The sequence below is a fragment of the Cricetulus griseus genome, chromosome 4, assembly GCF_003668045.3.
Source record: "Cricetulus griseus strain 17A/GY chromosome 4, alternate assembly CriGri-PICRH-1.0, whole genome shotgun sequence".
Classification (NCBI taxonomy): domain Eukaryota; kingdom Metazoa; phylum Chordata; class Mammalia; order Rodentia; family Cricetidae; genus Cricetulus; species Cricetulus griseus.
This window is the reverse complement of record NC_048597.1, coordinates 169,497,278-169,783,106: the sequence shown is the minus strand read 5'-3', so window position 1 is coordinate 169,783,106 and position 285,829 is coordinate 169,497,278. Positions and strand designations below refer to the sequence as shown.

Sequence of the window (285,829 nt, the reverse complement as noted above, 5' to 3'; positions counted from 1 at the left end):
GGGTGTTCTCGAATTTCTAAGATGGGAGTGTCCACCGTATTGCTATAGTCTCTCTAATAATGTCTTCCTCTTTAAGCAAAAAATTTGTTTTTAAGTTGACAAATGGTGTTACAGTCACCATTTTCTGGGGATGAAAATGTGGATAATTTCAGAAACCAGCGGTGTCTGAGCCTTATGGTTAGAAGGCCATAAGGGTCCCCATTTTTTTCCTAGTACTTAACCATAGTCAGTGTTTAATATGTATTGAAGGAGGGAAGCAAAGAAAGAAGGGAGAGAAAGAAGGGGAAGGAGGGAGGGAGGGAGGGAGAGAGGGAGAGGGGAGGGAGGGAAGGAGGGAGAAAGGACTTTCTGGATTTAATAGAGAAGGAAGCTGGGAGAGCTGGTGCTTGGTCCATCCTTGCCCCAGTTTACAGCTGTCACCACCGAAGATTCTGGAAATATATCCTGCTGCAGTAAAAATGAATGCAGTCATTAGGTAGCCACTAGGTGAGCAAACAGAAGTGATTTCTACAAGAGTCACAACCCTTAGAACGCTGTCTCCCTCTCCCTAATACCAGGAACTGAATAAGTACGAAGGCCTCACATATGCTAGACACTGAGCTACACCCCTAATGAGGTTGTTAAATTTTACTTTAAAACAGTCTCACTAATTCACCCAGGCTGGGGCCTCAAATTCACTCTGCAGCTCAGGCAGGTCTTTGAATGCTCCACCTCCTGCTCATCTTTTGAGTAGCTAAGGGTTACAGTCCAGCTAAAGCAGAGCTCTAAAACTTTGCTGCTACAGCAGTTGGTGACTGGTTGACAGTAACTGAGTCCATATGGCTAACTGTGACAACATCACATGAAGCTAAAATAACTGCTCAGAAATAAAAAAAAAAAAAACATATATATTTGCCAATGACTCAAGCTCCCTGCTGGCTCTTGCCTTGCTTTCTCCATATCTGCTAACTTACCCAGGTTTTTGCCATTGTGCGTGCGCTCGTGTGTGTGTGTGTGTGTGTGTGTGTGTGTGTGTGTGTGTGTGTGAGAGAGAGAGAGAGAGAGAGAGAGAGAGAGAGAGAGAGAGAGAGAGAGAGAAAGAGAGGGTGTCAGCACTTGGCCGATCCTGGTGAGAGGCAGGAAGTTGAGCTAAGCCTTAGCATTCTTGAAAAAGCTAAGTCAATGAACATCTTCACTTCCCTCTCCATTCCCTCTCTCCTCCCAGACCCAGGGACCAGGCTGTTCCCAGCCCTGGCTGCTTAGCTGTATCTTGTTATCTCTTCATCACTCCTGACCAGCTCTGCACTATTTCTGGATTCCTCTCACAAGCTAAGTGCCTCTGCTAGCTTCCTGGTATCCCCAATTCTGCTCTAGAAACATGGAAAGATGACGTTTCTCAACAGAACCAACAGCCACTTGGGGCAAATAAATAAATAAATAAATAAATACAGATCGGGCAAAGCAAATTGGGTACACACGAATGTTGCTAGTCATATACATCACACGCCCCACCTAAGTAATTCAGTCTTTCTGGAAAGCTTATGCAAGCATGAATGCATCTTGAAATATTGTTATGATCATATTTTCTTAGTATCAATGGGCCCCTCTCTCCTTTGGTTAAGAGACCATTTAAGTCCATCTGATTAGCCCTTTCTCTGTCACACCAACATGTTAGGACCAATGTAATCCTCCAACAATGGGAAGTACTTCCCTTTCAGTGAGATGAGCTTTGGGGGTTTGGGCTACATGCCAAAGATTTCTAATATCCCAGTGGCCTTACTGTGGCTAACCTGTGGTTTGGTGGCCCATCTTTCCCACGAAACAATTTCAAATGCAGACTTCTACCTGTTTGTTCACAGGCTGGCACATGGCACAGAACCATGGCAAGCCTGGGAAATAAACAGAACTCAGGCCTTCCCGTGGATAGCTGACGAAAGGAGCCATCAGATCTGTGGGCTCAGCTGGTTCCTTCTGCCATGAGGTAGGCTGCATCCTAGCAGCTGTGTCTGCTTGTCCTCCCTCCCCTCCCCCATCCCTGGCTGGAAGTTTTATGCTGGTGAAACCCTGAGATCACCCATAGCCTCCAGGACTCCTTCTTTTGGTCACGTGTAAAGCCAGGACTGACATGATGATTACATCACCTCCCACTTTCCTGTTTGCATGGCTGAATAGCTGTGCATCAGTCTAGAAAAGTCACCCTGTGAGTTAGCTCCAGCTTAGGGAGGAGACACACTCATGCTTTGCCCCAAGAGATGCTTGTCTGCTATCCTCTGTGTGTGTGTGTGTGTGGGTACAACCTGGGCTGTGTGCTGCAGCCCTGCCCCTGGCAGGGAGAGGTCTGTTCACTAATATGGAAATGAATCTCAGTCATCAAGGTTGAAATAGTTACATCTACATCAATCAAGCATGCATGCTAGAATAAGTCAGGGGTTTTGGTTCTGTCATTCAGAAAGGCACTAATGCACTGTTGAAAACCAGTGGCCTTCGTACTGAGCACATCACACCAAGGACCCTTCATGGTGCCTCTTTGATGCTCTAGGAAATGGAGGGAAAGGATTTGCAGGCTGCAACTAAAATGCTCTGTGAGGGAACAAAGGGGGACATTTGGATTAATATCTGGGTCCATCCTTCCCTGGCTTTGTGAGTTATGTCAACAAACACGCATGTTCTAGCATAGTAAGCAGTGAGTTGAGTTGTGGCAATGAAGACATGTTTGCGATAGCTCCTGGGTGCTTTCGTTTAAAAAATAGTTTCAAGTTCATGCTGGTTAGTGTTTGTCAGTCTGATACAAAACTGAAGTCACCTGGGAAGAAACAACCTAAGTTGAGAAATCCCTCCATCAGATTGGCCTGTGGGCCTGTCTGTGGGGCATTTTCTCAATTGTTAGTTGATATGATTGATGTTAAGCTCATTGTGGGTGATGGTGTCCCTAAGGAGGTGGGCCTGGGTTGTATAAGAAAGCAAGCTAAGCAAGAACAAGACAGTAAACATCAATGTACCATGTCTTGCTTTAGTTCCTGCTTCCAGGTTCCTACCCCGACTTCCTTCATTGACTATAAAATGTTCAATAACCTATACCATTTCCTCCCCCAGTTGCTTTTGGAGAGTGTTTTATCACACCAGGATCCTCAACACGGCAAAAACTGTCTGTTATGGCCCACACCTGTAATCCCAGCACTTCTGAGGTGTAGGCAGGTGCATCAGGAGTTCAAGGCCATCCTCTGCTGCCTAGCAATCTGAGCTGCATAAGACCTTGTTTTAAAAAAAAGAAAAGAGAAAAATTGGCAACTTACCCTAATTCAAGCTAGGATTTGCTCATCTGTCTGTACTTTTGGTGAGGATTATAAATATAAACTGAAAAACTCTACTCAGTCTACAGAATGTGCCCCAAGAGAAATTTAAAACTTACCTGCTAACTGTCCTTTTACAGTTAGTGCCTACTCCTTTTACATAATACTGAAAAGACGCATGCTTTTATTCCCTGTGAGAAGACACTTTCATGACATGGACTGTGCTCACCTTTCAGCTTCCCCAGAGCATGCAGAAGCACTTGGTGAGATTATTTATTTATTTATTTATTTATTTATTTATTTATTTGAATAGAATGAGATAGCTTTCTGCAACAAGATGCATACAAGATGCATACAATATGCATACAAGATGTCTTGTAGGAAAGATGCTAAAACATTGGCCTCCTGTAAGTCAACTTTCCAAAGTGTAGGACGAAGGAAATGTCTTTCTTTGGTGTGGAAACACATGGGGGCGGGACTGGAAGGAAAGGGCACTGCCAAATGGAGTGACATGCTGTTTCTTCCAGACTGAGAGGCCAAGGGATGAATCTCACAAAAACTCATCTGCTGCCGGGCAGAGATGGGGGGAGAGGAGAGAGAGAGAGAGAGAGAGAGAGAGAGAGAGAGAGAGAGAGAGAGAGAGAGAGAGAGAGGGGAAAAGGGGAGAAAGAGAGAGACTCTTGGAAATAAGAATCCTTTGGAACCAAACAACAATAAAATCACCAGAGAAGACCAGCTCGTTAAATAGGACTTTTTCAACTTCTTTAGAAAAATGTCACTTAATTTTAAAAAATCAGGATAGTGTTATATACCCCCATTTCCCTCATGCCCGTTATCCCCGCCCCTCCCCTATATTTCTGCCAGATTCCTTCCCGTTTTGTGTCCCATGTGCCCTTTTGCTCTCCCTCCATCTTTCTTATTACACAATATTGCCTTCTCTTGGTCGAGTTTCTAGACTTTTTTCTTAGACTTTACCTATACTCACACCTGTTTAAATAAATACATAATAGGCCAAGATCCACATATGAGGGAGAACACTCAGGTTTTGTTTCTTGAGTTTGAGACCACCTCATGTAGTGGTAGGGATGAGATGTGCCCCATATGTATAGGGCATTGAATACTTGGTCTCCAGGTGGAGGCTGTTTGGGAAGGATTAGTAGGTGTGGCCTTGTTGGAGGAAGTATGTCACTGGGAGCCTCATCTCATTTTGAGTTGGTTTTCTCTGCATCCTGCTTGTGGTTTGAGATGTGAGCTCTCAGATGTTTCTGCGTCCTTCATGCCTTTGCTCCACCATCATGGACTCTAACCCTCTGGGACCATAAGCCAATTATTTCCTTTATAAGCTACCTTGGTCATGGTGTTTTATCACAGCAATAGAAAAGTAACTAAGGTACCTCATTTAAAATTACATCTTCTAGCTCTATCCATTTTTCTTCAAATTTCATGATTTCATTTTTCTTTACAGCAGAATAAAATTTGGCTGTGTGTATTTACTACATTCTCATTGTCCATTCATCTGTTGGCGGCCACATAGGCTGGTTCCATTTTCTTGTCGCCATGAACATAGGAACAATAAACATGGTGTGCAAGTGTCTCTGTGGTAGGATATGGAGTTCTTTGGCATCTCAGAAGTGGTACACTTGAGTCGTGTGGTGTTTCTATTTTTCATTTTTTGAGGAAACTCCATATTGATTTCCATAATGGTTATGTTGATATGCACTCCCACCAACAGTGAATAGGGGGTCCCTACATCCTCTCCAATATTTCCCTTTTTTTGTCAGAAGGAAACCTGAAGCTTATTTATAATCCAACTTTAGTTTTGCATTCAAATGACCCCATTCATTCATCTTCCTGAATCAAGAGGTTTACCTTAGATGACACCAAGTGTCCTTTGAGGCACTTTGGGATTATGGACAGTTTTAGACATAGATGGATAGCTTGAATAACGAATCTGTGGATATGAAAAAATCCCAATTGACAAGCATCTGATCTACTAATGAGGCAGTCTAAAACAAGACTTTAGTGACAAAGAAAATGGTCACCATCTATGGAGAGACCAAAATGGATGGCCACAGATCTAAGAGTCTGGAAGGCAAAAATCCCAGAATTCCATGCTCAGATGCTCTTGTCAAGAGGATATTAGCTTGATGTCATCCCACAAGACACTAGGAATCAGAGCTGCAAGTGATAGTGAATTTTACATTCATCTCTATTTGTGTTCACTACTACATGGAAGATTGATGTCCTGGGCAACCAAAGAAATACTGTTAGACAAGGGAACTAGAAGACTGGAAGTCTCTTGAAAGAAACATGTGGGTTTTGTTCATCAAATATATATTTTGTTTATTAAATATAAGATTTCTTTAATCTGTCCCTTTGCATTTACATTTTCCTTTTTAGAAGTCGCACATTTATGTATTTTATTTTATAAGAATTACTCTGAGCTGGTAGTGGTGGCACAAGACTTTAATCCCAGCACTCAGGAGGCAGAGACAGGCAAAGATCTATGAGTTCGAGACCAGCCTGATCTACAGAGCAAGTTCTAGGATAGCCAGGGCTACACAGAAGAAAAAAAACCTGTCTCAAAAAGAAGAAGAAGAAGAAGAAGAAGAAGAAGAAGAAGAAGAAGAAGAAGAAGAAGAAGAAGAAGAAGAAGAAGAAGAAGAGAAGAAGAAGAGGATTAGTCTATAAAGCTTAAACACCCAGAAGCAGTTGTAAAGAGACTGCTATAGAGGATAGAAACCATATCAAAATACAGTATTTTTTTGGGTCTGGAGAGATGGCTCAAGCAGTTAAGAGCACTGGCTGCTCTTCCAGAGGACCTGGGTTTGGTTCCCAGCACTTACACTGTGGCTCATAAGTATCTGTAACTTTAGTTCCAGGGCATCCAGGGCCTCTTCTGGTCCCTAAAGGTGCCAGGCATGGAAAACACTCATACACAAAAATAAAAATAAGTAAGTCTTTTTTTAAAAAAATGGTGTTTTCTCAAACTATCCAGGAAATATGGGATACCGTGAAAAGGCCAAACCTAAGAATAATAGGTATAGAAGAAGGTGAAGAAATCCACCTCAAAGGTGCAGAAAACATATTCAACAAAATTATAGAAGAAAACTTCCCCAACCTAAAGAAGGATATGCCATGAAAGTACAAAAGATCACCAAATGGTCTGGACCACAAAAAGAAGTCCCCTCACCACATACTAATCAAAACACCAACTTACAGAATAAAGAAAAAATATTAAGAGTAGCAAGGGAAAAAAGTCAAGTAACATATAAAGGCAGACCTATCAGAATTACTCCCTACTTGTCAATGGAAACTTTGAAAGCCAGAAGGTCCTGGATGGATGTCCTACAAATGCTAAGGGAATATGGATGCCAACCCAGACTACTGTACCTAGCAAAGCTTTTAATCACTCTAGATGGAGAAAACAAGATATTCCATGACAAAACCAGATTTAAACTACATATCACAAATCCAGCCCTACAGAAAGTACTGGAAGGAAAACTCCAACCCAACGAAGATAACTATGCTCACAAAAACAAAGGCAATAGATAATCCCACTTTACCAAACACCAAAAGAAAAAAGAGGGGGAAATCCACACAATAACACTACCACCAATAAATCCAAAACAAACAAGAACCAACAATCAATGAACATTAATATCCCTCAATGCCAATGGTCTTAACTTGCCTATAAAAATTTTTAGACCTTGAGCAAAGGATTACCAGCCTACACTCTACATCTCCAAAGAAACTAGGAAACAAGGAGGATTCTACAAGAAGAATGCATGGACCCTGGAGAAGGGGAAGGGGACAGGATCTCCTGAGCTAACTGGGAGCATGAGGGTAGGGGAGAGGGAGCTGGGAGAATGAGAGGGGGAGAAGAGGAGAGGAGAGAAGGAAATGGGGGAGCAGGAAGGTTGAGTCAGGGGAATAGAGGAGAGCAGGATGAGAGATACCATAACAGAGGGAGCCATTATAGGTTCAAGGAGAGATCTGACACTAGGGAGATTTCCAGAGATCTACAAGGATGACACCAACTGACAATCTAAGCAATAGTGAAGAGGCTACCCTAAATACCCTTCCCCTATAATGAAACTGATGACTACCTTATATTACATCCTAGAGCCTTCATCCATTGGCGGATGGAAGCAGAGGCAGACACCCATAGCTAAACACTGAACTGAACTCTGGAACTCAGTTGCAGAGAGGGAGGAGTGAAGAGCAAAGAGGTCAAGACTGGGCTAGTGAAACCCACAGAATCAGCTGACCTGAACAAGGAGGATGCATGGACCCCAGACTTATGTCTGGGAGGCCAGAATGGCACTAATCCAGACCCCTGAATGTGGATGTCAATGAGGAGGCCTCTGCACTCGATGGGGCCTCTGGTAGTAGATCAGTATTTACCCCTGGCCTAAGAAAGGACTTTGCAAGCCCATTCCATGTGGAGGGATGCTCTCTCAGCCTGGACACATGGGGGAGGGCCTAGGCCCTGCCCAGGATGATGTGGTGGACTTTGGGGAGCCCCTGTCGAGAGCCCTACCCTGCCTGGGGAGTGGAAGGTGGATGGGGTGGAGGACCGGTGGGGGTTGGAGGGGGAAGGGAGAGGGAGAAGGGATTGACATGTGAAGCAAGCTTGTTCCTAATTTGAACTAATAAAAAAAATGAGAAAAAAATGTATGTGCCTGTGCACACATGTGAGTTAAATAAGAAATTTTGGGAGTTGGCTCTCCTTTCACCTTGGGGGTTCCAGGGATCAAACTCAGGTCCTCCGACTTGCCAGTAAATGCCTCTTTACCCATTGAGCCATCTTGCTGGTGACTCTGTTGTTGTTGAGACAGGATTTTACTATGCAGCTCCCAAATGCTGGGTTACAGACTTGTGTCCACACACACATGGCTCTTTTTGGTCATTTTAAACATTGGTGACCCTGTCTCACGCACCACACTTCTGAGATGTCCTCAAGCTGCTCTGAAAGTTGGCAGCCTCACCCTTTCTCCATTGTATCTTTCACCCATTTTCTAGCTGACGAATATTTATGTTTTCAAGTTTTTGGTGACTAAGAACATGCTATTCTAAGTATGAGTATACATATTTTTTTCTGTGTGCGAACACTTGTTTTTATTTTTCTTGAATCGTAAGAGTAGAGCTACTGGTTGCATGGTTAGTGTATGTTTTGTTTGGGAAAAAGAAAACCAAAGAAACCAAAAAAAAAAAAAAACCTCCTGCATTATTTTCTGAGGTAGCTAGACTGTTTTACGTTCCTGACAGCAATGTACCAGCAGCCCTGAATCCTGCTCATTTCAGAGTTTAGTTTCTCTTCAGCTGTGTTTAGAGCCTTACACAGGCATTTTGATGGACACTCACAACTGTGTCTCCCACGGAGCCCAGACATGAAGAAAACAAGAAAAAACATTCTTCCCATGAAATTGAAGAACAGGAACAGGTGTGGAAAAGATCCAAGGAATGTGCGTGACATTGAGAGCTGGCTTTGGCTGAGCAACGGTGGGTGTGCTGGTGGTAGACACAGACTCTCCGCTCCCGGCAGAAGCTCCTACCGGAGCCCTGAAAGTCCCCTTGTGCTTCAAAGGGAAAGGAGAAAGGCTGGCTCTTGCTGTCACAGTTCTTCTCAGGGGTGACAACCAAGCTCTATGAAAGCAGCCAGCACTCCGCCCCTGCTCCCTCCCAAGAACCCACTGACCTCTTAAGAGCAGCCCACAGGTGCTTGTGAAATGAATGAAATGAATGAGTCAGTGCACTCAAGTAAGAGGCTGCGTAAGCTGTGTCCCCTTGTCACCCTTTAGTGGAAATCACCGTGTTCTTTCTCTCACTCTGAAGAATGTCCTTCCTCCCTACCTGGTCATTTTTGTCACCACTTCTCACAGCTGTTCCTCCACCCACTGCCTTCCCCTTTCTGTCTCCCATACTTCTCTTTTGACAAGCCCTTTCTGCCTCCTCTAAGTGCTCTCCACACCGGTATCACCGCCGTTCTCACTTTCTATCTATTATCTGCACTGGTTGACAGTTTCCTAAGTTCTAGCTCTTATCCCACACCTGAACATCTATATCTTCTCCTAGACACACACACACACACACACACACACACACACACACACACACACACACACACACACACGAGAGGAAAGCCACCATCTTATCTGGTCTTCCTGCCTTGTCTATATGGCTCCTCTTCTACATGGAAGGACAACAGCTTGAGAAGAGAGACATGACTTTGGATTCTGATCCCCTATTTCTTTCATTTAAAAAATAATGATTTTTATTTATTCTTTGAGAACTTCATACAATGTATTTTGTTCATATTCATCCCCCTCCCCAGCTCCTCCCTAGATGTGATGCCTGTCCTGGGTGTCTTAGTTACTGTTCTATTGCTGTGATGAGACACCATGACCAAGGAAACTTATAACAGAAAGCATTTAATTGGGGGCTAGCTTACATGATCATCATGGCAGGGAGCACAGTCAGTCAAGCATGGTGTTGGAGCAGTGGCTGAGATCTCACATGTGATCCACAAATTGCAGGCAAAGAGAGAGACGGGGCGGGGGAGAGGCGGGGAGAGAGAGAAAGATGTGGGCTATTGAAACCTCAAAGTCTACTGCCAGTGACCCCTCCTTCAATAAGGCCACACCTCCTAATCCTTTCCAAGTAGTTCCACTAATTGGCAACCACTACCCTCTCAAACATATGAGCCTATGGGATGGGGGGCATTCTCATTCCACATCAGATTTACTCCACTGAGGGAGGAAAGTGACTTCCTCTCTTCCAGCAGCAGTGAAATGCTAGTAGCTCTTCAGCAAGGGGTGAGATTTGTTGGGAGTTTGTCTGCCTTGAGTTTTTCAGGTCTTGTGTATGCTATCAATGTCTCTGTGAGTTCATATGCGCATCTGTCCTGTTTCGCCTAGAAAATGCAGTTTTGAAGTTATACACTATCACTTCCTCATAGATCCCTGAGCTCTGAGGGGAGAGAGGGATGTGATAAAGACCTTGGTGTCTTTTATTCTCTGCACATTGACCAGGTGTAGATTTCTGTGTTAATTACCATCTACCACAAGAGGAAATGTCTCTGATGAGGACCGAGAGATGATTTATGGGTATAGCAATAAGTCATTGGACTTTTATTGTTATGTCCATTTAGCAGAATAACAGCAGTAGTTTTCCCTCCTGCCCACTATGCATCTTTTCTTTTGAAACACAACAGAAGTTTTGGGGTTCTAGTAGGAGCTTTCAGGGGTTGGTCTGTTTCAGCCCCCCCCCCACACACACATACACACACTGTTGCCAGCTAAAGCTGAATCTATCCACCATCACACACACACACACACACACACACACACACACACACACACACACACTTTGGATCTTCTCTTCACCTGTTCTTGTTTAGTCACAGGTTTGTGGCCTCATTGACAGTGTCAGGTATGGGAAACTTTGAAAAAAAAAAAAAAAGGCACACTGTCCCCTGCTTCCTCACTGAGAGGAAGTTAATGAATTCTTTAACCTGAACCTCCTTATTCTTTTCTGTCGAATGGGCAATAAAAGTGCTTGCTTTTGCTGTGATGGTGGGTAGAGTTGAAGGGACTAGACCCTCACCCAGACCCCTGTTTTGGCAGCCATGACTGGCTGCAGAAAAGACCTGGAAAGATGTAGGCCTCTGACTCAGCAAAATGTGCTGAACTTCCTGACCTTGCCTGACCTCCTAGTCACTAGGAGGTCAGATACCCTCCACGTGGCAAGGAACCAATCAGAAGTAGGCTGGCAGGCTCTGGATGTGCTTTTTGGTAACAGTGGCCTACAGAGCATAGCAACCGCCAAGGAAAGGGCCTATAGGCCATAGCAACCAGTTGGCCAATCAACATAGGACAGGTTGCCCAAGCTCAGAAGTGCACCAATCCTGAGACTGTTTTGGACCCCTAGACACTCTCCTTGCTCTACCCAATAAATTCCCTGCCTTGAGGTTCCTTCAGGTTCTTCTCGATCCACCCGCCATGTTGGACAGACCAAGAAACTGAGTTAATACTGTTAACTCACTAAAATATTAAAGACTCTTTGCTTTTGCATTGGAACTGGTCTCTTAGAGATTTGGGGGATTCAGAATTTGGGCATAACAGAGTCAGCTTTGGCTGGCAATAGTTGTATGTACAAAGAACCTGGAACAAATTAGATGTGAAAATAATAGATAAAATTTCTGGTAATTCCCACCTTGAGTGAAAAGGGACAAAGGGGTGGGGACATAGCCTAGTCAGTAGTTGCAAAGTAAACTCGTGTTATGAGGACCTGAGTTAGACTTACAGAATCCACATAAATAAATAAATAAATAAATAACCTAGGTGTGGTGGCATGTAAATAACTAAACTAAACATGTAAGTGCATGTGGTGGCATGTACTTACAACCCCAGTGCTGGGGAGGCAGAGACAGGTTTGCTGGCTAAACAACCTAGCCTACTTGGCAAGCTCCAGGCTAGTGAGAAACTGTGTCTGGAAAATAAAAACAAGGTAGATAGGACATAAGGAACTACAGCTGAGATTATCCTCTGGCTTCCACATGCATGACGTGTGCACCTCCTTCCATACATGTGCACCCACATACACATGAATAGGCACACACATGTATACACATACACACAAACGTTAAAAATAGGGATGCAATTAATAAATTGTTTTCTAATCGTCTTCTGTCAAAATCAAACCAACAACTACAAGAAAAAAAAAAAGCCTAAAAGGATACCTAAGGCTGTTAAAGGAATTGCCATTGGGCCAGCTTAGTGGGTCACACATTCTAAAGAGAGGGTGGACAGGCAGGCATAGTAGCTTATAATCTTAGTCCTAGGGAGGTGGAGGCAGGAAGATTATCAATTCAAGGTCATCCTCAAATAAATATACAGTCTGAAGCTACATAAGACTGTCAGACAGACAGACAGAGGCCAGCAGGCAGGCAGGCGTGGTCACACACACATACACACACATGAAGGAGAGGGGGGAGCAGAGAGAGAGAGAGAGAGAGAGAGAGAGAGAGAGAGAGAGAGAGAGAGAGAGAGCACGCACTTGGGGTTCTATAACCCAGAAGGCTTTTTAAAAAAATACCTTTTGGGATTTTAAAGCACTTCCAGTTGCCTGAGAAGCAAAAACAAACATGTGCAATGACAACCGGCAAGCGACTAGGTGATTTGTGCACCAGGTGAAATCAGCACAAGGAACTGTGCACAAAGCCAGGGTTATTTTTAGCATCTGGTGAAGGCCTACTCATTATTCTCTTGACAATAAGAATAAAGAAAGCAATTAGAACTTCAGGTAGCTCAGAAGCTTTTCCAAAGAAGCCGTAACCCAAATATAAGGCAAGAGACTCTTGAGTACCTTCCAAGGGATCGATGGCACTGAACTGAATTCACCTGACCTTGATGGTATCCCAACACTGGGCCAGGAGGCAAGGAAATGTAATCCTTGGATGGTCCTTGGCTCCACAATAGCAATGGACACGAGAATGCAATATTAGGTTATTGATTTAAAAAAGAAAAATGATTCTTAATTATAGAAGACAAAAGGGAAGAAACAAAAGTTTCTTGCAGCGGGAAGCCTTAGAGTGCATCACTGCTCTGTGAAATGGGAAGCCCCACTGCACACGTCTGCATTACCTAATGCTCAAATGTGGCCAACAGGACAATCAAGAACTATGTTTATTTGTGTGTATGCTGATGCATGTGTGGGTAGGTGTCTTCAGAGGAGGTGAAGAGTCAACAGGTGAAGTTCAGGTGTTAGACCCCCAGAAAACTCAGGCCTCCAGGGTCCCAGCCCAGGACCGCGGTCACCCCAATCACCAGGCAGATTCGAGAGCTTGATGCAAACTGCATGAGGCTTTAGTGTTGTTTAATGAGCTAACCCCATGTTAGCTCGGGTCTTTCACCCACCCGCCATGGCGGAAGGCTAGCAAAGACAGCTCGAACCGGCTGCCGAGAGATCTTGTAGGGCAGTGTAAGGGGAGTGTCTAGGGGTACACACAGGCTCAGGATTGATGTGCCTCCAGGCTTGGAGGGCTTGCTCTGTGTTGATTGGCCAATTGGTTGTTATGGCCCATAAGCCCTCTCAGGGTTGCTATGCTCTGCGCATCATTGCTGTGCACTTGTCCATAAAGCACACCAGCTGTAAAGCATAGCGCCACCAGCTAACTTCTGATTGGTTCCTTACCACGAGGCAGGCATCTGACTTCTGGTGATTAGGACAAGGTCATGGCGAGCACGTGTTACTGTCATGGCGGCCGAAATGGGGAGCTGGTCCCTTCAGGAAGATCACATATGTAAAATGAAACCTTTTCATAAAGCGTTTTCCTCAAGCATAGACCCAAAACTAGGTGATGTAAATGACACAAATGTATTGTGTCACAGGCCTGAATGTGAGGGCTAGGCAGTCAGGAGGTCCTCAGGACTGGTTCATTCCATGGGCTGTGAGGCTGGGATCTGCTTCCTGACCCTCCCTAAGGTCTGAGGTTGATGACCGTTGTAGGGGTTTTTTCACTTGTAGACACATCCCGCTACAGCATCCCCTGGCCCTGTGTCTTCACACTGTCTTTCTTCTCCATTCAGATGTCTCTTTTTGCAAGCTCGAAGTTTGAACTTGGTCTTCTAGGTGGTCCTGGAGGTGTATTTGTCAAGGAGGGAGAATAAAAACGACTAGGCAACCAGAAGGGTATGTAACATATATATATATATTTTTTCAGAGCGTGTGGGTCTCCCCCTGTTGCCTTGCCTGCAAGTGTTCTGTACAGGACTGTGACATGTGACCACAGTAGAAGTAAATACACACACTATGGGAAGCTGATTCTCCTGTGGAGTAGCAAGGGGACAGGGAGGAGGAGAAATAAGCCTGGGGGTTCAGTTGTAAGTATCTCTGATTTCTGTCTTAGCATTAGCATGTTCTACTTCCTTAAAAGTTAGGAACATTATTCGAGCTACCATGTGTTGCTGGGTTGTTTTTTTTTTTTTTTTTTAACTCTTTACTCTTTGGGGGCCCACCACCCAGCTCCCAAATAAATCACTTGGAGGCTTATTCTTTCTTAGGAATGCCTGGCCTTAGCTTGGCTTGTTTCTAGCCAGCTTTTCTTAAGTTATCCTGTCTACCTTTTGCCTCTGAGCTTTTATCTTTCTCTGTATACCTTTGGTTACTTCTTACTCTGTGGCTTGCTGTGTAGTTGGGTGGCTGGTCCCTGGAGTCCCTTCCTCCCCCCCCCCCCACTTCTCCTTTTCATGTTCCTGGGTCTCTCTTCCCAGATCTCTCCTCCTATTTATTCTCTCTGCCTGCCAGCCCTGCCTATTCTTTCTAAAGCTTAGCTATTGGCTGTCCAGCTTTTATTAGACCAATTAGGTGTTTTTAGGCAGGCAAAGTAACACAGCTTCACAGAACTAAACAAATGCATCATAAAACAATGCAACGTATCTTGGCATCATTAAACAAATGTGCTGTCCTGCCTTGGCTGCCACCTTGAAGTCTCTGCAGCCAGTGGCACCACCCCAAGCAGACTAGATACTATCTTTCCTTATTCATGTCAGGTTCCATTGGGCTGACATTAGCACAGCTTTGCTGCACTGTCCTCCCCTCCCTTTGTCCAGCAGCTCAACCAGGTCTCCCTCCTCCTTCTGTCTCCAGCCTAGTACCCTACTCCCTTCTACCCTGTAGAAGAAATGTATGTTACCCTGTACCTTCTTGCAGCTCCCTGGGTTGAGAGAAGCTAGTTCCTGTCTTCAGGAGTGTCTGGCTGCTGATGTGGGAATCAGTGTTGCATGGAAACAGACTACAGCCTGACCTGTTAGTGATGAGCATGTGTCAGCTCTGCCACATGGTCCTCTGTTGTCATCGAGAGGTTGCTCTTGCTCACAGCTGTCCCCAGCCTTTCCTATCATAGGTCTCTATGTTTCCACATCTCCTGACTCTTACTCTGTCTCACTACCCTCTCTCCTCTTCTCCGTCTCTCTGCACTGTTTGTCCCCAAGCCTCTATCCATCAAGTCCATTACTTTCTCCCAACCCAGCAAATGATATGTTCCTATTCTCCCCATCCAGGCTTGGCTTTGCTCACAAAGCTAAACTGTTGCTCTCACCCACATATTATCCTGGCTGGTTATGGGTACACCTAACAAGCCTCTGTAAAGATCAGAAGATAACTTGCAAGAGTCAGTTCTCTCCTTCTACCATGTAGGTCCTGGAGCTCAAATTTAGGTTATCAAGTTTAAGAGCAGGCACCTTTTTGTCCACTGAGCCATCTTTCAGGCCACTGGGCCTGTATTCTTTAAAACAGGCTACTGGGCCTGTATTCTTTAGGACATGACTGGGTGTCTTAGTTAAGGTTTCTAGACTGAGATAAACACCATGACCATAAACAACCTGGGAGGAAAAGATTTATTTCAGCTTACAACTCTCAGGTTGTGTTTCCTTGCTGAAGGAAGTCAGAGCAGGAACCTGGAGGCAGGAGCTGATGCACAGGCCATGGAGGATGCTGCTTACTGGCTTGCTCCTCGTGCCTTGCTCAGCCTGCTTGCTTATAGAACCCAGGCCCACGAGCCCAGGGATGGCACCACCCACAGCGATCTGGGCTCTCCTACACCAATCATCAACCAAGAAAATACACCATATGATTACCCAAAGGCCAAACTGTTGGAGGCATTTTCTCAACTGAAGTTCCCTCTAGAGTGTGATGAGATGGCATAAAACTAGCTAGTACAGTAGAGAAGAACAAAATGATTCTTGTGAAATGTGTCCCTGTGAGCTGGACTGCTCAGAACGTCCCTGTGGACAGAAGGAAAGATTAGAAGCGAGCAAGGGTGGGTCAGGAACAGGCAGGGACATGGAGGGCGGGGGCACAGAAGAGCCGGGCTGAGTTGTTCCCGGTGACAGAAGGAGCTGGGGAAAGGCTTCCCACAGAGGCCAGTGTGAATCTTCATTCTGTCACCCAATGACTATTTATTGAGCATCTACTGAATGGGGGACAGCAGTGAACAGAATTATGTCCCCATCCATGCGGGGCTCACACTTAGATTGGAGAGATAGACAAAAAATGTTTAGAAAAGAAGAGAGGGGGAAGGTTGGGAAGGACAGATGAGGCACAGTGACAAAAGGCTGTGTGTATAAGATGGTCTGAAAGATGCTGGGTGGTGGTGGTGCAAGCCTTTAATCCCAGCCCTCAGGAAGCAGAGACTGGAGGATCTCTGGGAATTAAAGACCAGCCTGGTCTCCAGAGTGAGTTCCTGGACAGACTCCAAAGTTACAGAGAGAAACCCTGTCTCGAAAGATTCCCCTCCCCAAAACAAAAACAAAAACCAGATGGTCTGAAAGGGCCCTTCTGGGAGCTTGCATTTGAACAAATCTCAAAAGGCAAGAAGTGAGTGAGCCTTGTAACAGGTGTGTAACAACTGAGAGTGGTTTCCAAGGTCAGAGACCCCAAAAAGCACCCACACTTGAGTAGTGGGGAGGAGAGTGTGTGGAAGGTGAGGGTTAGTCTGTCCCATGTATAGCCAGACTCAGCTAGAATAGGGCCAGGGGAAGTCCCAGGTAGAGGCAGATGCAGTAGAGAAAACTCCGTGTGCCCTACTTCCTCCACCCATAGTCTTGAGTGTGCACACCATGGTCTCATGCTGGCTCTAGTGCACATACTCACACACATGTGCATAGGAGCAAGCAGATGCAGAAAGTGGGCCCAGGCTCACCTTTCACATGCTTGCCAACTGAAAGAGCCCTGTTTAAACACAACTCCGTGAGTCATGGACGATGGACAGCCCTGGCGGAGCTCTCCATTCCCCTCTCTTCTTCCTGGACACCCATTGGTGAAATGAACCCCAGTGGGAGTGAGCTAGCTTCCTCCCAGGGATTCCTCCAAGCTCTGTGGAAGCCTTTGGTGTGGGTCAGAGACCAGCTCTGCCCTTTGATGGGGCACTGTGACCCTGTGACAGAACCATGTTTCTATTTCAAATTCCAGCCCTTTTCCTCCTGGCTTCCTTTCTCCCTGGCCACTCCCCCCTTTCTTCCCCTCCCCCCAGACAAACACCCCATGCCTCACTCTGGCTGTGAGTTTCTGTTAACCTCTCTCCAAGACATTTCCATTCCCGTTTCTGTTTCTCCCCAGCTTTTTCTCCCTGCTGGCTCTGACACCCCGCCCCCTGCCCCCTCACCTCCATTTTCTCTTTGGGATCTTTTTTTTTCTGCCTTCCAGGAAAAACTGATGTGGCCTGGCACGGTTCAGAGGCCCCTACAGGCCTCTCTGAGGTGGGGGCTTCTGGCTGAGCAGCCACAGCTGGTGTGGGGCTGACCGCCTTCCTTGGAGGTGGCAGGGAAAGAGGGAAGGGAGGGGAGAGAAGGCTGAGTCTGCAGAATGAGGAAGAAAAAGGAAGAATCAAAAGCTATGAGGAGATATGAGAGCCAACCAATTGTCAACATCTGCTGAGCCTGTTTAGATGTAGTGGTGGCAATCTTGCATCCTAGAAAGGCCAGCAGTCAAACCAGGGCTGACCACTCTGCAAGCTGTCAGAGAACCCTGGGAACTGGGGCCAGGGCTGGCAAGGGGGTAGTTCTTCCCTCTCCTTTCCTCTGTGTCCCTTCTTTGAGGGCTGCTGAAGACAAAATGGCATGGGGAGCTTGAGGATCTGAGAAAAGCTCTCCAATCTTGGGTGTCTAGGTGACAGTTAAGGTCTGACATGTCCTCTTAGGGCCCACTCTGACCTGAGCAAGGATAGCCCCCGTAGCGGGCTTGGAGCTAGCAACAGGCTGGAAGGACAATGAAGCCTCCCCCATTGTATCATCTGGAATGGCCTTTGCAGCAAGAGATTCATCTTGGATCATCAATGGAACAGAAAACAGTTACTTGATGAGGTTGTGTCCTGGAGCAACAATGAACTGCCCCTAGTGTCCTGCTGGGGGTGGTCTACATAACCCATTATGAAAATACACAGAAGGTTGACCAGTAACCCTTTGGTGGCAGAGGAGACCCTGCCCTGCCCTGATGGTCTTAGTTGGACCTGGGTTAATGCAGAGAGTAACCAGTGACTACACATACAGTCTCTTCTGCTTGGGTGGGCCACCCCCACTTGCTTCTCCTGTCTTCAGCCTACAGGGCCGTTCTGAAATGGAATTGTAGGGTTCAGTGTTTGTCTACCATCAAGAGCTTTGATGGTGGGGAATGAGGAGGCTGGGATTGCTGTTCTTGGGATAGCTAGTGACAGGTCTCCATCAGTGAAAAGTGTGGCTCCCTTGTACTCTGTGAAACTTTTCCAGAGATGCCTTCATTGTAAGGAACTTTCCTTCAGCATGTTCCTCCTCCCATACAGCCTAGAGTTCCCATTTGTGCCACAAGGAAAAGAGATGAGCACTAAAATACTTTTCTTTGTGATCCACCAACTCATTCATTCATTCACCCAAGGACTTCTGGATACCAGATTCAATAGCAGCCTGTAAGACAAGGCATCTACACATGGAAGAACAAATGACTGCAAATCAGAGCAAGAGTGGGGAAAGAAAGGCTGGGCAGGGGCATAGGGGGTCAGTGAGGACAATTAGTGAGAAGAACCCCAGACTTGGGTGCCTCAGAAGGCTTGTGATAAGGTGATTTCTCCTTCTCCTCGTCCTCCTCCTCCTCTTCCTCCTTCTGCTCCTCCTCCTCCTCCTCCTCCTCCTCCTCCTCGTCCTCTTCCTTCTCCTTCTTTGTTTGTTTTGTTTTTGAAACAGAGTCTCTCTCTCTCTACACAGCCCTGGCAGTCCTGGGACTATGAAGATCTGGCTGGCCTTGAACTCACAGAGATCCACCTGCCTCTGCCTCCTGAGTGCTGGGATTAAGACCTGTGCCACTTGGTTTCTATTGTCTGTGCCAGAAAGAAGCAGCCACAGCAGGAGGGGTTAAGGGTAGGAAGGAAAGGTGGTTAATCTGTCCTTGGGTGGGCTTTAGAGAAGGGGGATAGGGTGGGGACTCTGAGCGCCTCAGAGGGCCCTCAGGTGGGGCTGATGTTATGGGCTTTTTTCATGAGTGTGTGCCGCTGTGTTCTGAGAAGCCTAGTGAAACCCTCGTCACCGGGAAGTTGCCCCGACAGACACTGAGGTCACAGACTCCCCTGTTTAGTTGAATCTGGATATGGAGGTCTCCACCCTCTGCTTATTCCACACAATTCAGGACTTGCCCCAAACTCTTCCATACAGTACAGAAGGTGCCAGAGAAGGCTTCCTGGGGGCAGTGCAGTGAACGGCACATCTATAGGAGTCTACAGTAGCATCCTAGCTTCAGATTTGGTGTTTACAGGTAGCACTCTGGGCAGCTTCGTGGTGTGTGTGTGTGTGTGTGTGTATGTGTGTGTGTGTGTGTGTGTGTGTGTGTGTGAGGAGCTGGGGTGGTATACTTTCAGTTGGTGACAATACCCATTTCCCCTTGTCCTTGCTGAGAGGGTAAGCTGAGTCACAAGCAGACTCTATCAGGTTAACAGACAGGAAGAGGAAGCATGGGTGAGGGCCACTAGGAGGAGATTGACAGGCATATGCTGTGGAGGGCAGAGCAGTTCATGCTATGAAGTTGTTTTCTGGTTCTCATGTTCTTTGGTTCCACTCCAGCTCTTTTGGCTTGGGCCTCTTCCTTGCTCCATTCCTATCCACAGTCCTCCTCACAAGACATAGCTACCCCTTTCACACAGTGCAGGGTGGTAGATCTCAGAAGCGGCAAAGCTGACCGCACTGTCTGGCATCTATGACAGGCCTTGAACACTGTGGGCCCTGAGCCACAGAGGCTGTCCCTGACATGAGGCACCTCAACATTGTTCTGAGTGCTGGGTCTTGGACCATGGAACATCTTTGTCTACAAGCCAGGGTGTCCAGAGTCCTCAGCCAGTGACACCTCTGCCAAGGCTGATTTCTGCTCTCTGTTAGCCATGCTGTCATCCGGCCTGCACACACACCCTGCTCAGTGTGGAGCTGAGCTGGGGCCTTGGGAGCTCCCCGCCCAACAGCCTCAGCCTGCAGGATATATTTACTTAAGAAAGAAAGAAAGAAAGAAAGAAAGAAAGAAAGAAAGAAAGAACTGCCTAACATTTTGATTTCTTGCCCGGGGGCTGGTTACTTTTCCCTACACTTTGGCCTTCACAATTTTTCATTGAGATACCCCAGCACACATCCCCCCACACAAAGACACACACCAAGAATATAATGAATACACATGAATACACACTCACCAAGAGATTAATTCATATACATGTACAAACACACCATTCCATAGAGACACGCAAAAGTATCCCCAGTCTCAAACTCTCATGAGTACGATGTCTCCCTCTGCATGTCCCTAACATACAGACTCATCCACACACAGCAATATCCACTCTCCCTCACCAAACCCACAGTACACACTCAGCTGCTCACACAAACAGCAGCACAGCCAGGAGGGGAGGAAGGGCCAGCTGCTTTTTCCTTGTTGGAAGTGAGGTTAGAAATTTCTCATTTGTCATGAGATCCAGTTTCTCACCCTTCCCCCAATTAAAAAAAAAAAAAAACATTCTGGCCTCATCTTTTCTTGGGTTCTGCCCAGACAGTGCTGTGACTTTAAGGAAGTTGGAGCTTGAGAGAGAGAGAGAGAGAGAGAGAGAGAGAGAGAGAGAGAGAGAGAGGGTGAGTGCATATGAACAGCCCAAAATTTGGCCCCTTTCCCCTCCAGTTTCTGGTGTCATTTATGAAGCAAGGTCCCTGTTGCTGAAGCTCATTTTTGTTTTGTTGAAAGGAATCTAGGCTGCACAGAGCCTTCCCTACAGCCCCTGCTCAGTGCTGTCTCAGGCACTCTGGTCAGTAGGGTGTACAAAGCAGCCAGCACGCTCCTCTAGCATTCTGGTCCTGCTCTGGCAGTCCTGTCTTGTGGATTTCCAAGCAATCCAGTCCTTTGGTTCCATCAAAAGGGGCTCAACTTGACTTCGGAAGAGCAGTTTGTAGGTAAGTCAGGGAAGAAGCCCCCCCACCCCACCCCCGCCTGCAGCTGGGGGTGAGGCCGATGGGGGTGGAGGTCTGCTAGACTGCAGGCTTGTTTGTTCTTCTACCCCTGTGGGTTTGACAGACTTGGAACAGGCCTTTCTCCAGAGAGCATCTGCTTGGACAATCTCAACCCCAGAACTCCCAGCTGCATTTGGGATGAGCCTCTGGCCCCGCTGCCTTAGTTGAGAGGTCCTGGTTGGTTTATTTAGGCAGCTGCCTAGGGTAGTTTGAACAGAACAGGCCACAGAGTGGGAGGGGTGGAGGGGGGTGTGTGCATTGCACAAGGGGCCTTGTCTGGACCAGGGCAGCAAAACATACCTATGGGGGGCTCCAGTGGGAGGGGCCAGGATGTGGGAGGGCAGAAGGGAGGTTCTGTGAAGCGCTGGGGGAGGGGGGTGGCTGGAAAACAGATTTCAAGTCATAAAGTCAGCTAGGAACAGGCCGAGGCAGAAAGAGCTCTGTGCAGAGGAGAAGTTGGGGTCCACTTCCATCCTGTCTTCATCTTGCCTGCCTACACAACCTTGGCAAGTCCAAGCCCTCCTGTGGGCCTCAGTTTCTTCTCCTATGGAGTGAGGGTGGTGGGTTAGGTGGTGTTGGATTCTGTCTGGGTTATGCGGGGCCTTTTAATGGTTGGGGTCTGAGGAGGGACAAGTCCTTTCTGTGACTCCTTAAGCTCACCTGGGTGGCATGCCCTTCCCCATAGGAGGTACCATGCAGGCACTGTGCCTGCTTTGCTGGGCTGTTCTCCTGAACCTGGTGCAAGCTTGTCCAGAGTCCTGTGAGTGCGGAAACAATCATGGCTTCCAGACTGCAGACTGTTCCTATCGTGACCTAGAGGCTGTGCCACTAGGCTTCCCAGCCAATGTGACCACACTGAGCCTGTCAGCCAACAAGTTGCCAGGCCTGCCGGAAGGAGCCTTCAGGGAGGTGCCTCTACTGCAGTCACTGTGGCTGGCACACAATGAGATCCGTTCAGTAGCTGCTGGTGCCCTGGCCCCTCTGTGTCACCTCAAGAGTCTGGACCTCAGCCACAACCTCATCTCTGAGTTTGCCTGGAGTGACCTGCATAACCTCAGTGCTCTGCAGCTGCTCAAAATGGACAGCAATGAGCTGGCCTTCATCCCTCGGGACGCCTTCCGCAGTCTGCACGCCCTACGTTCTCTGCAGCTCAATCACAACCGCCTGCATGCTTTGGCCGAGGGCACCTTTGCGCCACTCACAGCGATGTCCCACTTGCAGATCAATGACAACCCTTTTGACTGCACCTGTGGCATTGTGTGGTTCAAGACGTGGGCCCTGGCCACAGCAGTGTCTATTCCAGAACAGGACAACATTGCCTGTACTTCACCACATGTGCTGAAGGGCACCCCGCTGAGACGCCTGCCACCCCTGCCCTGCTCAGCACCCTCGGTTCAACTAAGCTACCAGCCCAGCCAGGATGGAGCTGAGCTGCGGCCTGGCTTTGTGCTGGCACTCCACTGTGACGTGGATGGACAGCCAGCCCCCCAGCTTATCTGGCATATCCACACCCCTGGTGGCACAGTGGAGATCGCCAGTCCTAATGTAGGCACAGATGGACGTGCCCTACCTGGTGCCCTTGCAGCCAGCGGGCGGCCACGCTTCCAGGCATTTGCTAATGGTAGTCTGCTTATCCCTGACTTTGGCAAGCTGGAGGAGGGCACCTATAGCTGTCTGGCCACCAATGAGCTAGGCAGTGCTGAGAGCTCTGTGAATGTGGCATTGGCCACTCCAGGTGAGGGCGGAGAGGATGTACTGGGGCGTAGGTTTCATGGCAAAGCAGTGGAAGGCAAGGGCTGCTACACAGTTGACAACGAGGTACAGCCATCTGGCCCCGAAGACAATGTGGTTATCATTTACCTCAGCCGTTCCGGAGCCCCAGAGGCTGCAATCGCAGCAGAAGGGAAGCCTGCGCAGCAGCTCTCGGGCCTGCTTCTGCTGGGCCAAAGCTTGCTTGTTGTCTTCCTTGCCTGCTTTTAACCACACCCTTCCTGGCTGGCTGGAGCAGCCCCGGGGCCTTCCTAACTCCTCCTGACCCTGCCAATGTTCCTTCTAAGTACCCTGAGGTCTGGAGTTGGTGAGGCCTGAGGTTGGCCTGGGGACTTCACATTTTCCTACCTCCCTTTCTAAGCTCTTCCAGGCCACTTATTATTTCAACTTGTAGATTTGCTCAGAGCTAGCAACTAGGATGGAACCGTATCCCAGAACTCATCATCTCTGGTGCTGATTGCTGCTAACAGCATTGCCCTTGCTCCTAGTAGGGGCAGCATGCTAATGGGACAACAATAATGCCCGAATCCTGGCCCATTTTGAGAGTTCTAGGCACTGAGGTAAGGAGTTTGGGAGGCCACCTAGGTGGGCATTGGGGCAGGGCTGGAAGGGAACCTGGAGTGGCCAGTACAGGACCTGAAAAGGAGGTACTACAGGCAAGGGCTGGGAAGGCTAAAAGCTTTCTTGATGCCCCCGATGAAATGTGGAAACTGTCCCCGGTTGGGCCTCTGTCTCTTCTCACCCCAAATCCCACAGCCTGTGCCTGCCTCTTGAGATATTTGCCCCCTGTTTCCAAGTATGCACCAGTAGCCTGCCCTTCCAAAGAGGCTAGCCAGTCTGGGGTAGCAGGAAAAAAAAATAAACAGCATTTTTGATGATCCCCTTTGTCTGTCTGGAATTCTGTTGGGATCAGAGAGTCCTTATGAGAGGATGGGGCAGCCACGTGTGAGAGTTGTGCCAACACAAGACAGGGACCTGTAGGACATACTGCAGGGTGTTTCAGGTGGCATGGGAGGGCAGCCCAGACTCATCGCTAGGCCTTGATATGAACCAAGCTATAGATTTTCTGTCTCCAAACTAGCTCGTGGGACAGGTGGGATGGGAACCTGAGTATCACTTTCTGTGTTTTGGAAGGGGTTAGACGAAAGAAAGGCTTGTGTTGTAGACCCAAGAAGAGTGTTAGGAATAGAGTTGTGGTCAGATGGAGCAAGAACAAGGAGTGAGACTGAAAGGTGGGGAAGTAGGGGACAGAGGACAAGAAAGAAGCTGAAGACAGCCTGGAGGAAGGGGACAGGAAATACCGCTGCACCTGGGCTTTCCCTCTAGAAAGAGGAAATGGCCCCAGAAGAAATGCTCCAACAGAGTAGGGAGGACTGGGAGTTGGGGGCTAGCCACAGCAGTGAGGCTCTAGATACGTTTGCCCGTGGAGACACTGCAGAACACCAGGCGTGTGCTGGGTCAGAGGTGTCTCCCTATTCTCCACCTTTAAAGGTTGGATATGTACACACAGGGATTTTGACCTTCAGGTGAAGGTCGGCCCAGCCCCTTCCCAGAGCCCCAGGACTGCTGACCTCAGCAGAATGAAAGCAGGAGGTTGAGGAGTCTGGAAGAGCAGCTGTGAGCTTGGCGGCTGGCCAGGCCCTCCCCAACACTGGGGTCTACATGCAGGGCCTCCTTTTACCTTTATCCTTCTCCGACTTGTGGCTCATGTTGAGTCTTTGTTAGCCATCAGCCAGCCAGGGTCAAGAATGTCTTCACATCTGACAGGAAGCACCAAGATGGCCCCATATCTTATATGCTGTGTTCCTTTGGGTAAGTTACTGCACATCTCTGGGTTTCAGTTGTGTCAGAAATCAAATGGCAGAGGACCAGGAATGTAGCTGAGTTGGCAGAGTGCTTGCCTGGCATGTGTGAGGCCCTGGGGTAGTGGTGCATGTCTGTAATCTTGACACTCAGGAGGTGGGCACTCAGGAAATAAAGTCAGGAAGACCAGATTCTTATAGTACATAACAAATTTGAGGCCAACCTGGGCTAGATGAGATCTTATCTCCCCAAAACACAAAGAAAAGGCAGTGTCTAAAAGTCCAGTTGACTGACCATCTGGACTTGGCAGTTCTGACTTGGAGCCCAGCATCCCCATTCTACTCACTCCTGAGCAGGCTGGGCATCCTGATGGGCCATCTAGCACCTGTCACTTACCACTTGAGGCAGAGCCACATGGGAACTATTGTGTCCAAGTGAACTAGCTACTCCTTTGCTTTGCTCTTTTGTGGCTTCCACTGTCCTGTGTATAGCATGAATTCCCAGCCAGCCATGGACCCTCTGACTGGCTCCTCCCACTATGCGTGGTTTCTTACAATGCCTGTGATGAAGCTGCATCATCTTTACATACCAATGGCCACCCCTCCCCCAACATACCCTTTTCCTGATCTTCATCTGGCTGAGTCAGTTTTCTACATCACCTCCTACAAGATGTTTTCCTGGATCTTCTCCCACCTCCAGTGTGAACCAGGTCCCTTCCTTTGACCCCCTTGTCTTGTGACCCAGCCAGATTAGATTCTGTTGTGATTGTTTCCTTGTTAAGGGCAGAGGCAGCGTTGGAGTCATCCTCCTGTGACTGTATGGGTTACTGATACCCCACATAGAAGACATTTTGCAGGAGGCTGAGGGGGACTTAGAACATGCTTTCTTTGGCCCCTGGGCAGCCCAGATCATGGGTTTGAAGGGCCAGGAGGCAGCTCTGGTGACCCCTGCATGTGCTTGATCTATAGTTGGGAATAAACAGGCATGATTTTGAGAGTCCCTGACCCAAACAGGGTGGGGAGGCATGGTGAACCATATTGAGAGCATTTCTCTGATTCATGCAACTTCCGTCTCCTCCAAGACCCCAGTGTGTCTGCATCTCCCATGTCCCCCTGCATCACTGGCCTTGCCTTAGCCTCCTCTACTTTGAACCACACCTTTCTCCCTTCTGTTCCCTTCTTTATTCTTTAGAGTCTCTATCATTCCTGCAGACTCTTCTCCCCAGATCCTGCCCATTCTTTAAAACCTACAAGTCCAGGAATGGATCGTAGGGTCCCCAGCCATCATCACACAAAACAGGGGGTTCTCTCTATCCTTACCTGGTGTCCATCCCAGCACCCCAAGCGCCCTCCTACTCCCCCAAATCAAGTTTAGATTAGATTTACTGACAGTGTAGGTGGTTCCCCTGAGAGCCCTCCCCCATGAGGAGGAATGTTCCTCGGGGCACATTTATTACCAGGAGCACACTAACTTCTTTCATGACAACTAACGGCATTAAAACTACAAAAATATGTAGCTCTTGGAGTGGGCAGTTCAGTGGGGCCTCTTGGAGTCTGACTTGGCTGCACAGGAAAAGGTGGTAAGAAGAGAGAGGAAGGAGAAAGCTGGGGCAGAGAAGAAGCCCGCACAGGCTCCACCTTCAGGGTGGGAGGGCTGGGACGAGGTGGGGCCAGCTGGGATGGGAGATATCCAGACCTTTCATCCTCAGCAGGGAGCAAGAGGGGCCTCAGTGAGGCCCAGCAGGCGGGCTGAGGGCAGAGCCAGTTCGGGGAGGAAAGGCCTAAATGTGGCCACCCCTGTTCTGCCAGTTCCAAGGCCGAGAGTCCACCAGCTGTTTTCTCTAGAGCCCTAGCTGGTAGCCTGGTGGGCAAGCACAGACCAAAGTCCTCTTGAGGCTGGTGGTGTAGACACAGTGACTCCAGTCTCCTGATCCGCAGGGATCTGCTGGCTGGTAGAGCTGCCGCTGGGGGAGGGGGAATGCTGACATGGATGGGAGGGAGGATGGTAGACAGGAATGTGCCTCAGCACATACAGCCGGGTGGTGTGGTTTTCCTCACCCTCAGGGCTGGGTGCCATTGGCCTTGGCACCGCTTAGGGCTGACTTCCGCAAGGCCTGCAGGCTTGGGTTGTGTAGAAGCGTGTAGGCCAGACCCCAGCGGGCCCTACTCTGGCTGCCTTTGGGTCCTGCTCCCTTGGTCAGCATGTCCTTGGTCTGTAACAATTGCATCCCTGAGGGAAGGAGAAAGAGAGAGAGAGAGAGAGAGAGAGAGAGAGAGAGAGAGCTGTGAGTTCCAGCCAAGCTTCTACAGCCCCCAGGCCTGAGAGGGGTCTGAAACCTCCAGGCACAGTCAGGGTTCCAGCTAAGTCTGGGCTGCAGAAGCATGCCACCCTGCTGGTGGAAGAAGACGGATGGACGGACAGAGGAGATGAGGTCTGTGAGGAACTAGAAGCTCAGCTAGACAGCAGAAGGTGGGGGTTGGAGGTGAGGGCAGGCTTAGCATTCTCTTCCATAGACCTCCTGGCAGACAAGGAGGTGTTTTCTCTCTCCAGGAGGAAGCCAGGGAGGAGAGTCAGGACAGCCATTCTAGTCTCTGTGCACACATAAGGTACATGTGTGTGCAAGTCAATATTAAAGAAAAAATTACCCTGAGACCCAGTCAGGAGGGTGACAACGGGAAGCTGAAGACATAGGATGGGAGATTTCCTGCTGCTATTTTGGAGAGGCCTCCTGTGATTCCTTCCTGAGAAACTGGGAGTCTGCATCCCCAGACCAGATGAAGAAGTACCTTCTTCTTCCTCTGCTTGTCTGAGGCTGTCCTGGGGGGCCAGAGGGGGCCGGGGCTGTGGACTTGGCGCATGAAGGAGCAGGGTGCAGAAGGCTATGACTGCTGGATGCGACTGGCTGGCCTCAATCCTCAGGAAGTTTCGGTATGTGTGATAGCCTAGGATATTTTGGGGACAGATTGCTGAGGCATGGGGAGCCCATGACAGACTAGAGGTACCCAGAAACAGCAAGAGGCATCCAGGGAGATGTGTACACACTGGCATCCAACCAAGCATGGCACACAAACACACACACTACACACAGGCTCTGGCACCTTTGTTAGAATACTCCACAGCTACCCTGCTGCACAGACTTGTCCCACACCAAGAAGCTCTGGCATTTCTCAGAACACTCACTGTATATACCTGTGGAGTCCTGGCAGTGCACACACACACACACACACACACACACACACACACTTGCACATTCATGGCCTTACACCACAGAGCCTTGACAATGCTCACGCACCTGCTACACATGCATACAGAAGCATACATGCATAGATCAGCTCAGAGGTCAGGGGCAACTACTTGGACAGCTCAGCCCCCAGTCCCTGCCTAGTGACCTTACCTGGATCCAGGGAAGCAGCTCTTGATGGCAGCAGGCTGAGGTCCATCTGACCAAGGTGAACAGTGTTGTACAAGGAAGAAAGAATCACCCGCCAGATGGCCACTACAGCTCCCACCAGCATGTTGATAGGGAAGAGAAGAAAAGTGGCAACACAGAGCAGGCACCTGGGGGTAGGGAGGAGAAAGGCTGAGGCAGGTCTCCCCCCCACCCACTCCTGTGCTGAACCAGTGTCACAGCCCCATGCTTCAGGCACTGCTGTTATCCAGTGACTGATATTAATTGGGGGTGCTTTTGTACCTCCCAGGGAAGCCAAAGTTTACTGGCAGGTGTCTTCCTCTATCACTCTCTCCCTTGGTTTTTGAGACAGGGTCTCTCACTCAACATGGAGCTCATTGATTTGGCAAGCCCCAGGGATGCTCCAGGCATGTCCCACTATTATGTGGGGGCTGAGGATCAACTGAATTCAGGTCCCCTTGCTAGCATGGCAAGCACTTTACCAACCAAGCCATCCCTTGGCCCTCCTCCTGTATCTGTATGACCCTGGTGTTCCCACCTCCCTCCTCTGATCCCCCTGTCTACAAACTCTAGGTTTCTCTTTGGAGCCAAGATTTTCCCACACCCTTGCTCCCAAGTGAGTAGGAACTTGTGAAGAAGAGAACATCAGTGGTCCTCAAAGCAAGAAAGGCTCCTGGCAGAGCTGGGCTGACAGCTCAGTGGTAGAGGGTATCTACCATGCCCTAGGCCGTGCGTTCTTAGCACCCCCAAAATCTCCTGAGAGATTTTGAAAGACAGGAAAGAGGCATTTAAAATTTGTTTTTTTAAACTTTACTTTTATTCTATGTGCATTGGTGTTTTGTGTGAATCTATGTCTGTGTGAGAGTATTGGATCCCCTGGAACTGGGGTTAGAGACAATTGTGAGCTGCCATCTAGGTGTTGGGAATTGAACTTGGGTCCTCTGGAAGAGAAGCTAGTGCTCTTAACCACTGAACCATCTCTCCAGCCCCAGAAAGAGGCATTTTAGAAGGCAAAATCTGCAGAAAGAGGGAAGAGCCTGAGACCTGAGGGAACCACAAACTCAGGGGTCATCTTACTTGTTGGTCAGTTCTGGGTAACCATGGCGAGTCTCCAGGAAGATCCAGTGGGCTGCTATGTTCTGCAGGATTACAGCCATGGCCAAAGTCAACCAGAAGGGCCTGTATGTAGGCAGGATGATGAAAAAGGTGTGGTTAGAGGGCCCTGTTGAAAGTCCCAGAACCCCTGATCTCTGCCTCACTCACCATGTGGATTCCAGGGATCGGAGGAGCAGGAGGTTCCTGCCATGGAGCAAAGGCACAAACACCAGGAAGGCCAGGATTGTGGTCCCCAAGAAGAAGATGACCTGCTGCACCAGGAGCCCTGCAGGGGGCAGAAGGGACAAGGGCACAGATAAGAGGTTCTGTGGGAGCCAGCTTACCCCTGCACTCTAGGAAGCTTCTATGGCCATTTCCATTCCATGTCACTCACTGCCTGAGCCCTGGATTTTTCTTCTATAAAATAGGAACAATAGTCCCTGCCTTGGAGGACTGTTACAAGACTCCAGTAGCCTCAGAATCCATGGTATTGCCCCCAACTTAAGCCTGAGTTTAGGGCCACAAATTACCTTTTAAATGAGCATGTGTGTGTGCCTCTGAATCAGAGCTTAGTACCTGTAGGGACTGAGTGTGGCTGTGAAAGCCATCAGGCCACACAGTCACCTGGGATGATGTATTCAGAGAGGCTTGAGGTCTAAGGTTGACCAAGATGAGAACACAACTTTTAGTTCTACTATTTCCTCCATCTTGCATCACCTTCCTTCCTCCCCTGGGTGAGAGTGGGAGATCTCAAGGCCAGGTCTGGCCTTTGGACCTGCAGTGTTGTGCACTGTGGTGTCTAAAGGGAGAACTTGAGATGCAGTCTAGAAAAGTCCTTGAAGGCCATCTGACCAGACTGTCTCAGGCAGCACTGCTATGCAGCCCTCACATGTCCATGGAACCTTGCTTGCTTATATTCCCAGGAACGGGGAACTCTTCATCTTCAGGCAGCCCATTACGGACAGCTTTCCCTTACAGAAGCAGCCACGTGCCACCTTGAATGTGCCACATCCAGACACAGCTGCATCCTGCCACAATTACCCAGGTGTACCTTCATGTGAAGGGCTCCCCTTTCTGGGGGCTCCTACACTGCTATCCAGAGCAAGCTTCCTGGCAGCAAGGGGATGGGTAGGTTCCTCCTACTGCTCTTTCCCTGCCCAGGAAAACCCTTGCCAAGTATCCATCCCTCCCACTGGGGCCAGTTCTAGGAACATGGCAGGGGGCTCACCAAGGCAGCTGAAGGCTGTCTGATAGGCGCTGAAGCTCATCCAGCAGACTATGGCTTGGCGAGAAGGGTGAGTACTCTGAAGTGGGGGACCCAGGTCCAGGGCAGCCCCACGATGCAGTGCTTGAAGATTGGCCCTGGATTGAAAACAGTGACCTCAGGGGACAACACAGTACCTCTAAATGGTAGCCCAGGGCAAGCATCGGGCCATCAGCAGGGAACCTTAGGGCTGCAGGTGCCTAGAGGTTAACAGTCTGGGAGCAGTCCTCCAGAGGAAATAAGGTCTGTGTAGGCTTAGGAGACCCCAGATAGAGGCACAACCCGAACCATCACTGGAAATGATGGAGTTGGAATCTAGCTGGGTCACCAGGGAGGCAGGCAAGGCAGAGGGCCTCAAATGCCAGGGCAAGCAGGGCCAGCTCTGTGGTCTAAGTCCCTGAGTAGGAACACTGAGGCCTGTTGAGTGCTCAGAGTAGGGGAACCAGTTCTCTGTATTGCTCATTTCTTAGAACAACCTTCCCAATACCCCTCCACCTTCTGGGGTACCTGTTCACCCTCCATCTTACACTTCTCTGCTCTTACTCATACAGTCACCCCTGTCTTTGGTACCCTTTGTCCCTCAGCCTGCCTCTTTGACCATTGGAACTGGATTCTATTTTACCAGCCCTCCCAGGTCACCTTCTCACAGGCAAACTCCCTGGTGATCCTGGCAATGTGTCATGCCCTGTCCCACTCACAGATCTCCAGGACAGACAGACATACCCCTGGGGCAGGCAAGGCCCACCTTCTCCTCCCACCACACATAGTCAGTAGGGTAGGGTGCCAGTGGCAGCCTGGCCTACAGAGGCTTCTCCCTCCCTCAAGTCCTCAGGACTTGTAACCCTGCCCTACCTCTATACTGGAGTGTCAGGGCTTGTCACTGACCTGTGAGTCCCCAGGGAACGGATCAGGAGCAGGAAGGTTAATGAGCAGGACAAGACCAGAGCCGAGATGTAACATGCTGGATGAGAGAGAAAGCAGGGAGGACGGACTGGAGGATTTTCCACAGCCCTCTGACCCCTATACCTCACTCTAAGGGGAAACCACTAGGCTCAGCTCAGGTTCTTAGGTCCGGCACGAGCTGACACCCTCTACAACCCCATCCTGCCCAGGAACAAGAAAGAGAAAGGGCATCTTGTAGCCACAGACCTGGCCTTCACCTGGGTTTTGTTGATTACATTGCTATGACCCCTGCAATGGGAGATTCCTACCTGGCATCTGCCTGCAGCTCCCCTCTTCCTGCCAATGTGGCTGGCCCTCAAGAGGGCCTTGTGACAATCACAAGTTCCACTGATGGCCAATCTGCCGTGGCCCACCTCCCAGAATGACCCTGGCCATAAACCCATCTGCACTTGTAGTAGAGGCTTTGTTCAGACTACAGAGAGTCATGCCCTGCACCTGTCATAGTGAAGGAGGTCGAAACTGTTACCTATCTCTTCTGGGTGGGGCCTTTCTTCTCAACTCTCTCCCCTACACCCCTCACCACACACAGAGACACTGAGACAGTAAGGTCCACCACAGTCTCTGTAATGGAGGACAGAGAGCTCTGAATACATGTGTAAAGATCTCACGGATGCAGCTGACATGCTCCCCTCAACCCACATGCCAGCCAGCCCTACTCTAGACCCTCACAGCAGGCCCACAAGGTCTCTCACAGGAATTGTTCATGGAGGGCTTAGCAGCTCATGCCCCTGTGTGCTCCCCATTCTCTGTCCTACACTACCAGCATGCCCTGGGGTAGTGTCAGGAAAATATGTAAAGCAACCACACCTCCATCTGCAATGTTGGCAGCCTAAGCTCTAACCATTGCGTGCTATTCCCCCAAAGCTAGAATGCTCATTCACCTCAAGTGAACCAATGGGACAGGCCCCATGAGTCATGACTAACAAGCTTTATGATAGGGTGGAGGGGAGCCCTAACTTGGGCTTCAGGAGACCTACATTCTATCTGCTGTGTCTGGTTGTACAACCAGAGTCTGGCCCCTCCCCATGTGTCTCCCACAAAGCTTCTGGGAGAGGATAGGGGTGGTAGGAAGGCCTATCAGACCACTGAAGGGGCAGCTTGTGTTGTTCCCTGGCTTGAAGCTCATCTCATGGGTGTCACAGAGAGGTAGACAAGGCTTGGGAGGGCAAAGTGGGTGCTCTGCCAGGTGCAGGCTGTGCCAAGAGGATTGCCCATAAATCCCAGCCCCCAGCCCACATACGTTTCTTCTCCTCCCTTCCCACCCTGAAGTCACACACCCATGGGCTTCTCTATCACTACAGCTAGACAGCTGGTCAAAGATACTGGGACTGGGGGAGAAGAAGATGTCACAAAGGTTGATAAGGATCATGTCATGGGCTGTGAGACGTGGGACCACCAGCTGCCCCGTGTTGAGATGAGGAGTAGGAAGGGGCATGTGTCCATGGCAGGCTATCACCAGCTCCAGTAGCCTGTCTCCCGTCCCCACTATTGCCTTTAGGGACACCAGGCAAGCTCACCTTCCACAGCCCATAGGTGATGCTTCACCAGCTCTACCACCTCCTGCCGGTCCTCAGAGAGCACGATCCCAAAGCCAGCCAGCAGGTAAGAGACGTCTGTGGTGATCCCTGCCCTTACCTTCTGCACGGTAGGCACTACGCTCACCAGCAACAGCAGGGCCACCTGTAAAAGCTCAGCTATGAGGTTCGGGAGGGGGACCAGCTGTGTGAACATCAGGCCCTGCCACCCTGAAAAATTGTTTCCTAGTCTACTAGGGGAGACTGTAGCAGACTGCATCCACATGTCTCCGATTGCCTTGAGACTGGTTCCTTCTGCCTTCAAACAGAATGTGACATGAAAGTATGATTTTAGCCCAGGAGACCGAGATTAGGCCTCCATACAGCTATTCATTTACCTCTACTTGTCTATCTATCTAAGACTCAAATACAAACATTTCCAACTTTGGGCTGGTGTGATATTTCAGTCAGTAAAGTGCACCAGCCACTTTACTGAATTCGATTAGTGTGAACCTGAATAGCATAAACCTGAATTTGATTCCCTAGAACCCATATAAAAAGCTGGGCATGGTGGCTCCTGCTTATAATCCCAGAGCTGGGAGGCAGAGACAGACAGATCCCTGGAACACACACACACACACACACACACACACACACACACACACACACACACACACACACACACACACACGCACGCAGCACAGGTAGGTGTGAGAGTTAGATTTCAAACTTTTCCATGGTAAAGAAAACAAGCATTAAAGTTAGACAGACCTGGAGTCCAATTTTGGCTGCCCTGAGATACTAGCTGTAGGAAATTGGTTGAGTCAGGTTCTTTGTGCTTCAATTTCCCATTTGTAAAATGGAGAGAAACCAGACCTACATCATCCCAGGAGTTTGTTTTATTATCTTTATTGTTGTTGCTTACTTGTTTGTGCTTTGAGACAGGGTTCCCTCTAGTCCAAGCTAGCCTCAAACTCATTTTATAGCTGGGGAAGATCTTGAACTTCTGAGCCTCCTCTCTCTACCTCTTAAATGCTGGGAATACAGGCAACATCACACGTTTCTGTGATGCTAGGGATTAACCCAGAGCTTCATACATGTAAGCAGGCACTGCACCAACTAAGCTATAGCCTTAGTCCCTGGTAGTTTATTTGTTTTTGAGAGTTATGCTAAAGGTAGTGGTGATTTATTCAACATGACAACTCACAAAATCTTCCCAACATAGACAAGTGGTTTTATTTCTTCTCTTTTATAGATGGGCTAATAGGTTCAGGAAGGTGGAGAAACTTGGCCAAGCTCACTTAAGAGGTAACCAATGGAGATACAATTTAAATCCATATTTATGTTGACTTTGAAACTTGTGAATCAGCATATGAACCTGCTGAGGACTGGCATCCCTCCCACTGGGTAGGCTAGTGTTTCCAGGAGATGCAGAGAAGCTGATTGAATGAGAGGACACACCTGGGGATCGGATTGAGGCCTGAGCTGTCTCAGGTTTGGGGGCTGAGGTCAGGGGTTCAGGTTCAGAGGACACTACAAACTTCAGGACATACCTGGTAAGTGGCTGTTGCTGTCAGAGTGGCTGAGATCACCAGCTTCAAGGGCAGGCGGAATCCTACAGTCACCAGAAGAAGGCATGAGGAGAACAGTGTGACCCAGGCTCTGGCCCCATCCCTTTCAGGCCAGGCCAGTGTATTCCCTGACTAGGACAGGCAGCTATGTCTACACATGAGGAATGGGCTGACCCTTCCCACCAGTTTCTCTAGGCAAAGGCTCAGCCTAACCCTGGGCTTCCACTGTGCCACATACCTGGCTGTGGAGTGTAGATGGAGTGTTGGGAACAGGCCCAGGCCCAAGACAGGAGGCTATGCTTGGAGATGGGTTGGGAACTGCAGATAGATCCAGGTAGGTGGAGCCTCAGGAGAAGCCCTCTGCTCCAAGGCCACATCCAAGTTGGGTCACTCTTTATCTTTCCCAGAACCATGCCACTATCAGGATCCTCCTCCACAGGTCTCACCCGGTCCCACCCTCCCACACATGGTTTCCAGAACCCCACCATCTTCCTGCCTGCTGAGGTCTGCCCAGACCTTACCGGCTGTCCAGCTTCTTTGGGCAGAGGAGGGTCCTGAGATACTCCTCAGAGTAGCTGGTCTGCAGCCCCTGTGTGGAAAAGCATTGAAATGGCTGTGATCTGCTACCAGCTGCCCCTGGAGCCCTGGCCAAGGACACTGAATGGATGAGCGGACACCAAGAGGTTTCTGTAATGCCTCCCCTGATTAGGACAGTGGTGGTGGAGTATGGGGAGACTGACCTATGACCTATGGGGACAAGGGCCATACCCTGGAAAGCTACATTCTCCACAAATAAAGACCACTCAATCTCCTATCACAGGGCCTGTATGCTGGGAAGTTCTTCCTAAGACCTCCTCTCAGTCATATCTTGGCTTTCTGGTTTCTTCTAGCCAGGAATGTGACCAAGGGAAGCCTGGGCCCCATGAACTCACTGCTGCTCAGGACACAAGATGGTGCCAGTCTAGGGCACATACCCTAGGTTCCCCTCCTGCTACTGCTTACTCTAGGGAGATCACAGGGGAATTGGATTTACCTAAGCCACATTCCGGGCCTTAAGCTGCCTGCACAGTGTCAGAGACCCACGGGGAGGTGGGGTAAACCTCTGCTTGGATCAGTGGGAGAATACAGGCAATGGTCACCTGTTGCCGTGGCAGCCTGGGGACCCAGGGTAGGAGTGGGTCCCTTGTGGCTTAAATCTTTCTGACTAACATCCAAGAAAGGTTTAACATTTGGAAGAGAGAGAGGCTTGCCATGGGACAGAGATGGGCAGAGGAAAGCCTGGGAGGTGGTGGGAGTCTCTTAAGTACATTTACCCAGGCCTCTGTGACCTCTGGGGGACCCCAGGCTTCACAGAGAGAATATAAACATCAGAAAAGCAAAAGTGGTGAGCACTTAGGGTCCTGCTATGTGTGAATAGCAGATCTGGAACCCAACCAAGAGGCAGGAGTCTTCCCCAGTCCACAGGCTTTCCCTCTTCTCTACATTTCTCCTCAGCTCCAGCTCAGAGCCTGCCAAGGCTCCTCTGCCAATCTGTAACCCAAGCAGCATGCACCCAGGAGAACACCACCCTGGGTGGTCCTGCTCCTTGGTTACCTGCCCTAGGTTGGCTTGGGGTGGCGGGGGTGGGGGCTGTGTTGTTCAAGTCCATGCTTGTGTCCAGAGATACTCAGTCAGGCAGAAGTTAAGCTGGATTCTCCCCATCTCTTTGCCTCTCCCCCAGCCGCCAGCCTGTGCCTTACTCCATCTGGGCCCTCACCTTGGTCTCCCCCACTTCCTGGGTCTCGTGACCCTTTCATCTACATTCCTATGGCTACAGACTCAATGCATCATTGTCTGGGCTTGCTGTGGTGCCCATCTCAGGGCATTGCCTGCAGGAGGTCCCAGTCAATAAATTCTGAAGTCACAAATTCCAGCCAGCACCTAACACAGGGGAGTGCCTTAGGAGCTTCTTGCTAAGTTCTTAGTGTCTTTCAAGAATGCTGTCTTGTCAAAGGTATCCATCTATTGCATCCATCCCTCCAAAAAAATTCAACACTTTCTTTTCTTTTTTTTTTTTGAAAGTCAACTCCCAAACCCCCCCTTTGTTTGTTTGTTTGGGATTTTGTTTGTTTTGTTTTTCTAGACAGAATTTCTCTGTGTGCCATGGCTGTTAGGAGCTCACTCTGTATACCAGGCTGGCCTCAAACTCAGAGATCTGCCTGCCTCTGCCTCCAGAGAAGTGGGGTTAAAGGCGTGCATCACCACTGCCTGGCCAAAGTACTCTTATATCCTCGGCTGGGCTTGAACTTCTGGTTCTCCTGTCTTTACCTCCCAAGTTCTGGGAGCCACCAAGCCCAGTTTACTTGGTGCTCAGGATCAAACACAGGGCCTCAAGCATTCTACCAACAGATAAAACCTCAGCCTTGGGGAAGATCTGCCCTGGCACGGGTGGGTGTGAAAAGCCCAGCCTCACCCATTCATCCAGCTCCTTCCAGTTCTTTTCCCACTCCTGCTCCTCCCTGTCCTTCAGACTCTCACTGAATTCTGCCTCCTCCAAGAAGCCCATTCTGCCAGTCACCCCTTGCTTTGCATCTGACATCATCAACAGTTCAGATAAGTTCAGAACAAGCTTCCTGAGCCAGCCCAGCATCTGCAGAACTCTGCAGAGTCACAGGACTCTTGATAGCTCATTGCTCCAATGGTACCCTTCCAGGGTTCCAAGGACAGAACTATGAATCCATGGATTCAGTTCTGCTTTGCTGAGACGCCACTCTGCACACAGCCCAGTGACCTGAGGACCCTGGGGACCTTCAAGGACCTGGCCCAGCCTCTGCCTGGGGACAGGGATAGAGGGCAACACAAAACAGTTATTCTGAAAAACTTTTTTTTTTTTCCTGGGGCTGGTAGAGAGTAAAGGAGCTTTCCAAGCCTGACAACCTGAGTTTGATCCCCAGGACCCACAGGGTGGAAGAAGAGAACTCACAAACTCACAAAAGTTGTCCTTTGACTCTGGGCGCTGTCACACACACACACACACACACACACACACACACACACACACACACGAGAGAGAGAGAGAGAGAGAGAGAGAGAGAGAGAGAGAGAGAGAGAGAATGCAATTTTAAAATACAGACATGAGCAGGCAGGTGTCAGGGCAGCCCTGGTACACACTTTTTACTTGGGAGCCTGCTTACCTGAGATCCTGCTCCCATCCGGTATCGGACACTCTGCACCAGCTGCACTGGGTACCAGAGGCTCAGGAACCCCAGGCCCAGAAGCAGAGGCAAGGAGGCCAGCAAGGAGTAGTACTTGTAGATCTAGACAGACAGACACTCAATCAGACCTACCATCTGCCTTCTTCCCAGGATCCACTTCCCTTCCCACCCCACATAGGACCCTGGGGGCAGCCCGGGAACCATGGGAAGCTTTCTGGTTCTCTGGCCTCCAGACTGGGTCACCTCCGCACCTCGTGCCCTAATGGCTTAAACAGAACCTAAGAAGGTGGCAAACCCCTTCCTATACTCCCATAGACTTCAGTGAGGCCTGAAACCAGCCACCCAATTTCTCAGTTTCTGTGCTTCCAGCATGTTAGGACACACACTATTAAAAACTAGACCAAAAAGGGGGCTGGAGAGATGGATCAGTGGTTAAGAGCACTGGCTGCTCTTCCAGGGCACTCGGATTTGGTTCCCAGCACCCACTTGGCAGTTCACAACTGTCTGCAACTCTGGTTCTGAGGATCTGATGCCCTCTTCTGGCCTTCATGGGCACTGCAAGCATGTGGTACCTATACATGTGTCCATACATGCAAATAAAATACTCATACACATTTTAAAAAGTTAAATAAATAATAAAACAGACAAAGACCTAATTTTGTCTAGTACAGTTTGTCTAGTACATGCCCCAGCACCTACGTGAGACCTTGCTGGGTCAGCTCCTTCCATATTCATTTATCTGATTTTTCAATTCACAGTGTTTTGGTTTTTTTTTTTTTTTCTTGAGAGCTTAATGTGTGCCAAGCTCTACATGGTGAACAATATCTAAGTCCCTTAGCAAAAAAAGCTTCTTAGTTTTTGGTGTTTGGGGTCTTTGTTTTCTATTTTTAGACAAGATCTCGCTATGTAGCCTGAGTTGGCCTCAAGCTAGGGATCCTTCTGCCTCAGCTTCTCAAGGAGCTGAGATCCATGATGCTTGGAATTTTAAAAATTTCCTAATCTTCACTTTCCTGGAGAGATTGGTGCTGCCAATGCCATGTGTATGTGGGGAAACCAAGTGACTCTTTTCTCTGCGCACTTAGCACTAGGTAATATTGCCTTACTGTGTATTGTATCTCTTCTGGAAGGACAGCTCCTAGAAGACCAGGGACTTTTTATTTCATATATTTCATGCCTGAAAATGTTTGCTGAATGAAAAAGTGAAGAGGTGACTGGAAAATGAATGACATTGTGAAGCTGGGACACCGGATTGTCGGGCTAGAAAGCCGAGGCATCACTGTTCTGTGGGTCTGGACTGAGGAGCTTTGTAGTCCCAGTCAGTAGCCAGCAAAGCTGTTCTGGGGTTCTAGAATTCTCCTTTAGACCTCTGAGGCTCATTCCCCACTCAGCACTTGTCTCTGTGTATTCTTCCAGCCTAAAGGAAGACTCGGGAATCAGGGAGGGATGCTGTAGGCTTCCTTGTCCTCACTCTGCCTTCCTAGGCTGAAAGCTGCTGAGGGCAGGGCCCAGATCCCTGCCCCAGGCCTCAGCCCCAGCACAGCCAAGCTTGGCACAGATGTGGGTTGAAGGGCAGGAGAGCCTGAGAATAATGGAGGGAAGCAGGGAAGCCCAGCGTGTGGAAAGAGGTGAGAAGAGCCAAGCAGGTCCACCCTCTGCCCTAGGTCACTGTGAATCAGGGTTACCTTGGGGTCCTGAGGACACTCAGCTCTCTGCCAGACCTGAACTCCAAAGTGAGCCCAGGATAGCACAGTACCCAGTAAGTATGCACTCCTGTGCCCTGCTGTGGCACAAGCAGCCAGAGGGTAGCAAAGGACTGGATAGTAGAGCAGGGCCAGTAGCTTCCAGGGCCCTAGAAAGCGAAACAAATGAGAGACACTAATGGAGAGAAAGACAGAGGGCCTGGACCATAGCTGCCGAAGCATCTCTTCTGTCTATCTTCCAAGCCCCTCAGCTTCTTCAGTGGGTAAGAGCTCACTTTGACTGGCTTGGAGCAAAGGCTATGATCTCAGCCAAGTTACCTCTTGATGTCTCTGTCTCCCCGTCTGTGAAAAGAAAAGAACCATAGTGTTTTAGCAAAGGCAAACCAAGAAGTGCTTAGCATGGTGCCTGAGTAAGTACTCAGCAAACTAAATACTATTTTATCACTGCTTTCTTCTCTGACCCTCAGTTCTCCCTACTGTAAACTAGAGCTATTAATATTTTCCACCCTTTGTAGAGACTGTTGATCTAAAGAGGTCATTCTGCGGCCAGAGTACCCCCTACTGACAGACGTTCCTGTTGCCATCACCTCCCCCAGCCAACCTTAATAAACAAACCAGGACCCCACCCTGCCTTTTCCCATCAGGCCAGCCCCAGGGTTCCCTGCACAAGATACCTGGACTGGGTGCTGCCTTAAGTCTCAGGAAAGGCAGTGGATCTTCATCAGGGAGCAACAGGCACAGATTGCTGAAGAGGACCACAAAGACGGCAGTGGGCACTGTCCAGGATGGGTTCCCAGCCAAGAAATTCACAGGGCTGCCAAGGACGGAGACAGGACGTAAGGAAAGCACTCAGTCTCCGAGCCTTCGCCCCATCCACACTTTGCCCCTAAACTGTGAAGTAGTCAGTCTACTATCCAAAGGGGAGAACGGCGGTCTCTCTTCACTGCCCAGTCACTCACTGCCAGCATGTGTGTGGAGGGCCTAGCACCCATCCTGAGCAGGACCCTGAGGCAAAAAGCAGGTGGGAACAAGTTCTTGGTGCTCCACCCACCAGGGGAGCTCCAGGATGTTTCCATGGGAGTAGATCTGTCTGTCTGGGCTGGCAGGCCTTCACAGAACACAGCGAGTCATAACATCCTTGTGCAACGACCGCCTCCTTGGACTGGGTGTGGACCAGGGCAGAGGGCAGACAGCGGGCATGGCAGTCTCAGGATTTTGGTCTCTGTTTCTCTACTCTAGCTTGTCCTGGTTCTCTAAGAGTCCATCCTGCTTCCCAGTGAAGCAGACGTCTCCCTGAACTGGACATCTTGGGCTGCTTCCACAGAAGTCCCCAATTCCCAGGGGACTTGCGCCTGCCACCTTTCCTAACTTTTTCTGTCTCCTTCTTCAGGCAGCCAGTCCTGTATCCTCAGAGTGACACCTGCCTCACTCTCTGAAGTAAGTCACCCAGCCAAAGGAAAAGGAGAGTTGCAGCCATGGGGGCTGCAATGGCTCACAAATCATGATCCCAGGATGTTCTCAAGGGAAGAGAGTTATGGCCACTCTAAGCTGCATACCAGGCCATTCATTTTCCTGGAATTCCTTCCCCCACCTCCTGAACACTCAAGCAGGTTGATGGGGCAGCCCCTCCACCTCCTTCTGTTATACCAACCTGCCAAATCAAGAACGCTGGGTTGGGAGGGCTACAGATTGAGAGAGACAGGGTGTTTCTGAAGTCAGTGCTGCCACCCACCCTCCCAGAGGAGCCTTGTCAGTTGGGCGTCAAGTGGGGCTTCCCAGAGCTTGCACCAACCTGGGTAGTCCCAGTCTGCAATGACCACATTGTGGCCAAAGCCTTCGACGCCTCACCAGCAAGGCCAGCAACAAGAGACCCAGGAGCTGGAAGAAGAGAGCAAAAGAGGGCTTGGGTATCAGACTTCCCAGAGATCCAAGACTTGTTCCTGCAGGTCTTAAAATGCTTCCCACCCACCCAATGCATGTTCAGGTGACACCATGGGGACTGGTTAAAGATGACAGAGTCTGTGAGGTTGGACTTGGCCAGTACTTCTGGTTTGGGGGGCACTAGGTCCCCAGCATCATCCCAAATAGGAACACAAAATCCCTCTGCCTGGACTGGCAGCTGGTGGCAATGTGGGCTGGACTTACTGACAGTGAGGCCAGGCAGGCATGGTGCAGGGCAGGTGGTACACTGGGCTGGCAGGGGGGCTCTACCCTGTGGAACAAATGACAGGTTTAGCTGGATCTAGTGTTTGAGGAAGCCTCACCAGCATCTCCCTCCCTCTACCTCTACCCCAGCCTGCCTAATTCTGCTTTTCAGCATCAGGGTCAGTCTGAACCCCCATATCCCTGTGTTGTGCTGGTCCTGTGCCATGTTATAGGGCTAGAGACAAGGGAATCATGGGAAATTCAGAGTATGCAAGCTTGGTCTGACTATGTATTCTTGTTCACCCAAACAATTCCTATCCTCCAAGGTCCTCATAATCCATCCCCCTCTAGGGGACTCCTGACTGCTCTGAGCCTCACAGACCCCTTTGTGGAACAGAGGTTGAGCCTACCATCAAGTAGTCCAGAATTTAGTCCTGTCTGATTTGCTTCTGATGCCTGACGGATCTAGAACTGGAAGGGCCCTTTCTCTTTCCCCATTCTATCTCATTAAAAGCTTTGGTGGATCACAAAACAGGTTGTATTTCTACACAAGGACCTAAGTCAGGAATCCAGGCCATGCAGTTCTCCATGCTCTGTTGCCTGCTGAGCTGAACACACTAAATGAAGTGTCCCTTTTCCTAATCACCGCAGAGGCTCCCTGGGAGTCTGACAGAGGTCCTACTCTGAAGGTAGTTAAGCACAGAAGGAAGCCAGTGGAAATAAAGGGCTCAATGAGGACCATGAATGCTGCAACTTCCATGGCTCGGTCATGTGGCAGGGAAAGCTTAAACTAAAGACAGGTAAGCAGGCAGGCTGGGTGCCAGGGCTGGGATAGTTTTCTAGAATGCCCAACTTGGGTCTTAGAGCCAGAGGGATGGTTCCAATGTGAGTTAGTCCTGGGAAGATAGGGGTGTGGTGTGGGGGGATGGGGAGGGAGGGAAGGACAGTGAGGAGTTGGGAGTGCCGAGTGGGGAAAGGGTAAAGCTGAAAGGGGTCTGCTATGGCTTGACTTTCCTGGCCAGGAGGCTAGGCCACCCTCTTAGGCATCTGCATGCTACTGAGAAAAGAGGTGTACAGAGCCCTGAAACCATCTTCTGGGTTGGCCTCCTCCCTCCATCTGGCTTTCTCCTGGGGACTTCCTGAGCTTGTTTTTGAGGTGGAAGAGTCAAATGGGTCTCTCCTGTGTCATTTCTAGCCCAAGCAAAGCTGCTCCCATAGCATGCCATGCAGGAGTGTAGGGGATGGATATTCATTGTCTGAGCTTGGGTCTTATGGCCCAAGTGCAGTGTAACCAGTCTCTGGGCCTCAGGGGCACCACTCAAGTCCCTAAACCCTTCTCCATGTTCAGTTCTGCTCAGCCCAGGGCTTCTAGCCTTACCAGGACAGGGATGCAGCATGCTGTCCCTTGAGCAATGTGGCTACTTTCTCATGAGCCCACAACAAACTAAAAGCCACCTCAACCCTGGAAACCTTATTTAGGGCCCTATCTGGGGAGGCTCTGGTCCTTGTTGAACATAAAGGTCCTGACGCCTTGGTTCAGTGTGTTCACTGGGGATGGGTGGGGACTCAGGCTTTGTGATTGGTCAGACAGGATAACTTAGATATTACCATGGTGAGGGCAAGAAACTCCCTCCTGGAAGAGATACAAGCAGGTACTAAAGAGTGTAGAGGGGAGAGAAAGTTCTACCAGGCTTTTGAGAAGGAGGTTGAGGGGTCAAAACTTAGTCACAGCAATGAAAAAGTAACCTTTACAGTGGTTTGGGGCTTGAGTTGGACAGAAGGTTGGCATCTCTGTAGGAAAAGAAGGGAAGAGGCAGCCCTGGGTGTGGAAAGAGCCTGAGCAGAAGACAGTGTGGCTGGCACTAGACAACTCTCTCAGTTTGCTGGTCCAGAGCAAGGCCAGGGCAAGGTTAAAACCGGTGTGGAAGGCATTATGGATCCCTCCTGGGCAAGGCAGAGGCCTCAAGCTTAGAAGTCTGTGGCTGAGTCCATCCTGACCCTGGGGCCCCACCCTAGCTCCGTCCTGTGGTGCAGGGGTACACTAAGGTACAGAGAGTCTGCATCCTGGAAGTCTTCAAAGCTTTGATGTAGCATACCCCTGGGGTGTCTGACTCACATACGCAGAGGTGAACCCAAGTTCATCTCCTAGGGAATCCCCTGTGCTCCCAGCTTCCCGTTCTCATCTTTGGGGGTGGGGCAGTAAGAGGTGGGGTTGTGTCTAGACTTACTTTGTTCTGTTTTTTTTTCTAAATAAGTAGATTTGCAATAATCCCTTCATTCTACAGACCCTCCTCTCTGCAGACCCAGTTCCCACCATACACTCACCTTATTCTGAGACTGCACAGATTCCCCAACAACAGAACAAGTTGCAGGCACCTGGCTTCCAGCCCATGCCCAGCCTGGTCCCTGACACTCTCAAGGACAAAGTTTCTGATTGGGCTCTCACCCCAAGTTAGGAGTTTGGTTTCCTTGGAGAGCCTAAGCCCCTCCTCTAGCCCCATGCCTGCATGGCCAAGTTGGGGATGCTGGGGAAGGGAGGGTCACGAATGCCTTGCTGACCACAGACTTCTTCTGCAGGTGGCCAGAACCCCAAGTCCTCCAAACAACAGTGCCTTCCCTCGGGCCTGGGTGGGGCCTCAGTCCCTGCTGGGTGACCCCAACCGAGCCATGCCGCAGCCTTAGCCTCTGGGGAAGTACTTGAGCATTTTTCTTCCCCTTCTCCAGTTTCAAATTTTAATGGGGAACAGATGTGCACACATCTGGCTTAGTACCTCCCCTCCACCCCATCTCACCCCACCCCCACCTCTCTGCCTCACCTTTCTAGTTCTTCAAAAACCCTCAGATGGAGCAGGGGCCAGGAACAATACAGGAGAGCTGAGCTCAGGGTGCCATGGAGGCAGAGGGTCTTAGGGGAGAGGAGTGCCATGCCACAGAAAACCTCAGTGCCCAGATAGGAACTAACTAAACAGATAGGAAGAGTCAAGGCTAAGAATTCTCAGGACGCAGTGGGGTGAAGGCAACTTGGACTGTGTGCACACCCTCCCTGGGCTAGCCTGTGCATTTGCTGCAAGAACCAGACCTCCTTTCCTTCTATAGCTCCCTAAACTCCACTCAGAGTGGTCCAGAGATGGGCCCCAGGGTCCCTCAGTGACTCTCCAAGTTTTCCTCCTAGGGTTTCTGACTCTGCCATGCTTGTAAAGCTCCAGGTATAAACCTTACACCTGTCACAGAGGTCTGTGACACCATACTGCTTCCCATCCTGGCTGGCTACAGGCCAGATGGCCTCAAGCCCTCAATAACTGTTGTTCTCTGGTTTAGAGACAGCCTGAATTCCAGAGAGGCTGTGACTTGCCTAGTGTCACACAGTGGATAAATGGGAGAGCCAGTCTTAAACACTTGCCTAGGGTCTCTCTGCCTCCATCTTGGCAACCTCTCTACCATAACCCGTTCTGATGGCTGACTGAGCCAAACGCCGCACTTACCCCTCTGGCTGCACCTCCTCAGGCCCTAGAGGCTCCTCGATGTACCAGCTGCTGTAGTCATCTGTCACCCCGGAGGCAGTCTGGTTCCCATCCTCTGCTGCCTGGGACGCCATGCTCTAGCCCTTCTTCCTTGAACCCAGACAAGGGAGAGACAGAAAAGAGAAAAAAAGAGCATACAAATGTGAAAAGAGGCTTAAAAGAAGAAAAAAAAAAGAAAAGAAAGAAAACCCGAAACAAAGGAACATTTCTTCTTAATCCCAAAGGTTACTTTCTTGCTTTTAGCTCTCTGGGAAAAGCTGTCTGGGACTTCAGGTCAGGGGAGGGCTGACGGGGAGGGGCAGGGTGGGGGGGCACCCAGGAGTCTCCTCTATGTCTTTTCCCACCCAATCTTGCTTTGGTCTGACAGAGTTTACTGCACCCCTAGAGTTCCAGGCTCTTGCTGGAGCGCCTAGTGGACCAACTGACCTGCTACCAGCTGGTCCACTTTCAAAAATTTCCCTAGTGCAAACTGCCCGCACAGACCCCTTCCTTCCCTGCCCCAAGCCCACCCAGATGGACCCACAGACAGAGTAGAAAGGGGGACCAAGGAGGAAGGAGCAGCAGAGATGAAAGGGTGGGCGGGCTGTGGCCGGCTCCACATGGTCTGTCCCACAGCTGGGCTCCCCACCCCTCCTGCTCTGGGGTCCAGCACAAGCCCTCCCCTCTTTGCCAAGGCTCCCTTGAGGCCGTCCCCCGGTGTCCGCTTGCCCTGACCTGCCCCTTTACCTTTTCAGCCTCAGTGCTGGGAACACACCATAATTCTTGATGAGCCCCCGCAGATGGATGGCTGCTGACCTTGTACATGTCTACTCTAGCACCTGCCCCCAGCTCTCCCCGCTAGGCACAGCCCCTCTACAGAGCCCAGCATCTTAGCACAACACCCTACTGAGACTGGCCGCAGAGACAGGGAGGAACCTATCCACATAGTCTCCTGAGTATATATGAGGGAGAACACACGTGTTACACTAGTAAAACCTTTTTGTTCTTGCGTCTTGATTTCACAAGAAGATAACTCACCCCCACAGGCGGAAATGAGTCCTTCAAACTCAAACCAGACCTGCGAGAAGATGAACCTCGCCTGCCTGCTGCTGTGTTTGTTCCAGCCCTGGTAAAGGGGTGAGGGTTTCCTATCCTCCCAGAGGAGCGGGACCCCTGGCTGCCCCCTCCCTTCCCTGGCCCAGCCTGTAGGGAGGAGCAAGAGGCAGACAAAGCAGAGAGCTCTTTTTAGCTCAGGACCTAACACTCTGAGGCTCCCGGTCCTTCAGTGACCCACAAACCCCCAGCACTGATGCTGAAAGAATGTGGGCCATGGCCTTGCCCGGATAGGCTTTAAAAGCATTTTTAATTACATTTATCTTAATTTGTGGGTGTGTAGCTTTTTGGGGGGTTGGGAGGGGGCAGCAAGGCTGTGGCAGAGGATGGCTTATAAGAATTGACTCTCTCCATCATTTGGGTCCTGGGAAAGACAGACCATAGGACCGTGGGTCCTTGTGACAAACATCTTTACCCACAGAGCCATCTGACACCCTCCTCCTTTAAAAAAAAAAAAAAAAAAACATTAATTCATTTATTCTTTCAACAGAAAATTACTGACTACCTACTATGTGCCAGTATTGTTCTGGACTAGAGAGCTCACAGTTCAGGGGATTAGCCAGCCAACACACATTAAATAACACCCAAAGCCTGAGGGTTGCAGTGGGAAGCCATGGGGTGTCCTGATCAGTCCCAGGGGAACTGTTTTTTGGCAAAAGAGCAGTGGGAGTGAGGAGGATTCCTGAGGAAAATCACCTTTGGGTAGAGCTCTGAAGGACCAGATGGTCAGCAGGCCCAGACAGAGCAGAGGGGAACTTGTTCACTATAGAGGGAAGCCCCAGCATGAAAGCTCAGAGTAGACAGGACCTCCATCTCATAAGTTCTCCTTTGCACTGCTAACCAGGCCCCCCAGGCCTGATGGGGGGGGCTGAGCCCTGTGAACCTTCTCTAACTCCATCCCAAAGGACCTGTATTCCAGGAAGAAGGCTCTGACTTCCCTCCTGATCCCACAGAATAATTACTGAGACAGAGCTTTCTCGGACACAATGAAGGAGCTTACATTAGCCCTGTCTGATCTCAGGGTTCAGGCAAAACCTGCCCCTCAGGCCTCCTGTAGTCTCTCTGGGGACAGGGCCCTGCTTCTTAGTCTCCTGCTCTCTTTCTTTCCCTTAGGACAGTGCCTGGCCTTGAGATCACAGAGTCTTTAGAAACAGTCTGGCAAAAAGACTCCTTGTTTCAGTGGCTCTTCTTCACTCGTGGGCCTACGTCATAAGGTTACTATGTGCCAAGCTTGCTGGAGCCCTCTGCTCCAGTGCCAGAGCCTAGCATGCCCTTCATCTCTCACAGGTCACAGACACTCAGCGTAGAGAGCAATCAGCCCCAACTGATTTTAACCCTGCCTCCTGTGATGCCTTTAACAAAGAGAGCTCAGTCCTAGACAGTGGCCAGCTGCCTAAACAAGACAGATACTCCTGATTAGATCCCTACCTGTCAACCTTATCCTGCCGTAGAGGGGTTCACTGCTACCTCCCAAACCTTGTTAGCTCACTCATTCCAAGTATCTTTGTGGCAGTCATGTCTCACTTGCTGATGGCACAGGGTAAACCCATGAGACTTAGCATAGAGAGGCAGAAAGGGACAGCTCACTGTAAACCATCAGAGCTGAGGGGAAAATACAGTGGGGAGAGAGAGAGAGAGAGAGAGAGAGAGAGAGAGAGAGAGAGAGAGAGAGAGACAGGACCAGCTATTTTAGACAGACTAGTCTGCAAAGGCTTCACTGAGCAGGTGATATGCAGCCTAGACGTGAGGGGAGGGAGAATGGGATCCCATTAGGCTGCCTGAAAGAGCCTCTGTCCACTCAAGGGTGAAGCTACATAGACCACTCCTTGCCAGGGCCAGGCATGGTCACTACCCCCTCCCTGTACCTAATCTGCTCCCCCTGAGGAAATTCCTATAAATGCTGCCCCAGACCCCAAGATACCATCTCTCTTTTCCCTAGGGAGATGTAGCAGCCACCTTGATGGCAGCCCTACCTCCCTGGCAGAGATAAGAATAGTATAAAATTTGGTGGCATGGACCCAGGAGCAGCCTTGGGGCTAGTGCCTGGAGCAGGGCAGCACTGGCAGGGGAAGAGAACAGGTTTCCACATGACAGTGGGTAAAAACACTTAGGGAGAGGCAGACTACCTGTGCCCTATTGGTTCTGCCCCTGCAGCCTTGAGTGACTCCTTACTCCCGTTGGGTCTTAGCCCCACCCCCATGGCATCCAGCCTACAGATTCTTCTATTGTGGCTTCTCCCCCAGGACTGTCTTCAGTGACTCCATAGCCTGAGAATGTGGAGGCACAGCACCAGACCTTGTTGTAGCAAGCATATCAAAGCATATCAAAGCCACAGAGCCTGGCTGTGGCTATTCAGCCCCCCCCCCACCTCATGACTTCTATCTACCCTCTGCTTCCCCCATCCACTCCAATGGGGAAAGGGGAATCCATGGGAATGGGTAACCATGTGCCACCAGCTGAAGACAAACCCATTTCTTAAGCCCAAGGTTCTTCCTCAGCCGGAAACAAGAACAGTGAGGTCCTTCTATCCACAAACCAGAGGACTAGCTCTGGGAAGATGGGGATAAACCAAAGCGTAGAGACCCGAGGAAAGCAGAGGGCAAGGGAGGAAAAGCAATCTAGGGGGCTTCCTGGAAGAGGGGGTATGTGAGCTCCGAGAGATCTAAACATGGTCACAAGAATGAAGTGTCTTAGAAAGCAAAGAGAGGGAATGCAAGAGGCCAAAGGAGCATGGAGCAAGGGAGGGTAAGGCTGCCCTCCCCAGGTAGTTTGTGTGAGTTCTGGTGCCTGAGATGAGGCCGATGCCAAAGTGCCAAGACCTCCTCCAGCTAAGGCCATTGGCCATCTTGGCTTGATAGGGAGAAACATTGTCCCTTGGGACGAAGCTGGTCCCTAAGAGCTTTGGGCCAAGGCTTCCTTCCTCTCCGTGTTTTTGTTCAAGCTGATTAACCCTGAGGAATGTTTGTGTCCAGGAATAGAGGCTCACGTGCGTGCCTGTGGTTATCAAAATCTTCAAAGGGCAAAGTGCTAAGCTCAGAAGGCGCCAATAGCAACCTGCCAAGAATGAGAGCAGCACAGCACCCCCAGAACCTCAGAAGGACCCCCGAACACCAGTGCTTCCCCTGAGGCCCCTCAGAACTTCTCAGGCACACACACTCATTCAAAAACCCCAGGACTTCAGCCTGGGGAGAAGGAGAAAGGAGGCCCAAGCCCCAGTGAGCAGCAGCCAGAGCCTGCAGACCCCATCATTCTCCACCCTCTTAGCCCAGCCTTGGACTCTAAACCCAGAATCGCACTCCAAGTCCCACAGCACCCAAAACGTTCCAATGCCACAGAAAGATACAAGGCCCTTGGGTGCTTCAGTCTACTGTGGGGCTGGATGGTGCCCCCAACCCCCAGAGATCATGCAGCTAAGCAGAAAGGCAGAGTCAGCTCTAAGCAAGGCAGAGGGTTGAGAGTCTGCCTACCTGTGCATAACACACACACACACACACACACACACACACACACACACACACACACACACCGTCATTATCATCATCATCATCAAACAACCAAAACACACGCAGGGGCCAAACTATCTTGGCTCCACACAGTGGGCTGAGAAGCGAGTCTATTGGCTGCCAAGCTCGAGAGAAGTTAATGTGGGTGTTCTTTATCTCTTTCTTCCTCTGCCAAACAGGAGGGTCAGAGCATCATGGGATGCCTCCCTGAAATTCTATGCCTCCTCACCTATACTACCATGTGCTGAGTTGGGGTAGGGTGAAACAGAGCAGGGTAGCTGGCTGTTCCAGGGGAGTGGTACATTCTTCCTCTCCCAGGGGAGTGAGTTGGAACAGACCAGGGGAGGAGGGATGATGGGAAGCTCCACTTCTGCTCAGGGCAGAGGTGACTTTCTTACTCTCGTGGAGTAATGAGTCTCCCTTTTGGTGAGATGATTAATGAAAGGCCAGTGACTTCTAGATGCTACTCAGGCTTTAGGGCCTTCAGATTTGGAGTGACACAATGCCATGAAGATTGCACAGCTCTAAGGTCTGGGGGTCTCCTTCCCCTTAGGTCCTCCCTGGGTGGCACCACCATGGGACAGACTTGAGAAGCGGGCTTGAACTCTAAGCTGACCACCGACTGCTGGCAGATCTCCTTTGACCACACAGGACAGGGTTGCCCACCCATCTCTTGTCCCAGAACTTGGGTCCTGCTCTGATGTGACTTTTGCAACATTCTCATATTTTCTTTCAAGCTCCCACTCACTTCCCAGTCCCCTGCCATGCCCATAGTTGCAATCTGGTCCCTCAGAATGGCTCTCCCTCTGGCCCACCCCTTCCAGCCTCCACAGGTTAGTGCCACTTCACCTGGAGCCTCCCTTGACTGCCCTTCTGGACTCCTTCCACTCCTTGACTGATCTGGGGAGCTGCAGAGTGCCTCTGATCAATTAGAGCCTTCTTCTCTGAGTCCCGGCCCTGACAGAGCTGGGATCCCGGAGACCCGGCTGGTTGTGAAGCCACAGTGGTTCTCTTGAGCTGGGTCCCCACACCTGCTTTAAGTGGAGCTGCTTGATCTCCCGGAAGGCAGCCCCCTCCCAGCCCCAGTCCTGCCCCTCTTCCTGCCCACCCCAGACCTCCTTCCTGCAGTGCTGGGATCAGAGGGGCCTACGCCCCCTTCTATCCAGCTCAGCTCTGTGCCCCTGAGCTGCTGGGGCCCCACAGGACACACGGGAGTCTCTCCGCCCCTAAACCATTTGCCGAAACTTGATCCCCTTGGCCCTCAGAATCACCCCCAATGGAGAAACCCAGGCTTTGATGGCTGAGTTTCCCCAGCTGTGGCCATGGGTAGTTCAGGGACCCCCACACACACCTACCCTCATTTGTCATCATCCATCACTCCCAGGGGGCCATCGCCTGATGAATTGTACTGAGACCAGCCACCAGCTCAGCTTTTAATAACTGATCAGCACCCTGCTGCTGCCCAGCTGGGCTGAGGGCCCTGACCATGGATGGGGTAGGGAGGAGGGAGACCTCACTTTGACGAAGCTGGAATTTCTGGTATGAGCCATTCTAGGAGGAAACCAAAGAGCCCCCTCAGAGACCCTCCTCTTCCAATCCTCACAAAGAGGCTGGGAGACTCTGGATCAGCATAGCACATTTACACTCCCAAGGCAATGGGGACAACAGCAGATCCCCAGAACCCTACTCGGCTCACCACCCTCCTCCTACATCCTCCTTAAAGGGATGCCCTGCAGGGAGGCAGCTGCATGGGGGAGGAAAAAAATCTCATACCCTTTACTGTGACAGGCAGAGTGGGCGAGGGCTTTGGACAAGAAAGGAGTCCAGCTTCTCAGGAGAAAGACCAGAGAGGACAGTCTCCGTTTTGAAAGAGAAAGTTGCTGCAGTTGATCAGGGTACGCCGTAAGCTGTCAGTGGGCAGGAGGAGAGAACAGGACTGTGTACAATGCCCTGGTGTGAGGTCCTCAGCTGCCCAGCACGGAAGAGGTGGAGAGAGACTGCAAACAGCCCGAGGCTATGGCTGTGAAGCTGTGGGCCTGCTGGGTACTGATGGCCCTTTCTCCTAGGAAGTAGGTAGAAGTAAACCATGTGCCAAAAAAAAAAAAAAAATCTCCCTTACCTGCCCTACTTTGAGGCACTGGGAAGTCACCCAGGGCTGTTTACAATAGGAAAAAATGAACAGCAATAAGCACCATATGCATCAAAAAGCCTTGATAATCTACAGTGATGAACTCTTTCACTGTAGATGATGAACTCTTTCCTAATACGACAGGGTAGATTCCAAGACACCTTGCCCAGTAGCAGTGACCATCCTGTCAGTGGCAGAGTGATACAGAAATCGCCATCCCATTTTATGCTTTGGACACGAAGATGTGTGTGTGTTTGGGAGAGGACAGAAAAGGTGAGACCAGCAGGCACGCAGCACACCGTTCAGGCTGGTCACACTGATGCCATTTGCCACAGGCATCTTTTTGCAGGTTCTTGGGCTCCTAGATAAAGGAATTTTTTTAAAAGATACAGAAGGGACCTTGAGGACTATTTATTGGAGTCAAGGAGAAAGAGAGCCCCCTAATCAACAGGGCCTGAAAGTCCAATCTGAGCAGTTGTGCGGTGGGGGGGGGTAGGGATGTTGGGATTTCTGAATTTAGGGATCCCAAAAGCTAGAAGGTTCAGCAGTGAGTCCGAGACCTTTTGCATGGAGGGGTGGGGCTTCGAGGTGTAGAAGGACAGGTCTCAGTAAGGAGACAGCTACGCCCCGCCCCCATTTCCTTCTTCTCTGCCTTTGGCTTATGCAGGTCTCTTTAGTTTGCACACAGGGTTTTTTTCTCTTTAACCCAGGAGAGATAACAAACAAAAGCATCCCCAGGCTAGTCCCAACAGAAGAGCTACCAGCTGTCTTCCACTGGCCACCAAGCAAGTCATTTGCAAAGAGAGCTACCAGCCATCAGACATACCAGTTCAGGTGCCAGAGGATGTCCACATATTAGTGTCACATGTCTTAAATGGTGCCTGGGAAGCAGATGGCTACAGAGGACCATTTCTTGTCTCTTTTCTTCCTGCCTGATTCATTCTCAACACATGGGAAAGGGGCAAAACCTGAGATGTATATTGTAATAAGGGCAAGGAAACTGTTAGGATGTACTGAAGCCTGCTGTGGTCAAGAAGCTGGAAGGCAGGATGGAGCTGCATTGAGGGGACTCCACTTTCAGCCAGTGTTTTTTGCTCATCCGCCCAGGCTCCCTTGCAGCTAGATGCAGCCCTAAGACTAAGCGTCCACCAGTGAAATGGAAAAGGTATTGCGTATAATCCTTAGGACATCTTTTTAAGAGGGGTGTTTTCTTTACCTCTTCCTCCTCCCAGAAGGCTAAAATGCATCTGGAAGGCTAGATCTCAAGAAATCTTCTAGGACTAAGGCTGAGGTTGTGAGTTAAGCAGAACAGAGCAGTAAGTCACCTGCAAAGGTGGAGCCTGAGCTGAGACTAGACCATAAGGTGAATAGTCCATCCTATGGTCCCATGGTCTGTCATAGCCAAAGGAGAGCTAACCACAGAGATCTTGTGAAGTGGCAGGGTCAGTAACTGAGGGAGAAGTTAGGTCAGAGGTTTCTACCCAATACAACCCCCACCCCATTCCACTGCTCCATCCCCTTCCTCTGGTGTGGACTTGCTCGCGCTGGAGTTAGAAGACCCACTCTGGGACAACGGGAAGACCCCTTAGCTCATTAATCTAAGTGGCAGGCCTGGGTCATAGTTCTCAACATCTTGTCTGCCTACTGTCCATGTGCAGCTGTCTGTCCATCTCCAATAGTAAGCTTGCTTTCCAACTCATTATCCTGCCTGGCGGTCTGTCCCTGTCTATCAGTCCCTCCATCCTGAGCATTAGCACTCTTCGTCTCCATCTTTCTGTGTCTCTCCCTCCTTTACTTCTTTCTTCCCATAAGAAATGCATATATGAGTCCTTTCTATCAAATACTGCAACACTTGTACTTATGACAAATAACTAAAATCTTTTTATCTTCCCCACCTTGTAAGACTTTTATGCAAATGTTTTAATCCAGTAAAACCCTTGTTTACACAAAGGCCCACTGGTGCTATATTCCAGAAATTTGATGGCCTGGAGTAGTGACTCCTTTCCCCTTCCATCATTTCCAGTGTGCTAACTCTTTTCAGACTAAGCAATTGAATTAAGACCGTGAGATCAGACTCCAGCCGATGGGGAAAAGACACAGTCATCTCCTGATTAAAATAAAAACCAAATGTACTTCCAGTTTCAGTGTGTTTTGTTCTTCTGGGCTCACCCTCTTTATCAAAAGAAAAGTTTGCTTTGTCCAGATATTTCAGTTGGAATGGGGGGGGTCTCCTCCTTTGTCTCAAAAACTTATTACTAAGCCCTCCTCCTTCCCTTACTTTATTTATAATATCTGGTTGCTCAGGCTGTCATTGAACTTGTAGCAATCTTCCTGTCTCTGCCTCTGAATGCTAGGATTACAGGTATGAGCCAGGATTACGGGTATGAGCCAATATGCCTGATTTAGGATATGTTATTGTCTTTTCTTCCTTTCTATTTTATATGCATGTGCCTGTGTGCTACTCTATGTGTGTTTATCTATCTCTCTGTGTGTGCAAGTGTGCATACTTCTCTGTGTGTATGTGTGTGTGTACGTACCTCTGTATATGTGTGTACGTGTGTTCCTCTCTCTTTGTGTATCTCCTCTCTGTGTATGTGTGTGTACTTCTGTGTGTGTGCATATGTGCATGTACCTCTGTATGTGTGTGCATGTGTGTCCCTCACTCTTTGTGTATCTCCTCTCTGTGCATGCGTGTGTACTTCTGTGTGTGTGTGTGCCTCTCTCTGTGTGTATCTCTGTGTGTTAATGTGTGTATAGATATATGCAACTCCAGGTACCATCCTCAGGAGTGCTGCCTAACTCCTTTGTCTATCATTGGCCTGAAGTTCAACAATTAGCTAGGTTTGCAGGGATTTTCCCATCTCTGTCTCCCCAGTTCTGGGATTACAAACGCATGCTACAATACTCAGAACTTTTATGTGGATTCTAAGGATCAAATTCCAGTCCTCTCACTTGCAAGGCAAGCACTTTGCTATGCCCTAGCCCATCCTGCCTCTCCTCACTGTTGGTATGCCTCATTCTGTTTCTAACTATGGCACACACGCACCCCATTCCTCCTTCTCTCACTATGAAATTTGTTTCCTCCTCCCAAAGGTTTCAGATAGGATCTCTCTTAGCCCCCACCTGCCTCCATCTGGCACCTGACCAGGCCAACTCCCCCTGCTACCCAACCCAGTTCTTTCTCAGTTCTGTGGCTTACCTGCTCTGTCTGTCAGGAGTTCCTGGAGGCCTAGAGTCTACAGGCCTCCAGTCTACAATTATGACCCAGCTGACCAACTCTGGGTCCTGGGAGCCTGCTGGCCCACCCATCAGTCAGCAGTCAGACTCCCAAAGGCCAGTGCTGCTGACTCTGCCAGTGAGCCTGCCCTCCCCCCAACCTGCCACCCGAGGAACTTTAGCCCTCAGAGGCAAAGCTGATGAAGAGGTTTGCAGGGGTGAGCCCCAGAATCTGCCCTGCAGCCTCTCCATGCTCCCACAGCTCCTACTTTGCCAAAGCTAGGGCCAGAAGATTTCAGGAATGACTATGGCACCCCTGGCTTGCTCAGTGTTAAGCTTGGGTCCTCAGAGGCCTGGCAGGGTCTGAGAGGGACAGGCTTAACAAGTATCACACAGGAGATAGTTTCCAGGGAGCCAGGCCCTCCATGGAGGAAAAGGACTATGTTTCTATAAGGGTTGTGCTCTTGTCACCTATAAGCTGAATGATTTTAAGTTCAAGCCCTCCTGACCTGGCCCTTAGTCTCTCAATCTGTGATATGGAGACAAACTGGTTGCCATGCTTCACTTTGTAATCCTGTCACCCTATGAGTCTGTGACACTCAGACCTGAAGGGAACAGGATGGGCTTGAGAAGGCGGGAAGCTTTGAAGGAGCTGGGAGGATGCAGGATACAGACCTATAGGGAGATGGGGTGATCTATGGATCCCACAGGCTGAGTGGGCATCAGGAAACCTGAGCCTACCCTCTCCACCCACCTGTTCTCTCTGGCCTGTTTCCTCTGATGGAAGAGGATGAATGTCTCAGACACCGGTTCCAGCAGCTTCCAGGGGACTCTCAGATGTCCCTGCTCTTGGTGAGAACTCAGCTCTATGTGGAGGCCAGGAGTGGGTGGGTAGAGAGGGAGTGGGAAGTAGGTGCCTGGAGATGGGGGCCTAAGAGCCCTCAGGAGCCCCCCTCCCTGTGGGCACTGGCAGGCTGAAAAGAGTCATTGTGGAAAAGAGGAAGAGGCTCTCTGGGGTGGCTAATTACAGGCCCAGTTCTTCCAGACCCCAGCAGCCTCTAAGTGGCCATTCTTCTGCAGAAGAAAGGGGAGTCCAGGGCCCCGTTAAGGCTTGCATACTGGGACTGCAGAAGGTGTCTTAGAGGTCAGTTGGCCTTCTGAGACTGCTGGTTCCCTATGTCTTCCTCCACACTCAAGGGGCACAGGCCCTGCCACTTAGCACAGCCTCGCCTGAAGTTTGAGTGTTTTGGAAGCTATTAAAGATGGGAGTCCAGCCCTGTCTTTCTATGCATGTTTAGACTCGGCTTCCCCAAGTGTAAAATGTGGATGTCGTCCAGTCCTGATATGCTAAGATGCTACGACTATCACTGAAGAACGGAGACCAGAATGCTTCTGGAAAGTCTAAGTATCAGGAGGTCTTGCCTTCTGTCCTGACACGCAGTACATAGCCCATCACGGCTTCCCTCCCTTCTGGGCATACCAAGGCTCTTTAAGTTGAGTTCAAAAGCTTCAAATGGTCTTTACTTCTCACAAATGAAATCCAGATGAAATAGCCACAGACAGAAGCTGAGTTGCGTTTAATTTCTTCTTATTATATTTAATGTGCATGGGTGTATTGCCTACATGTATGTCTGTGCATCAAGAGTACACAGAGCTCACAAAGGCTCCAGAAGAGGGTGCTGGATTTTCTGGAACTAGAGTTATAGAGGAATGTGAGCCACCATGTGGGTGCTGGGAATCAAATCTGGGTCCTCTGGAAGTGCAGTACTCTTAACAAATAAGCCATCTCTCCAACCCTGGCTATGTTGTCTTTATTAATTAATTCACTCATTCACTCCATGATGCTTTAAGCACCTCCTGGGTCCCTACTACTGACCTGGGCACACAAACTGTCACATGTTCCCTAAAGAAACTTCAATAGAGGATGGGTAGGTCATCGGTTGCAACAAGACAGGAAAGGGTACAGGGTAGCCAAGGAGAGCTTCACTGGAACAGCTGAAGGTAAAGGTTTTGTCAGGCTTCAGAAGGAACTGGGCGGTGTGGGCAGAGGAACAACAACAGCAAAGGCAGGCAGTGCAAAGGTACAGGATGGACCTGGCAGGGTGCACAATCTGAGCCTTCCCTAGGAAGCTATCCTGTGGGAAGTGAGCCGGTCTGTAAGGGCAATGCTGTGACACCTGCAGTGGGCCTGTCCAACGGGCATCCAGACACAGGAAGCAGATGGTAACATGCCAGGGAATGAGGGCTGGGGAGGGGAGCTGCTGTTTAATGGGGACAGTTTCTGTTTTAGGAGATAAAGAGTTCTAGAGCTTGATAACCCAGCAAAGAGAACATATCCCTGAACTATACTTTTAAAAACATTGTCTGTTTGAATCTATGTAATTTTAAAAATCATTGGCGTTTTGTTGTTGCTTCTTTTCTTCATGTAGCCCAAGCTGACCTCAAACTTGATATGTAGTCAAGGATGACCTTGAATTTCTGATATTCCTGCCTCTACCTCCTGTATTACACTCATCTTTATGTGGTGCTGAAATCAAACCTATGGCTTTGGTGTATGCTAGGCAATTATCCTATCAGCTAAGCTATATCCCCAGACCCATGATTTTTATTGCTTTTTCCTTAAATTTAGTATTACATCTACCTATCTGCTCCTATCTGTCTCCCTATCTACCCACCTATTTATTGTGTATGTTTGTGAACATTTGTTCCACAAATGTCATGTGGAAGTCAGAAAACAAGTTTTTTGAGAGTTGGTTTTCTTCCACCATGTAGATCTCAAGAATAAAACTCAGGTTGTTAGGTGTAGTAGCAAGTGTCTTTACCCACTAAGCCATCCCATCAACCTAGTTTTTATTTGTTTTAAGTACACACACATACACAAAGTGAGAATACCCTAGAGACAGAGTTGGAAGGGGATACTTGGAAAGGGATGGGATGACAGATAGTGGAGGGTCCTAGAAGTATGCTGAAGCCAACAAGCCACCTCAGAGGCTTTGTGAAAACATGGAGAGGGCAGTAGGGAGGATGGCAGTTCTGAAGAGACTGGGAGAACCAACTGGGAAGATACAATTTTGCACATAGGCCTTGCCTGCTGGAGCAGGGTGGGAGGGGTGCAGTGTGCAGAGGTCACCAGGTCTTGGGGCAGGCAAGATGGCTCTTCATCTATGGCATCTCTGGGAGTGGCTTCAGACATATGAGGGAAGAGAACTATTTGTACCAAGCCTCTTGGCTTCAGGATAGGCCTGGCAGAGACAAATCGCAGGCTCCAGTCCATGGCTGGCCACATGCAGGTTTTCAAGCAGCCCTATTCACCCACCATCTCCCCCAAACAGCCATTCTGTGGCCCTTTTCCCTGTGTGACTTACAGATTTCCAAACCACTAGAGCTACAAGATGGCTCACCTACCCCACTGCTGCCCATCACACAGAAGGGGCACCAACACCCAGAGAAAAGGAATCTACTGAACATTGCCTACATGCAGGATCACTTGAGTTTTTCCTTGGAGTCTCCTTAGGGACACGAAGAAACTGAATTTGATAGTTATAAAGGAAGCCTTCTATATATACTGGGACTCTTATCTGGACTTGCCAGTGTCTTTTCCTACATGAAAACGATTTCAGACGACATGGCTAACTGAATGTAAGCATCCTCTACAGACTCAAAACTGTCGTGCAGTTTCAGGCTACAAAATTTCCCCAGTAGAAGGTATCACAACTTTGGATTGAGCCTAGGACATGTTTTTATGGGAATGTGTAGCTAGACTGTACTCCTTAGGTTCAGACCTCAATTCTCGCTGGCTATTTTTTTCTGGGAAGTGTCTGAACATTCTTCCAGCCTCACATTCTCCATCTAAAAAACATGAAATAGTCATGTAACTTTATAGATCCACAAGAATGTCTGGTGCCCAGAAAATGCTCAGTGGAAAGCATCACTAATGGTAGTAATATTGATACCATTGAATAATGAGGATGAGTATGATTTATGGTGATGGTGATGATAGAGGTGACAATGGTTTGGTTGATGGTGGTGGTGGTGATGTTGGTGATTGTTGGTGTCTAGCTGGTCTAAAGTTCCTTCCTCAAGCACAAACCCTGAACCAGATGTGGCCCTATGACTGTGGAAGACAGTGGACAGGAGATAAAGGCTACACGGACTGTCCTCCAGGGCAAACATAAGGCCACATGTACAGGGAACTGCAGAAGAAAAAAACTCAGATTAGGAGATGAGAGAGATTGTTTGCTCAAACTCTACTGCTTGTAATGCCATTTCTAATAGCTAAATAAATAATATATAAACAGCAGTGGGGGGAAAAAGGAAAAATGTTCATTCTTGAAGTGAACCCAGAGTCTTGTATTTCCTTCTATCATTGCTCCCCCTTCCCAGCTCCCCGTGATGCACACAGCTGTGCTTACACAGTAGGGAATAATGGTGGTGATGGTGGTGGTGGCGATGGTGGTGATGGTGATGGTGGTGATGATGGTGGTGGTGATGATGATGGTGATGATGGTGATGATGGTGGTGGTGATGATGGTGATGGTGATGGTAGTGATGGTGATGATGGTGATGATGGTGGCAGTGATGGTGTTGATGGTGGTAGTGATGGTGGTGATGATGGTGATGGTGGTGATGATGGTGATGGTGATGGTGATGATGGTGATGGTGGTGATGATGATGGTGATGATGGTGATGATGGTGGTGGTGATGGTGGTGATGATGATGGTGATGATGGTGATGGTGGTGGTGGTGATGATGGTGGTGATGGTGGTGATGGTAATGATGGTGATGGTGATGGTAGTGATGGTGATGATGGTGATGATGGTGGCAGTGATGGTGTTGATGGTGGTGGTGATGATGGTGATGATGGTGGTGGTGATGATGGTGATGATGGTGGTGATGATGGTGATGGTGGTGATGGTGATGATGGTGGTGGTGATGGTGGTGGTGATGGTGATGATGGTGATGGTGATGGTGGTGGTGATGATGGTGATGGTGATGGTGGTGATGGTGATGATGGTGATGGTGGTGATGATGATGGTGATGATGGTGATGGTGGTGATGGTGATGGTGATGATGGTGATGGTGGTGATGGTGGTGAGATAGTTGTGGTGACAGTAGATTTCCTCTTTATTGAGGAGTGTCTAGGATCCTCTGATTGCCACTGAAACCCAGGACCAGGTAGCACAGATTCCTGATTGACAACCTTGGTGTGAGAGACCAAGTTCTCTCTGTAAAGTGAAGGTGTGTGTCTTGATTAAAGTAAGCTGACTGTAGAAACATGTACTGATTGGACACTCCCTTTGCCCTGGAGGCCTTCCCACATCCACACTAAGGGCTCTCAGGTAGAGACATGCTCACAAGAAATATAGAGTTCTGAATACCACAAACCCATGTGCCCTTCTTTTTTTTTTAATAGAATGCATAGAATGTATCATCTCTTCACATACTAGAGAATTTGAGGTTGTGTGTGTGTGTGTGTGTGTGTGTGTGTGTGTGTGTGTGTGTGTTTGTGCATATACTGTGTATATAGGCTTAAGAGTGTATATGTTTATGAGTACACATGTAGAGGCCAGCCGTCAACCTTGGGCGTTATTCCTCAGGAAACTTTTACTTTTTTGAGACAGGAACTCACTGATTCTTCTGGAGACAGGCCAGCTCCAGGATCTGCCTGTCTAGACCTTCCCAGGCTGAGATGTTAGGCATGCATCACCATTCCCAGCTTACATGGGTTCTGGGAATCAAACATAGGTTTCTCATGCACATACAGCAAGTAATTTACTGACTGAGATAGCTTCCTGGCCCTTATCATTTGTTTCCATGTTTCACGTTTATCTTTGTCTTCTCTACCTGCTGCCTTCACTAGAAGACAGCCAGGTTTGGGGGGGGGGGCGGCAGAAATGTGTGTTTGGCCTAAATCAGTGCCTCAGATACAGTAGGTTCTCAATAAATATTTGCTGGAAGATCAAATGCTAAATGGGAAGAATTAGTTGCTGCTTTTGTTCCCTAGTTCGGGCTCAGTTTCCTGGCTTGTTGCCTGGATTCTTCTCAAACAAACAGAGAAGGGTGAGGTATGGCTCCCAATGCCAATGTGTCTGCTTTCAGACTGGAAAAGGACTGTGAGCAGGAGAGGACAGAGCTCTGCCCGGACTTCTGACCCAGCCGGAGCCATGGCCTTCAGAGGTCCTGATCTCCACCTCCCTGCATCCCTGATGAGCCAGAGGCTGAAGGCAGAAGAGATGACACTGGACCTGGAGTTTGAAGTTCTGAGTGTGGGATTTAATGAGGAGGGCAGATATGCCCTGAGGCTGTCAGCTGAGAATCCACTGCAGGCAGGCTCCGAGGCTGGAGTGCAGTTGCAGGTCAATGATGGGGAACCCCTGCCAGTCTGCTCTGCTGTCACTGAGGTCATTGAGCAGCAGAATCCTGGGCAGAGCCTCACCTTCACCAGGAACAAGTTTATCTTTACTTTGCCCAAAGGTACAAAGAGGAGTCAGGGGTTGGGGAGATGGAGGGTCCTTGGGACTTCTGCCCTAGACCTTGTCAGAACCTTGGAGAACTTCAAGGGAACTGGGAGAGCCTTAGGCAGAGTACTAGACTTCTAGATGGACTTCCAAGCTCTGCCTGTGTGACTGTGCGACCCTGGGCAAATGCTGGCCCTGTAAAAGCCCCTGCTTCCTTCAGTGTAACATGGGGAGGCTGACACTGTTCTCACAGGGGGCAACGGTGAAGAAGAACTAAAGGGGAGGCATGGATTTGAGAGAAACAAGCCCAAAGCACATTTAGAGCCAGTCTTAAGCAGTGGGCATTACATGGAATAATATGAGAAGTCCCCTAAGCACCCGTTGGTTATAGAAATGGAGAATAGACAGACATGGATGGATAGGATGGTCTTGCCTTCTGTAGAGAATGGGTACAAAGAAGCAGGAATTCTGAGTCAAAAATAGCTAAGTGACTTAGAAGATTCTGGCCTAGAATGAGAGCTATCCAGGTAGGCTTCCTGGTGGAAATCCAAGACTATGGTTGGCCAGAAATCAGGGACTTTCCAAACTCTTCCCTGGTCCTGAGTGGTGTCGGGACTGAGAGTGACTCCCAAAGTCTGTAAGCCTTTCTTTCCTCACTCTGGTGGGCTCACATGAGACAGAGGTAAAGGCCTCTCAGGTCTCAAACACAAGAGGAATCTTAGCCAAGCACACTTGGGTTTAGCTCAAGTTACCCCAGGGCCCTGAATGCTCTTCTTGTTCCCTGGAAGAGAAAGAGAGAGACCCTGGGGACCACATTCAAACCCATGTTCTCTGCCCAGAGTGGAGGAAGGGAAAGGGAACCCCGGAGACCACATTCAAACCCATGTTCTCCACCCAGGGTTCTGCAAGAATGACGGGCAGAATGATGCACATCTGCACATAGAGGCACTGAGGCTGGACGGACCCTCAGGACAGGCAGCCCAGAGGGTGGGTGAGGCTATGTTCCCCATCTACCCACGCCCAGATGAGCCCCGAATGAATCTCACAGCACAGGAGCATGAGGACCTGTATCGATACTGTGGCAACCTGGCTCTTCTCCGAGCTAGCGAGGACCCCACAGCCCGCCACTGCGGGGGCCTGACCTACAGTGTAGCCTTCCATGTACACCGAGCCTCTGGATCCTCTGTCTCAAACTGCCTTGTGGAGCCCAGCCAGCCAGAACTAATGTCACTGCATCCAGAGCTACAGGTGGGTACTCCCGGGTCCCTGCTCAGGACGCGGCCTCTGATAAAACTGGATGTCTACAGCCTTACAATCCCCAGCCTCAGTCTCCTACAGTCTCAGCAGACTTTGAGGGAGGTCTGAGTGACAAGGCCTTTCTGTGAGCCCATCCAGCTCCAACAGTGACCAAGAAGGGCTTAGCTGGGCACAGGACCCTGGCAGCATCAGGCTCAGGTTGAGGGGTGCTCGTCCTTTTGTGGGAGGTCTCCCACTATGGCCATGTTCTGCATCCAAGCATCATGTTCAGTTGAGAATTCACGGAGTAAGCAGCAGTTCATTTCACAGGTGGAGAAAACACTCCCAGGATTCTGGATTCCACCAAATCTCAACATTTACTGGGAGTCTCAGAACACAGTAGTCTGTGGAATCCAAGTCTTGGTCAGCCCCTAAGCACAGAGTGTCACTAGATACAATACAGTTGGATACAGTATGGGTATCGCACATGATCCTCAAGGCTGGCAGGAATGCTCTGGAGAGGGAGTGTGAGTCCAGGAAAGCCTTTCTCGGATGTGTCATTTGAGAGGAGTCTTCTATTCCTTCCCCACTCGCTTATCTAATTACTCCTCCATCCCATATTTGGCTGTGTCAGAGCCACACAAGGTGGGTGAGGGTTAGGGGTGGCAATTTTAGGCTTAGGAGAGAAGGTTCCAGGAATGAGATCTAGATTAAGCTAGCAAAGAGAGGGAGATGGTTCAGTTAGCTGCAAAGCAAAGGGACAACCTGGGGTGGCACTCGAAGGGCACAGGTCTCCTGATCTTTCTTGCTCTCTCTCTCTCTCTCTCTCTCTCTCTCTCTCTCTCTCTCTCTCTCTCTCTCTCCCTGTGTGTTCCTGTCTCTCTGTCTCTGTCTCTGTCTCTGTCTTTCTCTGTCTCTGTCTTTCTCTGTCTCTGTCTTTCTCTCTCTCTCTTGCACATGCATACATTCTAGGGTGGCACTAAGTAGAGCCAGGGAGGTAGACTGAGTTGGTTGTGGAGAGTTGCAATGGGAAAGGAGTGGGAGGAACTGAAGCTACCATGGCAAAGAGCAGAGGTGAGTACAAGGAGGCACAGGAGGGGGTCTGTAAGGAAGGGATTTTAGGTAAAGTTAGCAGGCAGCATATGACAGGGACCTAGGAACAGCTGCTCTTGCCCAGGCCTCCTGGCCTACTAACATGGTCCACTACAACCTTTGTCCATTCATTTCTGGATCAATTAACACACCTGCCTGACCCTCTGTGTACAGCTCCATTCTGTTCTGTTGTGAAATGAGATTGGGTAAGCCTGGGTGAGTCTGAAAGCTCCCTGTGTCCAGAACCTGGGCCCTGTCCCTCCGTCTAACAGTGTTATCTAGAGAGGAGGACCAGAACCCAGGAACAAACTGTCTCTGCTCTTTGGGTCCCAGCATGGCCTGGAGAGCCTGAGCCACATGGACAATGCATTCACGCTGCTACGCTGCTGTAAATTAGGGGTGAAAGAGGTTGGGACTGCTGGGGGGAGGGGGATGACGAGATGACTGCCTCGACCTCAGCAGCTCTAATTTCTGTTATTTAAAGCCATCATCTCTGCGCCACACTCCCTCTTAAAGTGTCAGATGTCTGCTTCTACCAAGACAAGAAAATAGCTTTCAAGGGAGAGGAAAATCGCTCCCCTTGGGTGGGGGTGGGGGGTCAGCAATTGCAGCCCTGATGACAATGCCAGAGCCCACAGACAATGGAAGGGCTCCTTGTGAATAGGGGGCATGCTTGCAGTTAGACAGACTCAGTCCTGAAGCTCAGCCTAAAGAAGGCAGGCTCCTGTCCCCATTGCCACTTGGAGGTCTAGGCAGAGCACAAAAGGCTAGTGGGGCCCAGAAGTTCTTTGAACCTGTGGCCTAGAACCATAGGGTCCCTCATAGCCATATTATCTCTCTGGATAGGGACAAGGTCATCCAGATAAGAGGATTTCATACGGAAGGGTTTTTTTACCCAGGAGAGGGGGACTTCCCCTGGCTCTCTGGTTGACAACTGAAGAAGAGGAGAAAGGGAACTGGAGAAAGGTAGGCAGTGACTAGGATGAATAGAAGGAACAAAAGAGAATTTCATTTGGGGCTTCCAGCACAACTTCAACAAAAGCTAGTTCGAGTCCAGGGACAGATTTTTGGGCTCCAGAAACAGAAGCTTCAATTCAAAGCCATTTCCTCTAGGAAGCCTTCCCAGCATAGATGTCACTCCTTCCGAGCTATTGTCAGCCCTGCTGGCACCAGGTGTCTCAACAATCTATTCAGTTTAGAATTTCAGTTTCACAAGTGTTTTTTGCTTTACATAGTGTGTGCCATTTTTCCAAGCCAGTACAGATGCAGGCCATGGAGTGGGGGCAGGCAGGCATCAAAGTGGGTTGCAGGGACAGGGCTCAGTGAGTGACCAGGACCAGGGCTCAGCATGAATGTCTGCTGACTGAGTCTGAATCCTTTTGCTCCCTGGCCATGATGCACCGGTTAGTTGGTTCTAAAGGGCAGTTGCTCTGAGCTAATATTTTCCTGGAGGTGGGGGCGGTTAGCAGGAACTGTCCCCATGAATGTTTCCAATATGGACAGCCAGGGATTGAGGGTGGAGGTCGCTCATGGGTGTCCTGACTCACAAAGGAGGACCCTAGGGGAGCACACAGGCAGAAGCTACCAGGTTCCCTGCAGCCACTGTCACCTTCCCCCAAGGCACAGAGCCTTCCTTAGAAGTCTACCCGCACCTGGTATACCTGCATTCACCTCCTGGCAGCTTTGAGATCATATGACTAATCACCTGCCCTTGCCCAGAAGAAGGGACATGGTCAGAAAGGAGGTGCATGGTTTGGTAGGCAGAGGGGACTCTGCAGGGTAGGAAGGTAGAAAGTGCAGGCAAGTCTGAGCTCTGACCAACTCCCAAAAATCATGCCTCTCAGTGGGGTGGTACAGGGAAGGGAAGGTCCTGAGCCATTATGCCCTCAAAGGCCACTCATCTTCACATAGGCTGGGCTGTTGAAGACGGAAACTTTGGGCTGGAAATTCCCAGGGATAGAGTTTCTGGAAACAAGAGTTTAATTCCTTGCTCTGGCTCTGGGGGCCACCTTGGGGATTCCTGCCATTGCAAACCTCAATTTCCTCTTGTAGTTCCCCAGGAAGAGGGAGGAGGGTGTGGTGGGAGCCCTGCCCGCAGTCACCTCTCCCAAACAATCGCAGTTTTGTTACATGGAAATGATTCTGTTTCCCTGGAGACTTTTAAAAGGCGCTTTCAATTTTTTTTTATTTCTTCCATTTAAAACACCTTTTTATTTTATTTTATTATTATTATTATTATTTTGCCCCAGAGGAACAGGGAAAGTAAGAAAGCAGAAAGCTAATAAAGCAATCACCCAATGGAAAGGACCTGGCTCTAAGCCTGTGGATTCTGACTATGGCTCTGGCACGAAACAAGCTGGGGGCTTTTTATTAAGAAGAAGTGGAGGAGAACCGAGCAGCCACGGAGTGAGCTGAGTGGCTTGCTAACCTCACCTCTACCCTCAGTCCTTACACCTCGGTGGAGTCGCTGTTCTCTCCCTTTGTTCCCTCCCTCTCCCCACCCCCATTCAGCCTGTTTGTTCCTAGTCCTGACTCTGGCTAAAGCTGCAGGCCAGCACTTTCGCTACCCCAGGAATCCCCCAGCTTCAGGCCAGAGCCCTGCCAGTCTTCATTCTCCCTCTCCTAGCTGCTTTTAAATTCATTATGCCTTTTATTGCTTGCTATTTCATGTGCTATTCCCATTGCCCTGGAGACTGGAGCGGCTCAAGCGGGAGTGGCACACAATGTGGATTTCATTAACTCCACTCTTTACTGCCCATTCACTCTCAGGGGGCTGGCCTGGAGGGGTAGGGAGGGAGACCTGGGCACCCTTTGTTCATGCCCCTGTCCCTCAGTGCCAGCCCACTTCCCCAGTCTTTCAAAGCATCCACTTGCCACAGTACTGGAAGAGAAGAATGCTGTGACCCATTTCACAGGTTGGAAGATGGGTCTGGGAAAATAATGCTGGAACTACAAAAAGGAAGGGATGGAAGGTGCACCAATCGAGAGCAGGTTAGAATTGGACTGCCAGGCCCTTGCCCTGGCTGATGTAGCTGCTGAGTACTGGGATCCCAAAGCTGTCCGTTCTCTGCCTCTTTTGCCTCCATCAAATCTGCGAACTGCAGCTAGGCAGCTCTTCCTTGCAAATGAGGCAGTTTTATGGGCTTTAGAAAAACACTCCAATTGTTCCCTCAATTACCCTGGAGCAGATTGAATATATTAATCTCTCTCTTAACTCGAGTTAGAGACTCAGCTGCCACCCCTCCCCCCAACCACCAGCCCCCTCCTGCAGGCACGTGCCAGGGATTGACTCCCAGCCCCCACCTTCCTGGGCCTGGAGCCCAAGCAGGTCAGTTTTGGCTGTGGAGCTGTGGCAAATGCTTCTCTCTCTCTCTCCTCTCTCTCTCTCTCTCTCTCTCTCTCTCTCTCTCTCTCTCTCTCTCTCTCTCTCCCTACACACACACACACAGAGAGAGAGAGAGAGAGAGCCCTGTTTTACATTTCTCTATCAATTTTCATTGATTTTTTTTCTCCTCTGCCATTATTCGATAGAGCTTTTTTCTTAAGTAAACGTGATCTTGGGACTTCCAGCCTCCCACCCCTTTTACCACATAGGGACTGGGCGGGGTCTGAGGCACTCCCCTCAAGCTCCAGTGACAAGTGCCTCCAGCTTAAACACACTCTGCCCCAGGCAGCTGAGCCCTGCTAAAAGCTACCTGAGGTTTCCCTTTGTAGCTCGATTTTCTTTTATTTCTGTGGAACAAAGGCACTGTCAAGACGTTCTCAAAGAGTGCTGTCACCCACACAGGCAGGGGTGTAGTCTGTCTCTATGGTAGTGAGGCTGTGGCTGGCAGAGCAGTAGAGTAGCCAGTTCTAGCCCTGGGGATGATGGGGCAGTGAGCATTTCCAACCCCTCCCCCAACACACACACACACACACACACACACACACACACACACACACACACACACACACACACACACACACACACACACACATATCAAGGGAAGGAGCCAGGGCCTGACTGTCTATTAATGGTCTGTTGGCCACCTGCTATGAAATAATTCCTATTCAAGGAGTCCCCTAGGGAGGACCAGGGGTCCTCCCCAAGGTGGTTATCCTGGTTGATGCATCAGTTGTAGGGGTCCCATATTTATGTCCCTACACAAGCCTGTGCCTCTGCCTCCCAGCTACCTGATCTTCAAGCTGTCTCTATAGGCCTGGCATCCTGTTATAGAGGCCCCTGTCAGCTGAGTTGGACAGAGCAGCCAGTTTTCAATAGCAGGCAGGCAGGCAAATGGGTCAGAATGACCTGGATGCAAGTTAAGCTCTGGTTTATCTAGCAGCATCTTTTACCTTGCACAAGTTACAGGACTTTCTCGGCCTCCACTTGCTCACCTGTGAAATGGGTGAGAACAACTCCTAAGTCTGCTATTGCTGGGCAGATTTAAGTGAAAGTGAAGAGGCATACAGTCCAGTATGCCCTGCATAAGGCGTTTTAATGAAGGCTTGCTGTCCTAGTAACAAGCTCACAGGGAAATCTATGTTGAACAAGGCAAATACTACAGGCTTCCATTTCTGCACCTAGAAAACAAGATTGCACCTTCTAGAAGGGCCAGTTTCCCAAAAGAGGGGTGCTATGGACTTGAGAGTCCTAGGATCCCTGGGTCAGATACCAGACTGCAGGGTGGAGAGAGCCAGTCTGGGTGCTAGTCTGGGAAGTAGCTCCCTTAGCAGATTGCTGTAAGGGAACAGAGCAGAGCAGATGGCCCTGCTGGCCCTGCCACCTCCTCTCCTCACTGCCTCCCCCCTCTCCCACCAGCAAGGACTGGTGCTGAGTCACACCTCCTGGATGCTGGATGCCTGCATGAGAGAGAGAGAGACAGACAGACAGAGAGAGAGACAGAGAGAGAGAGAAAGAGAATGTGTGTGTGTGTGTGTGTGTGTGAGAGAGAGAGAGAGAGAGAGAGAGAGAGAGAGAGAAGAGAGAGAGAGAGAGTGGGGGGGGATATGGGAGGGAGGGAGGGAGGAAGAGAGGGAATGTGAGTGTGTGAGAGAAAGAAAGAATATGTGTGTGAGAGTGTGGAGTGTGTGTAAGTGAAAAAGAGAGAATGTGTGTGAGTGAGTGAGTGAGTGAGTGAGTGAGTGAGTGAGTGAGTGAGAGAATGTGTGTGAGTGAGTGTGTGTGTGTGAGAGAGAGAGAGAGAAACAGAAAGAGAAGAATGGAGATGGGGAGATGGAGAGGAGGGGTGCCTGCTTCTGAAGTCCTCTCAACCAGCCCAGCCCCAAATCCAGGGAAATGTGGGCCCCCTCTCATCTCCAGAGGTCACTTTCCCGGATGTTTAGGCACACAGGAACACACATGCACATAGTGTTTATAAGTATGCAAAAGCACCTCCTGTCCTCTCACATAGACAAGATCACAAGAAAAACACATATGGGAAGCACACATGCCTCCACATCGAGACCCACGGCTCCTGGCCTCATCTCTGTACAAATCCCCAAGCACAATCTCTCCTAAGTGACTAAGAGGCTCGGGGACATGGCATGTGTGATGTATGAGGTGAGATTAAAGCGTGGTGTGAAACTGGTATTTAATACCAGCAGATGTGGGCAGGCAGCAGGGAAAGCTGACAGCCTAGTTGTTTTGGTCTCAGTGAGGGTTGCCCTCCCGGAAGGGGTCAGCACAGCCACCCTCAGCCAGGGTTGGGTTTGCAAAATCTCAGGGTCAGCAGAGGCCCAGGCCAGCAGAGAACAGTCCCTTTTCCAGGATAAAAGGAGCATGCCTATGGGTATCCTTCCTCCATTTGGCTCCTACAGCCTGCCTTGTTACTGTGGGCCTACCTCACTTGACATAGGAGGTATCCATTCATCCACTCATCCATCCATCCGTCCATCCATCCATCCATCCATCCATCCACCCACCCATCCATCCATCTATTCTATTCATTTGTGTGTCCAGCCCTTGGGGAAATGCCCCAATAGGCACAGAGAGGAAATAGGAGGCATTAACTGTGACTTTCCAAACCCACAATATCTACAAGTGAACCCCAAGGACTCAGGTGACTGCAGAAAAGTGACTATTGAAGGATTCAGAAAACTAGAGCTTTGAACCTCAGTTCCCAGCTTTATCTGAACAGTTACAACTCAAATGGAGTCACTGACCTCCTTGGGCCTCATAGCCCTCAGCCTAACAATGGACACAGTGAATTCTATCAATGTGGGGGGTATGAGGCTTGCACGGTGTAAAACTCCTCACAGACATCAGGGAGATGGTTGAGCCTTGCCTCAAGGATAGATGAGGCAGAAGAGAGAGGGTTCTAATGGAGCACCCAGAAAGAACACGGTGTAGAGGCAGGATGGAGCTGGGCAAGGGACTGGCTGGTAAGGAGAAATCAGGAAACAGAACTGTAGGGGTGATAAGGGGATCAAAAGGAAGTGACATCTCCATGGGTTCTGGGATTTCTGTCTTGGAGGCTACTCTGAGCCAGACTGACAAAGGCAGAACTATACCTCACTGGCCATCCGCCAAGCCCATTAGAGCAGCATTTCTCAGCCTTTAATACAGTTCCTCACGTTGTGGTAACCCCCAACCATAAATTTATTTCATTGCTACTTCATAACTGTAATTTTGCTACTGTTACAATCATAACGTAAATATCTGATGTACAGGATATCTGCTATGTAACCCCTGTGAAAGTGTCATTCAACCCAAGGGGTTGCGGCCCACAGGTTGAGAAACACTGCATTAGTGTTTCTCAACCTTTGGTCTTAGAAAGTGGGCAGGGTGACCTTGACAGTACTCATTTTCTGTGGAGAGAACTAAGCCTTGGAGGAGGCAAGGTCCTGCAGAGTCAGCAGCAAAGACCGAGCTGGAACCCTGCTCTCCACAGCATGTGGAGTCAGCACTAGGGTAGGGGTGAGGGGATGACCAGCTGTACCCCTACCCAGACAGATTCACAGTTTGAAAGCTCTTCCTCAGTCCCTTGGAAGGAGCCTAATGGTTCAATTTCTTGGCTCCTGGGACAGGATCATAAGGAAGAAGTTTGCTTCTTGGTGGCATGATATAATATGATGTGATATGATATATTATACGATATATCATACCAAGAGCAGCCAAGACAGGTTATCCAGTGTTAAGCTGGATGGTTTGAGAGCAAGGCTGGAGTGCAGTTGGGCTTGTCAGTGTGCAGAGTTCAGGACAAACCTTGGGGCTCACTAGAATTGACTCATGAGACTTAGAAGAAGCATTGCATAAAAATTCTGAGCACATGAGTAAACCCTTCGATCCGCTGCCTGAAGAATGATGGTGTTTACACCAACCAAGTGCCACAGCCAGACTTCAGACTCAGGCTTGGTTCCAATTTACTGCCTCCTACTGTTCCTAAGGGAGTCATGTCACTTCTCTGTTTCCTCATCTGTAGAAGGGCCACATGCCTCCCTCACAAGATAATTGTGAAGATCAAGAGACATGCTGGTGCCCCTGTAGTCTAGGAAGACTTCTTGGAGGAGACAGAATCCCCTAAACTCCTCAAAAAATAGACAACTTGGAAGGTCCCCTGGATTCAGCCCTGAAGGCGGGAGGAGCCACACACCTGTCTGTCACCTGCAGGAGGCAGGGTTTGTTGATCCCTGATTCTGAGCCAGGTCTGGCCTCTCAGGAAGACAAGAGCAATATAGTGAGATTACAAAGTTAGTGGGTACAGTAGGGGACACAAATTGGCTCTCTCTGAGAAAGCTAAAGAAACAGAGAAGATAATACTGTTGCCCTTGGTGTCCTGAGAATTGGTTCCAAAACCCCTCAAAAGCCTAGATCTGTAGATGTCCAAGTTCTTTATATAAAATGGCAGTGTTTGCATAGAACCTATACAATCTTTCTGTATAAATAATAAAAATAATAATAATAATAATAATAATAATAATAATAATAGCTATTATTAAGAGATAGGGTCTTAGACATCCCAGGCTGGCCTCAAACTTGTGATCCTCCTGTCTCAGCCTCCCAAGTGTTTGGATTACAGGAGTGTGCAACTGCACTTGGTTCTTCCTATACACTTTAATTCATCTCTAGTGTTCTTATTGTATCTAATGCAATACAAATGAAGGTGGTTGTACTGTATTGTTTGGAGACTCAAAAAGTCTACACATTCAATGCAGATGCAGTTTATTTTATTATTCTTAAGGTTCCAAGATCAAACCCAGGCCTTGAGCATGCCAAGCACACCAACCTTATAAACTATTTTTCCCAAAGGTTTTTAAACATATATTTAATTAAATAATATACATTTAATGTATGTTTAACCCAAGGTTGATTGAATCAGAGAACTTGGAACTCATATATGTGAGGCAGACTGTACTGAGTCAGGACAGGAAGTAGGGAGGTTGGTAATGGAGAGTTCTATTTCTGCTGACCTTCAGCTGTGGGACTTCACCTGTGCAGCCCCATTTCTGAGTGATACGGACTGGGGAAGACGCCCTGTCAGAAGTGTAGATCAATTGTGAAGCACATAGGAGTGCACAGCAAGAGCTCAAGATGCTGGCATCCTTAGGCAGGCTACAGAAACAAGGCTGGAGGCTATATTCTAGGCAGAGAACACATGTTCTAGGCACAAAGACATGGAGCTTGGGAGATGGTGGTTTCTTTGGGGGACTTGGAGACTACTGGGGAGGTTGTGAGCTGGGGGCAGGTGAGGACCTGGTCATGGTGCCCCCTTTCCCCCAGCAGAAAGCTTGCCACGCTCATTGCAGGCTGAATGGTGCTAAGACCCTTGGGTGAGCATAGCAAGTATAGACATTATTTTAATCTTCCTCTTAGAACATAATTGCTTTCTGTCTCCTGGTGTTCCTGAAGAGACTTCCCTCCCAGCGAGATGGCTTTCTAGGCTCCTCTCTGTGCCAGGAGACAAGACAGCTGGGCCAGCTCCATGCTGCATTAATACACTGCAAATGTGATTTCATGGCCTCAAATCAGATTAGGGCCAAAGGCTCTGCTCCCTAGTGAAGGCAGCAGGCAGTGTGGGCAGGAGTAGCCAGTGCTGAGCTGGAGGTCTGAGTGAGAGCCATTCCAGGCCCAGGCTGCCTGAACAAGCAGCTTCCTATAACTGGAGCTCCTCTGGCCATCTGTTTTATTCTGGCTGCAGTGCCAGCCTTAAGACTTGTCCCGAGGTGGGTGCTCCGGGCTTTAATGCCCCACTTTCCCCAGGTTACCGATAGGCACTTCAGTAAGGGAGGATGCTGTGATGATACAAATTCTTCAGCATGGCTTCAATATTCTCAAGCGCCTCCTCCTTTTCATCCCCGTCTTCCTCCTCCACCTTTTCCTCTTCCTCCCCTTCCTCCTTCTCCTCCTCCTCTTAACATGTAACCAAGCATAGGCTTAAGTATCCAAAAATGACCTTGAACTTCTTATTCTCCTTGGCTTTACCACCTAAGTGCTGGGATTACAGGCATGTGCCTCCATGCCCAGTTTTATGCAGTGCTGGGGACAGCACTGTGTATGCTAGGTGAACACTCTACCAATTGAGCTACATTCCTAGCCCAGTTTCCTTGTGTTTAAAATGAGAACCACAGGACCAGACATTGTGGCACACACCTATAATCCCAGCACTCAGGAAGCAGAGGTAATAGAAGCACCACAAGTTCAAGGCCAGCCTAGACTATATAGGGAGTTCTAGGCCAGCCAGGCCTACATAGCAAGGACTTGTCTCAAAACAACAACAATAAATAAATAGGAACCATGGAGAGGATAAATCTATACAAAGTGCATAGAACTATTCTGTGACCTTCTAGGTTTCCATTAAACGTTAGTCACTCTTCTGAGACGTACAGACACTGTCTACTCTTGTGGGGTGAGAGGCACCAAGAGGTACCACACTAGAGAAACAGATATCACTATCCCAGGCCAATGTCACTCCTCACTCGCCAAGCACCTGCCAGATACAAACTTAGTGCTGTGCTGTCTCCTGAGACATAGCTTCCCCAGGCATGGTCCCTGCCCTCAAGGAAGACAGACCCTGTACTAGAGAAGTAAATAGTGGATCATGAGCTCTGGTAGGGGATGTCTATGGGTGGTAGGTCTGGTATAATTATGTAGGACCTGGGGTCCGGTTTCAGGGAAGATTTGGTGGTGGATAACTGTCTATGACTTCAGCTGGGGAAGGACTATGAGACAGACAGAGAAGCATATCTACAGTCCCCAAGGCTGAAGAGACCATCTTCTGCCTACTCAGGGGAGGCTGGAGCATAAGTGTGAAATGGGGATGAAGGGAGGAGAGATGGACATTCTTGGGGCACACAGGCCAGACTGGCAGAAATGTTTGGGGCTGAAAGGACACAGAAATATGCTGAAGACTGGTTGATCCACAAAAGACTCCTGCTGAACAGACACCCTGCACCTTGGCAGGATCCCTGCCACCCTCTGGCCCTTCCTAATGGAAGGGAACTGGGGGTAGATTCCTCGCTTACCCTTTATTCAATCGCTTGTTAACGAGTTATCGATTCTTTTAAAAGAAAAATGTTCAAAAGCCATGATGCATCTTTAGCAAAGTGATTTATGAGTTGACAGTGGGACCTGAGCTGCCTTAGATGGGAGCTCTGGTTACTCAACACTGAGAGGAATCTTCCAACAGGGCAATCAATCAATGTGCCTGCTAAGCAGATGGAAGTAGGACTAGCCAACATGAATACCACTCTCTCTGAGGTCACCCTGGAGACAAAGCCAAGGCCAGGGATGCTCTCTATCACAAAACTGGTAGAAATGAAAGGGAAACCTTCTCTGGGTTGTCCAGTTCCTCCTGGCCTTCATTCTCTTGTCTAATACTCTCTGTCCCTCTGCATGGAGTCAGCCAGCACAGCTACTTAGCTGATGGGGACATTGAGGTTACTAAGGTCAAAGTGACTACAGCAAACCAGGGCTAAAGGTGGGCCCCACAGATTCCAAGACAGCATGCATCTTGTAGCTAAAGTCTTTCCTACTTGCTAGTCCTTGGGACTAGAGACCACTAGACATAGCTACAGAAACTGTCACAGAAATGGCCTAGGACAAAACATGAATACACCCAGATTCAGCCCAGTTGCCATTTACTGAGGTTCCCTTTGCACACTAAGGGACTGAAAGGAGACAGAAGTAGTCTCCTAGACCCTCCACTCTTAACTGTGGCCTACATAGCCAGTAGGTCCTGTCACTACAACCTTCATCTACAGGGCTTGGCCAAACTGGACCAGGGCCACAGTAACACTACCAGTCACAGCTCAGAAGTCCTGCGCCTACCTGCTAGGGGCAGGAACAAATGATCTGTTACTGTTGGGTAGTAGTGACCTCCTCCAGATGCCATGCCACTCTGTTCAGATGGGCCTCCAGGACACATCAGCTTGCTCTATTTTGATTTCATCATCTAGCTGTACAGTCAGTCACTGAGCCATCTGCCTGCCCCATTCAAAAGGTTAGGGAGAGCTGAGGGTTGGTGCAATAGCGGGGGGTTGCCTATCATGACCTAAGGTCAGTCTCCAGCACAGAACAGTAACAATGGAAACAACCCACAGGTATTCATGTCTGGCCTCAACCCTGTCCATGTTACTCTGATTTTAAAGAAAGAAGTAATGAGAATGCAAGCTTTTCTCCAAAATGGAAGGGATCAGCTGTAGGGCTCGCTGGCCATGCTTACAGACTTTCCCACCAGCAGGCCTGGATTCAAATCCCAGCTCTATCTTCAGAGCTGGGTGACCTTGGGCAGGTCTATTTCCTCAGAGCACCTACTCCTCATTGGACAGAGAGTGACAAGCATTGTTTTAAGGATCATAATGAGAGGCTTAGCTGAGACAGTGTATGTAAAGCTGCTGGCAGGGGCACCCCACTCAGTATGTGTTCATTAAATGCTGGGATGTACGAAGGTGCCAGGGAGGGGATGATGGTGATGATTGTAGGATATCAGGTACAAGCACAGACCTACAAGAAGGGCTCACATAGCAGCTGCCTCAGGTTTAAGAGGAACAAGATGAGGTTGTTGTATCAAGCAACCTTATGACCCCAGGCTTGAAGGGCAAGAGTAGGGAACATGAACTCAGTCCCAAGGGCAGCAGCCTGAGTGGCCTTGGGTGCAGGGATGAAGTTCCCCAGATCCTGGCAGGCACCTCAAGGAAGCCCAACCCAACTAGAATCCAGTGTGCTTATCACCAAGGATCACCTACTGAGGCACAGAGTGGAAAAGAAAGAATCTGGGGTGCAAATGAGAGGCACCTCAGTTTCAGGCCAGAGGTGGGTTCTCTCACTGCACCTGGGTCTCACCCCACCTAGGATGGCCAGAGAGTTAGGGATCTACCTACCACTGTTTCCCAGTGCCGATTCCAGATGCATGCAGCCATGCCCTGATTTTACATGGGTGCTAGGGATCTGAACTCAGGTCCTTGTGTGTTCACAAGGCAAGCACTTTTCTAACTAAGCCATATCCCCAGCCCCATGTTTATTGCTAGGCAGAAGGAAGAAAAGTACCCAAAGAGGCTAGATGGATGCTGATCCAAGAGAAATGGAACTTCATTGTGACTTCTCTGAGGGCAGTGATTGGGTCTCCTAGGCTGTGATAGGAACTACCAGGGACTGGGCACACAGAACCAGGAAAGCAGAGACTGGGACAGCAGGCAATTCTGAGAAAAAAGAGGAGGGCTTCTGACTCCACCCTGCTGTACTGCATCTGTGTGACTGATTCTGCCCTGTGATGTCATACAGTGTTGCCTAGGTGATCAGGCCGAATGGAAAACGCTGTACTTTTCCCAGGACTGGGAAGAAGAAGGATCACCCCACTTCACCTTCCCGAGGGTGCCAGCAATCAATTCCCTAACTCCCTGCTTGGCTGGCCATGTTCCAAACACCCCCAAGCACCTCCACCCACAAAATCTCTCACTTCTGAGAAAGATCCAGATTGCATACACCCACTCACACTTCCCCTACCCAGTCCAAACCCCAAAGCCAGTGTGTGTGGCACCCATGGGACCACACTGACAGGCAAAGACACAAGGCACCCGGGCCAGCTGTCTGGCATCTGCCAAGTCCCAGTACTGATACTAACCCTCAAGACTGTTAAGTGAACACTTCTGCCCCCAAGAGGATGGGAGGACGAAAGACAAAGGTAAGGCTGGGGCAGAGTCTGTAACAGCTGTTCTCTGATGGTACAAAAGAGTTCCTTCTCTGGGCTCCATCACTGCTGTGAAATGAGAGTGGTGCTTTAGATGTTCTGTTCTCTGAGGCTCTCAGAGATGAAACAGTGCTCTCAAAGATGGTTGTTGATTTGCCCTGCGCTTGCCTGAGAGCCTGCTAATGTTGCTCATCAGCCACCATACGATCCGTGGTTGTATGGATCCCTCTCTTCTTCTCTCTCCTCATCCTTGCCTTCACCTTGAACACAAATCTTTTTGTTTTGTTTTGTTTTGTTTTTGAGGACAGGGTTTTTCTGTGTAGCTCTGTAGAGCAGGCTGACCTGTAACTCACAGAGATCCACCTGCCTCTGCCTCCAGAGTGCTGGGATTAAAGGCGTGCGCCACCACAGCGGGGCTGAACGCAAAAACTTGACCTTCTGCAAAGAAGGGATTTTGGGGGAGTCTGTTTTGATCGTTCCCCCTTGTATGTTTTGAGTCAGGGTCTCTCACTGAACCTGGAGCTCACTGATTGGCTAGACTAGCTGGCCAGTGATCTCCAGAGAGCTAGGGTGTCTTTTTAAATCCTTCACTCTCAACTCTACCAGTGCTGGGGTCCCAGAGTCACTCTGCCAAGATGCCCAGCTTTTATGTGGGTGCCAGGGATCTGAATTCTGCTCCTCATGCTTAGTTTTGGGGGTTTTTTTGGGGGGGTTGCCCTTTTGCTTTCTTGTTTATTGCTGTATACCTAGTGCTCACAACAATGCCTGGCATATAGTAGGTGCTCAATAAAGTTGTGCTAGCAAGCACTCTACCCACTGAGCCATGCCCAGCCCCCCATTTTACTTCTTTTGCCATTCCTCAGCTCATGACTTTTTTTTTTTAACTGGGGTAGTATTTCTAAATTTTAGCGATCTTTGTTCATTAAAAATATTAATCTTGTTTGTGCAACTTTTCTCTTGTCATCTTTCTTCTTTTTTTTTTCCTTTGCTTTCTGATACAGGGTCTCACTATGCACCCCTAAATTGGCCCAGAAGGCAATAGATAGACCAGGCAAGCCTTCAAATTTTTGGTGAGCCTCCTTTCTCTGCATCCTAAGTGGTAGGATCACAGGCATGAGCCACTAAGCCTGGTTATAATTCACACTGTAAGCCCCCCCTCCGCATGCTAAAGACTGAACACAAGGGCCTTATGCAGGCCAGGAAGGCTTTCTATCTTCGAGCTATCTCCATAACCTGAACTTTTAAAATCTATAGTCAAACCTCTTGGTCATCTTCCCTATGATGTCTGACTTTTTAAGTATGTTTTCTGTGGTGCTGAGGACCCAGCCTGGGTGCTCTCCTGAGCCCTGCACCTCAGCCCTGGGTCATCATGAGAAAAGGTGCTCCTGTGTCAGCCACTGCAACTTCTTGCTATTTCCAGTCAACCCTGAGGCTGCAAGCCCTGGTGGCAGGCATAGTAACCCAGGAAATGAGCCTGCATGAAGAAGCATGAAAAATGTGGAGAGGCCACATATCCTGAGTCCTTCTCTTTACTATAAAGGGGCCTCAATAGCTATCCTAAAAGTACTGTTGTTGTTGTTGTTGTTGTTGGTGGTGGTGGTGGTGGTGGTGGTGGTGGTGGTGGTGGTGGTGGTGGTATGTGTGTGTGTGTGTGTAGTTCAGAGGATAATTTTTAGGAACCAGTGTTCTACCTTGTTCTGAAGCAGGATCTTGTCGTTTTTTGCCCATCAAACATGCCAGGGTAGTGACTTGTGAGTTTCTGGGCAGTTTTCTGGTCTCCATCTCTCATCTTGCTTCAGCAGTGTTAAGATTACAGATGCATGACACCTCACCTGGTTTTTTCTATGGGTTATAGGGATCTGACTCAGGTTGTCAGGCTTAGGCAGCTGCTGAATCAGCTCACTGGCTGGAGAGACCATTTTTAAACCCAACATCCACCAGAGTCTAGTAATTTGCCCAAATGGCATATCAGAGTCACCACCCTCTCAGCCCACCATCCTTCTCAAGGATCCAGCACAGCCTCTTCAGCTGGTGTGCTTTTGATGGAGATAGGCTTCTTTGCTTTCCAGATTGCTGGAAGAGCAGATAGGATGGAGTGAGTCTCGGTTCACCCCTCTCCCTGACAGAAGCACCTGAATCCTACTGAAGCTGTGATTTGTCTGCTGCTGGTCCCATCGCCTACTCACATCCCTCCCCTTCCTCACACCTCCAATACTGCCCCAAACAACGAGCATTCTGGGATTCCCAAGAACATCTGGCTCCTCCTGGCTTATGGCTGACAGGTTTACTTGCATGGATGGACAAGATGTTGGGATTAGCAGCTTTCAAGCCTGCCCAGGACCAAGTCCTAAGGGGTGTCTGAGGGAACTCTGCTTGGAAACTGACAGACTTTGTGCTTACCACCATCCTGTTGTCTGTGATCTGTGAGACTGTAGACTGCTGATTTCTGTATCTTAACAGCGTTGTATGGGTGAACGAGAGTGGAGCCTGAGAGACTGTGATGAGCGTGGAGCTCTGCTCCCATGGAAAATGATTCTCTGCTCAGGGTCAGCATCTGCACCCCAATTCCCTCCTCACCATAATATCTATCTATCTATCTATCTATCTATCTATCTATCTATCTATCTATCTATGTACACACACATATATATCCACAAATTCTTCAGTGTGATGGGGGCAGAGACAGGCAGAACACATTGGTCCTGATGCAAGGACACCAGGAGGAAGGAAAGAGGCAAGGTGAAGGTTGGCAGCCCTAGCTCATCACATGCCTGCCCCCTACAGGCTATACCTTGGGCCTGCAGACCTCACTAGGAGATGCCTGCCTAGCAGCTGGCCTCAAGCACACAAGCAGTGCTTCTGCAAGCTGTAGTTCCTGGAAGACTGTCTTGAGAGGGAGGCACGGAAGAGATGAGGAAGGAAGACACCAAATCCCTGGAGCTGGCAGAGGCCTGGTGGCCTCCAGGGCTGTCAAGGAGTCATGGAAACCTTAGACAATTGTCATGGGAAGGGGCCTTTACTTCTGTGGCCCCAGGGTGCCATAGCAGGCTTGTGTCCTCACGGCAGCAAGGACATCCATCTGGCCGTACAAAGGACATCATTCAGCTCTCCTGGCCTAACTTCATGGAACCTTAGACACACCAAGCCCTGGAAAAGCTAAATCACAAATCATTCTAGACATTCCCACTGGTGTGCAAGGAAACAGGCTCTGAAAGGGAGCATCTCAGAAGGGACAAAGGTGCTATGACCTAGGTCTCTTGGCTTGCCAGCTGCTGTCACTACTATATCAGAATACAGGAAAGCAAAACTACTGGGTGACCGCAAGTTGCAGCAGAGCACACAGTGAAAGCACTGCTGGACCTAAGGGAGGCAGTGGTCTGTGAATACTCCCCCTCCTCCACCTAGCATGGCTCCCCTCCCCTCCACCCACCCTTGCCATGCAGGAGGGCCTAGCTCTCATCAACACCTCTGCAGATGGTGACAGGCCCTGCTGGGTTCACTCCTCAGTCATAGGCAGAGGAGGAGTCTGCAGAGCTGGCATGTCTAGGGCTGGAAAGCCCTGTTCTCACCTCCTAATGAGACAACTTGTTAGGCAGGAATCACAGCCTGCAGTGGGTAAAGGATGTGGCAGGGACACAGGGCTTGGAGTCTTCAGGAAAAAGCCTCCCAGGCAAAGAGAATACCAGGACAAAGGCTGAGGGGCCCTGAGGATGAATAAGGGAGTTGTGGCTCCTGCTGTCTTCACCCCTACAGTACCATGGCCCTGAGAATCTAGTTAAGTAGCCTGCATTAATGTTCCCAGGGCTAAGCCATGCTGTTTCCTTTCCCCGTGCTAGCAGGCAGAAGAGTGGAGCAGAATGGTGGTTCCTGTCTGGCCCCAGCCCTCATTGTCCCATAGAATGGATAGGACATGATGCAAGTGGCCTGAGGTGAAGGTATAGGAAAGAAGAAAGGTGGCAGTCACTAGGACCTGAGGAGCAGGTGGCACTGAGGAGTTAGAGACAGAGGTACCTGCAGAAGTTTATGGAGGGACTGTGCTTACAGCTAAGGTGGGCTGACCACTGCTGCAACAGGGGACACACCAAAGAGAGACCCTGAACCATAGACAATGTATGAGACAGAGATGGGGAAAAAATGGCTTCAAAGGCCATTGTTCTGTAGTTCAGGAAGCAAGGCCATGTTACAGAGAAGAAAAGGTACTGGGAAGAATATAGTCAGGCCTAGCCAGCCCACAGCTCACATGCTGTATCCAGCCTCCTGCATTCAAGACTCTGAGCACAGTTCAGCACAAAATCATAGACCTACTTAAACATACAATTTGTATTTTTCAGCTTTATTGTTTGTATTTTATCTACTGTTGTTATGTATGTGTGTATATGTGAGTACAGTGCACGCATGCCATAGCATGCATGTGGAGAGGAGAAGAAAGCTATTTTAGAAGTCAGTTTTCTCTTTCCACCATGGGTTTCTGGAATCCACCTCAGGTCATCAGGCTTACACAGCAAAAGCTGGCCTCACACTGGAGTAGCTGAAGATGACCCTGAACTTCTGATCCTTCTGGTCCTCCTCCTTCTCTCTCTTGAGGGCTGGGATTATAAGTGTGCACAACCATTAGCAGTTTTTATGAAATTTCTTCCTGATTTTTGCTTTGTAATTAAATGTGTGCTTCCCAGCCAAAATCACAATGTCAAAAGCTCCCAAGTGCTTGGTAGAGGTGATGGATGATGGAAGAGAGAAGTTTTCTATCAAAAGAGTCTGCTCAGCCCTGGCTCTCCCCACAGGTTCCTGGAGTTAACCCCCCCTGGGATACCTACCCATATCCTGATGACAGCTACCTGGCTCCCTATAATAAGGAGACTGTTGTGGTCACTCTGCATGGAGCTACCAACTTGCCTGCCCGCAAGGATGGCTCTGACCCACAGCCCTGTGTGGTGGTGTAAGTAGCCGCAAAAGCTGGTGGAAGTGGGGTTGTAAACAGAAACCATCTGATGAATATTTGGAAACTGAGCTCCTGAAGGGACTGTGGTACCTGGAGATGTCATACCAAGGCTGTACAAATGATAGGCCCGCCCTGTCCCCTGCTGTGTGCTGCCAGGGCTGAGCGCGGCCTAACCTCACAAGGGCAAGGCCCTTGTCCATAGTGCCCATGCTGGGCTCAGTGTCGGGTGGGTATGGTCAAGGGAAATGTTATAAGCACAGATCTGACTTCCAGGGCATCTGAAGTTTGTCTTAGGGGGAAAGAAATTGATCTAGGGACACGTACTTAGAAATAGAAACAGCACTCCTAAGAATGGGAATGGGTTAGTGACTGGAAAGGCAAACATGGAAAAACTCAGCAGGTCATCACCTTCTACTGGACATTTACATCCCACCTTGTATAGAATGGGCTTTTTTCCTGGAATGCTCTTTGTTACATGAAGCCTGGGTGGGGAACGCCTTCTAGTCTTTCTCTGCCAACTGGCTCTTCTGCTACTTTAATCTTTATGCAGCTTTCTGAAGTCCTTCCTTGCTCTCCTGTCACAGAAAGACTTGGAGTCTGCCTCTCCTGGTTTTTGGGGACCCAAGAGGCTGTGCTGCTTTTAGCCACCCTCTGAGGGACCTCACCTCTCCCTAGTCATTTCTGCCATGGGGTTTCTAGTCCTTTAATGCATCTCTCTCTCTCTCTCTCTCTCTCTCTCTCTCTCTCTCTGTCTATCTCTCTTTAACCTGGTGGCCAGGGCCTGCCATGCCATGCCTGCTGCTCCTCAAAAAGCATATGAAGCAACACAGCAGCCGGCTACTTTCCCTCTGGAGGGAAATTAGCATTGTGCCAGAATGGAGACTTTTTGGTTTCTGTGACCTCCTACAGTTCTACCTGACACCTCCCTGCCTGCACCCCTGCCTGCCCCAGACACTTCCTGCCCACTGCTCAGTCCCTTTGGAAAATGCCTGCCCCAGCACTCATGTGAACACCCACTAAGTCTTCACCTTCAACGCCTTCCTTACCCCTCCTCCTCCAGGCAGCCAGATCTGCCTGAGTAGATCTCCTAGCAATGGCAACACATATGTTTCTTGTCTGTCCCCAGAACTGAGGCTTCTTGCAGACCCCAGGTCTTATTCTCCATTTTTCCAACATAGCACCCAACATGGTCACAGCCTAATGGTCCAAGGACGCAAAGCTTGGCTAAGATTACAAGCAGCCCTTCTCACACACCCTCTCCCACAAGGCATAGAGGCTGTGCTGAAGAACAACAGGTGGAGCTCTTTCCTGGTTTGCCCAGGAAAATCCTACCAGCCCCAGCCCAGCTTCTTGCCCTCCCCTCCCCCAACCCCATTTCTTAACCAGAGAAGGACAGGTGGCAGAAAGCTGGCTTGGTGGGAGGCTGGTTTCTATTGGGAATGTCCCTCAGCTTCTTATCTATTTCCATAAACCAATTATCACTGATCTTCTCAGGAGATTGAGGCCTGCTTGTCACCAATCCAGCCTGGGCTGTGGAGGGGAGGGTAGCTGGATGGCTGTGTTGCTCCAAGACCCCCTACACCATCACCCTGTTACCATAGGAACATGCAAGGGAGGGGAGTCCAGGGAACATGAGTCTGGATGGGAGTGTAAAGACCTGAGAACATCCTAGTCCCTCTGTAGGATAGAAAATGGGAGGCGTATGTCCCTACTCCCCTTTTCATGATGGGAGCAGGGCCTGTGCCAGGCTACAGCCTGGTCCCAGAGCTCCAAGCTGAGCTGCCAGCAGCTCCAAGTGGTGCTAATGAGATGCAAATGAAAAGGAGAAGGGAGGGCTTCTGGGAATGCAGGCCCAGCTGCCAGGACCCAGAGATGGCTTTCAGTGCTAACCCCCAGCCCCAGGTAGGAATCCTAGAGAGAGAGGACCAAGAACTCCCAAGGCCCTAGAGCTGGGTCCTAGACCCTAGAACAAATTTGATGTCTTCCCCGGTCTGATTACAATATAGAACAACAAAGTATGCAGTAAGAAAGTCCACTGGAGTCTTTTCTCATATGGGTATTTCAATGTGTGTGTTTTTTAATTATAAACATTTGAATGTAAAATCCCAAACTGTTAAGATCTAGAAGTAAACAGTTTTCCCTAGGATCCTTACATTGGTCTTGGCAATGATTTTTTTTTTTAATTTGACATCAAAAGTATAAGCATGAAGGCAAAATAAACAAGTGGGTGACAAGAAGATGAAAACCCCATGCAGCAAGGAAAACCACTGACTTGAAAAAGCAGAATGGTCTAAAACACGTGCAAACCACACATTTAATGAGGAGTCAATGCCCAGAGCATATGGAGAGCTTACACTCCCCAGTACCAGAAAATCAACTTGATTTTAAAAGGGCCCTGCTATGATAACACTTGCCTTTGATCCCAGCTACAGGAAGGCCGAGGCAGGCAGATCTCCAGGAGTTCTGTCCAGCCTGGTCTACAAAGTGAGTTTCAGGACAGCCAGGGATACACAGTGAGACCCTTTCTCAAAACAAAGAGCTGGAAACAGGCAAAGGCGGCTGGGAGTATAGCTATGGTAGAGTGCTGGCCTAACATATACCAAGCCCTGGGTTTGGTCCCCAGCACCACATAAACCTAGCATGATGGTGCACACCTGTAATGTCAGCACTTGGTCACTGAGGAAGAGCAGAAGTTCAAGGTAATCATCTTGGCTACATAATAAATTCAAGGCTAGCCCACATGACATGAAAATGTCTAAAAAAAAAAAGCATACAATTGTGTGACAGGTGTAGGAAAAGTACTCAGTGCTACTAATCACCACAGATAGATATCCACTAATCACCACAGATATCCAAATCAGAACTTGAAGGCCATCCCACCCATAACTGTTAAGTTGGCTGTTATCAGAAAGACAAGAAGTAGCCAGCACTGGGGCATTTGAGACAACTCAGAAGGTAAAAGTGTTTGTCACCAAGACTGACAACCTGAGTTGAGGCCTGGAACGCACATATATAGGAAAGAACAGATTCCCACAAGTTTTCTGACTACACATTCACCACGGTATGTGTAACACTCCACTCCATGAACACTCAGGTATACAAAATTAATTAATTAAATGCAGTAAAAATTGCACATATTGGTGAGGGTGTGGAAAGAAGGAAATCTCTCTATGGCTAGAAATGAAAATTCATACCCTGGACAACATTGTGGAAACTCCTCAAACATTAAAATAGGATTAGTATAGATCTATCAATCCTACATCTGTATACATATCTAAAGGAAAGGAAGTCAGTTTCATGACGCAATATCTGTATTCCTGTATTGTTATAACAACATCACATGAAGACAGGGAATGAACTTAAACATCTAACCATCAATGAATGGGGCAATAACACACATACAAACACACACAAACACACACACACACACACACATACATAAATATATGCACACACATATACATGTCATAGTAACTTCCTCTAACATGGAAGATATAATGTTAAGTGAAATAAGCCAGGCATATAAAGACAAATACCACATTATTTCCTTTAAAGTAGAATCTCATTGAACTCACAAAACAGAGAGGAAAAGAGTAGTGCCAGGGTCTAGGGATGGACAAAATAGGCAGATGTTGGTGAGAGTCCAAACATCCATTTATAAGGTGAATTCATTTGGAAACCTACTATATAGTATGGTAACTATAATTAATATTACACTGTAGACTTTAAGTGCAGTGAGTCTTAAGCATCCTCACCAAATACAACAAAAGAATAGCTGTAAAGGGGTGGAAGTGTTAGTTTGATCACATGGTATCGTTCATAGTAGGTAAGTATGTCAAATCCTGGTATACACTTCTAATATATATTATTCTCTCTTGAGTCCCTTGTGGGCACTGTACCTCAACTACATCCAAGTGGCATCTCATCTGTGTGGTCTCCCAGTCGCACTAGACTCTGGTGACCACTCACTTTCCCGAGAGCCTTTTCTTCTCTTGGCTTCCAAGATACCCTACTCACACCTCCTCTCTGGCTTTGCTCCTCATGTCTCCTACATAGAATTAAGTGTTGACTCACTTTAGTTTCCTCCAAGGCCACACAATCCTAATATTCTCTATACCATCTCGTGCCCATCAGGAATCATATGCTGCCCTATTCAACCTGTGTCTAAGAGCACCAAAGCCGCCCCCCCCATCTTCTCTCTTGAATTTGGCCATGTCTCTCTACCACCCAGCAGGCCACTGTTTTATTCCCACCTGCTCTAGGTACATCCAATCTTTCCCCTTTGCCAACTCCCTTCTAAGGTAGGTTTCCCTTTGCTACTGTGGCATCAGAGTACCTAAGTGACCCTATGGCTCCTTGCTGTTGCCAGGATGAAGAGAACACCAGGCCCACCATGACTGAGTCTTCACTTGTTGGCTCTTCCAGCTTCCCAACAGCATGACCCCCTTTTCTATTTTCACTCCAGACATAATGGGCATCGTCTAGTTCTTAAGGAAACACTGTCCCCTCATTCCCCAAGCCTTTGCACTCCTCTTCCAACCTCACCTCCTCCAAGAAGAGACCCCTGATCTCCCAGGTCAGCACCTCCCCATTGCATACCTCCATGGTACTGTAGACTTGTGCGGTGATAGAGTTCTGCCTTTATGTGATTATTCACTAGCTGTTCATCAGGTCCCACTGATTCCAAGAGCAACCACCAGTTCTCTTTTGCTCACTGTTCTTTCTCCATTACAAAACCTATGGAATGTAGGAAGCTGGAAGCTAGGGATGGATGGATGGATGGATGGATGGATGGATGGATGGATGGATGGACGGATGGGTGTGACGCTGTTCTCACTTGCTGTGTGACTTTGGGAAAGTTGCTTCACCTCTCCATTCCTGAATGCCTCATGTGGGAAGGTTTGAAGAGCCTTGAAGATGGTAGAATTGGGAAATGGGCAATGCTGGCAGGTTCAGCGCAAAACACAGAGCAAGGAGTCCTCAACCAAAACTCACACTGGGCACATGAAACAGACCAGAAAAAAGCCACAGGACAATAGAAAGAAGTCAAACTGGGGACAGGAAGACCCAGAGTCTGGCCCACTGCCCCTGCCTTCCGGTGTGACAGCCTTCCAGTCCCTGATCTTCAAAGTCTCAGACTTTGCATGGACCAGGATATGAGCACTGGCCTCCCTGTTAGGTCTGGTAGGCTAGCTTGCTCTCTAGCCTGGGAAATTGTCTGTTCTTTAGTTCTCTAGCTGTATTGCACAAGGCAGACTCCACATCCAGGGCTACTGGGCCAGTGCCCAGGCCCCAGGTCTCCCCTAACTTGTCCAGTGTCCAGCACCTATCTCCGAGCCTGGCACAGAGAGACCTGTCAGTCACAGCCCAGTAGGGACCAGGAAGACAGTGGTCCTGACAGGTGGGGGTACCCCAGTGGGCCGGATGGGGGAGCACCAGGAGATGGCCTGTGGATTCTGACCCCTAGCCAAAGTCTGGGGAAGGACTGCCAATGCTGGCAGCTGCTGCCTTGGCTGCCTGCTGCCCTGAGATGATGAGTGGGGCAGAGCCGGCCTGGGTGGTTCCTCTGTGCATGTGGCCAGCCCTGGCTTAGCCCAGCTGAGGGTGAGAAACAGGTGGTCAGACAGTCACAGTTAGGAGTGAGCCCTGACCCTGGTCCACACTGAGCCTGATCTTGGTCACAAATGGCTCTGCCCTTGTGACCAATTGGAAAGGACATTGGAATTAGACAGTGATGGTTCCAGTAGAAAGAGAGTTAAAGAACTGCATGTTGGAGGCAAATCTGACAAGAGAGTGTGTGGGGTTCAGACCTCATCTTACATAGGGACATCTTGCAGCTCAGAGCATTTTTAGGATCCTTGAGGTCACACAGCAAATAGGTCCTCAATTGAAGATCTAGGATTCCAAATTCCAAAGTCCTTTCTGTCTCCTGTTTGAACCAATCTTTTATGCAGTAGTTTCCCCTCTTGGAAGAGGAATGTTGACATCAAGGCCCTAGCAGCCTTCCAAAGAGAAGAAGTGACTAGCCTGGATATCCAGCCTCTGCTCTGTACTAACCCACCCTGCCTGTAGCCAAGGGGCCACAGAGGGCAAGAATCTGAGCAGAGAATGTAGAAGTCCAGATGACTCAGAGGTGACCTCTGCCTCAGCAACCATAGGGTTGAGCTTAGCAAAACTTACACTAATAGTGACCATACTTGAGGGACAGTTCCAGGAAAAAAGTGGCCCCCAAGTGTAATTTAGTCCTGTTTTAAGCTTACCAGCCATCCAGTTCCCCATACACTCCTAATAGCAGGGCCCTGGAAGTAATATTGTCCCCTGGAAATAATCAAGAAAGCTGAGGCCCTGGAAAGTGAATGACTGGACTGAGATGATTGGCTGGCCATGGAGTGGAGCAGATAAAGATAACAATTCCCATCTGACAGGGCATTGGTGGTACATACTTTTGATCCCAGCACTCAAGAGGCAGAGGCAGAGGCAGGTAGATCTCTGTGAGTTTGAGGCCAGCCTGTTCTACAGAGCAAGTTCCATGACAGGCTTCAAAGCTACACAGAGAAACTTATCTCAAAAAAAAAAAAAAATCTGACCCACTGAGTCTAGTAGAGATCAAGGCTCCTTGTCTTCCAGAAGGATGCCCCTGGGGACAGCCCTTGGAATCTAAACTTGCCCTTTGCCTCCAGGTCAGAACTGAGAGCTGATGCAGCACAGACAGGGTCTCAGTGTCTGAGCCAAGGATGCCCAGCACAGCTTCAGGAAAAGAGCTACTTCCATGTGCCTTTCCCCAATCATTCCTTGTCCTCATTCACATGAGGTTGGGACCCACTGGCCAAGGCTGGGAGATAAGATACGAGCACCTGAGGTAGCCAGTCAGGTCCCTGCTCCTGAAGTCAGTAGTGTACACAGGAGGAAGGAACTGGTAACACTGTCCCAACTCACTTGTCCTCTTCCAGTCTTCCCAGAGAACATCTGAACAGGCTCCAGTCCCCAGCATTTGGGCATGGAGATACCCCAGACCTCAGAACTAGGAATAATGAATCTGAACATTCAGGAAGAATTCTGAGACAGGGAAGTTCACCCCAGTGTTTGGCCTGGATCCCTCCTGTGCTAAGGCTGTTTACAAAGGCAAAGGGCACTAGAAGAGTGGATGGTCATTGATTGATCTGTTAAGATCTCAAGACATGAGACCTTCTAAAGTCGTCTCACTCAGACCCACAACTTGTCACAGGGACTGTTATCTGCCCACGAAGGATTTTGGTGCCACCCTATCCTAAGAAGGTGACTTTTGAGAGCCTCACTAGTGATAACCCAAGTTAGATGCTCCTGAGGCTTGCAGGTGAGGCAGGCAGCATGCTGTCTTTGGCCTGTACTATCCCTGGCCTCAGAGATCATCTTTGGGAAACAGGGATGTTCCCTTTCCAGAAGAGAGAGGATGTGACATTAGATTTACCCCAGACATTGCTTCCTGTGAACCATAGTTCCCTCTTGAACCATATGAGAAGATCCATCCAGTTGACTGAGTTCCAAAAAGGGATGACATCCCCACCTCATGAACAGTTCCTCTAAGAACAGCTGAAGTAGAAATGGATGAGGTAGAGAGACAAAGTCTCGGTTTTTTGTTTGTTTCTGTTTTTATTTTGTTTTGTTTTGCTTTGCTTTGCTTTGCTTTTTAAGACAGGGTCTTACTATGGAGCCCTGGGGTGGTCTAGAACTTGCTATATATACCAGACTGGCCTCAAACTTATGGTAATCTTCTCCTTCCAAGTGTGGAATCACAGGGCTGCACCACCACACCCAGCCTGAACTTTGAAGAGTTTGGACTTAACCAGCTTTCCTTTGTTTCCAAAACTAAGGCACTTCCTATAGATGGCAGAGTTAGTTTGCTGTTGGGAGGGGAACCCTGACCTCAGCTTATACTTTCCTGACTCCAGAGTCTGCTGCCCTGAGGATGAAGGCTTTCTGTGTTGCCTTCTGTGTTACCATAAACACTACGACCAAAGGCAACTAAAGAAAGGATTTATTTCAGCTTACAGGTTACAGTCCATCAGGAGGGAAGCCAAACCAATGGACGAATGCTTGTTACTGGCTAGCTTTCTCGGGCTTGTTCAGCTATATTTCTTTTATAATCCAGGCCCACCTGCCCAAGGATGACACCATCCACAGTGGGCTCAGCCCTCCTATATCAGTTAGCAATCATAGACCAAACCAATGGAGGAGATTCCTTAATTAAGATTCCCTCTCCCAGGTATGTCTAAGTTTATGTTGAGTTGACAAAGACTAACCAGCATGAGGCCCACTAGGTGCTTTGTAATACCATCAGCAATTAGCGATGGTGCATTAGTCTGTAATTAATCAATGAAACTCAGGATGAGAGTCCATCACTTTGCAGAAGATAACAGCTTCATTTATGCCCTAGAGTGACAGACTCTGCTTAGCCGGGAGCCCACAAGGACTTGAACTGCATTGAAGCCAGAGGAGGGATGCATGAAATTGGGGGTGTGACAGTTGGGCTGAAATGAGAAGGGACTTTGGATGGGACTCTACCTGCCTCAGATCAGCCCCTCTCCTCTTTAATGATTCCCTGGCCACAGCTTCTTGCCCAGTAGTCCCATGTAGCTTAGTTGAGGCCAAAGGAGTCAGCCTGTTCCCTTCCTTATGTGACCTCAGAGGCCCCTGAAGGTAGGCCTGAAATAAAGAGAATGAGGAGGAAGAATAACTTCTTCCACTCAGAAAGCTAGAAAGCCTAACTGTCCAAGCCCACCCCTCCTGTGACTTGCCATTAGCCATCTCCTGACCTCCTTCAAATCTGCAAGGCTTCCCCATGAAAAGGGTCCTCTTCCTGGGGACGTCTCTGTGATCCCTGCCTCCTCCAGACATGCTAGCCATGGTAGGTAAGCTCAGACACAGGAATGCAACTGTTGACCCATTCTGCAGAGGCTACCTCTGTAGCTCCTACCCCTGTTGGGGAAGACTGACCTGGGGGAGAGGTTTTCAGACTGTTAAATGCCTTCCAGGAGGAAAGCAGACTTGAGACCTGGGAGTCTGGCTGCCACTTGCCTCCTAGAGGATGAGAAACCTGGTGTCCTTGGCTCGGAGCCTGGCATGGTGTGGGTTGCCTGATCTTCTCAAGACAGGCCCAACCACACACCTGGCAGCTGACCTCAAAGACACCTGGTCTGAACCTGTCTTCCCACCTCCCTCTAAGTCCTCCATCAGCAGAGTCATAGTGAACCAGGTTGAAGGCTAGCAGGATCTTTTGTCTAAAGATCTGTCCTCCATTTAGCCTCCTCGGGGCCTGCTTAAATGCCTCCCTGCCAGTGTTTCTGGGAGCATCGCTTTGGCTCTGCTCATCCTACTAAGAGCTCTCTAGGACTCCAGCAACCAGAACTGGCTGAATTGGGACCCTTCCCTTTGTTTTGTTCTCCTGGTGGACTGTCCTAGGATAAGCACAGCCCCCCCCCCCCGTGCAGTTTACTTTGAAGTTCTAAAAGGTCTGGGAGGCCCAAAGGCCTGTGGGGCAAATGGGGGAGATAGATTCAGATGAGACTAGAAGACAGCAGAGGCAGCTAGAAGCTAGCAGTCAGGGAAGTGAGGACAGGGCTGGAGATGGTGAAGAGACACCAGAGAGATGGCTCTGTCAGTAATGTGCTAGCCAAGCAAGCCTTAGGATCTGAGTTCAGATCAATCCCCAGTACCCATGTAAAAAGCCATGCTGCCTGTAACTCCAGTGCTTGGGGTGCAGACAGGAGGATGTCTGGGCCTTGTTGGCCAGCTGTCTAGCCAAATCTTTTCGGAGAGATCCAGTCTCAAAAAAGATGAAGAGAGATATAGGGAGATGCCAACAGTCAACTTCTAGCCTCCACATGCATGTACATATTCTCACACATGCACACACAAGCACATACACACATGGGGGTGGAAAGAGAAAGAATGGGTATAGTGGGGCATACAAACTGAAACAATGTATACACACACACACACACACACACACACACACACACACACACACAAACACACACACACCTCTGTGTGGGGGGCGGTAGGGGAGTGTGTGGAGGGAGTTGTCTGTGGGTGTGTGTGGGGTGGATGTGTGTGTGTGGGGGGGTGAGGTGGGTGTGTATGGGTTTGCTCCCCCAGGCTCCATCCATGTCTGCCGATTTTCCACATCTCCAACCCCCCCCACCCTCCCACCCCCTGGCAATAGCCTGTGGGAAGCAAGCACCACATTTCCCCTTAGTCATGACCTTGAAGGAAAAAACAAAAACCAAGAAGCTTCTCATTCCCTCCCACTCACAGCTGTGCTTGGACTTGGCCCCTCACACCATGCTGGGGCGAGAGCTTCAGGTAACACAGACTTAGAGGCCTGGAGTTTGTCAGACACACTCCTCTTGTACCCTGGGGAGAGGTGTAGGCCTTTGTGAGGGGGACTACATTTTCCTATAGCTCTGGGCCCACCCCCAGCCCCATCCTGCTGAGACTGAACTAGGTCTGAGCCCTGAGAAAATAGGCACCAGTGTCTCTAGCTCCTAACTGCAGCTTCCAGGCTGTTTAGAAAGGGCTGCCCCTTTGGAGATGGGGAGGGAGGAGCCTTAAACCTTGGAGACAGATGAAAGGGATGCAGGTCTTAGAGCTCCTGGGCCCTGAGGTTGTACTGGGAGACCTGGGCTCCCTCAGAACTTGGGGACCTAGAACTCCACCAGGTGCCAAGAGCACAATGCAAGGTTGGGACTTGGGAGTCAGGAGTCATCTGGCCCCCTGCTTCCACTTTGGAAGGAATCAGAACACTCTCCCCACCCCCAACTCCAGTTCTAGATTTTCATCAAGGCCCAAAGGAGTCAGTCAGCTGTGCCAGGAAAAGCCATTACCCTGACAGACTCCCCCACCTGCTAAAAGCTTCCTCCTCTACCCCCCAGCTTCTCCCCTGAGCCTCCCCACCCCCCTTCCTTTCATCTCACTCACCTACCCTGACCACCTCTTGGCTAGGCTGGGGGAGACTTAACTCTTTCTGGTCTTAGGGGAAAGCTCTGTCTAACTTCCCCATCTTTTCACTCTGACTTGTTCCGACAAAACCCCTAGAGCTTGAATAGAGGAAGAGACGATATGAGCTGGAGGGAGAAGAGGGCTGTCAAGGAACAGTCATGGGTTCCGATCTCAGACTTGTCCCTGGCATTTTCACACTCTTGGTTTTATCTTTTGTATGCACATGGAGCCTCTTGACAATCCCTAAGAGCCCCCAAGGGTGAGCCTGTGTGGGGGTGGGGGGCAGGTTTGTGACATGTATAGGAGGGCCTGCTTTCCTTCCAGCATGTCTTTAGTGCCCTACATTCCCATGGCTGCCTCTGTCAGAGGCTCAGAGGCCCCATGTGGGGCTGAGGTGTCTCTGTGGTGGGCTAATGGCAAAGCCTGGGAGCTCTCAAAAGTCTCTGGCTTTGCAGGTGCAGCTGTTAAGAGAGAGAACAGAAGTACAGAATGCCAGGAAGAGTTCCTGTGACACCCTCAGTCAGCCATGGTCACAGAGATAAAACAGAGGGATGTCAGAGGGGGATGCACCAGACCTCCCCTACTGGGTGTGTGGTATAGCTCCCCTCCTACAGGCTGGGTCACCGATTGCAGTCGGTGTAGCAGCACCATTTACAGCCTGAAAATAACACAAGGATATTAACTCTTTCATTGAGCTTTCTAACAGCCCTGGATCTCAGGGACAGTCATCTCCCACATCTATGGGCTCTGCTGAGGCAACAGAGAACCCAGGCTCCTGCCTCACCCGCACAGCCTGCCCCTGAGAGCCTGTGTGCTCAAGGGCCAGGAAGCTCTCTTCTTCCCTGTGCCGAGCATCCAGTGTCCACTCCAGGGTTCTAAACACAGTGGGTAGGGAAATAGTACACCCCACTGAAAGGATTCATAACTGAGGCATCTGGGCCAGCCTGGGACTCTGGGCCACACACTTAGAGAAATGAAAGCCAGGAGAGAGCAACTTAGGTGGGTGGCACAGGGCCAACACTATCCAGAAGCATGCTACCATCGAACAGACCTCCAGAGAAGAGGGTCCAGATGGGGTCCCTGCATATAGGCACCTGCCAGGAAATCAGATAGGTATGACATCTGCCCTGCTTTCACTTTGAGCTTCTGCACCTAAGCAAAGGCCTCAGTAGTGGCCAGCAAAGATCACCAAACAGGACAGCTGAGGGGAGAAGTCTGGCATGCATTGGGTCCAGGTTGGCATGAGTGTCTGTATGGGGAGAGTTGCCCACTTTCTGTTCACCCTTCCCACACAGAAGAACCCAGGAAGGGGTCACATCAAACAGAAAGCCTCCCTCTAACTCAGCTGCCCTCCTCTCCAGAAAAACCACATCAGAGGAAGCCACCGGTCAAAGCACCAAAGCAGTGACCTTTGTGACCCCAGAACCCACCAGATCACCTGTCTGGGGGCACACAGTGAAAGTAGAGATCCAGGCAGAGGATGCAGGAAGAGAAGGTGAGGCTGGGGACTGGGGGCTCGCATGTGGGAGGTGCAGGGAACACAACCCCACGGCCATGGAAGGCAAAGGCAGTCCCAACACAGCTGGAGATCACCTGAGCACTTCCCTGGGCTCCGATAAAAACATTAAAAAAAAAATCATAATCCCATCACGCCTCATCTCCCCAGCCTGCTGGAAAAATGAGTTGTTCCACATAAATGAATTCTCCAGACAATGTGAGCTTATCGTTTTTTATGACAGTTGTTATTATTTTCATGGTTGTTATTACTGCCATGTCCCACTGAAATGGCACGTTATAGTCTTGTGGCATGTCCCCTCGCATCCATCATTAGAATCGCCATCTCCTAAGAGGAGCTATGCTCTTTGGCAGAGAACACTGGGGCTTAGGGAATTTAAATAACACAAGTCCTGGGTAAGCACTGACAAACTAGGCAACTTATATCACTGGAGCTCCAGGTTCTAGCTGAGTTTGGGTTTGTTTGATTAATGCCTCTAGCTAGAATGGATCTTCATCCCTGGTTAGTCCTCCTTTGGTCTTGGACCAGGTACCTGTATACACACTTGCAAGTGCACCCTGTGTGTTTCTCACTGTGAGACCATCTAATGTCTACCCTTAAGTGAGAGGTTGGGCTGGGCATACTGAAGACCTGACTGCTGATGCCAGAACTGCCTGGGAGCAGTGACTGACACTGGGAAACCTAGGAGCACCTGTACTTTGCAGCCTGGGAGCACTGGCAGCACAGAGCAGAGGTCCCCTGCCATGCCCCTGGACTCAGCTAGTCAGACCAGCATCCTCACTTCTTGCAGGTGGCTCTAGAAGAGAAGGCAGGCTTTACTGCCTTCCTTGTTCACCTCACAGAGCCAAAAGCTGACAATCAAGAGACTGTGGGAGGGAAAGAGGCAACACAGTGGACTCCCACACGTGGGGAGAAGGCTAGCTGAGACAAGAGAATAGTTGCCTTCCTATAAAGGAGGAAGTGGAGCTGTGGGGATGATTTGAGAAGATATGGAAGAGGAAAAAAAAAAAAAACACCCTCGGGATTTCACACAGACATACATGTGAGCTTGTACACCCACACCTTTGTGAGGGCCTGTGTGTTAGCTCATGTGTTTAATGAATGTCGTTGCATAGTATTGTTGTCTGTGCTATATTCCCCCCGCCCGTGTGTGTGTGTGTGTGTGTGTGTGTGTGTGTGTGTGTGTGTGTGTGCGCGCACGCGCGCGCGCGCGCGCGCGCGCTCGCATGTAGGAGGTTAGTAGCGATGGTAGGTGGGCCCTGCCCCTCTGTCATGCACAAATGGGATGAAATGAGGAAGGGTGTGATGAGGTCAGTAGTCTTGGGTCCTTTGCGTAGCTGCAGGCAGGACTAATTGCAGGAGGGACAGGAGGGTGAAGGGGCCACATGAATCAGAGAATATTGGCAGGCACCTCTTTACAGATTGAAGTCGCTTGTTGGAACCTAGTTAGAACTGGTTGCTGTGGTGATATCTACAGAGCGGGAAGGGGATTGGGGGCCAGGCCAAGAGGCAAGAGGATTGGGAGGAGGTAGCTCGAGGACTGTTAATGAAAAGCAAAAGGGTAAAGGCCAAAGTGGGCGGCTAGCCAAAATGGCTTGTTGGCCACACAAAAGGAGTGGTGGGAAGCAAAAGGGTTCGGGGCCCAAACAGGAAGCTGATGAAACATGTTTGACACTAGAAGATAAGATCATGGAAGGAATGGCTGTCAATTGCCCCAGTTACAGTTCAGGGCCAGCTACCTACAAAAACAGGGTGTCCCAAGACAGGTAGATACAGGGTCTCATAAAATCCCGATCAGTTTGGGGGTGGGATGCAGAGTCCATGGGGAGCTGGTATGTGTTTACAGCTTCCTTTGCTACTATTGTTGGATCTTGGCTGGGAGTCCTGGGATCCCCCTGTAGAATCTTCTCAGGTCTGCTCAGGCATGGGTGAATGTGTGGAGAGCTACAGAGGGTTAACAAGGGGAAACAGGTGAGAGCCAGGACGGGGTGTAGGAGGTCCTCATTCATAAGTCCTTCCTCAGGAATCTTAGAAATTGGATAAAATTTCTTTCTTTTCTGTTTGACTGTTTAAAGCATTCATGTTATACACAAGCCCAGATTGGCTAAATGACTCCCTAGAGCCCAGAAAGCAAATTAGCATCTTGGTAGGAGAATCCAGACCTGCTGACTTCAAATCCTGGAGGTATTATACTTTCTTCTGATAAATTGCAAGACCATCCAGTGCCTCTTTCCTTCTGGGTATGGACCCCATGTAGCCCTCTCTGTGTGTTGAGCGTAGCTGTAAGGAAGACTGAGAACAAAATAACAATGTCCTACCCTCTAGTCAACCCGCTGCAGTGGGGAAGGGTGTACAGAGCTGGGGAGCAGCTGTTCATGGTCCTTAAAAGTCATCTGGGAAAGGGTACCCCTCAAGCATAATCCTTGTCCTCCCTTGTCCTCTCTTAGCTTCTCCTCCTTCAGGCTCCATCTTGCCTCCCTCATCCCTTTATTCTTCTCCTCTTTCCTCATTCCCCATCTCTTCTTCCTTCTCAAAAAAAAAAAAAATCCCAGAGTTTCCAAGAATGGGGAAGATGCATCGAGTCACCAAATCCAGCCTCTTTGCCGCCCATTTCCTAGCTGTGATGTTGACCCAGTTTCATGCCCCCTCTGAGTGCCACTGATCATATTTTAAAGAGAAGGGTGATGATGCTTGCTGTAAGAATTTGTAGGAATAGTAGCTGGGTACTTGTAATCACCATGCCTGGAACACAGCAGGTGCTAGTGAGTGGGCACCCTGATCATTTCCAGGATGCTGGCTTTATCCTTAAAGTTCATCCTAATTTTAAGAGACAATGTGGTCTCTAGGAAGTGTTTACTAAATGTTGTGTTGATCTGCATTCTAATTTCTTTGGAGTAGAGACTAGAAAAACGGCTCAGTGCTTAAAAGCACTTGCTGCTATTGCAGAGGACCTGGATTTGGTTCCCTGCAGCCACATGGCAGCTCACATCCATCTGTAACTCCATGGCTTAGTTTCAGTTTCTATTGCTATAAAGAGAGTCCATGACCATGGCAACTATCATAGAGGAAAACATTTAATTGAGGTAACTTATAGCTCAGAGGTTTAGTTCATTATTATCATGGTGGGACATGGTGGCCTGCAGGCAGATATGGTACTGAAGAAGGAGCTGAGAGTTCTACATCTTGAGTCAAAAGCAACAGGAAGTGAACTGAGACACTGGTCATGGCTTGAGCATATGAGACTCAAAGCCTGCTTCCACAGTGACACACTTCCTCTAACAAGGCCGTACCTACTCCAGCAAAGCCACACCTCCTAATAGTGCCACTCAGTATGAGCTTATGAAGGCAATTACATTCAAACTACCACACCACGCTCGAGTTCCAGGGACTCTGACACCCTCTTCTGACCTTTGCAGGCACAGGGCTCTCACATGGAGCACATGCATACATGTAGGCAAACACTTGTTCACAGAAAATGAAAATAAAATTTAAGTTGGAGTAGGCTTTTAAAATTATTTTTATTTTCTGAGTATGGATATTTTGTCTGCCTGCATGTCTGTACATCACATGCATGCAAGTGTCTATGGAAGCCAGAAGGGGACGCCAGATCTGTAACTGGACTTAGCAGTGTTGTTAGCTGCCATGTGGGTGCTGGAAATTGAACCCAGGTCCTCTGGAGAGCTGCTAGTACTCTTGACACCAAACCATCTCTCCAGGCCCCATGGAGTAGACTTTTATAGGTTCTTATATTGAGAGCTCTCTTGAATAGATCGTTTTTGTTTACTGATCCTCTGTTTCCCTACCTAAAACATATGGGACACACTCCTTCCCATCCGTGTGAAGAGGCAGTGGGAGTGAGTATGACCAAGAGAAGGGGTCTTATTCCTGCAAGCACTGTTACTGCTTGCCTGTAACACTGTGTTCACATGTCTATTGCCTTGTGGGACTGGATTTGGTTCTACATGTCCATTCTGGGGCTCAGAGGTTCTTCACATCTGGAGGTTCTAACAGGACATGACATGGAGCCTTGGCCTGGATAGAAATGCAGATAATGCCTTAGGGTTTATATACACATGTGTGTTCCCTACATGTACATGTGTGACTTTTCCGGGGGTAAACAAATGTGTTTACCCCAGGTGATGTACCATGACAAACTAATAATTCCTCTCAAGTCTAGCTTGATCGACCAGAAAGTTTACTAAGGTTACTTCAAGGAAGGAGTTACTATATTAGTTTCCTTACTCCCATTGCTGTGATAAAACACTGACCAATAACAACTTGGGGAAGAAAGGGTCTATTTGACTTACAGGTTATAGTCTATCATCAGGGGAAACCAAGGCAGGAACTCAAGACAGTAGCTTCAAGCAAAAACCAATAGAGGAACTCTGCTTAACTGGCTTGCTCACTTCTTTTCTTATACAGGCCACAGCCATCTGCCTAAGGATGGCACCACCCACAGTAGGCTGCCCCCCCACATCAATTAGCAATTAAGAAAATGCCCTAAAGAAATGCCTACAATTCAATCTGATGGAGGCAGTTCTCCTACTGGTGGTCCTTCTTCCCACATGACTCCAGTTTGTGCCAACTTGACAAAAACTAGCCAGCACAGGTAGAGGAGCATGGTGACTCAAAGGCAGTGTGATACCACTGAAGAGCTCACCCTCAGCTTGGGTGGCATCCTGTACATGGAGATTCTGGCTCCACCAGAGAGTCTCCTTTTACCAGTAATTGCTGACTGCTCTTATCATCTTAGGGAGGGACTTGTGATTTTGTAACTTTCGAAGCCTTTTCATTTCATGGTTTTCCTGAGTCTTATGAGCCTCCCTCCTCCCTCCAAGAAGGATTGTTTTATACTAGGAAAATGGCTACACAAGCAAAGGTATACATTCCCCCATGTGTTCCATCGTCTGTCTGTCCCAGAAATGTCCCTTGCCTCTCACTGTCTCCCATCACTGGGAAATCTCTTTCCCACCCTCACTCTCTCCAGATGTCATCATCAAGGTGATGGACAACAATAAGAAAAAGGAGCTGGTGTCCTATGAAATCCCCATTAAATACCTTCGTGTCTTCCATCCGTACCACTTTGAGTTTCAAAAGGTAAGCCCAAGCAAGCGCTGGGCTCTGAATCTAACCTCTGGCTGGGTAAGGGAGATCTGATGGGAAGTGCTTTGATGTTCCCAAATGTTCTCTGAGAATAGAGTTGAGGGTGAGCCCAGGTCATGCTCCTCCCAAGCCAGAGACATGGAGTACAAATTTGGTAGGCAAAATATTCTTCAGAAAGAACCCAGAATCTGAATACTAACCTGGAGTACAAACTCCAGCCTCTCAACCTTGGACTAAACTTCTTAGTGCTGATTGGTGAAGGCAAAGATTCACTCTCATTGCTCACGTATTTATTAAGCACCTACTGAGTGTCTTGCCCTGGGCCACAGAAGAGCAGAGCATCACTTTGCTCTCCTCCAACTTTGCTCTCCTCCAACATGCACTCCAGACCCTTTCCTTTCAAAGGAAAGGACCTTGTGAGATAAGATTGTCTGGGTTCCTGTTCTAGTTCTGCCACTTACTAGCTGTATGTCCATAAGAGGCCACTTTACCCTGGACCTCCATTGCTCCATAGCAAAGGCAAGACAAGGCATCTCTGAATAGGCTCCAATGTGGTGATGAGTAAAGTACTAGTACACAGGAAGAACTCAGCACGTGTAGTTCCCATCCCTACTCCTTCCCCCAGGCCATGGCACTCACCTTACTGCCAAGCAACTCTTCAACTATGGCACTAGAGATCTTATCTTCCCTGGGCTGCAGGAGTACAAAAGGGACTACAGGGCAGGCAGGAAAGCAAAGACCCCAAGAGATCCTGGTTGTAGCCCTAGACCTGTCTTGTAGGGCATCTGTCAGGGCCTAGCTCTCTGTCCACTTACACCCCAGGCCTCCTTATCACATCCTCACCAAGAGAGCAGGCAGGCAGTAGTCCTAGAGAGGGCAATGAAATATTCAAACGGAAAGGGGGAGATTTATTGGCTGATCTTCTTGGAAGGGCTCCCAGGGACTATGAGCTTTAATTACAGCTCGAGTCCCAGTGGTGCAATGATAAGCAAGTGTCCACACTTGCTGGATTTATGACCAGGCTCTTCCCCTTAGACATTCTCCTTCCTATGTATCTTCTGTCTCCATCTTGTCTTCACCCCGTGCAGTCTGAGAAAGCTGACGAAGCCACTGCCAAGACCTGCCTATATGCCACCATGGTTCGGAAGGGCAGCTTGCTACCCAGCTACATTGGCTGTGACCACACAGCTCTGGAGGTACCAGCACTGGGGGACTTTGGGTACTGTGGGGACAGGTGGAGCCCCTGATGTCCTCTGAATGGTTTGAGAGTATGGAGGAGAGATGTCTAGGGAAGAAATCAAAAATGGCAAAAGCAATGAGACCTTTCTAAATTCACCATAATGGGGCCAGTGAGATGGCTCAGTGAGTAAAGTATTTGCTAAGCAAACCTGATGACCTAAATTCAATCCCTGAAATGCACATAGAAAACTGACTCCACGAGATTGTGCTGTGGCCTACACACACACACACACACACACACACACACACACACACACACACACATGCCAACACCATGGCACAAGCATACCTACCACACACCTATGGCCTGAGACTCCCAGACAAAAACCTGTCATCTCCTTGGCTGTTCCTGAAGTTTGGCTTTTCTACTGCTTGAGCATTGACAACCTTATTCACTGATTCTCCTGACAACTAGTTATACAACCTCATCCACTGGGCAGATCAAGCATGAGCCTGATCTTTCACCTTTCAGCCCAAGGACAGCTTCAGGAGGAAAAATTGATGCTTGAGGCAGACATGGCCCAGGCACCTGGGCCCTGAGCCTTTCCCTAGGCAACATATTCATATACACAAATGTCTGTGTGCGATCCATAGAGCTCTGACATAGCCTTCTCCTACCCCAGAGACCCAATCTGATCCCTTGCCATGGAGCACCATGAGCCTGGGAGGGCAATAACTGATCTCTAGCCCCATATCACAACAGGGGACACTGAGACCCAAGTGAGTCTGATATAAGAGCCCAGAGATGCTGAACAACATCTCTGCTTCCCCACAGCCACCCCTTGGGTGTCAGTGGGTATCTGTTCCCTTTCTTCTGTCTGGCCCCTTTCTAATATATGGAACAAGAAAGAGTAAAGTCAAGATGGCTTTGCAGTCCACAAGATCCATCCAGTGAAGGGGCCACAGCCCCAGACAGTGGACCTGCCCCACCCCTGTCTCAGTCTTCTGACTTGTCTAATAGAATCTGAGCTCCCCTGCACCCCAGCAGCCTCCCCCCCCCGCCCGCCCCCACCCGCCTGCCCACTCCCCATTCCAGCACAGACCTTCCTCCAGAATATGTCACAGAATATCCACAGAAGCACCTGTCACAGGAGACACAGTGGGAAAAGAAATTTCTTCAGCTACTCACCAGGCTGTCATGAGCAGGTGTACTGCTACAGCTGTCTCATTCACAGCCGGCCAGAGTCAGCACACAACAGGTGTCAATTATCCATCCCCTACAGACACACTTAGACCATTACCGTCAACCCTCATACCTGTTGGAGTTCTTGTGAGCAATAGGGCGAGACAGCTTGTCATTGACATCAGAGGCTCGCTGGGGGGCCCAACTGAGAGTCAAAAGGCAGTAAGGATGGTTTAAGTGTTTACCAGCTCACACCTGTGTGGCGTTAGCCCCCAGCAGCCCAGCAGGGATGGGTCCAGACAGAAGGGCCTTAGGGGATGGTCTTGAGGTGAGGGAGGAATCCAGAGCAAGCCCCACCCCTGGGCTTCTTTTCCACTGGAGAGCAGAGCCAGAAGACCCAAACTCTCAATGCACAGGTTGGAAAACTGAGGCCTAAAGAGGATCTGGGTCTGGTCAAGGTTTCCCAGCTGGGGCAGACCCAGCAAGGGAATGACCCCTCAGCTGTGTTCAGGGCCCATGCCCTTTCTGCCTTTTTCCTTAGGACCCAACCAATTTTTGAGGCTAGTTTAACTGTACCCTTCCTAAGGCCACCATGTCTCTCCCACTCTGTCTCCAGGACTTCTCCTTAACACTCAACAGCATAGACACACCTCTCCTCATCATTCTCCCTCTCCCTCTTCAATGTCACAAACACTGTTGACTCCCACTGTGTTCCAGGTTCTGTGTTAAAAGCTGGGAATACAACAGTGAATGGGACGCATGGGTCTGCCTGTGCCAGTTATATCAGATAGAGAGCAAACAAGAGCTAAGAAGCTCCAATTCTGGTGATTGCTACAGAGGAGGAATGCAGAGGCCAAGAGAAGGGGCGTCTTTAGTTATTAGAAATGGACCATGGATGGTGCCACAGAACCTAGAGGAGGAGAAACAGCTGTTGGGATAAACTGGTGGAGGATGAGGGTGGGGAGGCCCAGGGAGAGGAGCTGGTATGTGCAAAAGCAGAAGCAACAATGTGTTAGGAGATAAAAAGACTTCAGCAAGAAAAGGGGTCTGGGGAGCTGGCACTAAATGTGGGCAGAGGAGCAGACAGGTAAACACTTGCAGGCTTTGGCAGCATGGCAAGCACTGTGAAATGAGGACTGCCCAGGCAGTGCTGATGCCAAGGATAGCCTTCTCATCCACCCTTTACTGGGAAAAGCTCTATGGTGAATAGGCACTGGGACTGATGAACGCCAAATCAAACAGTGCCTGGTATTACCTCTGACATTGGATTGGGAGACTCAGCACAGCTGGAGAAACCAGTCCTGAGCTTAGTGTCCCCCGTTTACAATGTGTTCTCTCATCTCACAGTCTAATCAGAGAACCCCCTCTTGTAACCCGGGGGGATCCATGACCACAGTTTTGCCCCAGTAATTGTCTGGACCTCCTCCAGGCTTGGACTCCTGCTTGTATGCCTTGTCACTCAGGGCAGCTGAATTCCAGGAATGCCCCTAGGAAACCAGGGGCACTTGCCCAGTCAGACCCAGAGGGTGACCTCCTGAAGTAGAGAAGCCTTGAGCAAAACAAGAAGCAAGGAAAGCAGGGGCAGGAAGGAGCAGGTGCCAGTGATGGGTAGTAGCATGGTGGTCATGTGATCATGGCAGGTGTAGGGATGGGATCATGTGATCATGGCAGGTGTAGGGATGGGATCATGTGATCATAGCAGGTGTAGGGATGGGAGAGATGTCAGGGGTAGGATGGGCGCCTTCAACTGCTTCTTCTTATCCTCTCCAGGTCTTTCTTCACGGAGTCAACGAGCCCCTGATCAACAGTCCCAAACCCATGGTGGTGATTGCTCGGGTGGTTCCCAGCTATGCTGCGTTTAAGTAAGTGGGTACAGGTTAGGAAGGAGAGGAGGCAGAGGGCTGGGATGGGGGAAAGGTCCCCTCCTCGAAGTTCCCTCTAAACTCCCCAAGCACACACCTTGACCTCAGGCTCTAGTGAGCTTCCCATAGCAGAAGGCCCTAAGCCCTGAAAAGAAAAAGTGGGGATCTCTCTTGATATTTCTGAGCATGTAGGGCCTGAAGAGCGGGAAGGATCTGGCATTAAGGAGCCCAAGAGAGGATCCTTTCCCTGTCCAGGGGCATCTCTGCCTCCCCCGAAAATCCTCCCATCCCAGGCTCACAACCCCAGTCTGAGGGTCCCCAAAGTAGATGGCCTAAAGCCATCTTGGAACATTAGTCCTGCCTGGGTGTGTCCTCTTTCAACCTCCTGGTGGTGTCTGCCCCAGTCCCAGCATGTCCCCCAATTTCCAGACCTCTTTTAGAGTCAATCCTCAGGAAAGAATTCAGGATAGTTTAGCCACTGAAGGTCAAAGAGAGGGATGCTCTTCAGACAACGTGTGTGCTCCCAGAATCGGCTGTCTGCCTGTCACTGCCCAAGCTGACCTGGCTCTGAGGAGTTTTTAATACCCTAAAAGCCACACTTTCTTATTGGAGGCGTGATCACTAATGTCCTGTTGCAGTGACAATACGCCAGTGGGCCCAAACTGCAAGTATGTGTACATGTCCCCCCACAGGCTCTTCACCCCTTAAGCATAAGCCAGGATCCCCACAAGTCAGGAGGAATTCTGATAAAGATTTTCTAATATGAAGTGGGGAAGGCAAGGCCCATTTTAAAGATGGTAAAGCTGAGTTGCTCTGATACAGCCAAAGTCACCTCAAGTCACTGCTAAGGGATCCTGAAAGCTATGGCTATCATCTCCAGACCAAGTTAAGCCTTCCCAAGACTTGTGCCGGAGATCACCAGTGTGTTTGTTACAAGGTCCTGGCTTAAATGAGATGGGTCACTGCACTCTCCCCTTCATCCCAACCCAGAGTCCAAGTGTGAGTCCCAGATGCCAGGCTGGCCACAGGTCAGAGAGTGCCAACTCCTGTCTCTTTGCCTCTCCAGGGCCAGCCAGGCCAGGCAGGACCCTGCCTTTGTGGGGCTGCCACTCACAAAGATTTCCTTCCCTATCTCATCACCAATGAACTTTGATGTGCCTCGGGTCAGCCAGAACGGGTATCCTCAGGTATGTCCCTCCCAATAACGGCCCCTCCCTGGAGTACACTAGTAACAGACGCATTCATTCATCATGACATCAGCCAGAAGTCAGCTGACTACTGAAGAGCACTTACTACATCTCACTGCTGCCCAGGATTCTCTCCTGTGAGCTACACAGAACCTGCCCTCAGGACTCCCAGAGATACCAAACATCCACCCAGGTCATGTCTAATCTAGTAACAAGCCAGCAGGGACTATCAGAGCTACGACAAGCAGAGAAGAGGAGACACAAAGGACAAATAGTATGGATTCCACCTGTCACAGGGCACCTCAAACAAACAGTCATAGGGACAAGAGATACAATAGTGTTATCAAGGGCTGGGGAGATGAGAGCAGGGGGCTACAGATTTGTGGGTGTGAAACACTTAGCATGACGTGTAGACGTGAATGTTTGTGTGTGTGTGTGTGTGTGTGTGTGTGTGTGTGTGTGTGTGTGTGTGTGTAACAGAGGTCAATGTCCAGTGTTTCCTACTTTATTGTGTGCATATCTTTAAAACCTGGGGGGAAATGGGGTGTGTGATCACATGCCACAAAACAAGTATAGTAGTCAAGAGATCAACCTATAGGACCCTGTTCTGTCTTTCCACCATATGGGTCCCAAGGATGGACCTCAGGCTATCAGTCTTGGCAGCAAGCACCTTTTCCCACTGAACTATCTTGCCAGCCATTCTTCACATTAGTTTTTTTTTTTATCTGGAGCTCACTGACTCAGCTAGACTGGCTGGCCTGTAAGTCCCAGGGACCCAATTGTCTGCATCTCCGTGCTGGTGTTCCAGATGCTGGGGTTAGAACTCAGATGTTTAGCAAGGTCTTTACATAATTGGCTATTTTATCACCCTCTATAATACATTTTTAACCAGAGAAATGGAATTTTTATGTCTGGATGGTTAGGGGAGGCAAGTCTTGACCCTTCACCTTGTTTTTGAGACAGGGTTACCTTATATACTCTCCATCTGCCTGCCTTATCCTCTCAGCCCTGGTAAAATAGGCATGTGCCACTATGCCAACTTAGTCATCACTTTTCACGTTTTTTTCCATATATATATATATATGCATGCAGAGGTCAGAGGAACTGGCTTTATATGGATTCCAGAGATCAAACTCGTGTGCTGCATGTGTGCTGTGGTAGATTACCCCCTGCCTATATGGTGTGTGTGTGTGTGTGTGTTAATAATTAAAAAGGAAAAAACCTAAAAAGTGATGACTAAGTGCCTTGACAGGAAGTCTCTTTAGCCCTGAACCATTTTACCAGCCCATTGGTCTTGATGTTTTGATATGAACGGGTTTGTCTAGAGCAGTGATCTATATCATATTATATATAGCATAACCCAAGATGTAGTGCATGTTGGGAACAGGCAGGAAGGCATATGTTTAAATATACTGGAGAACGGGTGCACAGGTCATGACTGAGCTCAGGAAATGGCCATATTGACCTCCTACAGTCTGCATGCCACTGGGAGCTTACTCTACATGATGGAGGAGGCTTGGAAGACAGGGTGTTCTTGCAAGTCCCTCCTGTCATCTGCCCGCTAAAATTAGAACAAGACACTCTGTTGGAGCCCCAGCTTCCATTTAGAGGCAGACATTTAAAGAAGGCTCAAACACAGACAGGCGTGATGGTCGGCAGACAAGGGTGGGATAAAGGGGAATCGTAGGGACAGCTTCAAAACCAAACCAATCCTCAGCCTGATTTCCCCAGAGTCATCTCACACATGGCCCTGCATTTTCACAGAAAATTATGAACCAATCAGCAACTGTCCCAGAGGGCAGGAAGTATTGCCTGCTTTAATGAGTGAGCCTCTCCAGACCACTGCCTAGCTCCACATGAATACAGGAGGCTCTCCTCAAGACAGACTTCCAAGCGCTTCTATCACATGTGGGCTAGAGCCTAGCATGAACAAGACACTTGCTAAAGGTTACTCAGCATGGTGGTGGCTAGATGAGTTTAAAGCTGCATGTAGCCTGTGCGGAGAAGCCCAGGGGCCAGCAGGGAAAGCAAGAGAGGAACAGTCTGGGAAGTAAAGGGGATCTGGTCGGGAACCCTGAGCCTAGAGAGCACACAGTCCCCATCCTGCACCTTCTGAGTTCCATCTCTCATCTTTGCAGTTGGTGGAGTGGGGACTGAACCAGGTAATCTCTAAGTCTGGTCCTCTTTGGCATCTTGGAGCACTGAGTTTCCCATAAACCCCTGGGCAGGGGCTGCTGGGCCCAACACACCTAGGCTGGAGTCCAGCTCTGTAGCTTGCTAGCTGTGTGACCTTCAACAAACTGTATGATTCTCACAGACCTATTGACTCCTCCCTGACTAGGCTATTAGGGTGAAAAGGCTAACCCAGGAAAAGAGTCTCTTCTGTCCTCTTCAAAGCTTCACACTCTCAGAAACCCTAGCTCAGATGGACCTACCTACTGCCATACATCACAAGTAGTCTTGGCATTAGGTGCTGCAAAGTGGTCGCCCTTAAGGACATGATCTCTAACACCTAGTAACAATCATCAACTAACTGCTCCTGGGAGCAAAGTGTCCCAGGTTTCTGGGACAAGGCTAGTGAAGAGCTAGGTTTTTATGAGAAACTGGTAACTAACCCCTCCTACTAAGTTGCTAACTAACCTTTCTTCTGGTTTCATTGGCCAGAATCAGGTCACAAGCACTCCTTGAGCTAATCACTGAGGAGGGTGTGGTTCTGACTCGCTGATAGCCTAAGCCAGCAGGTGTGAAGAAAGGAGTCACCTGGATAAGAGGGCTCTACCTTTGCTGTGAGGCAAGAAGGACAGAATGTCATCCCCAGGCTATTCCACTCCTCCCCCAGCCAGGTGGGGATGGCAAAACCCAGGCTCTGATCAGTCAAGGGATAGCTCAAACACGTCTGGTTGGACATAGGCTTGCATGCTGGACCCACCTGCTTGCTCCTCTCACAACCTGCAAAGTTGGGGCAGAACTCCCAAGAATAAAACAAATGGAGAGAAAGAGCCATTTGTGCCCATCATCTCTTTCTGTCCCAGCCCCACAGTCAGTCTTCCCAAGCTCTCAGTCTTTACCATCACCCTGGACTCACTCTGATACTGACTGCCTTTCTTGCCTGAGCCATTGCAGCAGCCTTTCTGTTGCAGCCTTGCTCATTTGTTCTCTGAGAAGCAAGTAAGGTATGCCCTGCCCCAAAACACTGGCTTCCCTTGGACCCTTCATCCCTCTCACACACAGTACCAAGCCATTAGCTATGCGCTGTTCATCCAGACACAGAGCTCATCACTCCAATTCTCATCCAGCCTCAGGGAAGACTCACCCACTGTTCTCTTCATCCATCCTGTCTCTCCTCCAACCTTGACCTCAACCCTCAACCCTCAACCCTCAGCTCTTCCCTGCCCTAGATAAGAGGTGTGGCTTTCTCCTCACATAGCCTAATTACTACCACAATAACTTGCTCAGGCTCTGCATGATGGCAGGAGTGGGTGGGTGTTTATTCAAATGCTTGTATATACTCTTGGAGGAAAAGCTCCAGGAAGGGTTAGAGTCTGTCTCTAGCTCTCCCATAGTCCCTACAATACCTTTCAAGTGTCTGTCATGGTGTCCCAGGCAACACTTGCTAAGTTAAGTCAACCTGAACTTTTGCCTACTAGAAAAATATCCATTGGCTCTTTCAACCTTGCAAAAGGCTTTCAAAGTGTGAAGCACAAGGCATTTAACAGAGAGAGAGAGAGAGAGAGAGAGAGAGAGAGAGAGAGAGAGAGAAGAAAAGGGAAAAAACATAGGTCCCAGAGAGGGGAAGGAACCCACTGTGATCCAAACAATAAGCTTAAAGTGGTCCCTGGGCCCAGAGCCAAGGGTCCTAGCTTGCTGAAAGCCTCAGCTAGCACCAGCCGCCAGCAGCTCTTCCTCCCAGCATGACTCCACTGTGCAGAACAGACAGCAATGGATGAGGATGAGAGTTAGAGTGAGTCCAGAGGAAATAGGAGGAGGAGAAAGGGCCAAGGGCCCATGGAATGAAGGTTCTGTCCCCAAGGGAAGGCAGGTCTGCCTCAGTGGCAGAGGGTTAATGGCTTTTCTGAAGATCACAGCTGAGGGTTAATCATATTCCTTAATTCCGAAGCCCACCATAGCCTTTCTCATTAGCATCTTCAGGCCATGTCTACCCTATACCCAACCCCCCTCACCCCTGCACAGCATACAGATCAGCCACTAACGCTTTCATCTTTACAGGGCTGATAATAGATTGTTATTTAACCTTGAGTCCTACACGAACTCACTTTTGCATGACAGAGGAAGAGAGAGAGAGAGGGGGGGCGGGAGGGAGGAGAGAAAATATGTATGAGTCACCCTTTCAAATTCTAGGTATGAAGGACTTTCTCCTGGGGGACTTACTCTAGGAACCCATTCAGGGAATGGGCTGTCCCTCACTGGGCAGGCAGCCACTTACCACCTCTTGCCATGTAGACTCCATTTAGATCTGTTAATAAGTCCCACAGCAGACAGCTAGCATCCATTAAATAACCCTTTCCCAGGACAGAGGCAACAAATGAGGCAGCAGGAAACCAAGTCACAGCCCCTCCTCCCTGAGGGCCACAGGGCCTGGCAGCTGGCCCAGGCAATGTGGATACTCTCCTCTGATACCCAGGATATGGGAGGGTCGTAGTGTAGGGATCAATCCTGAGCGATCAATACCAAGATCCACAAAACTGAAAACTGGCTTCTGGGTCCTGGACTGCTGTCCCTACGCTTCTATCATGACTTAGGGATGTGCCCATGACTCCAGCCACTATCCTAGCATTCATCTGCCCCTGTGTTGACCACAGACCAGCTCCCTTGGGGACAGGGAAAGATTCAACCAAACCTTGGCCAAGACTCCTGAGGACCAGAGCAAGCCCATCCATGTAGCAGGCATGAGGGCCCCGCCAGGTCAGGAGGAGTAGACATGCACTGATATTCCTCCATCCAGCAGTAACTCCTGGAGTGTTTGTGCTGACCTTTCCCTGTGACTGCTAATCCCCTCAGGGGAGCAAGAGGACCACTGCCACTGTGGCTGACAGCCCCTGGAAGGGCAGAGGCAAGCAGCCCATGCTGAGACCATGCAGGGCTTCATGCTGAGAGTTATAAGCTATTTCTCCACCTTCCTATCTATGTGGATTCTGGGTTTTTCCATGAGTTCCCCCACCCCCTTCTAGGGTCCTTCATATGCGCTGAGCTGTGTGTCACCTTCATACCCTGTTGCTTGTGTCACTCTCCCACCTAGAAGCCCTCTTCTTTCACCTCATCACATCTCCCTTCAGAACTTATTCTAGTCCAGCTTCCTTTGAGTTTTTGGACAACCCAGAGTCTCCCTTATTTGGACATTAGTCAATGCTGTCACATTTCATCTTCCAAGCTATCCCCATGTGTTTTCCCCATCTGCTGTTTAATAGTGACTTCAAGTCACCTGAATCCCAAATGGTCTAAAGCCAAATAAACCCAGGTTCTGGAACCTGAAGGCCTATGTGGCCTTCTGAACAGGGCTGGAGTAACTTGAACGGAATAGAAAGAGTCTATGAATATTGGTACAATACTTGGAAAACAGTACACACATCTAGCAAGTACCCTAGAGCATGAAAATCTATTCATTGAGTAATACTTTAGATATTTGTACTAAAAAAATAGTCTGGAATTCAGAGGGATGTAGCAAAGAGGAGCATCCAGCAAGTGTTGTCACAGAAAATGAGAGAGCAAAATGGCTCAGAGAGTTAATGTTTGATTATCCAAACCCTACCACATGGTGGAAGAAAAAAGCTGATTCAAGCAAGTTGTTCTTCAACCTCTGCATATGTGTTGTAGAGCGCGCATGCGCGCGCGCGCACACACACACACACACACACACACACACACACACACACAGAGATTAAAAACTTAAAGATAAAAATGGAAAAATCAGAGCAGTTGGACATGACAATGCATCTTCTGGGGTAGGTGGGCTCTTTTGATTTTTAGGAGGGTCTTATGTAAGCCAGGTTAGCCTCAAACTTGCTACATAGCTGAGGTGTCTTCCAACTCTTTGCATAGCCCAAGTTGTCCTTGAACTCCTGATTCTCCTGCCTCCACCTCTCAAGTGCTGGGATTATAGGTCTATGCCACCAAACATAGATTATCTTGAAGTGACTAAGGTCACTTGTAATGAGAGTTTCTTGAGACTCTGTGTATGCTCTTGTTTTGATTGTAGATGGAAAAGGGCAGAGTGGTAATTATACATAAACAATATGCACTGAGAAATGGGAACATGGTGGCATTGAGTGACTGCCTTTTTTTCTGATACAGGATTTCTCTGTGCCACCCTGTAGACCAGGCTGGCCTCAAACTCAGCGAACCACCTGCCTCTGCCTCTCAAATGCTGGGATTAAAGGTGTACATCACCACTGCCCAACTTGAGTGGTTGTCTTAATGTAAGAATATAGGAATTTTCCCTTCCTTTTATTTACTACTTTTTATAACTGGGACAAATACTTGTGACATGTAAGGGATATATGTATGACCAAATCTGGTATGACTCCACACCTGCTCCCACATTCTTCCAGCTGTCCAGGCCTGGGGGACCCCCTGAGCAGCCCTTATGGAACCAGTCCTTCCTCTTCCAAGGCCGAGATGGAGCCACCAGTTTCTCAGGGGACGCAGCCCTGGTACTGGAGTATTATCCTTCTGCCTCAAGTAAGTGCCCAGTGTCCCATCAGGGCAGAATTTATCAGGAGAGTCCTATTAAGGGAGGTTTGGGCCACCTGCCTCTGCTTTCTATGAGGACTGCCTAAGGGCCTCCAGGAGCCAGGAAGCCTCCTGTACAGATAGAAAAACAGAAGGTCCAGCTTAAATCCATGTCCATAGGCCAGTTGCAGAGCACAGGCCAGGAAATGTGGACCTGTCCCTGCCTGGACCCCATATGCATTTGTCAGAGAGAAGAGAGTGTATTGGAGAATGGGAGAAGAAACAGCTAATCCCAAATCCCAATCCCATAGTCTAAACTGACACACACAGACACAGACAGACAGACAGACAGACAGACAGACAGACAGACAGACACACACACACACACACACACACACACACACACACACACACACATACACACACACACACACCAGAGGACAGAGACAGGGTGATCCAGAAAAATACCTATGGATATAAAATCTGCTTAGAGTTCACTCTGAACTAATAAATCTATAAAGAAACAAAGAGGCTGAGTGTGAGGGAAATAGGAGGCAGGGAACCAGGGACATCAGGAGACTAGAGAGCTACATGTCCAACACCAAGGATAGAGCCCAGGAAATGCCTCAAAACTCATCTAAGAATCTGGGCGGTAGGAATAGGAAGATGTTGACAGGAGACTCAGTTGGTCCTTCCTCCCACAGTGAAAAGCAGTGAACCATGGACCCTCAAGAAACCCCTGGGTGTCTCCGTGCTACCACTAAAGTCTCGTCTATACCATAAGATGTTGACAGGAAAAGGCTTGAAGGGACTGTGTGTGGAACGGCTCCCCATCATTGTAAGTTCCTACCATTCGTTGGTCCCCCACATGGTCCCACCCCACTCCTATAGAAGGGAATATGGCTTCTTGGGGGAGGGGATCAAGTCAGGGTTTCTCTATGTAGCCCTGGCTACCCTGGAACTTGCTCTGTAGACCAGGCTGGCCTTGAACTCAGGAGGCTTTGCCTCCCGAGTACTGGGATTAAAGATGTGTACCATCACCACCCAACTGAATATGGCTTCTTAACAGCCTCTATCAGGGCACCCACCAGGGAAGCCTGCAGGTGCGAGGAGCACCACCGACTGGTCTTACCTGTGGAGCTTGAGAGGCAAGCTGGGGTGAGCCCCTGGAAAGCAAACCTGGGACCCCAGGAAGTAACAGCAAGAGCTCAGGCTTTCCCAGAGCTGGGCCCAAGGCTTTCCTTACCCCATCATCCTATAGGACCTGAGACTGATGACAACCTCTCTAGACCTCATTTCTCCTCTCTATCCACACATCCAGGACACAATAAACAGAAGGTTATACTCGGGCTCTGGGGGCAGACTGATTGAGCTCAAATTCTGGGTTTACCACTTGCCAGCTTATATGTGACCATATTCCTTTCAGTGGGAAAAATACTTAGTATCCGTGCCTCAGTTTCCTTGTCTATAACACACACACAGACACATACACTCATGCACACACACATTCACACACATGCACACACACACATTCACACACATGCACACATATATGCGCATACACATACACTCATGCACACACACATTCACACACATGTACACACACATGCGCACACATATGCACACGCATACACAGAGAAGAGTGCTTGGTCACAAAGTTGCTATGGGATTTAGTCCGGAAATACATATAGCACATAAATAGAATCTCAGTAATGTCAGGCCTGGTGGTGTCTGTAAACTCTGGCTACTCCAGAAGCTACAGCAAGAGGATGGAAACTTTGAGGCTTATCTGGGCTACAGAATGAGTTTGAGAAAAGTGTGGAGACCTTGTCTCAAAATAAAAAGTTTAAAGAACAAGACTCGGGATGTAACTTTAGTGGAAAAGCACTTGCCTAATATGCAAGCTTGCAAGAGGCCAAAGGTTCAATCCCCCTGGGAAAAAAATAATTTTATCATTACAGTCTTTATCATCATTTTTAATATTTTTGAGACAGGGTCTTGGGTATCCTAGACTGGCCTCAAACTTGCTATGTAGCCAATGATGACTTTGAGTTCTTGATTCTCCTGCCTCTGCTTACCAAGTGCTGGGACTGCAGGCATGTACCACCACACCCAGCATTATTGTCTATTTCTGTGCCACCATCTCCCTAGATACTCCTGACATAACAGCAAACAGAAACTTCTATTCTGCCAGAAGACAAGTGTGGAGGTGCCAGTCAGGTGTTGAATGGAGTGAGCAGGGCCGCGCTGAGGCGGTGCTGAGGCATAGGCAGAAGGCCAGATCTGGCATCCCTCCCACACTCCTTTGTACCCTCCTTCTTCCCAGGGAAGCCAGAACAAGAGGAGGAGCCAAGGCCTTTCCTGCACTGGCCTGGCCAAGTAGACTCACTGCCCCTTCTCCTCCCCAGAACACCAACCTAAAAACCATCAATGGCGAGACCCCCACGGTGAACCTCTCCTTCCAGCTGCATTCCTGTGAGGTAAGGGTGGTGGCCTGGAAAGGCCAGACATGTGTCAGCTCCCATAACCCCCAGTGAGTGACAATGTCCTTCACAGGGGCTGACCCTCAGGGCCGGGGGGCGAGGGGGGGTCAGGGAGAAGGAAGAGTTTGCTGATTTAGATGAGAAGTTCCAAGGGGGTTTGAGATCTCAGGAAATCAGACTGAGTGGTGCAATTAGGAAGAGGCAAGAACAAAGGGCCACTAAGACAAAAAGTGTGCCCATGACCCAACCTAATCTAAGCCACACCTCCTTGACTGGGGATCAAAGTTCCATGAGGGTGATAGGGGTTCTTTTGGGGGTGTGGGCAGGATCCAGTTTCTTGCAGTGTAGGACTGGTGGCCCAGATTCCTTGCTGGCTGTTAGCCAGGGTGCTCTCAGCTCCCGGAGACCGCCCACATGCCTTCTTATCATGGTCCCTGTACTGTGATGCCAGCAGGCACAGTTAGTCCCCAGCACACTTTCTCTTCTGTCAGCAGCCAGAGAAGACTCTGTGCTTTTAAAAGCATGGATCATCATCTTGTCTCGGGGTCTTCTATGTCATATAACCCAACAGAATCATGAAAGCAATGGCTCTCTGTTTGGCAATTCTAAATATTGAGGTGTGGGGGCTTGGGGTCCCATTTTTGGATCCTGATTGCCATAGCAGAGTCCATCCAAATGGGAAGGTTACCAGGGCAAGCCCTGCCTGGGGGAGGTCACTGCTCCTCTAGCCAGGTCCACACCAGCTTTGACACTGCTCATAGCTCTAGCGTACCTGAAAGCCACCCACTGAAAACTTCTCCACTTCCCTCTCTGGTACTAGGGTGTGGACAATCTGATCCTGAACCCCGGAAATGTTCAAGCACTGATTAAGGGCTAATCTAATCTTGCTAGCTTCTCAGGACAGAAAAAAGGTCCAACAGCTGTGGGGTAGTTCAGAGCCTTATGTCCTTACCTGTGAAGAACATGGTCATTCCATGCTATGAGGCATGAGGAGACTGTCTGGGAAGATGACAGCATGGAAGCCCCGGTATGGTGCTCACCATCATCCTCTCCAGATCCCTCCAATCCTGCTCATGGCACCCACACCTGTACTCCCAACTAAATCAAAGGCGAGCATACGAAACCCATAGAAATCAAAGCAAAAGACTCAGGGAGGCTGAGATGGCTCAAGCCTGATGACTTGCGGTGGATCCCCAGAATTCATATAAATGTGGAAAGAGAGAATGGATTCCACAAAGTTGTGCTCTGATCTTTATGTATGCACGCGCACGCACGCACGCACGCACGCTCACACACACACACACACACACACACACACCACATAATAACTAATAACATGTGCGCCATGTATAATAACTAAAAATTTCAATTAAAATATTTCTTTTAAATCCTGAGAAAGGAGAAGCAGGGAACTATGACATTTCTCCCTGAGTATCCCAGCCTTCTGGGCCTTCTCAGGGTCTAGGATCTGTCAATAGTCACTGCCAGTCTCTTGCTATCTACCTCTGCCTCCTGCCTTGCCCCAGGACACATGCACTCTGCAACCAGAGGAACTAGACAGAGTAGGTACCCCCGGCCAGGAAAATGATGGGGACAGACAGTCAACAGGCAGGTGGGTAGGACATGTCCCCTGTTGCCCAGAGGCTGGGCACAAAGGTCTCCAGTGATGAATTATTCACTGGAACTGCGCTAAGTGCAGAATTAATCCCTTTCCTTCCAGCTGGCGGCCTCACTAAATTATCCCTCCAAGTCATGCGGGAAAACGCTGCCGAATTCATTTAGCTGCTGAGTGTTTTGATCTGGGCCTTGTGATTTTAGCTTCCCCTTTCCTTAGCCCCCTTCCCCTGGAGGTGGGGGAAAAAAAACCCTTTTAGTAATGGATTTCTAGGAAGAAAGAAAAAGAAAAGAGAGCAAGATTAGGTGTGTACCAGAAAAAAAAAATAGTACTAGCAGAAATGCAGATCCAGCAGCCAAGAATTTGTACACAGAGGTTTCTATACATGTCTACACGCTAATGCTCATGCAGCCACACATGAGTGTTTACACAGGGACAGTCACATATGCTCAGATATTCATGTGTACTCATCTCTTCAATGTTGCATTACGTAATGCACATGTATACACACACCCACAGACATAAAATGACAGACATTTTCACACCTGTGTGGATACATACATAATCTCTCTGTAGCTCAGCTGTTCCTTGGTGACTCCATCTGAGAACTGGCCAATAAGTGACTCATTTTGACTCTACAATGTTGAAGACTCATTTAGGGATGTGACTGTGGTAATGCTGGTGTGAGTGGATTTATCATCTGGTCTTTGCAGCAATGACAGCCATCTCTATGCTATACAGAGAAAAGGATTTTTGACATCTGTCATTGTATACAGATATAAGGTCAATTTCTTACAAACCAGACACTGGGCAGGTGAAAATTTTACCATGTGACCTTGTGGATTGAAATGGGGGCATGTCCTAGGGCTATAAAGCCCATGTTCCTCAAGGTATATTAATTTAATTCAACTAATTTTAGACATGACCCTCACCTAATATAGACACTATCTCTTTTGCCATCTTCCCACTAAGGGTTAAAAGAAGAGAGTTGAGAATTGGTGAAGGGATCAAGTGATGCTTCAGGTAATTCTAGAAGGGTCCTCTCCCTGTATCCCCATCATTATCCTCACATACCTGCAAACAGTATACATCAGCCCTTATGTGAAGGGGTTAAGGGTTAGTACATTAAACAAGACCAAGAAAAAAAGAAAAAGTCCTTCCCTTTATAGACATCAGGGGACAGAGAATAGAATGAACACATTAGTTCATGAGTAGATACTGGGTAGTGATATACAGCCTGATGGCCCTTGAGATGATAAAATCCAGAGTCCCTAGAAAGGCTGTTTGGTATCCCTGAGTAAACAATCTGAGTGAAGTTGGCGCTTAGCTACTGTGAGAGGCCAGGATCCTTCCACCATGATGTTCTACCTTAGGGGAGGCTTAAGCTTTATGGTCCATGCTATGCTTCCTTATGTGCAGTCTATGGGCCAGTGATGGCAGAGTCAGAACAAGGACCACCCATTAATTCCTGCCAGCACAGCCTAAAAGCTCTAGGAGCCACCACCAGGAACAAAGTGCCAGAGTCCTGTGTGCATTCCAGCTGTCCTAGAGGGGCTTGAGGTGGTAGGTGTCTTGGGACACCTGACCAACACAACTGACAAGTCCATCCTTGGGTAACTCAGGAGGGACATAGAGAGGAAGTTCTCCCAGCCTGAGGGTTGAAGGTTCAGCACAGGCTGTTCTAGTCCCTTGGACACTTGGCAAGCTCAGTCTGCCACTCTCAGAGCTCAGGGATAAAAGTGTGGTGGGTGTCCAAAAGAAGATAGCAGAGGTCTCCCTCAACAAATGCACCGGGACAGGAACATCCTCGGCCACATCCACCACCGTAGGTGGTCATCTTATCTTCTCCCCTAGCTTTGTCATAATAGGGAGCTCACTTAGCAAAAGCCCCTCCCAATGACACAGCAGCTGACTCTGAGAGATAGAAACTTCCCTCACACTGAGATCCCATGCTTCCTGGGTCTCGCCTTGCTCCATGCTCCCAGCTTCACCCTCTGTGGCTGCAGCACGCCCCGGCAAGCCTTCTGCATGGATGGCATCATCAGCCAGCAGGCATGCTGGCAGATTGATCAGCTAACACAGCCTGCCGGCTCAGTGATTGGCAAGCATTATCTCTGGTTTGGGATATTATGCTTCAGATGGGATTGTCAGTGGCGGGGGTGTGGGGTTGGAGTTGCCCTGATGTATTGTTTCTCTGTGGGTGTTTGCTGCCTCTGGTGATCTGTCTGAAGCTTGAGTTGCATGTGTAGGAGAGTGCCTGAGCCAAACATGCAGGCACATAAACTAGAATATATGCACCCGGTCCTCTCTTCCATGAGGTCAGTAAGGTAGACTACAGAGGACAAAGACACTAAGAACCCATGAGCCCACAGTCACTACACAGATGGCAGGACTCAACCTTTGGCCTCCTGCTTTCCCCCTTTGATCTCAGCCTTTTCTCTTTGAAGAGGGGGATGTGTTGTTTCTTACCCCCAAGAGGCTTTGCTTCTCCAAGTGAAGCAGCCTGCCCTCTTTTAATAATCCCACCACATCCTGGGTGCCCTCCAGCTTTCACGCAGCCTCTTTGAAGTGCAGCCCAAGATAAGCAGATCTCCCTCACCTGACCCTGGTGTGCACATAGTAGGTGTTCATTGGGCCCATTCTTGCCTCTCCCAGGAAATGCACCTCCCTGTAAGTGAGGCAGGACAGGACCACATGAATACTTTGGTCTTGGGGACATTTTCCTCTCTTAGTGTTAGGAGTTGAGATTTAATGGATGACCAGTGTTTAGGGACATCAGGTGGGCAGAGATCAGGCTTCCCGTGTGTGGCCCTTTACTCCCTTTCTCTCTCCCTGGAAGTGTGGTAGGGCAACAGTTGTGGCCACTAAAAGGGCCACCCTGGTGCCTACATTACAAAGCCCTCTCTGGCTACCAGCGCAGAGTGAAATCAGCCAGGTGGCTAGAAAGACAGGGCAGAGGACAAGTGTAATCAGACAGGTTTTGGATAATTTTTTAAAAGCCCCATGTGATTGCTTTGGGTTGGTCCTTAGAGAAATCTTGACCCAAAACTGTCTCCATTTCCCAAACCAAACTCATCTGCCCAGACAGCTGGCATCCAGGGTCACACAGCTCTCTCCTCTGTTAGTCTGTCCTTTGGAAGATTCTATTCCCACCTTCAAAGAGTCCAGCTCTCATGGAAGAAGGATGGACCCAGAAAAGGGACACTTTTCCTTCCAGCATTTCACAATACCCCTGGCTACCTTCCCTGAAGTCCCCTGGGCTGTCTTCACTCTTTAAGGCCAGATGGGAGAAGACAGAAAGCTCTGTCCCATCCCTCTTTCTCACAGCACCCTGCTTCCCTCACTGGCTCAGGTCCAATCTAGAGAGACAGGTGCAGTTGATAAAAGAAAGTCTCAGTTTCCCAGGGGCCACCCTGACCCTTGGGTCACAGACCCTTGGGTGACTGGGGGTGGCTCATCACCCTTCTTCCAAGCTTCCAAGCTTCCCACCTACTTTTTAATCTCTCCAGAGTTGCCTTCATGGGTGCCATATGCTCTGAGGACAATATGGACACCATAGTCACTCTTCCCATAAAGCCTACCTCAGAGAGGAGGGATTCTAGTACTTCTTTCATCACACACACACACACACACACACACACACACACACACACACACACCACGGTCCTATAGACTACTGGCTTGCTTCTCATGATAGGAGCTCCCCCACTTCTTAACAGAAGCCCTCTCTGACCTCTATAGCTCCTTGTAAGCCTCTTCCTCTCTGTGTGTTTCTTCCCACGGACCTCAGCTCCCATATTTATGTCAGGCCTCCTGGCATCTGCAAATTTTGTTGCTTTCCTTTTTAAAAAAGTGCCTTAGTATGTAGCCCAGGTTGGCCTCAAATTTATAATCCTACTGCTTCAGCTTTCTGAGTGCTGGGATTACAAGTATGCATCTGCTAAACAGTTTATTTACCCTCCCCTGTCTGAACCAGCCCGCCTACTTGATGGGCCCATTACACTCTTCACTTCTGATTCCCATACTCCTGTTTATCTACTCTTGGCCATTCTTCTCTTAAAATGTTCTCCAAGACAGTGACACGCCATTGGTAGTATTGGGTGGCGCAAGACCACCACTCCTTTTCGAAATGCATATTCCCCTTTTATACAGCCAGAATCTGCTAGTTTGAATCCTTCCAAGGCAGTGAGGGTCACTGAAGTATGGAGTCCAGTCTATAGCACCTGAGTAGGACAGCCCACCCTTGCCTGGTACTTCTGCTCTTTCATACTTAGACATGCTTAAATGTACTTCCGGCATCTCATCTTCATCTCGGCCCATTTTCTAGGATTGAGGACACTGTAGATGTTGATTTTATAACACACTGAGAGTCCTCCCTGTCTGCTACCCCAGGGTCCAGACCATCCGTGATTATAGTCAAGATGCTCAGCCTGTGACACACAACGCGCATCTTCAGACCTAGGTTTGAATCTTCTCTGAGCTTTCCTTTCCTCATCTTTAAAGGGAGTTGTGATCCTACATACTTAGGAAGGTAATAGGTGCTGAGGAGAGAGATAGGGCCTGTGCTGGGGCCCAGAACAGGGTCCTGCAAGCACTCAGAAAGGGAGCTCTCAGCACTGTGCACCAGAGCTGCTGACAAGCATACTGAGTTCAGAGATGGGGGCAGGGCAGTGGGATAGGGGAATAGCAGAACCCCACTAATCCATCACTCAGCACCTGCCCCTCGTGACAGCTGCGCTACCAGCTTTCTGCTCATGCAGACATCAAAAAGCCTTGTCAAGTGCTGAAGATAAACATCACCAGCACATTAGTTTCCACAGCAATTTCCACCTTGCCGTGTGTGTGTGTGTGTGCGCGCACACACGCACACACTCGCCATTGTGTTCTGTAGCATGCATGTGAAGATCAGAGGACAACTTGCGGGAGTCAGCTCTAACACATGCACGTTGTCAGACTTGACGGCAAACTCCTTTACCTCCTGAGCCATCTCCCAGTGCTCACAGACAATTTTCTGAGAATGAAGAAAATTTAAAAAGGTGATTATCCACTCTCCAGAGGTTAAATTTGCCAAATTTCCCTGCCTGGATCTGGGGCTATGGAAGAAATGGATACATAAAAACCTACTTCTGGGTCTGGGACCAAGATCCAGGCTGTTTCTGGTGTGAGCAATTCAGGAGGACCGATACAGGTTCATCTCAAATTTATCACCAGCCTCAGGGCCATTCTTGCCCTGAGAACATGAGCCTGAAATGCCTCTAAAGAAACAGTGTCCTAAGTCAGGATGCCGGGCAGGCTGAGGAACCTGGAAGCTTGGAATGTCCTCTGCGCTGCTTTCCTTACAAGCTCAACGCAGAATTTGTTGACTGGAGACATGAGAGGAAGAAAAAGAGGAGTAGAAGCTTCTAGAAAACCTTCTAAGAAAGTGAGAGTTGGTCTAGATGATAAAGCATGTGGGGGCCGTTGGCGGATTCCATGGCAGTCGAGGGTGACCGAGGTGGAAAGACAAGCATGCCAGGCTGACTGAGCTTAGTGAGAAGTTTTATTAGAAAGGGAAGGGGGGAGGAAAGAGGAAAGAGGTAAAGAGACACAGAGACAGAGAGAGGGCAGAAGAGAAGAGGGAGACAGGAAAAGTCCTGTCTGCCCCAGGGGAACAGCAGTGAAGAGAGAGGGAAAGAGACTGTAAGTGGGCGGGGTCTTTCTTTTAAAAGCTTTCTTTGCACCCGGGCTGACCAGGGTACTGCCTGAGTGCATTCCGGCAGGGGCAGACCAGCATAATGCCTGAATCCTTACACTAGGGATTCTTCCCAACTCAAGACCAGACCAGTCTAGGCTAGTCCTCCAACCAAGCCAGATGGATCCCTGGCCCAGCCAAGATCACACATTTATAATTTCATTAGGGCTCTACTTATTTGGGCCCTGACCCGTATCTACCAATAAAGCACTCCAACAGATTACCACCACGCGTGATGCTACACTGAGAATACAAGGCCGAGGAAGTGTCACCCAGAGGCGTGGTTTGTGTTATACTTCAGATAGTGGCTTGGAAATTGGGAAAGCAGAGGTTTATCAGAGACCAGCATGGAGGCTTGTGGGTCATATGGATGCTGTAGCAAGCAGTGACCCTGACTTTGTAAGTGGGGTCCAGATTGCAGAAGGATTGGGTGGGTGACAAGACACAAGGTTTGGACTTTGCCAAAAGTGATGGGCAACTATAGAAAATCCTTGAGCAGCAATTGGGTGTGGTTCTGTCCAGATGTGAACAGAGACTAATGAAATGTAGGTAAAATGATTTCTGGCCCATAAGAGTGAATAAGCCCACAGCCCATCCACTAAGCCACAGGCGGGGCTCTATTTAATCCTAACACCCCAACAGAATTTAAAAAAATAAAATAAAACAAAACCTTTACGGCCCCCATCCTAAGCCCCTGCTTGGTGATGGGGGGGGGGAAGCGGTTTGACACCATTTTTCTGAAGGATATGTCATGGTTCCATTGAGTGCTAACACGTGGGCCCGTTTGACTGGGAGATGCTCAAATCTGCCACAACTGCAACAACCCTCAGGATGCCATAAATGATATATGCATATATCATAATATGCATGGGAGGCAAGCCCTCTTGAAGGGCTTGCTGTCTGGACCTTGCCTACAGCTGAAGAGATAAGAACCTACAACTGCAGCCCACAGGAAATGACAAAGCAGTGACTGATCAGGGAGCAACTGCACAGGGCTCATTATGGGCCTGCCAGCGGGCGAGCCACCCTTATCAGGGAGAAAATTGTATCAGACCTCCTGAATTACTAGCGATTGGAAGCAGATTTCTTGGGACGCACTTTGTTAGATACCTAATGAGCGGGATACAGGAGAGCAGAGCCCTAAGCCTGGCGGGGCGGGGGACAAATGTCTTTGTTAAACAGAATTTGTCAGTTTCCGCTCCAGGCTCCCTGGGGAGGGTTCAGGGCCAGCTAATTGAATTAAGAGCCTGTGTTCCCCACCAAGAAAGCTCAAGGCGGGGCGAGAGGCGGGCTGGCCGGAAGGCGGGCACTTTCAGCACCGTGGACAGCAGCTGCAGCAGGGTTGCTTTGTAATTGCCAGGGCAAGCAGGAGCTGTTGCATTTTGCATGACCAGGGATCTAGGGATGGAGTAGAGAGGAGGGCAACAGAGGTGTTGAGGGTAGGGAGAGAAGACAGGTGACCTAAAATGCTGCCAGCTTGGAATGTCATTGGCCCAGCCTGTCTCAAAAGAACCCCCTCTGCTTGTAAGAGTGCCTGCTGGACATATTCTCCCTCCATGTTTCTCATGTGGTGTTCAGCAGCTGGCACAGCACAGGGCCTGGGTTGGGTGCTGAGTCTGAGCTGGTGCATGGCTATGCATCTCTTTGAGCTTTCAAAGTCAGTCCCCAATTACAGTTCTAATGAAGCAGGATCTGCTACAACCACGGAGCTACAGACTGAGGGGCCACTTGTCAGCCCCATGCTGCCCCAGCAGGCCTGCCAAATAGAAAAGCAAATAAACAAGCTTGTGGGGTGAGCAGGCAGAAAAGAATGGGGTTAGCAGAGCTGGCAAGGCCTGAATTGACAGTTCGTCCACAAGGCTTTGCTCTCTCCAGCAGCCTGCCTCCTCCTACTTAACCTGCCTTCCCTCCTCCTCAGGATACTCCCCTGCCTAGCAGAGACTGGCAGAATGAATTCACAGTTCTAGACTGAGAGTCTCATTTTTTAATTTATCTGTCATGAAATTAAAGGACTTCATACAAAGTATCAGAATCTGCCTGAAAATATCTGGCGAGTGTATAACTCAGACCCCAAAACATCAGGTCCGCATCACTGAGTTAGCCTGTCTGGTCCTGGAACCTTCCAGGATGGACAGCACCGAGACAGGCAGTGGGGGAGGTGACTCCCTCGGCAATTGTCCCTGCTTTCTGTAATGACTGGGCCACCTCTGGAGACCTCTTTTGATTTCATTACTCCTACTTCCTCCTCTAACTGGATTAGATGGCAGTCTATGAAATCCAGGGCATTGAGATTGGCTTTCTGCCTGGAAATGAGGAGAAATGTCATTACAGGTCCTGAATCAGCATCTCACCCGAGCTTGGACCCACCTGGTCACTAGGGAGGTGGGTTTTGTCCTGGCTAGTTATTCCTTATTTTTCTAACACCCACCCATCATTTCGCACAGTAAGCATTTCATGGCTATCTCTCTGCAGTCAGTCTGATGTTCAGCATTTTTAAAAAGATTTATTTTATGTGTATGAGTATTTTGCCTGCATACATTCCTGTGTACCACATGCATGCCTAGTGTCCATTGAAGCTTGAAGAGGGGACCAGATCATGGGTGCTGGGAATTGGGAATAGAACCCAGATCCTCTGGAAGAGCAGCCAGTGCTCTTAACCTCTGAACCAACTTCCCATCCCCAAATGTTCAAAATTTCTAGGTAGAAGACAGATGTGGTGCTTTCCCTTATCCAAACACTCACTTAGAAAACCCCAAACTCTGTGAGTTCAAGACCAGTATGGTCTCCAGAGCAAGTGCCAGGATAGGCTCCAAAGCTACACAGAGAAACCCTGTCTCGAAAAAAAAAAGAAAAGAAAAAAGAAAGAAAGAAAAGAAAAAGAAAGAAAGAAAACCCCCAAGCTGTGTGAGTCAGATGCTGCACTGGGCACTTCCAGGGCATAGAAGACTCGGTGTCATTTGGGAAACATCTAAGTGAATTCTGTAGGAATGGTGTAGGAAGCTAGGCTGGTGTTCACAGATTTAAATGACCTGCTAAAGTCAGCCTCAGGTCACCAAATGCATCCCTCTTCCATGCCAAGAGCATTTATAGATATTTCTCTTAGGAATTATCTATTTTATACCAACTCAAAGGAGAGGGAATTGGGGCCTAGAATGTCCCAGGTGATGCCGTGTGTGTGTGTGTGTGTGTGTGTGTGTGTGTGTGTGAGAGAGAGAGAGAGAGAGAGAGAGAGAGAGAGAGAGAGAGAGAGAGAGAGAGATCCCTTATCCTGCTGACATAAGCATGTAAAATCCCTGTGTTATAATTCATTTCTGAATCCCAAAGTGTATGGCACATAAAGAAATCATTGCAAATGCCTCAGTGTTTGAGGACAGCATCTTCATCTCAATTTATGTAGTCCAGGTGTATTGTTTTCATGTAGTGTCCACTTAGTGAGGTAACCCACACCCTCCTCATTCCAGTTGTTTAGAGGCAGACACTGGGGCACCTGGAGCCCTGAGCATGTCCCTTCTGTTTGGCATTGTGCCCATGGCTCTGCTTGCTTCTAGCAAAACACCACCCACTGAATAAATATGTCTGCATTGAAGCTGAGTGAGGATTCTAACAACTAATGCAGGGTGAGATTGTATCACATTTGAGGCCTCTGCAAACTGGGAGACTGTGTGATGCTTCAAACAAAAGGCTGATGGTAGAACTAACAATGGGTTTCAAATATGTTTACCTTAAGTAAAAATATATTACCAATGTATTTACTGTGTGTACGTGTGTGTACGTGTCAACATGTGTCATGGTGTATATGTGGAGATCAAGGGACAACATGCAGGAGTTGACTCTCCTGCTGCTGCCTGAGTCTCAGGGATCAAACTCAGGCTTAGCAGCAAGCATGTTTACCTGTGGATCCATTTCACCAGCCCCCAAGTTTTAAAGTGACCACCTCCACAAAAATGCCGCTGACACATGTCCCTCAGTCTAAGGAACATACAGTTTGGTTAGAAAAAACAAAAATGGCAAACTAGCCTTGAACCACAGAGCAATGTGAAAGTACAGGAAACCTGCAATTGGCTGAGCCAAGATGAGTGTCTGGCATCCAGTCCAGGTTCCATCCAGGCCACATCTGTTAGGTATGTGAACAAGCTCATTCCCATGTAGCCATCCTGAGGCTTTGTCCCTGGGCTGGCAGTGCTACGAGAGACCTTTGTGGGGCTAGAGCATTAAAATGAGCAAAGGGGGACTGTTTTATGCACTGACCCATCTTCTCCTGCTGGGTAAAAGTCTTGGTTAGTCATTGTCTTCTTCTATGTCCATGCTTTAAAGTGATTCTTTCCTGAAGTATACCCTCTTCCTCTAGATCAGGCAGTTATTTCCTAAAGGTGGTGGGGGACTTTGGGGGGGGTGACAGATCGATCAATTGTGTGTGCCAGGTCATGGAGAGGTGGCCATGGAAACCCAAGTTGTCATTTATGCCATGTTGTTTTTGTACCTGAAATGAAGCATATTTTGCACTTGTAAATGAGAAATCTGTATGTGGGCTCTGTGCTGGGTCAGAATGCAAATAAAACCATTTGTACTACCCCCCCCAAAAAATGAAAGTACAGGTAACCAATACTGGAAGAATCCAGAAAACCCTTGATCAAGAGAGGACAGAGGCACTGGGCTTCCCAAGGGAGGAGGAGGGAACAAGTGAAGATGACGTAGATGGGTCCACCAAAGTGCACAGAGAGGCATTGTAAGAGGTGATCAAACTGAATGATAGAGATTAAATGGAAAAGGGGGTGAAAGAGTAGGGCATTTTAGAAGTTGTCACTATATGGTGTATGGAGGCCATTGGTTGCATACTCACTGAGCACCTATTAAGTACCTACAGTGAGCAAGACACTGGAGATAATAGTATAAGCCCTTGCTTATACGAAACTTCAGTCTTGGTGTGAATACTGGGAGAAGGCAGAGAGAGTCAATAAACAAACCCACTGTTTGAAAGGTATTTTCATAGAGTAATTACTGTGAACACTGTAAAACAGTATGCTGTGAATGATGGGGTTATTTTGGAGTGGGGGTGTGGTCTCTGTGTCAAAGGACAGGGCTCTCCAAAAAGATTATACATAGGTGAGGCCCAAATGACAGTTAGGGGACAGTTGTATAAAGATCCTTGGGCAGAGAAAGAAGCAGAAGCAAAGGTCCTGAGGCAGTAAATCGCTTAGCTTGTTGGAGGAACTGCAGGACACTGCGGCTGGGACCCATGAGCAAGGGGCAAGGAGTGAACAGAGGACAGGTGAGCCATGCCAGGAAGCTTGGAGTACAGCAGGCACAATGGAAGGGTGGGTTCAAAGTCTCTCTCCATCTTTTTAGAGGCCAGAAAACTTCTTGACACCAAACAACACCAAGGCTCTGCCCATCCTGAACCCCAAGATCCTAGATGAGAATCTGGGTGCCATTCGTGAGTCCTGGTCCATGAGCTCCTCAGGCTCCTCTCTGGAAGCAGAGGAACCTCAGACACTGAATGACACGGTAAGTGCCTCTCCCTAGGACATGGAGGACTTGAGTTGTGATGGGGCAATGGGGAAGGAGGCTCAAAAGCCATCCCTGAGATCACTCCCCAGGTGGCGAGTGGACCACCCCTTTGGCACAGTCTGCATGTGAGTTACCCACAAAGACAGGCTAGTGGGAGGAAGGTGTGACTCCCTTTCACAGTTTCTTTACCTTTTAGGCGGGCTCCCCCAGGATGTATTAGAAATTCCTATAATGCCTGCTTCGTAACCAGCCCAGATTATGCCCCTCAGGCCATGGGAAGCCCCCAAGAGACTAGATGTAACTTATTAAAGGGACACTAAACTATTTCCAGGCACAGTCTGTCTTTGATCTTGGGACCTGGCCTCAGGAGGGCTACTTCTGAGTCTCAGCATATTGGTACAGATAGCAAAAGAGCATACACTCAAAAGACAATCTCTCTGAAGTCCCCAGTGGAGACATCACCACCCCAGTCAATAACCATGAGAGATCCCATATGTGGCTTTCCGACGGCCATCCACAGTGGATCCCATGAGCAAATGGTGCTCCGAAGATCCTAAGGAAAAGCCCCAGGCAAAGCCACCAATCTAGTCCTCAGGTCTCCTGTGAGGACTTGCTCTTCTCTAGTGGCAGTCTCCTCATTAACCCTTGGCACTTGGCAACTGTCTGAAACATGTACCATAAGACAATAGGAAAGGCTGCTTGCTGAGTGTACCCAAGAAGTCCCCATATGGAGCACCTCCCCAAGAGCAGAGCTTTCCTGTCCAAGCGACAGCTCTTAGAAACATTTCTAGCACACACACTCTACCTTTGCCCTGTGGAGAATCAGGACTCAGGAGCCACCTCCGGCCCAGCCATCAATTGCATTGAAAATAAATGTACAGATCTCAGCCAAGGAGATTCGGGAAACCATGGTAAACCAGTCTTGTCAACCTGCACAATCTGACCGAAATCAGTACAGGAGAGAAAGAAGGTGGATTTGAAAAGGCCAGGGTAGTGAGAAAAAGTAAAGTGGCCATTACAAGAAAAGGCAGATGGGAAGGAAGGAGAAGGTGAAGGGGGTCGGTCCTCCCTGGTTATCACCGGAGGACCTGTCCTCACCTCACTGCCTTGGAGTGAGCCTACCCAACCCTAGAGGGCAGAGTTCACCCTGAGTCACACTACCTCTGAGAGCAGAGATGCAGACCCTACTTGAACATCTTGGACATAATATGAGCAAGGAGTGAGCAGTGCCAAGCCCCACCCCGCAGCTGGGAATGGCAGGGGCTCTCTGGTAAGGTCTGAGCTAAGGGCAGCAAGTCTGAGAGCCTAGGTCATATGCAGTGGTAAACACACATAACTTAATGCTGTACATTTGTCTGTGGTGGGAGACATAAAAAGGAATGGAATGCCTGGGCTGGAGGCTTATTGAACCTATGAAATTGATTGAGGATGATAATGAATGGGAGAGGAGGAGGAAAAAACGGCTTGGGAGGAAAAGAGCCTTGCAGGGTAGGCTGGATCTGATGGGTGGACATTTGAGGACCCAACTTTAAATGTCAGGAAGGATGGTATAACATGGATAGACAAACAGTTAGTGTTGACTTTCTCTTTCTTTCTTTCTTCTTTTCTTTCTTTCTTTCTTTCTTCTTCTTTTTTTTTTTTTTCTTAAGGAGAGGAATTAGACTGTGGCCACTAGGAAAAATTCTTTCTGACCAAGAATAACCACCATTTGTGACCTGTTTTCATTTAACAATGGTGGCTATGACCTGGTCGTCCAGAAGTAATATGATACCTGCCCAAGGCTCCCTGACCTTATCAATCCATGCTATGGAGCATCCAGTGAATTCTGGGTAGCTGCAGAGGACTGTGGTTAGCTAATCCACATTTTGTGCCCTGTAAAAGGCAGTGGCCCTGGCCCTCTTTCCTGCCCATTCTAGTCTATTCCAGACCCATGCTAACCTTGAACCCTCCTTCCTGACTCTTGGCTTCAGCCTTTATCTTCCCATGCCTGATTCAGTCTCCAACACAGCACAAGGACACTCTCCCTGCCCCTGCTCTCTCCCCACCCCCTTGCCATCACTTTATCCTAGCTGCTATCTTATAAACCTATAGGCCAGAGAGGCCAGAACTCAGAAAAATTCGGGCAGGGCCAGCCATATATCTTCCCACGGCTAAGAGAACCCAGTTACAAGTAACAGAATGTGGTTGGGTAGCAACAGTCTACAGTTCCACGCCAATCACAAGCAGCTGTGCAGCCACGGGTCACTGTTCCATGGCAACCAAAGAAAATTACATAGCAATGGATGAACTCATGCAACCAACAGACACAGTGACAAGCAGCAGAATACAGCCATGGAGCCCAGGAGTGTGGCTGCATAGTAATAGACCCTGGTGTAAGATGATGTCACCCAGCACTGTAGGGCAGGGAGGCATGACTGTGGGACAGAGCAAAGGCACAGCCCCTGAGGTTCAAGGCACAGACTTAGAGCAGCAGATACCTGAGGGGCCCTGAGGGCACCTGAGCAGGAGTGACACAATCCTGAGGTATGTGACTTGGGGCTTGTATTGGAGAGTGTCATCAGCAGAGCCTGTGGCTGAGGCAGGGTGCCTTGTGGCACAACAGTTGTGCAGTGACCCCAGGATGAGTGAGTGGCCCCCTCTGCTCTCTTCCGTGGCCTTGGCTGAACCTTTCTGTATCACCTGACTTCTGTGGCGCCTCAGTCTCTGTCTAGTGTCGCCGTGTGGTCCCCAGAGCCTCAAATCCATTTTATCTCTGGCTCCCTCCTGAGTCTACTTGGGAGTACTGAAAATTGAACATTCTCTGGAAAGATGCTTCTTGGGGACAGAGGCGCAGGTAAAGGGGATGTAGTCTGAGGTCTTCTGTGCAATACTCCCTGCCCCTCACAGCACACAGACCCCAGCTGGGACTCCTTCCAAGCCCAGACATTTCCTTCCATCCCCAGACACCTGGCTCTAATGCAGTCATTCCAGGGACAATTTTTTCAGGGCAGTGCTGGGTGGGACTGCTGAGATCCAGGGTAGGACCCATGGCAGAACTAAGGGAAGCAATGTGTCCCTTATGAGTAGCCCAGAACACACATTGCTTTGCAAGTGTTGAGCTCCTGAGTCATTCTCAAAGAGACAGTTCTCCCAAGATCCACTCTGCCAACATCTTGTCCTTATCCCATGGACAAGCCACCTCACTCTAGCTAGCTAGTGTCTTCTGATGCCACAGCCACAACAGGTAAACTGAAAGGTTCTGTTTAGTCTTCAGAGGGGCCAAGTTCCACTCACAAAGACCCATGAGACATCTCCAACTAGGTAGAAGCCTAGGATGACCCAGCCTAATAAGTGCCCAGTTCTACACCCAGTGAGGCCATAGGGGCCAAAAGAGGAGACTGGGGCCTGAGAACTGGAGATCCCCTTCATATAGGAACAGCCTCAGACTATCAGAGACACAGAGCAGACAGGACTGACCATGTAAGGATGGACAAGCAGGGGAACTGGCCCAGACAAAGGACCTTCCTAAAGGAGGTGAAGAAAGAGAAGAGAGGACATGGGAAGGCTTCCTGAAGGAGGAGGACCAGGCTTTAGAGAAGGTATTCAGTGTCTTTTCCACACAGAGGTTCAAGCAAGTGTTGCTCCCCTCCATTCCCTCCACCCCACCATTGATCACTTGCTCTCTTCCTCCCCCCTACACACACACACACACACACACACACACACACACACACACACACACATGCACACATGCACACACGCACACACACGCACACACAAGCACACATGCCATTGTCTTTGTTATATTCCCATTTTTTCTGATATTACTTCTACTCTCTCCCTCCCTCCCTCTCTGTTTTCACTTCCCTCCCTCCCTCTGCCCTGCTCACAGCAGCTCTGAGGCCTACCAGAGGGCCCCGCATAGTAGAAAATGAATAATTGACAGGATTGTTAAAAGATTCAGTGGACTTTTCTAAGCTCCCCATGCTGGAATAACTCATTTCTTTCATTCTCTCTTTGAAAGCCTTCCCTTCCCTCCTCCCATCTCCTCATCCCTGCCCCACCCCCAAGCCCAAGCTTTTCTTTGCCTTCCCCACCCCCTGCCCCAGTCTGTGAGTCCTACAAGCTCTGTCCTTGACTCCAAGGTCTCTTTAAGTCACTAGCTGTCCTTGTCTTGTTTAAGTTGCTCTTAGGGGTTGCAGGGTGACTCCCCCTGAGAGGGCTCCATTTGCACATGGAAAGAAAGGCCATGGGGGCTTCACCTGAGACACACACCTGAAGGAGTGCAGCTCAGCCTAGGAGGTCAGACACCCCAGGCCAAGAGCATGCTCCCAGGCTAGCACAGAGAAGTTTCTGCTGCCCCTGCCCAGTTCTGTCACTTCATGTCCTTGTGCCCTGATTGTCTGTCTGTAACATGGGAGAGCTGCTCTCTTGGGCAAAGCAGACCAGTAAGGCCTTGAGAAGGGAGGCTGGTCATGTGACCAGAATCCCTGTGAACTGAAGCCTTTGTTCCTTCTTTTCATGGCCAAAGGGCAACCAATCTACCTATTTACTCTGGGTAAATCGAGCCTGACCATCCCCATGCTATGGAAATTTCCCTGCTCCAAGCCTGCCTCATTCTGAGCCCCTCATATCTTCTGCCTCCTTCAGTAGCCCATGGCCACAGGGCACAGTCTTGCCTGGTCTAGCTCCACACTGGGCCCTGCACTCACTCTCATTGCCCTTGAAGTGACCTTGAACTCAACCCTCCCCTTGGGGCTCCAGTTCCTGCCTCTGTCAGCAGAAGACATTGGAGCAGATGTGCCCTAGTTCCCTGAGACTCTGCAGTGTAGCTGGAGCTTCCATCCTCCCCCAGACCCCACCCAGGTGAGTGGAGACTCAAAGCTGACTTTAGTTCCCTCAGCACCACCTGGTGGCAGGTGACCTCTGTGGCCACCAGCAGTAGTCACTAGAGGGAGACCCAGTATTCCCTTAGACTCTATTCACACAGGTAACAAGAAGTAGAAAAACCTCCGTGAAGAGAGAGAGCCTCAACCTAGGAAGGGTGCCTTGGGCTGGGTAGTTATCACAGAGGCCAAGAGGAAGATCTCCAGGCCCTGAGAGGACATCTTCCGTTGTTACCACCACCACTCCTGCCTGCAGACCCAGACCCTGCAGAGCTGTAGAGACAAAGAACAGAGGAGAGGGACAGAAACCCACACAGCCAAGCATGAGCCACCCAGGCTCACCTCAGTGTCAAAATAGACTCCTGGCTGGGTGCCCTTCAGATCACAGCGTCCAAGCGGCCAGCCATCTTCTCCACGTAGCTGTTGCTCCATCCCTCTTACACCTCAATCTCCGCTGTCCCCAATTTCTCTGCCACTAATTGTCTAGCCATTCTGCTCTTTTCACCTATACAGCACCCATTTCTCTGCCCCTGACCTCAAGGTGCATGTCCACCATGCACTTATGAAGGCCCCTCCAGTTCCTGCTCCTCCAGGCTGGATGTCATCTCAGGGCCCTGCACTGCTTCTCCTCCTAACCAGGGAGCCCTGTGTGCTGGCACCAAGAGGAAGGGGCTCTAAAAATAAACGCAGAGAACTTGCAAAAGTCCCCATCTGGCTGAGACCTCAGCAGCTTCTTCTCTTTCCTGTGCTTCCCATTGCTTCCTCCTCAGTTCACACCACAGGAGCATGCAGACACGCACGCACACACACACACACACACACACACACACACACACACAGAGGTGGAGGGAAGAGAGGAGGAAAGAGAGAGGGAAGAGGGGGGAGGCAGGCACAGAGAGTGGGGTGCGGGAATTACCAAGCCTTTGAGAAATAGGGGAAGAGGCAGAGAGGCTGGAAAGGGAGGAGTGAAGCTGTCATCCCACATGGGGGTCTGTTGTCGCTCCTACAGACTCAGCTCCGCCTGACACCCACAGCTCTAACAAGTTGTCTCAAGTCTACCTCCAGAGCTGTGTGACATTAGAGAAAGCCTTCCACCTCTCTGATCCTGCCCCTTTAAAGGAAAGGAATATTGTCTCCTTGCTCCCTCTTGAGGCTGTGAAGAAGACTAACAATGGTGTGGGCAGCAGGGCAATGAAAACAACCCCAGCCTTCAGGCTGAATGACCCTTTCAGGCTGGACAGTCCAGGCCTCCCCCTCTGGCTCTAACTCCAGAAAGCCTGTCCCCAGACCCCTGCCCACAGTTCCTCACACTCCCCCCACCCCACTGCGTCTCAGGCGAGCCATTCTCCTCCTCCATCCATCACCTGAGACTAAAGAGATTAATAAACGAGACTCATAACTCAGCTACTGTGATGCACCAGATATTTACGGCTGTGTTTCAATTTGCAGAGAGATTAAGTGTTTGTCGATTTATTGTCTCTCGGTGGGTGTATGCTGGGAGCAGGCAGGCTAAGCAAGACCCCCTGCTGGCCAGCTCCCCTCCCCCACTCCCACTCCCTCCCAACCTCCATTCCTAGAGCTGGGTGTTAACCTGGTGCTGTCCAGCTTTAAAAGCTATTGCCTATTGGAGGGGTTTACCCAACTAACTGGGAGACAGAAGGCCTTGACTTAAGGTGAAAGTCACACCCACACCACTAGGCTGACTCCTAGATATCCAAGGGCCCAGCATCCTCTGCCCTACATTGTACTCAAGTGGGTGAGTACTCCAGAAGGCTAAATACCAAATAGTTTCATGGTTCACTCCTAAATTAAGAGATGGTTGTTTAGGACAAACACAGAACTGCCATTTATACCCTCTATTGGACCTAAAGACATTGGGGTGGCTTGGAAAAGTCTCTGCAGTGATTAATCAGGGAGAGCCTGCAGAGGCCCAGAAAAATGAATCTGCTGGGAAAACTGGGAGAAATGAGAGATCTCAGAGACCAAGAGGGAAAGATGACTTGGACTCAAGGAGCCAAGAAGGGACTTGGTGCATGCCAGGACTGAAAACCTCAAGAGCTCCCCTCCTTCATGCATCCCAACTGCTTCTCACCCCCCAACACACACACACAAGATCTAGCATGTGCATTCATTCATTCAGCCAGCTTTTCTAGCATCTGCTTTGTGTCAGGCCTTGTGACCTCACTGTGTAAGGAACCCACCACTAGTTTGGGTAGTTCTAGCAGATTGCTTCAAGAGCTGTGTGACTTTTGAGAAATCACTCCACCTTTCTGATGTTAAAGTAAGGGATCAGTCTTTCCTACTTACCTTTCGAGGTCTCTGAGAAGACCAGGTCTCAGACAAGAGCAGGCGGCAGTGCACAGGGACTCTAAAGAGCCGTCCACTATTTAGGAGGTTTGCTAATGATGAGTGTGTTCATAGGATCTTTTAGACTGAGGGGAGCAAGAGGAGATAACACAGCTCATCCAGGCCCTCTCCAGAAGTTCTTCCTCAAGTGACAGTCACATAAAGATACCTATGCTCAGAAGCCCCAGGCGAGCAGAGGGACCCACAGGAAACGGGGGGGAGGAGATGACAGGGACCTGTTCCTAAGGCTGAGTCAGCAATTCTCAAAGGCACATGCACCAGACCCAGGGACTCGGGGGTGGGGGGGGTGGGGGGGTATGCTGACCTGGGCCCTGGACCAGTCCCTTTCTGAATCAGCTGCCAGGCCTCTCATGCTACTCATGATAAGCATACAATTCCAAGCATATGTGTTAATGCAGACTAAACTTCAGCCCCCAAACTTAGTCGTAACTCATTTAATTTTTATTTCAACTCAGTGTTGTGCAGGTAGGTACCTTTCCCCATCTTGTCACTTACTAGGCCCACCAACAGGCTTGACAAACTCAGGTCTAGGGATCTAGCTCAGAGCCTGATCTCATTAGCAGCCAGAGACAGCCAGGCCTAGTGACTCAGAACACAGAAGTCTGGATTCTGACACACATAACCCTCCTCCAGCCTATCTGGGACAGAGAGCTGCCTCATTCTCCTGGGAACCATGGACAGCTGTGCGCTCCTCCTCCCACCCAGGCCAGAGCATGTGAAAGCAGGAGAGAGGCCCCCTCACCTCCATGTTCAGTTACAAATGGGATGAAGAAACCAACCATTGAATAGGTTCTTTGCCCTGCCTTAAACAATGCACCGTGTGCCAGACCTCAACAAGTCTTGGGTTCCCCACCACAGGCCCTACCCGCTAGTGTGGTCATGGGGAGGACACAGTTCCCAGGCTTCTCCCTCACCTGCCCTCTTTTCTTCTCACCCTGTTGTTTTTTTTTTTTTTTCAGCCCACAATCTCTTTAGGGTACATAAGAGTGCAGTGCCCCCTTATGGAGCATGGGGTCAGAAGCAGGAGGGAATTCCCAGGGCTAAAGTGGCACAGGTTCTGAGTGGGCATATATGGTGGGCCTACTTACTCCCCACCAGACGGGAAGGGCTGTGTCCTGAGGAGGGCCAGGACAGGACTGAAAAGGAGGGCTTCCTCGGAGCACAAAAGGCCCTGTGCAGACGCCCCTGTTGTCCAGGGCTAAGGACCCAACTGTCCCTTGTCCCTCCTTCCAGCTCTGTGACTCTATTAGGATGTACTGTGTGCTCAGATTAAATGCTGTTCAGTACAATCCAATTTTCTCTTGATACAGACCAGAAAATCGTATACACACACATACACACACACACACACACACACACACACACACACACACACACAGTGCTAAATATCCAATCAAGCCTACAGATAATAGAGAACAGCCAGTTCACTCTCAGTTTAATCAGATAAAATGCCCATTTATCGGCTCCTGTCCATGCAGACATCCCGTAGTCAGCAGGCTGCAGGAGTGTGCACCCAGGGTATATAGGTTGCATCTTTAAATCTTCGGGGGAGGGGGGGACGCTGCCCACAGGAGACTAATTATCCTTCCGCCCTTAGCCAGCTCTTACTCAAACAGACAAAAGGGGGCTTCAGCCTTGTGGTGCTAAGCCAGCCGCAGAATTATTTTTGCTCTCAGATATGCAAATCTATTAGAGCATAGTGGGCTTCAGGGACTGCACTGAATAGTAGCTCAGGGACCCCAAGTGGCTGTTTTAGGGGGTCTGCAAGCATCTCAGCTTCTACATCAGGCTTGGTGGCAATCTCCTCTTGATCTCTCTTTTACGGTAGTGGGCTGTGAGGCTGAAGATGAAAGCATCCCCGTTTGTCTCCCCTCTTCTTTATGGGGTAGGGGACACTCAGGAAACCTGGGAACTGAGTCCAGATGAGCCATCTTCTCATTGGACCACCTCCTGCTTGAGACACAACATGTCCAAAGCACAGATGTCTAAATCTGCTTGCCTTCTTCCTTGGTTCTCCACTTCCCTCAGCTCTACCAAGTGAGTCCCTAAGACTCTGAAGTCTGGGCCCTCACCAGAGCCCACAGTATTCTACCCATATCTGACAGCTCCCGGAACCCCACCAAACATCAAAACCCCTGCCAGCAGCTTGCTGACCCCAGGTGTCTGCTTTCTGCTTGGCCTCCAGCCATAGCTCAGAGCAATCTCCATCTTTTTAACTGTTAAATAGGGATAATACCCCATAGGTTATCTGTGAGTCTTGGGTGCCTGGAAAGGTCTTTATGAGCTATGAAAAGCCCCTGGTACTGGCTGCAGGGGACAGTTGGGAAAGGGATCTGGAGGCCTAGGCTTCATCTCTCACTCTCCAAGACCCTAAATGACAGTTGTCAGCTGCTTCCTTGGAAAATCAATTCATCCCCACTCTGTGCTCTGCGCTGTTTGATCGCCTGACTTAGGGGAACCTGCAGCTGGAAAGGAAGAGCATGGCACAGAGGCAGGACACCAAGCAAGCTTGATAAAACTGACCTGGGCCTGAGATGGCCAAGGAACATTTCCTGACACTCCAAAGAGAGTATCCCTAGGGAAAGCAATTGTGCTGGCTGATTTTCATTCAGTTTTACCCAAATCTCTTAGACATAGCTGGGAAGAAGAAATCCTAACTGAGAAAATGCCTCCCTAAGATTGGCCCATGGGCAGGTCTGTGGGGTATTGTCTGGATTGATGATTGGTGTGGGAAGACCCATTCCACAGAGAGCAGTGACCACTGGGCAGGTCTTCTGAGTTGTATAAAAAAATAGGCTGAGCAAGCCATATGCAGCGCTCCTTTATGGCCTCTGCATCAGTTCTAGCCTCCAAGCCCCTGCCTTGAGTTCCTGCCTTGGTTTCCCCAGATGATGTAAGCTGAAATAAACCCTTTTCTCCCCAAGTAACTTTTGGTCATGGTGTTTCATCACACCAGCAGACACCTAACTGAGATGTCCATTAAGCCTGTCCCTCTGGGTTTTCACAGCCTAGGAAGAAGACAGAATCGAATTGCTGTGGTCAAATGCCTGGCAAAAAGGAAGGTTTTATCCTGGGCCAGTTTAAGGATACAGTTGATAGCAACAGGAGCAGGAAACAGCAAGTCACGTGACACCCCAAGTGAGGAGGCAGAGAAATGAGTGCTCTCAGCTCCCTTTCCCGTTTTTTGTTTACCCAGGAACCCAGCTCATGGAATTGTGACATCACTGGGGTGATTTTCTCAATTAACCCAAACTAGAAACTGCTTCACAGACTTATCAGAGGTGGTTCCTAGGTAACTCTAGGTCCTGCCAAGTTGATACTCAAATTAACCCTCACACCTTAGCAGGGATAACACTGGAAGGGGGTGCTGCAGGAAGACTCTCTGGGGTAGGGAGGGTGAGGCATGAGGGGGAGAGTGGCCAGAAAAGGCTAAGTGACAGGCCAGGTGAGATGGGACTCTCGAAGGACTCTTGAATCCTGGGCTGGAACCCCAACAGGTCAAGGTGGACACAAGATTTCTAGAAGCATTGCCCAGGACACCACAATCTAAAGCACTGTGTGAGCCTGTGGACAGTCTGGATGAAATGGAGGCTTTCAGTAGCACAGGGCTGAGACAACTGGGCCTGGCCTGGAGGCGGGAATGGTGAGCTACATGAAGACAAATAGGTGGTCGACTCAGCCCTTAAAAGACAGCCCAGGTAGAGGATGGGACAGCTTAGGAGGTGAGTGGGGCATGCCCCATCTCCAAACAGGAGTCCTCTGAGAAATCCCGTGGAGCAACTGTGGCCAACCTTCTAACTCTGTGACAGATACCATCATCTACAAAATTCAGACTCAAGAAGTAGAATCAAGTTATACATATATCACATAGGTGATGTGTGTGTGTGTGTGTGTGTGTGTGTGTGTGTGTGTGTGTGTATCACTATACACACATAATGTTTTGAGTAAGTTTATGATTTGGTGTTGGGCCACATCCATTGCTATTCTGGAAGGCATACGTCCTGGGGCTACAGGATGGACACACCTGTCCTGAGTCTGCTCCTCCTGGCTCCCAGGAAGAGGGTGCTTCTTTTCAATGAACCCTTCCAAAACTGGCTAAAAGATGCTCAAGGGAGCCAGGTCTCATTTTCATCCACTGTACCACCAGCTACCCATGACAGCTGAGCCCCCTGCTTGTCACCTCAGCTCCCCCACCAATCCACATACATACCACCAGGCTCAAGGGGATCTTTGGATCTCCAAAAGGCCCAGATATGGAGCCAGGGCTCCTTTCCCCAGGCAGATAGCACCAGAATTCCTCTCTTCCATAGCCTCTGACCCAGGCTTTCTCTTCTGGCCAGATGACTCCCTGGAGACAATGAGTGGGAAGCAACAACCACACAGCTTCACAAGAATAATTCAAGATGGGGGGTGGGGTCGTTAAAAAAAAAAAAAAAAAAAAAAAAAAAAAAAAAAAAAAAAAAAAAACAGCCTCCAGTTAAAGCCTGGACAGCATGCTCTCCTAAAGAGAATGTGCAAAGGAGTAAATGGGTGATGCTCCATCCCCACAGGAGCACACAGCTGCCCCCTCCAGGTCAGCTGAGTGGCTGGTGTAAGGAGCCCCAGGGCTCTCTGAGTGCAGTGGGAAAGACAGGACTGTAATGGCAGTCAGTGGTGCTGATAAAGGGACAGAGGGTTGAGTGGATATAATTATCCTCTTGCTAATTCACACCTAGAAGGCAGGAGTAAATGAGTGAGGCTAAAACTGTCACTGGTGAAGTTGCTGTAGTCGCTTCTGTTAGCCAGGAGCGGGAGAGGTTGGGCCATTGTTTTGTGGCTGGGACAACGCTTGTGTTTTACCTCTATTCAGATTTGGATGGCCTTTCATAGTACTGGAATGTTATGTGCAACAGAAGAGCCCCAGGGTCCTGTTACGGCCAGATAGCATCACATTCATATTATATGTGCTAGGCACAGATAGAACTCGCCCCCTAATCTTCTTACAGTCCTCTCTTCATTGGTACAGGAGTAAACTGAGGCACAGAGGTGAGATATTCATTGGAGTCAATAGTAACTGGATAAACTGGATCAGGAGTTTAGAGCTCTCCTCTAGCCTGGGAGGCTGAATCCTGTCTGCTCTACTAGATACATAGCCCCAAACTATTCCAGGCATCCCAGACGGGCACCTTTCATGAAACGGCTCAGCAAGGTTGTCATGGGTCAGCCACAGTGTTGTCAGCCACCCCTGGCCACGATGGTCCCCATGAGCCTAGAGGTGTGAAGGGTAATGAGGCCCCGTAATTAAGGCTTCTGGAGACATGGCTGGGAGATTTATAGACAGGCTTTGTCAATAACTGTGCTCTAGGCCGTGGATCCAGGGAGACATCATCGATAAGTGCTCGTTAAGGCTTCTCACGGCTCCCTGCCCTGTCCCCCACAAGGCCCTCCCCTCCTGTCAGCCGCCTGTTTGTAGCGCCTGTGTACACAGGCTTTGCTCAATTAATTTGCACTTGTTGGCACCATCTGCGCTTTTCATGCATCCTCATTGAGAGCTGCTGGGCCTGCCTCCCCCTCAGATGGGCTGCAGAGCAGACAAGCAACCCTCCTCCTGCAACCAAGAGACTCTCAAGGAAGGTCAGTCTAGGATCACCAAAGACAAAAGCATGGTTTCCTGTTCCTCCTCCTCCCTCCCCAACCCAATTCCTCAACCCAGTGAGCCAAACTTGGCCTGAGGTCCCTGTAACCCTTTCCCCCAACCTGACTCCAGCAGGCTGGATCCTAGAGCTACAGAGGAAGCCCCGTTCTCACACCCAGTGATCCTAGAGCACAGGTGTCTCAGGAGCCAAGAGACAGGGCTTCCAGTCTGGTTCCTGCTCTGCTCTCCACAGTGTGGATTTGACAGGTCCCTGCTCTGAGAGCAGGGACACTTGGGTCATAGGACTGGGCAGAGGCAAAGAAGCCACATCCAACTCTGTTAAGCAAGGACAGTACAGGAGCTCCTCTGGGTGGATGGGGCAGGCCAAACCATGGCCTGGTGGCTTCAGCATGCCACCCAGAGAACCGAGATGAGGCAGCATCACTGAACTCTTCTTTCTGAATAGACTGGTTCTGCCCTCAGCATGGAATTTTTTTTTTCCAAAATAGGATTCCAGTTTGTATTTCAGGCTGGCCTGGAACTCTGTGTAGTCTAGGTAGCCTCCATCTTTCCCTCTGCCTACCTGCCTCTCAAGTGCTAGGATTACAGGTACGCACAGATACATCCCTCCAATAGCACAGTCTTTTGACCTTGGAGTTCTTAAGAGTGCAGGGCTGGCTATGGGAGGGACCACCAACATCTCCAGCCTCGCTGTCTTTGCTTCTTCAACCTAGCCTAGTACCTGCTTCCTGGGATCCTGGAAAGCCAGTCACTAGGTCCAGAGAGACAAAAACAAAAGCAAGCCACCTGGAGTCCTCATATAACTGCATGGCATTTTACTGTGCTCTATGGGTCAAGGAATTAGCTCAGGGTACTCTTCAGTGTTCATTTTACTGACAAAACACCCCAAATCAGACTAGTATTCCTATGGCTGGCCTAGGCTCCAAGCAGCTGGCTCAAGCAGCCAAGGGTGTGGTTACCTCTCTCTCTCACAACAGCTGTACTTGTTCTGTATCCAGAGTTGGGCCCCCGAGGGTGCACTCAGGGCCCTGTCTCTTGCCAGAGCAGACTGGAAGACAGTCACGTCTGGGGCCTGGCTGCGCCCTGTGGATGCCTCCACGTGGTACATTATTGATGGTGCTTCTAATTGTGCATTTCCCAAAGTCTACAGGCTTTTGATGAAAAATTCATGGCACGCCCGAGGATGGCAGAACATTCGATCGATTGGCAGTGCGGCAGACAAGGGGTCCAGGGTCCCTTGGGGACAACAGCTGAAGGCTGACTGGAGAGGGGGCAGCCATCAGTGGCAGAAGTCCTCCTCCTGGGCTTCTGGCCCTGGATTTGTGGGAGAGAGAGGTGCACAGCAGGAGACAGCAGCCAGTGGGAGAAGCCAAGAGGTAGGGTTGGGGTGGTTTTGAGCCTGTATTTAGTGCCTGCTGGGTGACTTACTGTCCTGGAGGCATGTGACCACACACCAAGCCTCATACTCACTTCTCTGTTGGAAAGTACTGGGCCCTCCAGAGTCCCCCAGGGGTCACACAAAAGAGAAATACTATTTCTGGAGCCACTCCTATGTAGCATGGAGTGTACCTGGAGCTTCACGCCTACATGCAGTTCCCTGACAGCCCCCATTTGAGGGATGCAGCAGTGTGTTCCATCTCACAGAATGGACCTGAGGCCCAGAGGTATTGAGTGACCTGTCTGAGTAGATTAGTAGCGGGGCCCACAGTCTTCCCACTTCACCAGGCCAGGAGTCCAAGTTCTTTGCCCATCCTCATTGCACTAAGAAAAAATACGTGAAAAATGAAGCCAGCAAACCAGCAAAAGTGAGTCTTCTCGCACTCAAGTATATGCCTGCAATACTGACAGAGGACAGAGGCCCCTGGCAATAGAGATATTGAAGTAGAGGTGTCTAACTTGGAGACCATTCTGAGGTTCCAGAGAACCCTATTTGTTCATTAAACTAGCACTACATCTTCATGAAGTTCCCATTCCTGCCAAGTCATCTTGTTGGCTTATGATGGGGTCCTAGCATGAAAAGGTTTAAGTCACACATGTCTGGGACAGACAGGCTAAAAGCAGCACCACTACCGCCGTGCCCCATGCCCTAAGAGGGGTGTAACCAGGCTCAATGGGATAAATAGCTCTGCCTCTGGGACCCGGCGTTTCTAGGTGGTGAGTTGGGGTGTTTGGGTTTGTTTTCCTTTGCTTCCTAGAGAGTTCCTTTCAAAAAACATCCACCCATGTCTGCACTGAACTAAAGGGAAAGGAATTTGTCCAGACCATCAGGAAAGCAGATCTAGAGAATGCTGGGGCCATGGGTGGGGTGTGAGGGAAGGCTGAGCCTGACTTAGGCTACTGGGGGCTGGCACAGCGGAAGGCACAAGGAGACAAAGGATAAGGCTGATGGGAGAAAAGATGCCTGAGAAGGGAACAAAGTGAAGACAGAAAGGGAACAATCAGACTGGGAAACAGAGCTGGAGGACAGAAAGTGGAGAGGAGCTCTAGGTAGTAGTGGTATCAGAAGCCTAAGGTCCCCAAGGACTCACATGGTCCTCCCCAGGCCTGTTATTTCCTTATGACTCCCTGACCAAGGAGTGAGCCTAGCCTTATTATACTATCACCCTAACCAAGTGTCCCCCACTCCAGAACAAAAGAAAGAGGCTCTATGGTCTGCTTCCCGCTAGCTTCAGGGCTGGGCCCAGTTACCAAGCAGACACTTGTTGTAGCAACAGTCCCTGAGGACCCATCCTGGAAAACAGAACTGCTATCAACACAGATGGGGGAGCCAAGGGATCCAGCCCCCCCAGCCCCCAAGGTTGCCCTGGGCCTGGTTGAAAGCCGCTCTGTAAGTCTGCCCCATAACCTCTGGCTCCAGGAGATGGGTCAGCTCCTCTAGCTGCAGGTGTGTAGGGGTATGTTGCCAGGCAACCAGCAGAGGCATTCCCAGAGTCTGTGTGAGTCGGAAGTAAGGTGGGGGAGGGCTAGGCCACCACTTCTAGATGGTCCTAGTCTCAGGAACCTTCGAATGGGATCCACAGTCCCAACCCAGGCCACTAGAACCTACATTCAGAACCCAGGGGAGGAAAATGGGGCTTTGATGGGGAAACCCTTTAAGTGGCATTGTCTCCAGTTAATTGAACCCTAGCTATGGTATCCTGAAGATCTATCTCCAGACCTCAATCTGTGTGGGCTTTGGGGGAAAGTGGAGATAGCAAAAATGGCATCTAAAAGGATGCCGACTAGCTGCAGGCCAGGGCTTGGCAAGGTGGAGTGGGGTTAATGATGGTGATCTTTTCACTCTAACCATTACCAAAGCATATGGTAAGAACCCAAAGCTCCAGTCCAGAAGGCAGCACCCTTAGTGTGCGGAAAAAACCACAAAGCTACAGACAGGGACTTCAGGCAGTTGGGGGACTGCAGCAGACAAAGACAGAGGGAAAGCCAGATTTGGCCCCACCCTGTGAATGTAACCAGAGACAGCCTCTTTCTGAAAGCAGGGGGAAAGGAGGTGACCAAAGGGAAGGATTCCTTGTGACGTGGTCAGAGTCACTCTGGGGAGAGCTCTGTCCCTTCTACCGCCCCCTGAGCACCCAGAGCCCTAGACTTCCCTGGCCTGGGGACAATGGCCAGGTCAGCTCCGACTTGCTATCAGTAGAGGCAGGGCTCTAAGCTACTAACCCTGGCTTTCTTGTGGCCTGGGTCTTCCTGGAGAAGCCCAGCCCAAACTGGAGCCCTGCATGCTAGGCAAGGTTGAGGGAGGCCTGGGGACAAGAGCATGGGGAGCAAGAAGCTAGATAGCATCTTCCAGAAAGCTCCACATACCTCTGTGCCCATTCCAGCCCCAGCCCCATGGTCCTAGCCAGGTCCAATTAGCCAGCCTGGCTCCTGCGGGGGCCAATTAGACAGGAGCTGGGGTCAGATGCAGCCCAAGGCCCTGTAGCCCCTCAGAGCCTCAGGAAGGCAAGCATAAAAGCTTTCTCTGCTACTTGGGAAGGGAAAGAACAGAACAGAAAATGTGCTTCTTTTGTTTCTTTGCTGTAACCTTGGACTGAGTAAAGAAGCCACTGTGTCCCCATTCCCCAGGAGGGCACTATCTATAGAGCAGGGGAGACTATTTGCAATAGCACTTTGCATAGATTTGTTGTGGTTCAGGGGCCCAGCTGTCAGTCAGCCAAGGGAAATTATTGGAGGAACAGGATTTCAGATGAGTAGGTCCTCTATTCTAGAACCTGCTGTGACTCCTATCTGCTCTCTGTGCTAAAGCAGAGTTCCTGAGGCTGGCTAGTTGGGCACGCTGGGAAGGCCAGGTCTGCTCCAGCTCTCTGGCCAGGTCCACACGTATGCTATGAAGTGCACCTGTATGATTTGATGTCCTGACCCTTGCAACTGTGCTGGCCTCTAATCCGTGATGCAGTTATTCTCACAGCCCAAATCCTCTATCTACTCCAGTCCCACTTTTGCAACAGAGTCCAGGCTCTGATCCTACAGTTGCCCAGGAGCTTCCTGGAGGAAGGGGGGCAGAGTGGAACCTTAAAGACTGTGAAATTGAGGGGACCTCAAAGCAAAAAGTAAGAACAGAAGGCTGGATGTGACTTCCAGGAAGTCTGACCCCCATGCCCACACTACTCCTGGCTCCAACTTCGTGATCCTGGCCTTTGCTGGCCAGAGATGCCTCTCTTGCCTCTTGCTTACTCTTAGTTGTACTTCCAGAGGTGAGTGGTGGCCTAGGCATAGCAAGTACCCACACTGCTGCTAGTAGCTCTCTAAGGACAAGGACCTTCCCACCCGAAGAGAGCTGAGTTCAGGCTTGGGAAACTGGGGCCACTGCAAGTAGTGACAGGTAGAGAAGGAACCCTCTCAGGCTATGCCTCCACCAAGGTTTTTCTCACCCCAGCCAAAGCCCCACTGCAGAGATGGTCCCTGACCCAGCCCTCTCCAGTGCTGCCCTCTGAATCCTGTATTGCAGTCCCCCAGTAGGCCACTACCTATTGCCTGGGCTTTAGTGTCCCCATCCAGGCAATGGGATGTTCAAGGTCCCTTGCCTGCCCCCTGGTGGTGCTAAGGTTAGGAAATGAATAGAGCTTCGGTTTTCTCTTGGTTCTGATAGTTGTCCTACCCACCATGGCTAGGAAGGGAGGGTTTTTTGTTTCTTGTTTTTCTGGGTAGACCAAGGACAGAGGAACCAGGGCTCCAGTGGTACCAGATGCTCCTGTGAGTACAGGAGCAGCCTTGCTCCTTGGAGTGGACTCCCAATTCCTGTTCTCGAAAAATGGGCAAGGCCAGCATCAGTTTGTAGAAGCTAAAGGGTCCCATTTTATTTCAAGAAATGGGATTCATTCCTTTTTAAAGTGCTAAAAATACAAAGTTAGCAAGAAAGGTCTCTGAGGGACCCATGGGACCCACCAAAAATGACAAGGGTGACAGGAGCGGTGGCTACCTAAGAGAGGCAGAAAGGCAAGGAAGTCTATCAGGCTTCTGGGAAACTGTTAGGGAGAGGGGTCCCTGGTAGACAGCAGTGCCACACTGGGTATGGGTCAGGGGTGGCTGCTGGTTAGAGTAGGTGCAGCTTCAAATGTGTCCTCAGTGAGAATGACTTGGAAGCTATTATCAGGGTTCCTTCTCCCCCTGGTTAGCTGGGCTTCTCTCTGGGAAAACAATGGGCTTTGCAATAGAGGAGGGAGGAGGAGAGAGACGGGGGAGGAAGAGTTTCAAGAATTTTCCCACTTCCAAGGCCAGTAGCCAGATTGCCCGGACCCACACTTAGTCTCTACCTTTCCATGAGAGGAACCATCTTGCTGCTCCACCAGGAAGGAAGGTTCCCAGCTATAGAGAACAGAGAGCAGGAGGGAGTTACTGGAGGAGGAGCTGAAGGTGTAGAACAGAATAGGTGACTGGGAGCCAAGAGATACAGTGGTTAACTTAGCTGAAGAGAGTCGAGCATAACAGCACTCAGGTCCTCTCCAGCCAGGCCTCACTCCTTAAGTTCCACAGAACACTGTTTTCATAGATGTCTAGTTGTACCTGTGCCCCTTGGGAGTGAAGCAAAAGACCATCCAGCCCCTCCTTCTCTGGTCCAGTTTCTTCCTCAGTGAGGAGAGTGGAGTGGCCTCACCTTTGGACTGGTTACAACCGGGGGAAACCAGGCCAGAGCCTGACCATGCAAAGCCCTTATTAGTCTTAGACTTGAGTTCAGGGTTAAGGGTTAGGGGAGAGCTTCCGTTCATGGGACCTCTAGGTTTCCATCTGGGCTAAGTGTTCATGAAATGTGCTAGTTGGGTAGAAGACTTTTCTCTCTTTGCAGGGATTTGGGTATGTGTGGGAGAAGGACAATTGTTTCTAACCACTGCCCTTCCTTCCCAGCTGTCCTGTGTGCACGAGGCTCAGCTTCAAGTGTCTTCAGCTGTGGGAGAAGTTGAGCTAGTTTCATTATAGGTCGAGTCCCAAACCCTGCCCCACGCCTTAGGCCCATAATCTGCCCTAGAGCTAACCAAAGACCCAACTGAGATTCAAAAATTGCTGTGTGACTTCAGGCAAGTCACTGTACCTCTCTGGCTTCTGTGGAAGGACATCTGGATCATCAGTTGGTCGGGCTAGAGGGCAACAAAACACCCTAATACTCAAGCTTTCTCTGCAACAGGAGCCTGGGGCAGACTGAAAGCCCAGCAGCATTAGCGGGAGGCGGCTGCCCTCTGGCGGCAGCAAAGGCAAACCACACACCAGCATCTTGTGCCCACCAGCAAGGGCCCTGGGCCCTGGAGCCAGAGGTTAAACAGGCCTGGTGAACCCAGATCCTGGCTCAGCCTCATACTACCTACCCTCCACAGCCCCAGAACTATTCAGGGAGTTCTATGGTCCTGGCTTTGCCACCCAGCTCTTTTCCAGTTGTCTTCCTCTCTGGCCCCACCTTTCATGCAGTTCCACCCAGGAAGACAGGGATTACCCACATCTCTTCAGTTTCCCGCAGCAGAGGCCAGGATCCCGAGACCACTTCTCTAGCCTGCTCTGCTCTCCCCCTCCATCCCCTCCCCACAACTTCTCTGCTTGGAAGCCCCTCCCTCTAGGTACACCCCCGTATCCTAAGAAAAGCTTAGGTCCTCACTGCCTCCAGGAAGCCTTCCAGGCTTACTAAGCTGGGAACAGGCCTCCTAGAAACCCCTCTGCCACAGATACAGGAAGCGTCTGCCACCCCCTCAGTATAGAGGTGGACCACTGTGGGCAGTGACATTCTAACTTAGCTCTGCTCATGATTCCCTGTGGCCCAGAGCTGTACATGGTGGCACTCTGCAAACCTTGACCACCCAGGGGGATATTGTGATGCTTTAGGCACAGGCTTTGTTTCATATTGTTTTGGTATTGTTGTTTTTAAAGATTGACTTATTATGTTATGCAGTGGTCTGCCTGGATGTCAGAAGAGGGCACTAAATCCCATATAGATTGTGAGCCGCCATGTGGTTACTGGGAGGTGAACTCAAGACCTCTGGAAGAACAATCAGTGCTCTTAACCTCTGAGCCATCTCTCCAACCCTGGGCACAGGCTTTGTGACAGTGGCTTGGGCACACTACTTCCAGCCTCAGTTTTCCCATCTGTATAGTGACGGTACAAGGGACCTTCCAACTACATAACTGGTGCCAGGCCAGGGCTAACCTTCCTATTGCCCCCATATCTCACTAGTTCTTGGTGGCTGCGGCTGAAGGACCGCCACGCCACTTCCCGAGCCCACAGGTTCTGTGGAAGTGGTAAAGTCTGCCGATACTCTTGGGCAGGGGAAAAACTAGAACTTAGCACTGTGACATTTCTCATTTTGGTGGGATCTGAGGGTTGGAACCCTAGCGGGGGGGGGGGGGGGGCGGTGTCAGTAGGGAAGGAGAGTGCAAAGGGTACTCGGAGTCAGCCACTGTGGCATGAGTCAGGGCCTCTGAGAACATGTCTGTCCCTCCCCCAGGAGGTAACTAGAGAGCAAGATCATAAGGAGAATCTGGGATCTGGAGCATGGTGTCCTGTGTGTGTTCAAGGCTGGAATGTGACGCAGAACATGGCCCTGAAGATAGCCCGGCTGCAGGCTGCGGCCAGAGGTCAGGGCTACCAGCTGGAACCTTGTGGTTTCCCAGCCCAGCTGTGCTGCCAAGGTTCCTGCTTGGCCATGCAAATGGGGACAGCTGAGATTCCCACAGAAATAGAGCACTGGCTGGGGTAGAGAGGATTAACTAGGAGCCCACATTGTCTCCCTAGGGAGGCCTCACTCCCAGAGAACGGGCAGGGCTAGGCTAAGAGCCTGTGGAGGAAGATGGGGCTAATCTTCAAGGAGTAGTCTCCCCAGGACCCACTGACCCTCTTCTAGAAGGACCTGATGACTGAGGCAGGGGCCACCTCACTAAAAGCCAGCCTCTCTCTGTCCTTTCCTCCCTTGCTATGATCTGTTTCCTTCGTCTCTGAGGGAGGGTATAAATAATAGAGCAATGCTTACTTCCCCCACATCCCCAAACTGCAGAGATGGGGAACAATGGGCTCTTAAAAATGACAATTTCCTGAATGAGAAGTGGGTCGACCAGTCCCTGTGGGGTAGGCCAAGAGGCTAGCAACCTCTTGCCGAGAATTCCTTGTCTGTGCATGCTCACATCCCATCCCAGTTAAGTTTGCGTTAACTTCCCACACGATGTCTTCATTTCACAAGAGTCTGTGGTCTTCTCTCTGTGCCAGGACAATTAATTCTAGGACACTCCATACAACTACACCAGACACCAGAGAAACCATAGTATAAGACTACAAACTGCTGAAGGAAGCATTCTTGAACATGTACATAGTAATGCGTGTGTGTTGAGGCGATAACCTTAGAAACCAATAACCCCATTGGGACTACTGTAATCAGAGCAGCATAAGAGGTTGAAGCCGCTAGGGAAGGACAGGAGATGAGTCCCCTCTTTTGGACTATCAGAGACTTCCTCCAGCTGAGCCCTGGGCCCTAGATCCAGTCAGTCATGGGATGTGCCATAAAGTGAAGACCACCCAGCAGGTCCAGGGTACTAAGAAGAAAGCCAGGAGGGTCTGTTGAGTGGAACAGCCATTGAAGCAGAACTGAGACAGACTGAGAATAGTGTCATCTCCCCCAAAATCTGCAAAATCCAACTTGAGTTCAGGAAGTCCCAAGCTCCACACATGTCCCTGACTCCAAAGTAAGTATGTGCATGAGTGTACATGTGCGTGTGTGTGTGTGTGCGTGTGCGTGTGCGTGTGCGTGTGCATGTGCGTGTGTGGTCCCAGGTCCAGGGTCCCAGTTATCACCCTAGCTGAGGATGCCAGATGGGTACAGATCTGGGGAAACCACAGCAGATGCTAGGGAGATAGAGCCAGCAGTGGCACTGTCAGAGGGACTATAGCCAGAAGGCTAGACAGCAGTGGCAGATGACAAGTGGTGTCTGATGAGATCCTGCTGGCTGGGGACCCCTCCCTTAGAAGCTGTGCCCCATCATGCAGCAGGTGGGAGACTTATAGCTTGGATATAGCTGGATCCCCCACCCCAGGCAGCAGGTGGAAGACTATAGCTGGGATGTAATTGGAACACACACACACACACACACACACACACACACACACACACACACACACACACACCAGGCAGCAGGAAGCCAGGGGAAAGTTGGATATAGAGTTGTCCTTTCTGGGGCCTGCAATTCAGGCTAGGCCTGTGAGGTCCTCCCACAGGAGCAAGGTTTCCCAGAGCCTGGAAGTCCACCGGTAACTCAGAGAGCACACTTGCCTCCTCCCTCTTCACCCCCAAGCCCTGCTCTGAGCCATCCTCTTCCAGGGCCTTTCTGGCTTGATCTTGGATCTCTCTCTCTCTCTCTCTCTCTCTCTCTCTCTCTCTCTCTCTCTCTCTCTCTCTCTCTCTCTCTCATACTGATATATTCTGTGCTTCCCTTGCAAGCACAGGATCTTGAGTTTAATGCCCGGTACCATGTCAATGTCATGCACGGTGATTGGTGATTGTTTACTAACCCAGCATAAGGACTCACTGACCAACCAATCTAGCCTAATTCATGAGGTCCAGAAAAATGAGAAGTTGTCCTATTTCAAGAAATGGTTCTCATTCTTGAGGTTGATACCCAAGGCTGAATACACATGTGCCCACACAGGCACATCTACCCACACATAAAACGAACAAAAATTCAGCTCAGTTGTCCTGTACATATCCGGGCCAACTTAGTTTTGTAAAAAACAAACAAACAAAAACAGACTCAAGCACCAGCAGGCTTGAATTTCAGACCCTGACTTTACTACCCGTTGCTCTTGTCACTGAGTAGATTGTTTCTCTAGGGTTTGTCCTTAGTTTCCTCCTCTGTAAAGCGGGGATGATAACAATACCTATCGCATAGGCTTGCGGGGGGTGGAGGGGTGCTGGATGCAGACCTAAAGCACTTAGCAGAAGGCTTGGGGTGTGGGGGAAGCCCAGTGAACACCAACACTATGATTATTGCCCTTCCAGACCTAAGTCAGCTTCCTGCCCTCACCTCCTGCATCTCCCCCATCTTGTATCTGGATCCTGCCCTTGACCTTGAGATCTTACCTGAGTCTCCAGGGTCTACTTGGTGTCTCTTCTTGGATTCTGGGCTGTTTGGGAAGCTGATGGTAGGTCAGCGCCCCCCCCCCCGCCCCCGCCCAGTGACTTCCGTGGTCAGTCCAAGATGCTCTTCTGGAAAGGAGCTGGGTTAGAAGAGGGATCTGAAGGGGAGAGAAGGTAAAGACGTAGATATGACTTACTCACAAATGTGGCTTCATGCTTTGGGTGTGTTGCCTGCAGGCTTCTTTACCTGATTCCTGAGCCCTAGGAACCCCTGGTGTCATATGAATCATTGTGGTCCCATTAGTGTGGCTGTCCTAATTCTGCCAGGAGAGATGGGGACCATGCCCAACCACTCTTCTAGACAATCATTAAGACTTGGGGCCAACCCAAGGCTGACATTGCTCATTGAGTTGAGAGTGTTCACTGTGGGTACAGATGTAGAATGGAATCCTGGGGGCTTAGGCATGGAGTAAAGTTTCAGCTGAGGATTATGGGACCATAGGTGATGAACAACTACCAGCGGGCCATGCAGAAGATGGCAGAGGACATCCTGGCATTGAGGAGGCAAGCCAACATCCTGGAGGAGGAGAACCGCACACTAAGGAGTCACCTGACCCAGCAGAGCATAGAAGAGGAGCAGAGCAGAGCTGAAGAGGAGAACCTGGGTGAGCCTTGGATACCTGCTGGGCCCAGGCTCTGAGCTGAGCATAGCCTGGGGCTCACACTGCTCGTTGCCAGGGTGATAGGGAGCTTTCTCCAGATGTTGTGTGTCGCATGAGATTCCTACCCTTCTCACTCCTCCCCACTGTAGAGACACTTGTACAATCTGCCCAACTATAGCATCTTAGGAGGGAAAACAAAAAACTACAATCTCTGAGTCAAACCTCAGAGCCGGGGTACCCTTGCCTCCATCTACTCTCAAGCTAGCTTCTTCCCACCCCAGCAGTGTCCATGAAGCACAGGCTACTACTGAGTGAACTGGATATAAAGAAGCTTCGAGACAGGGTGCAACACCTGCAGAATGAGCTGATTCGGGTGAGCCAAGGCTTGATGGCCAGAGGGACAGTGCCACCAAGCAAAGTCCTGAGAAATATTCCAGAGCAGAAAGAAATCACACGGTGGGGAGGCAAACTGGCTAGCAGCACAGTGTTGAGCAGGATCCCACACGTACCCTGGTGGCTGGGGTAACTCCCAGGTACCCATTCACGCCCCCCCACACCCTGCAGAAGAATGATCGGGAAAAGGAATTGCTGCTTCTGTATCAGGCCCTGCAGCCACAGGCTGCTCAGGTGAAACGGTACCAAGACAAGCTGCAGAAGATGAAGGCCCTGGAGGACACTGTGCGGCACCAAGAGAAGGCAAGTGCTGGGGTCATCTGCGGAGGAGGGGCTGCAGCCTGGAGGCTGTGGAGGTCTCAGGCCAGCCCAGCCTTGGTCTCTGTCCCCAGGTGATTGAGAAGATGGAGCAGTTATTGGAAGAAAGGCTCCGTGAGAGGAAGGAGCCAGCACCATCCAACAGGCTGCTGGAGAAGCCCATCGTGGGATGGCCTGCTCCTCAAGGTAGATCTCAGAGTAAATGACTTTCCAGCCTTTTGTCTCACCCTGGAGCCCATGCCCCCCTCCCCAGTGTCACAAAAACTTTAAGGGGGGGCAGTGCTCTATTGTGTCTTTGAGCTGGAGAGACACAACCAGGATAGTATTACACCTCTCCTCTCTTAGGTAGAGGAGTACTGAGAGCTTCTATGGTGTTCAGAGTCCCTTGGGACACAAGGACACTGTGTGAGCCAAGTAGAAAGAGACCAGACCTCTAGGGTTGAGGCTGCATGAACCACAGGAGCAGAGAGAGACCTCCCCAGATGGAGGGCCTTCTAAGCAACAGTCCCCAAGTCTTTAGCTTCCCCTCACCCCTTGGCATCTTTTCTATTCTGCCTCCACAAAGCAAAAAGACAAAACCACCCTGATGGAATCAGTTTCTTTTCCACATTGGTAGAGACCACAGCTATTCACAACTGTCAATCAAAGATTGATAATAAGGAAAGAATAAGATGACACTGTATTGGGTCAGTCATCTCCCTGGCCATGTGGAGAGACTCCCCAAGTATCTCTGTAGGCATGGCCCTGGGCTCAGTCTTCACTGATGGCTAGGCACTGGGGGTCTGAAAGTCTCCAGAAAACAATAGAAGTTTCAGGGACCCTTAAGTTACCTGGAGTGTGGGCTAGACTCTATGGAGGAGCAGAGAGGGACCAGAGACAAATATGGGGACAAATGAGTAGGGAGGAAGACAGGGAAGACAATGGAGTAAAATTCTAAACAGCCTGGCAATATAGCCTGAGGGATACGGACCTGACTCCGCTGGCAAAGGGGAGTCATTGATAGCTTGGGAGCAGAATGGAGCAAAATGTTGGGGCAAACGGGGACACGGAGGCAAGAAAGCCCATCTCACAAGCACCTGTGGCCATGTTCACAGCTTTCCCTGTGTTCACAGCCTCTGGCATTCATCTGGATCCCACAGGGGAGAATGTGACTATGGATCTTTACTCCATGCTGCTGGCAGAAAACACGAGGCTGCGGGCAGAGTTGGAAAAGAACCGCCAGCAGTCAGCCCCCATCATTCTTCAGCAGCAAGCCCTGCCGGTAAGAGCTGCCAACACAGGTCTGACTTGAGCCTGCCAGCACCGGCATGTATCCCACAATCACCCCCAGCTTGAGCCAGGTTGAAGATCCAGCCCAGACTCTGGGCTTCCCAGCACCCAGCACCACTAGTAACATTCACACTCATGCCTTGTATTCCTTGCATTTGTGCTCCTAAGATGAATGTCTTGCCCTCATCTAGCACCATGGGAGAGAGCAAGGCCCTGGCTCACCCTTGGCCCCTGAACCCTGACTCCACCTACCACCTGACTTGCTCCCACTTGGACACCCTCTTCCCACCATGGGCCTCTCAGGGCCTTCTGGGATTGTGCAGCCTTGGAGAGCCCTTTTCCCCATCCCAGGTGGATCCCAGGGAGTTGGGAGCAGGTGGAGACTTGGCAGAGAGGCTACGAGACACAAATGGCCCAGGCCACTCCAAGTGCACAGAGACCCTGCCAGCACAGGTGGGTGTCCTGGGGGCTACTCCACTGCCCAGTCTGCTTCAAGTGTCCCTACTGTACACAAACCCAAAGTCAATATTTGGAGGTATGGTGGCTAGATGACACAGGTGAGTGCTTCTCTTCACCCAGGAAATGTTTTCTGTTTGGAATGTCCCAGTGCATGGGCAGACAGGTAAAGCATGAAATTTGGGCATCCTTTGTTTTGCTGAACCTTCATCCACAAAAAGACTCCCAGTTCAGCCGCGTCTTGGGTATTAAAGGGAGCTCATTAGTGCACTTGGCATAAGCAGTTGATATGATAAAACATTAGGTGTGAGTTGGGGGTGTAGTTCAGTTGAGGTTGTGCTTGTCTAGCATATATGAAGCCCTGTGTTTGATCCCCAGCACCACATAAACCTACACATGCCTATAATCCCAGCACTCAGATGAAGGCAGGAAGATCAGAACTCAAGGTTATTCTCATGATGTAATGAGTTCAAGGACAGCCTGGAATATATGTGATCCTGCCTTTAAAAAAATTAATGTTAATTTAAACAGACCTATAACAATGAGATAAAAGCAGTCATTCTGGGAGGGAGAGGGGAGGTGTGGAAAGGGGACTGGGAGGAGTAGAGGGAAGGGAAGCTTCCATTGGAATGTATTGTATGAGAGAAAAAAAAAAGTCTCCCAGCCAAAAGATGCCCAGGGCCAGATGGTTTTAGTATAGAATTCTATAGTAGTTACCCTGATGCCCAAACCACATAAAGACCCAACAAAGAGAATTACACACTGTGGTGCTTTGAATAGGAATGGCCTCCATAGCTCATAGATTTGAACACTTGGTCACCAGGGAGTGACACTATTAGGAGGTGTGGCCTTGTTAGAGTAGGTATGGCCTTTAGGGCTTTGAGGTTTCAGAAACTCAAACCAGTTCCAGAGTCTTGTCTTCCAATTGCCTGTGGATCTCCATGTAGAACTCTTAGCTACTGCTCCAGCACTATGTCTGCCTGCATGCTGCCATGCTTCCTTCCATGATGACAATGAACTAAACCTTTGAACTGTAAGTCTGCCCTAATTAAATGTTTTCCTTTATAAAAAAAATTAATGTTCGATTCCCCTAATCTGAATGGGGAACAGTGAACATCAAGCCCTACGCAGATCTTAAGGAAGAGGCCCTGGTCCAGGAGTGAGGCTCTGTATCTGCAGCTGAATTTGAAACACACACCTGGCTGGTTTTTCCCGAAGTACCTTTCACTCCCTCAGCTCTCAACACCTCAGCTCCCAGCTGGGACCTCATATGAGTGTCTGCTCCCACAGGATCTCCTTGGTAGTACTTCAGACAAGTTTACTCTCCTGGCCAAGCTAGAACAAGCTCAGAGTCGGATCTTATCCCTGGAAAACCAGGTAGGTGAGATGCTGGGGTTGATCAGGCTGGACCAGGCTCACTGTGCAGCCTCTGGCCAGGAGCAAGGCTTAGTATACAAGCAGGATCAAGGCTCAATGTGTGACTGCAGAATTAGGGTCCATTATGTAACCAGGTCAGCCCTAGTCTGTGACCAGAGTGAAGGCTCAGTGTGGATGCAGCTCAGAGTGTGGACTCCATATGGACTTCCCAGAAGATCCATCTGTGTCTTAGGCCTTTAGGCTTCCTGTTTGGCCCCTCACTCTGCTATTGACAGAGCTTTGCCTTTTCCCAGAAGACAAGCCCAAACTCTGTCCTAGCTCTGGGGCAGGAGCTGTGCTGAGTTCTGGCTTTCCAAATGTTCCTCTCCATGTCTGCAGCTGGAGGACTCAGCTCGCCACTGGGCAAAAGAGAAGCAAAACTTGGCCATACGGCTTCAGGAGCAACAACACGGCTTTGGACAGCCATCAAAATCCATTATAAACCAGAGTGTGAGTAACCCTGACAGAGAGTTCCTGGGGATCCAGGTCCAAAGTGTGAGTGACCCTGACACAGGAGTTCCTGGGGATCCAGGTGTTAGGGTGGGCCCTGAGAAAAACTTGGGGAATAGATCTTAAACTAAGTCTCAGAAGTCTTGAGCTGAAGTCCTACTGTCAGCAAACTGGATACTCATATCACCTCCATTCCTCCACTCATCTAAAGGGATAGGAATGCCTGCCGACATGTCCCCTTTCCCATTGATTGTCCTGAACCTCAAGGAGGAGATAGCTGTGGGTGAGAAATGGCCTACACGGGCATTTCTAGAATGTTCTGGATATACTTCGGCATTATACATGGGCAGAATACCTTGTACCTCTTCCCTCCCAATTTCTAGTGCAATAGATTTCTGTTTAGCTTCCTTCTTAGATAGAGTCTTAGAGTCACATTGCAGCCCCCACAAGCCCAACCTGGGGACTTCATACCCTACAGGAAAAAATTCTGACTCTCCTACTTTTGATCTATCAGCACTTGGCAGCCAAGCCTCAATTGCCCCTAGGCAGAACCTGAAGATTTCAGGGAGTATAGGACTACCTCTGCAATCTCATCTAGTCCTAGGGACCCAGGGAAAGTAGGCACCACCTGCAGTGATAAAATGGGTTCCAAAGTTGTTCAGAAGCCACAGCCTACTGGGTTTGGATCCTCAGAAGTATGACTTGCCAGGCAAGGTGCCCTGAGGCAGTGTACCCTGGGAATGGGGATGTACTTATCTGACCTATATTGTATGTCACAGCATGCTGGAGTGACCAAGGATCCCCAACAGTCCTCCAAACTGGAACCCGCACTGACCAGCTCAGACACGAAGCTCTGCAAACCCAAACCCTCAAACTCCTACATTGAGACCTCTAACCTCCAGAAGACCTGAGCCTGGAGCTGGCCTCCTTTCCCCATGTACCGGGAGTCATCCCCATGCCAAAGATGTCTATAGTAAATACTGTAACTCAATAAGCATTTGTCCCTTTCTTGGAGTAAGGCAGTCAGCAGTGGATCAGCTATTCTTTTCACATCCAGCTTGGGTCCTGGAAAGCCAGAGCTATGATAATCCCTAGGCAGTCCTGAGGAGAGAGACCATGGAGACTAAAAATAAGGTGCCTAAAGCCAAGCTCTGTGCAAGACAAGAAAAAGGCTAGGCTTCCTCTCAGTTCCCAGCATCTCTTCATTTCTGACATCCTTTTACCCAGGCTTATGTCTTCAGAGTCTCCTGGGAACAGGAAGACCGGAAGCCTTCCTATGACACTACTCAGATATCCCATTATGGTTGACAGAGCTGGTTATATGGTGTAAAAATATAGTCAGAGTCAGGAGGTCATGAGGGCTGGGATCCCAGCTAGCTTGGGATCTGGCCATGAGCATTCTGGGTGACTCTGGCTGACTGGAAATCTTTCTGACCTGCAGAGTCTTCATCTATCCCATGCAAGGCTGTCTGTCTTGAAAGGAGACCCTTTGCAGCACTGACATTTCTGAGTCATCTTTGAGAGGAGAGAAAGGAAGCATGAAGGACAGAGAGAGACGTGGGAGGAGGGCCATGGAGTATGGAGAATCAAACAGTTCAAGAAGAGAAAGGACCAAGCCAACTTGGCCACTGTTCTGAGCAGGCCCAGCCTCCACACCTGTCTACAGGACTTAGCCTCGGGTAGCCAAGGGCCAACAAGAATCTGGCACCTGCTTATGGCAAGATATAGAACCAGAGGAGCTTAGACCTGGACAGGGACAGATGTCATACAAACCAAATTCTGAGCCAGACCCCATCCTGAGCTCTTAGAATATGCTCCCCTGTAGCAAGAGAACAGACCTGGGGCGTGCCCTCAGGACTGGAGACAGAGGGTAGGAAGCCTGTTGGCCTCTGTCTTCAGGCCCCATCACCTCACTTCAGCCTTTTACTAGCTGATATTTCACCACAGGCTTCAGCCATGACCATGGCCAAGATGGAGGAGCCTTCAAAGAAAGTCCTTACAACCCCACAAGAGGCTCCTACTACAGTCAGCCAAGCAGAACCTCACACCAGCCCCACCTTTCATGCAGTTCCACCCAGGAAGACAGGGATTACCCACATCTCTCTGGCCACCCTGTCCTCACAGCAGAGCTCCCCGGATCCATTTTTGGTAACTTCTGGCCTGATGGAACTAGTCTCTCCTGATAACTGCAATCTTAAGGTAGATTCTGCTAGCTCCTGAACTGATGGTGTGAGCAGGGGCCATGGGTGGGCTATGTAACAGCTTCCCATCTTCCTAAGTGCCCCTCATCCCACTGTTGACCAGGGGATCAGGGTTCATCTCCATGGGGGGTAACAAATGCCTCAGGAATCTGATATAAATGAAAACACTCCCCAGAGTTTATTTGTTTATTAACTTTCTGGGTAAATAAAGGAGGAGAGGGGATGAAGGAGAGGAGGGTCCAGCTAACCTAGGTAGGTGGCCACTGAGAGCTAAGAACCACCCCAAAGGATCAGGTTTTTCTGGAGATACAGAGACACCCACCCAAATGTCCCCATTAGGTCATCTCCCCATGTGACTCCAGACTGAAGTTCAGACAGTGCCACCCTATCTGATCATGGTTGTGCCAAGGTCCTTCTTGAGAGGATGGAAGTTGAAGAAGATGGGCTTCTCAGGCATCAGGATGAGGTTGAACTTGGTCCCCACATCATGGAAACTCTGGACTTCAATTCTAAAGTTCTCCAGCACCTGAAGGAGGAGGAGGTGGCCTTGGGAAATGTTAAGGAATATTTGTCTCCCCTGGGTCACACACACTTGACAGCTGTAGTCACGGGGTTGATATGTTGAGAATGGTTTAAAGAACACGCCACCAATTATTCAGTCTCTCGCCATGTCTAAATGGGCCCTGCATTTCATAGCTTTAGGCTTTGACCTAACTCATCTGCTGAGAAACCTCTCCCACCTCACCACCCGAGTGCGGACAGGTGATAAGTGGGTTAGTCCACGTGGGGAGGCAGCTGGGAGTTGTAGGAGACTGATAAGCCCTGATCCTGCACTCCCTGAATGCTGAGACGGGAGGAGGAGGAGGGTTGATGACTTTGCTGGGGCCATGGAAATCCCAGGGTGCTGACATGTCCCAGAGCCCCACTCACATTAATGAGGAAGATGGTCATCTCCAGCTCTGCAATCCGCCGGCCCAGACACTGCCGAATACCCCAGCCAAAGCCCAAGTAACGGAAGTGGGTGATATTTTTGCTTTTTTCCAGCCACCGAGTTGGGTCAAACTTGTTTGGGTTGGGGAAGAAGCTGGGTACTCGGCCCATGGCATAGTTAGCCACCTGCACCAGCATCTGGGAGCAAGTCAACAAAGCTTGAGCAGTTGAAATTCCCCATAGTTCTGAGTGCAACCCTAGCCCCAGCTTCCTCGGGACCCTGCTTCCAAGCCTGGCTGCCCAGCTACCCAAGACAGGACACGGCAGGTCCTTCTGTCCACTGTGTAGCTTCAAACAAGCCTCCTGCCCCTCAGGGAATAACCCACAGGGTTTCCCTATGCTTTTCTCAATCATTGAAATGTCTCACCCTCAGCCCAGAAATACCAGTCAGTTTAGCCTTGTAACCCTGGACTCCAGTATTCATTACCCACCATGCCTACCACCAGTACTGTTCATGCAAACTGAGACCACTGTGTCTGAGTGTTCTACCAATGCCCCAGCATCAGGAAGAAAGGCTCATCTAGAAGCCCCCATCACCACCATCTACCTGGAATTGAAGCCTGCTCCCTCCTCTCCTCCATCTGACTGGCAGAGCACCTGAGTCCTACCTTGGCAGGAATCCTGTAATTTCGAAGTACCAGGTCATCTGCAAGATATCTCTGCAAGGTCACGGAGATGGGGTGGAGTCTGCAGAAAGAGGACCCTCAGAGATAGATGGTCCCAGACCCTGGAACCGGGAAATATCCTCCACCCTGAGTCCCACACCAGCCTGGCATTTCAGCCCCCACTACAGCACCCCAGGGAGAAACTAAGGCAGGACCTGGTTATGTTTATGTTCCCCAGTCCTGCTCATCCCTTCCAAACTTCTCACTGCCCATTTCTAATCTCTACTAGCCCATCCTAGGAACCCTTCCTCAGGGGGTTGGGGGTGAGAAGGCATGGGTATAATGAACTTGCCTCAGTGTCTCCTTGATACTGGCTTTTAGGAGTGGGACCAACTGCACCATCTTGACCATGTCTCCCTGGGCCTGGCGCCGGGCAGCCAGAACCTCTGCCCGCAGCATCTCCTGTACCTCCAAGTTGTGTGCCATCTCATAAAGGTTCCACTGCAGGGTCATGGAGGTCTGGAAGGAATACATGGGTTGCAAAAGCCAGAAAGGTCCATCACTTCAAGGCACCTTAGTGTCTATGATCCACATTAAAGAACTTCTCTCTCTTCTACTCTCAACTTCCATATCCAAGAGCATTTGCAAAACCTTTGAAAGGCCATTGTTTAAGGTTTTCTCAGTGTCCAGGTAGGGAGTTTGTGATGTAGTCAATTAGTAAAGTGCTTGCCTAACATGCACAAGGTCTAGAGTTCAATCATCAGCACCATATAAACTGGGTGTGTTGAGACATTTGAGAGGCAGGAGTTCAATGTTATCCTCAGCTATACAAGTTCAAGGCCAGGCTGGGCTACCTGATACACTGTCTCAAAAAATAGTTAATACCAAGGAAAAAAATATTCAGAGCAGGATTTCCCTCTGCCTTCATCCTACATGTCACCAGCTCTCACTCATCTCCTAACCAATAGAATGTTAGCTACATAGCCAAAATCCTCTTCCCGAGGGCTCCACAGGCTTCCAGAAACCGTATTTATACCTTTGTAAGGTTTGTCCACCTATGTCAAGGGCAGCCTGGTCTACAGGGCAAGTTGCAGGAAAGCCTGGGCTACACAGAGAAACACCATCTCCCAAAGCAAAATGAAATAAAACAAAACAAAAAAAGTTTATCCACCCAAATGACTGTCATTCCTTTGGTGTCCTTCATACAACAACCACCTGCTCATAGATAGCAGGCGGAATCTCAGCATTCATCCCATCAGCAGAAAATAAGACTCAACCATTCTGAAACCAGGCCACAGATTTGCTCTCCATCTTTGCTGCAGTTGGTGCAAAAGGCAGACTGAGATTAACAATGTAACCTCAACGAGAGCCAGAGGCTGCAGCCTTTGGTCCTCCACTGGAGGCTGCATCAGTGACCCTCCTCAAGCCCCACAGTGTCAGACTCACCCAGGTCCACAGACTAAACCCATCTGAGGCTTCAGCCTGAAACACCCTCCCTTTTGGGGCAGGGGACATGGATTGCAGACATGTCAAGGATCATATTTCTGTCCAAGAGGTTTAAACATACACACCTCTTTCTTCCCAGCAGAAACAAAAATGGAAAAAATGTCACGTTACTTCCTGGCTTTAAGTTGTGGCTTATCAGAGCCTCCAAACAAAGTGCAGAGGCTCCAACCTGACCCATGGACTCATGCCTGCTGCCACCCCAGCATCTCTCCTAAACCCTCTTCAATACATGGCCATCACCCTAGCTACACAGAGCTGCAGATTGGGGCATCTTCCCCAAGGCAGTTCCTCCTCCTAGAATTCCTTTACCTACCCAGAAAGCAAATACAGACTCTTGAAAACAGCAATCACGTGTGTGTTTATCTCAGAGCCTCCAAGACCTGCTACAGAGTAGATACCCAGGGATAGTTGTCAAACAAGGTAGTCCATTCCACTCTACTACCTGTCTGCCTCAAGCAAGTTACTTTACCTCTCTGTACCACTGTTCACCTAAAAAGAAAAGATGATAGTGTTATACCTCATAGTGTCGCAAGGCCTTCGTGTCTGTTGTTAACTAAAAACACAGACTCTTTCATTTCCAGATAGGCAACAGAACACAGGATAAAAGTTTGACATCTTTTAAGGGGGGGCGGGGTGGAGAATCCATCCAGAATCTGACCCTCACGGTCTCCATCCACATCTCTGTCTTTTTGCAACCCTGAACTCTGAGTCAGATTCTTGCTCAACTCTGCTCAAAAAACACCATCTAATCAGTGAGGAACATTTGTAAAAGCTGGTACACAAGGTTGATTGGTCTTGAGTTTGCCTGCGCTATCTCTTCTTTCTGAAGCTGAAGACAACAAGATAAGAGGAATTTAGATGGTGTTGAGATTTCAAGAATGGAATCTTGCAAGCAGATCATTGATGTGGCTGCCCCAGCCCAGTTACCACAGTCGGAATCAAAACTGCCTCCCTGAGAGGAATCTCATGACCAACACTGAACACCACCCCCACAAACAACAATTCTTCTTTAGACTCTTAGTGGTCAGTTGATGTGCATGCCTCTGCCATCAAGCACTGTGACATGTGACAGTTTTCTTATCACACTGCTTCCAGCCCCAAATCCACATGTCTTCATCCAAACTCTTAATATCTCACAAATAACTGCATTTGGATACACCCTCTAAGGAGACTATGGGGTAAAGGGGGATGTGGGTGTGGGCTCTAGCCCAGTAACTGATGTCCTAAGAAGAGGAAGAAGTCAAGACAGACATCATGAGGGACACCCATGTGTAGGCATGAGGGAGATGGCCACCAACAAGCCAAGGAGTCAAGCCTCAGAATGAACCAATCCTGCCCACATTGTGATATTGGTTACAGCTTCAAACTGTGATAAAATAAGTGTCTGTTGTTGTAGCCACTCATCTGTGCTGTTATGTCTTAAACTCCCAAAACTAACAGACTCCTGGACTGAGAACACTAATTCCAGCACTTGGAACTCAAGGCAGGAGAACTGGTATGAGTTCTGGACCAGCCTGACCTATAGAGTGAATTTCAGGCCCACTTGCACTACAGAATGAGACCTTGTCTCAAACAACAACAAAAGCATACAAAGGCTCTGGAGATGTAGCTCACTTGGTAGAATGCTTGCCTGCCATGCAAGAAGCCTTGAGTTTGATCTCAGCATTGTATAAAATCAAACATGGGGCAGGAGAGATGGTTCAGCATTTAAGAGGATCTGAATTCAATTTTTAGCACCCCTATCATGGCTTGCAACTATAATGCAAGTTCCAAGGGAACTGACACCATCTTCTATCCTCTCCAGGTACAAGGCACTCACATGGTGCAGACATACATGCAGGCAAAACACTCATGCACACGCACAAAAAAATAAAATGTTTCATGAATCCGATGTGGTAAAGCACCCCTGTAATTCCCACATTCAGGGAGTGGAGGCAGAAGAATCAAGAGTTCAAGGTCATCCTTGACTACATAGTGAGTTAGTTCAAAGCCACCCTGGGCTACAGAAGCCCCATCTCAAAAACAACCAAAATTCTATGCAGGAACTGAACCTGTTATTCCTTCTTTCTCACAGACAGATCAGGCTCAAATCATGCCCAAAGGTGGTGAATAGTGTTTGGTTCATGGTAGGACTTTGACCTCACCCTTCTAAGAGACAACCGTTTGGGGTCTGACACCAAGAGAGAGAAGCATATTATACAAGAGGACCCAGCCCCTTGCACTGAACAGCAGTGCTTCTGATAGCACAGCTGTTGTGGAAGGGAGCATGTGGACACCAAGGAAGCTCACAATGGACCCCACAGCACTTACCGTGTCCACCCCTCCTGCCAGCATCTCTGTAATGTTGGCCTGGATGTTCTTGAAGGGCAGCTTGTTGCCACCCAGGAGGCTATAAAGGACACCAGGGTACTTGCTGTACTCTTGCTTCTGCCTTAAGTCCCAGTAGAAGTTCTTGGTGTAATCATGAGCTGTGGGGCAGGAGGAAGAACAGGGTGAGGCTCCCTGCAGGTGGGACGGTGGGAGGGACATCAGTCTTCATGGAGGTGGGAGGGTGCCAGGGCCTTAATATTCTAGAACTCCTATTGGTAGTCAGTCATTTTACTAAGCCTTTATTTTGTACTAACCCCTTCATGTCTGTTTTGTCATCTAATTCTTTCTTTTAATTTTTTTTCTCTTTGTGTGTATTAATGTTTTGCCTGCATGTATGTCTGTGTGCCGTGTGTGTGCAATGTCCATGAAGGCCAGAGGAGGGTGTTGGATCCCCCAGAACTGGAGTTACACACAGTTGTGAATTACCATGTACACTAGGAATTAAACTTAGGCTCTCTGGAAGAGCAGCCAGTACTCTTAACAAATGAGCCAGCTCTCCAGTCCTTGTCATTTAATTCTTTTTTTTTAATTTTTTATATATTTAAATTACAAACAAGATTGAATTGCATGACGATCCCAGTTCCCTTCTCCCTCCCTTCCTCCTCTACCACTCCCCCAACTAAAGTCCTACCTGTCATATGTCCTTTCTTCTAATCTACACCTGACTCAAAATTTCTGCTTCCTCATGACCTCTGCATCCTTCCTTTTCTTCCCTTCTCACTCTCATAGCTTCCTCCCCCCTCTTCCCATGTTCTCAATTTGCTCAGGGGATGGTGACCCTTTCCCCTTCTCCAGGGGACAAAGTTTGTCTCTTTTAGGGTCTTCCTTGTTTACTAGTATCTCTGGCAGTGTGGATTGTAGGATGTACATAGAGTAATCCCTTACTCTATGTCTAAAATCCACATATGAGTGAGTACATATAATGTTTGTCTTTTTGTGATTGGGATACCTGGCTCAGAATGGTTTCTTCGAGTTGACCATCCCCACTGTGTGTGTGTGTGTGTGTGTGTGTGTGTGTGTGTGTGTGTGTGTGTGTGAGAGAGAGAGAGAGAGAGAGAGAGAGAGAGAGAGAGAGCACATTATGCAGGTGTATATATGTATGTGGAAGTAAGACACAACCTCAGCTGTTGTTCCTCAGGCACCATCCACCTTGTCTCTTTGAGGCGGGAGTCTGGAGCTCACCAAGTGTCTCAGATAGCTGGTCAGTGAACCCCAGGAACCCACAAGCAAGCACCCCTGTGAATTAATGAGTCCCAGGAATTGAACTCAGTTCTTCACACTTGCAAACAGCACTTTGCCAACTGGGCAGAGATGGTTGCTTGCCCAAGATTACACAGGTACTGATGGCCAAGGTGACATTTTTATTCACCACACCCCAGTCAACTTTATCCATCAATCTTCCCCTCTCAACACACCCTAGCCCTACCCCAAAGCCTCCTGTCACCCAGACAACTATGGCTCAGCCACTAGCCCTCAGCTCTATAGATAACAAGCACCTTTTTAAAAAGGAGTTTTTCTTAAGAGCTTATTTTTTAAATTGAGTGTACATGTGCATTTGTTATGTGTGCATGCATGTGTGTGTACGTGCATATGTGTGTCTGTGTGTATAAGTGTTGGTACCTGTGGAGGAGAGAAGAATACATCAAATCCCCTGTAGCTGGAACTATAGGAAGTTGTGTCTCCTGATGTGAATCCTGGAATTCAAATTCCTGTCCTTTGTAAGACAAGCAGGTGTCCTTAACTGCAAAGTCACCTCTCCAGCCTCTAGGCATGAGATCTTTTAAGGAATACCATGGACATCTTTACTCCCCATCTCCAGAAAAAAAAAAAAAAAAAAAAAAAAAACCCTCCAGTAGTCAACCTCCATCCCTGCTCAATGGTAAATCAGTGCCCATTGACTAATCCTGAAACACAGAGGCAGCAAGGCCAGGCATCCAGCTAGGAGCACTCTCCCAGTGTGATGAGCCCACTTCCTGAGTACGACCAGAGGAGTCCTCACCTTTTTCAAAAATCACATCCCAGGCAGCTGCATGCTCCTTCCAGGTCTTAGTTCTGAAGAATCGAAAAAGTTCTGGAGGCAGGTTGAGCATGGGGACACTGGTGTGAAACATCTGGTAGACGGCATCGATGAACCGCTGGGACTCAGGGTCCACTATCTCCTCCAACATTCCCAGGCGCTCCCCAAATACAACACTGGTGATGGCTGCAGTGGGAAGCTGAGGCTGAGGACACCCTTCCAACCTGGCTGTCGGAGAGCCTCAGCTCCCAGAATCATCTCCACCCGTGCCCACCCCACACAGGAGCTCGCCCTCATCCTTAGCTTTCTCTAGCGAAGAAATTGAGACCTGAGCCCCAAGGGATAAAAAAAAAAGGGGGGCGGGGGCTGCCCTTCTGGGAGGCACTCAGGTCCCTCAGAGGGATAGAAGGGAGGTCCTGAAAAGGATGCTTTTGTGGGAAGCCTGGACTCCACCTGAGCCAGGTTGGAACTGTCCAGGAGGATTTCCCCTTGCAGTTGGCTGCATTCACTACATTACATATGAGCTGGGAGACTTGGGACATCAGTCTCTGAGTTACCCAGGACTCAGTCTGGCTGGAACTAAAAGGTCACAACTACCTTCCAGTTTTCTCACCTACCACATGAAGAATTTCAATGCCAACTTCACACCAAGCCCAGGGTACCCCAAATCTCCTACAGGCATCATATGACCTCCATTAAGCCATATGCACGCACTGTTGCCGGGTCTAAGCTGCCTAACTTCCTTACCCAGTCTGCATAGCTTCTAGGTGTCCTTCAACACCCAGCTTAGGTCAACCACAAAGGCCTCCTCCTTCCTGCTCAAGGATGGTGGTTTGGGGGAACCTATGTTTTGGGGACCCCCACAACATAAATGTCAGATGGCAGGGACCTGGCTATCCCCTGGTGGCTGAGAGTGGAGTGTATTTGAGAAGCAACACAACCACAAGCTGGTTCCCTGGCCCCAACTCCTGTTAGCCAAATGCAAGACCCTTACACTCAAAGGCAAAGCGGAACAAGTCACCACTGATGTCCCCTGAGAAATTTCCAGACTTCTGCTGCTTGATGCGTCTGTGTAAGACATCGATGAAGTCCCGAACTACAGTTTCCAGCAGGGGCACGAAGTTCTTGATGGCTTCAGGCGCCATCACTTCCTGGTTTAAGACAAGTCTGTCTCTCTTCCAAGCGTCTGAACTCCTGGGGAAACACATGTCCCAACTCATGGCCACAGACCCCAGGCCTGGCACAGAGGCACTGGCTGGGATCTCTAGCTTTCAGGCCTGCAGCATCACCATCTCCTGCCTCCCTGGACAATGTTCACTGTTGTCTCCCACTCCCTCCCTGCCTGACGTAGGAGAGGATATTGGAAGAAAGATGGTGACAGAGAACAAAAGCCTGGCTGCCTTCCACTCTGACTGCTGCCACCACCACCCACCACCACCAAGAACTGGAAACTCTCACCTCCCTTGAAGTAAGTAACTCTAAGCCCATCTTGCCTGCATTCCCCTGCCTTCTGGTCCTTGAACAACGTTGTTGCTTCTCTGTCGTCTTTCTCATTCCCACACAAGTGAAGTTGACTGACCTTCCCTCCCCAAAGTGTCTGAGTATCCACCTTGTTGGGGATCCCAGCTACTCAGAATCATTTCATTAAAACCCTGAGTTTAGGAACAGAGCAAAGTCTCAGCAGGTAAAGATGTTGGCCACTAAGCCTGAATACCTGAGTTCAAGTCCTGGGACCCACAAGGTGGAAGGAGAGACATGACTCCTGTAACATATTCTTTGACTTCCACACGTGTGCAATGTTGTGCACATGTCCACACACATACAAATGTATGGACACATACATAAATGTAAATTTTATTTTCAAAACCTCTATTCATGACACACATAAAAATCAACCTGTACAAAGCTCTTATCCTAATTTGGGAGTTTGTTTAAGAATATTGTTGTAAGTGAGCAAGATGGCTTACTGCTCTTCAGAGGAACCACATTCAGCTTCTAGCATCCCTGTAGGGCAACTCACAACTACTTCTAACAACTCCAGAGGACCCGATGTCCTCTTCTAGCCTCCAGGGTCACCTGTAAACGCATGGCATACACTTACACAGACATACACCCATATACATGAAAAAAAATAATAAAAACTTTTACAAGAAAAGTGTGGAGTTTGGGGGCAAAGAATGTTGTAAAATCATGGCCCCAACCTACCTTGTTCTCCCATAGAAGTCTTCACCATTTGGAGAGCTGATGGGGGATGTCCTTTTGTACATATGTTTCTCTTATTGGTTGATGAATAAAAAACACTCATTGGCCAGTAGCCAGGCCGGAAGTATAGGTGGGGCTATGAGAGGAAGGAGTAAGGAGAGAGAAGCCACTGGAGAGACACTATGTAGAGGCAGAAGGAGTAACATGCCAGGGCATTATCGGGTAAGCCAAGAACACATGGAAATACTTAGATTAATAGAAATGGGTTAATAATTAAGAGAGAGCTAGCCAGTAAGAAGCCCTAGACATCGGCCAACAAGTTATAAATTAGTATAAGTCTTTGTGTGTTTATTTGGGGCTAATCAGTTGCAGGACCCAGCTGGAAAGAAACTCCAGCTATAGAGAACCCCCAACCTGAATCCCTGGCCTCTTTTTGTATATGGTTTTATTGAATCTACATATATTCCTAAAAGATACTTAAAATAATTATACAATTATTTCCAGGTTGTTGTTGTTGTTGTTGTTGGTGGTGGTGGTGGTGGTGGTGGTGTGGTGGTGGTGGTGGTGGTTTGAGGCAGTTTCTCTGTAACAGCCCTAGCTGTCCTGGAACTTGCTCTGTAGACCAGCCTGGCCTCCAACTCACAGAGATCCATCTGCCTCTACCTCCTGAGAGCTGGGACTAAAGGCATGTGCCACCACTGCCTGGGTATTTCCAGATTTTTAAAACACTTGTCAGACTTTAGCAGCACTTGCCTTCTCCACTCAGTTTTATGTTTCAGGACAGTTCTGTAGGGAGCCATGCAGCCTAGTCTCAGATCAACATATAACTACATGTCCAATGGGTTCCCTTGGGGCAAGACACCCATAGAAATGGACTGTCAACTTGGCAAGGGCCAGTAGTCCACAGGACAGCATAGGAATTTGCAAAATTCATCAGCTTGCAGACTCTTTTCTCTCTCATTATATTGTTGATTCTTTGTGTGGTTTTTAGTTTTACTTTGTCAGTCACACATGCCACAGCTGTAATTTTCCCTGGAAATTCTGTTCTTTCTCGAATATTTTCCCCTAAGATTCAGCAGGAGGCTAATGTTTCTCAAATCTCTTATCTGGAATTCCTAAACCTGGGAACTTTTCTGACTCAATAGAGATAGTTGGGTACATATGAGGAAACAACACTTGGAACATTAACCATGTCTCACAGTTCTGGAAAGGAGAGTAAGGCAGGCATACACAGGATAGGGGGAAAGCCTCAGGAACACAATAGTGCCAACTGTTGAGAGTAAGTTCCCTGGACACCAAGCATAGAATCATTGGTGGGATCTGGTATGGTCCAATGGGGAAAAATGCAATGTAAATTATGGGATGGATAGATCCATCCTTACCATACACAGGATCTTATATTGGTGGAAGAAGTATGGAATACTGATATGGGAAAAGAGTGTTTTGTCAAAGTCTGCCTCTTGCAGAGATTGAGACATGGGACCCTCTTGTGGAAAAGGACACTGTATAAAAGCATATCTTGCAGACATGAAAGAATTGTCTGGTTGAAATATTGTTATCCTTAAAGCATTGTGCCCATGTCTATTACTTTTTAACTTTGTGACAGCAAGTAGCTGCCAGCTGACACAAGTACTATGAGAGCAGGATGTGTCTGTTTTGATATTTAGTTAAGCCTGCAAAAATGCTCAACTCTATGTCTAGAATAAGGTTATGCAAGGAGTGGGAAAGTGTGTTTGGGGAAGCCTAAATGAGAACAATGGGGGCTTTCATAATAATTATGATATATTCCTTAAAATATGTTTTTCTTAAAGTAAAAAATAGGAACCAATAACAAAGTTGTTCATGTAACCCTGTTAAGAAAAGAACTGTTAAAGTGTAAATAAGAACAGCTCAAACTATCTAGGGCCACATGAATGTAATCAGCCTGGTGGTCAGAAGTTTTCCTTGAGCCAATACCCCTTCCCTGCCTTAGGACCTGAACCGGAGCTCAGGCCTGACCCCAGCAATATATAAATAAATTATTCAATAGGCAATTTGGTAAAAAGCAATATCTACATTTCAGTGATGGGTTTTGCTGCTTCTCGTAGCTCCTTCAGGCTGTCAGGATGCCACTTTGTTTGCCACTGTACTGCCAACACCTGGCACAAGGCCTGCTACTCAGCAGGTGCTTGATAAAGTGGTACTTCGTGCTTAAAGCAATTAGTGAGAACTTTGCAAAGTCCTTCGATATTCATGGAAAACCTCAGCCTGACTTTCCCCAGGAAGTTGGAAGACAATTCCCTATCATCACCACCACCACCACCACCATCATCATCACCACCATCATCACCACCATCACCATCATCACCACCATCATCACCACCATCATCATCGTCACCACCACCATCCTTCACCTTATGGAACAGGAAGATGAGAAGACCCACTCTCTCCCCTTCCCCCCCCCCTTCCACTCCCCTCCAACACCCTCCACACACAAGGTTCACTGAGAACTCACTTAAACAGGACCCCTATGGGTCTCTTGTAATACTGGTGATAAGCAACCCAAGGGGGCACAAGGTATCGTTCCGGGTAGGGACCCTCGCATGAAAAGAGCAGCGCTGCATCTTCAGGGTCCAGAATATAAACAGACTCCATATTGCCAAGCTTCTCCCTGGAAAGACAAGAGAGAGGCTGGTGTTGGAACTGAGGCAGCCATGAAAACCCTGGGCAGCCAGGCCTCTCCACACATGGGCGCACAGCTTTCTGGCCGGGACCTTCACTTTACTGACCTCAGTTTCCTCTATGAAGTGGAGGTGGATGTGCCATTTGTCCCATGGAGCTTCTGAAGAGCCAAACACGACACGTGTATCTATGACCATTGTGACTCACGGACACTATCCTGCATCACACAGCACACCCCAGAACTAGCTGTACCCCATCCCAAACCTTCCGTTTATAATCATGTCTATTCCATGCTGAATCTTCTTGTCCTGCTGGCCTTGGAGCACGGCACACTTCCGTGTCACCCTGCAGTGAATGCCCTGTGTCTCCCATGCTCCAGGCCAGTGGGCCCTTGCAAAATTGTAATTCTGGGAGTCAGATGGAATCCTTCACCTCTTTTAAGGTAAGACTTTGGGGCTGAGGCAATGACTCTGAAATTAAGAGCATATACCAGTCTTGCTGAGTTCCCAGTACCCACGTTGGATAGCTCCCAGGGACCCTCCAAGGGCAACTGCACTCCCTACAGAAACACATGTACATCTAAATAAAATTTTAAACTAAATCTCTGGTTAGGTGAAACTTCAGTAATCAAGCCCCAAGTATGGGTGAAGCTGACAGGTTCCAGGACCCACAAAATGTTTTGCAGGCAGTCTCCAATGACACACAACTGTACATATGACCCAGTGTCCTTCTAAGAAAAACAGATTCTAACATAATGATTCAGTGACTAGGTAAGAGGATTAGTCTAAAAGCTGAGGAAAGTGACCCCAGAGAACACACTGTTGTCAGACAGAATCCAGCTCCCAGAACTCTGAGGCAAGACATTTGTGTAACTCTCTCTCTCTCTCTCCTCTCTCTCTCCTCTCTCCTCTCTCTCCCCTCTCCTCTCTCTCTCCCTTCTCTCTCCTCCCCCCACACACAGGCAACTACTAGAAAGGCACAAGAATGCCTGCCTCTTGTTTATAGCTGCCTTCTACCTAAGAAAGATTCGCTGACTATAGATTTTAAGAAAACAAATGCCACATAAACATAAGACACAATTTGGGTGCGCTCTCTTCCCTCCTCTCCCTCCCTCCCTCCCTTTTTCCCTCTCCTTCCTTTTCTCTTCCTCTCTCCTCTTCCTGCCTCTTTCTCTCTCTCCCCTTCCCCTTTCTAACTGTCCTCTGCTTCCTCCCACTTCCCTCCCCCTCTTTATCTCTCTATCTCTGTCCCTCCATCTATCTTTCCTCTCTATCTCTGGCTCTTCCCTCTTGATCATTTTGCCACCATCCTTCAAGTCTCTCTCTCTCTCTCTCTCTCTCTCTCTCTCTCTCTCTCCCCCCCGTGTGTGTGTGTGTGTGTGTGTGTGTGTGTGTGTGTGTGTGTGTGTGTGTGTTTTCTCTCTCTCTCCTAATTTCCCCTCCCCTTCCTTCATCCCCCTCTTGGAGAGCACTGCTCCTGTCACAGAGTCTAAGCCCAGGCCCGCCTACACAAGCCATGGCCTTCCTCAGCATGTTCATGGCCTCTAGAAAACATCCCTTTGGTGTTTTTCCAGCATCCACTATCCAATCCCATATTTGATACAGCCTGAAAGGCCTTGAAATGCTGTCACGGTTATCAGTCTCACTTCTGAGATTTGAGCCCAAGGCAATGATCTGACCTCAATATAGAATACCTGAAAGACAGAAACTCATCTGTATCTAAGGGCAGTGAGGCTCACTCACTCAAAGTCTGTCTTTAAGACACAGCTGTTCATACACTGTAGACTACTGTACTGCTATTTTAAATCGTCTTAAAGAGAGAAGAGGAAAACTATTCCAGTGCATTGGGAAACAACTCCACATGACACACGGTAGTCACATTCTTAGTGATACTCAAGTACCATATAAGTTAAGGATGGATGTGGTTTCAATTATTCATTCATGCTTCCCTGCATTTTCTCAACTGTTCTCCAAAGACTGCAAAGAGCCTTCATGGTATGGGAGGGGCACAAGGGCTGTGCTTTAAGTTCCTCCCTTTTATTCAGTTTGTTACCTTCTAGTCCATAAATTATAGCATCACCCTGACTATGGAGCAAAGCGTTGCACAGCTGGATTTCCAGTGCTGGTTTAAGCTTGATGATCTGTGATGTTGGTAAGTCCCTTCTCTTTCCAGAAAATGGGGGTGGGATGGGGTAACCACACCAACGTCTAGGGACACAGCACAACACTCAGATGAAAATGACTGAGAAAACAGCTGATAAAATAAGGTGCTCTGCCTGGGACAGCTCTAAAGCTGTAAAGGTCCTTCGTTTAAGATCAATGCACTTCCCTCCTGGCTGCAGCAACCCCCATACCTGGAAGTGACTCCTAGAGAAAAGCCCACAAGTAGCCTACAGACTTCTGATCACAAGTACTGTTAGGCTGGGATGGGCCACAGACCCTGAGCTTTCAGAAGCCATGGACTGCAAGGTCATCACTCCCAGAAGATGCTTAGGAAAGAAAACCAGCTACTGCAGAGTCACAAAGAGCTGAGGTTGGCACCAAAGCAAAGGGGGGAGCATAGATGGTAGTCAGGTCATCTAAACCTACCTGTCCCCTGAAAACAGAGACAGCCAACTTGTCTTTTAGGGTATCAGGAGGATAGAAGGCAAAGGAGGAGGCACTGGAGGTGCGTTTGCTCACACTCTTTCCCATAAGGAAAGTAGAAAGCTGAGTCTTAGGGCCAGAAACTGGGAGGGTCTATGTTTCTCTTTCCACCACCCCTAGCCTAGAAGAAATGAAAGAAGGCAGACACAAGTCTGAGACCCCAAGTAGAACTTTTGAGAAACAGTGAGAAGCCTATGCCTCCCATCATACCTGCCTCTGTCTTTTGCCAGGCTTACCTGTAAATGGGGCCATACTTCTGGAAATTCTGCATGTGATGATAATGGATTCTGTGTGTGCCATTCTCCCTCCAGAAGTGGTACAGGTTTAGCCAACCATTGTCTCCGGGGGAAGGAATCTCATTGAAGGGACGAGGGCTATCTGTAGAGATATTAGCTCCCCCTCTAGTAGCCAGCACTGGACCCTGCCAGGTAGGGATCAAGAAAGGTTGGCAGCCTTTGACCAGCACTGAGCGCAAGGAAAGTCCTTTGGCCAGCATACTGTCCCCACGACTGTCACTTCTTGCTGAGTGCCTCTCTCTATCCTTAACCTCCAGAGCTATACTTATAACCACTAGCTCAAGGCCAAGAGAGAAGTTGATGGAGCGCTGACCTCCCCCCTCCTCCTCCGGAGGGCTGGGCCCACACAGCCCCTCCCAAACTGAGAGAATGAACTTTCCAACTTTGTGTCTGAAAGATCTGTAGTCAAGCCAGGCAAACACAGGCAGAAGGCTCCAGGCCTTCTGACCTCAGTCTCTACCCTACAGGTCCCCAAGACCACTTTCCTCCAGATAGCCTAAAAGGCAAGTTTGTTATCTCCACCTTCAGGGGAAGAAAAGGAGACTTAAAAGGTCTCCTGACTAGCAGCTAGATCCCCACCCTGCTTGGCTTCCAACCTCAGGTCCAGGCCCTCCGCAGTAGCTGTTTGTTTCCATTACCTGCAGTTTTACAGGAGCAAGGTCTTCTGCTGGCCCCTAGGTGGGGTCCAGATGCTGGCAAACATCTTATAAGATGAGAGATGATCTGAGATCACTGGTCAGCAGGGGTTAATGGCATGACCAGTTGTGGGACAGCAGACATCTTTCTCATGACCCCAGGACTTACAAATGGTTGATTATTAGCTATTAGCTCATCTTTAACAGTTCCCTAATTCTTGAAATTCTACTTTTTTTTCTCCTTGTAAAACAAAACATACTCCATGTTCTCTGAAAATGCTCTGACTAGCAAGTGTTGCTTTATTGTTTTCATTTTGTTTTTAAGATCCTGCTGCCTCGGTGTCCTGAGTGCTGGGGTTATTACATCCACCACTGTCCAGGAATGGTCTTTCTTCTTTTTGCTTTTCCAACAGGATCTTGCCATGTTGCCTACCCTAGGCAACCCACCTTTCTCCTCCTCCCAAGTACGGGGATTAGAGGTGTGTATGCTCTACCTCATCCAGCTCAGCATGTTCTTTCTTCAGCTCATGCTAACATACATCAAAAGTCACTGAGCTACATACACCTTTGTCATTGATTTAAATAGGGTCTCACTGAGTAGCCCTGGCTAGCCTAGAACTCACTATGTAGATCAGGCTGACCTCAAGCATACAGAGATCTATCCGCCTCTGCCTCCTGAGTGCTGGGGTTGAAGGTGTGGTCACCATGCCTAGCTCATGGTTTGTCTGTCTGTCTGTCTATTTTTTCATTTTACTCAATGTTATTCCATGAAAAGGCTAATAAAAATTTGTGGGTTTTTTCTAACAGATTATTTTTCTTATGAAAAACATGGTGTCTTAAAAAAAAAAAAACCCAATTCATTGAATTGATCAAGTTTTGGTGCAGCTTTTGCCCTCTTTAGGTGTTGTGAGAAAAGGAGAGTGGATTGTCACTGTAGGCAAAGCCACACCTGAAAAGAAAATTCAGGAGGCATCAGGTATAGTGATCTGGGAGGCTCACAGTTATCCATGGCCAGTCTAGGCTATATGAAAGTCTATCTCAAAAAAACGAGAGGGATTGTGGGGAGGGAGGAAAAGGGAGGGGGATGTGCCTCTGAATGTGGAGGGTAACTGGAATCCTGTGGCCCTGAAAAGCTGTGTTATCACTAGGGCAGGGACAGAAATTCATTACATTGGGTCCCAGCAAGGAGAATAGTACATCATTTCCTGCTGATTCAGGTTGGCAGCCACCTGACTCTCAACTTACTGGGCCAATTACCACAGAATTAGCTTTCATCAAAACAGCTGAGTGTCCTGGGCCAGGCTGTCTAGGTGTGAATTCCCATGCCTCTTCTGGGACAGAAACTCACTGTCTTTCTGAGCAAAATAAGGGAAGTCCAGGCTAGTGGGAGACAGCAGAGGGAAGAGGAGAGGCCTGTGGGAGGTAGGAGGGAGTAAGGCCGGCTGAAACTGGGTCAGGGGATAAAGGCAGCCAGGGCCCATGGAAGCAGAAAGAGATCACCTTCATAGAAAGTTCTTTCCAGTGATTCCATGGCAATGATAAATGGGGCTCAGGACAAGGGTGAAGAGAAACCATGGACACATAAAGGCAGTGACTCCCTGGGTAATGGATTTGCAATGAGGGCTCTGTCTTCACCTCTCTGGGACTCTGCTAAAGAAGGATGGGCCCCAGTAAGTAGGACATGGGCCTGGTCCAGATGCCTGAGGCTTATCCCACAGGCTTCTTGTATCCTGGCCTCCAGACCCTGGATTTCTGTAAAAACCTTTTAAACATTCCTTCTGTGAGTAGCAGATCATCCATCTAAGAGAAACCAAGAGACCTGGACTCAGGAACTCAGAGATCAGTGCCCCAGGAAAGATGGCATTTAATGGTAGAAAGAGCACTTGGCTTGCTCAGCCTTGGCCAGAACCCCTAGGTCTCACCTGTCTGTGGAATAGACTGGACGCTTGACATGTGCAAGGCATTTTACATGGTTCTTCTTCATCCTCACAGCTCTCTTACCAGAAAGGTTCAAAAACTTTGCCTGAGTTACAGAGGAGGAAACTGAGGCTCAGCAAAATTGCTACTTGCCCAGAGTCCCAATGCTAACTGGCAATACAATAGGGAGCCAAGTCCAAGTCTTTCCTGGCTAGGAACTTGGCTCTCAAGACCTCCTCACCATCTTGCTGAGAACTGGACCTGGGATACAAGTAAGGACAGTTGGCATTATGAGGGCACACCCTGTAAACCAGAAACTGCTCTCTGGATTACCTGATGTCACAGGGTCACTTCTTTCAGCTCCCATTGTACAGATGGGAAAAATGAGGTCTAGGAAGGGGTAAATATCTACCATGAGTCACTAGAGTACAACAGGGATCAGGTATCTGGGACCTCATAGAGCCATAATCAAGGGATGGAACTTCCCCTCTGGTCCCCTGTGTGAGGCCAATCCCTAGTCACAACAGACTTCTGTTGAGGGTTCCAAGTGATGTTGGAAGCTAAGGCTGGGGAGGAGGAGGAAGCTTTAATCTCCTCTGGCCTTGGAGAGATGGCACATGCCTTTAGTTCCAGCACTCAGGAGACAGAGGCAGGTGCATTTCTATAAGTTCAAGACCAGCCTGGTCTACAAGAGCTAGTTCCAGGACAGGCTCCAAAGCTACACAGAGAAACCCTGTCTCGGAGGAAAAAAAAAAAAAGCTGATTCCTCATTATTATCCATCACCCAATTCCTCAGAGTCAGTATGGCTGACTCAGTCTGAGTCCAATGGACTAAGATCCATGGTCAGTGATAGCTGGGATACCAGCTGGGACTGATCCAGACCCCCAAGAACATGTGTTTCAGTGAGGAAACCTCGGAAATCCACAGGACCTCCTGTAGTAGTTCAGTACTTATCCCTAGCATAGGTGTGGACTCTGGAAGCCCATTCCACATAGAGGAATACTCCCTGAGCCAAGACACACGGGGGTGGACCTAGGCCCTATCCCAAAGGATACAATAGACTCTGATGACACCCTATTGAAGGTCTCACCATCCAGGGGGAGCACAAAGGATATGTAACAAGTAGGGTTTTAGTTGGGAGGGAGGTGGTAGGAGGGGAGGGAGAGGGAACTGGGATTGTCATGTAAAACAATCTTTTTTTCTAATTCAAATAAAAAATCTGCAAAAAAAAAAGAAAGAAAGAAAAGATCTATGGTCAGACATAAGTGTTCAACATCCTTAGCCATCAGGGAAAGGCAAATCAAAACAACTCTGAGATACCATCTTACTCCTGTTAGAATGGCTAAAATCAAAAACACCAATGACAGTTTATGCTGGAGAGGATGTGGAGAAAGGGGAACACTTCTCCACTGCTGGTGGGAGTGCCAACTTGTACAGCCACTTTGGAAATCAGTATGGCGACTCCTCAAGAAAATGGGAATCAGTCTACCACAAGATCCAGCAATTCCACTCCTAGGCATATACCCAAAAGAAGCACATTCATACAACAAGGACATCTGTTCAACGATGTTCATAGCAGCACTATTTGTAATAGCCAGAAACTGGAAGCAGCCTAGATGCCCCTCAACCGAAGAATGGATAGAGAAAATGTGGTACATTTACACAATGGAGTACTACTCAGCAGGGGGAAAAAAAACAATGGAATCTTGAAATTTGCAGGAAAACGGATGGAACTAGAAGAAACCATTCTGAGCAAGGTAACCCAATCACAAAAAGACAAACATGATATGCACTCACTCATATGTGGATTTTAGACATAGAGTAAGGGATTACCAGCCTACAATCCACACTGCCAAAGAAACTAGTAAACAAGGAAGACCCTAAAAGAGACAAACTTTGTTCCCTGGAGAAGGGGAAAGGGTCACGATCCCCTGAGCAAATTGAGAACATGGGAAGAGGGGGAAGGGAGCTACGAGAATGAGAAGGGAAGAAAAGGAAGGGAAGCAGAGGTCATGAGGGAGCAGAAAGGTTGAGTCAGGGGAAGAATAGAAGAAAGGGTATGTGATAGGTAGGGTTTTAGTTGGGGGGAGGAAGGGAGGGAAAAGGGAACTGGGATTGTCATGTAAATCAGTCTTGTTTCTAATTCAAATAAAAAAATGATAAAAAAAAAAAAAAAAAGATCTACGGTCAGGCCTTGATCCTGCTCCCAGACCTTGGTAGAGCTGGTTACTAGGAGCTTTGCAAGTCAGTTCCTCCTCCACATGATAGGATTTCAACTTCTCCACCCGCCAAACCAAATCCATATCTATCCTCCCAGCCTAGCTCAGCCCATCCACATACAACCACCACCTTCCCAGAATGCACCCCTCAGTCATCAAGAGAGTTGTTAAAGCAACAGAACTAAGCCCACCTGATAAAAGTATACTCATCAGAAAACACAACTTCCCTCCACGTACAATGCTGCCTGAAACCATCTATACTAGACCTGTTTTATATTGAAGAACATGACTTCCCCTTTCCTGTCTGCTGATAAATGATCCATGAAAACATGCAGGGCCTGTGGAGATGACTCAATGATCCAGGAAAACATGCAGGGCCTGTGGAGATGACTCAGTTAGTAAGGGGCTTACTGCACGAGCACAGAGAACTGAGTTCTAATGCCCAGCAACTGTGTCAAAAGCTGGGTACTGTCTGCAGGCGCCAGAACTTGCTGTCCAGCCAGCCAAGGTAAGTTGGTAAACCCTGGGTTCTGTAAGTGACCCTGTCTCAAAAACTAAAGTAAACAGTGATTGAGAAAGACATGTGATGTAGACTTCTGGCCTCCACACACACAGGAAAGCAAGGACATGTACACAAACACACCAAATAAAACGCATATAAAGGACAAAGTAGGTTGATGCCTGCTTAAGGCTGGGGACTTGGGAGAATTGGGGGGTGATGTGTAAAGAATACTGAGGTTTTAGGGTAATGAAGATGAAAATGGTTTCAAACTGATGGTCCTGATGGGTGTAAAACTATGGATATAAGAAAATCGTTACAGGATCTGGAGAGATGTCTCAGAAGTTAAGAGCCCTGACTCGATTCCCAGCACCCACATGGGCACTCAAAACCATCTGTAACTCCAGTCTCAGGGGATCCAGAGCTTTCTGGCCTCTGAGACCACCATGCATGAACATGGAGCACATACATACATACATGCAGGCAAAACATTCACACACAGAAAATAAAAACGACTAAAGGTTTTTAAAAGAAGAAAAGCATTAGTTGTATACTCTAAATGAGTACTGTTCTGAACATGGAGGTAATTTCTGTAATCTGAGCCCTGGGGAGGCTGAGGCAGGAGGAATCACAAGTTAAAGGGTAGCCTGAGCTGCATAGTGATAGGCTATCCCGGACAATAAATCCCGGGAGACTCTGTCTCAAAAATGACAAAAAGCAAAAGAGACAAACAGGCAAATTGAATACGTACATTCTACCTCTCCAGAGCTGTCACCAAGCCTGCAAACACAAAGACCTGAGTCCTGCTAACCCTTCTCTTGTGTTTATCAGTGCCAGTTGTCCTCACAAAGCTACTTGACCCAAGATTTCAATAACATCAGAATCACTTCCAACAAATTCAAAGCAGCCACTTTTTTTAAAGCAGAAAAAATGAGCACTTATCATGAGCAGCTGTCACAGTCCCTGAGGGAGAGACTGAGGCCCTAGCAGCTACACACTTGCTGATAAAGGCAGACTGGAGAGGGCTGGCTTTGCATCACTAATGGCCTCTGAGCCTGCAATGACGTCAGCCAGGAATAACTGTGGCATGAGCTTCACAAAGAACGGCAGTCATGTGTTCTTCTCTGATGATACTAGAATGAAGGGAAGAGCCATCCAAGTGTGCTTTTAAAACCAGCACCTTTGTTTGCTGCTACTCCGTATTCCTGCCCAGGGAGGGACCTGGATTGCCAGCGCATGGGAAATGTTCAGATCCTGTCCTTGGCAGCTGCCCTGATCTAAGCTCAAGCCTCAGACCTCCCAGCCAGCCTTTCTGCTGTGGAGGTAACTCCTTGTTAGACCCCTGGAAAACTCAGGTATCCGGGGTCCCAGGCCACGACCACGGTCATCCCAATCACCAGGCGGATTCGAGAGCTTGTTGCAAACTGCATGAGGCTTTATTGTAATTTAACGAGCTAACCCCATGTTAGCTCGGGTCTTTCACCCACCCGTCATGGCGGATGGCTAGCAAAGACAGCTCCTAGGGCCTCCCAAGAGATCTTATAGGACAGTGTAAGGGGAGTGTCTAGGGGTACGCACAGGCTCACGATTGGTGTGCCTCCAGGCTTGGAGGGCTTGCCCTGTGTTGATTGGTCAATTGGTTGTTAAGGCCCATAGGCCCTCCCAGGGTGGTTGCTATGCTTTGTGCGTCATTGCTGTTACGCTTGTCCGTAAAGCACACCCAGGGTTGTAAAGCATAGCGCCACCAGCTAACTTCTGATTGGCTCCTTGTCAAGAGGCAGGCATCTGACTTTCTAGTGACTAACTTCTGATTGTTTCCTTGTCTCGAGGCAGGCATCTGACCTCTAAGTGACCAAGGCAAGGTTATGGCAAGCACGTGTTCGGCTGTTATGGCTGCCGAAAGGGGAGCTGGTCCCTTCATCCTGAAGCAGCATAGGCTGGAGCTCACAGAGTGAACCTGGGGTTCAGTGTAGGTAGATGAGACCCAACGGGGAGTTTTCTGGAGGTGTCTAGGAGACGAGCTTCCTCACATCTCAAAAAGAACTTTTAGAAACCCAGTATTCCCTCCCAGACAAGCCTGGATTGGTGTTCCATGATGTGTGGCAACTTATTCAGAAGGTTAATGGCTTTAAAACAACAAATGCTGGTTGCTGTCTGTATCTTCCATCAGTGGCCAACCAGGAACAGCCTAGGGTTTATATCTCCAGCTCAGAGCTCCTCATGAGGCGCCCCTGTCACTCCAGGCTTAGCTGAAGCTTTGGGGCCAGCATGTGAACAGGCTGTACTAACCTGGCCCTTCTTTGGGACTTTTCAGTGGCTTCTGGCAGTAACACCTGGCTTTCCCTAGCTGTGGGTCATAGGCCTCAGTTTCCCATCTCAAGGTCAGCTGTGTGGCCTTTCCAGCAGAGTAGCCATTTCCTAGCCAGAACAAGAGTCCTGAAAGAGAAAGCTGAAGGCTGCTTCAAGGTAACAGACCATCACTCTCACTCTGTTATGTTTGTAGGAGTTCACCAAGCCAAGCCTATGCTAAAACAGAGGGGCCCTGGGCTCCACCTTTGAAAGGAAGTGTCGAAGAACTTGTGGATGTGTTCAACCCATACTGAAGAAGCCTGCAGCCTCAGAGACATTGTTCTTTCTTTCAAAGATTCTAGCTTTTAAATTTTCCCCTTTTGTACAAAACAAAATAGAAGAAAAGATTACAACTGCCAAGGCGTTAATTACTATAACATGTATACACACACACACACACACACACACAGAGAGAGAGAGAGAGAGAGAGAGAGAGAGAGAGAGAGAGAGAGAGACCAATCCAGATAGGACGACAGGCTTGTTTACAGTAAGAAAATAAGTTAAATTAAGGTAGGTGTCACTGGAAACATTTAGAAAACAAACATACGAGACAATAGGTGTCCCTGTTTACAGCAGTGTGGAAGGGAAGAGACATTGAGGGGCAGGCAAAACACAAGGAATGAGTTCCACAGATCCAGTCAAAAAATTGTTCCCAAATGTATCACATTTTCAGCCCCTAGCTAGCGGTTGAATCCTACAGACTTGCACTACTCCAAGTGTCTAGCTACTGAGAGGGAAAGAGATTGAATAAGCCAGGAGAACTACAAAATCTCTGCTAACCAAAGCTGAACATCACCCTGAGTTTGCTCTCCACTACAGTTCTTGTATTTTTTTGAGGAATATCAAGAAGACAGGCAGACACAGAGCAAAAACCACACTGCAGTTACTGCCTCTCAAGGGGAAATACAGCCAACATTGCTGGTTAAACAAGAATTTCCCAGTTCACTTTTGTTGCTGTTAGGTCTTTGTTTTGTTTTTGGATACTTTTTTTACGTTTTGTTTGTCTTGAGACAGGGTTTCACTGTAGCCCTAGCTGGCCTGGAATTTCCTATGTAAACCAGGCCGGCCTTGAACTCACAGTGAGCTGCCACACCAACAATGCAGGTTTACCACAGTTGATGAGAAGACCACTTAAGATTTGTTTCTCTCATGGGCACACGGGAGAAGAATGCCTATGAAATAAACTAAAGTTAATCTCATGTCCTGTTGTGTGTAGGGTCCTTTCTTGCTCAACAGGTAGGAATTTCTAGGAAACATTGGCTCTATGCCCACCCTCATGAGGAATCTGACCAACGTAGATCCAAGTTCTAGCAAACTTCCAGAAGACTATACGTGGGAATCGTATTTCAGATCTCTATGAGTTTGAGGCCAGTCTGGTCTACAGTTGAGTTCTATGCCAACTATGGCTACATGGTGAGACCTGTCTCAAAATAAAATAAAGGCAGTTTTTCTAGCAGGCTGTGGAAGCAGAAAGTAGAAGCAGACCCCAGGAGCTACAGACCATTACCTTGATTCTAGTAACAGCAAACGTCAACAACTGTCCTAAGTCATTGTTCACCGTACAAAAGAACAAAGGTCATCAGTTAAGTATTTTAAAGGAAGATGTAAAAAGGAAAAAATGCAATCAGCCTGGGAGGCTGGGAATCAGAACTCTATGTAATCACCAAGGAGTGGCCCATTGAAGGGCAACAGCTAAATATGCACCCACCTATACCTGGCAGACACTAAGACACTCCACACAAAGCTTGACTTGGAGAGTATGGATCTCCAATAACACCAGCAAAGTGGCAGGAACAAAGAACTACCTCTGTAACATTTTGGTGTCCAGATAGCAGAGTACAGACTGTTCCATGACTCAATGCACATTCCACTAGCCACACAGAAGGAAGCAGATGCATTATTCATTCCTCTTTGCTTTTTGCTTGAGAGGAATGTTTATCATTGGTCATTCCGATATACTTTGAAATGACCCTGTGTTAGTTTAATCCACCAAACAACAGTACAAAAGTTAGCATCAAGTAAGAGAGAAGCATCCTGTGGACTTGCTGTTCCACTCAGGCAACCACATAAGAGAAAGGACCAAGATGGTCAAGTTCATTCGAGCCCCTTCTTCCTCCAGTGGAAAGAGATGCTCCCACCAGTCCAAAGCCCTGTCACTACCCACACCCCAAGTGCAGTCTCAAGGAGTTTGAAGTCACCCTGTCATCCTTCACAGAAGCTAGCTACCTGAGCACCAGCCCCAGAGACTAAACAACCATTATGTAGCCAAAAAGAACCAGTTTCTAGAAAGATGTAAAGATAGCAGCCCCCCCCCATGCCTGTGTGAACTAAGCCAGCCCTAGAGCAGGCCTTCTTTGAAACTTGGCAGTTTTATGACACATCCTCCTTAGAGGTCCTGGATGCCTGATTGCTGCTGTTTGAATCCCATCCTGACTCAGGTAGGAATGAAGGTAGCAGTCTTGAGAGTCATGCAGCACCAGTAACTCATGATTTTTACAAGAGTCACTCCCCTCCCTGGGGAACATCCGGGACACTACAATCAGTTGAGCAGGCACAGAGGGGCATGGAGCTCTCATCTATATGAGAATCAGCCCAGAATGGCTTTCACCCAAGGATCAGGATCCAGGCACACTGGTTTATTGAGTGGTGGAGATGGAAACCAAGGCCGTGTGCATGGTAAGAAGTGCTCTCCCAGCGGGCCTCTATTATCCCCCATGTCCCTTCCAGAAACTTCTTAAGTTCTTACTTGGGGAGAGAGGTCCGGTGGGTGTAAGTGATGGGGAAAATGAGGCCAGAAATGGAAGAAAAGAGAGAGAGTTATACGAAGCTCCACTGGTCACTCTCGGGAGTGTCATTCGCGTGGCTTGGCTCCCAGAGACCCAGCTGCACTTTCTGATAGAAACCTCGGCTGTGTCCCCAACTCCACCTAGGTTCCGTTCATTATTCCAGCTACCTTTCCCTCCCCACCAAGGAAGAGCTCCTATGTTTATAACACTTTTAATTATAGAATTGTGTTAAAATTCTTTGTGGAACACATGGCAGAAATCCAGCTGAAACTGGCTAAAACAAAAATGAATACATAAATAAAAATTCATTGAAATAAATTTGAAAAGTTCAAGGGCAGAGGCTAGGACGCCAAAAGAAGTTGTTGGCTCGAATGCTCAGCCTGTATTCCCGCCCCTGATCCTGTCTTCCTTGTCGCCCGCCTTCTCCTGCACGAAGCTGCACATAGCCAGAAAGAAATACAGGGATCTCTCCCATCCCAAAGACCTGGAAACTCCCTTGGCAAACACAGACAAGGTCCACCCTCTCCAGGGCCCATGATCTCACTGAGAAACTGATTGGCCAGCTTGGTCACATGCAAAGCCCTTTGCCCAATCACATAATCGGCTAGGGCTGCAAGCCCCGGCCCTTCAGTCAAGGCCAGACAGCACCATGTAGTTGATGAGGCCCCAGGAACCCTATAAGAAAAGAGAAGAGAGGCCGGTGGTGGTGGTGCATGCCTTTAATCCCAGCACATGGGAGGCAGAGGCAGGCAGATCTCTGTGAGTTCGAGACCAGCCTGGTCTACAAGAGCTAGTTCCAGGACAGTCTCCAAAGCCACAGAGAAACCCTGTCTCGAAAAACGAGAGAAGAGAGAGAGAGAGAGAGAGAGAAGAGAAGAGAGAGAGAGAAGAGAGAGAGAGAGAGAGAGAGAGAGAGAGAGAGAGAGGAGCTTCTCCAACACGTAAAGGTACTAAGCAGACCCCAGATACAATCGCAAGGTGGTTTGGGGCCAGATGGACTTGGGTTCAAATCTTAGTTCAACCACTGAGTAATTGCGTGGAAAGTCACTCGAGCCATGTGAGAATTAACGTTTTCATCTCCAAAATGTATATCACACCTGCCTGTCGATGTTGTGGCAAGAATTTCCGAGGACAATGAAGTGTTTGGAAAGGTCGCAAGTTCTCAAGGTAGCACATGTAACCTCACTGCTCTAAAGACCACCCACTGTGGCTGGGCGTTTGGACCCACTATCAATGAAAGCCAGGTATCTCAGGGCTAGAGAGGTGACTCGGTGGTTAAGAGCATACCCTGCTCTTGGAGAGAGCCAGAATTCTGTTCCCAGCACCAATAACTGCCAGTAACTCTAGCTCCAGGAGATCCAACGCCCTCTTCTGGCCTCCTTGGGCACCTGCACTCACATATAATCATAATTAAAGATAAAATAAATCTTAAGGGGAAAAAATGTGTCTCTTTCCCTATTTGCTTCCATGGGACTGGCTCCAGGCATTTCATACATCACCTCCTGGACACACAGACCCCACCCAAGAAACCTCCTATTAGAACAAGTTATTAAAGATTCAGGGAAAGGAGTGGACCATGAGATGGATGGCAAGAAACAAGCCCTGGAGATGAGCTTGGCTTTACCAATCCTAAATAGCAGTGTATGGCTGTTAAACCCTTTATATTGTTGCCACTAAGTCCCCATCTCTCTCTCTCTCTCTCTCTCTCTCTCTCTCTCTCTCTCTCTCTCTCTGTGTGTGTGTGTGTGTGTGTGTGTGTGTGTGTGTGTGTGTATGTGTGTGGTATGTCTGTGTACACACATGTATGCAGGTGTGTTTGCCCATGCAGGCACAGATGGAGACCAGAGGCTGACAACCAGATATATTCCTCATATGCATCTCCAGGTTTGCTTTGTTTGTTTTGAGACAGGGTCTCTCAATGAAACTGCAACTCACCATTTTGACTAGACTGGTGGGCAAGTCCCAGGGGGCCTTCACCTGCCCTCATTTGGGTTATAGATACATGCCCTCACGCCTGTCTTTTTTCTTTTATGTGAGTGCTGGGGATCTGAACTCAGACCCTCATGCTTGCACACAAGCAACTTATCCACTGAGCCATCTCCTCAGCCCATTACACTCAGTCCCTTTTGCTTTGCTGTCTGTCTGTCTATCTATATCTAATCTCTCATCTATTTCTTATCTGTCACTCTCCTACACTCCCTTCCCTTCCTTTTCCTCTCTTGTTTCACCTTGGGAAGGTGTGCCTGTTAGTGTTGGTCAGCTTGGCACGTACTAAGTCACTTGGGAATAGTGAAACTCAGTTAGGGAATTTCCTCCCTTGGATTGGCCTGTGCACATACCTATAGGGACATTTTCATGACGGATGGTTGCTATGAGAGGACCCAGTCCTGGGCAACTGGGTATAAAAAAGCAGGCTGCGGAAGCCATGGGGAGCAAGCCAGTTAGCAGCATTCCTCCATGGCCTCTTCACTTCCTGCCTCCAGATTCCTGCCTTGAACTCCTGCCCTGACTTCCCTCCATGACGAACTCTAATCTGTAAGATAAAATAAACCCTTTCTTCCCCAATTTGCTCTTGGCCACAGTGTTCACAAGATGAAGCAAACTAGGACAGACAGGCATGTGATCCCTTGAGGGTAGGGCGGCTTTCCTGGGGAAGGGATGAAGCATGACCTTCTTGCCTGGGAAGGGGGCTGGTCCATGTCCTAAAGGAAAAACAAAAAAGCCCCACTATGGTGACTCTCCTGCTTTTCCATATTATCTACTGTTTCTGCTTCTTCCCTTTCTTCTGAGATGGGGTCTCTGTTGCCCAGGCTAGTCTCAAACTAACAGCCCACATAATCTTCCTGCTTTAGTCCCACAAATACCTGGAACCTCCTATGAGTACCTTGTATCTCACGGGACTTTGGCTTTCTTTCTTCTTGTGGTGGGGGCCAAACCTGAGGCTCTGCCCATGCTGAGCGAGCTCTCTACACTGAACCACACCTCCAGCCCTTGGATCTATTTATTAATGCATCCTGATCTACTCCTCTATCTAGAAAAATCAAAAATGAAAGATGATATAAAATACAGTTGACAGAAATTTTGGGATGAGTGAGGATTTGGAGGTTATGGGGGGGCGGTGGACGACCTGGAAACTGTCGATTGAAACACAGAGACTGGAAAAGTCAACAGACTTTATTTGGGGTCTGTGCAATGGCAGTTCAGAAAACATGGATTCAAATATCTAAATCACTGTTCCAAAGAAGATAGGGAAGGCAGGAGATGTCAATTTATTACAAAGCCATAACAAGACTCTGAGAAGCAACTTCTGTTGGAGTTGAGAACAAGTGTATGATAACTCTTTGATATGTACCCAAGTCCCCAAGACACCCGCAGGCAAAAGGTGACCAGCTTCACACATATAGACACACACACAGAGAGAGAGAGAGAGAGAGAGAGAGAGAGAGAGAGAGAGAGAGAGAGAGAGAGAGAGAGACAGAGAGAGAGACAGAGAGAGAGAGACAGAGACAGAGAGAGACAGAGAGACAGAGAGACAGAGAGACAGAGAGACAGAGAGAGAGAAAGAGTAGGAATGTGGTCATTGCCTCCCAGAAAAGTTATTTCAGGAAGATTTTCACCCAGGGCCCCCACCAGAGCATGTTCCCAGCTAGAAACCCTGAAAGTGACACTTGTAAGGACCAGCCCCAGGATCCCACCCACTGCAGCAGCCCATGAGCACTTAACCACCTGAACTGCTGAACTGTCGTGGATTGACCTACAGCCTAAGCACTGAGCTTCATTTGCCTGCCCTGGGCAGCACCTCCTTGCTCCCCAGCTTGAGAGGTGCCCTGCTGCCAGGATGGGGGGGGCCACTCTACCTGTACACAGTCCCTGCTGGCCCTGCCCTGCGTCCTTCACAGCCCACACTCCCCTTTTCACCTTAGATACTGGTGGCTCAGCACCCCTGTAAGCCTGTGCATTTGAACTCTAGACCACTTCCCTCCCCATCAAAGCATGGTACAATACTAAAATTTGCTCCAAAGTTGTTATTTTGTAAGGATAGTTACAATTTTTTTCTTGAAACTATTCATCTGGAAATAGCTGCTTTGTAACTGGAACTTCTCAAAGAGAGAGAAGCCTAGCCCACACATTCCTTCAAATGTAATGAAACTTTTATGGATGCTAAATTTAAGAATTAATGAGGTTGATAAAATGTTACAGTTGGATATTTTATTACAAATTTATTGGTTTCCATTTGGGCAGGGTTCTCATTTTAGAACCAAGCATTTCTTTTCCAATTATCATGCTCACGTGGGCCTCTGAGGATGCCCAGAGCTCTATGCATGCCGGCGCTCGGGCGCGGGTACATACACACACACACACACACACACACACACACACACACACAGTGCCCTTATCCCCCCCACACACACACAGTGTCCTTACCCACACACCACGCACACACACACTGTGCTTACACACATCACACACACACAGATACACACACCATGCCCCACACACAGACATTTATGCTTCAATGGTACTTTGGTGGCAGACAGTTAGGTCAAAACAAGGACCCATGTCATGTCACTTCATGTGACATGAGTACTACTTTTTAAGACTTATTTTTATTTTATGTATATGTCTTTGTATGTCATGTATGTAGGGGTGTCTAAGGAGGCCAGAAGAGGTCATTGAACCCCTTGAACTGAAATTACAAACAACTGTGAGCCACCCATGTCGGTGCTGGAAACCAAAGCAGGTCCTCTGGCAGAGTGACCAGCACTCTTAAGCAATAAGCCACCTCTCCATCCTCTGACATAGAGTACTTCTTCATAGCAACCCGTGGCTTAGGCTGCAAAGGGCACAGAGCCCAAAACAAGTGATTCTCCGCTTAGCATGGCCATTGCTTTCCTCCTAGGAGAGTGGGTCCTAGGCTAAAGAGAAGGCCCATATGCCCCGGGTTCCATAGTGGACACAGAGAAGTTACTGGCACTTTTTCTGTGACTGCAGGCTCTACCTTCCAAGCAGGTGGCATCGGTGTGAGTTGACGGGAAAGATTTCCTCATGGCACAAGGACAGTGCCCTGAAGCGGGGCTTTGAAAAGCAGACGCTGGACACGAGGGCACAGTATCCAGCCTCTGCATATCCAGATGGAAGGATGGAGTGAGTCAACCTTCAGCCACGTATGTAGCAAGGACTGAGGCAAAGAAAAGACGTTTGCTCCTGCCTGCCTCCTTCGCTTTATCGACAATCTGCTGAAATTTCATTTCTCGCCACTGGGTGGAGCCAATGTCCACAATAACAGAGTTGGGCTCTGCAGCTGGGTTCTGAAAGAGGTCGGTTCGGGAGACAGTGCTAAACAACAGTGGGCTATTTCAGAGTTCTTCCCCGGGGACCACATAAGGACACGGAACAGAAAACTCCGTCCCAGAGCGTACCTATTATTATTATTATTATTGTTATTATTATTATTATTATTATTATTATTATTATTATTATTATGCCTAAATAGTCTTCTCTGTCTAGACCCACAGTAAAAGCTAAGTGGACTCAAAGCTGACCCTAGCAGTCCCAAAATCCCACTTACCAGATGTCTGATGCCCTGAGAGAGGGTCAAGAGGAGTTGGACAGGGCTGCCTGGGGGCAACTGCTCCCAGCTCCAGCTCCTGCGGTTGGAGAGAGCACGCATGAGGAAATGTCACCTCCAGAAAGGTGATCCTGAAACCGGAAAGGGGGGGCACCCACCAGACCTCAAAGTATACATTTGCACAGGCTCTGCGGAGGCCGCCGCCTTCAGCACTGCCTGGGGCAGGCGGCGATGGTACTCAACGGAGCTTAAGGCTTTCATAGCAGAAGCTGCTGAGCGAAGCCGCACACAGGCTGCAGAGACAGGTGGAGGGGGCGGAGCTCAGGCCCCAGAGGCTCCCTCATTGGGTGTAGGGGTTGCTGGGGTACTGACAAGGGGGGCTAGCTGAGGAGGGGGTAGAACCTGAATGGGCTGAAAGGTGTGGGTTTTGAAAGAAGGACTCCGTGGGGGGAAGATGCAGAAACCTGGTGCAGGTTGGCGGGATCTTAGCCGGCATCTAGAGTAGCCATTAACCTTGCTGTTCTCAGGCACACGAGCACATGGCTTGCGATATACTCAGGAAGAACCCAGCTCCATGCTCCTTCAGGCAAAGTGTGCATGCTTTTGTACCTTACCTCTCCCAGAGCAGACCTCTGTTTCCCGTGTTTGTGTTTGGGGGTCGGAGATAAGAACCCAAGATACTGGCCGACTCCTCCCCTAGCTCTTGCTGGCTTCCTACCAGAGGAACAAGGCAGATGTTCAGCCCTCTTCCATTTTCCACACACCCTCCTCTACCCTCATCTCTCCGTTAAACCAAACTCTCTCTAGGTCACAGAGCTTTGCAGGCCAAGCACAGAGCCCGCTCCCCCTACATTTGTCCCCACCCCCACCCCCACCACCCCCCACCCCCGCACACGCCCCACCTTTGTCCTTTCTCATCTCATCTGACTGTAGTGAATTCACTATTGACCCATAGTTACTAACTGGGCACCTGCTGTGCTCAGGTTCTGAACCAGGTACCAGAGGAAAAGTTGTGTTGTGGATGAGCGTACCCCGAAAGCGTCTTGCTCCTTTCTCCCAATCAAGGACTGGACTGGGGGCTTCCTTCCTGCTGACTAACCTTCATTGGGCCAGAAAGAGCCACACAGGCTGCTGAGGGAGAATTGTCATTGCTAGTCTTACTCAGCTGTGGGCCCTGACTGCAACAGTACCAACCAACCAGGCAAGATGAGTCCACTGTGCAATAGTATCAGGTCTGTCATGCCTTCTGCATGGGGGGACTCCACATCTGGTACTGTAAACCCAGTCAAAAGCCAGTGACTGAGGAAGTCACACTGAAGAAGCTGCAGCTATTGTCTGGCAAAGTGGACAGGATGTGTCTGTCAAATTTGTCTTCCAAACAACTGTGTTTGTGCCCATAGATTAATGCTGTTATCAGCTTTGGTCAAAGAAACCTACATAACTGGTCAAGGTACCAGAATGCCCAGCCATAAATAGGACATCTACATCACTGCCCCCCAACACACACACACATACACACACACACACACACACACACACACACACACACACACACACACACACCTACCTTAGGGAACATCGCCCAAGAAGGGACAGAGAAAACATTAGATCTGAAAGAAGAGTTGAGGGTGGGGAGAATTGAGGGTGGGGAGAAGTGTGAAATGGTGACTTCCAGGTATGACATGGCTGTTGTACACTTGAACTGACACGACACGTCATCAGCTGGACAAGACTGAGCCCACTGATACCCTGTCATGAGGTCAGGACTTATGGGATCCCATCCCTCCCTGAGGATTTATACACAGTTCACAATTGATAGGAAAGGGAGAGAGATCTTTTTATTTTTTTATTTTAATTACAAAGAAAATTATTTTACATGTCAATCCCAGGTCCCTTTCCTTCCCCTCCTCCCCTGCCCCCCCCCAACTAACACCCTACCTATCCCATACTCTTTCTTCTCCCAAGGGAGGGTGAGGCCTTCCATAGGGGGGTCTTCAAAGTCTGTCTTATTCTTTGGGATAGGGCCTAGGCTAACACCCTTGTGTCTAGGCTCAGGGAGTATCCCTCCATGTGGGATGGGCTCCCAAAGTCCATTCCTATGCTAGGGATAAGTACTGATCCAATACAATAGATTTCCAAGGTCTCCTCACTGACACCCACATTCAGGGGGTCTGGATCAGTCCAATGCTGGTTTCCCAGCTATCAGTCTGGGGAGCAAGAGCTCCCCGTTATTCAGGTCAGCTGTTTCTGTGGGTTTCACCAGCCTGGTGTGGACCTCTTTGCTCATCACTCGTCCTTCTCGGCAACTGGATTCCAGTTCAGTTCAGTGTTTAGCTGTGGGTGTCTGCTTCTACCAGCTGTTGGATGAAGGCTATAGGATGGCATATGAATTAGTCATCAATCTCATTATCAGGAGAGGGCATTTAAGGTAGCCTCTCCTCTGTTACTTAGATTGTTAGTTGGTGTCATCTTTGTAGCAGGGAGAGACATCTTCAGTAGTATAGTCACTGCTAAGGTGCCCATGCTCCTGTGAACAACCCTAATGAACATCATTGGGACAGACAGACAGACACACACACACACACACACACACACACACACACACACACACTGTTGGGAGGAGAAAGGGGACTAGTAGGATTGGGAAGGGAATAGGAGAGTGTAATGGGAATGACTCTGATGGAAATATGTACATATATGCAATGGCATAATGAAGCCCATTATTATGTATAATTGGCATATGTAATAACATTTTTAAAAAGATTAACCATCACAAAAGGTAATTCTTGTGTTGGAAGCTTAACCCCTAATGCCACAGTGATGGGAGATGAGGCTGTAAGAGGTAATTAGGGAGCTGAGACCCTACCTCTAAATAATGACAATAATAACCGTGGTTAGGACTTGAGAGCTCTGCCCTTGAGAAGGGTGCTTTTGTTAAGAGTTTAGCTGCTCCTACTCTTCCCTGTCCATGCTTGCCCTTTCACTGTCCGCCAAAGCATGGTGCTACAAGAAGTCCTTCAGCAGATGTGAGCCCTCACCCTCCGGTTTTGCAGCTTCCAAACCTGGAAGAAGGAATTCTATTCTGTACCCTGTGTCAAGAATGCTGCTTCAGCACAAAGTAGACTGACAGGCCAGGAGCCAAACACACAAGGTCACAGCATTATTGTTGTAGGACAAAGAATAATAACTTGTTAGGTGATGGGGGGGCACACCTTTAAACCCAGCACTCAAGAGGCAGAGGTAGGCGGATCTCTGAGTTTAAGATCAGCCTGGGGCACATCGTGAGTTCCAGGACGGCCAGGGATACACAGAGAAACCCTTTCTCAAAAAAACAAAAAGAAAAAGAAATTGAAAAACCCTGACAGGTTATCCCCCAGTTTGGAGGATCTTACGTGTCAGGTAAGGATGCTGGCAGGAGTGTGTTAGGTGACGTTACAGGTGTCAAGATGGAAAAGGTACAAAGGCATCTCTTTGTTTCATTTTCACTACATTTTAACTACAGCTACAAAAAACCTGGCAACCTACAGATGAGTTCTATTTGAGCTGAAGAGAACAGAGTTCTTGAATCTGAAGAAATTGCCTCTGCGGACAAGTTCACAGTGTCCCTGAGATAGTGATGAGTTCCACTAGAGGGCAGCAAAAATGGGAGAGGAAAGGCCCTGGGTGAGTTCCCATCAACACAGATAGGATGTGAGGGGACTTAGTAAAAACAGTCCAGGTAGTTCCCTTGTTTGGGGGGTTACTTTAGGCCAGTCAGTTTTCTAAGTGGTTTATATAAAATTAACCCGCTCGCTTCTCCCAGAGGCCCTCTGTGGAACATGTGATTGCACTAACTCTGTTCTGCAGATGAGGACAGGGAGGCACAGGGTCATGGGGTAAATGTGGGGCATGCGCTCTAGAGTCAAGCAGCATTCCTCAGCCTTTGTAATCCTCCTTACTTCAAAGAGGGAGGAGACTAGAGAAACGAGAAGATAGCAGAGGTCCCCATAGACGCAGTTCCAGAAGGCTCTTTAAAGGCAGTTCCAGAAGGAGGAAGCTGAGCAGTCAAGAAAGATCAGAATTCCCCCACGTATAAACCCCATGTGCCTCATGGGGTCCAAGCCCCCCACACACACACACACATTCTCTGAAACTGTACCCTATCCTTATACAGCTGTTACCAGCCACTGTGCCTTTCTGGCTAGAATGTGTGCAGCTGGGTTTGACTTATCCTTCCTGCCATCCCCCTGACTCAGGCAGCTTTAACTACTGTCAAGAGACTGTGGTCTGAGGAGGAAAAGTATGGTAGGCTACCATCTCCCCCACCAGCCTAGGGCCTACCAACACAGGCCCCTTCCACAGATTCTGCCTGTGTTCTCTCAAAAGGCCCAAGTGATAAGCCCAGCATAGGGCATAAGCATATGGAGCTCTGTGAGTTCAAGGCCAACCTGGTCTACATAGTAAATTCCAGGACAACCAGAGCTACACAGTGCGATTCTGTCTCAAAATATTTAAAAAAAAAAAAAAAATTAAAGCCCCAAGTGAAGTCAGGCCCAATCCTTTCCTGAGTTCAGTTCTTATTTTCCTGGTTTGAACATTTACTGAGCCACTCCTGTGCACATGAACTATGCTAGTCCTAAAGTTTACAAAAGGGACTTGCTGGTGAACAAGCCATCTGCCCCTCTTGCCTTCAGTGAGTTCTGTGCTCACCTGGGTTGGAGGGCCCCTAGGAATTCCATGCCTGCATACCCAGGTGTATGATTCCTCCTGTGGAGCTGCTTGGCCTGTCCTGTGCACGGTAGGCAGCCTTCACCCTCAGATGCCCGTTGGCAGCTGGCCCAGCTCCAGAGCCTTTAGCCCATTTTCCTGCTGTGGCCTGGTGAAGAGGGGTACCGGAAAGTGGCACCTTGCCCAGACCATTTGGTGCAGGAAGAGGCAGGACCTTTCCTGGGCCCAGCTGCATGTGAGTCCTGCCAAAACCACCCACACCTACCTGGCTACCTGGGGCCCTTGCCTGGGAAAGCAGCTCTTCCAACATCCCAGGACCTACCTAACACATAGACCCCTTCCACGGGACTCACTGTGCTCCCTGGAGAGCCCTAGGCCAGGGCAGGAGCCAGAGCCAGCCCTGATGGCAGCTGTTAAGAACAGGTATGACAGACATCTCCTGAGACAATACCCACACTCATTCTCTTGTCCCAATCCTCTGAGCCCCTGCTAAGTGCCAGGCCTACTAGAGACTACAAGTCAAAGGTGAGCCAATGGAAGCTGGAGACTTCAACAACCTATTTTCTGGCTCAGGGGTGAGAAGGGTGGGGGTGGGGGCCCACAGTGTGAATATTCCCACCACGACAGGCAAGGAGCCCACAGTGTAACACCACCAACCACTAAGTGGGTTCACACCACCGTCAGTGGGTCTCTACCGCCAGATACAATGGGCACAAATAACCTATGAGCACAGATAATTGGAAAATGTAGTAAGAAAATGATGTTTCCAGTGTGTATAAATACATTTAATTATAAGTTTACGTAACTTAATTATTAACAGTAGCTGTGTTTAACAACCTGCTCACAAAATCCCTGAAAACAATTCCCAGCTCTCAGGTTCACACAAGCTGGCACAGCCCCCTGCAGGAAACTGAAGAAGACAGGCCCACCCAAAGTAGGGTGCTCAGTCAGGAGACAGGGGAGGCTTCCTGGATGAAGTGATACCATGGAGCTGAAGTGAGAGTCACCATACCCCAGAGAGGGGACAAGGAGTAAGCCAAACTTGGTGGAGGGAGGTGGCAGGAAAGAAGAGAGACTTTGGCATTGAACAGAAACCAAAGCTGTGAGGCTCTCTCTCTGGCTGTCGGGACATCTGGGTTCCACCCTGGTCCTGCTATTAATGTGCTATCACTTTGGCCAAGTCCTCAGTCTTCTCCCCACTGTCATACAGGCACCAGAAGCCAGATGGTCTGCAGGCCTGTGGGGGTGTCTAGAGCCCCCAGAGATCTGTGGAGGAGCCTGGTGTCTGGCTCATGACACTCATAGTAGGCATCTGGCCCACAGAAGACATTCAGTAGCCAAATCTCCCCTCTCCCTTCAGCCAGTTCCCCCAGGTGATCACCGAAACTCCTGGCTTAGCTGCTGGTTTGTAACTATAATTACAGTCATTTCTAGAACACTTTTCTGCCTCCCCTAATTACCAAGCCCATGCGATTCCAATTACACATCTAAAGAAACATGTCAGGAACCCCTCCCTGAGACCAATCTGGAATTGCAGCCCCCAGGCCAGCTGGGATGTCACGGGAGCCCTCCCTCTGCCACTCCCTCAGTGCCAACCAGGCAGGAAGTCTTCAGCCCACCCAGGGTCAGCCCTCAGCCCTGGGTGAATACAGGATCAAGGAGGCAGATGAAACAGCAGGGGGCTTGCATCTAGAAAGGGAAGAGTCCTCTCCTGGCCAAGTGGAAATCCTCTGACCACAAAGTAGATGAGTCTCCAAGCTCTGGGGTCACCATCAGGGTGCACCTGGGTAAAGTTTAGGACATAGAGTCTGGTCTTGAGTCTGTTATTACCACCCACTGCATAGGGCACCTACCCTTCAGAGAGGCTGGGCTGCTCACACCTGCTGGGCAAGACATCAACACACTCCAGAGAAAGCCTCATTATTCAGGATTCTGTTTGGGAGATGCTGTCCCTCAAACCAAAATAAGCCTCCCACAGGGTATACTAACACATGCCTTTAATCCCAGCACTCAGAAGGCAGAGGCTGACAGGTCTATGCGGGTTCGAGGCCAGCCTGGTCTACATTGCCAGTTTCGGGCCAGTAAAGGATACCCAGGACCCTGTCTCAAAATCAAGAGAGTGGGGGGAAAGGAAAGGAAAACAAAATAAAAAATAAGCATCCCATGGGGCTGGTGAGATGATTCAGTGGTTAAAAAGCACAGGCTGCTCTTCCAGAGGTCCTGAGTTCAATTCCCAGCAACCACATGGTGGCTCACAACCATCTGTAATAGGATCTGATGCCTTCTTCTGGCATGCAGGTGTACATGCAGGCAGAACATAAAAAAATAAGTAATAAGCTGGGCGGTGGTGGTGCACGCCTTTAATCCCAGCACTCAGGAGGCAGAGGCAGAGGCAGGCAGATCTCTCTGAGTTCAAGATCAGCCTGTTCTACAAGAGCTAGTTCCAGGACAGCCTCCAGAGCTACAGAGAAACACTGTCTCAAAAAACCAATAATAATAATAATAATAATAATAATAATAATAATAATAATAATAAAATTTTAAAAACTTTAAAAAAATAGAAATCTAGCCAAACGGTGTTGGGTCATGCCTTTAATCCTAGCACTCAGAAGGCAGAGACTAACAGGTCTCTGTAAGTTCGAGGCCAGCCTGATCTAACAGAGTGAGTTCCATGACAGGTTCCAAAGCTACAGGGCATAAAATGAAGTAGAAAGGGTCCCAGGTACCTAAGACTATTAGTACCCATTAAGGCCTAAGAATTGTCACCTAGGACAAGTGACCAGCTTTCAGAATAAAATCACCATAGTTCCCAGGAGATATTTGCAGAGACAGCCCATCCTGCCCTGGGGTGCTGGGGGTCTGGCCTATGTGGACACTGGTGGCATGTAGGTAGTGGAGCCATGCCAGTCAGGATCTTCCCTCCTCACCAGACCCCAGGCTTCTCTCAGCCCCCAGGACAGGATGCCACCTGACCTCTGACCTGTGCCCAAGAGTCAGTAGGCAGGATCTAGAAGAGGGGGAAAACTTTTTTTGTTGTTGTTTTTGTTTTATTGCCAACTTGTCACAGGCTAGAGTCATCTGGGATGAGGAAGCATCATTTGAGGTATCTCCATCAGACTGACCTGTAGGGAAAGCTGTGGAGCATTTTTAAGTTAATGATCCATGTGGGAGGGTTCAGCCCACTGTGAGCAGGGGCACCCCTGGGCAGGTGGTGCTGGGAGACATAAGAAAGCAAACTGAGTAAGCCATGGGAAGCAAGCCAGTGAGCAGCACCCCTCCATGGTTCCTGCCCCTGCTCCTGGCACTGTGATCAGGACTACCAAGCCAAATAAACCCTTTGCTCCCCAAGTTGCTTTTGTTCATGGTGTCTATCACAGCAACAGAAAGGAAAGTGGGGGGGGGGGCTGGAGAGATGGCTCAGAGGTTAAGAGCACTGACTGCTCTTCCTGAGGTCCTGAGTTCAATTCCCAGCAACCACATGGTAGCTCACAACCATCTGTTATGAGATCTGGTGCCCTCTTCTGGTGTGCAGATATACATGGAAGCAGAATGTTGTATACATAATAAATAAAATCTTAAAAAAAAGTAATTCTTAAAAAAAAAAAAAAAGGGGGAAAGAAAAGCAGGGCAGGAGTCCAGGCTGGTCTCTGAAGCAGCTTCCGGAACTCCACTCTGCCCTGCTCAGACCCACAGCCTCCACCTGCAGCTCTCTCTTCAAAGTGTATCATTAGTCTGTGTGATCATCACGCCATCGCTGAGTGTTGAGTATTATTATCCCATTTTACAGAGAGCAAGCTAAGTCAGCCAAGGTCCCTCCCATTCCACTGCGGCCTCCTCACATGAAGGGGCCTAACAGCTGGCCCTGGGCTGACCAGGCAGGGCTCAATAGGATGTCTAACACTGGGGCCTCTCTCGGTGGCCAGTAGGGGGCAATGCTGCCCCCAGAGAGGCCACACCCAGGCTCCATTCAACTTGCTACCAGGACACAATAAGGCTGAGGTGCAAAAGGGGTTTGTCTTTTCTAACCTATGCACAAAAGACAAAAGCCCTCCCTCCCTTCTTGTGTGTTCACCAGCTGAGAGAACATTCTAGAAATGCACCCAACTCTTTCTATCAAGAGAGGGAAAAGGCTGGAGAAAAGAATGTGTCCAGGTCACAGCTGCATAGAAAGTTGTCTTGAAAAAGGAAGCCAGGCCTAAGTAGGAGTTCCCAGAGGCTCCATGCTAAGTGTTCCCATGACATCACATTGGGATAGAGAGTGACCGTCCAACTGCTGTGGGGAGAGAGGGATGCCTCAGCCCCTGGATAGGAAATGGGGTAAAGGTGAGAAGGGTCAGTCAGGAGAGCTCCAGCAATAGAGATGACATACTTGGGCCCGGAGGAGAGACCCATGGGTGACCTGCCCAAGCAAGGAAAACTCCAGAAAACCTATCAGCCCTAAAACCCTTTCTAGTGGTTTTATTTCTCAACCAGAGTTTTGGAGCCTGGCCCCAGAACAAATAGAAGGGACTAAGGACTAGAGGTCATAAGGATCCCACAGGCTAGGGCATTGTACCATGCTTGGTCATGACCTTAGTCCTCCATCTGGCAGAAAGGACCAGAGGGCCTCTGATGAGTCCCTTTTAAACCCCAGCCTTATTGTGTCTTGGGACCCATGGCAGGTGGCTGGAACCTGGGTGCAGCCACTCCTGGGGCAGCATCTCCCACTACTGGCCACCTAGAGAGGCCTAGTATGAGACTTTCTGTTGAACTCTGTCTGGGCAGCCCAGGGCCAGTTGTTAGGCCCCTTCATGGGAAGAGGCCACAGAGGGGAATGAGAGGGATCATGGCTGGCTTAGCTTGTCCTCTGAGGGCCCCTCTATGCCACTACATCCAGGCAATTTAAGTGAAGTCCCATCGAAGCCAGCAGCCCCACCCCACAGTTTTCCACTGCACAAAAAGGCCAGGGCTAAGGAATGACAGCAAATACAGGGCAAGAAAAATGGAGACAGGACAACACTGGGGATAGGGCAGCACTTGCCTGACTGGCACGAGGTGGAGGGACTGGTGACTCGCACATCCAATTGATGGGCATTTCCTTAGGAGCAATAGAAACCAGACAAGGAAGCAGGTGCAGTGTGTTCTGAGTCAGCAGCCGTCACTGTGACCTCACCCACCACCTCATGCTGACTTTGAATCCATGTCCCAGTGCTCTCAGGGTCACACCTTGCCCTTCCCATTGCCTCCACCCTCAGCCTGCTTCAGCCGCTGTGGTCCTTGACTTGAACCACAGAAACAGCTTCAAATGGAAAATTGCCTTCCTTTCAGGGTCCCATACTGACAGTAAAGGCAAGGATCCCAGCTTCTCCCAGTCCTTCAGCTCTCACCATGGGCCTTTACTCCCTCTCTTTCTTCCACTTAGGACCCCCCCTCCCAACTCCACTCTGCCTAGTTATTACTATTCATCCTTCATGTTTGAACCCATGTCACCCTCTAAGGAGCCTTCCCTGGCCTTCCTGCTCAGTCATCCTCATGACATGCTCCCCGACACCCCTCTCTGTGGTCAGACCAAGACTTCTGTTGTGTAAATGGTGTCTGTTCCCTCCCTCCACTGGATCTGAAGGACCAGGAAAATAGGAGCCAGGACCCTATTATCTCCGAAGCATGGGGCACAGTGCCAGGCACACAGTACATACTCAATAAACTTCACAGAAAGAATGGGTTCTTCAGTTGGCTGGATGTCTGTCCCTCTCTACCTTGCCCAGTCCCAAGCCTCTCTCTGACCATTCTCCTCTGCTTCACAATGGTTGGGCTCTATGGTGAGGACAAGCATAGGGGACCCATGATTCAAACAAGAGAGACTTGTATAAATGCCCCAGCAGGTTCTAGATAGCCTCAGTGATACCAACTGCTCTAACTCATGACTCAGAGTAATCCCAGAACTCACCCCCGACAGGAGGAAGTCTTCTCTCCAGTCTCAGGGCCAGTGGCCCTCGGGGATGATCTAACTGCCTAGCTGCCCAGAGGGGTCAGTGCCCAACCAGGGTCACACAGCGGAACTGCCAAAGAGCCATACCAAGGATCCAGGGCACCAACTCCTACCCAGGGTTCTCCCTGTGCTATAATAAATGAGGCTATTTTTAGGAAGCTAATTAGCAAGTCAAATATGACTCCTGCTAAAAATAATGCCACCTTTATGCTTTTCAGAGTCTCTGCATCACCTCATTTGCTCTTGCAATGAGGGAGTGGGTGGGGCAGCCAGGCAGGTGGGGATCTCATCAGAAAGGTGCAGTCTCCAGAGAGGAAGTGTCTGGTCCTCAGACAGGAAGCCCAGACTTCTGCTTTGCCTGCCTGAGCCTGGCGCTAGCCCCAAACGGCCTTCTCCCTGCTCCTAGACCTGCAGCAGCCTTGACGCCTGATGTCCACTGGTGCTTCTCCTGGGTAAATCCCTCATCACATGGTGGACAAGGTCTGGATGGGAGGCATGGGCTGCTGCTGTGCAGCCTGGGTTGCCCCTCAGTTGGGGGCTCCAGCTCCCCATTAACAAGGGGCTGGGTCACATGCACCTGCTAGTCCTGCACCCCCTCCTCCAGCTTGACTCCTTTCCACCACAAAGGCAGCACCAGACAGGGCTGGACAGACAGACATGAGGTCAGATCCTCAGTTCCTTCCTGAGCCCCCAACTCGGATGCAGCTGGGCTGGTCCTGCAGGGAAACCGGGGAGTGGGGAGGGGTGAACTGTGTCTGACAGAGGATGTGCCTGAGCCCCTGTTTTCCAAACAAGCAACTCACACACGATCCAGAATACCATGAGCTCCTCCCTTCCCGAAAGAATAGGCTGAGTCCCCAAGGGAGAAGTACAATCTAGAGGGTCCCCCAGTTCCCAGAGGTCTCCACTCAGAACAAGGACAAATTATGGCAAGTGCTTCACTGAGATGTAGACTGAGCTCTTTGTAGTCAAGAGGGCTACTGGGAAGGGGCCTATGCTGGGTTATTGAAGAAGACAAGGGGCCCTGAGACAAGCAGCAGGTACAGAGGGTGGAGGACTGAGGACCCCTGGATTGCTCTTACAGGTACATCCACCCAGTGTCTCACCTTGCCCATAGAGTCAGCTGCTTTGGAAGGGTCTGGGCTCATGGTCCATTATGAATTTGATATGATCAGAGCCACACTCCTTCATCCAGGAGTCCTTGTGCTGGCAGGTCTAACCAGGAGAGGTGGTTTCACAGGGAGGGGACAAGGATTTAGATATCCTAATGAGAAATGAAGGGCAGGGGCCACACAAGGTAGAACAAACTTGTCCCAGAAAAGCCACAGGTGCCCAGGAAGATACCTCTCCTGCATACTTGGGTGGGTACCGACTTGTCCAGATCTCCACTCAGCCAGCAGCTTCTGCCTGTAAGAATCATGTCTGCTGTTAAACATATTGACTACAGGACCAGGACCATAGCCAAGCTGGGTGGGGGTGGGGGATGAAATGCTGATACTGCAAAAACAAGGCCATCAGCCTGCAAAGAAAGATGGGAAGAGGCTGTGTCTCAGGAGTCGATTCTGAGATGGCACCCAGCTATGTGAGTTCTCTGTCCCCAGGTCTCAGCTCAGCAGGCTCCTGATTACTATTTGGAGTCAGGGCTGCTCAAGGCCCTATGTGGGCATAGCTAAGAACCTGCTTCATTCTTCAGAATTCCTCTCACCCTACCTGAACCAGAGCCTTCCTCTGCTGATGGAAAAGATTGCATGCCCTCAGCACCCACCCCGCACTCCTGCCATTGCCCCAACACAAGCAAAAGGGACCACAACAAGGGAAGTCCTGAAAGATTGAGCTAAGAAGTGGCAGCATGGGGTGGGGGGCCTGCAGGTGTCTGGTGCCCCCATGGCGGGAGGCAGCAGTGGCCGGGTAGCAGGTGTGGGAGCCCTGACATCGGCCTGTCACACGGCATCAGGGAGGGAGCTGTCAGTGCCGGGTGAGGCTTGGGAGCCTCGGGGAAGCTGCAGCTTTTCAGCTGAGTGAGCGAGAAACATTGGCTAAAGTGGAGTTGGTGCCCCACTTTCTGGGCACAAGCTGGGGAGGGCCACCCACTGCCTTCAGGGTCCCAGGGAAGCAGGAGAGCTTGGCGTATAAACAGCCAGATGAGGCCAGGCAAGTATACGTGCTGCTGAGATCAGTGTCCCAGACAGGTAGAAGACAGGTAGCTATACCCCCCCCTCCTCTTTCATGTGAGGAAAGAGAGGCATACTGGGTAGGAAAGGAGAGCTGGTGCTGGGGAGTAGTCCTGATGTGAGTGAAGAAGAGAAGACCATGTATCTCAATGGTAGGCTCAGCAAGGCATGGCGGGTTCAGTGGTTAGTGGATGCCTCAAATGTGGGGTGCAGGCGGAGTAAGGCTGTCCACACTGGAGTGGGAGAGCCTGGAGGCGAGCACAGCCCTTCAGGACAGCCAAGGAACAATAGCCCCAGCTCTAGAGCTTGCATTCTAGAGAAGTTCACTCTAGCCTCCTCCAGAGTCACCCCTCCAACAGGGCCAAGCCCGAGGACATGCCTACCCAAGGCCACTCTCTTTCTTCCCAGCAGAGGATCCAGAGTTCCCTGCCTAAAAGACCCCCAAGCTTCACTGTGTGGTCTGTATGGGTCTTTTGCCTGGCCTGAAAGGTAGCCAGGAGTCAGGGTTGTTGAGTATGGAGATGGCCTATGATACTGGCCTTGAGTCAGTGACATGTGTCAGTCAAGTTTGTGCTAGGGGAAGAGCGGACACCCACCCTCCATGATGCTGCCTCTTTTCAAAACTGCACTCCAAGAGTCCACGACTGCTAAATGAGATCTGCCTCCCAGGATGGCATGAGGGTGTACTCGTCTGTGTGCTTGTCAGCGTAGGCGGAGAGCGCATGCTCTATTTAGCTGTGTGTTGGCTTGATGTACAACGTTTAAGTATCTAGACATATGGCACATGGAGTTTCCATTTTCTGTTCCTGCCCTGGGCCCAGAAAAGTTTAGAAGTAGGAGTCCAAGAGGACTCTGGGACAAGCCCCGGGGCAAGGTTTAGACCCTGGCCAGTAGAGAGCACACCAAAAGCTGAGCTAGGCAGAGCTGACAAACTAGGAACTCCAGAACTGCAATAGTGGGTGCAGGGTCCCAGAAGACTGAGTGCAAAAGGATTGGGGTGAGCAAAGGCAAGCCAGACAGCAGGTGCTGCCACACTAGGGTTTCCTCTTAAATATGGAAAAGCCACAGAAAGGTTGACTGTGTCGCTCAGAGTTGCACAGCCTGGTGCTGATATTAACCAGATCTATTCAGAGTCTACCCACCTGTGCACCCAGGGCACTTTGGTTTCTTATTTGTGCTTCTTCCACTGGCCAACCTTTCCTCATGCTTTCCCTTTTGTCAGCACCCCTGCCACGGAGAATACTGTCCATTGCCAGCACCATCCCCAGCCTCAACCCATTCCTCCAAAAAACACCCCCCCAACACAAATCCCACTTTAAATGAAGCCAGGGCACCCAACTCAGATTCAGTTCTCACAGAGCCCCAATTTCAAATCCCTCACTACCATTTACTCCCTGGGTGACTACACGCAAGCTTCCTCGTGTTTCTAGTAACTTCATTCATGAAATGAAGATAATAAAATTTCCCCTGTAAAGGCATTAGGGAGATTAGATAAAGCTCACACACAGGTCAAGCTGTGGCAGGAAGCCAAGGCACTTAAGCCTTCTACCTCTAAACATTCCTGAGCTGTTTGGGGGGTCTCCAGAACCCAGCAGGCATGGGTTCTGCCCTCCACAAATATCTGTCCCCCAGGAGCACACAAACCCCAACCTCAGAAGCAAACAAGTAGAAAGGGGACACAGAAGTGAAGCTTGGAGGCTGGTCATGGAGGTTGTCTCTAAAGGCAGCATTAGAGGAAGGCCTTGGAAATGTCAGGGGACAAGCATACACACACAGAGGAAAGAGCTCCTGCAGGTAAGTGTACTAAAAGTGCTAAGTCCCTGGGGTAGGTGCCCCGTAGATTTGAGATCTTTCTGGCCCTGCTCTTACCTCCCACTCTGGGCCCCAGGGCTGCTGCAAGAAGGGAAGTGATAAGGGGCCTCATAGGCGCCCTAGGGTTTACGCTCACACAGGCCCCAAGGTGTCTCTTTGGGGGACTGATGAGACCAGGAGATATCCCTACATCTTTATGTCTTCCAGATTCTTCTCACGAATGCCCTCCTGGGATGGCAGCCAATACCAGCACTTTACCATAGAACTAGACAGAGAATAAAGCTCAGTGCCAAGCACTGCCTTCAGAGAACCTATGGGGTCCAGCTCACAGTGGAGTCCATGCCTCCTAAGTGCCTCAGAGGAAGGAACGCCAGATCTTCAAAACCAGAAAGAGGAAGCACAAGCTTATGGTGTGGGACCCTGCTTGAAGTTTTGTGACCAGAGATGGAAATTCTCATTCCTTTGTAATAGGGACAGGAACCCACCAGAGATAAATAGGGAAAGCAGGGATTTACCTGACCACACCAGCATGTGGGCAGCCCTGTGCTAGGAACAAAAAAAAGAAAAACCTCATCAAGTGTCACATGACATGCTATGCCAACAACCTCAATAGACTAGTACCCAGTATAGCCTAGGGTGGGTCCCTGTCTCCTTAAGCATCAGCTTCTCCCATCAAGTCGGGGAGAACATGGTAAATCTCCAGTAGGTTATCGGAGGGTCCACTGGGTGTCTAGTGACCACTACTGTGTGTACAGCAGCTAGTTTTTGTTTATTCACAGAAGAAAGATACTTCTGGATTCCAGGAAACAGGAAGTAGACAGGTTCTTAGGAAATCATAGAGCCACTCCTTAGGCAAATGTTTTACTCTGATGATTTAGTAGGTACAAGCTTGATGGATAGGAAAGGTTATTTAAGCCAGGTCCCTCCCCTGAGTTCTGCCTCCTATCATCTGTTCCCCCTGCCATCATTGGGTGCACCAAGGTGGGGCCGTGAACCCTAAAGGTAAACTAAGGGCAGTAAACATCTCTGGCTAGGACGTGTGGCCAGCACTCCAGCCACACACCTGTCCCAGCCTCCCCCGCCCTGTATCCCACCGTGATGCCCCAGTTTCCCTGCCAGGTATCTTTTCTATGACCATCTTCTTACTCTGCCCACATTCTGGAACCTTGATATCTCCCAAGAGCCCACTGGAAGGCTCCTGTCTTTTTTTTTTGTCTCCTCACTACAGTCGGGCCACCAGTGATCCTCACAGAACAGCTAAGACTGCCAGGACCTTAGTGGGGTACAGTGTTAGAAGGTGGCCCCACTTCGTTTCTTTTTCTTTCTTTCTTTACTTTTTTAAGACAGGGTTTCTCTGTGTATAGTCCTGGCTGTCCTGAAACTCGCTCTGTAGACCAGGCTGGCCTCAAACTCATAGAGATCCCCCTGCCTCTGCCTCCTGTGTGCTGAGATTAAAGGCGTGCGTCACCACTGCCCGGCTCCCATTTCTTTTTACCCCTGTCCCCAGCTCTGAGTCTGTTAGCCTCTCCAACTCACTCAGCTCTCAGGGAAACAGGAGGGGTCACTTCAGCATGACCCCCAGGGAACCTACCTGCATCTATATGCTCAACCTCCCCTCAAAACCTTCTGCTTCCTCTTGGTCCCAACCCTCAGCCACTTGAGCATCCCATCCTGCAGAAGCCCGCTGTCAACAGCCCTTAGCCCACATCACTGGCTTCTGCCTCAGGGTCTCCACTGGCCTATCACCTGCCTCCCTCTGCACCTACCCATGGGACCCATATTCATCTCAGCACCCAACCAAGGCCAAACAGCTGCCCTGCACTGCTCTGCCCACACAAGGCTCAGATCTTCCGTGTCATCCCCACCCATAGGTCACTCTCTCTTCCCAAATTGTCCACTCACGTGACCTCCTGGATTCTGAGAGGCCCAGTCAGAATTCTGCCTCCCCAACCACTCCACCTACTGGGCCACTTATGGTTCTCCTTCTTCCATTGCCTCCCTCAGAGGTTCCCCACCCAGGGCTTTATCCTGGGCTTTCTTCTCTTGCTTTCTCCTCCCAGGGAGGCAGACCTTCCCCTCCCCAGCCTGCCTCTGCTCCTTCACCCTTGAGGCCTGTGGCTCCAAACAAGGTAAATCTTGTGCCTGCTAGATATCACCTCCAGGCTGTTATCATCACCACTACCCCTGCTCTACTTGTCATGGACCCCCACCGTGGCCTGGGTGCTGAAGGCACCCAGTACTAGTACTAGGCTGTACTACCAAAGCTCACACCTGACCACGGCCCACCCATCTGCTGAGGGCCATCTAATGAGTCTCTCTAGTGCTCCAGCTGCCGTGCTCCAGCCTCTCAAGTTAGAAGCCAATGGTTTGATTGCAATGTCCCTGGTGACATCTCCTACTCTTCTTTTTGCCCAGCAGCATGTAAAGGCCTGTCCTGTTGTAGGTGTGGTTCTGCTTCAGGATGCCCCAGACCAGGGTTTAAAGCAGACATACTTTTATTGCTGCTCTCACCCACAGAGTCAGTGTCATCCTGACCCCAGGTCATCTGGAGCATCACCTGCTATCAGATGATGAAGGGACACAGAATCTACTCACAGATGTGTCCGTCCGGAATGGTTACTCACCACCTCCTCCTTGCCCTTCTCACTGGCTAGAGTGAATCTCACACTGTGCCTGGCCTCAGAGGGAGGCGTGGCCCTTCCAAGGCCCAGAAGTAAAGAAGATGGACATTGCTGCTCAGGAATAACGTGTACCACACTTCTGCTTCTGAAACACGTCAGACCTGCTCTCCTCCCGCTCCAGACCTCTGCCTTCCCTCACTATCTACAGGGCTCACTCCTTTGCCCTCCCCACAACTTTGTTCAAACATCTTTCCAAATGTTCCCTGACCACCCACTTAACACTTTCGACACCTCCCTGGTAGAGACTGTCCGTCATACTCATCTGTCTTTGTTTTCCATGAGTTTAACCAACGATCATCACATGTTTCTCCTTCTTGGAAAAAAATTACTCATTTATTTTGTATGCATGGATGGGGGCATTCCACAGTGTATGTCCAGAAGTCAGAAGGCAAATTTAGGGAGCTGGTTCTCTCCTTCTATATAGTGGATCCAGGGAATCATATATTTCTTGATCATTTTTTTTGAAATTGTGTAAGTATGGGTGTTTTGCCTGCATATATGTCTGTACATTGTGGGTACTATGCCCATAGAGGCCAGAAAATGATGCCAGGTACCCTGTAACTGGAGTTATGAAGATGGTTAGCCATGTGGGTGCTGGGAATCGAACCAAGGTACTCTGAAAGAGCAGCCAGTACTCTTAACCAAAGTCATCTCTCCAGCTCCTCCTCACTGATTATTCTTTAGTGCCTATCTCCACCACCTGGGATGAAACTCCTTGAGACAGGGCTACTTCTGACTTGGCAACTGATGCAAATTCAGCTCTGGGAACAGCACCTGTTGTACAGTTCAATACTCTGGAACATGAATAAAATAATGAATGGAATCAAGGACCTTGGGCTCCACCGTCTTCCACGACATCTTCTCCAGCTCACCACCAAGTCTTGTTCCCATGGCTCAGAATCTCTTAGTTATTTGTAAAGGTTTATTTTTACTATCTTTAGTTGCCTGTATGCATGTGTGTTTGCCCATGGGTATGTGCATGTGAGTGCAGACACCTGAGGAGTCCAGAGGAATTAGATCCCTGGAGCTGGAGTTACAAACAGTTGTGAGTGCCTGACCTGGATGCTAGTAACTGAACTCTGATGCTCTGGAAGAGCAGCAAACAGTTGACTCATCTCTCCAGCCCCAAACATCTCCATTCTACACCTGAATTCCCACATCACCGCCTTCCTCAAGATCTCATGAACTTTTTTTTTTTCCCATGTTGAAGATCAAGCCCTGTGCATGCTCAGAAAGCACCGTACCACAGACTACATCCCAACCCCTCACTTGTTCTCATCTGAGTCTCCATCTTACAAGCCTTCTGGGTTTCATTATAGCCTCCACCATCCCTCTCCTCCAGCCACCCATTCCAGTCAGTGACCACTCTAAAGGGCAAAGTAAAAGAGACCAACGTGGCTGGGTAGTAGTGGCATAGACCTTTAATCCCAGTACTCAGGAGGCAGAGGATGGTGGACTTCAGTATGTTCTGGGCCAGACTGGTCTATATAGTGGTTCCAAGCCAATCATAGCTACACAGTGGCAGCCTGTCTAGAAAAAAAAAAAACAGAAAAAAAGGGATCAACATGATTATGGCATGAGCTCTGAAAGGTTCAGGCTTTGACGCTGATCGGCTCTACCTCTTTAAGAGACAGACCCTGCCCCCTGACAACAGTCAGGGCATGCGCAAGAAAACGTGCTACGTCATCACCACGTCACCCATGATGACTCTGGACATGCGTGGAACCTCAGTGCGTATGCGCAGTCTTCCCTTTAAAAGTCCCAACTTTCCTGCTTCTCTCTGCTTCCTCTCTACTCTCCTCTGTTTCTTCTTGGCTCTCTCTCACCTATGCACTCTCTCTGCCTCTATGGCGACCGGCCATGGTGGTTAGCCATTACCCCTGTTCCTCTTCTCTCTTAGTCTCCCTGTACGGGCCTTATAATAAACTAGTCAACATGTCTCAGCTTTCTCTTTTCCTCTTTTTAAATAAAAACATAACAAGCTCAGTATCCAGTTTTGTGGGTTCTTTCTCTGGACCTATTTCTTACGTGACTTTGAGAAGATTCCCTCACTCTCCATGCTCCATTCCCACGTTTGTAAATGGGGCTGTTTAGATGGTTGAGAGGCTTAACTAAGACACTGGGTACCAAACACAGAAGTTTTCCATGGCTCCTAGCGATTTTCAGTTTCTTCTCCAAACCCAGGACATCTTGTAAGCTGCTCCCCTTCTCCCTTGGCTGCAAGCACACTGGGCACACTGATTTGCTCCCTGATCTAGTGAACAATTACTGTCTCTGTTCTAAAATGACTTGTACTTGCTTTTTCACTTAACAAAAAAATCCCAGAGTGGTTTGACACATTCATACACAGGAAAAGTTCATTCATATTCCCTTTGTACAGCTGCATGGTATTCCAGCACAAGAACATGTCACAGTTGCTACCAGTACTCTCTGGTGGCATATGAAGGGTGTTTCCAGTCTCCTGTCACAGGAATTACCAGGCATTTATGTTGCCTTGTGTGGGTCTCTGTGGGTCAAATACTGGCCCAGAAGTTCTGAGAAAGGTATGATGTGTTGCTTTTCACCATCTTATCAATCCAGCCTGCTCCCCAGCAGAGCCAAAGGGCTCAGAACTCATGTTCTCCCTTTAAACCACCCTGCCTCCTTCAGAAGAGAAATCGAAGCCGTGAAGGATCTGAGCCAGCCCCACTTTCTGCCACAGTTAAGGTCCACACCTTTGAACTTGAGTTTGACAAGGTTAGCAGCTCATCTGGGAAGTCTCAAAATTAGCTGAGGAAAGGCAACAGAGCCTAGGCCATTCCCAAATGCTGGAGGACTGCCCATAGTTTGGGGTGGTGTGGACTTTTATGCAGTATCTCTTCACTTGGCTGTCTTTTCTTCTGTCGCAGCCTCTGGTCCTATGTCAATGGCTCACTCAGAAACTGAAAGATGGGTAAAGTTCCCCAGATGCCAGCAGAAACAGGCCGTAGGATAGCCAGACCCCAACAGGAGACTCTCAGGTGCTGATAGAGGGCAACTGAGAGGCAGCCTGGGCTGAGGCTCACAAGGAACCCACACAGAGACAAGAGCTGAGTCAGCTACCATCTGCTGTAGGGATGGGGCTGTAGGAGTCCTGGATGCCTCAGAGGTCCATGCCAGTTTTATGCAAGAAGGGGACCTGCACAGATGTACAAATATTTTGGGAGCTCCTCCTCAGCCCCCCTGCTGGCTTCAGGAAAGTTCCTGATGTTTGATGGAGCCCTTGGGTCCCCTCAGGCGCTCTCATTGTTCTCTGCATTCCTGCCCCACCCACCTCTGCTGCAGTCAAACATGCAGAGCAAAGGTTTGATCCTTACCAGCAAACAGGATCAAGAATCATTTTGACTAGTTTGGCAGCTCCAGTGTACCAACAGAGTACCTCATCCCTTGTAAATGGATCATATAAATGGAGCACCTATACCTCTGGTCTGCCTGTCAGAGCTCTGAACCCCCAGTCCTAACTAGAGAGCTTGTCACAAAGGTGTCATGACATCATCCTGAGTCCAATGCTTCCTGCCATGAAGGCCTAGCTGGGGCAATATGGGGGCTTACGCTTGAGACCATTAAGTTGTCAGGGTTGAGGGGGGTTTTGGCTATGACTATCACCTTGCAGTGTCAAAACCCCAACTCTCTTGTATTTAGCACCAGGGCAGGCCCCAGGAAAAGCCAAACCTCAGAGGCCCTTGCTAATGACCCAGAAACTGTCCCTGAAGCCCCATAGGAGTACATGATGGGGAAGTGAGCCTTCCTGACGCTGGGGCTGGGAGGTGCTTTAAGGACAGCATCTTCTGGAATTTCCCCTACCACTTGCACTTCTGCACAATGGTCCTCTGGATTCTGCCTTGGGACAGATCAGTCCCGAGACAAGGAAAAAGGAAGACACAAGTGGACACAAGGGTAGGTGTGGGCCAAGGGATGGTGGCCACACCTTTAATCCTAGCACTTGGGAGACAGAGGCAGGTGGATCTCTGAGTTTGAGGGCAGTCTAGTCTACAGAGTGTGTTTCAGGGTTCCAGGACAGCCAGGGCTACACAGAGAAACCCTGTCTCAGAGAGAGAGAGAGAGAGAGAGAGAGAGAGAGAGAGAGAGAGAGAGTTGGTGTGTACTGAGATCCACCAGGCCTCCTCCCAGCACCCAGGATCACTCCTGAGCATCTTGGGTGGGGTCAGAGGCAAGAGAGAAAGGGAGCCTCTCTCCAGGTGGGTCCCTCTGTTAAGGCCCAAAGCTCCCACACCTTCCCCTACCCTTTGAGAGATCTTTGGAAGCCAGACACCTCCCCCACAGAGCCACAAGACCCCTGACAAGCCTTAATCTGCCCTTGCAAGGCCTTGAAGTGGAAGTTAAAGATGCACGTGGCCTTTGAGCCCACTGACCATTGTGTAAGGAAAAAACTCCAGGCTTAGGCAAGGACTGAGCACCGTTTCAGGCTGTATCTACCTTTAATATCTTCCATGCACTACCTTTGCCTTTACTAGACCAAAAGCATGCTGGGAGAATAGTATGTCACACACACACACACACACACACACACACACACACACACACACACACACAAGCCAACCTGATATGGTCAGAGACTCACCTGGGGCATTGTGAGTCAAGGCAGATGTAGATCAAGAGTCACTGGGCTGCAGCTTGGTTCTCTAAAGTGTGAGTTCATTGAGGACACCTTTCCAGGTTGTCTTACAGCCACTGGCTGGCTGCTCTATGCTTGGAGTTATGAAAGCAGGACAGACTGTGGATGTCATGAGCCAGCCAGGCTTGGCCCTGCTCAACCAGGCCTCCCACCTCCAGACTAGCCCTCCCTCACCCTTGAGAATCAAGATGGGTTGGCTGAGAGTCAGCCCTACCACCATCCAAACCCTAAAATCGGGGTCTCAAGGGGACAAGAAAGGCAGAACAGAGAGAGGCAGAAGAGAAACCAGTTTGTGCAGACCCTGGGGGCCTCTGTCACTCAGCCCTCACCCACACACCAAACAAGAACCTGGCAAAGATTTCAGAGCCTGGCTTTCTCCCAACAGGGGATATCTATCTCTAGCACAATTGTGCATTTGCACACGTTTGTGCATACAGACATGTACACGCACATACATCACACATATATAACTAAATGAGTTAGTGAGGACGTGTTGTGATGGAAAGCTGAGCTGATGGTGGTAATGTGAAATAGTTTTGCCCTTGGAAAGAAAGCAATTTAGCATACCGCACCCCCTCCTCCAAGAGTCAAACAGGGTTACCATACAATTACACAATCCCACTCCAATTAGATGACCAAAGAATTAAAAACATGATCACACACAAACTTTCCCCAGATCTTCATGCAGTATTACTCATAATATCCCTAGATGCAAGTTGGTGAGTAGATAAGCCAAATACGACAGAGGTGTGAATGGGGTGTCATCAGCCCTAAGACGGTGGGAAGAGTAGATTCATTCTTCAATGCAGATAACACGGAAAGCATTAAGCTAAGTGAAAGAAAGCAGACACAAAAGTCTGAGGTGTGACCTAGACAAATTCACAGAGGCAGGAAGTAGAGTAAGGGGAGGCGGGAAAGGAAAGTGACTGATGGTAGGAAGTCGGTTTCTTGTAAGTGAGGGAGGGTTCCGGAATTGCTGAATGGAAGGGTCACACAGTAGTGTGAATATGTGAAAACCACTGAACACTTGAAAACGATGACTCTTTTTAAATGTGGATTTCCTCTCAATAAAGGATGTGTGAAGGCCAACAGTTTCTCCAGAGAAAATCGTGAGTGGCCAAACCTGGCTGGTTTGTCTATTTGTACCTGTCTGCAAAATTGTCACACAAGTTAGTCTTTGCTCAGAGATGCCCCCATGCCTCTCTGATGTCCCCGTGAGGAGATGGGGAAAGCCAGTCCCAGGGAGGCCTAAGGCCATCCAGTGGAGAGCTCCCCTTTTGTTCACAGCTTCAAACAAGTATCACAATAAAAGGGCTGCAAAACCAGCTTCAGTCCCAGCTCTCTCCAGGTCTCTATTGTGACCTGGTTTCCCCTCAGTCATTAATTACATCTTAGGGTCTTTCTGAGGCAGGATATGGCCTAACAGAGCCCCAGGATGAGTGTTCCCTCCTAACAGTGCCTTTTTGGCATGTGTGCTGGCCATGTGTAGACCAGCAGCTGGGAAGCTCTTCCTTGGTTTGACCACAGTATCCCACTGGAAAAAACGGTGGGCAGAGGTTTCCAATGAGTCAGTTCTAATTCAGTCTTATTCAGCCTCAGGCCTCCATGGGGGCGGGGGTCCTAACCTGTGGGTGTTAATGTGGTGGTAATGAAGCAGGATGTGGGTACCCTCTGCCCCCTAAGCAGCTGCTCTGTGAGAGAAATCCAACCCCCCATGCATAGTAGGAAAGTACTTCACCACTGAGTTACACCTCTGCCCTCCCTGAGATGGTTCTGATGAAAGCCAGCAAAGGACAAAGCTGTCATCCTCACCTGCCCCATCAGACTTTCCATCGAAGCAGAGGAGACAGATCCCACCCAATCATCTCTGGTCCTACTGAAGTCAGAATGGCTAAGCACCACTCCCATCTCGGAGCTCCTCGTGTCTTGAGACAGATGATCCCACCCCTTCCTCTGATGACTTAAGTCTTAACGGACTGTAACCTGGGAAGCCCTGACCCTGGAGTTGGTTCCACTCCAGATGTGATTTTGGTGATCCTGCCAGTGAGTCACCCTTCCCTATCTGCTATATTCACCCTGTGTTAACCGTGAGCCTAAGCAAAGGGAGGCACTCAATGGATAGCTATGCAGTGAGTAAATGAGAGTGATCAAGTCGGTCTAAACCCCGAGTACATCTGAGACATGAAACTCTGGCAAACAACTTACCCTTCCTGGGCCTGAGTTCCTTTAACCGAACATGGAGACAGTGGGCCTGGTTGTAGCCTGTAACCTGAGGAGACTGACAAGGTGAACGCAAGTGCCAGGCCAGTCTAGGTTGCAGAGCAATTCAACCCCAGCCTAAAGAAAATAACAAGACCCTATTCCAGAATTTAAAAAGAACAGGAAGAGGAAGAAGAGTCGAGCATGCAGCTCAGTAGAGGGACATATAGCACATGAGAAGCCATAGGTTCAATGTTCAGTAACACACACACACACACACACACACACACACACACACACACACACACAGTGGGGGTCAATACCAATTTCCAAGAGTTTATGAAAAACCTCCAAGATAAGTCACATTTTCTCTCTAAACTAATTTTTACTTACATTGGTTGATTGTATATGCATGAGGGGTTGCTGACCCTCGGAGGTCAGGACAACTCTTTGAAGCTAGTTCTTTCTTTTCACCATGTGGGTTCTAGAGAATGGAACTCAGGTTGGCAGCAAGCACCTTTACCCACTAAGTCATCCTTGCCATGTTTTCAGACAGTCCTAGGCAGGTAAGTATGTGTTACTTGATATATGTTCACCTCTATTCTATTTAATAGCAGTTAACTGGAATTCTTTGAAACTAGACTGATTAATTAGTGTCCCTCTTTGGCAGGGAGGTAGACTAAGTGACAAGTTTCAGAATGCCCGCTAGGTTCTGCTGAGCTGGGTCAGCACAGCCCTTGACATAGGCCTGGAGAGTTTCAGCTCCTGTCTGGCAGGGAGAAGTGGCCCTTTCCTGGTGTCAGCCTTGGCTCCACCTGACCCTACAGGCCTCTTCTGGCAGAGCCCATAAAAAACAGGTGCTCTGAATAGGCAATGGCTGTGTGCTAAAGGGGGTAGGGGGACACAGGTTTTGTATGCCTCTTGAACCCAGGCACCAGGACACGACATGTCCTTGGTGTCTCTGAGGACTTCCTGTCTGCCTCCACCCCCTGCCCAGAATACCTACTATCCTGGGACATCAAGAAGGTTGGTTATACCAGGAAAGTCCCAGCCCGCCCAGGAAATCTGAACACCTGGTGGGGCCTCATCCGGCCCATTGTCCTGAAGGGACAGAAACAGAGCCCTAGTCATCATGACCATCCACCCCAGGGACATCTAGTCCCAGGCTTTCCATGGGTGGGGCACATAGTCAGGTTTCCTTCCTGCAGCCACCTCACCCTGATTCTAGTCCAGAGATACCCTGCCTCCAGGCTCAGGTGGGTCACAGTGGATCTCAGCAAGTCCCTACAAAGGCCTCCAGGAAGCCCCTGACTTCCTGGCAGGCTATCGTGGCCCAGTGATTCCCATTAGAGCCCTAGGTGCCAGTGACGTCCTCAACTGGGTCCTCCAGTTCCCAGAAGTGAACACATAAAGGAAGCTTCACACACAGCCTTTCGCCAAGGACCCTGGGAAGGAAGACTGAAGCGAACATGTGCACAGATGTCTGTGTGTTTACTCAAGTGAGCAGCCCAGATGTTGTATGTGGTGCACTTATGTGCATGTATCCTCCGCCCCTCTGTGTACGTGTGCGTGTGTGTGTGTGCGCGCGCGCGCGTGTGTGTGTGTGTGTGTGTGTGTGTGTGTGTGTGTGTGTGTGTGTGTGTGTGGTTGTTCTGTGTAAATGAAAATAAGAGCACAGGCTCAAGAGAGAATAGGAAGGACATACAGAGAGAATGAGACTAAGAAAGAAGAGCAGGACAAGTCCTGACGGTGTCCTTCCAGGTGCTGACTGCTGGGTCAGAGGCTCTCACACATCTTATTCATGCTCTGCCAGGGCTGAGGACTGTGATGGGGTAGGTGTCTTCAGAGGAGGTGAAGAGTCGACAGATGAACTGCAGGATGGGCTGTATTGGGGTAGGACTCCAACATGCCTTACACCTCCTCACTCCCAGGCCGTCTGCAAACTCTCCATGGGCTTCAGTTTGTCCCAGCTGAGAAATAAGTCTGGGTTCCTGTGGTGTTGGTATGGATTGTCAAGGTGATCTAGAGTGACCTGGGAGATGGCCAGCAGACCCAGGCCCCTGCTAGCCCTCTGATGTCTGGTCATAATGGACTTCACCCTTGAACTTGGAGCCAAAGAAAACTCTTTCACCAGTGAGTTGCTTTTGTCAGAATATTTCTTCACAGAGACAGGAAGAGTGCAGAGTGATTCAGGGCTCTTGAGGTAGCTGGGAGAGAAGAGCACCCAGAGCCACTTTAGCACCCAGAGGTCCTAAAACTGTCTGACCCATCGTGAGTGGCCAAGGTGCACAGCAAGGAGAGGTGGTGAGAAGGTGAGAAACAGAGGTGGTGTGGAGGTGAGAAAAATCTCAAGAATCTGAAACCCTCCCCCATACCTTCACCTCAATGAGAAGCCTGTGGATTCTGCCCAACCCTGATGCTTCCTGGGGCGAGGCGGTGGGGGGGAGCTGTGTGTAGGTGGGAATAGGCAGTAAGGAGCCCTGACTTCTAATCTAACAGTCTGGTCAGTCAGGCCACAAAGCCTGTTCTCCCAAGTTTCATCTCCCTGTCTGTCGAATGAGGGACTGTAGAATCTAGGCTGTCACCCTGCCTCCAAGGGCTACTGGGAAATGGCACGGCAAGAGGGGCTTTGTTAATAGAATTCTGGCATCACCTGGGGGAAGAACCACACCAGGAGCACAATATCTTCCTCGTGGCTTCCCCTAAAGTCACTCCCCAGGAGCAGAAAACGACTATGGCTTCTGCTGGCCCACTTCCTGAGCAGGTACCCTGCTCCGCTCTGAGCAGAACTCATAGTTCAGCTGTGTCATCTGTGTACTCATGAGTAAGTCTCTAAGCCCTACACGCCCATCGTGACGTTCCCCTCACAGTGCCCAGCAGCCATGCCAGAGCCAGAGGGCCCCAGGCTGGAAATCAGAATATGGCAAGTCTGGTCCCACATTTGTCACAAAGGCAAGAGTTGCTTTGAGGACTTGTTCTCACTGGGCTTATAAGAACAGGAGTCCCTGTTCCCTGCAATGCCTAGAAGGTGGGAGGCCCAGAATTTCAACGTAGGAAGACATTGCACCTCTTTCAGATAGTAAGTAAGGAAGCCCCTAAATAGGGAGAAACTCCTCCTGAGTGCTTCATGAAATATGGACGACTAGACAGAGATACCACTCCACCTGGGGAAATCTGTACATAGGACAGAGCCAACAGCCATTGCTGGCCTGACCCCCACCCGCCCCAATCCTGCCTAACCATCTCCACTTAACCCCAGTAGCTCCTACTCTCTGCCATGCTTCAGGCTCTCTCACATGCTTTCAGTTTTGTCCCGCAGGTCCCGTTGCCTAGGACCTGCTCATTGCATCCAAGTCTGCCTAAGTCTCCATTAAGAACCAAGTGGCTAGGTCACCATCTTCTGGAAGCCCAGGAACTAGAAAGCTCAGTTTGTTTGGGTGAGCAGAGCAGGAGGCAGACCTCAGCAGGCCTGAGAGTGGCGTGCTGACTCAGGGTCCCCAAGGCCAGGACACAGAAGAGCCGGCCAGTGGCTTGGGCAGATTGTGCAGACAGTCTGGATTGTGGAGGAGCCGGCGGGCACAGGGCCCGGCTCGGCGCGGGTGGCTGTGGGGGAGGCTAGAACGGCAGACTATTTTTAGGCTCCTGTTCAATTTGAGAGACAAGGATGCTCCAGGCTACAAGTCGTTGTTCACTGGGGAAGACTGAAGTGGCCCATTCCCCTACAAGTCACCATAACCCCACCAGCAGCTCAAGGCCTTCAGAGCTTTCTCTTTTGTCCCCTGGGACCAGGGTTGGGGGTAGAAAATGGAGCATCTCCATCAACCCCATATGCAAACATTGTCTGGAGAGATGATTTCCATACTATTTGCAAGCTGCGCTGCTTCCTGAGCAGAAGGAATTGAAAGTTCCCTGTTAGAAAACTCTCAAGGGAGCAGGGCATTCCCCCACTCACCCAAGTCTCCCTTGAGTTGCCCTCTGAGTAGCAAAAATCACAGGTGGGAGTGGCTGCCCAGTGGTGGAAGTAGCACATAGGCTCAGGGAAAATATGTTCCATTGGGTGAACTGGTCTCTCCCAGCAGAGTGTGGGACATTCCATCTATGAATATTTTATTGAACATCTACTATATGTCCCACACTATTCTAGATACAGGAGATTCAGTTGTGAACAAGACAAGATTTTCTACTCTCCCTGGAACTGTCCAGTAGAAATGTCATATTGAGTCACCCAGGTCAATATAAAATTTCTAGTAAGCCACATTAAATAAAAGTTTTTTTTTTTTAATAGGTGAAATTAGCTAAGTGTGATGACACATATCTGTAATCTGGCAGCAGCAGAAGGATCCATCTCCCATGAGTTCAAGATCTACATAGTGAGTTTCAGGCCTCCAGAGTTACGTAGTAACCCTGTCTGAAAAATAAAATAAATGGTGTGTGGGGGGGAGGGGTAGCTGAAGAGGTGGCTCAGCATTTAAGAGCGCTTACTGCTCTTTCATAGGACCTAGTCCACTCCCAGTGCCCACAGCACGCAGTTCACAACTGGCCGTAACTCCAGTTCCTGGGGATCCAACACCCTCTGGCTTCTGAGGGCATCTGCACACACATGGTGTACATAAAGTCACAGAGGTGTATATATGTATACATAAACAAAAACAATAAATGAATTTAAAAATAAATAGCCAGATGTGGGGGCCCATGCCTTTAATCTCAGTACTTGGGAGACAGGGGCAGGCTGTCTCTGAGGCCAGCCTGGTACATACAGTGAGTTCCAGGCCAGGGCTACACAGTGAGACACTAATTCAGAAAACAAAACAACCACAGCAACAACAAAAAGGAACTATCATTGCAATGTGCTGTCTACATAGCAATTTAAGAGAGAGGTTTCTTCTATATTTAGATTCTTGAAGCCTAGTGTATCTTTTACCCTTGCTGGACATCTTAAATCAGATAAGTCACATTTAAAGGGCGTAGTGATCCTGGAAGGGTACAGTTGTAGAGAAAAGCACTCATTTGAATCAGGAGAAAGAAAAGCCGCAGTTGATCTGTGACATCTGTAGCTGCAGCAGCAATCGCTTGGTCAAGTAACAGGCCTGTGTCTGTCCAAGGTGATGTAGACCCAACCTTGAGGATGCATTCACTTCTAAACCCTCTAAGCCCATTCACTGTGCTTAACCTGGAGCGACTGCCTGTCTGAGTGCAGAACCCTTGTCACGGTCAAGGCCAGCAGTCTGGCACCAAGTGCCTCCAGGATGTGGTCCTGTGTCATTCCCTTTGTAGGGCTGGCTCACTGCCACTGGTGACTCTGACAATATGTTTGGGTTTTTTTTCCCCCCAGAGTTTCTTCCTCCCCTAGCTAACCAATACCAACATAAAAGAGCTTCCTGGGGATGATTTAGCTGTTTCAATCCCTTTCCACCAGCCCACACCCACAGACCTCCTGTCTGGCACCCTCGCTGGGATCACCCACCCTATCGGGGATGGCTCCATATCCTTCTTCAGCTAGATAATGACAGACTAAAAGACAGACTAAAATTAGGCTTTGGAAGGAATTCTGAACACAAAAGGAGGAGTGTGGTGCTTTGGTTGAAATAGGTAAGGATCAGATGTGAGAATGAACTAGGCCTCAGGCCCTACCCATCCTTGTCATCATTCTCGTTACTGTCTCCTTCAGTGATTCCTTAGAACCTGCAGGTTAAAGATCTGGGGGCCTTAGCTCCCAGGGTCTGGCACATGATGGAGTTGTCCAGTCGTATTTCCTAACATTCCTTCCTTTCATTTAATTTATTTATTCATCAAAGTATATGCAGCACCCACCAGGAACTAGGCACTGGTCCAGGTGTTGGGGATACAGCTGTGGGCAGCACTGGTAAGGCTCCCTACCTATGTGGAGTTCACTGTACTCCAGCCCGACCCACAAGCCCATGTACCCTTACCCCCACTTTGGCAGAACAGTTCTTTCCTCTTCCATTGTCACTTTCTATCTGGAGGGAGTGGGAGAGTTATGCATCCTCTAACACCCCACTCAAAGCCTTCTCTAAAGGAGAATCGGGTGCCAGGAAGATTGGGTGACATAGGCTCCCACCTCTGGCCTAGGGTCATCTCATCAATGGTCACCATCTATTCCCTAGTTTCTCTCCCCCAGCAGTCTTTGAGGGGCTTCAAGGTAGGTGCCTTTTCTCTTGGGGACCTTGGGGCCTGCATCTATGTACATTCTTCCAAATACTTCCTCTTGCCTTTGCTTGCTCTGGGGCAAGCAATCTGAGGAGTGATGAGACCAGGGCTCCCCTGGGGAATCTCAGGTCACCAGGAAACATCCTTCTGAAAGCATCCTCCTTCTGGCATCCAAGGAAACAAATCACAGGTGCCAAGGCATGGGAGTCCCAGGAACAGTAGATGGAGGACAGAAAGTCTGCAGATAGAGAGAACTGTTAAAGGGATTTTGGAGACAAACAGACCTCTATTCCTTGCCATGAGACCAGGAATGGTAGGAAGTATAGGCAGATCAGTCTGTGTGGCCCTTCAGATTTATGAAAGGGGCTTGGGGGGGGGTAAGCAGGGAAGTCTCCAGCTGAGCTCCCCAGTAGCTAGCCTTTGGTCCTTCACAGACTTCACTCTTTCTTTGCTTCCAAAAGAGAATGCATAAGACAGAGGCAGAAGGGTGAGGCTCACTTTCATCCACAGCCAATCCTGGCACCGTGGATCTCCTGTGGCCATCTTTGCAGCAGATCTGCTTGCCACTGAGCCTAGCCTAACAGTCCTGCCTACCCTCTGCCAGACTGAGGCCCCTGATGCTGATCACCCATCAGGGCAAACAGACAAGAGCCTTGTCCCCACATGCCTCCTCCCTGATGGCTCATTTACATGGGGTCTACATGGGCTCATTTCATGCCTGGATGCACAAGGCGTCTTGCCTGGCTGAACCTCTCCTTTGTGGAGACAATGGAGTATGCTCAGTCACTTAGGTCCCTCCCATAGGTACATCAGGGTACTTGAGCACTTCCAAAGGGAAGAGGAAAGCGGTTGGGGTACCGAGAAGGCAGGGACCACCCTAGAGGTCACCCGTTGCCCAGAGTAGTCAGGATTAAACTCCGTATTCCTCATTAGTTGCTCTGCCCACTTGGAGGCCAAGCTTCACCTGAGGTCTTCCTGAGAAGGCTGTGAAGTGCTGCCACTGCCGCTACTGCTGCTGCTATAAACTGGAGAACAAATAGACTGGGACTGAACCCTCTGAGGCTCTGGAAGGCAGAAGTCTTCTCAGACCCCAACAGGCACCATCAGCCGAGGACTCTGCTCCCACAAGATCTGTAATCCTCAGAGACCCAGAACCCCATCATCCCAACCACTTTGGCCACCCTGGGAAGACTGGGTTGGGGAAGAAAAATTGGGATGATCATCATCCGTGGGCTGGCCCACACAGACAGAAAATGCTGTGGTGAGGGAGTCTCCCATAGCTCACTAGGAGCTTGGCTGATTCACAAAAACTGTCCCAAATTGGCTGTACACCCCTCTCCAGCAGTAACTACTCGAACAGAAAAGCCCCTGAGAAACTCCAAAAGACCTTCCCCTGCCCCCAATGGGTAAAGAAACAGGAACAAAATGGGGCAGAGAGGGCTGAAGAGATGGCTCGGTGGTCAAAAGCAATGTGGGCTCTTCAAGGACCCAGGTTCAATTCCCAACACTCACATGGTGGCTCATTACCATCCACTATCCAGTATAACTCCACCCTCTTTCTGGTCTCTGCAGGCACCAGGCATGCACGTGGTACACAGGCATATATGCAGTGAAACACCCATGCACATAAATCTTGTGTGTGGGAGGGATTGTGTGGGGGAGAGGGGGTTGTGCGTGTGTGGCGGAGGTTTGCTGTCTTTTTCTTTTTTCTTTCTTTTCTTTCTTTTTTTTTTGGGGGGGGGAGGGTGGTTTCCAGACAGGGTTTTTCCTGTGTGGCTTTGGAGGCTGTCCTGGTACTCACTCTGTAGACTAGGCTGGCCACGAACTCACAGAGATCCACCTGCCTCTGCCTCCCGACTGCTGGGATTAAAGGTGTGTGCCACCAACACCCGGCATGTTGTTTTTCAAAACAGGGTTTCTCTGTGTAACAGTTCTGGCTGACTTGCTTTGTAGATCAGGCTGGCCTCCAATTCAGAAACCCACCTGCCTCTGCCTCCAGAGTGCTGATATTAAAGGCGTGTGCCACCACCACCCGGGTAAAATAATTTTTAACGGGGCACAGAAAACCCTAAGGAAGGTCATTAGAGGAACATCCGGGCTCTGTTCTGAGCTGCCAGGTATTATCCCCACATTCATCCCATAGTCACTGTCCTTAGTCCTGACCTCCATCCACCAAGCAGTCTCCTCATCCCCTCCCATTTCTCACCTGTCTCTGCTCCAGTCCGCGCTCTCTCTAACAAGGGATGCTCAAGACAGAGACAGAGTGGCAAGCAGTCCCCTCTCTTCCTAACTAAGAGCAAACAACCATTCTTTGGTCCTATCCTGACACCAACAGCCCCTTGCACACAACCTTCTATAATATCCTAAGGGGTCAGTTTCATCTCTCAAACGGCCCCTTGAAGATAGGGAGGCCTGGTAGTTTCTACTAGAAGTGGAAACTCGGAAGGTAAGGAGTTGGAGCTATGGGAAGGAAGGGCCGTAGGCTCAAGGTTTGCTGCATAGTTGCAAGTTCACACCCCCCATTTCTGCCCCTCGCTATCCGAGGTCCTCTGAGTCTGCCTGACAGCAGAATCACTAGGGAAATCTGAGACAGGGATGTTCACACAGACAGGAGGTACCAAGGGACAAACAGAAGGCCAGCCCCACTTAGCACCACTGGCATGGAAGACAGGGAGCAGGCACAGTTAAATAAATAGCTTGTTTATTAGTAATATGTTACATTATTAAAGTGCATTGAGAAGAGATAAGGGACGGAAGCTGAAGGCCCCCGGCCCCAGGCCCCGCCCCAGACACAGCTGGAGAAGGGTCAGCTCTCTGCTGAAATCCATGGACTGGGGGCAGGGAGGCCCACTTGGAGAGCTCGGCCTGGGCCATCTCCACGGGAATTTTCACAGTTTAGCCTAAGTTAGGACATGTCCTGAGCTGAAGGTGGGAGGCTAGGAGCATGGAAGCACAGCCCCTGGGGAAGGGGGCTGAAGGGAAGGGAGGAGTCTCCCCCTGCCCCCCAACCCCCAATGCCAAGGGCAGAGTCCTGGAACCTCCCCCTGTGGACCCGGCTCCTCCTTCAAAATGACCACGGCAAATCTACCTAGGGCTCAGTTTTCTTCTTCGCTCTCCCCTGTCTCCCTCACCCACCCCTCCCATAACCACCCCATACCGGAGGCTCATGCCCTCAGACTGGGCTCTCAGGGCAGAGCCAGCTCATGCCACTCTCTTCAAACCCATGCCTGTCCCTGGACTCCGATCCCATCCCAGGGAGCCCCAGCCTGGGATCAGCCCCCACCCCCCCTTCCCAAGCCCTCCCTCTACCCGCCCCCCAGCATGTAGTTTTGGTATTTCATACAGATGCAGTCAGAAGTAGCTATACATGAAATAAGCCTAACATAAAAATAGAGCTTTTTCCGTCCTTCCGTCCGGAAAGCAAACATCCTTCAATAAACATGCAAGGCGCTGTCCGGTGGGACCCAGGCTGTGAGGGAGGTGCAGAGGAGCAGCCTGGGTCTGCAGGAACACTGGCTACCCAGCAGTGGGGCAGGGAAGGAAGCAGGTGGGCACAGTGGTCCCAAAGGACTCGGGCCTTCAGCCCCAAGGTCCAGAAATAGGGTCCCAGCTTCCTTCCCAAAGCCCACTGCCAGGCTGTTGGGCTCTCAGGCCAGATGCATCACTGCCTGAAGTCAAGTGTGAGGAGATTTTGAAAAATATTCTGGAGAAGATAAAGTCTTGGGTCACTGATGGCCCAGCTTCACAGTCGGTGCCTTCATTTTGCAGTCCCTCACTGTCCCTACCCCATCTGGGCCCCAGCAGCCGCCTGCGGCTGGACATCTCCAGGCCCTTTGTCCCCCACTGGATTATTTAGTACCCCTGGAAGAATCAGTGGACAAGGAGCTCCCGGGCCGGCCGGCTGTGAGTGTGACATTTTTCTAGTACTCCTGGGCTACAGAAGCCTGGGGTACACCAAGCTCCTAGAAGCCCTAGTGAACCAGCAGACCAAGTATGAGTGTGGGCAGGATTCCCAACCAGAAGGAGGCCGCCATGGCTCTAGCACGACCCATTAGCTGTTCGGCAAGGGCTCTGTCCTCAGGCAACAGCTCCCAGTGCTGGGCCTCACGGAGGTAGGAGCCCTCTTGGGCCTCGCAGCGGTAGTGACCATACTGACGAGCTGTGAGGTTCTCAATGAAAAGGATGCAGCTAGGGCTTTGGTGTCCTGGCTCACAGCTCTGTTCCACATTCTCCTCGTGGCGCCATAAGTAGGTGGCATGGCGGGACTCCATGGGGCAGGTAAGGTAGTATCGAGAGTTTCGGGCCAGGGAAACTTTCTGCAGTGGAGCATCATCTGTGGAAGCAGGGGACATAGGGATGAAGAGGGCTCAAGGGCACCTTGGGAACCTCTCAGTTCTGCAGATAAGGCTTCTAGAGCAAGGCTTCTATTCTAAAGGAACTTGGTGGAGAGGGGTGAATCCCGACTTTTAGTCTTTTTCTTGCATCCTCCCATATCCCCACCCCTCTGTAACTCTCCTGTATCACCGGAGTTCCCTCAGCAGGATATGATAGTCCTGGGGCCTCAGGTCAAGGCCATGCCTTTTACAGATCAAGGTAACTGAGGCACAGCTGTGCTTCCTCATCAGCCTGGGGCCCAAGGGAAGAATTAGATGAGATACCTGGTTTAGGGTTGGGACATTCTTTGTGTGGCTCAGCTGGGTTAATAGACTGCAGCACTGACCTAGAAGTAGGAGGAGCAAACGTCAGCAGACTGGAGGCTGCAGTGCAGCACCCCACTTATCCTCATGTGACCCCAGAATGATCCTCCTGTGCCCTTCAATGCCTCCCCATTCCCAGGTATGCCTTTCTTTGGGGCAAAGGGATTTGTTCAATGTACCGTTGGGAACTGTAGATAGACACGCAGTGGTCCTGGTCCCAGCCGCAGTAGGGATCTCGGGACATGAGGCAGCCATGGCAGCCCCCGCTGTAGACCTCACACATATCCAGGGGTACCTGGCTCACTTCCCACTGGGAGCTCACATATAGCTTCCGCTGGAAAGAGAGCAAGGCAGGGTCAGGCCAGAGCCCTCCTCTGAGTTCTCAAACTTTAGAAAAGAGACCCTGCTGCCTTGGAGGTCCCTGAAAGGACAAACTGCAAAGAGAGTAACCCTCTCCCCTGCCAGCTGTCTGGGTGGTACCAAGGGTACAGAGTAGGGTGGGCTAGCTTACCCGGTCAGCATCCAATGATATGGCCTGGATGGCAGCTGCACGGTGGAAGGGCTGGATCTCCATGATGTTGAAGACAAAGCTGTGTTCCTGGTCTCCTGATTCCACCACCTTATGAATGGTGCCCCTGTCTATGGGTAGTGAGCAGAGGAGTGGGTCAACAGACAGAAGCCCACCTCACCCAGACAGCCTTATCAAAGCTGAGCTGCCAGAAAAAAGACACTGGTGGGGAGGGTGAAGGCATCATGGCTCAGGTAAGTGTCACAGAACTGTGGTAGGGTGGGGTGAGGACAGATGAGTGACAAGGAACATAGAGCCCAAAGGCAGCCTGGAAGTTTCCAAGGCTGATCCTAAAAGGCCATCTCCTCAGTGAGTGCCCCCAATATGCCAAAGGCTTATTGGAGACTGCAAAATTAAAAACAAGCCAGGATTGGCACCTCACATTACCTTGGTTACCTCTTCCCTCCTCTGCCCTTTGAGGTAGGCGTTATCTCCCTTATTTTGCAGATAAGGGAAGGAGATGTAGAAAAGCTATGCAATTGCTCAAGGTCAAACAGATGGTGAACAGCAGGGAACAAAATGAAACCCAGATGGGTCAGAACTACACCTCTGGCTTTTTTTTTTTTTCTTACAACTTGCCTGCCTCCAAAGTACCTAGGGGATATATTAACTTTAATTGTTTATTTTAGGAATAATTTTAGATTTTCAGAAAAGTTGCAGTGATAGTATAGAGTCCTTGCCTAGCCATCTCCCAGTTTCCCCAGCTGAAAATCTTACATAACCAGAGTGAATTTGTCACAACTAAGCAATTGACACCAGTGTGCTCCTAGTCACTCAACTAAAGACTTCATTTGGGTTTCTTGGGTTTTTCCACTGATGTCCTTCTTTTGTTCCCGAAGCCAATCCAGGATTCCCGTTGCACGTAGTCTTAAGGGATATTTTAATTTCTGTTAAATCTTAGATCTGAAAAGAACCTTGGATTCCATATGAGGGCTCCCAAGGTCACACAGCCAGACTGTCTGCTAGACCAGCTCTCTCTCCATTGGCACCTGTTGGGGACTAACGGGTATCCTGAGCCTGGTCCTCCTAGTCCCACCTCAACTGCTGTCCCAGTTTCTAGAATAGCCTCTTCCTTTTCTCCTTCTATCCCCATTTCCCAGGGCATTATCTGCCCCAAAAAAGCAGTCAGATGATGCCTACCTGAGACAGTTCCTCTAGGCTCAGTGTTTCAACTGGCAGGCTTTGAGATGTGGCCATACACTACTTGGACCTGATAAACCCCCAACACAGCTCCGGTCCTCACCCCAGACACACAGACACAGATACACACAGACATAGATATATATTGACAAGCAGACAAACAGTTGGTCCCCATTGTGGGAGTTTCCAGTCTCTGTTGAGGACCTAGAGAATTCTTTTTTATTTTTATCTGGCCCCAATATTTCTAAGTGCTGCAGGCTCTAAACTGGTGTCTCTCCCATGGGCCACAGGGAAGATAAGACTCCCTCTACTCCCTAAGTATGCTTGCAGCCCAGGCACGTAGGAAGGGAGTAGCAGAGTTCTCTGGGCCTAAATCCAACCTTCCCATCCTGCACTGTTGACCTCCTTTCCTTTGTCCCAATGTCCTGTGGGAAATTCCTCTCCTTGAGATTTTCCAGGTGCCAAACAATGACCCCAGGACTCTAGCTTTCAACCAGGCCAACATGACCAAGGAAGCCCCAAAGTGAAGCAGCAACAGGAAGCCACTTGAAGGAATATGAACAATTGAGGGATGGGGCCTGGGTCCTGATGAATGGCCCGAGAAGTACAGGGTCCTTTCTTGTATCCAGGAAGGCTCGTGGCCGGGCCCACAATGGTCTCCAAGGCTATTTCCAGGATACCACCCCCTCTTTGACCAAGACCTGAGATGAAGAGGTAGATACTAACTATACTCAGGGTATATAAAGGCTTTCTAGAACAAAGGAGCATCTCTAGGGCATTCACTCAGCCTCCCCTAGGGAGGCCCCTCCAGGAAAGAAAGGGGAGTCACTGTCTCAGGCCTCTGTGAGGCTTTGCCATCTGCAACTCCTTCTTGACATGGCATCAAATTCTTTGTGTCTTACCAACTTTTCAAATGCTTCCTGTCACCTGCATAGCCCCAAAGTCTAATGGAAGCCATGGTCCTTATTCTGCAAGGCGCCTTCTCCACTGAGAGACGTCTGCACCTGGACCAAAGCTGCACCTGGCTTTGCTCGTTCACCCCATTTCTGTCTTGAGCTCTAGTGCATGTTCTCTCAACTCAGGATGATCTCCGTTTTCCCTCTGCCTCACCTCCTCCAGGAAGCTCCCCCTCTCTGCCCAAGCATCCACAGCTCCACACACTGACCCCTAATAGCTCTATCCACTCAATTTTCTGTCTACACCTAAATGCCCAACCAAATATTACCTACAGGGGTTCTTTATACCTTCCATATATTTCGTTTGCTTTGTTTTGTTTTCTGAAACAGGGTCTTACTATATAGCCTTGGTTGGTCTGAAACTTACTATGTAAACCAAGGTGGCCTTGAACTCACTGAGATCTGCCTACCTCTGCCTCTTGAATAGTGAGATTAAAGGCATGCACCATAACAGAATGGTTCACATCTATTTTTGCAAAGTAAATCAGAAAGTTCTGGAATAGCCCATCACCTGTTGTTAGGTAAAGGACATGAAAGGTCTCTCCATTGCTGGCTTGCATGCGATGGACGACCACTTTCTGGTAATGGTACTTAGAGTGGAACAATGGTGTCTTCAGTGGCCCCATGGGCTCCACCCTCTGTGATACCTCTGGGTGACTATCAGCTACCTGGAAGGTTTCTGTGGGTATGGGTTGCTTTTTTGGGAGGCACTGGGAAAGAGAAAAGAAGTAGGTTAGTAGTTGACTGGGAGGTGAGACCAGGAAGGGCTGGGGTCTGGACCATGGTTGGTCAGCAGCTCACCATGCCAGGTCGAGGGTTGGGAAGGCCCATGTGGTAGCCCTTGAGTGAAGAGGTACGGAAGACTCTGTCAATGTCACCAAGTGAATATACACAAACAGCTGAGTAGTTCCTGCAAGGATATACAAACCACCTTAGTAGGGGGCCCAGGATACACCCACCTCCACTTGCCCTGGTCAGCCCCATGCCAGACAGGGCACAACCACAGCCCTCTGCCTCCAAGCTCTGTAAGCCTGGATTATTACTGAAGCAGAGAGCCCAGTGCCCAGCATATCAAGCAAAGCTGAAACAGGGGAGGAACAAAAAGAGGGAGGGAAGCTCAACCAAGTTCTCTCCAATGCAATCTAAAACCACAATCTTGGGTTCTGTTACAGCATCACTGAGTTCAGAGGCCACCTGTTCCACTTGACTTAAAGAAAGCAGAACCCCCGGGCCCCCCCCCCATGGGCTGAATCATTCTCTGGGCCCTCCAGTCACAGGCTGCAGGGTGCTGAAGCCTCAGGAGCCCAGATCTCCATGTCCTGACCAGGATGAGTGCAGCTCCATCTACACAGGAGCCAGAGTAGGGTCCTTTTTCCACCCTAACACTTGTCTGCTTTGTTTTCAATCAATGAAAGTGATTAAAGAGTGTGAATTATCAGGCAGTGTTTGAGCAAGTGTGATCGCACCCAGCACCCCAGGAGAGGCCGCTCAGCCTTTCCCAGGCTTTGGGCACACACTTGGCAGGACACATAGGCAGGAATGTGCATAGAGCCTAGGGTCACACACCATGTGTGTGTCAAAAATACAACAGGACACACATCACATTATCCACTGCTGCCACCACCACCGCCACCACCACACACACGTAGTAACAGCTCAAGCCTTACACCCGCAGTCTCTGTTAATGTCATTAACTATTCCTCACCAGGGGTTGGAGAAGACACCATAGACCCTGGTGTCTCTCCACTGACCACTGGGGTCAGGGAGCAGGAAGACATCCTGTAGCCGATTGAAGTTCCTGTTGGTGGCTGCGTCACTGCACACCAGCATGGCTTTCAGGAAGGTGTTCCACTTGGAGACAGACAATGAACTCTCACCACCCTGGTCCCCCTAGAAGGGCAAAAAGCAGAAGCTCCTCAGCACCTGCCTGGGCTGCTTGACACACCAGAGACGCCTGCTGCCAGGTATGTCAGCATCCAGGCTTCTAAGGAGCAGGGCAGGTTACCAGGGGCTGATATCTGTGGAAACTTAGGCCAGCTTTCAGGTAGGCTCCAACCTGGTGGGCCAAGACCCACACTGGAGCCCTGCAGATAAACATTCTTGGTCCCCGGAGGCAGACAAGATCACACACATCTGCTACTTTCACTTATGCACAGTTGTACGCAAACATGCAATATAGCAAATTTACACAAACACAATACAGGTAAACACACAGGTACTTATGTACTCACATGTTTGTACATCCAATATGCACAGATGCTAAACCACATCTATTTACAGGCACATGGAAGCCTGTGCACACACACTGGCCACAGTTACATGAACACACACATACACGCACGCACGCACGCACGCACGCACTCATATTGTAAATATACAGACACATTCTCACTCACCCAGCCAGCCCTCACATATCTGGCTCACCCTGCACAACTGGGCCACTCGGGAAACATTGAGAGGGGCCTCTGGGTTCTTGTCAGGATTGTCTTCCCGGAAGAAGTAGTAGATCTTATCATCATAGGCTTGGTCTTGGTGTACAATGGTGGCCTTGATGAACTGTGGGTCTGCCAAGGGCATGGGTGACAGGGTATGAGGCTAGAAACTTGTGTGGGGTACCCATTCAACCTTGCACACCTCTCCCAAATATCTATGAACTCATAACAGCACTTAAGGCCCCAGGGGCCCTTGACTCTAAAGCAATACCCCACACCTGTTATGTCCTCTTCTACAAAGATGTCATGGGCCCAGGAGCAATGACTTCATGCCTGGGGACTTCAGGAAAGCCCCTGGGGTGCCCATGTCACTTCTGCCTAATCAACAGAGCCTTAATGAGGAAGATGAGGCCGTCTGCCCCACATGGGCTCAGGAGAAAGATGAACTTTGGCTCTGTGAGCCTCGTGCTAGGTCAGAGCTTCCTCTGTGTTTGTTCCCAGAGTAATTCAGATCCGTCTCGCCTGCACACCCTTTTCTGTGATTCCCCCTCGCCCACAACTCAAACTCCTCAGTGCTGGCTGTTCAGGTCTGTGCCTTTCAGGGAGCCCGCCTGGGATACATCCAGATACTATCTGACATCCTGGACATTCGCATCCCTTGGTCCACCCTCAGTCCAATTGACTCACTCTGCATGACAGTATCACTTGTATACAGCTCGCTCTCGCCCCGGATGCGGCGGAACCGAGGGATCTTCCCGTTGTATTCCTGCTTCCGGATGGTAGAGTACACTTCATCCCCTGGAGTGTAGGACAACATGTGGGTAAGAACAACGGCTTCTGTAAGTCCTTCCCTAGGCTCGGGCCACTGAACAAGGGGCTGACCCCCCTTTCCCGAGCCTGGTGCATCAGCACCCTCCCAGGATCCCTGCAGCAGTGCTGTTCCTACCTTCAAACAGAACCAGGGAGTTCTCATCCGGGCTGAAGGGGGCATAGCCTTTCATCTCACCAAGTGACACTACCACACTGTCATTCACCTGGAGAAGATCAGAGGTGCAGATGGCCATATGACCACCAGCCAGTGCACCCTACAAGGGCCAATTTTCCAACCAGGAGCCTATTTTCCCAGAGATTCTGTTCAGGATAATGCCAGTCTCAGAATCCCCCATCTGTCTGGCCATGAGGGGCTGAAGCCCACCCAGGAAATGAGAGCTGCGCAGGCACATGGGAAGGGTTCTCACCAAGTTCCAGCAGCTGGGCTTCCGGGCATTGGTGCCACAGACCAGCAGCCTATTACCCCTCCTCTCTAGAAGAGTGATATAGTTCTCACAGTCCTGTGTGGGGAAGGAGACTGTTAGGAGGGCGGGAGGCTCGTGGCAGGCCCAGCAGACACTAAGACCCTCAGTCTTAGAAGCAGACATCCAAAAGCGCTGATAGAAGCCACCCAGGACAGCTGATTCTATCCCGTGTGAACAGGGCCCATGTCAGGGGCTCATGTCTCCCCCTCTGAGCAGGGGCCCTAAGACCGGCCCAAACTCCCCTAACCCTGTAAGTCTGGAGAAAATAGGGCAAAGCCATGTTCCCTCCCTCCCTCCAACTCTCAGAATTTTCTTTCTCTTCCCAAGGGGCTTGCCCTTTTCCATGGTCTTCCCTCCCACCCCTGCACTCACCTGTTTGTTCTGGCAGGACCCCTTTGTGGAGCCAATGTTCACCTGAAGGAGGGGGAGAAGCATCAGTCCCTCTTCGAGGGATGAGATTGAGATGTCCCTGAAATGCTGTCCACACATTCATAGGACAAGCCCTGGATGAGACTATTATTCTCATCTTCCATGGAAGTAACTGAGACTTGGAGAGGGTAAGCAGATTTCCCAAGGTCACATAGGCTCTTTGTCTGATACCAGGAGCAGAGCCTAGCAATTGCAAAAGGCAGGCTATGGGTTCTGGAATCCAGTTTCTCTGCCTGGCTTCACCCATCAGCACTACCTGTCTGGCCATGTGTGTTAGCTCCCAGTTTTTCTCCTCATAGCCTGACTCTCTAGTCCAACGTGGACTACCGGTGGAAGCCTCCCCCAGGAGCCGTGTGTGAGGTGGGGAGGGGGTGGGTAGAAAGATGTGCCAGCTCCTTCATACTCCCTAAGGGCCCTCACCAGGACCAGAAGTCAGGGATGAGGAAAGGGAAGGGGAGGGCAGAGGAGGCCCAAGCTCACCGTGCGCATGGAGGCGTTCTTGCCCTCGGGGAAGTTGAAGAGGTAGACCTTGCCACGTCCACCCACCCACACAGAGACGCTGCCCGGCTCATGGAAAAGCACGGTGTGTGGCTCAGGCTGGCCAAAGTCCACATGGTCCTGCCCTGTGCAGCATGAAGGAGAGAAACACCCTGAACAAAAGGACCCTTGAGCTTCCAGGGGCATACAGACCCGCTGGCTAACTAATGCTCCAAGTGCAGGGCACCAATGCTCAGAGACAAGGTCTGGTTTAGGTGAGCCTGAGAAGTAAAAAAATGCCCTGGTGGGCTCCAGAAACCACCCGCCCACACCCAAAGCCATGGTCGCCCCACAATGTGTGTTTTCTCAGAGCAAGGAGCATTTTAGGGATTCCAGGGAGAACAGACCCAAACATACACATATTCCTGAAGGGTTGGGCAGGTGTGGGAAGGACCATCAGCTCTGTACTGTGAGGGGATCTACAGTCTGGTCCATCTCACTCAGTCTCACCAGAAGTGTACAGCAGGGCCTCTAAGCTCCAGTTAAGAGTTTGAGTTCCCAGGCAACCATTTTATTAACAACTCCAATCTTCCTCTGAGAAGTTGTCTTCAACCTCTCCTGCTTTACCCCAGGCCCTTAGTGGACACCATTTCATCTAACATCCATTCCTTCCCATTATACAGTTGGGAAAACAGGTCAAGAACAGACAGCCCAAGAACACATGAAAGCAGGTGCCTAGCAGGCCCTAAACCAACACTCCTCTCTGTCTCCCAAGATAACCTCTAGCCTGGTTTCATCCACCCAGATGCCAGCTCCTTCTGGGGCTCAGAATCAGCTCTCTGTTCCAGCAACTCTGGGATAGGGGACCTCCAAAAAACACAGACTATGTCTTTCAGCAGAAGGGCTGACCAGGGCAGTGTTGCCCAAAAAAGAAACTGTCTGCAGCCACCACCTCCAGAGAGAAGCTGTCTATCTCTAGGGTCATTGTTGAGGTTGTCCTGATTGCAGGACTAAATTACAGGGATGGGATGGCCTATGGCTATGCCCTGGGCACTCAACCATAGCCTCGGTCCCCTCACCTCTGATTAGCCTGGGCCTCACCCCGGAATCTGGTCTAACCACTGTTTTGTCAGCTGCTGCAAACTTTGGGACAGATAATTTGGCAGTATCACCCAAACAGGACATGACCCAGTCCAAGAAAAAACAAACCTGCCCTAAAAGTCTGTTCTAAATCCTCCTTGCTGCCACTTAAGTCATTCCTAGTGATCCCGAATCCATCCGGGGCAAGGAATGGCAAGAGCATACAGCATTGCACCCTTTCCTTCACTCCCTTTCCTGAATGCACACTTCTCCACAGCCAAGGGATTCAAATTCTGCCTCTCTGCTCTGCCCTTGCTCACTGTTTAGAGGAGGAAGCAGAGGGCCCCTGGGGGACAAGCCTGGCCCAAGGTCACACCAGCAAGCAGGGCAGATTGGTTCATCCAGACAGTATCAGTTCTCAAGAACATTCCTGGAGATGTGAGCCAGGCTGGCTACAGAGTGAAGTGCTGAGTCCGCTGCCCTGACTGGCCTGGCTCTCCTGGGGCACGACACAAACAGCCTGATACAGCAATGTGGGCAGGAATGAGGTGGGGGTGGGGTCAGACACCCTAACTCTTATGCCCTAGACCCCAAAGCTGCCTCTTATCAGCTCCAGATGTGCAGGGCAGGGGCTGCGAGTCCAGCTCTGTGATGCTGTCTGGACAGAGGTGCTTAATGGTGGCTGGGCACTGTCCTCAAGCTTTCTTCCAGCTGGGATAAAACTGTAAAGTTGGGGTCAGCAGCTGTCAGACACTTGGTCTCTCTGACTCTCCGCTCTCCTTTCACCCATAGCCTAAGCAGCAACCTGAGCAGCAGGCCCCAGGCAGCACACCTTCCCTTCTACTTCCTGAACATCCAGTCTAGGAGGCAGGGGAAAGGTCCATGTCTGCACCTGGGGATGTTGGGCTACTGAAACCCACAGCCCCAAAGCCAAGGAAAAGAAACACTCACAGGCCATGTTAGCCACTTCCACCAGTTTCCTTAGCTCTAAGCACCCAGATCAAGGTCACACTCTCAGGCCTCCGAGAAAGGCAGGCAAGGCTAATGTACAAGTCAACTCAAGCAGAAAAAGGCACCAAAAGAGACCATGGATGGAGCCTTTGTCTTGGAGGTAGCAGGGCTGTCGAAGCGCAGTACTGAAAAAGATTCAGGCCTGAGTGTGGAGGCATCAAGGACAAAGTCCAAGGGGGGTGGGTGCCTGGCTCTTCTCAGAAGTGTAGATATGAAGCACCCACACCACAAAGTCCACTAAGCACATGGTCCCAGGAGTGAGCTCAGGGCTGCTCCCAAAAGACACTGACGCTACTAAAGGCAGAGGAGAGTGTCAGCAGCCTAGTAGATGTAGCACTCCGCTAATCTGCAAGCCTGTTCCACTCAAACCCTGGCAAGGTCAGTGTGGGGGAAGACAGGGACTACTGGCCCCATTATGCAGAACAAACAGGAGCTCCTAAACTCTCCCACAACTCTCACCAGCCCGCCCATGACTCTCCAGTTCCCGACCCGCCCCCCAGATCTGTGCCTGGCGATGTGTTATGGACTGGGGGAGGAAGAGGATGGCACCAGCTCAGCCCTAGGACAAGACCTTGGCCCATTCTCCACCCGGCCCCAGCCCGGGCTCCGGCACTGCCCGAGGCCCTCAAAGGGCCTGATTGTACCCAGGAAGTGTCAGAGCAGCAGCTCCATGAATACATGAAAGAAAGCTTTGTTCAGGTCAGCAGGAGCGGGGGCTGGGGGCTATGGGCAGGAGGGCTGCCTGGAAGTGAAGGCAGCAGTATGTCCTCGTGGCCAGGATCACCTCAGAGAAAGCTGGGCCAGGGGCAGGGACAGATTCAAGGCCCTGTCTAGTCAAGGGCTGAGCAAGCTGGAGTCTACCTTTAAAAGGGCTAGGCTCAGTGTTTACATCCTTAAACACTTTCTTTTTGCTGTCTTATGAATCCAAAGATATGGAAAGACAGATAAAAACTAGACTGGCCAGGAATTGGGAAGGGATACGCACGCAGAGGAAACAGTGAGAACCAAGATGGGGAAGCTGACTGTGTGGTAGGTACAGAGGACAGAGGCCACCCACTGCCACCTGATAGAGAACTAATGAAAGAAAAATCCAGGTTAGGTCTCAGTGGTGGGGCAAGGGAGGCCCAGCTAGGCCCAGCTAAGCCAAGGACACACTGACCCACTACCCATCAGCCTCCCTTACTGCCTGCTACCAAGGAGCAGGGCCAGGAGTGGGAATGTCTCCCATCCTCTGGCATCCCCCACCTCCCACCTCCTGGCTCCCCCTGCTTCCTTTCCATCCCGTGTGTCTAAAAGGAGCACCGTCTGGCACCGTGTCTCCCCCCTCACTCCCCGGCCTGACGCATTAGTGGCTGACTAAGTGGTAGCTAAAAGCTCCCAGAATAACCAGGGGTTCAGGCAGGGGAGGGGGCTAGGGGCACACAGAGAGGACATGGCCTCAAGGAAGGCTAGGCACACCCCATATGATTCAGAGCCAATCCTGGCTGTCCTGAGCAGAGCAAGAACATTCCCAGGCGTCCCAACCTAGCTGGACTCCATGGTTCCCCGAGGAGTCCCTGCTCCCTCACAGTATAGGGTTCACAAAGCCTAGCCCCAGTTCTAACCAAATGTAAGTGTTGGGAAGATGGACTGGGGGAAGTGGCCCCATATAGACACAGCACCCCTGCCAGGGTGCCCATGAAGCCTTGATTCTGTTGGTGGGGGGTGGGAATCAGGCTTGATTCTTTTGGGGAGCCACTTTCCCATCACTGTCCCAACAGCTCACTGACTGTAAGAAGTAGGGATGTTTTCTTTGGGAAAACGATTGGTTTTCTCAAAGCATGCCTGCCTAATGAAGGATCTGCCCTCCTCTCATTCACTCTGGATGCTGTTGCCATCTGGTCCTGTCATTCCTCGTAGCCTGGATGCTTGTGAAAGAGGGAGGGAGGCTGGGAAGGGTGGAATGAGGGCTACTGCCCACAAAAGGAACAACAAGGGCTGGTTCCTGACCCATTGAACCCATTGGCCTTGAATGCTAACCTCCAAAAGCCCTTGGAAAGTGGGCAGAGAATGGCAAGAATGTGGGCATCCCAGTAAGGAATGCCTGAGTCAAGTCACCAAGGAGAAGGAGCAGGAGCCTGACCAACCACATTCTGGAGACTCAGGCATATCTGGCAGGGACCTCCTCCCACACTTGTGTCCCATTTGCCCCCTCACAACCTTGCCTGACCACGCACCAGCAGAGAAAAGAATGACGAGCCCTGTGGTGCTCAGGAGCTAACCTGCAGTCTCTCTGCCCTTTGGAATCTCACACTATATACATGGAGAAGGTATCCAAACAGTCACCAAGCTAGGAGGCTCAGAGGCAGGGGAGGCTGTGCCACTGGCCCAAGGGCAAACACCCAATGGAGGCTCACAGACTTGGGTACCCATCATGCCATCACATCTCTCTAGAACCACACTCAGGACTTGAGAGACTGCTGTGAAAACAACAACAAAAAACTGCTCAACCTCCCATTTCTCTGTATCACCCTCTTCCTAGTCCCACCCACCCCCATTCAGCAGGCACAGACAAATGAAGGGAATCACCAACTAACTCCCAGGTAGGGCCCTGATCTCCCAAGGGCCTTTAGTAACCCAAAGGCATGACAAATGGAAGTGTGGGTGCTGAGCAGGATGGTGAAGAGAAACCCTCCCACTGGTGGCAGAAACACAGAGACAGATGTTTCATTGGCTCTGCCTCTAATGGCCAGGAAAGAAGAGCGCCTGGTGCTAAGAGCAGATTACGGCTACTATCAGGGTCCTGGTAACACCTGTGCAGGGCTGGGTTCTGACAGCTGCCAGACAAGTACTGTACCAACACAGGTGGCAAGGCCTAATGTGGTAGTCACCCTCGTGGAGGAATGAGACATCCACCCTTATTATCAGCAAGCTGTATGGGCCACAGCTTACACCCACTGCCAAGGTCAGCCGTGGGTGGGAGGGGAGGATGTCTCAGGTGTTGGTTCAGGCTTGGCTCTAAGAAACCTCCCACCCTCTTTGGCATCTAGGCAGCTGGTTGTGGTTTGAGCCGTGGCAGGGCCTTCCTGAGTTCAGTGTCACCTTCTGTGGCCGGTGGGGATGGAAGTTACTGGTTTGTTACAGCCTGGGTTTTATGACCCATCATAATTCCAGGAACAAACACAAAACAGTCAACATTAAGCTCATGCGTCGTTTGGGAAAAATATGAGTCTAGGTGTGCTGAAGGTGTCAGATGCAGCTTTCTGAAAGTAGAGAGACAGTAAAAGCAACATCTTCATCTGCCTCCACTGGCTAGCCCAACAAATCCCCACCACCCTGCAAAGACAAAGGTCTGCATCCCATTCTACAGAGAGGAAAACTAAGGCCCTTCCCAAACCACCAAGGGCTGGGACCACTTTTATATATCACTGTGACCATAGATAGGATCAGAGGGCATGACTGCTGGACAAAGTAGCTGGGACAAAGTTCTGATGAGAAACACATTTTGAGGCAGCTGAACTGAGCAGGAGTCAAGGGGCTCAGGTGGAGATGGAAGGCAGTCACAGAGCCCAGCTAGAGTGAAGAGGGGCTCTGAGCTCAATCCTAGGAAAGGCAGGAAGCCCAGAACCAATGCCATACTCTGTCTAATTCCTACCCATTCTTTGGCCCAGCAGGTTCCCAAAGCCCTAAAGGTCAGCTGATGGCTACTTCAAAGCAGAGAGTGGGCAAAAGTAGAGAGCCTGCTCTTGGGTCCAGAGCCAGGGCAGGGGTGGCAAAAGGGCAGAAGACAGATACCTCAGGCCAGCAGAAAAGGAGACAAGTGGAAGACTGTGGTGAAACAGAAGGTTCCCCGCCTCAGCTTTAGCCTGGACCAGCAGGGGACACAGTGTGAAGGCAGCCAGCCAGCCAGCACAGCCCGTTAAGAACTGGCAGGGTCTGGGGTGCCAGAAATGCATTCCAGGAGAAACCAGGGATGCTGCAGAAGGAGTAGAGGGAAGAGGATGGCAATGGTGCGTAAGGCTAACCCTAAGCCCAGTGCTTCAGAAACACTGTCCATCTGCCAGGTGCTACCCTAAGTGATTTCTAGATCTATTAACTCAGCAAGTCTCTTATTACCTCTATTTCACAGATAAGGGGTATGAGGCACAGAGAAGAAGCTAAGCAACTTATCCAGAATCACACAGCTGGGTACACCGTTGAGCAGAGCCTGACACTCATTCCAGACTAACTCTTGAACTGTGCTTATCCTGCTGCACTCCAGGGACAGACTCTCAGGGACTTCTGGGGCAGCCCCTTCTATACAGCCCAGAAGACCAAAGCCGAGGGAGGCTAGATCCCAGGCAAAAGCTACTTGCCATCAAACTCCTAACCTCTCAACTTGTGACACGTTGACAAGTGTTATGAGTGACCATGAGTATGTGGGTGCAGGTGGAGCAGGAATATTGGGCACAGTGTGTCACTGTCACCCTAAATGCTAGCCAGTGTGACTAATTGGGAAGTAAACCTGCTGGGATCTCTGTCTCTAATAGGAAACTTTGGGGCTGGGTGTGCACACCAGTGCTTTTCTATTCTATACCCACCAGGTTCCCAGATGGTCAGCACTCTTCTCCGCCCCGGCTCTAAGCTCAGGAACTCACCACAACTCCCAGTTGCCCATCCCAGCAGGGCCCAATGCCCCAAAGCAGGGCAGTCAGGGCTCACCTATCTCTGAGCATCTCCACTACGGCTCACTGCCCTTGTCCTTTCTATGCAGCACGTGGATCTCACCTGTCCTTGAACATGTAGCCCAAATCCCCTGTCTCCAGTAAGTGTTCCAGACGGCTCTAGCCCTCATCGCTCTGCCCCATACTCCCTGACTGAGCTCCATCCACCGTTTGGCATACACCCTTCTAGATCACACTGTGTCTGGTGGGATTTCACCTTAAGTGTGGGGTACTGTGAAGAAGGGCCCATCATCCATTGCCAGGGCTGGTAGGAAGGGGCAGCCTCCTGCCACTCTTCAGAGGAGTAGACATTTTAGCCATCTATGGTGTGCAGTGCTTATCATGGTGACCTTATTGGGTAGGCTGAGCCAGAAAAGCAGCTATACCTAGCCGTGTCCCCACCCCTTGCTCTGGCCTGGCTCTTTCCTTCCCCTTTCCCTGATTGTATCACCCATACCAACCTCCCATCACAGTCTTGGCTGTGTACTCCTGACTTCCCAGGGGCCCCTTTTCCATTACAGGCATGAGCCCTACCCCTTAGTCACTAACAGCTCCCTGGGGGCAAGTGCAGGGCTCCTTTTTGCTTTCCTTCTCCCAGGAGCTGAATCCAGGTGCAGGCAGGGGTCAAGGGCTGGCTGCCCTCTACAGGGAGGGTCCCCAGGATGCTGGCCCAAAGCCCAGGGTCTTGATTAGAAGCAGGGGTACAGGAGGCCCTGCAGGATCAGCCTAATCTCCAGGCTGTTGTGGCGGTTAAACCCAGATTAGCCTGAGCCATGACACAGAGCAACCTGCCCCCTGAGACCCAAGCTCTGCTCAGCAAAGGCCAGACATGAGGTACATGGAGCGGAGTCCAAATCTGAGGGTATACTGAGTGTGGTCTTGGTGGATGTGAACAGAAAGTCTCTGGGCTCAGTTAAACTGGCCAAGGAGGTAACAGGCTTTCGAAGCCCTCGACCCAGAAAAGCATGAAAGTAGAAGGGACACTGGGAAGGGACACCAGTAAGCTGGGAGCAGAAAACACAGCCCTGACTCCAGTTCTGCCTATTTTGCCTGAGACCTTAAGCTGGTTCTGGCATCCCCGGGCTTTAGTTTCCCCATCTGGGGCTGATGTGGTTGGCCCAGCTTCTCTCTTGACACTTCTTTTCTCACACCCTGAGCTCTATGCTGTCAGGCTAGGTAAGCTGAGGACATCTCAGAAGGTTCCTCAATGAAACTGAGAAATAAGGACAGGGAGGACAAGGGGGATTGAGGAGGAGGTAGGTATGCTGCAGAGAAGATGCCCTGGGGCAGCAGTGGGTGCTGGGAAGGAAGGAGAGAAGGGCCATAGGGTGACCATCGGGGCTCTGGGGAAGCAGCAACTCTGTGGCTGTGTTCTAGGTGTCACAGAGGACCTTGAAGAGGGCAGAATACAATCTACACGTGAGACAATGGGGCCAGGGTGAAGGCCTGCTGGAGGAAAGGGCTTGGAGGACCTTCCCTTGTAGGAGCGCCGCAACTTGGGACCTAGGCTGGCTAAGGAAGATAGAAGCCTCTGGTCTCTATAGAGCCTGGACTGTGGCCCTTTACTTTCTCCTCTCTCCCTGTCTGCCAAATACATCCGGCAGCCAGTCCTTCTTCCAAGGCCAGGGCAGATCAGGAGCCCATCTCTCCTATCCCCCAAAAAGGAGACAGGCCTCTGGGGTAGCCAAAAGAGGAAACTAAGAAAAGCAGAAGCCTTTTGGAGCTGCTAGCGAGAGGTTGAGAAGTGTGGTCAGTCTCTTATGACACAGCCACCCTGAATGGGGCACAATGAGGGGTGTAGAATGATGGTGGCGGCCTCATGTCAGCTGAGACTCTAGCAGGAAACTCTAGGGTCATTCATTCTCACGACTGCCCCCTGCAGGCTGAGCCTCACAGCCCACCTGGCCTGATACTCCTCAAAGAGAAGTGTGCAGCTTACTGTTTCCCTGTAGAGAAGCTCATCTTCAACCCAGAAAACTATCTGTTCTCAAAAGGAATCAGGGTTCCTGAAAGGGGATTCTGTTCAGAGGAATCACACCTGCCCTGTCCACAATACAGGGCTTGGGTACAAGGGTGTTTCTTCTGCCATAGAGAGCATGCAGAGAAAGGACATGGTGGTCTCCTACCTGAAGAACCCTCCTCATAATCAGGAGCTGGTGGGGAAGGTCTTAGTGTCCCTGGACCCCACCACAACTTTCCTTGAGGACCTGGGACAGGCTTGCCTGCCACTATCTTTCTCCAGAAGGCTGCCCAAACAATGACAAGTGCCCAAGTTCAGATGTCATCTCTTTCAAGAAACCTTGCTGAAGCCAGTATAGTGATGTACACGCCTTTAGTTCCAGTACTCGGGAGGCAAAGACAAGTGGATTTCTGTGAGCTAAGGCCAGCCTGGACTATACCATAGCAAGTTCCAGGCCAGCCAGAGCTACACTGTGAGAGCCTGGAGAGGGAGAAAAGGAAAGAGGGAGAGGGTCAGTGAGAGGAAGAGGGAGAGAGGAGAGACCTTGCTGGACCCCTGGCCAAAGCTGACTCAACACTGTCAAACAGGTGCTTCTCATAGCCCTTCCTCATTCAGCCAACTCCTGCCTCTACCATCTCAGCTTTGCCACTTCATCCAGAGAGCCCACTGACTAGCAGACTCCCTCAGCCCCATCCTCTGTTGTAGGTCCTGTCAAATTCCTTCAGCGTATGTCCTGGTTTATTTGCCCAGTCTTCCCATCTACAAGGACACCAACTCATTTAATTTCCCTGCTGGGCCCTCAAACCCAATCCTAGAATCACAAACACAAAGCTAGACTCAGAAAGAACCTGTTGAATGTGTGTCCACCCTTGAGGCATAAGCCAACAGGCTATTCCCTGCAACTGACCCTTGACTTTCAGCCCAGACAGGAAAGAGAAGGACACAAGACTCAAGGATTTCCCCTGACTGCCCACGTTTTAGTTACTTAACACCAAGACCTGAATGGGCCACCGCAGTCTCTGCTCCGCCCTCCTTGTCCTAAAGAAAAAGGAATCTAGAGGTATTATGGCCCAGCAGTGAAGGAGACACCAGCTCTGACTTCTTTGGACATCTGAGGAAACTGAGGCTCAGAAAAAGGCAAGGATGCACCCAAAGTCATGGTGCAAATAAAGCCAGAACAATTAGGCCAGAACGAGGCTCCTGACTTCCCACCTATATCTACCCAAGGTGCCAGCCATAGTCAACTTGGGTCTGTGCCACCACCTATCTGCAGCCCACCCCAACACCTGCTCTCAGAATCTTCAATGTTCAGCACAGATCCATCACAGAACTTGGCAGGGAGCTTCTGGGGACATCACCAAGCATCTCTTCCAACTTAGGAAACCCCCTTTCCTCTTGGGGATTGCCCCCCCCCAGTTCTGCAGGGGGTTCACCTTGAAGGTGATGAACTCATCGAAGTCCCTGAGGGGGCAGGGATTTCCACTGGAAATGCTGATGCTTGGGGAGCCCCAGCTGTGACCTCATCCCCTGGAGGCGGTGATAACAACCCCCCTACCCTGGGGAGCGGCCCCTTAATGGCTATACAACAGCTCCCAAGTCAACAATAACATCCTGTTGTTTAATTGGGCCAGAGGGGGAAGAACCAGCTGGGCAGGTAGATACTGGAGACTGGACTGTTTGCCTTCTGTGGACAGGCTAGCTCACTCTGACATGGGGGTCAGGATCTCCATGGGCTTCTCCACCTCCAACTATTGGTGGAGCAGAGAGGAATACATAGCATACACAAGCATGCAAACCTCCCACCACACTACACCCTCACCTGCCATCCATTCATCTCCTGCCCCCTGCTTGAAGGAAGATCAGAGTCACACATTTACACTGTTAACTGACTCATGTGCTAGTGATGCCCTATGGAGACAACCTCTAGAGCTCTTCCTGCTCCAGCAACTTCTGGGGGTCAAACACAGGTGCAGAGCTCAAGGATACCCAGCAGGCTGTGATGGAACACCCTTCCCCTGGTCCAAGCTGTTCTGCACCAGGCCTTCAGCTGGTCGCTAAAGCAGCAACTCTCTTAACAACTGCAGTCTGGGACACTCTCAAGAGTCCCCTGCTTTAATGTTTCCTTAAGGCTTGGGGGGGGGGATCCAAGAAAGAAAATAAAGATATTTCTATACCTATCCCAATCTCTATTCTGCTTGACTCTAAAATCTAAATCTATGTCTTATAGAGAAATGGCTATAGGGCTACCACCACCCCTAGTCTAGTCATCTCTGAAGGCTCCTGTCCCATCCTCCGGTAGACAGGGCCCTAGGCTTTTTGTAAAGCCTGGAAGGGTCTCCCTCTCTCCATGCCTAAGTTGGCCCTATCCAAACTCCCTACTATCCGACTGCCATGTGTTACCCCATAGGAGGCAGGAGGCAGCTGTCAGCCGGGCACACTATCACCAGCTGGTGGCCCTAGGGGGTGGGGGGCAGGTGAATGGCAGGGCCTCTCTGGTCAGTGGGGCACCTGGCACTTGTGAAGGAGATTGCAGACTGTCCTTGGACAAGATTGGTGAGTGTCTGGTGGATCCTAGCCAGAAGGGGTCAATAGTGCATTTATCAGTGTGGTCACAGCAGTGAAGTGCAAGCAAGGGAAGCTGGGCAGAGAGATGGGCTGGGAAAAGTGGGTAAGAGGGTTGAAAGCAGCTTTAAATAGCCTCAGGGTTAGTAAGGACTAAGTGCCAGGACAGAAGCGTATGCATTAAGTGCTAACAAGTGGGTGTGCATTAAGTATGTGGTAGGGAGATCAAGGGGGGATTTGGGGGGACAGGCACAATCAAATGAAAGGAGTTTGATATAGAGGGAGATTCCAGAACACTCAGACATAACCATTTGTCTTCTTGGGAATACTCATGTACTGTGCTGTCCAAGACACAAAGGGGACAGAGACAAGGTAAAATGCTGGCAGGGCAGAGGAGAAGAGGCTGGAGTGGGTACAAATGTGAAGTGTGCGGGGGTTCGCCATGAATGGGAGGTCTAGAGCTCCAGCTAAGCTGTTCCTCTTCTACCCGGCACATCTCCAGCTGGATGGCGAGTTGGAGACCAGACTACCTCTTTTATGGTTGGAGAACCATCTAAATCCTTCTCCTCTCCCTAACCCTGGACCAGGACAGATCAGGATCAGATCAGAGCCCCCACCTGCACATTGAGTGCCCACACTGCCCAGTGACCTTGGGCAAGTAACATTCTCTCAGCTGCTGCGGCAGTTCGGGCCACTCATTTTATGTGGGTTCCCCCCCCTCCCCTACTAAGAATACCTGCCCCAGATAAAGCTCAGACTTCCGCAATCCCTACAAACTGCCAAGGCATCAAAGGGTTCCAGTAGGGACAGACAGGACCAGTACCCCCAGCCCCCGGTGTGAATCTCCCGTCACCACTATGGGAGGGGCTGCAGAGACGCCAAATTTGGGTACAGAGCTGAGTTTGCCTGGGGGCGGGGAGGCATTTGTGTGCAATGCAGGGGAGGGGAGCTCCGTCCCTAGCGGCAGAAAGCCTCCAACCCCAACCTAGCCAGCTTTCTGTCCCACTGTACAGGGGTCTAAACTGAAATGCCCCAGGGGAAGACTCCAGTCCCCCAGGTTCTCATATTCATCACAAACCTAAGGCTGCACACCCCTCCTCAGATATACCGCTTGGGGGGTCCCAATGGCCTCGCCCCACCCAATGGGCACTATCCCCCTCCTTGTGCTAGCGCCAATTTCTGGTGACAACTGCCACGTGCGGGCAAGGTGGGGAGCGGCTGGTCCCAGCATTAGGGAGACAGCACCCAGGTGCCCCGAGCCCCAGCACTGCACCTTGTCCCGGATCGCCGCAGGGTGCCCACCCCCTTGCCTGGCCCGCACCCCGGGCCGGGGCGGGGGCGGGGCAGGCGGCGGGGTCTTTGTTCCCGCAGCCCGAGCGCAGCGGCGGCGGCAATGGGTCCGCGCCCCCTTCACCAACCCAGCCTGAGCCCCGCGTGCCAGCAGAGCCCGCAGATCGCAAGCAGGAGGTCGGGGTGAGGAAGGTGGCCGGGGGAAGGAAGGGTCCTGCATAGTAGACCCCGCGGGGGAAAGCCAAAGAGAGCCTCGGCGAGGCAGGGGCCCGCAACCTCCCCACGGCGCTCAAGCGCTGCGGCTCGGGCTCCGAGCTGCCGTAGGACTTGGAGCGCCACTTAGCCGGGCCCGGGCCCCAGCCGCTCGCTCGCACGCTGCAGCGCTCCAGCCCTCTCCAGCGTGACAGAACGCACACTCACATACACTCACCCGGACCCACACGCTCCCTTCGGGGCCAGCCCGAGACCTGCAGAGCTGCGCACACGCACTCTCTCTGGGTGCCGCACACTCCGCACCCTCCCCGCACAGCGTCCGATCCCGCGCCCCGCCGGCCGTGCGGCGCCGCCTACCTTTCCAGACGGCGGAGATGCGGGGTCCGCTCCTCGAGTGGCCTTGGGCGGAGGCGGCGGCCACCCAGAACAGCAGCAGCAGTCGCAGCCGCAGCGGGAGCCCGAACCGAGCCGGCGGGCTGAGGACGCGGGCGCGCGGTGCGCTGGGGGCGGCACGTCCGGGAGGAGGAGGCGTCATCCCGCAGCCCCGGAGCGACAGCGGCAAGCAGCCGAGACTGAGCCAGCGCCCGGCCGCAGGCAGAACCTAGCGCCAGGAGGCGGAGTCAAGAGCCTGACCCCACCCCACCCCTCCCCCCCGCCCCTCGCAGCCTTTTCTAGCTTTGCCGGTGGCCCCTAGCTTGTGAGGTGTCCGCTGCTAGGAGAACCTTCGCCACCCGCTTTCAGGCAACTCCACCGGGAGAATCCAGCTGTGAAGAAGACAGACTTGTGATCTGTCATGAAGAGCAGGCCCCATCCCTCCTCTGAGCTTCAGTTCCACTTCCCTCACCCCAGTGGACGGAAAGGCCTAGGGAATCTGTAAGGACCTCTCAGCGCATGGATGAGTGTAACATTGGGACAACCTGGCTGCAGCCAGCTAAATGGTTTGCAGTCGGAGAGCCATTCTCAGAGAATGGGCTTGCCCGAGTGGGACCCAGCTCTCTGCTGATCCTATCAACCCGGAGCAAGATGCTTTCCTCTGTGGAGGAGACTGAGGAGGTCGATGATGTGCGGGGTGCCCACAACGCCCCACTATTGCTCTGCCTGAAAGAACACTGGGAATTTTTCATCTTGGCCTGGCTCCCTCCTCTCCCTCTCCTTTCTCCTCCCTTCCCCAGCCAGCAGCCTTCTGGGCTGCCTCCCCCCAGCCAGCTGGTGTATGCTCAGAAAATCCTAACTCATTTCCATGTGAGCTGAGGGGGATATAATTAGGAAGGCCCCTTCCCCAAGAAGATTGCGAGGGCACATCTTGCATGCCCAAGACTCACAGTCAGGGCAAGGTCAGACCAGTTGAAGGGATCTCTTTCTCTGCCTAAGGCTCAGATACCTACTAAGGGCAACCCGATGACTCGGTTGTGGCTCCCACAGAGCGTCCAGGCCCCAGTTCTTCTGCAGTCACCTTAACAACCCAGGGAACTGTCATTAGCTTATGGTCTTAGAGCCACTTTGCCTTTTGTAAGAGTCTCCCGTCTTCCTTGGGACAGAGATGGTTCAGACTCCCCACTCTCTCTGCTTGTACCCCAGGGAGCCATGACTGAAATCCATGCAGCTCAGCAGGTTCTTACCCAGTGCTTGCTGTATATGTAGTCTAAGGTGTCCTGCACCAAGAAGAGACAGGGTGAGGAAGAGGGAACAGAAGTAAACAAAGGCTCGACCTTCAGAACCCACAGACCTAGGCATACTGAGCATGCTGCAGACACAGGCAAAGACACTGGGCAGGATGCCCTGACCTCAGAGCCAGCCCTCTTCACTGCTCCATGGCCAGGAAGGTTTTGATAACATGAATCTTAGCCCTGTCAATTGCACATTTTGCTTCTAGCTATTCTCTCCATTCCTAAAAGCCTCCAGATACCCAAGCCAATAAGGTGAATGCCTCCAGATCTCCAGCATGTGTGGAGGGGTCTAGAGACACTGAAGGGTTAGGTTCCTTAGACTATACATGGAGCCACTAGCTTCATGATACCCAGGGTCACGCACCCAGATAGAAGACCGCTGTAGACAGCCCAAGAATTCCTTCACAGGCCTGCACTGAATCTTGTGGCCCTAAAGCTGGGAACCTGATCAGCCCAAGGTAGCTTCTAAGAACGGCACTTACTTTCTAGCCCAAGAACTCATTTGCTGGACAAGTATGGTCTCCAGTGTCTTCATTTTTGTAAATGATGGAGGCAAGTTAAGAAATCACCTATCCCTGCCTTTAAGAACCAAGAACTCAAGTGCATCTGAAATGAAAACATTACCCATGTGCACAGTAACTCATAAAATGCAACCCACTTCTATCTACATCATTCCTGCCAGAGCCACATCTTTTCCCTCTGAGTAAGAAAACATAACTCCATCTTAGGGAAGAAACTGAGGCATACATGACACAAGGATCTCTCTGAGATCAATTGGAAATATGTAAGTCAAGACAGGAAGCCAAGTTTTCTGCTTCTAGTAACAATTGTTAATGGTGTGGTTACTATTATATGCTATGCACATTTCACTGCCTCATCTTAACTCAGTCTTCATGATCCTAGGAGCCAGGTGCTATTATCCCCCGCCCTCTCTCTGCAAGAAGATTAAGGCATAGAAAGGGGATGCAATATACCTAAACTTGCTCAGGTATATACAGAGCTGGGACTTTAACTCAGGTGGTCTTTCTAGAGCCAACACCTTAGCTTCCATCAATATAATGTGCCCTTGGACTGTTGCCTCTGGTACATGGCTGCAGTCTGGATCCAAACAATCCTCAGAAGGACCCAGACGGGACTAGGTTACTACATGCTATGCAGAAGGGCAGGCCAGGGGCCAGACTCAGCCTCCTAAGCAAATGGGAACAGATGGAAAGTAGGGGTAGAAGCCAAAGAATCTTCTTTCCAGGCTGCATGCTGTAGTGTGAAGTAGTGATACTCAAGGCCATCTTCTCTCCAAGACAGGCCCTGGGGACAAAGGGCCAGGCCAGATGGCAATCCACTCCTAGGTCTGTGATTTGAAACAACAGTTCTATGGAGGGAAAAGCAACTGAAGGCAACGTGTACCTGACTCAAGTAACACTGGGAAATCAAATCAAAATAGTATAGGTAGTGATGGGCCTGCGTGCCTTATTATAGTCCAAAGCTGACTCTTGAGCCTGAACCAAGGCATAACCCAGTATGACCAGTAGGAGTATGGGCAGTGATGGCAAAGGAAGCAACAGATGTGGAGAGACATCCCTGTGTTTCCCCTCCCATGACTCCAGAATTGGAAGGGCCAGCTACAAGGCTGATAGAAGAGATGATGCAGGCTGCGCCCTGTGTGTGGGCAGAGGAGTTGCAGCCAAATCCAAGAAGTACCCTTGGGGGAGCAAAGGATCAGGACACATGCAAATTGGAGCTTCATGACAGAAACAGCAAGGTCCTGGGAGTCCATCCCAATATTCCAACACAGCCTCTACCCTTCAGGGTCAAAAGCGGTCTGCTCCATTCCCAACCTTTCATCTCCCTAACTCCATGGCTAGACACAGTCTTGCAGGAATGACCTACCCCAACAAGAGGCCTATGGGAAGTGTAAGGATTCCGTGAGGTGCTATGATATACATGCATACATGTTGACCATCATAAACCACTCATTTTCACTGGGCTGCAGTGGTGCGTGCCTTTAATCCAGCACTCGGGAGGCAGAGATAGGCAGATCTCTGTGAGTTGGAGGCCAGCCTGGTCTACAGAGTGAGTTCCAGGACAAACCCCAAAGTATAGAAAAACATATCTCAAAAAACCAAATATAAATAAATAAATAAATAAACTGCTCATCTTCATGGATACAATAATCTAAGAATCTAAATTTTGGGGATTATTAGTAACTCCAGTCCTTTGAATAGCCTCCTCATGCAGGAACCATCCCTGCTATTAGGTCTCCACCCAAGCATGCTACTAACAACAGAAACTATTTACTCAGCTTCATGACCCCCTTATTGTCAGAAGCAAACAGACCAGGCAGGTCACCCATGAACTGAGTGGGCTAAGCCTGTGGAATGATGTTTATAGGACAGCTGCTACTCAGCTGAAAACCATGGGGCCACAGAAAAGTCAGCAGATAGGTCGTGGTCTGTTTTTTTTTTCATGTGGAGTTGAAACTTAAGTCTTTGCTCAAACTCTCTGGTTTAAAGGTATCATCAAATCAAAGTATCCCCAAATAATTCAAAAAAGTTAACAAGGATGCATAAGGCCTAATAAAAACAGGTTTTAGGAGCTAAAGAGGTGACTCAGTGGTTAAGAGCACTGCTGCTCTTCCAGAGGACCCATATTGTATTCCCAGTACCTACATGGTGGCTCACAACTGGCTGTAACTCCAGCTCCTGGGGATCTGATGGCACTGCGTGCATGCTTACGGAACACACTTGTGAACAAGTGAAACCTCCACATGCACTGAATAACAAATAAATAAAATTTAAAATATGAAGGGGAAGAAAAAACAGGTTTAGGCCCCATCTAGACCTCCAGCACGCCATGTCTGTCTGTCTCATGAGCGTGACATAATAGCTTTAATTACCATTGTCCTTGGTCACACACCTAGGAGACTCAGCCTAGGTGAGCCTAGAAAGCAGTGTAGAGGAACCCTCTTTAGGTTCTACAGGTCCCAGGACCATATCTCACTCTCCCCACCTCCAACCCCCCACCAGGTTGTTCTCAAGCTCCTGCTTCCTCTACCTAAGCCAAGTCAGAGCCTGCCAGCTGCCAACTGTAAATGAAAGACTTCAAAATCACCATGCACTGCTTAGCCCCTCTCGTTTACACTGCCCAATGCCACCCTTTATCTGCGTCTGTCATCTTAGGTGCATTTTCATTTAACCCTACCCTAAATTGTTAAAACCCAAGTCTGGCTAGCCACGTTAAATGAGACCATAATGTAAAAATCCACGGAGGACAGGGAATGGGCAGAGAAGAGCCAGACTCTTTCACCTTCTGTTAAGACGGCAGTTCACCTCAAGTATGACTGGTTGAGATAGCGCAGCATCCTTAGATGGCACTGGGTTTATGGTAGGAGCGCCACCTGGTGTCTACTCTAGAACAGACAAGTCTTAAGGACTGAGAACAGAAACTCCCAAACCTTCCAGGAGAAAAGCTCCTCCCTCCCACCCATTCCTAGGCCACAAACCCATCTCTGAGCTCCATTCTTGGTTTCTAGGGCCTGGAGCCAACACAATCATATGAAGTCACATGGAACCCATCAAATTTAACATCTCCTGACTACATGGGGTGTGTCAGCCTGGCTGCTAAGTTATTAAACAGTGCCCTGTCCCAGATCAAACCTCTGAATCTCCTCTTCCTCCTCCTCCTCCTCCTCATTCTCCTCCTCTTCCTCCTCCTCCTCTTCTTCCCTTTCCTCCTCCTCTTCCTCCTCCTCTTTTTCCTTCTCCTCTCCTCCCCTTCTTCTTGGCAGGGTCTTACTCTTTTATAATCCAGGCTGGCCTCAAACTTGCAGCAATCCTCCTGCCTCAGCCTCTTAAGTACTGTGGTCACAGGTATGAGCCACCATACTTTCTTGATTTACATAATGAAAAGGAAGAACTAAAGTGGCTGCTTTCCTGGCCTTGGTCCTCTCTGGATCAAGACAAAGCATTCTCATCCCACCTTCTGCTTTTCCTTCTTGCTTGGGCATTGGATTACATGTACTTTTGCTATGTTTTCTATAGAATAGAGTCCCAGGACCCTCCCAGCTCTGATATGATCCTCGGGCTAGCTAGGGCCCTTTCAGTGAGAGGACCACGTGTAGACCTGTGTTGCTCCGAAGCATTCACCTTCTCTCATGAATGCAAGAACCCATGAATCACACTTCTTGGGGCCAGAAGCAGCACTCAAAAGGCATGCATGCAGTCTTACACTACCCTCATGGCCTCACACAGTCTCTAAGTGCATGTTTCTGGGGACAATGCACTCTACCATGGAGCAACCCTATTTTCTTGAGCTCTGCACAAAGGCTTCTTTCTCAGTGGAAGAATACCAAACAGTGGTCTGAAATTTACCCTCTAAAGCCATACAGAGCGCGTCTATTCACTCTTTCTAGAATACAGCCCTTCACGAATTTAGGTCACATCCTTTGAAAATATTTTTTAAAGGTTTGTGTGTGTGTACGCATGTGTGTTTGTACAGGTGCCCTCAGAGGCCACAGGTGTTGGATCCTCTGGAGCTAGTTACAGGCAGTTGTGAACTGAATACTTAATATAAGTGCCAGACTTCAACCCCAAATTTGCTTTTTTTTTCTCCATCAGAGTAAATAATCTCAATCCCAAAAAAAGTCTTTCATGGGGCTTCCTTTGGAGTCTAATAATTGGTTGATTCTTGGGACATGGTCAGTCAGTCATTTAACAAACTTCTACTAAGCCTCTTGTAGGTGCTAAGCAATCTAGTTTGTGTCCATCTCTTTTAAAGGCCATGCCTTAGATAAGAACACGACAGCTGTAGTAGAGGCTGGGTAGTAAAGCCTGGCTTCTTTGCTTCTGATTTTAAGTATCACTGAAGATACTATCTTCTATGATTGGGACACCAGGTATCTAAATCCTATCAGTTTTACTCAGAGGTCATCATGGCCCAACTTCCAACCATTAACAGTCTCTCTGGAATTAAGGACTCAGTTTGAATTGGGGCCCAAGAAGAGAAGAAATGAGAACACATCTTACACAAAAGAACTTTGTTTTCTTTCCATAAGATTTGTTTTTATATGTATGAACATTTTTCCTGAATGTAAGCTCTCTCTCTCTCTCTCTCTCTCTCTCTCTCTCTCTCTCTCTCTCTCCTTCTTGTGTGTGTGTGTGTGTGTGTGTGTGTGTGTGTGTGTGTGGTACCTGCAGAGGCCAGGATAAGGCATCAGAACCTCTGGAACTGGAGTTTTAGCCAGTTATAAGCTGGTGACAAAAACCCAGATCCTCTGCAAGAGCAGCCATTGTTCTTAACCATTTCTCCAGCACTTTAGACTTGCCCTGTGTCTTACTTGGTAGGATTTGAATATTCCCCACCCCAGCTCTGGAGTATCCAGTATCTATATGGACTAAATTGTCAAATAGGACACAACTGAGGGCTCCCGGAATACAGGTCATCTGTGGAAAAGTGGGTCTGAGAAACCTGTTCCCCTCTCACACCTAAACTGCCACTTTCAGGATTTTTTGTTTTGTTTTGTTCTTGTGTGTATTTTTTATTTAATTTAATTTTACATTCCAATCATAGTTCTCCCTCCCACCCTTGCCTCCCCTGTCCCCCCTCATTTTCCCCCCAGCCTACCCTCCCCCATCCACTCCTTCCAAAGGGTAAGGGCTCCCAGGGGAGTCAACAAAGCCTGGTTCATTAAATTGAGGCAGGACCAAGCCCCTGCATTAAGGTTGAGCTTGGCATCCACCATAGGGAATTGGCTCCCACAAGCTAGCTCATGCGCCAGGGTTGGATCCTGGTCCTACTGTCAGAGGCCCCCTCAGATAGACCAAGCTTCACAACTGTCTCCCACATGCAGAGGGCCGGGTCTCCACAGCTGTCCCAGGAGCTTGGTTCAGCTGTCTCTGTAGATTTCCCCTTAATGATCTTGACCTTCCTTGCTCATATATTCCTCTCTCTCTCTCTCTCTCTCTCTCTCTCTCTCTCTCTCTCTCTCTCTCTCTTTCTCTCTCTCTCTCTCACACTGGATTCCTGGAGCTCAGCCTGGTGCTTGGTTGTGGATCTCTGAGTCTAGTTCCATAAATCACTGGGTGAAGGCTCTATGATGACAATTGATTACAGGAGAAGGCCAGTTCAGGCACCACTATTGCTAGGAGTCTTTGCTGGGTCGTCCTTGTGGATTCCTGGGAATCTCCCACTCTTCAGCCCAGGTGACTTCCAGACTGTGGGATGGGGACCAGGCCTGGGTGAGTGCAATGATGGGATTATGTCAGATACAGTTTCACCCAAGCCCTGCAAAGGCTGTTTTCCCAGCAGGACATCCCATTTCCTAAATGACAGCACTCTTGGGCACAGAGCAATAAAAAACTGCTTTTCACGGTTATAAGAATCCACAGGGATGGCACCACGAGTCCCCACCTCAATCCCCAGCATAGAAAGAGTGCCTGATAGATGAGCACTATTGCACTGCACTGCAGGCACTTAACTTTGCCAAGGCATAGGCGGCCAGTGCCTAGGTCACTGTGAAAGGCACTTCTGGCCTGGACAAGGCGGAATTCTGTAAGCAGCAACTGAGAGTCTATGGGACCAAGACAGGGCTAAGCCCAGGAGAGCCAAGAGTGCAGCAAAGCTGACATGAGCATGGCCCAGAGCCAGAGAAGGCCCAAACTGTGGGAGTCAGGGGAGGCAAACAGAGAGGCATGTGAATAAACTCCCCCAGCATCGTCACCATTCACTGCCAAGGCCTGTGACAGAGGAAACAAGAAGCCACCTCAGGGTAGGGATCTGAGCTTGGTCTGGGGCCCAGGCCAGATGGGGCTGAGGCGAGGAGCAGAACCCGGGCCCATGTGCCCAGCAAGCTGTGCCAGCCCAGTCCATGTCAGCCCAGCCAAATTTGAGTTATATCAGGAGAAAGGATCTGTTCAGAAAGCTCACCCATCTCTGCATATTTGCATATTCTATTTTGGGGTCTCTCTTCCTTTTTTTTCCCTTAGCTTCCTAGAAAAGTTCTCATCATCAATTCCAACTTCACCTCTGTTGAACTGCAAATGCTCACTCAGTCATCCCATCGCTCTTCTAATTATTCATTCACCTCTCCCTCATTAGCAAGGTTGTCCAGAGATCCCTGACCTCTTTGCCTCCATTGCCCACTACTTATTTAGGGCCAGTTCTTGAACTCAGCTCTCTAGCTCCATTTGTAACATCTCCCCAAGCATAAGCACCAAAGCATAAGTTCCTAAGCCCGAGGTCTGCCCTTCTGGCGACTAGGCTTGCCTAGCATTTGACACCACTGACCATGTCTTCTGTCCACTTCCTTCTACCCCGCTTTGGTGACCTCTGTTATCCCCTTCCCAGAAGCAGATCTCTTTCCCACATCTCCCAGTCACCATTTCCCATACAGCCTAGCTCCTTTGTGGGTACCTATTTTCTTCCACATTTTCCTGGAGAGATGATTTACCTCTTCGTATGATGCCAACACAATCTTGACCTTTAAATTTCCTGATTACTATCTCAGCCCAAGGACCACTGCCTGGCTGTCTCAGAGCACCTCAAGCTGACCATGCCCAAACTGGTCTTGTATTCCACATTGTAACCCCAGTTCCTTATTCTTGGCAGCATCAACATCTACCTACTCACATCCTGCCTCTTTTCCCCACCCTCAGATCTGGTCTGTCCTTCACACCTCACATCTCTCCCTCCACAGAGCTCCTCTGCGGCAGCTCTGGTTGCAGGCCCTACAATGTCCCATCTGGAGATAACGAACCTTCTCCGTGGTTGCCTATCTGCAGTCTCACTTCCCACAAATCCAGCCTCCACACAGCTGTCAGATTATCTCACATACAAATCTGCCCTCCCACCCCCACCCCACTGTCCTGTATAAGACACTCCACAAGCAGTACTTCAGGCACATCACTGAGGCACAAAAGTCTTGGCACCCAGAAGCCTGGAGAGTTCTGAGTCTTTTCTGCCAAATCAAATGCCTCTCACCATCAACCCCAGGATCGTGAAGGAAGTGTGGAAACTTGAAAAATTTTGCAAAGTAGGTAAAGAACAACGGGCTGCTGAGGGCATCAAATAGTGTGTTCTGATCACTTCCCTTCACTCTGCCCTGAGGAGAAAAAGCTCCTCAGGCTGCTACAGCTCTCACCACCTACTCTTCCCCATCTCAGAGGCCATAGCTGAAGAAAACACAACTTTGGAGTGAGTTTCTAGTTGTTACTTCCTAACCATGGATTCGTTGACAGGATTTCCCCTCGGAACCTTGCTGTCTCCACTTGTTTAACGACAATGCTAACAGTATACTCTCACAAAGACTGGAGTCACTTTTTATCATGGCAACTATCCCCCAGACTCTCTCCTTTACTGCCAGGCCAAATCTGTCAATCAAAGCGGGCCACTGCCTCAACCTTTTCACTCGTCTCCTCCCAAATTTGTCTATCTCCGATCTAGTCACCAACCAGAAGTCAGAATGACCTTTCTGAAATGCAAATCTGTTTCCCCAGTTAAAATTCTGATTTCCTATGGTCCCCAACTTTCTCTCCACACCAACAGGCCCACCTGGGTGGCATCCCCTTCTTCACTCCTAGCCACTTAGCATATAAACTTCCTTACCTGCCCATTCTTCCTGACCTCCCAATCTAGCTCCAATACCACCTTCTGCAGGCTTCTGTTCACACACATACTCCTAGTCTAAGTTAGCTTCCTTCCCCATGAGTTGTCCACCCCAACCTTGGCCTCTCCTGACCTAGCTTTCATCAGGGTTCAGTGAGCAAGGCCTGCCCGTCTTACCAATAGCACAGTTCTTCATGAGCAAGGCCACCATGTTTACATGACAGAGGCTTACAGTTTGTTGAAAGAGTGAAAAGCACAATGGCAAGGAAGGCGTCCTCAGCCCATGGAAAGCCCCGGGCTCAGAGGGGGCACTTATCAGGCCCAACATGTACTGTTTAAAATATGACCACAGGAAGTTAAGCCAAGGTGCCAAGCCCATGGAGGAAAGACCTGACAAACAAGGGAAACTGTGGAGCTCAATTCTGGGAAGCTGGGTACCAGGTACCAGGAGCTATTCCAGAGAAAGTAACAACATCCCAATGCTGCTCTACAGCAGAATGGGTGAATGAGCTCAGGAGCCCCAGGCAGAGTAGGTTGCCACTGAACAGAGAGCAGCTCTAGGCAAGCTTTAGCAAGTAGACCAGAGGGGCCGTGTCAGCCCCATTTGACCACGAACTGGACCTTGGCCTTTGCTTCTACCAGAGAGTGAGAGATACTGGACTCAAATAGAGCTTCCAGGTCTTCACAGCTGACCATGGCAGGACTCCAGGCACATCACTGAGGCACAAAAGTCTTGGCACCCAGAAGCCTGGAGAGTTCTGAGTCTTTTCTGCCAATGCAAATGCCTCTCAAATCAACCCCAAGATCATGAAGGAAGTGTGGAAACTTGAAAAATTTCGCAGAGTGGGTAAAGAACAACAGGCTGCCGAGGGCACATCCAGAGTAATGTGTTCTTCTGACCACTTCCCTATGACTGTCACTAATATAAAGGTCATACAGAACAGGATGTACTGGGGACCAAAAGCAGGAGGGTAGTTCAAAGGGACACATGCAATCACCAGGTAATTGTAACTGTACTGATGGAGAAAATGGCACAGACCAGTTCCATGTGGCTCCTTTTGGTTAAAAAAGAAAGAAAGAAAGAAAGAAAGAAAGAAAGAAAGAAAGAAAGAAAGAAAGAAAGATTATCGATGGAGTGAATGGAATGTGTGCCAAGGCCAGGCAGGGCCTGAGCTCCTGCCCACCCACATCAATCAGTTCCAAGTAAGTTCAAGCATCACTGACAATAAAGACATTTTCCCCAAACAGCTGTGAAGGACATGAAGCCCCCTCTATCAACCTGGGCACATCTACAATGCTGCAGAACATACCCCAAGGAACACTGCCAAGAGGACCGAGAGCACAGACAGATGAGCAGCAGCTGGGGCTGGAGCTCTCTCGTCAGTATCAAAGCTCAGCTGTCTGTACTGATGATGTTAGTATTGTTTTAACTGCTATCGTCTTCATGCCTTTAAGGCACAGGAAAGGGACACACTTCCTGGCAGTTTGAATCTTAGATCAAAGGATGTTTTCTAAGACACAGCCAGTGTGGGGTCATGGAATCACTTGCCAAATATTCTCTCCTGCCACACCAAGAATCCACCTGGTCACTTTCGTCACAAGTGGTAGTCTCTGCTGGCCTTAATTGGAACTTGGCAACTACTCTGAAGGCCAAGTTGTAGCTTGGCTCCAGCCTTGGGTTTTAAAGCACCAAAGTCCACAGGAACTATTGCTAGGGACTTGGCCTCTAAAGTAAACATGGGTATTATACACTACCCCCATGACACTAGTTGGAAACTTCCTACCCAGGGCCCAAACCAAGTATGTGTGTGGGGCCAATCTGATCCCTGATGCCACAGCACCAAAACAATACATCTTGCTTGCCCAGCTACTCCCACCAGTTGAGATCAATAGGAAGGCCAAGCATTTGACACAGCAGTTGAGTAGAGCATCAGATATATTGGGGGTGAGAGGAGTTGGAGGAAACTTCACAAGTGCCTCCTTTGAGGAATTGCCTCTGCAACTTGCTAGGCACTTGGGTACAAGAAGTTCATGGGGCTCCTCCAGCAAAGATCAGCTCCAGAGCTGCTTGGATATCCCCTCCAGTCGCCTGAAGGGCACGGAGGCTCAGCTCATCATCCTGGATGCCCATGTCACGCAACTGCTGCAGCTGAGGCTGCCACTGGCTCTGTGGAAAGACAGGGCAAGCAGAGGTGTTAGCCGGGCTCCTAATGGAACAGTCAGACTTAGAGGTTGTTTTCAGGATAGAAAGGAAGAGAGGAGACACCCACAGTAAAACTACTGATGCTCAGGGCCATACCATGGGCGGTTCAGGAAGACTAAAGATACACTGAAAGGTAAGGAGAACAAATGAAATGTTACAGTAAAGAAGCTTTGTGGTATTAAACTATTATTTCATTGTTGGGTGGTTAAGTTCTACCATGACCAACAAGCTAAGAACCAGTGTTCAAGTGGGGCGGTGGTGCACACCTTTAATCCCAGCACTCAGGAGGCAGAGGCAGGTGGATCTCTGTCAATTCGAGACCAGCCTGGTCTACAAGAGCTAGCCTCCAAAGCCACAAAGAAACCCTGTCTCGAAAAACCAAAAAAATAAAAACCAGTGTTCAAAGTGGAAACAGTTCCTTGCCAAGACCATCCATTGCTTCATAATAGGGTCTTCTTTATTAATATTTTGTCTGGGTTTCTGAACTTCATTCCTGCCTTCCAGAGTTATTTTGCACACCATTGCACTGAACCCATGGTGTCATGTAATGCACTCTAGATCCTGTTTCTCTGGGCCCTCAACTGTTGTCTTTCAGTAAACAGTGACTCAATAAATGTGCAGAAGTGTATTAATATCTTTGAAATCTAAAAAACAGCATACTAATCAGTGTATCTTTTCTTTTCTTTTCTTTTCTTTTTTGTTGTAAACTTCATGAGGCTTTATTGTTTAACGAGCTAACTCCATGTTAGCTTGGGTCTTTCACCCACCCGCCATGGCGGATGGCTAGCAAAGACAGCTCGAACCGGCTGCAGAGAGATCTTGTAGGGCAGCATAAGGGGAGTGTCTAGGGGTATGCACAGGCTCAGGATTGGTGTGCCTCCAGGCTTAAAGGGCTTGCCCTGTGTTGATTGGCCAATTGGTTGTTATGGCCCATAGGCCCTCCCAGGGTGGTTGCTATACTCTGTGTGTCATTGCTGTGCACTTGTCCGTAAAGCACACCCAGAGCCGTAAAGCATAGCGCCACCAGCTGATTGGTTCCTTGCCACGAGGCAGGCACCTAACCTCTAGTGACCAAGGCAAGGTCATGGCAAGCAGTGTATCTTTTCTTAATGGTACCAACTGCCAGGTGCATCAACTTGATTTTTACTGCCAACATAATCTAAATCTTTGCTCACCAGCTACCGGCTGAGGTGATGCTCTTCTGTAATTGTAGTGATTTTCCATTCTCTAGCACTTATGTATCTTAAGGCATCTAACCTATGGCACATACTACTACTGTTTTTCAAGTACTCTCACCATGAAATTAATAATGTATACCAAAATAATGTGCACGGGGTATTAAGATACTAGATCCCTATAAGCCAAGGGCTAGTAAACTTTTTTTGGTAAAGGGCTGGATACCCACATACTTTAGATTTCTAAATGCTATATAGGCTCTGATGTAACTCTGCTGGTGTATAATGCATAAAAATAGTACAGTCATAGACGATATGTAAAATGTTAAGTGTTCTGAATTTGGCTTATGGGTCATAGTTTGCCAACCCCTGATACAGACTAATATAATGACAACATGGTTAATGTACTGGCAGGTAGAAGCAAAATAGTTCGGTTTCTTCTGTTTGTAAGGACAGAGAAAAAAGTTTACCAAATCACTGTCTACTTGTAAGAGAATGGCTTGATGAGTACTGGCAAGCTATCATCACATCTAGAAAAGCACTTGCAAGGCTGGGCTCTAACTTAGGTGATAGAGTACTTGTCTATTGGGCTTGTGCCCTGGGCTCAACTCCCAGCACCAAATAAACCAGAAGTGGAGGTTGGGGTGGTCAGAGTTTCAGAGTCATCCTCAGCTATAAAGTGAAAACCACTTGCTATTGGAACTTATAAAAAATGTGTCATTCTTCAAGACAACCACTGTGGAGATCCAAGCAGAAATGTTAAATGTTTTGATGGGGTGTTTTTTATTTTAATTTTATTATTATTTTTAAAAATATTTATGCATGTTTTGCCTGCATGTATGGTTGTGTTTCTCGAGGAATACATTTTGAAAATAGCTGTACATCAGGAGTGAGGTCAAGGTAGGGCATCCCTAATTCATGCCCAGTGAGCCTTAAAAAAAAAAAAAAAAAAAAAAAAAAAAAAAGAGTAACTGTTGAAGTCATGAAACTTTAAAGGGGGACACTGGGAGGAGGCTATCTTGAGAGTGAGAAGTAAAGTAGATTGTAGGTACTATGAAAGCAGAGATGGGGGACACTGGGATGGAAAGGTTTAAATAAGGAGGAGGTGTTGAGACAGATGAAGAAGGTGGTTAACAAAAACAAAGGGGGTATGAAAAGTCACATGGAAACCTATTAAGCATACCTTCCATGGCTGGGAAAAGCTGCTCTTAGAGCTATGGGTTATTTAAAAACAAAACAAAACACCAGTACCAAGGGTGGGATATTAATTAGAGAGTAATTAATCAGGGAGGCTCCAGAGCTCCCCGAAACAATACAGGTTCTTGATTTTCCTCTTGGTTGCCCACCAGAACTAGAATAAGACCCTACTGCTGAAGACACCACACATTTTGTTAGCACAATACAGAGAAGTAACACTGGAACTGAGTTGGAAGCTTCTTCTCTACTGGATAGCTTTCATAGTCCCCAAAGGTACTATGCAGGCTGCCAGACATCAATGGTCTTATCCGCATGTGAACCCTACGAACTATGAGACCACTTGCCAAGTAAGATGTGCCCCGCTTGAATAACGGTAGCACTGCTGTTAAAGGGGTAAACAACTGCTCTATCATCGGCTTTGAGGCCTGCTTTATAGGAGGGAATCCATGGCTGGTATGGTAAACCTGACCAAAACCCCGTGCTTGGAAGATGGTAAGCCCTAAGGGGAAGGGGACTGAATGCTGCTGTCTAAACTGCCTTCTATATATTTATGCTTATACACACATACAAATGTTCCTCTCAACTTCAAGAAGAGAAGCCTCTCTTTCCAGTGAATAGTGGTGAATGAAGAGATTCATGACTATATAAGGTGCTTTACATCCCTAAAATGAGACGCTTATACCATTCCCTCTGAGGTTCAGAGAATACTTCAGAAGAGGGGGGTGGAAAGAAATGAAAGCACTGGATGAAGGGCTACAAAATGTCATCCTCTAGGCAAGACACAAACATTACAATAATGAATTCACAGCAGCCATGGATGCTGGCACTGACTGAGCCTGCACAGAAAAGCCCATAAAGGCCAGTAAGATGGCCCCATGGGTAAAAGTGCTTGCCTTGTGGTCCAGATGTTCAGAAACCCAGACAAAATATTAATAAAGAAGACCTTGGTTATGAAGCCATAGATGGTCTTTTGGCAAGGAACTGTTAGTCATGGTAGAACTTAACCACCCAACAGTGAAATAATAGTTTTATACTAAAAAGTCCAAAGCAATCACAAAAACAAATTAAAGCCAACAAAAAACAGAAAATAAATTTCAAAAATGAAGGCAGCTAGAGAAGGTAATCAAAACTGATATGACAAAAGAAAAACATCAAGAGATGGCTCAGCAATTAGTAATCACTGCTCCTCCAAAGGTCCATACTGGTTTTTTTTAAGTTTTTCTTTTCTTTCGGATATGTGATAGAGGATTTCATGTAGCCCAGGCTGGCCTCAAACTCACTATAAGTGATGATGCCCTTGAACTCCCAATCCCCCTGCTTCCACCTTCTGATTGCAGAGATTACAAGTACATATCAGGCATCACACCCTGCTTCAAAGTTTTAAGTCAGAGCAGAAACTCAACAAGAGCAGGAACCTGGAGGCAGGAGCTGATGCAGAGGCCATGGAGGATGCCCCTCATGGCTTGCTCAGTCTGCTTTCTTATCATTCCCAAGACTACCAACCCAGGGATGGCACCATCCACAGTGGGCTAGGCCCTCCCCACATCAATCACTAATTAGGAAAATGCCCCACAGGCTTGTGTACAGCCGGATCTTAAGGAAGGTATCTCAATTGAGGTCCCCTCCTTTCAGATGACTCCAGTCTGTGTCTGGCTGACATAAAAACTAGCCAGCACATAATAACATAAACATTTTTTTTGTTTTTTTTTTTTAAGGAGTTTTCATATATACATATATATATAATATATATATATATATATATATATATATATATGTGCACATATATGTATGTAGCCCAGGCTAATCACCAACTCATAATATTCCTACCTCCACCTTTTAATCACAGTGTAACACCATGCCTTAATACAAAAAACTATTAGTAAGCATATAATACCCCAGCTCCCAGTTGACTGCAATTGTCTGCCATTACAAACAATGCTTCTGTGACTTTTGGTGTTGTCAAACTCATTTTCTACTTACACAAACATCTCCAGGACAATTTCTGAGAAATGGGGCTGCTAGGAACCCTGCGTGCATATAGCCATACTTCCTTTTCAGTGAATAGTCTATTCATACCCTGTCCTACCTTTCTAGGAATGCTGGGTCTTAAACTGCTCTACTCCAGGAGGATGTGCCACTTGTCTGATAGGGTTACAACTGTCAGTCTTAAGACTTTGCTTGGGTTTTGCTGTTGATTTTTTTGGCTTTGGTTTTCCAGGGATGAATTTTTACTTTGACAAGCTCAAAGTTTAGAATGACTATATATAATGGCTCCTAGACTCTGAATTTCAGCCATGAGAAGCTTTCCCTGCTGTTAGGATTGAAAACGATTTGCCCACATTTTTTTCTCTAGTACTTCATAGTTTCAATACTGTCTCCCTCTTCACAGAAAGGAAATGAACAACTTATGGAAAACTTCACATGTGAGGAGAAGACAGTGGGGAAGAAACGCAGAGGCAAACAGGAGTAAGGCTATGGAAGGTAGAGAAATGCACCATATGGCCAGGTGTTGGTGGTGCACGCCTTTAATCCCAGCACTCAAAAGGCAGAGGCAGGCAGATCTCTGTGAGTTCAAGACTCGCCTGGTCTACAAGAGCTAGTTCCAGGACAGCCTCCAAAGCCACAGAGAAACCCTGTCTTGAAGGAAAAAAAAAAAAAAGACAGGCTCACTTTGAGATCCAGCAGCTCAACCCAGTCCCAATAACACGTGTGCTCACTGCTCAGTTAATACTCACTGAATGAATAATTAACTAAAACTTCCTCATGATTACAGGAGTCAGGCCATAGTCACTCAGGCAAGAATGAGAAGCCACAAGAACACAAGAACTACTGCCCTTTCTGGGAAGGCTCACCTGTCACACTGTCATTCATTTGCCCCTGGTGTTCCCAGAGGGAAGGACCTCCAATGTGCAGAAAAAGGTTCAGTGTGCCAAACTAGGAGGCTACATAAAACTGAAAGTGGGGAGACTCACCTGAAGGCTGGGCTGCCCAGAGGCCTGCAGGGCATGCTGGAGGGCTTGGCTAAAAAGATCGTTGGTGATGGGTGTCCCTGACGGGACACCAGAGGACATTGGTGAGGTGCCTGAAGAATGGCCCTAGATTCAAATAAATAGTCAGCATTGTTCCAGAGCCAACTCAGTTTCACAGCAGATAGTCAGTGTTGCCACATGATCTCATACCTAACTCCTGGAGTACCTAACTCCTGCCTCCCAACAGGGGTCTGTTATGAGACAACCACACTCTATTATGGGGTACTTAAAAGCAATCTATGTGGACATAAAAGGTTCCATGCTCTTTCACTCCAAGAAAAAGGACTCTGAGATCCCAAGCCCAAACTAGAACCCCAGTATTGAGAGAGGTAGCTTTGTAGATGGGGCAAATCATCAACAGGAACCTTTCTCCAGTGGTATCTAGTCCCTGTTGGGGATAAGAAAGAGGACACAACCAGGCCTGTGCTTCTGAATCCTAAAGGTAAGTAAGTGAAAAAGGGAGTCACCTGACCCACAGCTGAGAAATCCCTCCCTACCAGGCCCCAGAATCTAGTGCAAAGAGATCTAGCACCAAGGGTAGTAAAGGTAAATCTACTTCAGGGAGTTTTGATTTTGGCAGCCTGGCCTTAATGTTCCCAACCCTCTCTCCATACCTGAGTGCCAGGAGTTGGGGTGTGAGAACTGCTCTCTGGAGTACTGGCCAGGGCCAGGGCAGTGGCCAGCTCACTCTGGGTGATAGGGCGGGGCCCAGCAGCTCCACTGTACCCCAGGGAGGCCGGGCGGGAGCTAGGTGTACTGCTAGAGGGCGTAGACCGGGTGCTCTGGGAAAAAGAAGCATCCAGAATTAGGACAAAAGAACCACACCCAATGCTCCCACAGTTCCCAGAAAGGCTTCCTAAGGTCCAACTTTCAAAAGGAATAATAAGACATGGCCTTGGCCCCCAAAGTCCCCTTGGCCACTTCCCAGCCTTGGGAATAGTAGGTCCCTAAGGAGGTTCAGGTTCCCAGGACCTTCTCCCACAAGGGGCAGGCTGCCATGCCACTCACTGGGTGAAAGTCGTCCTCATCATCCGAGAGCCCATCAAACAGGAAGCCACCTGGAGGAGAGTGAACAGATTCCAGGAGGAAGAACAGAAAGACACCGGCGCAGCTCCAGATCTCAGCTCAAGTTACGCTCCAAATTCATATTTCATCTCTCCCCTTGGAAAATTACAGGACAGATGCACTTCCTGACTCACGCCCTATGCCAACACTATACATAGCTGCTGAGTAAAGCAAATCCCTGGGCCACGACCAGCTCCTGAGGGGCCTCACCTGGCATATCTCGGTACGAGCTGGAGGGCATGCTTCGGGAAGAGGAGTCAGCTCCTGGCATTGGGGTGCTGCCTGCTACCGAGTGCAGAACCAGAATGATGGCATTGACTAGAGCTGGGTGAGCAGGCACCAACCTAGAAAGAGGGACAGAAAAGAATGATTAGGGAAACAGCACCCTTTTCCATGACAGTATGGGTAACTATTAAAACAGAGCTACCTAGACCTGCCCTTAGTCTTCAGCAGAATTTTGCATTGTTTGGGGCCTCACTCTGTAGCTCTGGCTGGCCTAGAACTTTTCTCTCTAGGCCAAGCAAGTCTCAAATTTACTGTGATTGCCTCTGCCTCCAGAGTTCAGGGATTACAGGTACATGCCCCACATTTAGCCCATTCTTCAGCATCTTTTGCCAGGAAGTTTTGTCATACTGCTGACCTGCCCTTAGCAGTGTCAGAAAGGCTCCGATTTTGAGATCCACTCAAAATCCATCACAAAGACACTAAAGCAAAATACAGGCAAGACATGATGGGAAATGGAAATGCACAGTTTGGTAGGCTCGGGGTTCAGAATTGGGTCCAGACACCACATCATATACAATAGGCAGCTTCTGATGACTCCTTTCTCTTCCTAGAGCAGAGTTAATTTCTTCACTTGCAAAATAAGGGGACACAGACACTACTGTAACTTCTAGCTCTAACATTTTATTGTCCTACATACCTATGTCTACTTTTCCTAGTTTACAATCCCTGACATTTACTACATGAAACCCACCTAGTACACAAAGCTCACTCTCTCTCCCTCTCTCACCCCACTGCTTCATCATGACACAATTCATTTGCCCCTGCCCGTAGGCTTTTCTATTCCTCAAGCAGCCCTTGCTGTTCCTTTCATCTTGACACACTTACATAGACTGAACTGGCTTCCAAGAAGAGATCCCAGGTTTCTGGCCTGACCACATGAGGAATGGCACTTGACAAAATGGTGGTTATACTTACGTATCCAGCATGCTGGGATCAGCAAAGACAGAGAAGAGGTCCTTGTCCTGGAGAACCCCTGGAAGAGACCAATATTTCTCTTAGATACTGGAAATCTGGCTAGACCCAAAAGGAAGAAGCAGCATTAAGTCTCAAAGCAAGCAACTCAATGGGACCCCAAACCAGCCCTCCTGAAAAGAGGAGGAAACAAAGTCAAGGGCATCTTGTCCTATCGGGAATGCTCCCTGTCCCCCACATTCTCCTGCATTTAGGCACACAGAGTTGCCATGATGGAGGACTGAGACCCTTAGGGCTGGGTTTGTGGAATGAGCCTTGATTATGTCTCTCATCTCTCAACAGCAGTGCATCTTCAAAAGATGGTCAGAGCCCTCTTTTGCTCCTGGTTTTCTCCTTTTCCAAAACCTCACATTTCTTCAAATTTTTTCTTGTACTTACCTAGAGCAATGGGGTCACTGCTGAGACCTGGGGTAGCCACAATGATCTGATCCAGAGATTCTTTATTGCTGAGCATCTTAAAGACCTGCAAGATAGACAGGGATGGCTTACCATTCCAACCAGCGCCATACAGTCATCAATTATCCACTGTCCTTGACTTCATTCTTCTGAATGCTTGTTTAGGATGCGTGTATACATACCACCCCAATGGAACATAGTCCCTGTGGTTCCCCACCACCATCCCTGGATTTCCAATGCTTCTAAAACAAATGCTCTCATCACAAGCCCAAAACCATTTTCTCCAGGTCTCTAAAGCCCCTTCCAATCTCCATATAATGATGACTTTACACTGGTATATATTAGGAAGGAAGTTCACAGCTGTATTAATTCTGCCTGTCAACAGTCCATTTCTCCATTAGGGAAATCCATGCTTAAGAGGTGATAGGCTCTTTCACCAAAAGTCAAAGATCAAGTCCCATCAGAAAGGTATATGGATTCTGTAGCAGTAACCATATTCAGTCCACAAGGCCAGTCTGAGGAGAGGTTGTGTAATTATTATGACAGGGAATCAATAACCATTGCCTGACAGGCTCTTTGAGGAAAGACATGATTCTACCAAGGCCTATAGACATGGCAAAAACTCCCAGAGGAACTCTTGGTTGCCATGGCAATGTGCTGTCAGCTCCCAAGCTAAACAAGGACCAGTGTTCACATCATCTCCTGCAGTCTTGGCTGGAACTCACCGCCTCCCTGTAGGAGGAGCTGCTGTGCAGTGCAGTGTGCAGCACCCGGAACTCCCTCAGGGCAGCCACTTTGTCCACAGGTTCTAGAGGACAAGACACTTAGTTATCCCTAAGCCCAAGCTCTGTCATTACCACAAACGTGGCAACATCATTTCATCATTTGTCCAGGTGCAACTTGGTCTACAGATCATCACCCTCTAAGATTGTGAGCACCACCTCAGAAAAACCCTTTGTGCCACACAAACATTTGCACGCTCAATAAATTACCTTCAGTACATAAAAAAAAAAAGTTCCAGCAGAGGGGGATCTTGCCACATGAAAGAGGCTTGAGGCTTTTCTGATCAACAACCCACTGCAGAAATTCTAGACTTCTTACGTTTGAAAAGAATGCATAATTAACTAACTCAGTGACTCTTACGTAGGGACTTAAAATAAGTTCACTCCAAGCCATCTTAACGATATAGCACTATGCTGACACAATATGTTAAGAGAAAGAAATAGAACACAAATTTGGATGTGCATTCTCTGGTAAAACTATGCAAAATATGTCAGTCTGCATATGGTCTAAGACTGGAAGGAGCAAGATAAAGAATAACATTTTCTAGGAGGGACGGGCCTATGGACAATTCTTTCTTCTTTATTATTTTCTTTTGGATTTCTCTAACTTTTTTTTTAGGTTTCTTTATTCTTTTTTATTTACTTATCTTTTAATTATTATGTATATGAGTGTTTTGCCTACATATATGTCTGTGTACCACGTGAGTGCCTGGCCACCAGATTCCCTGGAACTGGAGTTACATTTGGTTGCGAGCTATATGCAGGTGCTGGAAATTGAAGCAGGGTCCTCTGGAAGAGCAGACAGTACTATTAATCTTTGGGCCATCTCTCCAGCCCCTGTAATATTATTTTGACTCATAAAAAGATAGAGAAATTGGGCTAGAAAAAACACAGTGCCTGACAACCTGACCCTATGTTTGGTCCTAAGTACCACAAACTGACAAATAAAAACCAAGTCACAATAAAAAGAATCCCAATGAGGACTAAGGAAGTGCAAGGCACTTGAAAGCTCTGAATAAACTTTTATCATGTACCAAATAGCAACTTCTTTTTTGATTTCTGGACACTGTGATCTACATATCTAGGAGAGCCTAGCAGTAGTCACTCTGCATCTGGTTACCTGACTGTCATAACCCATTTCATAGGGGAGGAGTCTGAGGGATAGGAGCAGGTAGGAAGTTCACGCTGGGTCACACTGTAGTGTCCTTAGGATAATCTAGGCTACATAATCAGAGTTTATTGACACTACTCTCAAAGCAAAGTGAACTGTAAGCCTGGAGTCCAGAACAGAATTCATATCATGATCATGAGACTGTTGTCTCCTTTGGAAAAGAGATACCATAATTTCCTAACTTATTCATTCAACAAACTAAAGAAATCAAGCATTTATTTTGTATCTAGCTTTGAGCAAGTCACAGGAAGGCGAAAAATAAGAGTTTCTCCCAGGAATTCTTGGGCAGTAGGAGAAATGAAACTATGACACTAAATCTAACATATGAACGTACAATTATAAAATGCCATATTGAGGTCCTGGGCAGAGACACAGATTGCCAGTAAGGGTGCTAGCCATCACTACAAGTAAGGTTAGGGTCCAAGTTGCCTCCTGGGAGACCATCCAAGCGGGTAACTTAAGGCCGAGTACATGTTTTCTGGAAGGAGGGCTTCGAAGTCTAAATGAAAATATCAGAAAGGCATGGGGGAATAAGAAGGCGTACTTGCTCTCCAACACTGCCAAGAAATAAAAAATAAATAAATTAAGCTGAGTATGGTGGCATATACTTCTAATCCCAGCCCTTTGGAAGAGGAGGAAAGATTATAAGTTCTAGGCTATAAAATCAAAGCCATGGCTCCACACACACACACACAAAATAAAGAGAGAGCCTTGGTAAACAGTAGCCTGCAATGGAGATTCCCCAATGTGATCCAGGTGGAAAAAAGAGGCTGGTGGGCTCTCCTCCTACAGTGCCAACTCTGGGGTGGGGTGCTGTTGTTTGCTTCATTCCCATTGTTTGGGAAAGGGCTATTTAGACCAGACTGGCTTTCAGTGAGCAACCCTCCTCTCTTGGCCTGTTATTCTGTGACCACAGAAGCATATCATCAAATCGACCTCCTTTTGGAAGAAGAATGCTGCAGGAGAAAATATCTCAAGTAGCATTATTTAAAAAATTTCTTTTCATAACTAAATTTAAATTTACCTCCCAATAAAAATTCCATTTGTTTCAAAAATAAACCTGCAGATAACATGGGGAGGAAAAGGCTCTAAATATCCTAAGGCACAGTCTGCTAAGAGTAATGGGTGTCTCTATAATACCCTTTGGGAAAGAGGCAGTCAGGCCAGAAGAAAACACAAAGGCTCCTAAGCCAGAAAATGCTAGAATGTGATTAAGTAAGAAACTGAAAGAAAAAAAAAAAACAAAAAAAACAAAACTAGCTTGCAGAACCCATAACCATTTTCTTCAGTCAATGCCCTCTAGCTGAAGAGCAGAGGGACAGACTTGTACCTGAACAAGCTGGGTTCTATACCCCAAGAACTGCAGGCATTTTAATCAGAGGATATTAGGAAGGTCAAAGGATTTTGGCTTTGATGGATGATTCTGGGGAAAACACAGTTTTGCTCTGGGGCCAGTTTTATGATTAGATTCTTAATAGTTTTGTTCGAGAAGAAAGGCAAACTAGAGCAAGGTGAAAGCTGTAATTGGCAGAGGCAGCAGTAACTCTCATCAGCCAGGGTGAAGGGATATGCAACTTCTTGTGTGTTTGGACAAGGAGTAGACTTTGTCTCTGCTTAGAAATGGTAAGGATCTTATTTTTCACTTGATCCACAGTGGTATCAGAATGTTCTTGTCTGATGATGATGAACCTTGTAACAGTGGGACTCCAAAGCCTGGCTACTGAGTGTCTGACGAATCCTTGTATGTGGGGCTGCTTCTCTCTCTCACTTCCCATATGGATACAAAAGATGTTTTTGTCTTTAATGTTTAAAACTGAAAAGATAACTTTCAAACTGATAACTACTCATAGCAGACACAAACAAGATAAAAATGTGTCAGGCTGCTAGTTTAACAAAGCTAATCTCTTTAACATAACTCGGAGAAGCTTTTAAAACACAAACACAAAATTGGCATTGTAAATTTCAAGCAGCATCTTCTATTAGTAAACTAAAAGGGCTTTAGGTTTTGTATAGTTTCTTCAAGAGCTACTTGAATGCTGTTGGGAGTATTTTCTAGAAATAAATTACCAGTACAACAGGAATAGTTAGCTTCTTGAGCAAATACCACCTGAGAGAGTTTGTGGGAAGATTTACTCACACAAGAACAAACTGTAGCATTACAAAAATAAGGTAGGTTTCTGATTTTTGTCTAATGGACACAGCTACAGTAAGAGGATATAAAGTTACTGACAAGTCAGCTGTTACTAACGAGTTTAAATAGACCCATATTCCTTACATGGTTAGAAAACAAGGGATAATAAACTTGTAAAGTAAAAAAGCAAAAACTATTATTAGTGGTGTTGGCAGTAACAGTGCCACAACCTAACTCTATCAGTGGGATCTAATCCAATAAGGATAAAGATAGATCCTATCACCATCTCAGTAAATGCTTGTTGCATCCAGAACTGAACCTCAAAATACACAGGCTCTTCCCTTGGAAACAGCAGGAAGCTCTGTTCATCTAACTAAGGACAAACCACCACTTACCAGGTTTCTGATCAGGCTCAGGCCAAGATTTACGGAGAACGTGGACTGTGGACCCAGGCTGAATACCATAGAAGTCAAGGGTTTGGTCATCTTTTAGCTTCCGGCCACAATAGATCAGATCTAAAAAAAAAAAAAAAAAAAAAAAACAAGAAACAAAAACTGCCCATTTATACTTTATTTCTCAAAACAATTTGCTTTCTGTCTCCTAAGAATCTTAGACAGCTATCAGGAACTAGGGAAACACCTCAGTAGGTAAGAGCACTTGCTCTGCAAACATGAGGCCCTCAGTTCAATCCCCAGCACCCACACAAAAAGCCAGGCATGGCACATATGTCTGTAACCCCAAGTAACTGAGGGCAGAGGCAAGCTGACACCAAGAACTTGCTGGCCATCCAGCCTAACCCAAACTGTAAGCCTCAGGTTCAGTGCGAGATCTTGTCTCAAAGCAATAAAGTGGAATAAGAGAGAACACCTGATCTCCTGTTCTGGTCTCTTCAGATACATATGTGAGTACATTCTCCTGTACAAACATATATGCACCACATATATACAAAAAAAGATACTCTCCCAGGTGCATTGGCATACATCTGTAATCCCAGATACTTGAAAGGCTGAAGCAAACTTGAGGCCAGACTGGGAAATTTAGCAAGATCCTGCTTTAACATTTAAAAAAAAAAAAAAAAAAATCAAACAGGCTTTGGGTACAGCTCAGTGGCAGACTGCTTTTCTAACATATACAAGGCCCTGGATATAATAGTGAGCACCTGTGTGTGTTGTGGGGATATCAAGAAATACATTTTTGGCCAGGTGTAGTGCTGCATGCCTTTTATCCCAGGACTAGGGAAGCAGAGGCAAACAGTGAGTTCAGGCCAGCCTGGTGAGACCCTATCTCAAAAACAAACAAACAAAACCCAACATTTTAAACAACTGTTACCATGTACAAATGCTTATTTAACACATATATCCACAGAAGAGCTCTAGAGCTCAATACTGTAGAGAGTAATTAATCTAAATAAATGGAAAAAAATGTAGCAACCAAAAAGGATGAATCTAATCCACCTGTGATAGGAAATATGTTTTTCACCAGTTGGAACCCTTGACTATTATAAATTACATTTATAATCTCATTTGACTGTACTGTACTGAAGTTCCTCCTTCTTCCTTGGCAACCTCATTCCTATTTGCCTGCCTTCCCTTCAATCATCCATTAAGACAAACAAAAAATCCTTCTAATTATTCCTTAAGTGATAAGATTGAGGAGTCTTGTCTCATGAGCAACTCTTTGTTCAGCCCACACCTAATTTTGTTCTCTCAGAGAAAGACCTCAACAATGTCATAGTTAAGAGTCATAACAGCCGGGAGCTGGTGGTGCACGCCTTTAATCCCAGCACTGGGGAGCAGAGGCAGGCGGATCTCTATGAGTTTGAGGCCAGCCTGGTCTCCAAAGAGAGTGCCAGGATGGGCTCCAAAGCTATACAGAGAAACCCTGTCTCGAAAAACCAAACAAACAAGCAAACAAAAAGTCATAACGAAGTTGTTCAGTGTAATACATGACTAAAGTGGCAAACAACAGCTTTTGTCATATGTTTTGTGTTTCTGCTCATGCAAAACTTAATTCTAGAGTGTTAACATTATGAGGCAACAAATCACAAGCCCTTAATTTACTCTTTTAACTCCTCTCCTGGAAGAAGCCAGAGCAGCAACCCTGCTGCAAGACTCACCAATCAGCTCCGGATCTGGAACAGATTCCTGGAGCTTGCCAGCAATAAGCTGCTTTAGAAACGAAATGCTATAAGCCCCTAGGGAATATTCTCCCACTTCTGTCTCTGGCAACTGAAGAATTGACTTGGGGGCGAGTGGCTGGTCAGCCAGCTTCACTGCCAGATGCCAGTCTGAGAGAGACATCCTCTCTCTTTCGCGCTCTCTCTTTCTCCCTGTAAAAGAATAAGGCATTAATGGTTAAAGAACAAACAACCATCCTATTCATTTTCTGCAACCAGGCTAAATGAAAGATAACTTCGGTGCAATACTGCTGCAGAAGCATAAGGTGTAACATTAGTAAACATTAGTAAACTAGAACACAGTGTCCTCCCTTTATTCCTCCTACAGTGGACAGCAAAGAATTTCTCTATGCTTCAGTTTCTTCACCTTTAAAGTGGACATAAAAGATCATTCTGATAGGAACGTTGTGAGGTTTGAGCAAGATCACCCAACACACCTTTTAAACACTGATTTCTTGTTTTCTCCTTCAATTTCTGGCTTAGCTGTTACAACAGCTTTAACAAGTCCTTGCCTTTCTTGTCTCCGAATATCAAAGATCCATGGTGCCACCCAATATCTTAATGTTTAAAACACAGATCTGACAAATGACTTAACTGTCCTCATTGACCCCAAAGCACCTCTTCTAACTAGTGTAAACCCCACAGTCTGGATTAAAGACCCATTCATTCTAACTCCTACAAGTCCCAGCCCTGCCCCACTTATAACAACAGTAAGTCTACTTCATAACAAAATTGTCCCCATATATACCTCTGCTCACCTCCTGTCTTTGCATGTAAGTTCTCTTCCCTTTTTGGCCTCTTAGCAAACTCCTACCAAGACCCACACAAATACATCATTTCCATGCCCTCTTTTTCTTCTCTTGGTCACACATTCCCTGTTCCCTCAAGGCAAAAGAGCAACACACATCAATAGATTTGAGGATAAGTAGCTAGTCAGCCAGCTTCATTACCAGATGCCAGACTAACAAGGGTATTTTCTTTGCTGCTTTTTCCTTGTAAGACTTACTTACTTCTCAATTTCACACCATCACCCGCCCCCCATCCCCAAATCTTGAAAGCCTTGGAAGCCAAGACTAGAGCTTTTCTAATTCACTGTCCCCAAGCCTGGCATATATGAATGCCCACAAAATAAATCGAAAAACTCAAAGGGTGCAAGAGCCTTGCAATGCAAGGCAAGCCCTTGTTGTAGACACGACTTCTTCCAAAGAAGCCTCTTGCGGTAGAGACAAGGCTAAGAAAAAGTTATGACTCTACCCAGCAGACCTCAAGATACTGTCCACCTTCGGTTTAAATCGAGGAAAGACTTGGGTTTTTTTGTACAGCGATCTCGATCCTCGCAACCGCCCCCCGGGGCAGGCATTGTCATCCATATTTTACAGATCAGTAATCAAGATTCAGCTCAAGTCATTTGGCCCAAGGTCACTGATACCTAGTCGTGAGTAGGGACACTGTTGTCAACCCCACCTCTCCCGTGGGACCAGTTAGCTACTCCAGACCCACGAGAGCCCCGCGCGCCCAGGGGGCCCAGCGCCCTCACCCGTCCCGCGGAAGGAACCCGGCCGCAGAGAGCCGCCGGTGTAAACACTCACTCTGGCCCTCTTGCCGGAAACCGGAAGCTCCGCTTTGCATTCTGGGGATTATAGTTTTCGCTGAGGCCCCGCCCCTTACAAATGTCCGTTCAGTAGCTATTAGCAATGCTTCTGGTTCTTAGGAGGCGTGACTTCGAGTAGTTTGAAACTCTAGGCGCGCAGGGGTTCTAATTTTCTGTCAGACAAAATCCTACCAGGGGAACTCAGTGTGGGGTTTTCGGAAACACGTTGATTCTCGCACTCTCCTGAGATATTTATGAAGCCTGTTGATTATTCCGGGCTTGGATGGGCCCTAGGTCGGATGAAGAACCACCCTCGCCCCCAAGGGGACCGGTTCCTTCGTGGACAGGCTCCCCGTGGCCCTTCTGATGAAGATGCTGTCCTCCCGCGGAGTCAGCCTCCTGTGCCTCTTGCTCCTTTCTCCCGGGGAACCTACCTGTGGTGGCGCACCAGGGCTCCTAAAGTTGAGTACTTAAAGAGTGATTTAAGTAGGGTTTCTGGCACACCGTGAACATGCAACAATGGGGTTTATATCACAGTCATTCATAGAACAGTTTGGGGAGGGGAATGTCCACTCAACTTTCATAGAGAAACTGTTTTAGATGACTGAGAAAATTTTACTCCATCAAATTGAATTGTATTTGCACAGAAATTAGAATTATCTAAAATCAGAGCGTATTGATTGTGGACTCAGGAAATTAGTTCCAAAACTAAGGAAAGCAATAACAAACAAACAAAAAAACTACTACTATGAAATTGTCAAGTTGAGGGACGAGTGAGATGGCTCAGCACGTAAAGGCACTTGCCTCCAAACCTGAGGACCTCAATACCATCCCCCTGAAACCACATGGTGGGAGGACAGAACTGACTCCTCAAGACGGCCCTCTGACCACACATTCCCACTGGGCACACACACACAATTTAATTTTTATAAATGAAGTTGTTCATAATAGCTAAACATTTATTCTGTGTGTGCAAGTGTAAAAGCTGTGTTCTTGTACAGTCAGACCACTATAGGACAGAACTAGGGCAGTAACCGAGTAGGACAGCTTTGCAGAGAAAATCAAGCTATAATTATTACGCCCTCCTGTTGGTATAAAATATGTGTGCTGGGGGAAGGTTTCACAGTTCCCTAAGTTCCTCCTCCTTATCATACCCAGTTTTAGATGCAGCCCCTCTTTCAGGAATTCTTAACCAACCAGCCTTTTCAGCAATTTCCTATGTACTAAGGTACTGACACTTAAATGTCATACTTTATTTCATTAAACTTTGTTTAGTTCTGTGCCTTGACTGCCAGAGATGTCAGGAATCCTATCTGCTTTTGTGTTCTCAAAATGGAGCTGAATGCTCATGAAATTCTTTTGTCTGATGTCATCATGATCTTCATGGAAAATGGACCCTGTCCTGTTTGTCTTCCAGGACCTGAAACATAGTAGGTTAGCAATAAATGTGTTAAATGAATAATCCAGGCCAAAGATATTTATCACCTATGATTGCCTTATTGTATGTAGTCTTTGTTCCCAAGAGAGGATATCTCATTTGCAACATGACGGTGTTGTAAATAGGCAAATTGATGAAGGAATAAGCTAGAATCAACCAAACAGGTTCTTTGGAAACCCAGTTATCAAGTGAGAACTGTGCTGCAAAGCAAAGGTCCTAGAAAAAAATAGAGTCTTAAATGAAGGTTGATATTTGGCAGGAAGGAAAGAGTCCAAGACCAGGTCCTTCAGCCAGTTCATATTTGGAAACTTGGATACCCTTGTCAGCTCTAAGAAAATGCAGGATAATCATTCATTAAACTTTCAAGAGATTATTGAGCCTAGTCATTAATTCTATTGAAAAACAAATTGTAAGGATGGACACTTAAATTTTGATTAGTATTGTTTTGGGGGGAATGCATGTATGTTCATGGATATAAGTGTGGGTAGGTCTGGCAAAAGGGTAGAGGTCAGGTGACAATGCAGTTGTTGGTCCTTGCCTTTCCATTCTGTTTGAAACAGGGTCTCTTCAATGCTATATAAACCAGGCTAGATGGCTCAGAAGAAGCCTCTGGAGATTCTCCTGTTTCAACCTTCCATCTCTTTGTAGGGGTGTTCTGGGATTACAAATGCCTATACTGTTGCCTCTGGCTTTTCTGTGGATTCTGGAGATCCAAATTCAGATAGCCAAACTTTTGTGGAAAGTAAGTGCTTTACCCACTAAACCATCTCCCCAGATTTTATTTTTGAAATAATTCTTAATAAACCTATAAAAATATGAGGATTTCTGAGCCTCACAAGAAAGTAATTGAAACTCATCTATAACAGTTCCTGCTACAAACACAAATGTTGGAGCTGGAGAAATGAATCAGTGGTTAAAAGCAATGGCTTGTGTATTATTCTTAAAGGCTTCATGTCTTCTTCAGTATCTTTGTACATTTGTTTTCATTCAGACTGACATCCTATTTTGACATTTTTTTAGTCTTGACTATTGTTTTCCTACTGACTTTTTTGAGGGATACATTTTTCTGCTCTTTTTTTAATAATCTGTTATTTCCATGAATATTTTTATGTGTGACACTTCTCTGGCTATATGGATGTTGCTAGTGCTATGCCAGTGGATTAATACTTGGTTTGACTAGATCCATGGAACAAACTATGGATATAGCTGGATGGTCTTAGAAAGTTTGACCTCAATCTTATGCAAAGCACAAGCTTCAGGTAAAGAAAGACAGCTCTTCTCACACAGGGGCCCTTTCCAGACCCCTATCCTCAAAGCCAAGCAGAGAGAATGTCCCTTGTTTTCTTGTAGTGGGCAATTATTTTTTTAATAATCTGGCATTCCACTTAGCAAATATTTTAAGAGTTTCCATTTCATACTGAGATGATCAGTTTCAACCTCTGAGAGGCCTTTTGGGCCCCCAAACCAAAAACTCCCAAGCAAGATGCCCAGAACCACAAATCTTTATTGGGAGATACTCACCAGCTCTCAATTTCACTGGTACTTTCAGTTCCTCTTTGGCATCTGGGGATTTCCTGATTCTCCTGTAATTATAGCCACATAACTTTTAATAAATGTATTTTATATGACATGTATAGTTTTTTTTTTAAAAAATCTATGTGTTAGTGTTTTGTCTGTAAGCATGCCTGCACACACATGCATGTCTTGGTGCCCTTGGAGGACAGAAGAGGATGTAAAATCTCTCCAATCAGAATTTCTGTACCTTTTTTTTTTAAGATTTGCTTTTTAAATTTTATCTGTATGGATTTATGCATATAAGCCTGTATGCCACGTGAATGTAGTACTGGAGGAGGCCAGAAGAAAGCACTGATCCTCTGGAACTTCAGTTACACATGATGGTTAGCTGCTATGAAGGTGCTGGGAGTTGAACCTAAGGCCCAGGAAGAGCCAGTGCTCTTAACCACTGAGCCGTCTCTCTATTGGCCAACCCCTGTACCTTTAAAGTAGGTCTTGATATCTGGCAGCACAAATTCTTCAACTTTCTTTTGCTCTAAATTGGGCATGGCTATTTCTTACCAACAGATGACAATTGTTACTTTTTTTATGCTCCTAAAATATATATGAACTATATTTTTGAACTAACTGTGCATGAGCAATATATCCAACTAAATATATGCAGTCAACAAAATTTATACTGCACATTTGTTTAGTAATCTACATATTTCACTTAACTTGAATATTTTCACACATACTGAAATTGTCTTTTGAAAAAGTGATGTTTTTACTATTTCCAAGTTATTTCAAGTTGATAGTAAAATTGCAAAAATATGCAAAATGGGGGCTTCAGAGATGGCTCAGTGGTTAAGAGCACTTGCTGTTCTTGCAGAGGACTAGAGTTCAGTTCCTAGCACCATATGGTGGCTTATAACCATCAAAACTCCAGTTCCAGAGGATCTGACTCCCTCTTCTGACCTCTGCAGGTACAAGTCCCACATGGTATACATGCATGGCAAGGAAACACTCATACACATAAAAATGAAATATTTCAAAAATCATACAAAAATACAAAAAAAAAAAATGCCAGGCGGTGGTGGCACACACCTTTAGAGGCAGGCGGAGCTCTGTGAGTTCAAGGCCAAAGCTACACAGAGAAAACTACACAGAGAAACCCTGTCTCAAAAAATCAAAAATATTATACAAAATAATTGGTTCCTTCCCTTTATCCAAAGTCCCAATTGTTAACATTTTATATTTACCTATCTTTTCTTTATATATGTCAGGCAAATGCTCTGCCACTAAACCACATCCCTGGCCTCCCCAACTCTCTCTCCCTCTCTCCCTCTCTCCCCCCTCTTTCTCCCTCTCTTTCCCTCTCTCCCCCCTCACACACACACACAAAATTTAAATGATCAGTTTTATGTTATGCGTATCTTAGCATGTTTTTTTTTAAAGAAACACATAAAAGACATAAAGAACACTTGAAAGTTTGAGTGATGCCACTTATCAGTCATTATGCTAGAACTCCACTGATTCTTCTTTTGGTTGGGGTCTAGCCTAAAACTAAACAATGAAATGTCAGAAATGCTTATAAAATGCAAAGATATATCTTGCTGTGTATGTGGGTCTCTTTCTTCTGGAGCTGGAAATAAAATGAGCAAAGATGTAATGATTGCCTTTTGACTGGAGTTTTATTACCAAAAAAGTTCAGATGCCTGTCTGTTCTATGCAAGGCATTGTGTTAGGAACTATAACTGGAATAATACTGTATACACAGACTTTTGTGTCTGGCTTTTATTCAACATTTTTAAAAATTGTAGTGCTAGAGATCAAATGTAGAGTCTTACACATGCTAGCAAGCACTCTGCCACACTGCTCTCATTCAGCACAATGTCAATGAGATGCTCCCAGGTTGCTGTGAATGGTAACACTTTCTTCATTTTTGTGCTTTATAGTATACAGTTTAGTATACTTTTGTCCATGAATATAATACATGTTGGTACACATTTAGATTATTTCTCACTTAAAACTATCCTGGTCCCAGCACTCTGGAGGCAGAGGCAGGTGGATCTCTGTGAGTTCGAGACCAGCCTGGTCTACAAGCGCTAGTTCCAGGACAGCCTCCAAAGCCACAGAGAAACCCTGTCTCGAAAAACAAAAACAAACAAACAAACAAAAAACTATCCTGAATAATGAAAACTCCCATGTATGTGTTTTGGCAATCATACTTACGCATTACTGCTGTACACTACAATACTCTGATGTTTTGTTTTCTTTTATTTTGTCAAACTGACACAAGCTAAAGTCATTTGGGAAGAGGGAACCTCAATTGCCTCAACCAGATTGGTCAGTAGACAAGTCTGTGTCTTGATTTAATGTTTTATGTGGAAGGGCCGAGTCCACTGTTGGTAGGGCCACCACTGGGCAGGTGGTCCTGGTTTGTGTGAGAAAGGTGGCTGAGCCAGCTATGGGGAGCAAGCCTGTAAAGAGTGCTCCTCCACAGCCTCTGTTTCAGTTCTGCCTGGGATCCCTGCCCTGACTTCCATTCACGATGGACTGTTATAGGAATGCATCAGCCAAATAAAACTTCCTTCCCAAGTTGCTTTTGGTCATGGTCTTTATCACATACTGCCAAACAGACTTTCCAAGTTATGCCAATTTGAACTCCCACCAAAATTACACAAGGTTCCTATTTTCTCTAGAGCTCACCAACAAACACTTGGTATTATTAAACTTTTGGTTTGGTTTGTTTAAAAACAAAAACAAAAACAAAACAGGGTTTTGCTATGTAATCAAAAGCTGGTCTGAAACCCCCAGCTGGCATCAAAGTAGCAATTCTGCCTCACCTTCCTAAAGTGCTGTGATTACAGACATGTACTACTTAATGCCTAGCTGAACTTACAGATTTTATAGATTCCAAAAGGTATGAAATAGTATCTTGTTTTGATTTTTATATATTAATTATGATTAATCAGCCTAAATAAGATTCCTTACAAACATTCAAACCCTTGGGAGTCCCTTTTTGTAGATGAAACATCGGTTCACCTAAGATCAGAAGGGCAGCTAGGCAGATCATGAGGCTGACAGCAAGAGATGCTGAACCTGAAAAAGAATGTTGTGTCAGCTCAGACCCAGCCTAGTCAACATCAGGAATAAATGCAGCATGCAGTGTTATTCTGGTATAAGATACTGAGGCCTCAAACTAATACCCAAGAATTAAGTGATGGCTTGTATACATGGCAGTGTGTTTGTTCAGATTCATGGATTATTAGATACCACGAAAATATCAGGACTTCTGCACTCCTCAGACACACAAGCTTGTAAAAGAGCTTTTGCAGATGCCACGAGTCGGAAATTCGTGTAAACAAAAGAGTGCTGGTGGATTAATTTACAGCATAAACCAGAGCTGCCCAGCATTCCAGTTTCTGATTAGAACACTCACCACCTACAAGAAAACAGTGGGGTTTAGAGAACTATGTTCAGAGCACCAGCACAGAAGAGACCAGAATAGGAGTATGCTTCCACACACAACAATACAAACGGATCAGTCACAGGATGTGAAAAGGATATGACCTTGGACCAGGGCTTTCTCTCTCTCAGCAGAGCTCAGATGAACATTGACAATGTCACCTCAGAGACAGTTCTATTTTCAGTGTTTCCAGCCCCCCGGTGTAAGCGGCACTATCCACAGACCTGGGGTGGGGGGTGGGGGTGGGAGGATGAAGGCTGAATGGACTAGAAAAGGGAAATGGAGAAGCGAATGAGCTTTAGCATTCCCTCTGCTGATTGGCTTTTGGATATCTTGTAAACATTTGTTGGTTATCTGTTTCTCACCCTGCTCCTTATCTCACTACATAGGTCCCTGGTCTCTTTTCAACAAACTATGCTTTCTCTGTGGGGATCAAAGTGGCTCCTGGGATGGTTTGTGTGTGGAACTCACTGCACAGGTGAAGCCTGAACCACATGAGACCCTATCTTAAAAACAACAAAAAGAATGATATAATACCTACATGATGAAGTGAAGCAATATGAATAATGTAAGCATTGTGATGTAGCATTGAGCAACCATACAAGGGCTAGTTGAACACAAGCATTGAGGTAACAGGATAGATAGTTTATCTGAATTCAGGTGGCTACTAAGTGACTGATGGGTTGGTGGTATAGACAGAATGGATGTTCTGGTTAAAAGATAATCCATACACAGGGCAGGACTATAGATTATTACAAAGTGGAGTCAGAGATAGGTTAATAGCCAGTAGTTGATTGGGGAAAAATACTCACGGAAGGGAGCCAGTGACCAGGTTTGCACCTGAGCAGGATGGACCCAGAAATGCTTCCCAGTCAGCTCAGGAGAAAGAGAGCCTTTGCTCACCTCCCTGCTTCTTAAACCCCTTGACCACACTCAAGCAGGCGTGGTCAGCAGTACCGCTAATCTGGGTTTCTCCCTACACAGGACAGTGTAAGACCTCATCTTTCTACTCTGAGTCATGTGGCATTTAGAACTTAAAACTGCTTATTGCTGAAATTTTCCATGTAATGTTTGTGGGCAAAGACAACTGTGGAAAACAAAACAAGGCAAAGGCTACTGTGTTTCCCTTCTTGGTTTCTTTAAAATGCCCACAGTTTTATTCTTTATGCTGAGGGTTGAAATCAGAGCCCTGCTCGTGGTAAGTGCGCTCTAACACTGACTCACATGACTTAGAATAATGAGGGGGTTTTCTTTACTCTCTGGAACATGTTAAGTTTTGAAGGGCCAGGTGGTGGTGGCACACTTCTTTAATCCCAGAATTTGGGAGGCAGAGGCAGGCCGATCTCTTCGAGTTCAAGGCCAGCCTCATCTACAGAGTGAGTTCCAGGACAGCCAGAGCTATTACAGAGAGAAGCCCTGTCCTGAAAAACCAAAACCAAACAAACAAACAAAAAGTTTGAAGGTTTAGTAGATTTTCTTGTGAATCTTTGTTCTTGGGACTTTTTGAGGGACAGTTACTTTAGCCTTCTATGTTTACTGTGCTCAATGTTGGCAAACAGTGTTTTCCTAGGAAATTAATGTTTTTCTGACATGCTTCTCTTTACTTGAGGAAAGTAGTATAGTAATTTTTATTTACTTCTTTCACAATTTCATACATATATAATGCATTTGATCATGTTACCTTCTTTATCCTCTCTTATCACTCTCCCCCTTTCACTAAACCATTCTTTTCCCCAAATCTCCTTCCTACTGTGCGTAAGTGCGAGAGAGAGAGAGAGAGAGAGAGAGAGAGAGAGAGAGAGAGAGAGAGAGAGAGAGAGGTGTATGTATTTCTGTGTGTGTATTGCTAGGCATAGAACCTGAGCCTTGAGCTACACACCAAAACCTGTCAGTCACTTTCATCTGCACATCTGGCAGTGGGTGCTAGGACAGAGGGGACACTTTTTCTTTCCTGGACCATACAACTTGACACTTGACACTTGCTTATTTGATCTTGATTTAACTTTGATAATTTGGATATATCAAGAAATCTATCCATTTCTTTTATGTTTTCCAGTTTGGTGGAATACACATTTTTTTGTGTGTGTATGTCTTTATGATTCTCTGAATTTCCTTGGTGTCTTTCTAATACCCTTTTCATCCCTAATTTTATTAATTTGGATTGTCTCTCTACATCTTTTAGCTAATTTGGCAAAGGGTTTGTCACTCTTGTTCATTTTTCTGAAGGAACTCTTTGTTTCATTGATTCTTTGTATTGTTTTGCTGTTGTTTGTTTCTATTTTATTTATTTCAGCCCTGGGTTTTTTGTTTGTTTGTTTGTTTTTTAGGTTTTCCTAGACAAGGTTTCTCTGTGTCCTGGAACTTCATCTGTAGACCAGGCCAACCTGGAATTCACAGAGACCTGATATCAAAAGTGTGTACCAGCACCACATGGCCAATCGTATGTATGTATGTATGTATGTATGTTGAGACTTGCTTTGTGTCCAAGTGCATGATCGGTTTTGGAGAAAGTTGAGGTGCTGAAAAGAGAATATATTCTTTTGTGTTTAGGTAGAATTTGATTTATAGTTATTTAATTCTAGCATTTCTGTTTAGTTTTTGTCTGTATGACCTGAATATTGGCAAAAGTTGGGTATTGAAATCACGCACTATCAATGTGTGAAGGTCAATATGTGGTTTTTTTTGTTTTTGTTTCTGTTTTTTTGTTTTGTTTTGTTTTTTTTTCGAGACAGGGTTTCTCTGTGTAGCTTTGGAGCCTATCTTGGCACTCGCTCTGAGACCAGGCTGGCCTAGAACTCACAGAGATCTGCCTGCCTCTGCCTCCCAAGTGCTGGAATTAAAGCCGTACACCACGAACGCCCCACTCCAATATGTGGTTTTAACTGTAATAGTGTTTGTTTTATAAACTTGAATGCCCTTGTGTTTGGTGCATAAATGTTTAGAATTATACTATACCCTTGATGATTTTTCTTTAATGAACATGTAGTGTCCTTTCCTATTTCTTCTTATTGGTTTTGGTTTGAAGTCTGTTTTGCCAGATATTAAAATGGCTACACCTTTTTTATTCTTGGGTACATTTTCTTGGAATAACTTTTTCCATCCTTTTACCCTGAGGTGATGTGTATCCTTGATGGTGAGGTGTGTTTCTTGGATGCAGCAGAAGGATGGTTCCTGTTTTCTGATTCAGTATATTAGTCTGTCTTTTTACTGTGGAATTGAGAACACTGATATTGAGTTGTCAGTGAACAGTGTTTATTAATTCCTGTTATTTTGTTGTTTTTGTTGTGAATTCTCCACACACACCCATAAACACCCCTTTTGATTTATCATTCTAGAATTATTTATTCCTTTTGTCTTCTTGGATATGGTTAACCTCACCTCCGTCAGATTGACATTTTCCTTCTAGAACCTTCTGTAGAGCTGGATTTGTAGATAGAAATTGCTTAAATTTGGTTTTATCCTGCAATGCTTTTCTTTCTCCATTGGTTATGATTGACAGTTTTTGTTAGGTATAGTAGTCTAGGCTGGTGTCTGTGGTCTCTCAGAGTTTGGAAAACATCCATCCCAGTCCTTCTGGCTTTCAGAATCTCCACTGAGAAGCCAAGTGTCAGTCTAATGGGCCTGTCTTTATATGTTACTTGGTCTTTTTCTCTTGCAACTTTTAATATACTTTGTTCTGTACATTTAGTGTTTTGATTATTATGTGACATGGAGAATTTCTTTTCTAGTTCTACTTGGTGTTCTATATACTTCATACACCTGATAGGCATCTCTTCCTTTAGATTGGGGAAATTTTCTTCTATAATTTTGTTAAAATTTTTTTGTGCCATTCAATGGTAACGCATGCCTTTAATCCCAGCACTCAGGAGGCAGAGGCAGGCGGATCTCTATGAGTTTGAGGCCAGCCTGGGTTACAGAGTGAGTTCCAGAACAGGATCCAAAGCTACACAGTTTTTTTTAAAACTATAGTTTTTTTAAAAAATGCAGTAGATTCACACTGGGTATATCAACTACTCCCAGGCATGCCTCAAATTTAGGAGTGGTTGACCAACATATAATGAACTTCACAGGGTGTGTGTGTGTGTGTGTGTGTGTGTGTGTGTGTGCGCGCGCGCTCTTGCTTTTATTTGATTACAGCTTGGTGGAGAGTTTGTTTGTTTGTTTGTTTTCCTTTGGGGTATTGCTTTATTTTGTTTTCTTGGTTTTAGGGGGTTTTCATTGCTGTATTGGGATTTTTCTGAGGAAAAAAAAACCAATTTATTTGGTTGAGTAGGGAGGGGGAGAGGATCTGAAAGGATTTTGGGCAAGAGGAAGAATATGATAAAAATATATTTAAATTTTTCATTATTTCATTCAACTGTGTTTTCACAGATTTCAGGGATTTATTTATATCCTATTTAAGGTACTTGGACATATTGATAATTGCTATTTTGAGGTCCTTGTCTTGTGCTTTAGCTATATTGCATTTCTTGGAGCCCACTGCAACAAGCTTACAAGCTTCTAGAAGAGGCATATTGTCTTGGCTGTTTATGTTTTTGCTCTGGGATCTAGACATCTGAAGTTATGATGCTGGAGGTGTTTCTTGGTGTTGATATCTGGGCTTGTCTTTGTTGGGTGGGTATTCATTCTTTGGTTACTGTTACCCTCTGAATCCTTGGCAAGTGTGATGGTTGTTGGTCCCTGATACAGAGGCTACTGCAGATCCTTGGGTAACAGAGAGGAATGGAGATGGCTAGAACAGAAGGCTGAGAGGGGCCCCTGAAAAGAGCTAGGAGTGCAAGGATCTATAACAAAAGTCCTCAGGAGGTAGGGTGGGAAGAAGAGCTCCTACTATAGGACGAAGGGTAAGTCTGGACCTTAATAATGGGGGAGCAGGAAGGATGGTGAAAACTGCCTACCTGAGTCCCAATCCAGTGTGGTCACTGGGGGTCCCTGGTAGAAAGTATTTCTGAGGAACAGTAGGACAAAAGATTGGAGAATGGTTAGAAGAGAATGCTGAGATGTTTTTGGAGAAGAGCTAAGCTGGGTCTGTACCAAGATGCAGAGTCCCCAGGCAAGCCTTCTCCAGCTAGTTCTCCAGCCTTATATTTCTTTTTGATGACTGATTCTACAGAAACTCATAGATGCCAATAAGTTATGTTTTCATCATTACTATCTCATGAGGCTCTGCAATTTTGGTTTGTTTTACTTCTAATTCAAGAATTGCTTTACAAGTTTCTGAAATTTTTAGGTAGAAGGGTCTTTTGCTGTTAATTGTATTATAATTCATCCTTTTATTATATTGTCTTCACAGAATGTTTATACTAGTATCTATTTTTAAAGTGGTTGAGGTCTTAATATGTCATAATTGTTCACAGATGTTCCTCCTCTGCCACCCAGCAGACAGTGCTGTAAATCACCAGGTCTCAGACAGTCTTCTCGATTTCCCCTCTCAGGCTAGCATCCACTCCTTACAGGACAGTGGAGCTGAAGCGATGCTGCTTGATCAATTCTAGGCCCCAGCTGCTCTCCACACTCCCACCCTTCCGATTTTATTGGGCTGTAGCTTTAGAGGTAGCTCTTCAGGTTTCAGATATTTATCTCCCATTTACATGTAAATTGAAGTTTGAGCTTTTCTGTCTCTTGAATGATGTTGTAGGTGAAGGCTGGGGTTATTTAATTGATTCCATTGCTGGTCTGTGTAGTTTTTGAAGGATTGTGGAGGGATTTAGAAAGCTGCCATTATTCTACAGCAATCAGGAAGCTTTATGCTTTCTTTTTATCATATCCTTTTGTTGTTATTTTTTCTTATCTTCTGCTCCCCACTGGTTTAATTGGGTTCTCTTTTTGGTTTGAACCTTTCTATGGACATAGGAGCTGTTGTCTATTTCTGTCCTCTTAACAGTTACCCTTAAAGTATAGTGTACACATGTGTTAATCTGTGCCACTGCCTTCCTCCCAAACAATATAAAGACCTTGGGATGGGTAGGTGTCAATCATCTTCCAACCACAGAACTGTTCTTTCAAGAGGCAACACATGCCAGGTTGATATTGGAACAAACAAAGAAAAGGCGGGATTGGGAACCCCTCTTCTAATGATTTGCACTTTAATGGGGTACATAGATGAGATACAAATTTTAAATGTGGTGTATTGCTTACTATAAAGTATTAAGGAACAATAACAAAGAATGGTAGGTGTTGTCAGTTACTTCTCTGTTGCTATGACCTAATACCTGAAAGAAAAAAGTGAAGGGAGGAAAGGTTTACTTTATATTTTATGTTTGGAGAGAAGCTTTTACTGTGTAGCCCTAGCTAGCATGAGACTTACTATGTAAACTATGTAAACTAGGCCAGCCTCAAGCTCACAAAGATGTGCTTGCCTTTGCCTCCCTGGTGCAGGGATCACAGATGTGCTCTAACTATGCCCAGCTTTGAAAGCTTTCTTTCTGCTCCCAGTTTCATAAGGTTGCTGTCTAACTTAGCAGGGAAGGCAGCAGTGAGCTTCACAGCAGCCAAGTGTGTGGCTAAAGGCAGACTGGAACCAGCATGGGTGTGGTATTCCTTGAAAGGCACACTGCTTAGGACTTACATTCACTATTCTCACACTGCTGGTCCAGCTAGTCCAACAATGGCTGTCTCTACCAATGAAAGATCCAAGAATCCAGTAGTTGTTCAGTTCACAAGGGTGGATGTCTCAGCTGGTTTCAGTACATATCAGAATTCCAAAGAAGTAGGCTCTAATGCCAGTGAAGGAATGGACTTGCCAGCAAGAGCAAGAACAAGCAGGCAAAGAGAGCAAAATTCCTCTTCCATGTCCTTTAATATAGGCTGCCAGCAGGTGTGTGCCACATTAAAAGTGGATCTTCCCACCTCAAAATATCTAGATTAAAAGTGGGTCTTCCTACTTCAAATAATTTAAGTAAGAAAAAAGTCCCTCAAAGATGTACACAGCCACTTGAGTTTTAGTTCATTCTAGATGTAGTCACTTGGCAACC

The 285,829-nt window shown here is 48.8% G+C and overlaps 6 protein-coding genes and 1 long non-coding RNA gene across 10 annotated transcripts; 2 read left to right on the top strand and 5 right to left on the bottom strand.

The window, feature by feature from the left end:
* The first annotated feature begins 20,966 nt into the window (after positions 1-20,966).
* On the top strand, positions 20,967-23,902 carry Islr (immunoglobulin superfamily containing leucine rich repeat). The gene is made up of 2 exons (XM_027414928.2): positions 20,967-21,214; positions 21,957-23,902. Exon 2 carries the CDS (start codon positions 21,965-21,967, stop codon positions 23,249-23,251), a length of 1,287 nt encoding a protein of 428 aa, XP_027270729.1. The 5' UTR covers positions 20,967-21,214; positions 21,957-21,964; the 3' UTR covers positions 23,252-23,902.
* Positions 23,903-26,288: 2,386 nt separating this feature from the next.
* On the bottom strand, positions 26,289-45,303 carry Stra6 (signaling receptor and transporter of retinol STRA6). The gene is made up of 18 exons (XM_035444401.1): positions 45,182-45,303; positions 41,700-41,766; positions 41,347-41,432; positions 40,229-40,368; positions 39,873-39,896; positions 39,537-39,703; positions 37,834-37,956; positions 35,182-35,249; positions 34,899-34,978; positions 34,643-34,704; positions 33,093-33,255; positions 31,498-31,573; positions 30,577-30,710; positions 29,517-29,634; positions 29,331-29,432; positions 28,239-28,402; positions 27,631-27,786; positions 26,289-27,073 (listed from the first exon to the last, which is right to left on the bottom strand). The coding sequence occupies exons 1-18, from the start codon at positions 45,292-45,294 to the stop codon at positions 26,904-26,906; spliced, it is 2,013 nt and encodes a 670-aa protein (XP_035300292.1). The 5' UTR covers positions 45,295-45,303; the 3' UTR covers positions 26,289-26,903.
* A 16,020-nt stretch (positions 45,304-61,323) lies between these two features.
* Ccdc33 (coiled-coil domain containing 33) lies at positions 61,324-156,304 on the top strand. The gene is given in 22 exon segments (XM_035444219.1): positions 61,324-61,633; positions 62,516-62,843; positions 62,977-63,041; positions 63,044-63,072; positions 81,833-81,987; positions 94,329-94,462; positions 99,471-99,580; positions 103,719-103,810; positions 104,877-104,997; positions 111,564-111,693; positions 112,389-112,522; positions 126,860-127,018; positions 150,932-151,094; positions 151,373-151,464; positions 151,656-151,787; positions 151,877-151,988; positions 152,915-153,063; positions 153,423-153,528; positions 153,531-153,628; positions 154,818-154,904; positions 155,283-155,393; positions 156,173-156,304. Coding segments are annotated over 22 exon segments (2,949 nt in total).
* A 1,462-nt stretch (positions 156,305-157,766) lies between these two features.
* On the bottom strand, positions 157,767-188,943 carry LOC100752606 (cholesterol side-chain cleavage enzyme, mitochondrial). The gene is made up of 9 exons (XM_035444400.1): positions 188,862-188,943; positions 169,779-169,934; positions 166,077-166,276; positions 165,065-165,268; positions 163,006-163,163; positions 159,542-159,708; positions 159,193-159,271; positions 158,525-158,722; positions 157,767-158,120 (listed from the first exon to the last, which is right to left on the bottom strand). Exons 2-9 carry the CDS (start codon positions 169,916-169,918, stop codon positions 157,980-157,982), a joined length of 1,287 nt encoding a protein of 428 aa, XP_035300291.1. The 5' UTR covers positions 169,919-169,934; positions 188,862-188,943; the 3' UTR covers positions 157,767-157,979.
* Positions 188,944-191,177: 2,234 nt separating this feature from the next.
* On the bottom strand, positions 191,178-212,783 carry LOC113835550. The gene is made up of 3 exons (XR_003485182.2): positions 212,667-212,783; positions 210,801-210,928; positions 191,178-191,232 (listed from the first exon to the last, which is right to left on the bottom strand). It is a non-coding gene; the product is annotated as an uncharacterized LOC113835550 (long non-coding RNA).
* A 9,107-nt stretch (positions 212,784-221,890) lies between these two features.
* Positions 221,891-244,603, bottom strand: Sema7a (semaphorin 7A (John Milton Hagen blood group)). Its single transcript, XM_027414942.2, has 14 exons — positions 244,371-244,603; positions 231,219-231,361; positions 230,682-230,723; positions 230,253-230,345; positions 229,961-230,048; positions 229,702-229,812; positions 229,007-229,146; positions 228,288-228,472; positions 227,384-227,492; positions 227,094-227,292; positions 224,430-224,557; positions 224,098-224,252; positions 223,880-223,941; positions 221,891-223,554 (listed from the first exon to the last, which is right to left on the bottom strand). The coding sequence occupies exons 1-14, from the start codon at positions 244,546-244,548 to the stop codon at positions 223,193-223,195; spliced, it is 1,995 nt and encodes a 664-aa protein (XP_027270743.1). The 5' UTR covers positions 244,549-244,603; the 3' UTR covers positions 221,891-223,192.
* Positions 244,604-256,196: 11,593 nt separating this feature from the next.
* Ubl7 (ubiquitin like 7) lies at positions 256,197-272,481 on the bottom strand. Of its 4 annotated transcripts, none has more exons than XM_035443735.1 (11): positions 272,450-272,472; positions 270,801-271,013; positions 269,080-269,199; positions 265,326-265,408; positions 264,583-264,667; positions 264,148-264,205; positions 263,158-263,291; positions 262,891-262,940; positions 262,497-262,664; positions 261,826-261,948; positions 256,197-256,445 (listed from the first exon to the last, which is right to left on the bottom strand). In XM_035443735.1, the coding sequence occupies exons 2-11, from the start codon at positions 270,982-270,984 to the stop codon at positions 256,308-256,310; spliced, it is 1,143 nt and encodes a 380-aa protein (XP_035299626.1). In that variant the 5' UTR covers positions 270,985-271,013; positions 272,450-272,472; the 3' UTR covers positions 256,197-256,307. The 4 variants fall into 4 exon arrangements, with proteins under 4 accessions (XP_035299626.1, XP_027270744.1, XP_027270746.1 ...); XM_027414943.2 differs by having other exon boundaries at positions 256,308-256,445; positions 272,398-272,481; XM_027414945.2 differs by lacking the exon at positions 272,450-272,472 and adding an exon at positions 272,290-272,426 and having other exon boundaries at positions 256,308-256,445.
* Between the last annotated feature and the right edge of the window lie 13,348 nt (positions 272,482-285,829).

Bases quoted from the DNA above. Each gene is read 5' to 3' on its own strand.
- Islr (XM_027414928.2), top strand. From the start codon at position 21,965: ATGCAGGCACTGTGCCTGCTTTGCTGGGCTGTTCTCCTGAACCTGGTG.
- Stra6 (XM_035444401.1), bottom strand. From the start codon at position 45,294: ATGGCGTCCCAGGCAGCAGAGGATGGGAACCAGACTGCCTCCGGGGTG. The intron at 41,433-41,699 runs GTAAGTCCAGCC...CTCTTCTTCCAG, and splicing joins CCTGCCTGGCCTCACTGTCA to CTCCTGGGTCTCTTGTTGCT. The intron at 31,574-33,092 runs GTGAGCTTGCCT...TCTCTCATCCAG, and splicing joins TCACCTATGGGCTGTGGAAG to CATGTTACATCTCGGCTCTG.
- LOC100752606 (XM_035444400.1), bottom strand. From the start codon at position 169,918: ATGGAGTCTGTTTATATTCTGGACCCTGAAGATGCAGCGCTGCTCTTT. The intron at 158,723-159,192 runs GTAGGACTCAGG...ACTTGCTCCCAG, and splicing joins ATTACAGGATTCCTGCCAAG to ATGCTGGTGCAGGTGGCTAA. The intron at 158,121-158,524 runs GTGAGTGGGGCT...CTCCTCCTTCAG, and splicing joins TGACCATCTTCCTCATTAAT to GTGCTGGAGAACTTTAGAAT.
- Sema7a (XM_027414942.2), bottom strand. From the start codon at position 244,548: ATGACGCCTCCTCCTCCCGGACGTGCCGCCCCCAGCGCACCGCGCGCC. The intron at 223,942-224,097 runs GTACATTGAACA...TCCTACTTCTAG, and splicing joins TCTATCTACAGTTCCCAACG to GTCAGTGCTGCAGTCTATTA. The intron at 223,555-223,879 runs GTATCTCATCTA...CTGCTTCCACAG, and splicing joins ATGTCCCAACCCTAAACCAG to ATGATGCTCCACTGCAGAAA.
- Ubl7 (XM_027414943.2), bottom strand. From the start codon at position 270,984: ATGTCTCTCTCAGACTGGCATCTGGCAGTGAAGCTGGCTGACCAGCCA. The intron at 269,200-270,800 runs GTGAGTCTTGCA...TTTTTTTTTTAG, and splicing joins TCCAGATCCGGAGCTGATTG to ATCTGATCTATTGTGGCCGG. The intron at 264,206-264,582 runs GTAAGTACAAGA...GGTCTCTTCCAG, and splicing joins CAGTGACCCCATTGCTCTAG to GGGTTCTCCAGGACAAGGAC.